General features: G+C 41.6%; 5 protein-coding genes and 1 pseudogene across 13 annotated transcripts; 4 read left to right on the top strand and 2 right to left on the bottom strand.

The window, feature by feature from the left end:
• The first annotated feature begins 8,596 nt into the window (after positions 1-8,596).
• LOC132900393 (putative short-chain dehydrogenase/reductase family 42E member 2) lies at positions 8,597-130,661 on the top strand. 7 transcript variants are annotated; one of them, XM_060942462.1, is made up of 34 exons: positions 8,597-8,677; positions 14,050-14,079; positions 14,253-14,331; positions 14,449-14,579; positions 16,402-16,482; positions 16,754-16,808; positions 16,899-17,000; positions 17,093-17,199; positions 17,354-17,479; positions 19,433-19,541; positions 22,366-22,428; positions 22,520-22,654; positions 22,829-22,949; positions 23,156-23,259; positions 25,355-25,435; positions 25,547-25,644; positions 26,029-26,148; positions 26,323-26,397; positions 26,488-26,629; positions 30,038-30,221; positions 34,332-34,402; positions 37,431-37,592; positions 37,821-37,887; positions 42,001-42,108; positions 42,755-42,849; positions 43,661-43,813; positions 44,116-44,224; positions 48,104-48,248; positions 48,865-49,009; positions 53,466-53,617; positions 54,026-54,146; positions 55,721-55,818; positions 58,058-58,778; positions 63,286-63,407. In XM_060942462.1, exons 2-33 carry the CDS (start codon positions 14,054-14,056, stop codon positions 58,101-58,103), a joined length of 3,411 nt encoding a protein of 1,136 aa, XP_060798445.1. In that variant the 5' UTR covers positions 8,597-8,677; positions 14,050-14,053; the 3' UTR covers positions 58,104-58,778; positions 63,286-63,407. The 7 variants fall into 7 exon arrangements, with proteins under 7 accessions (XP_060798445.1, XP_060798447.1, XP_060798446.1 ...); XM_060942464.1 differs by having other exon boundaries at positions 16,775-16,808; XM_060942463.1 differs by lacking the exon at positions 8,597-8,677 and adding an exon at positions 11,994-12,008.
• Positions 130,662-131,392: 731 nt separating this feature from the next.
• On the bottom strand, positions 131,393-147,264 carry cdr2a (cerebellar degeneration-related protein 2a). The gene is made up of 5 exons (XM_060942469.1): positions 147,067-147,264; positions 143,764-143,876; positions 142,129-142,277; positions 139,516-139,683; positions 131,393-136,762 (listed from the first exon to the last, which is right to left on the bottom strand). The coding sequence occupies exons 1-5, from the start codon at positions 147,143-147,145 to the stop codon at positions 136,030-136,032; spliced, it is 1,242 nt and encodes a 413-aa protein (XP_060798452.1). The 5' UTR covers positions 147,146-147,264; the 3' UTR covers positions 131,393-136,029.
• Positions 147,265-147,603: 339 nt separating this feature from the next.
• On the top strand, positions 147,604-181,376 carry LOC132900396 (transmembrane protein 180-like). The gene is made up of 6 exons (XM_060942470.1): positions 147,604-147,927; positions 159,644-160,363; positions 164,130-164,284; positions 165,828-165,911; positions 180,046-180,207; positions 181,220-181,376. The coding sequence occupies exons 1-6, from the start codon at positions 147,772-147,774 to the stop codon at positions 181,359-181,361; spliced, it is 1,419 nt and encodes a 472-aa protein (XP_060798453.1). The 5' UTR covers positions 147,604-147,771; the 3' UTR covers positions 181,362-181,376.
• An 11,983-nt stretch (positions 181,377-193,359) lies between these two features.
• LOC132900397 (transmembrane protein 180-like) lies at positions 193,360-221,040 on the top strand. Of its 2 annotated transcripts, XM_060942472.1 has the most exons (7): positions 193,360-193,729; positions 200,067-200,786; positions 201,619-201,773; positions 205,658-205,741; positions 217,022-217,162; positions 219,542-219,667; positions 220,852-221,040. In XM_060942472.1, the coding sequence occupies exons 1-7, from the start codon at positions 193,574-193,576 to the stop codon at positions 220,862-220,864; spliced, it is 1,395 nt and encodes a 464-aa protein (XP_060798455.1). In that variant the 5' UTR covers positions 193,360-193,573; the 3' UTR covers positions 220,865-221,040. The 2 variants fall into 2 exon arrangements, with proteins under 2 accessions (XP_060798455.1, XP_060798454.1); XM_060942471.1 differs by having other exon boundaries at positions 219,542-221,040.
• Positions 221,041-228,459: 7,419 nt separating this feature from the next.
• si:ch211-165g14.1 (transcription factor 20) lies at positions 228,460-234,105 on the top strand. Of its 2 annotated transcripts, none has more exons than XM_060941975.1 (5): positions 228,460-228,546; positions 229,401-230,698; positions 232,329-232,422; positions 233,714-233,763; positions 233,852-234,105. In XM_060941975.1, the coding sequence occupies exons 2-5, from the start codon at positions 229,403-229,405 to the stop codon at positions 233,894-233,896; spliced, it is 1,485 nt and encodes a 494-aa protein (XP_060797958.1). In that variant the 5' UTR covers positions 228,460-228,546; positions 229,401-229,402; the 3' UTR covers positions 233,897-234,105. The 2 variants fall into 2 exon arrangements, with proteins under 2 accessions (XP_060797958.1, XP_060797957.1); XM_060941974.1 differs by lacking the exon at positions 228,460-228,546 and adding an exon at positions 228,813-228,902.
• Positions 234,106-243,397: 9,292 nt separating this feature from the next.
• On the bottom strand, positions 243,398-247,927 carry LOC132901037 (piggyBac transposable element-derived protein 4-like; annotated as a pseudogene).
• Between the last annotated feature and the right edge of the window lie 40,431 nt (positions 247,928-288,358).

The raw sequence follows: 288,358 nt of genomic DNA on the forward strand, positions 1-288,358 counted from the left end.
AAAGAGATGACCACTAGGAGAAAGAGTAGGAAAGACTACATGTGTACAAGAATCCTGCACTCAGCAAAGATGAATTGTTCAGTGTTGAGAACAATTTGATTTTTTTTTTAATTAAAGATGGCATATGACACAGGAGACGGGGCTATATGGTATAAGAGAATCCTGAAAAGTCAACAAAGATTGTTGTCATGTTAACGTTCTATATGTGGACTGAAACAAAGTTTGTAAATTCATTCAGTGTTAAGAACAGTTTGATGGTGTTTTCTTATTTTAATTGTAGACATTAAACAGAGGACAGGGATGATCAGATCAGACAGGAGAATAGAAAAATGATATAAAAAATGTTATAAAAGGAAAAAGCAAAGGTCACTGATTAAAGAGATGGCCACTAAAAGAAGAGACAAATAACACAGTGAAGAGAATCCTGAAAAGTCAGTAGACTGGTTTAAGTTAGATTTTAAGTTAGACTTGTGTCAATAAATTCATTGAGTGCTATTAAGAACAGACTGATTTTTTTCTTTTTTTATAATTAAACGAAGCAGTGACACTTAAAGAATAGTGCATGAAGATGAGGAAGAAGCAGCTGTGCAAAGCAACACTACGGAGGTTGTAAAATTAGCTTAACTAAAAGGCACACAACCTTCCAAACTCTTCCTCGAGCCTTACTCGCACTGCTAGAAAAAGGCTATTGGTGTTTGATGGCATAATACAGTCAGTCAGCAATGCCATGCTGTAAAGATCTCTTTCATTTTGTGGTGGTTTTCTACCCTCCACCCGAAACTGAACAGTCCATATCTTAGACGGCTGGTGGGAATAATACTTGCATTTATCCACCCGGCCTTTGTCTGACAATGCTATCCAAATTTGGAGATATCAAAATGAAAAGTCTACTAAAAAGGATCCCTCAAATGGTGACAAAAGGTTCCATACTGTAGAGATCTTCAATCTGAGTAGTGGCAGAAGGTAAGACCTAAGCTATTTAAGCCCGCAAGTAGCGTTCCCCACAAACTGTGTAAATCCCCCCCATTTGAATCACTGAGGGGGGGAATTCCCCCCATTCTGAAAAATGAAATTCAGGCCCTGTATCATCATAATGGAGGAAGCTTTCCTACATGCAAACAGTAAAAACTTAAATAAATAGCAAGAAAGATATTTCAGCGCTAACCACTACACAGTGGTGTAGTGGTTAGCGCTGTCGCCTCACAGCAAGAAGGTCCGGGTTCAAGCCCCGTGGCCGGCGAGGGCCTTTCTGTGTGGAGTTTGCATGTTGTCCGCGTGGGTTTCCTCCGGGTGCTCCGGTTTCCCCCACAGTCCAAAGACATGCAGGTTAGGTTAATTGGTGACACTAAATTGAGCGTAGGTGTGAATGTGAGTGTGAATGGTTGTCTGTGTCTATGTGTCAGCCCTGTGATGACCTGGCGACTTGTCCAGGGTGTACCCCGCCTTTCGCCCGTAGTCGGCTGGGATAGGCTCCAGCTTGCCTGCGACCCTGTTGAACAGGATAAAGCGGCTTGAGATAAAGAAACTTTTTTTTTCGCTAGCTGCGAAAAATGGTCTGCCACAGTTGGGGGGGGGGTCCATGAGAAATTGGCAGAACATAACTTCTGTAGCCATCACAGAAGTCTGGGCAGTCTGAGCCGATGGACTTAAATGACAGAGAAAACTATGCGCAAACCACATAAATTGAAAATAGTTCTGTTTCATTGGGCATGCGTGTTTGAAAAAATAAATGGTGGATGCTAAGAAAATTTTCTCGGAACAAATCTCTGATACAAAACGTAATTTTCCCGCATGAAAATCAGTGTACACCGTATTAGCCAAAAAATCGCATTTTCCCGTACATAATACAAGGAAACCGTATAATTTGACATGTATGGTATTTGTACTAAATTTACTTATTACATAACAGGTGCCAATAGTTATGGAGTTGACGTTACACATGTGAGAGAAGTAATGCAATATATCACTCTTTACTCTGCACAGTTAACACTTGAGTTTGTCCACAAATGAGCCACCAGTGTCTACTTTGGATCGAAGAGTCATTTGATTTTTTTTTTTTAAGATTTTTTGGGGGGCTTTTTTCACCTTTATTGGATAGGACAGTGTAGAGACAGGAAATGAGCGGGAGAGAGGGACGGGGAGGGATCGGGAAATGACCTCGGGTCAAGGCTGTCTTTGAGTAGGAACCTGCTGCTGTTTTAAATTTAATGGCCATTTTGTTATTTACAGTTTCTCAGTTGCTAAGACATTTCTTGAAAGCTGCTCTCCTCTTCTCTAAACTGTGAACACAAAACCCAATTTTCAAGCTACATTCACAAAACCTCAGACTCTTCTTGCAAAACCAAACTTTCACCTCAAAACAGTTCAATCTGGGCTCAAAACTGAACTATGTTGTCAAATCGTGCCCCGAGTCAATCAAAATTAAAAACACTACTGAGCAGTCACTAGTGTTGCCACCTGTCCCGGTTTTTCCTGATTGTCCCGGATTTTCATGGTCTGTCCCGGAAAAAAAAAAAAAAAAATCCGGGACACTGAATGTCCCGGTTTTTTGTACATAATGGGCAAAATGTGTATTTCAACTTGCGAGCCAGCTGGGAACCAGTTTGCTTTTCCGAGCTCGCCGTGCTAAGCGGAGCCACGTCATTACGTCGCTGTATGCGTCAGTTACGGCGCTACGTTTGCATAAACCTTGGCGCAAATATCAAAGCAAAAACACGGAAGAAGCAGCAGCAGCAGCAACAACAACAACAATAATGATGATGATGGCTGACTTCGCGTTTGTACAGCTGCTGCTTCTCGTCGCTTAAAAATGGCGATCTTTCGCGGTCGGTCTTGTAATTGTTGTTGGTCTTAACAACTCCGCCCCCCCTGCTGACGTAAGCGGTTCTTTCCTCTGGCCCAGCAGAGAGTTGGTGCTAGCCTGGAACCGGTTTTTCTGGCCCCAGAGCCAGTTCTTTGTCAGTGGAAACAGAAAACCCGGTTCCAAACTAAGCACTGGCCCCGAACCAGCCCTGGAACTGCTTTGGTGGAAAAGGGGCAATGGAGGATGCTTGGACTGATAAAAGAAACAGACTCTCTGTTGCGGGCGGCACGGTGGTGTAGTGGTTAGCGCTGTCGCCTCACAGCAAGAAGGTCCTGGGTTCGAGCCCAGTGGCCGGCGAGGGCCTTTCTGTGTGGAGTTTGCATGTTCTCCCCGTGTCCGCGTGGGTTTCCTCCGGGTGCTCCGGTTTCCCCCACAGTCCAAAGACATGCAGGTTAGGTTAACTGGTGACTCTAAATTGAGCGTAGGTGTGAATGTGAGTGTGAATGGTTGTCTGTGTCTATGTGTCAGCCCTGTGATGACCTGGCGACTTGTCCAGGGTATACCCTGCTTTTCGCCCATAGTCAGCTGGGATAGGCTCCAGCTTGCCTGCGACCCTGTAGAAGGATAAAGCGGCTAGAGATAATGAGATGAGATGAGACTCTCTGTTGCAATGGTGAAGGCTGAGCTTCAAGTCAGGCTAAACTTTCAGTTGTCCTGTACTGAGTTCAAGACATTCATTGAAAATCAGCCAGGACTCATAGCAGCAGCAAAGAAAAACACCAAATATAAATGGAAGATTAGGTAAGGTTTTGGTGAATTAAATGAAATCCAAATAGTCTTATCTGCCTACTCCTGTATGTACTGTATGTGCCCAGTTATATGTCCTCCTAAGTATTTGTTTAGCCAAGAGCAGCAGAGGCACAGGCAAGCACAAGCAAAGCACACACCACACTCTAAGCAATCAGGTAAGCTGTTTGACACTACACCTTACATTCAGGTATTCTCAGATACAATAAAAAATTAGATTATTTATTTTTATTCCACATAAGCAAACAAACAGAACTTAATTATGTATTCCCCTTTTACCTGTGCCCACTACTGCCCCCAGGTGTCCACAACCAAAAACTGTTGGAAATAAACCAAAATAATGAAGACCTGCTATATTATGTAAAGCAATTAACTAAAGAAATAACTAGCAAAAGTGTCATTTTTACTAATTAGAGCAATACAATTTCAGCGTAGAAGGGCAATTTTTGTCTTGATTTAGATGTGTGAAGGGCGCCGTTGCTTACAAGCAAAAAGGTCGATTGGATGGTCGAAATGTCCAGGATTTTTGTCAGACACAGGTGGCAACCCTAGCAGTCACTAAACACTACATAGAAAACACAATGCTCAGGACATGAAGCTGGTGAAATAAATGTTTATTGGTCACTGTAGGCTAAATGCATGTTGCAAAACAAAACAAGTGCATTTAGCACTTGTACAAAAAGACAAAAAACAGAAATCTTGTTTTTACAAGTGCTACATGTAAATGCACAAGCAGAAATCTTGTGCATTTGCCACTTGTGTACAGTAAGCCCATGTAAAACTAAAGTACAAAAATATACAAATAAGTGCATTACTCAGCCACAGCGTCATGTCTCCGTACTGGATCAGGCCACATTTTGTCTGGCTAGGCAACAGGGGGAAAAAACGCTGGCATGCCGTATCCAGGCTTGGCATGCCTCCACACCTATGTCACCATAGGCAAGTTCCATGGCTTGCAGGAGATTTACCCTGGTGTAAGGTTGGCATTCATATACCTTCCACCACCATGAGGAGAAGAATTCCTCAATGGGGTTTAGGAAAGGGGAGTATGGTGGAAGGCAAAGACTGATAAAACCTTGGTTCATATTGAACCATTCTCCAACCTGGAGGGCTCTGTGAAAACTCACATTGCCCCAAACAACATAGATGGGATGCTCATCCTGCTGCCCTAACAGAGCATCTCACATGTGATTGAGGAAAATGAGGAGCTGGTGAGTGTTGTAGGGCCCCAGGTTGGCATGATGGTGGACAACCCCATGATTGCTGATGGCAGCACATAATGTAACATTGCCACCACGCTGCCCAGGGACACCAACAATGGCCCGATGGCCAATCACATTACGGCCTCTCCTTCTCCTTTTGGTGAGATTAAACCCAGCTTCATCCATGTAGATGTATTCATGGGGTCTTTCCATTGCATCCAGTTGAAAAACCCTCTGTAGAAATAGATATAGTTGTGTAAGTGATACAGAAAAAGTGATTTAGGCCACTACAATAAATCACTACTTAGAGTAATCAACGTTGAATGTGTCTGGATATATACCAGCCTGTACATACTGGAATCTTTGTTCTTTGACTCTGTCTGAGTTGCGATCAAAGGGCACTCTGTACAGCTGTTTCATGCACAGTCTGTTGCGCTTGAGGACACGATCAACATTAGAGAGGCTGACACTGCTGATACCCTCAAAATTTACATGGTCCTCAATGATCTTCTGCTCAATTTCACTCAGTTTAACAGCGTTGTTCTTACGGACCATATCAACAATTAGGGTCTCTTGGCGTGGGGAGAACATACCTGTCCTCCCACCCCCATGTGGCAGTCTTTCAATTCTACAAAAAGAGAACATGCAGTTACAAAAAATATACATGGAATACTAGGTCTACAGTGGTGCTTGAAAGTTTGTGAACCCTTTAGAATTTTCTATATTTCTGTATAAATATGACCTAAAACATCATCAGATTTTCACACAAGTCCTAAAAGTAGATAAAGAGAACCCAGTTAAACAAATGAGACAAAAATATTATACTTGGTCATTTATTGATTGAGGAAAATGATTCAATATTACATATCTGTGAGTGGCAAAAGTATGTGAACCTCTAGGATTAGCAGTTAATTTGAAGGTGAAATTAGAGTCAGGTGTTTTCAATCAATGGGATGACAATCAGGTGCGAGTGGGCACCCTGTTTTATTTAAAGAACAGGGATCTATCAAAGTCTGATCTTCACAGCACATGTTTGTGGAAGTGTATCATGGCACGAACAAAGGAGATTTCTGAGGACCTCAGAAAAAGCATTGTTGATGCTCATCCAACTGGAAAAGGTAACAAAACCATCTCTAAAGAGTTTGGACTCCACCAGTCCATAGTCAGGCAGATTGCATACACATGGAGGAAATTCAAGACCATTGTTACCCTCCCCAGGAGTGGTCGACCAACAAAGATCACTCCAAGAGCAAGGCGTGTAATAGTCGGCGAGGTCAGAAAGGACCCCAGGGCAACTTCTAAGCAACTGAAGGCCTCTTTCACATTGGCTAATGTTAATGTTCATGAGTCCACCATCAGGACAACACTGAACAACAATGGTGTGCACTGTTGCAAGGAGAAAGCCACTGCTCTCCAAAAAGAACATTGCTGTTCATCTGCAGTTTGCTAAAGATCACGTGGACAAGCCAGAAGGCTATTGGAAAATGTTTTGTGGACGGATGAGACCAAAATAGAACTTTTTGGTTTAAATGAGAAGCGTTATGTTTGGAGAAAGGAAAACACTGCATTCCAGCACAAGAACCTTATCCCATCTGTGAAACATGGTGGTGGTAGTATCATGGTTTGGGCCTGTTTTGCTGCATCTGGGCCAGGACGGCTTGCCATCATTGATGGAACAATGAATTCTGAATTATACCAGCGAATTCTAAAGGAAAATGTCAGGACATCTGTCCATGAACTGAATCTCAAGAGAAGGTGGGTCATGCAGCAAGACAACGACCCTAAGCACACAAGTCGTTCTACCAAAGAATGGTTAAAGAAGAATAAAGTTAATGTTTTGGAATGGCCAAGTCAAAGTCCTGACCTTAATCCAATGGAAATGTTGTGGAAGGACCTGAAGCGAACAGTTCATGTGAGGAAACGCACCAACATCCCAGAGTTGAAGCTGTTCTGTATGGAGGAACGGGCTAAAATTCCTCCAAGCCAGTGTGCAGGACTGATCAACAGTTAGTGGAAACATTTAGTTGCAGTTATTGCTGCACAAGGGGGTCACACCAGATACTGAAATAAAAGGTTCACATACTTTTGCCACTCACAGGTATGTAATACTGGATCATTTTCCTCAATAAATAATTGACCAAGTATAATATTTTTGTTTCATTTGTTTAACTGGGTTTTCTTTATGTACTTTTAGGACTTGTGTGAAAATCTGATGATGTTTTAGGTCATATTTAGCAGAAATATAGAAACTTCTAAAGGGTTCACAAACTTTCAAGCACCACTGTACAAACAGTTAGACCAACCCTCCATTACAATACTACAGTCCATTGGTACAGTGATGCACTGAAACATATATTTACTTAAAGTATACTGTGGTACAGTATATAGTGTCATACAGTAATTGCTGTCAACATTTACATACTGTACTATAATGTCAAAAAAGGTTCTCTTCTCTAAACCTTTGGATTATGGTGGACACAGTGAATCTACTGATGTTTGGTTGTACCCTTCCTCCAGCCTCCCTCATGCTCATACCATGGACAAAAACATGGTCAATCACAGTAGCTCTGATTTCATCAGATATTACTGTTCTTTGTCTTCGCTGACCACCTCAACTTCCTCTCGCACAAACTCTTCCTCTCAGATTTCTATCCATTGTAGGGCCTCACAAACCAGTGCTCTCTGAACTGGCTTATATGTTCCCTCATATCATTAGCCAAATGTGTGATCAATTTTGAGTTGTTGTGTTCAAGTGGTGACACCTGTGCTTTAATTGTGTTTGACTTTTGTCACCTGTGCTCACCATTATGCAGCACGGGTGCATCACAATGAAAATGTGTTGGCAAGTTGTGTCTAGGGGCGGCACGGTGATGTAGTGGTTAGCGCTGTCGCCTCACAGCAAGAAGGTCCGGGTTCGAGCCCCGTGGCCGGCGAGGGCCTTTCTGTGCGGAGTTTGCATGTTCTCCCCGTGTCCGCGTGGGTTTCCTCCGGGTGCTCCGGTTTCCCCCACAGTCCAAAGACATGCAGGTTAGGTTAACTGGTGACTCTAAATTGAGCGTAGGTGTGAATGTGAGTGTGAATGGTTGTCTGTGTCTATGTGTCAGCCCTGTGATGACCTGGCGACTTGTCCAGGGTGTACCCCGCCTTTCGCCCGTAGTCAGCTGGGATAGGCTCCAGCTTGCCTGCGACCCTGTAGAACAGGATAAAGCGGCTACAGATAATGAGATGAGATGTGAAGTTGTGTCTAAACAGGTGAAAAGTGCTTATGGTTTTGCCAAAAGAGTGATTGATTCAATCAGTGGGTTCAGGCAACTGAGCATTTGGTTGGGTTTAGTGTTTTAGCAATTGAGAAAAACTGTAACTCTCACAGTCAGAGTAGAGTTTAAATTTGTTCCTTTGACAATAAAGAAGTGAGGAAAGTCGAAAAAAAAATCAAATTTGAGAAACGGAAAGGACGCACTTAAGTCTCTTTAACAGTTAATTTTTCTAAAATGGCCGCCGAGCTGTAGCAGCAGCGCCATCTACCGGCCACCTCCATTAATTATACAGTGAAGTTTCCATCTCTGAGCAACTTTACAACATTCCATCATTTATTTAGGGTCATTAACATAATCATTCGCTTCTTTATTAGTTTAATAATAATTATTATTTTAACGTATTAACCCTTATTTATATTCTTGCTTGGCTGTGTAACTCAGTCACTGTCTCGCGTGCTCCCTGGACGCGGTTTCCATAGAGACAGCGCGCGCGCCTACAGCTTAGATTACTTCCGGGTTGTTGTTTTTTTCGTCTCAAACTTATTTATTACAGTATTAAATTATTACACGACGAAAAGGAGACACTTTTCATACATTTCTTCAGTAAGGTAAGTCAGAAGTAAAGTCTTTTCCTTTTGAAATGGGACTAAATTATATCTAATGCATAATAGTCAACCAACAGTAAACATGGTAACGCATGTTTTTTTTTTTTAAACATTTCTTTAATATGTCACACAAAACACAGTTTGAAACACTTTTATCCACTTTAAAGCCTTATTTTCTATAACAGCATGACATACAGTGTTTTATTCTTCACTAAACAGCCAACACCACACCTGTTTATTATATAAAGGGTGCCAATAATTATAGATTTGACACTACTTATGTGAGAGAAGTGTAAAAAAGATACCTAGATTGTTCTTTTACTCCTTTATGTCCAGTTATTACAGCATTACAGCTGGGATTCTCCTGAAATGCTTTTATAGTCATCCATGTTTATTTATTATATTTATTCATCCATATTTATATCCTCGCTCAGAAATAAAGGTAACAATCAGAATTTTTCTTGTCATTGGTTTATCTGTGATGTTTAATACATATCCTTTATCTTTGATGGTGCATTTAGGGTTACAATGATTGGGTTATAGTTAGGGTTACACTGATTGGGTTATAGTTAGGGTTACACTGATTGGGTTATAGTTAGGGTTACACTGATTGGGTTATAGTTAGGGTTACACTGATTGGGTTGTAGTTAGGGTTACACTGATTGGGTTGTAGTTAGGGTTACACTGATTGGGTTATAGTTAGGGTTACACTGATTGGGTTATATTTAGGCCCAATCCCAATTCTAATTTCTACCCCTACCCCTCCGCCTTCCCCTCCGCCTTCCCCTTGGCCCTTCCCCTTGAAACTGAGCTACAAGGGATAGGGCTTGAAATTCAACCCTTACGTATTGGGATAGCCCTTCAACGATCGCATACGTCATCGCGTACCTCCGTCAGCGTTTACGTTAGCAAAACGCGACCAAATGCGTCATTGGCTGCGACCAGCCGCTACAGTCAGAGCCAGAACAGAAATCTCTGCTGGCAGGGTGTGATTTGTTAACTAACACCACTGAATGGGATATCTTTGGCGCTTCGTGCACCACATCCGACAGAATGAGGTGTCAGAACACTCATGTAAACAATAAAAGCGAGAATAACAGAACAAAACGTACGCAGTAAGCAACCGAAAACAATACTCACTCCCAAAGCTTTTTAGCAGCAGCTTGGATTTCAGAAATCGCTGCTCATTCTCAGCTCGAAAGCGAATCAAGCGGCGTGTTTCCTCTGGATAACAACTTAAAACACGTAAATAATGGAGAAAATAAATTTATGACAATCTTTCGCCGCGGGAACCACCATCTTTCTGAAATCCGCATGAAATCTCGCTGAAATCCGCATGGCATTGTGGGAAATCACTCAAACCCCTTCGTTCGGAGTCAGCTCCAGGAAAATCTCCGTTTGGAGGGGTACAGAAGCCCTCCCCCTTCCCCTACCCCTCCGCGTTAACTGGGATTGGGATACCCCTACCCCTTCACGTGAACGCGCAAAATGGAGGGGAAGGGCTAAGGGGTTGGTCCAAGGGGTGAAATGGGATTCGGCCTTAGGGTTACACTGATTGGGTTGCGGCGGCACGGTGGTGTAGTGGTTAGCGCTGTCGCCTCACAGCAAGAAGGTCCTGGGTTCAAGCCCCGGGGCTGGCGTGGGCCTTTCTGTGTGGAGTTTGCATGTTCTCCCCGTGTCCGCGTGGGTTTCCTCCGGGTGCTCCGGTTTCCCCCGCAGTCCAAAGACATGCAGGTTAGGTTAACTGGTGACTCTAAATTGAGCGTAGGTGTGAATGTGAGTGTGAATGGTTGTCTGTGTCTATGTGTCAGCCCTGTGATGACCTGGCGACTTGTCCAGGGTGTACCCCGCCTTTCACCTGTAGTCAGCTGGGATAGGCTCCAGCTTGCCTGCGACCCTGTAGAACAGGATAAAGCGGCTAGAGATAATGAGATGAGATGACTGGGTTATAGTTAGGGTTACACTGATTAGGTTATAGTTAGGGTTACACTGATTAGGTTATAGTTAGGGTTACAGTGATTGGGTTATAGTTAGGGTTACACTGATTGGGTTATAGTTAGGGTTACACTGATTGGGTTATAGTTAGGGTTACACTGATTGGGTTATATTTAGGGTTACAGTGATTGGGTTATATTTAGGGTTACAGTGATTGGGTTATATTTAGGGTCACACTGATTGGGTTATAGTTAGGGTTGCAGTGATTGGGTTATATTTAGGGTCACACTGATTGGGTTATATTTAGGGTTACACTGATTGGGTTATAGTTAGGGTTACACTGATTGGGTTATAGTTAGGGTTACACTGATTGGGTTATAGTTAGAGTTACACTGATTGGGTTATAGTTAGGGTTACACTGATTGGGTTATAGTTAGGGTTACACTGATTGGGTTATAGTTAGGGTTACACTGATTGGGTTATAGTTAGGGTTACAGTGATTGGGTTATAGTTAGGGTTACACTGATTGGGTTATAGTTAGGGTTACACTGATTGGGTTATAGTTAGGGTTACACTGATTGGGTTGTATTTAGGGTTACACTGATTGGGTTGTATTTAGGGTTACAGTGATTGGGTTATAGTTAGGGTTACAGTGATTGGGTTATAGTTAGGGTTACAGTGATTGGGTTATAGTTAGGGTTACACTGATTGGGTTATAGTTAGGGTTACACTGATTGGGTTATAGTTAGGGTTACACTGATTGGGTTATAGTTAGGGTTACACTGATTGGGTTGTAGTTAGGGTTACACTGATTGGGTTGTAGTTAGGGTTACACTGATTGGGTTGTAGTTAGGGTTACACTGATTGGGTTATAGCTAGGGTTACACTGATTGGGTTATAGTTAGGGTTACACTGATTGGGTTATAGTTAGGGTTACACTGATTGGGTTATAGCTAGGGTTACACTGATTGGGTTATAGTTAGGGTTACACTGATTGGGTTGTAGTTAGGGTTACACTGATTGGGTTGTAGTTAGGGTTACACTGATTGGGTTGTAGTTAGGGTTACACTGATTGGGTTATAGTTAGGGTTACACTGATTGGGTTATAGCTAGGGTTACACTGATTGGGTTATAGTTAGGGTTACACTGATTGGGTTATAGTTAGGGTTACACTGATTGGGTTATAGCTAGGGTTACACTGATTGGGTTATAGTTAGGGTTATAGCTAGGGTTACACTGATTGGGTTATAGTTAGGGTTACACTGATTGGGTTATAGTTAGGGTTACACTGATTGATTTTTCCCCTCTGAAATTTTTTGTACCTCAAGACTGCTGCTTTATTTTGTTCAAACCTGATATTTTATAACCAACAACAATATTCATACATTTCTTCAGTAAGGTAAGTCAGAAGTAAAGTCTTTTCCTTTTGAAATGGGATAACATTATAATGCAAAATAGTCAACCAACAGTAACTATGGTAACGCATGTTTACCAATGCAGATAATTGTTTGAGTATAAATCCACAGGTGATTAGTTAAATTGTAAAAATCGTATTAAAATAAAAATAATTTATTTCAAACTTCAAAATTTTCATGTAAATGTAATAACAGCGTGGCGCAGACTTGTCACTTATCTACACCGACTCACATAAAATACTTTGATTTATTTTATAGATTTCACAACACAATCCTACCTTACCTTTGAATAGTTTTAGACAAAACTTCGTAACATCTTTAGTGCTTTTAAGAACACCATTTGTAATTCATGCTTTCATCATTTGTAATTCTTCCTCACTTACAGTGACGAAGCGATTGGCCGCCATTTTGCTGAGTCGCTCGAGGTGATTATTGATAAATAGTCTGAATCTCTCGAGCAATCAGCATGATTTTATAATCACCTGCGTATTTACAACAAAACATATTTTCGACCTGAATGTGAGCATTGTTTTGTTTATAAATATGCCGGAACACTTTTTTTTTTTTCACTCATGGTCAGTCCATTTATTTTCTAATATAACTGATATTTAGAAAAAATTAAATATTATTTTAAAGGTGCAATGTTAATATTTTTTACTTCTTACTAATAGAAATAATGCAGAAAATTATGTCGAATGGATTTTAAAAAATCAGAACAGTTGTTTTTCGTAGCTGAAAAGAAAAAGTTTGGAAACCTGCCATCTGGTCCGGTATGTACGTACGGTATGTGTTTGGATTTGGCCTCATGTCAGTCATTTTACAGACACGCCCCTAACACCCATTCATAAATCATGATGAGAAGTTGTGTGTTTATCGAGTATAGAGTGTGTAACTGTGCTTTCAAGCAGTTGGATATCTGAGTTCACATGGTAGTGATGTCATGACACTTTAGTAATGGTAACGGTAATGCTCGTTACGTTAAATCTAATTGAAGCACTAAGTTTGGGGGCGGACCTTTGTATGCATGGTTGGGAATGAGGGCGGGGACAATGAGTAAAAAAAAAAAAACTCAGATTTTATTCCACTCACTCATTTCACCAAATCTAATCTAATGCAATTTTCTCATCTCATCTCATTATCTGTAGCCGCTTTATCCTGTTCTACAGGGTCACAGGCAAGCTGGAGCCTATCCCAGCTGACTACGGGCGAAAGGCGGGGTTCACCCTGGACAAGTTGCCAGGTCATCACAGGGCTGACACATAGACACAGACAACCATTCACACTCACATTCACACCTACGCTCAATTTAGAGTCACCAGTTAACCTAACCTGCATGTCTTTGGACTGTGGGGGAAACCGGAGCACCCGGAGGAAACCCACGCAGACACGGGGAGAACATGCAAACTCTGCACAGAAAGGCCCTCGCCGGCCACGGGGCTCGAACCCGGACCTTCTTGCTGTGAGGCGACAGCACTAACCACTACACCACCGTGCCGCCTAATGCAATTTTAAGTGAAATTTTTTTTGTCAATTATTTATGCATGAAAAAGGTTAATTATCTTTAAAAGTAAAGCCTTAAGGTCCAAATTATGTACCTTTTTTTTTGTTAAAATTGTTAAAAGGTGTAAAATATGCACTAAAGCTACAAAACATGTCCTCTTGGTGGTACCACCATAGCGACAAGGAAAAAAAGTACTTTTGGTACCTTTAATTTTGAAAGTGAAGATTGATGAACCCTTTATTAGAAACTTTTTCTTTCCTCATTCTCTCTCTCGTTCTGATTTTTTTTTTGTAACATGCAGTCTGTGAAACTTCAACACATTATGCACACATGATGATACTCATGAACAAAGTGTTTTGTGTTTTATCTCTTCAAATGATGAATATTAAAAGGTACAGACTGTTGTGGATGGTACTTTGGGGTACAGTACCATGTAGTAACATTGTACAACAATGGAAATTGAATCACATTTCCTTACTTTTTGTCATTTATTCTTCAATTCTTGCATTGTCTCACTTCTACAGTCCCATGGAGGAGAACGATGAGCTTTTCAGGTAGCTGGAATTGCTGTATAATGATAAACTGGTAGCTATACACTTCCATTACTTGTTAGCAACATATAGCTGGAGCAAACATCAGACGCTAAGTGTGACGTAACTGGTCATTTCATACGACAGTTTGTTGGCTGTTATTGGATAGCAGCAGATCAATTAGATTCTGTGTGCAGGTCCTCCAAAAATACCCCTAATGCCTCACAGAATGAAGGACTCTCACCCAGCAAATCCACTCAAACCTGGACCTTCAAGGTGATGTTTGCAAGACTTTATTTGTTTTCATTATTTAGATTAGTTGCATCTTTCACATCCGTCCTTGGAATTCTGTGACCATTTTCCTTGTCTGATAATCTGGATTTTCCTGCACAGGCGTTACTGCAGGAGCAGAGAGACGATGGAGATGAGCAGGAAACCTCAGAAGTGTGGCTGGAGTGGAGGAACTTGGAGAGTTGTGGCCTCACTCTCTCCCACCTCCTCTCTCACTGCTCCACTGCTGCTGTGTGAGTCTCTTTACAAGCACTAATGTTAGCTAGATAGAAAACATTAACTACAAAGCTAACTTAGCTGTTAGTAGTTAGCTGAAGATCATGTAAATAATGATTCAGTTGTAGCAGAACCTTGCTAAATGAGACAAATTAGCCTGGGGCTTCTTCTCTTTATGCTGAAGCTTTACCTACCCTGGGGCTTCTTTTAACCTACCTGTCACTATTCCTGCCCAGTCTAGAGTGTCTTCTGTCTAATCTTGTTTTTTTCCACACCCCTGTAGCTTCTTCTGCCCAAGAATAGGCTTTACGCAGCCTGGGCTACTTTTTCTGTCCAATCTGAGGTGTCTTGTGCCCAGCCTGGGGCTTCTGTTGAATCTGGAGGTTCTTGTGCCTATAGGTGAAGAATTTCCTCAAACTGGGGCATTTTCTGCCTAACCTGGAGCTTCTCCTGCCTGTGTGAGGGCTTTGTCCAGCCGGGGGCTGATTCTGCTAGAGCCGAGGAGGGTTTTTTTTCCCCTTCCACACCACCACTCACTTTTTTTCTACCCAACCTGTTTGTTCCACCCAATCTGGTCACCTTCTGTGCAAGCTTGGTATTCTTTTGCCCACCCTAGTGCTTCCTTTGCCCATAGTTCTCATCTTCTGCCCAAACATAGGGGTTTTCTGCCCAAACTATGGCTTTATTTACCCAGCATAGGTATTCTTATGCCCATAGGTTTTGTACACCCTGGAGCTTTTTTTGCCCACCTAGGGTTTCTCCCATCCTGGGGGACTTTATCTTGTATTCTACCTAGACGTTATACTGTTCAAACTGGTTCTTCTGTCCATTCTGAGACTTGTTTTGCCCCACCTGCACCTTTTTCTTGTCACACCAAGGCTTCCTCTATCCATCCTTGGGCTTCTTCTGTCTAACTTGGAGATTCTTCTACCAAGACCGGGCCTTTGTTTGCCCAGGCAGAAACTTTGCCCAGTCTACACCATATTTTGCCCAGGCTGAGGCTTCTTCTGTCTAATTTAGAGCTTCTTCTTCCCAACCTGGGGCTTTCCTGCCAATTTGCTCAGCCTAGTGCCTCTGCTACTCAAACTGGAATTTCTTCTGGCAAGACTATTGCTTCTCCTTTTGCCCAGCCTGATATGTATTTTGCTAAACCTGAAGTATCTTTTGACCAACCTGGACTTTTTCTGTCCAAACTAATGCTTTCTTTGCCCAATTTAAAGCTTCTTGTACCCAAGCAGAGGCTTTGCCCATCCTGTGGTTTCTTCTTTGCTCATCCGAAGGATTCTTATTCCCCAGGCTAGAGTTTATTCTGCCCAGTCTGGGGCTTTATCTTGTACCCCACCTAGGCCATCTTCTACCCACTCTGATGCTTCTCTAGCCCGGACTGGGACTTTATATTTTAACCCACCTACTGTAGGTCTTCTTCTGCCCGCTCTGGTGCTTCTCCATCCCAGACTGGGGCTTTATCTTGTACCCCACCTAGGCTTTCTTCTGTCCAAGCTGGTGGCGGTTCTGCTCAGTCTGGGACTTTTCCTTCACTACTTGGGTCTTCTTGTTAAACTTAAGGCTTCCTCTGTCAATCCTTGGGCTTTTTCTTCCCTGCATGGGGAATCTTTTGACCAGTCTGAGGATTCTTCTGTATGACCTGGAAACCTCCTCTTTCTAACCTGGGGCTTTCTCCTCAATCTATACAACCTAAGGCTTCCTCTGTCCAAGCTGGTGAATCTTCTGCCCAGTCTGGGGCATTATCTTTATAAGCAACTCTTTGCCAAGACTAGGGTTCAGTCTGTTTTGGTCTAACGTGCCACTTGAGTTGTAACAAGTTTGTGTTAATTACAGATCTCACAGAGTGGATTTGTTGGATGCACAGCTAGAGATAGACTCCGAGTCCCTCGCTGAATTTGAGATGCAGCTTTACCAGTGAGTTGCTGACTGTATCGTCTTACACACACCTATGTGCCGTGTTGCTTGTGGTTCTGTGTGTATTTCTTATATTACTTTATATGTGTAATGGAGATAATTGGCGTCTCATTCAGGATGTATTCTTGCCTTATACCCCAGGAATAAACTGGAATAAACTCCTCATCCACCACACGCTCACTGACAAGGAATGAATGAATGATCCTAATGTTAATGTTTATCATAATAATGTTTAAAAAGGTATAAATTACACAATTTAGTGTTTGTGCAGAGTGATTGAGATGTATCACAGCAGAGTACAGTGGCTGACTCGAGGCAGCAGAAAGGTAAATAATTAAACCTTAGTTCCACAGACTGCAGGCTGAATTTTTTAATTGATTTCTCAGCGTCATGCTGTTGTGTTTCTGCATTTTTAGATCTTTGGGATGGTGACAGGATCCAGACTTGGAGTTCTCATTGACTCTTCTGACATGAGCTGCTCTGAAGAGAGGCTCTCAAATCTCCAGCGCCACCTCCTGGTGAGCTTCTGTAATATTCTTTCAGAATAAAAAAGAAGCATTTTTATTTTCTCGTATCTGAATTTGTGGACGTATTATGATTTCATTCTAAGCTTCTTGTAGAAGAGCAGTTATGCCTGAAGAAGCAGCTACACTTCCTGTCCATCGGCACAGAAGTTAGCAGTCTGTGGGAGAGGCCAAGAGACGTGAACCCAAAAAGGTGTGTGTATGTGTGTGTTTTCACGAAAACACTAGTTATTGTGTCCGGAGCCTTGGTGTTGCTGTGCTCTATACTGATGGGACGAGAATGAAAAGTGAGGGTGTCGCAGGGTTTCATGGTTCTGTATATCCTGATGGATTTCTCACCCATCCAGGCTGCAGGAGGTTCAGGAGTGGATCCTACGCTTGAGGCCGAGCGGAGAGTGCAACCTGCTGCAGGCTTTAGAGGTAATCCGGAGCCACGCCCATCTTGACAGCCTGCTCATCATCCTGAGCTCCTAGTGAGAGCACACACACACACACACACACTACAATACACTACAGGTAAAAATAACGATTTGGGAAACCATCACTTGTTTTTTTCAAAATGTCTCCTCATGCACTATGTAACATAAACTCAACAGAAATCTATTTATTTCACCATATTGTGATCAGAAAGTTAGCAATGTTAATTAAGATGTTCTTATATTTCCCACAAAAGCATGTTCCCTGATATAGATGCCAGTTGGTCGTACAGTGTACATACAGTACTGTGCAAAAGTCTTAGCCCCCCTATTTTTTTTTTCATACAAACTTTGTTATAGATTTCTATTTTATGACTTCTATATTAGGGGCGGCACGGTGGTGTAGTGGTTAGCACTGTCACCTCACAGCAAGAAGGTTTGGGTTCGAGCCCCGTGGCCGGCGAGGGCCTTTCTGTGCGGAGTTTGCATGTTGTCCGCGTGGGTTTCCTCCGGGTGCTCCGGTTTCCCCCACAGTCCAAAGACATGCAGGTTAGGTTAACTGGTGACTCTAAATTGACCGTAGGTGTGAATGTGAGTGTGAATGGTTGTCTGTGTCTATGTGTCAGACCCTATGCAGGATAAGCGGCTACAGATAATGGATGGATGGACTTCTACATTATCAAGTCAAAATATTACAAAAATATTTTAGAGTTCCAAATGTTCTTTTTTTTTTCAGCACAAAATTAAATGTTACAGAAGAAAAATTTTGTATCTGAGCAGCGTATTCCATAAGAGAGCACTTCTCCGATTTAAAAAACAACAACAATGAAGGCTGCTGGGTTTTGGTGTAAAATGAAGAAGTGAGTGTGACAGTCAAAGTGTCCAGAAGAACTGTGGCTGGTTCTGTAAGATGCTCAGTAAAACCTACAGCTCATTTCCGCATAAAACTGCACTCGCTGGACCTGAGACTACTATTTTGTTTTGTTTTTAAAGCAAAGGGTCGTCTCTCAACAAATATTGACTTTGTTTCATTTATTCATTTATTATGGCTTATTGATTACTGTTTATCGTATTGTTTTTAATGCTGAAACATTTCATTTCATTATTTGAAAGCCATTTTTGGTCGACAGCATTTCTTTCCATGTGCCTAAGACTTTTGCACAGCACTGTATGTCCATTTCCTTTATAAACTTTATTAACCTACTGTTGCGAGAGTAAGATGAGGAATTTCTCAAAATCTTCGATTTACGTTGGATTTTATAATGAAAAATAACACGGTGCGTTTTTTATTAAAAAACTCCCAGCATGTTCTTGATCAAACAATGGGAATTATATATATATATATATATATATATAAAATATACACACACACACAAAAGTGTTTCTCTAAAGGGGTGTGTTCACCTTTTAGTGAAGTAAATTAAAATATTTGATTAACAAATATTTTAATAAAATATAATATGTTATAATAAAATATAATGTTATAATATATGTTTAGTCCAACATCAACCAAATATCAGATTTTTTTAATGTATGCACATTATGCATGATTTAAAGTGACAGCCTTTTTTTTTTTTTTTGCATCATCTGTGGTCTTTATAGTTTAGAAAATTACTTTAACGTCATGTCTTAAGAAAAACAAAAATTCAGTTTATCGTAAATAAGCCCTTGGCTTCTTTTTTTTTCCTCCATAGTTTTGACATGTCACTGCATATCTTCTCCAATTAATAACACACAATTCCCTTAACACTCATTATGTTAATTGATTTTTTTTTAATGACTACCATGTGATTTTATCTCTGTTCAGACTCTCATCCATGTGTTATGTCATTAACTGTAATATAAACACACTGTAGACTGTGTAGCTTACTGAAGAGTGATTTAATATCATTTGAGGAAGGTATTTTAGTTTTGAATTGATTTGCTGGTGTGGTAACAGACTCGGACTCTGTGTCCTGTGTGTGTGTGTGTGTGTGTGTGTGTGTGTGTGTGTGTGTGTTGGTTTTCCAGCCCTGATCAGGATGTGGATATTTTACTCTCCTCTGTGTCTGAGGTGGTCCAGGAGATGTCGCTTTCTGTTCACGTGGTGTCCTTCGACTCCTGCAGTCCAGAAGCCGTTGTGAGTATAAAAGTGTTTACAGATCAGAGGACTGATTTATATCACTGTTACTACTTTTAATTAAATGGCTTGCAACTCTTTAAAAAAAAATTCCAACAATTGTTAGAAAGCTCGAACTCTGACTTGGATTAGATTGATCCAGACATCATTTATGTCATCTTTTGGACCATCAGTAACCCTTTAGGTGTTTCACGATCATTCAAACACTGATCACTTTATGGTATTAATATTTCTTTTCTAATTTACACACTTTCTTGTAAGCTGTGATCGTTTGGCTTCTGTGCTGCATCTTGCGTTTGAAAATTCAGTGTTAAATGGTTGGTGAATGTTAGAAATGTTTTGGTTGGTTTTTTTGCAACAATTTGATCTACATTCTTTCTTATGCTGATTGGTCACATTTATGTTTTATATTTAATCCTCGTGCTGTCCAAGTCTCCTCTCATGCACTTAATTTTAAATAAATAGCCCCAATGAGGCTGGAGCTCATACTGGCCAAGGCACCCATAAAATCATAAATATGACTGGTAGCACCATCATCTTGACAACTTTTATGCACGCCCACCTGGTGAACACTGTATGTGAGTTTGATTGAAATGAAATCAATCCTGTAGGAGGAGTGATTTTTGTAAATTGTGGACAGATGGACGATGAGCAGGTGACACGTGATCGCATAAGCTCATCCGGCCTGGCCTACAGCTGGATCTCATCTCATCTCATTATCTGTAGCCGCTTTATCCTGTTCTACAGGGTCGCAGGCGAGCTGGAGCCTATCCCAGCTGAGTACGGGCGAAAGGCGGGGTACACCCTGGACAAGTCGCCAGGTCATCACAGGGCTGACACATAGACACAGACAACCATTCACACTCACATTCACACCTACGCTCAATTTAGAGTCACCAGTTAACCTAACCTGCATGTCTTTGGACTGTGGGGGAAACCGGAGCACCCGGAGGAAACCCACGCGGACATGGCGAGAACATGCAAACTCCACACAGAAAGGCCCTCGCCGGCCACGGGGCTCAAACCCGGACCTTCTTGCTGTGAGGTGACAGCGCTAACCACTACACCACCGTGCCGCCCCTACAGCTGGATGTGCTAAAAAAAAAAAAAAAAAAACCGCTATAAAGTGGGCAGACGGTGGGGGAGGGGCTGAGTGAGGTTGGGGGAGTCAACAACCAGGCTGCCTTTAAATTTTGACTTAATTGAAACTCATATCATAATTTAACACGATGAGGCAATCAATTTAACTTACTATATGGATTTCAGTGGACTCAAAATTGTAACGCAGCCCGTTTTTTTAAAACAACAGTTAATTTTTTTACAGTGTGGTTTCGAAGACTCACGCTCAAGGGTGGGGCCTGGAGAAGGTGGACCACCCATTTCTGATTAGAGGGTGTTAATATTCTTTTTGTTTTAATATAAATTTCATGACGGATGTAAGTCATGTGGTGATTTTATATCCTGAATATAACCACACACACATGCCTTGATGTCATCATATAAGCATTAATTTGGTTTATGATGATTGTATTTTGATTCAAACCCGATCATGTTGAGTTAATGAAGTTGATATTACAAATAGATTGGTCAAAGCTTTATACTGTTAATGGAACCCTGAAGCATGTGTTGAACCAGAAGCCTTATTTGGATGTATATGATTGGAATGACCTTAAAAGCCTTGTTTGGATACATATTTGTCACTTAGCACAGGTGGTCTGTTTTAAGAACAATCAGGGAGGTCTGTCCTTGAATTAAGAACAGTGCAGTCCACTTCGGAAATATCGGGAGAGCGAGGCGAAAATGTATCCTTATATAGTGGAAGTCTGGCATTAGTGGAACACTATAAAAATGGATGATTTGAGATTTGGAACCAGTTCACTCTGCAGACTGACTCGGCTTTTATTAATTGATTTAATGAAGGTCTAAACTTTTCTGCAACCTCTTTGACTTTGAATCATTTTTGCTTGAGAGAGTTTCCACGACAGTCACAAACAGTTGACTCTACATCAGCATCGGCCTTGCAAGGTTCAGGATGATTTTAACCACTTGATGGCGTTTCGAGCTATTTTAACCCATCACGTGCCAATTTTGATAAAAATGGTAATTTTGTTAATATTAACATCAGCATTGATGTGTTTCATCACAGTTTAAAGCTAAAAAAAACACATTTAAGTGTGCAGTACCTTTTAAAGAGTCATGTTATAATCCGAGAATGAGCTGTTAGTCGTTATTTTTTCCCTTTTTAATCGTTCTTCTGTATCATTTTGTTTGGTCTGAGATTACACAGAAATAAAACTTAACACACTTCAGATTTTTAAAAACTCACACATCTAATATTGGTAGTATAATAATAATAATAATAATAATAATAATAATAATAATAAAGGCGGCACGGTGGTGTAGTGGTTAGCGCTGTTGCCTCACAGCAAGAAGGTCCGGGTTCGAGCCCCGTGGCCGGCGAGGGCCTTTCTGTGCGGAGTTTGCATGTTCTCCCCGTGTCCGCGTGGGTTTCCTCCGGGTGCTCCGGTTTCCCCCACAGTCCAAAGACATGCAGGTTAGGTTAACTGGTGACTCTAAATTGAGCGTAGGTGTGAATGTGAGTGTGAATGGTTGTCTGTGTCTATGTGTCAGCCCTGTGATGACCTGGCGACTTGTCCAGGGTGTACCCCGCCTTTCGCCCGTAGTCAGCTGGGATAGGCTCCAGCTTGCCTGCGACCTTGTAGAACAGGATAAAGCGGCTAGAGATAATGAGATGAGATGAATAATAATAAAGTAACCCTTTATTAACCATGATAAAATTTTGTGCTACTTTGCTTTTTCACAGGCAGCTGTAAAGAACATCAGTAAAGTCACAGGAGGGAGATTTCACCTGTTCTCTGCTGCACTGGTAACAAGAATTAAATAATCACCAACTAAAGAGGTTCTGCTCATTTTTATGGTGGATATTGATGCGTGTGTGTGTAACTATGTGTGTGTAGGGTGTAGTCGACAGCAGTAGTGACTTGGAGCCTCTGTGGGCTGAAATTAAGGCCGCACGAGCTGTCCTTCACCACGCTCAGGACGTGCGGCGGTGTGGACGCCTTAACGACACGGCAGTGTCTCTGGTTTCAGAGGTGATGCAGAAATGACAACAGTGTGGAATTTTTTTTTAAGTTTTCTGCACTCATCACATGACACAAAGGAACGTAACAGCAACTAAACAAAATGCTAAAATGTACACAGCTCGGCTCGACTCATTCCTCCAGCCACTCAGACGTATCTCTAAACTCACATCGTTTCTGTTCCAGATCTCGACAGATTTGGACTTGCTGTCTCTGTCTGATCTGAACTCTGGCGCTCTGTGTGTCCAGCCTGCAGATTCTCTCCCGTCCACCTCTGCTGAGTGGCTGAAAACACACGGCCTGAAAGGTGTTACAGTAACAGAGACATGATTAATTGTATTTGGTTCCCTAAATTCAGATTTCTGTTAATTTGTGCACAGATTACCTGAAACGGACATAAAGACCATCAAACCTGGTTATAAATTAGATCTTGAGCTTTAATGGAACTGGCTGTTAGCTGCAGCTGTAAACCTGAACCATCCCACTCGTGTTTTTATATTTTCACGTTTGTAGCCAAGAAACTGAACCTGTACCATGTGCTGGCACCTAACGTCTACTCTCCCCTGGAAGGCTTCGTCCCCATACTGGGGAAGAACGTCCAGTCAAGAGTGCACAAGGTCCGTACACCCAACAGCACTCTCTCACTACACTGTCAATGCACTGGAGGAGGAGTTTATGGGTCTCAGGATGCAGGAGGGAGGAGTTTAAGGGCCTCAGGATGCAGGAGGAGGAGTTTATGGGCCTCAGGATGCAGAAGGAGGAGTTTATGGGTCTCAGGATGTATGAGGAGGAGTTTACGGGTCTCAGGATGCAGGAGGAGGAGTTTATGGGCCTCAGGATGGAGGAGGAGGAGTTTATGGGTCTCAGGATGCAGGAGGAGGAGTTTATGGGTCTCAGGATGCAGGAGGAGGAGTTTATGGGTCTCAGGATGCAGGAGGAGGAGTTTACGGGTCTCAGGATGCAGGAGGAGGAGTTTACGGGCCTCAGGATGGAGGAGGTGGAGTTTTTGGGTCTCAGGATGCAGGAGGAGGAGTTTATGGGTCTCAGGATGCAGGAGGAGGAGTTTATGGGTCTCAGGATGCAGGAGGAGGAGTTTATGGGTCTCAGGATGCAGGAGGAGGAGTTTATGGGTCTCAGGATGCAGGCGGAGGAGTTTAAGGGTCTCAGGATGCAGGAGGTGGAGTTTATGGATCTCAGGATGCAGGAGGTGGAGTTTATGGTTCTCAGGATGCAGGAGGAGGAGTTTATGGGTCTCAGCATGCAGGAGGAGGAGTTTATGGGTCTCAGGATGCAGGAGGAGGAGTTTATGGGTCTCAGGATGCAGGAGGAGGAGTTTATGGGTCTCAGGATGCAGGAGGAGGAGTTTATGGGTCTCAGGATGCAGGAGGAGGAGTTTATGGGTCTCAGGATGCAGGAGGAGGAGTTTAAGGGTCTCAGGATGCAGGAGATAGAGTTTATGGGTCTCAGGATGCAGGAGGAGGAGTTTATGGGTCTCAGCATGCAGGAGGAGGAGTTTATGGGTCTCAGGATGCAGGAGGAGGAGTTTATGGGTCTCAGGATGCAGGAGGTGGAGTTTTTGGGTCTCAGGATGCAGGAGGAGGAGTTTATGGGTCTCAGGATGCAGGAGGTGGAGTTTTTGGGTCTCAGGATGCAGGAGGAGGAGTTTATGGGTCTCAGGATGCAGGAGGTGGAGTTTATGGGTCTCAGGATGCAGGAGGAGGAGTTTATGGGTCTCAGGATGCAGGAGTAGGAGTTTATGGGTCTCAGGATGCAGGAGGAGGAGTTTATGGGTCTCAGGATGCAGGAGGAGGAGTTTATGGGTCTCAGGTTGCAGGAGGTGGAGTTTATGGGTCTCAGGATGCAGGAGGAGGAGTTTATGGGTCTCAGGATGCAGGAGGAGGAGTTTATGGGTCTCAGGATGCAGGAGGAGGAGTTTATGGGTCTCAGGATGCAGGAGGAGGAGTTTATGGGTCTCAGGATGCAGGAGGAGGAGTTTATGGGTCTCAGGATGCAGGAGGAGGAGTTTATGGGTCTCAGGATGCAGGAGGAGGAGTTTATGGGTCTCAGGATGCAGGAGGAGGAGTTTATGGGTCTCAGGATGCAGGCGGAGGAGTTTAAGGGTCTCAGGATGCAGGAGGTGGAGTTTATGGATCTCAGGATGCAGGAGGTGGAGTTTATGGTTCTCAGGATGCAGGAGGAGGAGTTTATGGGTCTCAGCATGCAGGAGGAGGAGTTTATGGGTCTCAGGATGCAGGAGGAGGAGTTTATGGGTCTCAGGATGCAGGAGGAGGAGTTTATGGGTCTCAGGATGCAGGAGGAGGAGTTTAAGGGTCTCAGGATGCAGGAGATAGAGTTTATGGTTCTCAGGATGCAGGAGGAGGAGTTTATGGGTCTCAGGATGCAGGAGGAGGAGTTTATGGGTCTCAGGATGCAGGAGGAGGAGTTTATGGGTCTCAGCATGCAGGAGAAAGGAGTTTATGGGTCTCAGGATGCAGGAGGAGGAGTTTATGAGTCTCAGCATGCAGGAGGAGGAGCTTGTTGGTCTTTGGGTAGCAAGAGGAGGAGCTTGTTGGTCTTTGGATGGCAGGAGGTGGAGGTTATGGGTCTCCGGATGTCTCTAAAATGTATGCTTTGTGATTTGTTTATAAACTGAAAAGGTTTTTGAATTTGTTTTACTGATAAATGTAGTTTGCTGTGTTCTTGTTTTTTCAGAAAGCAGTGGTGCAGTTCGAGTGGCACGATGGCACGTTGAAGAACTTGCATGTGGATCTGCCCCTGCTGCAGAATTATCAGGTGAAAATAACAGACTCCTCAGTTCTCTGTTGTTTCATCACCTTCTTTCTTTCACTTTCTTGCCTTCTCTCTCTCTCTCTCTCTCTCTCTCTCTCTCTCTCTCTCTCTCAGAGGTGGCTCCTGGAGGCTGAGGGTGTGTTGGAGGACAGGGTCATGTGGTTAAATGATAGCAGCAGCAGGCAGATCTGGGGAACAGTGTGTGAACAGAGGCGAGACACATCTCTAATTCTTAAGTCTAATTTGCACCACAGCACTGTGCTGATCGGTCAGAAGGAGTTGATTAACGTTCTATAACTGCAGCTCTGATAGTAGTGCAGCTGCAAATCACAGGTTTTTGTCCTTGTCCTAATACGTTATCTTTTCTGTCGTAATAGCTCACTCTCAGGCCCTGGTATGGCAGACATGCCACATAAACAGATTTTTTTAAAATGTGTGTAATCGTTGTTATTGTAAAGGACATATGTGTTTAACATTTCTGGAAGGAGTCTCCAGTGTCAGCACTTTGTAACAGTCAGAGGTAAAGCTGCAGCTTTAAGTTTCTGACATCTTCAGGACGGAGGGGTTTACAGCGGTCTGTGCTTTCTCCTGTATAGCGTGCACGTTCTGCTGGACATGTCCGACATGAGTGCTCACCACCAGCTGCACATCCAGCATGCCATCCGAGTCCTGCTGCAGGAGCAACTGCCCAATACGCACCGCTTCAACATCGTAGCGTGAATATGATCTTTCTCGTATTCTGTAACCGACACTGATGCATTCAGTCGGGTTGTTTAGACAATTAAAGGTTCTGGAAGCTTCCCTGAAAGATTACGTAGAGCCCGTATGGCTTGTTAGCAAGTGCTTCATTGTTAATTTAGTGCTTGGGAAAAAATAATTTGTGTTTGCAGGTTTGGGTCAGGTGTGAAAGTGTGGAGAGAGCAAACGGTTTCATCTAACCACCAAAACCTTCAGGATGCCTGGCAGTAAGTGCTGGTGGTGATGATGTGCTGCCTCATGCAGTATGACATCATTTGTTACACCTCAAGCACTAATTACAGTCTGGATGTGTGTAGGTGGGTTCAGGAACTGGAGTGTGCAGGGCATCGTAACACACTGACTGCTCTCAGACACGTTGTGGAGACAGAACCACACCCCGACTCCTCTCTCACTCACGGAGTGTATCTGCTCACCACCGGCGCTCCGGATCAGGACAGCGTAAGAGCACTTACAGACACTGACTCTGTATAAAGATCCCAAAAATGGAGACTAATTAATTTACATGTGTAATTGGATAAATAATTATATTATATTGGGGCAGCACGGTGGTGCAATGGTGAGCACTGTCGCTTCACAGCAAGAAGGTTCTGGGTTTGAATCCCAGTCTTTCTGTGAGAAGTTTGCATGTTCTCCCCATGTCTGCATGGGTTTCCTCCGGGTGCTCCGGTTTCCCCCTCGGTTCAAAGACATGCAGATTAGGTAAAAATGCCCAGCCACTGGGTTTTTACAATTCAGTGCATACTTAGTGCCAGTCCCAAGCCTGGAAAGATTGGGGAGGGTTGCATCAGGAAGAGCATCTGCTGTAAAAATCCATACCCAAGGGGTTGAAAATCAATTGGGGCTTTGCTCTGTATTCTTCCTCTGTCACTATTTGATCTACAGTGGGGCAAAAAAGTATTTAGTCAGTCACCAATTGTGCAAGTTCTCCCACTTAAAAAGATGAGCGAGGCCTGTAATTTTCATCATAGGTACACTTCAACTATGAGAGACAGAATGAGAAAAAAAATCCAGAAAATCACATTGTCTGATTTTTAAAGAATTTATTTGTAAATTATGGTGGAAAATAAGTATTTGGTCAATAACAAAAGTTCATCTCAATACTTTGTTATATACCCTTTGTTGGCAATGACAGAGGTCAAACGTTTTCTGTAAGTCTTCACAAGGTTTTCACACACTGTTGCTGGTATTTTGGCCCATTCCTCCATGCAGATCTCCTCTAGAGCAGTGATGTTTTGGGGCTGTCGCTGGGCAACACGGACTTTCAACTCCCTCCAAAGATTTTCTATGGGGTTGAGATCTGGAGACTGGCTAGGCCACTCCAGGACCTTGAAATGCTTCTTACGAAGCCACTCCTTCGTTGCCCGGGCGGTGTGTTTGGGATCATTGTCATGCTGAAAGACCCAGCCACGTTTCATCTTCAATGCCCTTGCTGATGGAAGGAGGTTTTCACTCAAAATCTCACGATACATGGCCCCATTCATTCTTTCCTTTACACGGATCAGTCGTCCTGGTCCCTTTGCAGAAAAACAGCCCCAAAGCATGATGTTTCCACCCCCATGCTTCACAGTAGGTATGGTGTTCTTTGGATGCAACTCAGCATTCTTTCTCCTCCAAACACGGCAAGTTGAGTTTTTACCAAAAAGTTCTATTTTGGTTTCATCTGACCATATGACATTCTCCCAGTCCTCTTCTGGATCATCCAAATGCTCTCTAGCAAACTTCAGACGGGCCTGGACACGTCTGGCACTGCAGGATTTGAGTCCCTGGCGGCGTAGTGTGTTACTGATGGTAGCCTTTGTTACTTTGGTCCCAGCTCTCTGCAGGTCATTCACTAGGTCCCCCCATGTGGTTCTGGAATTTTTGCTCACCGTTTTTGTGATCATTTTGACCCCACGGGGTGAGATCTTGCGTGGAGCCCCAGATCGAGGGAGATTATCAGTGGTCTTGTATGTCTTCCATTTTCTAATAATTGCTCCCACAGTTGATTTCTTCACACCAAGCTGCTTACCTATTGCAGATTCAGTCTTCCCAGCCTGGTGCAGGTCTACAATTTTGTTCCTGGTGTCCTTTGACAGCTCTTTGGTCTTGGCCATAGTGGAGTTTGGAGTGTGACTGTTTGAGGTTGTGGACAGGTGTCTTTTATACTGATAAGTTCAAACAGGTGCCATTAATACAGGTAACGAGTGGAGGACAGAGGAGCCTCTTAAAGAAGAAGTTACAGGTCTGTGAGAGCCAGAAATCTTGCTTGTTTGTAGGTGACCAAATACTTATTTTACCGAGGAATTTACCAATTAATTCATTAAAAATCCTACAATGTGATTTCCTGGATTCTTTCCCCCCATTCTGTCTCTCATAGTTGAAGTGTACCTATGATGAAAATTACAGGCCTCTCTCATCTTTTTAAGTGGGAGAACTTGCACAATTGGTGGCTGACTAAATACTTTTTTGCTCCACTGTACGTGACAAATTATATAAATGAAATTAAATTAAAAATTAAATTCATTTATAATAATTGTATAATTTTGTTTTCAAAAGGCAGAAATAAGATTCTTCAAATTTAGTCCCTGCCCTTCGGGTGTATTAACGTGCGCTGATCTCTGTTGATGACTTTGGAGTAAACCTCACCAGGAGTATTTGATTAATCTGTTTGCTTTGACTCTGCCCTCGATGACACAGTTTCAATAGAAACACCCCAAATTGCATATTCATTAAGGCAAATGTGCAAAAAAAAAAGGTGTTATTTTGCTCATGTGATGACAGTCCATTGTAGATCCTGTTACGAAAACACATCTTGTATTTTCATAATAGCGGTTAGCTTTGATAAATTCTCAGGTGATGCGTACCTGAATAATAAACGAGTAGCAGGACGTTAGATGAAGATAAAATGGATAAAGTGCTTGCTGTTTTTCTTTTACTTTGAGCCCCCTGTTGGTCACATTGTTCACCTACACTGCAAATCGAACATTCAAAATAGTCAAGTTTATTTTTATGGCGCTTTTAACAATAGACATTGACACAAAGCAGCTTTCCAGAAAATTAAAGACTTTAAACATGAGCTAATTTTATCCCTAATTTATCCCTAATGATCAAGCCTGAGGCGACAGTGGCGAGGAAAAACTCCCTCAGATGACACGAGGAAGAAACCTTCAGAGGAACCAGACTCAAAAGGGAACCCATCCTCATCTGGGTGATAACAGATAGCGTGATTATAAATAACTCACTTCTGTAACTGTCTCCTATATACAGTAGTCACAAAGTATAACTGTGTAACCAGGAAATTCATTATAGTTTTAACATGAAGTCTGTTTTGTTGAAGTTATAAACTGTTCATTGATGGAAACTTGAGTGTAAAACTGTTCATGATGACTGCAGTCTTAAAGTTAGCAAGTCAGCTGTAGTCCTCAGCCATAAATGTCTTACTGTAAGTGTCCAGAGCGTCTTCCAAGTGCGACTTTCGACTGTCCGTATGGGGGCCGTCCTCCACAGGAGCAAAGTGATGAGACTCCAGCCATAAATACTCCAGAAATAATTATGAATATTGCCGTCCTCTGGTGCAAAAGTAGTTTGTATTCAATGCTGCTGTCAATACTAATGAATGAAAGAAAATCCTGCGCAGCTCCCCTGAGCTAATATGCTCAATGCTAACTAGCTACCATTTAGCGGTAACCCATCATTAGCGCTCTGTTTACAGGCATTGTGTTTGTTGTCAAGCTCAGCTCACTATTATGCAGCCTAGATTTATTCCATCAGACAGCAGAGGTCACTTTGATGCCATCAAGTTGCTTCACTAAACACTTATTTGTTGACGTTGTGTGTGTGTGTGTGTTCTCTGGTGTGTGTCCCCAGTCATCTATCTCTTCATACGTGTCAGAGTTCTGTGCTGCTCTGCGGATTCACGTGTGCCTGTTCACCAGAGAGGACGCGCCGCTCCGATGTTCGTCCTGCTACATATCCCGTGCCGAAGTCGCTCTGTTTCTGCGCAACCTAGCACACAACGCTAACGGGCGCTTCCACTGGATCACAGACACAGGTAGAGGGTCAAGCAGCATGGTACTGTAACAGTGCTGGTGTTTCTTACAACCTTCTTCTTTTTACTCTACAGGTGAAAAATGTTAGCGATAACACAAAATAGCTAATGTTTCATTTTGGAAGAATAAACTTCGCGGGTGGGTGTCGGCTGGAATAGTAGTGTTTTCATGAAGAGCACCTAAACTGAGACCAAGTCGTGACCAAGACCAAGACTTTGAGGGGTTGAGATCAAGTCAAGACCAAGACAAGGCAGGGCGAGACTGAGTCAAGACCAGCACCAGACCAGTGTGTGTGAAGAGGGGGTGGGGGAGGGGCGACAGCCGTTAACAGGGAAAAAAAAATCTCAAATTAGCAACGAGCCACATTATTGGTCGCATTTGAAGCAGGAAGTTTTACAACCCCGATTCCAAAAAAGTTGGGACAAAGTACAAATTGTAAATAAAAACGGAATGCAATGATATGGAAGTTTCAAAATTCCGTATTTTATTCAGAATAGAACATAGATGACATATCAAATGTTTAAACTGATGTTTAAAATGTTTAAAATGTATCATTTAAAGAGAAAAATTAGGTGATTTTAAATTTCATGACAACACCACATCTCAAAAAAGTTGGGACAAGGCCATGTTTCCCACTGTGAGACATCCCCTTTTCTCTTTACAACAGTCTGTAAACGTCTGGGGACTGAGGAGACAAGTTGCTCAAGTTTAGGGATAGGAATGTTAACCCATTCTTGTCTAATGTAGGATTCTAGTTGCTCAACTCTCTTTGGTCTTTTTTGTCATATCTTCCGTTTTATGATACGCCAAATGTTTTCTATGGGTGAAAGATCTGGACTGCAGGCTGGCCAGTTCAGTACCCGGACCCTTCTTCTACGCAGCCATGATGCTGTAATTAATGCAGTATATGGTTTGGCATTGTCATGTTGGAAAATGCAAGGTCTTCCCTGAAAGAGACGTCGTCTGGATGGGAGCATATGTTGCTCTAGAACCTGGATATACCTCTCAGCATTGATGGTGTCTTTCCAGATGTGTAAGCTGCCCATACCACACGCACTAATGCAACCCCATACCATCAGAGATGCAGGCTTCTGAACTGAGCGCTGATAACAACTTGGGTCGTCCTTCTCCTCTTTAGTCCGAATGACACGGCGTCCCTGATTTCCATAAAGAACTTCAAATTTTGATTCGTCTGACCACAGAACAGTTTTCCACTTTGCCACAGTCCATTTTAAATGAGCCTTGGCCCAGAGAAGACGTCTGCGCTTCTGGATCATGTTTAGATACGGCTTTGTCTTTGAACTATAGAGTTTTAGCTGGCAACGGCGGACGGCACGGTGAATTGTGTTCACAGATAATGTTCTCTGGAAATATTCCTGAGCCCATTTTGTGATTTCCAATACAGAAGCATGCCTGTATGTGATGCAGTGCCGTCTAAGGGCCCGAAGATCACGGGCACCCAGTATGGTTTTCCGGCCTTGACCCTTACGCACAGAGATTCTTCCAGATTCTCTGAATCTTTTGATGATATTATGCACCGTAGATGATGATATGTTCAAACTCTTTGCAATTTTACACTGTCGAACTCCTTTCTGATATTGCTCCACTATTTGTCGGCGCAGAATTAGGGGGATTGGTGATCCTCTTCCCATCTTTACTTCTGAGAGCCGCTGCCACTCCAAGATGCTCTTTTTATACCCAGTCATGTTAATGACCTATTGCCAATTGACCTAATGAGTTGCAATTTGGTCCTCCAGCTGTTCCTTTTTTGTACCTTTAACTTTTCCAGCCTCTTATTGCCCCTGTCCCAACTTTTTTGAGATGTGTTGCTGTCATGAAATTTCAAATGAGCCAATATTTGGCATGAAATTTCAAAATGTCTCACTTTTGACATTTGATATGTTGTCTATGTTCTATTGTGAATACAATATCAGTTTTTGAGATTTGTAAATTATTGCAGTCCGTTTTTATTTACAATTTGTACTTCGTCACAACTTTTTTGGAATCGGGGTTGTACATTCAATCACAGTAACAATGTTCACAAATAAATCAGACAATGCACAGGCAATTTAGTGAAATCACAACAGTTGTGGTCTTGACTGGTTTTGAAATAAAATCCCGAGTGCTCTACATCTGAAACCGAGACAAAAATGTGGTTGATTCCGAGATGAGACTGAGACCTTCAAAAAGTGGCCTTGAGACAAGTCTTGAGTTCTATAACACAACGGAATAGTAGCCCCATCTCCATTATTTAAACTGAAGTTGGACGTCAGAACTTGGACTTACATCATTTTTGATCTCCATGTGTTCGAGTTCCAATGTGTGGGTGAGAAACATGAACCCCTCCTTTATTTGCTGATGATGATGCTGTGAGCAGCCATGTTGATACGATATCTTGTGCTCAACTCAGAGTTCCGAGCTGGGAATTCCAAGTTTGCAGGGTGTTTCCTTTGGTGGTCAGATAGCCGTCAGAGGTCGGAAATTCCGAGTTACGAGTTTTAGTTGAACGCAGTATTGTGTGTGCTGTGTGCTCTATGGAAGAGTTGTGTTTCAGGGAAAAGGGAAGAAACATTATTCCAGCTGGAGTCGGAGGGATGGAGCTAATTTCCGGGCCAGAAAAATGAAGCCTGGAATAAATAAATTAGCCAGATTGTAGTTTGTTGTAGTATTGCGCCTCTCAATTGTTTCTAATACTAATTGTTTAGAATTAAAAAAAAAAAGCCACCTTTCAGGCCTCAGTGGTTCAGTTTGTTTGGATTTGAACAAAGGCTGTGGTTAAAGGTGTTAAAGTGCATATTCTGGACCAATTTCAGGTTTTTTTATATGAAAGTATGTCCCTTTACACACTCATCCAGAAGGGTAATTTTGCACAAGGCCATCTGTCTACAGCAGAAAAAAATAAAATAACAAAACGCGTCTGGAAAAATCCCAAGGGAGTCTGTAGCCAGATTCGTGACGTCACGTGCGGAAGCGCCAGCAGGCTGCGCGAGCTTTGCACGGTTTCAGTGCACAGCCTGTGTAGACCAAGCGCTCCCATTTCTCTCTCATTGTCCGGTCTTTTGGAAAACGATGAGTAATAATCCCATCAAGATTGGTGTTGCGACACCCTCCTACGATACATCTGTTAACCATTTTAATAATTACGTGATAACGTTGAAGAAATTTGCAGAAAACCACCAGGTCGTTTTCTCATAAACAAACCAGTGCTGACGTAGGATTCAGAAGGAGGCGTCCCACACATGACGTCATGAAAATCAATGTTTGCCGGGAAATCCAAACACCAAGTTTTTTCAGAGGGAGACGCATTCGCCTCAAATGGCTTGATTTCAACTGAATTTTTCTGGTATTGCGCAAGGTAAAAAAATTGCACAAAATGCAAAATGTGACAGATATTTGACCAAAGTTCAATATAAAATAGGAGAATTACATTGATCTTGCTCCTGAATTTACCCGTGATATGCACGTTAAGGTTCAGATTGATATGGACACCAAAAAACAAATAAAAAACAGGAGGAAACAAAAATAAATCACTCGCTTCACGTCATTCCACTCAGGAACGTAAAACAATGCCAGACTGCAGATTGTAATAAGTTAAATGAAAGTTTTGCTTGCTTTGTTTTTAAGTATTGTAAGGCTTAATAATTAATAAAATACTGTATTAACAGTGTACTAAGTAAGAAAGAAAAACACTCAGTATCATGCTGTTACAGGAAAATAATCAACCACGTAGCAGTGTGATGAAGCAGAGTTAAAGCTGATAATCCTCCTCTTCAAGTACATCCTGAAGTTTTTTTATTTTTCTCAGAACACAGCAATGTGCAGGCTATAATTGTTTATTTATTAATGAATGAGAATTCATACTTTAAAAAAAATCTGTTTATGGTTACATTTGTTGTCGCAGAAACATATTATTATGATCATACAGTGATGAGACCAGCTGAGATGATTAAAAAGGACCAGATGTGACTGCAGCACTAAGTTCAGTCCAGTTGGATCGGAGAAAAAAAAAGAGCGATTATGCTGTTAGCAAAGCGTTTGAATCAGACACTCATTTAAAGCAATAAATAAACTGTGTGTGTGTTCTCACTCCTGGTCTCGGTCTCCACCGGCAGGTACAGTGGAGAGCGATGACCTCACTGCCCTAATCAGAGAAATGGAGAAGGCTGCTGATTACTGGCAGAAGGTGAGATGTGACCTAAATCATCTCTCTTTTACTGAATCGTCCTGAATAAGTAAGGAAGAAAAAAAACCCTCAGTGTTTGGGGGAAAATAATCAACAATGGCATGGTGTGATGAAGCTACACTTAAAGTTACCACCTGGAATTAGATTATTTTTCGATAATGGTACGTGTGACAAATGGAAAAATGAAAAATTAGCCAAAGACTGTGATTCTTTCTTACAGTTAATGTTTATGTGTAAGTCAGTTCTGCTCTCATTTCCATAAATGCCAAATAAACATCACCATATTAACAATTATACATGTGTATACAGTTAGGTCCATATATATTTGGACACTGACACAAATTTTTTTTTTTTTTTTTACCTGTTTACTGAAACATATTCAAGTTATAGTTATATAATGGACATGGACATAAAGTCCAGACTTTCAGCTTTCATTTGAGGGTATCCACATTAAAATTGGATGAAGGGTTTAGGAGTTTCAGCTCCTTAACATGTGCCACCCTGATTTTAAAGGGACCAAAAGTAATTGGACAGTTGACTCAAAGGCTATTTCATGGGCAGGTGTGGGCAATTCCTTCGTTATGTCATTCTCGATTAAGCAGATAAAAGGCCTGGAGTTGATTTGAGGTGTGGTGCTTGCATTTGGAAGATTTTGCTGTGAAGAAAACATGCGGTCAAAGGAGCTCTCCATGCAGGTGAAACAAGCCATCCTTAAGCTGCGAAAACAGAAAAAAAACATCCGAGAAATTGCTACAATATTAGGAGTGGCAAAATCTACAGTTTGGTACAGCCTGAGAAAGAAAGAAAGCACTGGTGAACTCATCAATGCAAAAAGACCTGGACACCAACAGAAGACAACAGTGGTGGATGATCGCAGAATAATTTCCATGGTGAAGAGAAACCCCTTCACAACAGCCAACCAAGTGAACAACACTCTCCAGGAGGTAGGCGTATCAATATCCAAATCTACCATAAAGAGAAGACTGCATGAAAGTAAATACAGAGGGTTCACTGCACGGTGCAAGCCACTCATAAGCCTCAAGAATAAAAAGGCTAGATTGGACTTTGCTAAAAAACATCTAAAAAAGCCAGCACAGTTCTGGAAGAACATTCTTTGGACAGATGAAACCAAGATCAACCTTGACCAGAAAAGATTGGAAAAGAGGAGTCATCATCAAACTCCCGAAGAAAGGAGATCTCACCATCTGTAGTAATAACCGCGGTATTACCCTTCTAAGCATAGCCGGGAAAGTACTCTGCATCTTGGTTCTCCTGCATACTAGAGATGCCGTGGATGAGCAACTCAGAGAAAACCAGGCTGGATTTAGAAAGGGGAGGTCATGCATCGATCAGTGCTTCGCCCTACGCCAACTAGTAGAAAAGTGCCTTGAATTTCAACTCTCGGCCAATATCAACTTCGTCGACTTTAAAGCTGCTTTCGACAGCGTAGACAGAGAATCCCTCTGGAAAATTCTTGAAGCATATGGGTTTCCCAAGAAGATAGTAAACATCATGAAGAACACCTATGACGGATCGGAATGCTGTGTCAAGGTCGACGGAGAAACAACTGAATGGTTCCCAGTATCGGCGGGCGTTAGACAAGGCTATGTATGGTCTCCAATGTTGTTTGCCATATTGATCGATTGGGTGCTGAAACAAGCCCTGGACAGGAATGACTGTGGAATTTTACTCGAACGACGAAGGAGCCCACGTTACCAGCAGCAAAGATTATCTGATCTTGACTTTGCAGACGACATCGCTCTTATTGATGAGTCGGAAGAAAGATTACAGTATGCAACCACTCAAGTGAAGGAGGGAGGGAGTAAAATAGGACTAACCATTAACTCCACGAAGACCAAAGTTATGGCTGTCTCAAAGGATAAATGCGACATTACAATCAGTCTAAACAACCAAAATGCGTTGGAGAAGGTGGAGGAGTTTGTTTATTTGGGAAGTACGATAACATCCGATGGTGACTTAACCCGAGAGATTAACAACCATATAGGGAAAGCAGCAAACGCCTTCAATAAACTTCTACCCATCGTGTGCCACAAGTCCATCCAGCTTCGCACAAAAATGGCAATCTATCAGGCCGTAGTAATTACCATCCTAATGTATGGAGCTGAAGCCTGGAACACAACAGTGCAGCAAGGGAAGCGACTATCGGCCTTCCATACTAGATGCCTTCGCAGAACTCTTGGTGTTTCCTGGAGAGAGCGTAAATCCAATGCGGAGATCTTCCAAAGAACTGGACAGGTTCCTCTAACGAACATCCTTCGACAAAGACGACTATCATGGTTTGGGCACGTTATGCGCATGCCTCCAACACGCCTGCCGCGCCGACTTCTTTATTGGGCACCTCAAGGATGCCGGCGCCCAGGCAGACAGCGTATGTGTTGGCGCGACGCGGTCACTAGAGACCTTCAACAATCCCTAACATATGAGGAGGCTATGGTGGCATCGCAGGACAGGAAAAGTTGGCGGTCGTTTGTGTTGGCGCTATGTGGGTCTACCCACGACAGCAGCAGTAAGTAAGTATTAGAAATGAACATTTTATTTACAATTATTTAATTTGTCCAATTACTTTTGAGCCCCTGAAATGAAGGGATTGTGTTTAAAAAAATGCTTTAGTTCCTCACATTTTTATGCAATCATTTTGTTCAACCCACTGAATTAAAGCTGAAAATCTGAACTTCAACTGCATCTGAATTGTTTTGTTCAAAATTCATTGTGGTAATGTACAGAACCAAAATTAGAAAAATGTTGTCTCTGTCCAAATATTTATGGACCTAACTGTATGTTTAATTTGTTTCTGACCATGAGCTGTTACTATAGAAACGATAAGCACGTTAATATAAACCTGTGATTCACAGCTGCACGACTGTCAGAGCTGCAGCTCGAGAGAATTAATCAACAGTTAGTTTTGAGACTTAAACAGCGCTGTGGTGGAGAACATGCTGGATGTAGTTTTAATCTCGTGCACTCGTGTGTGTGAAGTTGACCTGATGTTTGTGGTGTTACTGTGCAGTGCTGTGAGCTGGTGGACTCTCTGCTTCAGCGGAGCTCCAGCGCCGGTCCAGAGGAGGCTCATGATCAAGAGTGTCGTAGCCCAGCTCGATGCGCTAAGGCTTGGACGCAGAAACACACACTTCCTCCTCCCAGAGAGACCCGACTGAGCTCAGCCAGGCTGGTCAGTGCTTATACAACACTTACATGCAGTGTCCATCTGATATTTGTTTACTGGGAAGATTTCAGCAAAACAACATTGTTTGATCATCTGTTTCTTCCATACATCGCCAACTATTACGTGAGCTCGTCCTAGACAGTGCCCCTACTGGTGATGATTGATTTGGCGTAAACAGTGTACACTACAGAATGTTCTGTATTTAAAGAGCATTTTTTGTTTGTGTACACACAGAGGAGCCCGGAGGGGAAACGTTCACCAGCATGGAGGCCAAACAGTGCCAAAGCAGTCATTCCTCCTGGTGAGTAACACAATGAGCTGCTTCAAAGCACTACACTGGAGACTCCACTGAGCTTTATGAGTTTCCTAAAACAGAAAGTCCTAGAGTGTTTTATTCCTTATATAGCTATCTTTGTGTGGACATGAGTGTTTTACTGGGAAATACTCCACTCATATTTTTCATCCGAGCTCCATCCGGGACATGGAGAACCAAAACTGGGACATAAATCTCTATATGTCACTCACGAGGAAATCGATGAGTGAGTTGTTTTGATAAATTTTGGGACTTTTTTTGTGTGAATGTGTCGATATAATAAAAAGAAAATCACGCGTTGGCTTGAAGATATGAAGTTTATCTTCTCGTGTTGAAAAACTCACATTTTTCAGACAAAATCCATCGCGGATCTGAGTGACGTATTTAAATAATATTGGCTGGCGTTGAGTGGTCTATCAGATATATTCCATTCAGCTAGCATGATACTGAACGAGTTGAAGACAAGTAGCTGAATGGAATATATCTGATATACCATGAAAAAAAGCCAGCCAATGTTATTATTATTATTATTATTATTATTATTATTATTATTATACACACTCTCTTCATATCAGCATTCTTGAAGGCTAACGCTAGCTTACCCATGACTCAGTGCTGTTAGCACAGCAGTGCAGTTACCTTCCAGCTGGTGTAGTGTTAGCAAAGGCCAACGCTAGTGCAGTCAAGCCGAATATTATTATTATTTTCCCTGTGTAATTTACTTTTGCCTTGGTCATAACCGGCCGTACGTGCTCCTACGGCCGGTCTACGTGGAAAAAACGCAAGAAACGCACGGACGGCGCGCGTGTGACGTGCTGATTTTCGAGCCGTAGACTGGCCGCAGACCGGCCGCAGAGGTTCTTTGTCATGTCAGACAAACTCTACGGGCACTTATGTTTTTTTCAGATTTCAAGACAAACTTACGGCCAACGTGCGGCTTTCTCCACGAACAAAAAACAAACGCAGCGATTTGGGAAACGCCAAAAAATCGTACGTCCAGTTGTGACCTAGGCTTTAGTTACTTTTAAAATTAACATCAACAGCTACGGGCGGCACGGTGGTGTAGCGGTTAGCGCTGTCGCCTCACAGCAAGAAGGTCCGGGTTCGAGCCCCGTGGCCGACGAGGGTCTTTCTGTGCGGAGTTTGCATGTTCTCCCCGTGTCCGCGTGGGTTTCCTCCGGGTGCTCCGGTTTCCCCCACAGTCCAAAGACATGCAGGTTAGGTTAACTGGTGACTCTAAATTGAGCGTAGGTGTGAATGTGAATGTGAATGGTTGTCTGTGTCTATGTGTCAGCTCTGTGATGACCTGGCGACTCATCCAGGGTGTACCCCGCCTTTCGCCCGTAGTCAGCTGAGATGGGCTCCAGCTTGCCTGCGACCCTGTCGAACAGGATAAAGCGGCTACAGATAATGAGATGAGATGAGAGCAACAGCTACACACAACGGAGCGACCTGACAGCTAAAATTCTCTCTAAATCTAACCCTTTTATGGAAGCAAACCTGGCGGCCATGTTTGTTCACAAATTGTCACAGTCACTCGGTAGCGCTGAAGTTTTACGTTTCTCTGTCTCTTTTCCAGTTTTTCAAAGTCCGTTGATATGTTTTTTTCTTGTAAATATGCATGAAGAATATATAATGAAGTTTTAGTAGCCTTTCAGGTGTTCAGCGCATCTTTGGTTTCAGTTTATTTATTTATTGCTTAAACCTAGCACTGGATTAGCCTCATCTTCTTTCTTTCCCAGCCGACAAAGAAATGACTCTGCGCATGGGCAGCAGAAAAGTTTTGTCATTGGATCTTCGCATGAGCTCTGATGTGTGACGTTGTGTTGTCTTGACAGCATGCAATATTATAACCATATTGCATGCTCATTCTCCATTGGGGAGAGTGGCATAATACATGGAGGATAAGCGATATGCTAACAATACTGCATGCCATCAGTAAACCCACTGGAAGGGAATAGAACACGTTTTTATTCCGTGGAAAAAGTGGCCCATATGTATAATAATTCCTGATATTTCACCCCGATGACATCACTCCCAGTGTTTTCCTGCTGACTAGACGCGTGTTGTCAAAATGGTGAACTGGTTCAAAATTCCAATCCTTTTGATTAACTTGTGTTTTTGTGTGTGTGTGTGTGTGTGTGTGTGTGTGTGTGTGTGGTTGTGTCCATATAATATAAAGAACATTACATGGTGGTGTGAAGATATGAAGTTTATCTTTTCATGTTGAAAATATTTTCACTCATTCACTTTGCTCACTTGTGATTATATACATTCACCACTCGAAGATAAATTTCATATCTTCACACAACTGTGTCTTCTTCTTCTTTTGGCTGCTCCTGATTAGGGGTCGCCACAGCGGATCTTTCATCTCCATTGCTCCTTGTCTTCTGCATCCTTCTCTTCCACACCTGCCACTTTCATGTCCTCTCTCACCACATCCATGTATCGCCTCTTTGGCCTTTCTCATTTTCGTGTGCCTGACAGCTCCATCCTCAACATTCTCCTTCCCACATGCTCTGCATCTCTTCTCAGGATGTGCCCATACCATCTCAGTCTCATCTCTCTTAGCTTCATTCCCAAGCTCTCCACATGTGCTGTCCCTCTGATGTGCTCATTCCTTATCCTGTCCAACCTCGTCAATCCCATCACAAACCTTAACGTCCTCAACTCCGCCACCTCCAACTTTGCCTCCTGTCTCTTCGTTAAGGGTACGGTCTCCAATCCATACATCACAGCTGGTCTCACTACTGTCTTATACATCTTAGCTTTCACTTTTGCTGGGACTTTCCTATCACAAATGACTCCCGAAATCCTTCTCCAACTGCTCCACCCTGCCTGCGCTCTCTTTCTCACCTCACTATCGCAGCCCCCATTTTCCTGCACAGTTGACCCCAGATACTTGAATTCACCAACTTTCTTTACGTCTACTCCTTGCATCTTCACTACACTCTCATCCCCATTCTCATTGATGCACATATATTCTGTTTTGTTACAGCTCACCTTCATTCCTCTTTGTTCCAATGCATCCCTCCATCTCTCCAAACCCAACTCAACCTCCTTTCTACTTTCACCACATATCACAATATCATCCGCAAACATCATGTTCCATGGTGACTCTTGCCTCACTTCGTCTGTCAAGCTATCCATCACTATGGCAAACAAGAAAGGATTCAAAGCAGATCCTTGATGGAGTCCCACCTTCACCTTGAACCATTCAGTCATTCCAACTGCACACCTCACTGCTGTTTCACTGTTCTCATACATGTCTTGCACCACTCTAATATACTTCTCATTCACTCCACACTTTCTCATACAATACCATAACTCCTCTCTCGGCACTCTATCGTATGCCTTCTCCAGGTCTACAAACACACAATGTAGCTTTCTCTGGCCTTCCCTGTACTTCTCCATTAACATTCTTAAAGCAAAAATTGCATCCGACGTGCTCTTCCTTGGCATAAACCCGTACTGCTGTTCACAGATTGCTACCTCTCTTCTCAATCTCGCCTCCAATACCCTTTCCCATAACTTCATGGTGTGGCTCATCAATTTTATTCTTCTGTAATTACTGCAGCTCTGTACATCTCCCTTATTCTTGTATATTGGGACCAGCACACACTTTCTCCATTCATTTGGCATTTTCTCATTCTCTAGGATCTTATTAAACAATCTTGTTAGGAACTCCACAGCCGTCTCACCCAAACATCTCCAAACCTCAATCGGGATACCGTCTGGTCTGACTGCTTTCCCAATCTTCATTCTTTTCATGGCTGCCCTCATCTCATCCTTACTAACCAACTCTGCTTCCTGATTTGCTGTCTCCAACGAATCTGACCTTTTCTCTCTTGGATTCTCCTCATTTAATAAATCCTCAAAGTTTTAACATTTCAAGTTTCAACATTTATTTATTTCAGTATCATTTATAATGATACTGAAATAAATAAATTATCTTCACACAACTGTGTAATATCATTTATTTATGTATTTATTTATTTCAGTATCATTATTAGTTTCCAAAAAGAAAAAGTGGACTCTAAGAGAAACAGTGCTAAAATTATTGTTTTTAAATTTATTTTTAATTAATTAATTTATTTTTAGCACGTCCATTAGATGGTTGGGAACTGGTCCGGCTTGCAAACTCTGCTAAAGTGAAGAAGAAGCAAAGAATCCCGCGCTCTGCTCTCGACTCGGAGGAAGACAGCCCAGGTGCGTGTCACAGCCCTGGTGAAAGATCTCGGAGCTGAAATGGATAGTAGATCTCTTCATGTTGAAACTGTGGATTTACCATCTTTACCTGCTGGAAAATGTAGTTAATGGAGTATTTTACACACTAATCCCAAGATCCATCCAATGTGATGTCTGATCTACTCTTCGTAAAAAGATTTCCCACCTGTAACCTTGTTTCAGAACTCACCCAGTGTTAGTGTGGTGTAAAAACTGCCACCTTGGCAACCCCCAGTCACCAAGGACTTAAAATATTACTTGCTTGCATTTGAGAAATGTTTTAAAAAGCATTTTATTAATAAATTGATAAATGTTGGGATATTTATACCAACATGCTCAAATCTAAGTAATGATAGTATCAATTAAATACATCTAGGAGCACTTTTATTTCGATAAAGCAGCTGAAGTAAGTGTAAACACTGCTGTGTGTTAGCCCATAACTGCTTGTGCTACAGTTCTGCAACAAATATTCAGATACACACACTGGAAAAGGGATTGAACAGACAGATTTAACCCACAAACTTAAACACAACCAGAGTGCAGAGGGGAAAAACTTTTTTTTTCTTCATAATCTCTGAATGGTTTCGTTTCCTGCAGGTCCATATTTAAGAGTGTTTTTGTGTTTCAGTAACTGTAGGTTCAGCTTTAAAACATCTGAAAGCCAACAGTGTTCAGAAGTGGATTAAAATCCCAAAATATGAGGAAATCTCCTCTTCCAAACAGGTACAGTGTCCTCTCTCATAATATAATATAATATAATATAATATAATATAATATAATATAATATAATATAATATAATATAGGGCGGCACGGTGGTGTAGTGGTTAGCGCTGTCGCCTCACAGCAAGAAGGTCCGGGTTCGAGCCCCGTGGCCGGCGAGGGCCTTTCTGTGCGGAGTTTGCATGTTCTCCCCGTGTCCGCGTGGGTTTCCTCCGGGTGCTCCGGTTTCCCCCACAGTCCAAAGACATGCAGGTTAGGTTAACTGGTGACTCTAAATTGAGCGTAGGTGTGAATGTGAGTGTGAATGGTTGTCAGTGTCTATGTGTCAGCCCTGTGATGACCTGGTGACTTGTCCAGGGTGTACCCCGCCTTTCGCCCGTAGTCAGCTGGGATAGGCTCCAGCTCGCCTGCGACCCTGTAGAACAGGATAAAGCGGCTACAGATAACGAGATGAGATGAGACACTGTCAAATGTACATTTTTAGGAAACAAAATTATTTATTAATACATTTGTTCACATGTTTCCAACATACTCATATTTTATTTAATTTTATTTTTAATTATTGTTTTGCTTTAAATTGCATTTTCCTTATATTTTAAAGATAAAATTTTAGCATATTTTATTTACATTTTCAGTAGATTTTATTTACATTTTCTGTATATTTTAAATATATTTCAGTATATTTTAATTACATTTAAGCACACATTTTTGTGACTGTAAAGCAGTTTTAGATTAATTTAAAAGATGATTTTTAGCTCAATTATTTTTTTCAGGTGTTATTAATATTTGTATTATCTTTGCTCATTCTTGAAGTGGCTGAAACGGTTTGGTGTCAGGACCCTGAAACTGGACCTCCACAAGCTGCTGTCGGTTCCTGCCTGCACCCACCGTAAGAAACTCGTCCCATCCGTTAGCAGGAGTGTGTCTGCAAAATACTGCGCCATCTTTCCCAGCGTGCACCTAAACGTAAGCCCAGAACCTCACAAACCCACAAGGGAACCATTTAAAGCAGTGCCATGGAGACGTAATCAGTAGTCATGAGCATCAGATTCCACTGTGTAGCATTTTTCCATGTTCTAACACACCCGGCTGAGGGCATCACACCCAGCTACTTCTGGTCATTAGATGATTGAGCCCTCAGGACTCCAGGTTATCACCACCCCTGGACCTGATGATGTCATTTTGTGATGTCACATGATGCCACAGCTCGCACCGTGGTGTGTAACTCAATGCCATGTTCACGGATCATGTGCTTTCTTGTCATAAAGGGACGAGTGCGGCATCTGTTCCTGAGTTCGGGCGAGTTGAAGCAGTACCTGATCCAGACTGAAAGGGTTCTGCAGCGTTACGCTCAGAGGATGCAGTGGTTACTCTCAGGTGAACACCATCACACTGAGCTACAACACGAGATCATATACAGTGCACTGTGTAAGGATTTACTCCCCCCCCCCCCCCCCAGTCCCCTTTGAATTTTTCCATACTTTGTACTGTTACAACCTGGAGCTGAAATGGCCGAGATTGGAATAAAGGTTGGACAATGTGACAAAAATATCATATCATGATCCTGGAAGGCATTTCTATGATATGAGATACGTATCATGATATATCAGTTTGCTCTCAAACTGCCAGCAGTATTGTGTTAAAAAAACTCTTATTATTCATAATAATAAATGTGTTTTATTAAAAATTGTTTGCAAACTTATACATCATGATACGCAACATTAATGTCTTTGAGAACTGTTGTATGATATTTCTGTCAGTCGTAAAAGTTCAAAGGGGGTGAATACTTATGCACTGTAAACTTCCACATATTCAGCATGTAATAAAGAATCATACTGTACAATATACATTATGATGCTGTGCACCTAGGGCTGTGCTATTAATCATTAATTATTCATCACTGAGTGTGACTATAGTTGCATTTTATTAATTCAGGATTTAATTAAAGATAAGTGAGTAGGGGGCGTTGTGGCTCAGGTGGATAAGGCGCCATACCATAAATCCGGGGACCCGGGTTTGATTCCGACCCGAGGTCATTTCCCGATCCCTCCCCATCTCTCTCTCCCGCTCATTTCCTGTCTCTACACTGTCTTATCCAATAAAGGTGAAAAAAGCCCAAAAAAATATTTAAAAAAAAAAAGATAAGTGAGTAAGATATTAATTTAAAAAAATAATATTGAGACAGGAAATAGAAATGATCCTCAAAAGCATGATATTCCTGGAAATCCTGACATATCAACTAACAGGCGGAGCTGCCGTGGTGGGATTGGTGAGATTTATCAGACATATCATACATGAGCACAGACACGCCCTTCACTATCTCGCCTGAAAACAGTAGAGTCAGAGACACGCCCTTCACCATCTCGCCTGAAAACAGTAGAGTCAGAGACACGCCCTTCACCATCTCGCCTGCAAACAGTAGAGTCAGAGACACGCCCTTCACCATCTCGCCTGCAAACAGTAGAGTCAGAGACGCGCCCTTCACCATCTCGCCTGCAAACAGTAGAGTCAGAGACGCGCCCTTCACCATCTCGCCTGCAAACAGTAGAGTCAGAGACGCGCCCTTCACCATCTCGCCTGCAAACAGTAGAGTCAGAGACGCGCCCTTCACCATCTCGCCTGCAAACAGTAGAGTCAGAGACGCGCCCTTCACCATCTCGCCTGCAAACAGTAGTCAGAGACGCGCCCTTCACCATCTCGCCTGCAAACAGTAGAGTCAGAGACGCGCCCTTCACCATCTCGCCTGCAAACAGTAGAGTCAGAGACGCGCCCTTCACCATCTCGCCTGCAAACAGTAGAGTCAGAGACGCGCCCTTCACCATCTCGCCTGCAAACAGTAGAGTCAGAGACGCGCCCTTCACCATCTCGCCTGCAAACAGTAGAGTCAGAGACGCGCCCTTCACCATCTCGCCTGCAAACAGTAGTCAGAGACGCGCCCTTCACCATCTCGCCTGCAAACAGTAGAGTCAGAGACGTGCCCTTCACCATCTCGCCTGCAAACAGTAGAGTCAGAGACGCGCCCTTCACCATCTCGCCTGCAAACAGTAGAGTCAGAGACGCGCCCTTCACCATCTCGCCTGCAAACAGTAGAGTCAGAGACGCGCCCTTCACCGTCTCGCCTGCAAACAGTAGAGTCAGAGACGCGCCCTTCACCGTCTCGCCTGCAAACAGTAGAGTCAGAGATGCGCCCTTCACCATCTCGCCTGCAAACAGTAGAGTCAGAGACAAGCCCTTCACCATCTCGCCTGCAAACAGTAGAGTCAGAGACGCCCTTCACCATCTCGCCTGCAAACAGTAGAGTCCAGTGGCGGCTGGTAGTCTTTCAAACAGTGGAGGCTGGTCGGTTACGATATTTCCAGATTTTAAAAGAAAAAAGAAAAAACACATCAATTTTGCCCATACTCTTGCCTCTGATCTGGCTGATTGTTGGCAGCGTCACAAACTGTGAAATAACAGGTTCTTTTGGCCCATTAGCCTACTGTCCAATATACATGATGGTGGTGTTGGGGGGGAGGGGTATATTTTAACATTTTATATTTTAAAATTGTGGCATGTTGTTTAAAAATTGATCATTATTGAAAGCAGCTCTTTGTCAGGAACCTCAGCAGTAACAGCAGAGTGTTCTGGAATAGGCACAAGCACTGACCTTGGGGAGCCAAACATAGAGCTGCGTGCCACACATTTCATTCAATGACACGTTCCCTATGTTTTACTTATTTTGACTGAGAAATGTTTTATTGACAATTTTGATAACCCTTCACTTTTAATCCAGGTCTGTAGTGTGAAATGTTCTCGGCTGTGTTTTTGTTTAAAAATGTTTTCCAAATTGTAGCTGTGTTTAATTCATATCCAGAGAAATATATATTCCAATATAATATACTCAGCATAAACATTTTAAATAGATTCTATATTTTTGGTCCATCCATGACATATTACTAAAGTAGCCTATTTACTGTTGTTGATGTGGGTCACTTGCTGTTAGCCAATTCACTTTCTCATACCAGGAGAGCTGAAAGGAACGAGTGTTATTCCCTACCTTTTTCACCAAGTCAATTTGAGGCGTTGGTCTACCCTGCTCTTTAATTTTAATTTTTTCCTCGAAAGGAAGACTGGCAAATGGCTTCGCCAAAATTAAATCAGCAATGCTTGGCATCCGTGCGCAGCTTTCTTGCTAGCTGACTAGCCCCCTCAAGTTCAAGTTCAGTCACTCAAACGAAATTTCTGGAACTAAGATAGCAAACTTGACAACACTATATTTACACTTTATTTACAATGAAAATATATACAAACTAAAAAAGCTGGTAGAAACCGTATGTAATGAATGAAATCGAAATGTAAGCTGATCTCTTACAATACACCACAGCACTTGTGAATCCGCATGGGACTGAACTGAAATTCACCGCTGCCTGTCTATATTTGAAACGAGCTGTCAATCAAAGAAAATATCCGGCCGCTTTCACCAATCAGCAGTCTCCTCGCGGAAAGCTTTGCCATGTCCCTCCCACTGTGAGGCTCGGAGACCGTGGCCGGGCGTTTTCGCAGTATTTGTCCAATAATCATCTTGCATTTTGAGATTGAAAAGTGCATAGCTCCCAAATGCCGTTGAAGTGCACTGAGGCTGGGCTGCATCGCGCTGTCACGAGGGGGAAAAACTCACGCGCACATTAGGTGAACTGGGGAAAGTTATAACGGAATGATTTTGCACTGTAGTTGGGTTGAGCACATATATTTCTATGATTCTGGATCTGAAATAGCAATGTTATAAGGTTGGCTATAACATAAGCCTAGCGCAATTCATCCTACACGATGTTCGTCATTTTTAGAGGAGGCTGAGCCTCCCTCGTTGTCTTAGAGCAATCGCCCATGGTAGAGTCAGAGATGCGCCCTTCGCCATCTCGCCTGCAAACAGTCGAGTCAGAGATGCGCCCTTCGCCATCTCGCCTGCAAACAGTCGAGCCAGAGACGCGCCCTTCGCCATCTCGCCTGCAAACAGTCGAGCCAGAGACGCGCCCTTCGCCATCTCGCCTGCAAACAGTCGAGCCAGAGACGCGCCCTTCGCCATCTCGCCTGCAAACAGTCGAGCCAGAGACGCGCCCTTCGCCATCTCGCCTGCAAACAGTCGAGCCAGAGACGCGCCCTTCGCCATCTCGCCTGCAAACAGTCGAGCCAGAGACGCGCCCTCACTTTGGCCTGCTTGTATATTGATCACATTAATGACTGTGAGCTCTGAAAGTGGAAGCTGTGTTGTTCCTGTAGGCAGCAGACGTGTGTTTGGCTGCGTGTTGGAGAAGGATGTGTGTGTCATCCAGGATGTGTCGGGCTCCATGTCGCCCTGCCACGCCCAGCTGCAGAGAGAGCTGACCTCACTGATCTGGGATCAGCTGCACACCAACAGAGTGAGGTAATAAACACTGCCTATGTGGATCAAGTCTCTCTCTCTCTCCATCTCTATTTGTCTGACTGTCTGTCTGTCTGTCTGTCTCTACCTCTCTCTCTACCTCGCACTCTCTCACATGCTCTCTCTCTCTACCTCTATCTCTGTCTCTCCCTCTGTATCTCTCTCTCTCTCTCTCTCTCTCTCTCTCTCCACTCTTTCTCCTCTTTCCATCTGTCTTGTGTTTTTCTTTCTTTCTCTCCTTCTTGCTCTCTGTCTGTCTCTCCTTTCTCTCTCTCTCTCCTTTCTGTCTGTCTCCCTCTCCTTCTTTCTCTCTATCTGTCTCTCTCTTTCTGTCACCTTTCTCCTCCTTCTGTCTGTCTCATGTTCTCATCACTCTCTCTTTAAGAACAGTAATTTAGACTGTAAAATGACATTTAATTCCATCATACATGGTTTTGTGTGTGTGGTATAGAGTATTAATGTGCATTACTAATTTTACCATGTAAATAATTGTGTAAAATGTCTGTAGCTCTAAGTGGGCGGAGCTAACCAGAGAATGCTAGCACAGACATTATGGCATGACGCTGTCGTAAAGCGCCATCTCATCAGTCCTTAAATATGACTGCTGTGTGTGTGTCAGATTTAGCATGGTGGCGTTCTCTGAGGAGGTGCGGGTGTGGCAGGAGGAGCTGGTGGAGGCCTCAGAGGAAAGGTGCAGGGACGCAGTAACCTGGCTGGGTCAGCTTAACACACACGGAGGAACCTCCATTCTCCATGCATTGCAGGTACACGCACACACACACACACACACACACACACACACACACACACACACACACACACCACAGCCTATAAATATCAAACAGTGTACTGCAGAACTAAAGGTCCTCTGAGGAGAGACGTGTAGAAAACACTGCGTACCTGTAGTGTCCTGCAGAAAGCTGATAAGTAACACTTTACTCAGAGGTCAGGGATTTCTTTTTCATCTGTCTACAACTCCAAATCAGAAAAAGTTGGGATGGTTTGTTGAAATTAAAACTGAAAACAATAATTTGTAAATAATCTTTGAGCTGCATTACACTCAGCACAATACAGCAGCACGTTATTTGGTTTTCTCATGAATTTTATTGTTTTTTTTCAAAACAAGCACATTTCAATTTTGATTCTTGCAACACATTTAAAAAAAAGTTGAGACAATAAAGCATCTCATCTCATTATCTGTAGCCGCTTTATCCTGTTCTACAGGGTCACAGGCGAGCTGGATCCTATCCCAGCTGACTACGGGTGAAAGGCGGGGTACACCCTGGACAAGTCGCCAGGTCATCACAGGGCTGACACATAGACACAGACAACCATTCACACTCACATTCACACCTACGGTCAATTTAGAGTCACCAGTTAACCTAACCTGCATGTCTTTGGACTGTGGGGGAAACCGGAGCACCCGGAGGAAACCCACGCGGACACGGGGAGAACATGCAAACTCCACACAGAAAGGCCCTCGCCGGCCACGGGGCTCGAACCCGGACCTTCTTGCTGTGAGGCGACAGCGCTAACCACTACACCACCGTGCCGCCCACAATAAAGCATTTCCTACGTTATAACATTTCCATTCCTTCTCCCAAAACTTAAAAGATGTTTAGGGACTGAAGACGCCAAGTGATGAAGTGTTTCAGGTGTTTTGTTCCATTCTTCCTATAAACAGGTCTTCAGGTGTGTAACAGTACGGGGTCGTCATTGTCAAATTTTTAATTTCTAAATTCTCCACACATTCTCTGTTGGGGACAGAGGGGACACGCCCTCTTCTTCCACAGCCACGCCTTTGTAATGTGTGCAGAATGTGGTTTTACATTGTCTAGTTGAAATCTCCGTGGAAAAGACGTCGTCTTGAAGGCAGCGTATGTTGCTCCAAAACCTCAGTGTACTTTTCTGCATTAATGCTCCATCACAGAAGTGTGAGTTACCTTTACCAAGGGCACTGACCCAACCCCATACCATGACACACCCTGACTTTTGGACTTGTTCCTGCTAACAGTCTGGATGGTCCTTTTCATCTTCAGAGCACACGGCGTCCATTTCTTCCAAAAACAACCTGGCATACTGATTCATCTAACCACAGTACACATTTCCACTGTGTGATGGTCTGACTTGTTCCTTAACTCAGTATCTAGTAATCAGAATAATCCTTTTAAATTCTGGAAAACTATAAAATCCCTCGCACACCCTCTTAGTGACACTACTACACCACAGCATATAGCTATAGATACTCAGGAAATTTCAAACAAACACACTATTGTTAATTTATTTAATAAGCATTTCATTAAAGCACGGTATTTATTTGAACAAACCCATCCTGATGATGTTTTCTTATCCTCAGACTACCTCTCTAAATCACCCGCCTCTATTATATGGGACAGGTTTGACTTTGAAGTCATTCCCCATCTCCGTGGTGCTTAAAGCTCTGAAAGAAATTGATCCCAAGAAATCTCATGGCTCTGATGGCCTAGATCCTGCCTTATTAAAACTGGCAGCTAACATCATAGCAGAGCCTCTGGCTCACATATTTAACTTGTCTCTCTCGCCCAATGTCATTCCTGACGTCTGGAAATCTGCTTATGTGTTGCCCCTCTTAAAAGGAGGGGATCCTTCCATTCTTGACAATTACCGCCCTATTTCAAAATTATCTGTGCTTGCTAAGATCTTAGACTCTTTAGTAAATTCTCAGCTTAAGGACTTTCTCCAGAGCCACAATATACTTAGCCCAACACAGTCAGGCTTTAGGGCCCAGTATAGTACCATTACTGCAGCCACTCTGGTACTCAATGACATCATCAATACTCTTGATAAGAAGATGAGCTGTGCTGCCCTATTCATTGACTTGTCTAAGGCCTTTGACACTGTTGACCACTGTATTTTACTGAAACGACTACAGGACATTAGCTTGGGTGAAAAGGCTGTCAGTTGGTTTAATAACTATTTTACCCACAGATCTCAAATTGTCAAAGTTGATGGGTATAGTTCTAACTCCCTGAGAATTAAAAGAGGTGTCCCACAAGGGTCCATTCTAGGCCCGATCCTCTTTACTATTTATATAAACACCATTTCCTCTGCAGTAGAAAATGGCAAAATTCACCTGTATGCAGATGATGCAGTTTTATATTGCATGGCACCGACTTTAGTTCAAGCTTGCAAATCTCTTCAGCAGTGTTTCAATACATTGCAAGCCTCTTTTTCCAGTCTGAGATTAGTCTTAAATGCTAACAAAACTAAGGTTATGCATTTTACAAAATCTTGCTTTCTTCCCACCCCCACTTTACTAAACATCTCCACTCTGGAAGGGAAGTGTATTGAGAAAGTCTTTGCCTATAAATATCTAGGTATTTGGTTTGATGAGAAGCTTTTAAAGTCCACATTGAGAATCTGGTGCGGAAACTGAGAGTAAAACTTGGATTTTATTTTAGAAACAGGTCTTGCTTTACTCTTCAAGCTAGGAAGAAACTGGTCAATGCTGCCTTCCTCCCAGTACTGGATTATGGGGATGTCATATATATGCACACTGCCTCATCCACATTAAAAACACTTGACACAGTGTACCATGGTGCACTGCATTTCATTTTAAATGCCAAATCACGTATACATCACTGCCGGCTTTATGAGATGGCTGGTTTTAGCTCTCTGGCTCTGCGCAGATGGATTCACTGGCAATTATTGGCAAATTGCCCAGTTACAGTACCTTATTAATCTTCTGACCTGGAAAAATAGCACATACAGTCTGCGTTCAAATGACACTCTGCTGTTCACAGTTCCACGCTCAGATACTGAGCTTGGTAAAATGGCTTTCAATTATTCTGCTCCTTCATATTGGAACCTTCTCCAAAAAGACATACAGCTTAGAAGAAGAAAAGAAGAAAACCTAGAAAACTAGAGAAGAAAACCTTTATTCGTCACATGCACACTTCAAGCACAGTGAAATTCATCCTCTGCATTTAACCCATCTGAAGCAGTGAACACACGTACACACACTCAGAGCAGTGGGCAGCCACACCAGAGCACCCGGGGAGCAGTCAGGGGTTCGGTACCTCGCTCAAGGGCACCTCAGCCCAAGGCCGCCCCACGTCAACCTAACTGCATGTCTTTGGATTGTGGGGAAAACTGGAGCACCCAGAGGAAACCCACGCGGACACGGGGAGAACATGCAAACTCCACACAGAAAGGCCCTCGCCAGCCGCTGGGTTCGAACCCGGAACCTTCTTGCTGTGAGGCGACCGTGCTAACCACTACATTTTTACCTATGTCCCCTCTCCCCATTAGATTTCTAATCAAGTCAATGTGTTTTACTTTTTCAGTTTGTTTTGTTTCTTGTTTGCACTGTTTACTATTTGTATCTCCTTTTACTTCTTCTGTTTATTTTGATGTTATTCTGTATTGTATACTTTTTTTTAAACAGTATGTGTTTATATTGTCTATACGTACTCCCAGGGCTCCCTTGCAAAAGAGATTTAATATCTCAATGGGATATCACCTGGTAAAATAAAGGACAAATAAAAAATAAAAAACTCCCAGACGCCTCCAAGCCCAGAGAAGTCGATGGCATTTCTGGACACAGTTAACATAAGGCTTCCTTTTTGCACAGTAAAATTTTAAACTGGTGTTTGTGGATGTAACTCCGTATTGTAGCTTGATAAAGGTTTGCTAAAGTAATCCCGAGCCCATGTGGTTCTATCAGCTGTAGATGAATGACGGTTCTTGATGCAGTGATTGGATCGGATATCACAGGTGGTCAGATTAGGCTTGGGCGCTTCGCCCTTTACACACTGAAATTCCTCCAGATTCCTTGAATCGTTTAATGATATTATGCACCGTAGAGGGTGAAATATCCAAATCCCTTCCTATCTTTCTTTGAGGAACATTGTTTTTAAACATTTCAATGACTTTCACATGCATTTGTTGACAAACTGGCGATCCTCAGCCCATCTTTAACCTTCCTGGATACTGATTTTTTTTCCCCCAAATCATGATTACAGTCACCTGCTGACATCACCTGTTTCAAATCACATTATTTAATTGTTTTACTTCATTACTGGACCTACATTTCCCCTGTCACAACTTTTTGTGCGCACGAATCCCCCTGATTAACTCTAACTGGTGGTGCGTTTCTTAGCTTTTATTAACCAGACCTTGAATTTACAGATAAAGCACTGGATGTTTTATCTTTTTTAATATAAAACTACCCCCCTTCAGGCAGCGTGTGTGTTTGGCGACTCAGTTGGTGTGTATGTGATCAGCGATGGTCGGTGGGACTGTAGCTGCAGTCTGGTGCTGAAGGAGACTGAGAGACTGACGTCAGGAAAACACATCACCATCCACACGGTCACGCTGAGCAGCCCGGACAGGTGCTGCACCACCATGCGTTTATTCACATGATCACAGCACTCATTTACTCATTTACTCAGGCTCAACTGCTCATGTCATAGCATTTAGATACAATATACGAATGATTACTTTTTTTATTTATCCAAGAAATATGCATCATACTTTTTATCCATGGAACAAGTTAGTTCTTGTTAAATAAACTTTTTTTTAAATCTGTTTATTAGTCTTAGATCATGTGGTTCACCTGCCATAGAAGACCCTGTGAAAGAGCTGTTACTATAGAAACGATAACATATTAGAACATATAGAAAACCTTCCTTTGCTGCATCGGTATTAAGACGTCTGCGAAAATAAATTAGCCAGAAGCAAGCTTGTCCTGCACTTGATCTGGATGCCTTTATGATGTCTGTTGCTTGTTTCTCTTGCAGCACAGCTGTGGTTCTGAAGAGCCTGGCCCATAAAACTGGAGGCCGGTTCCACCAGGTACCTACAGCTGCAGATATGGCTGCGGCTCGCGGGATCCTGAGCAGCGGGTTCGGTGCTGGAGCGGTGAGCGCAAAGAAGCTGCCTCTGGTTTTTTTCAAGTCAAAGTTTATTAATGATGATTTTCATTTAAGCAAAAACATGTGACTCACAGTGTCATGTGATGACCATTATTACGAGATCATTGATGAAAAACTGACATACAGATTCGGACATCAGTGCAGCACTCAGAACATCAGATTGATCAGACTTTGGGTTTCTGAGAACCAGCTGTTTTAATATAAACTCCACCCCTTTTTTCATGACCATGCCCCATACTTTGCAGATCTCCTCAGAACTTCGTACTGAAAATGCCTTTCTGGTTTCATTCAGATCCATGAAACCAGTTCTGAGTTACAGACATTGGAACAATCTGTCTGTCTGTCTGTCTGCCTACCTATCTCTTTATCCAGCCATCTGTCCATGCATAGCTTCCATGTTCCTTCTTGGTTCTTTGAACAGTTAAAGCTTCTGACTGCAAAGTTGAATTCTGGGTAAAATGTTCTATTTCTGTTGCTGTTGGAGTTTCGAGATGTTTCGTTGCTGCACACACACACCATGTATCCTGTGTGTAAATGTTTTGCCGAGATAAAAAGCGTCCCACGTTTTACAATTCCGGAGATTGCCGAAGCAAGCAAGCAACAATATCACATGACCACCGTGGAGCACGTTTGACCTACTTTTAACCAAAACAAGTCGGTGTGGGCAAACATGGCGGACTCGGCTCTCCTGCCAGCTAAAAGCCAGCGGAAAAGAAAAAGAAAGCCTGCCTAGTGAGTGCAACTGCAAGATAGAGCAAGGTTAGAGAGATGACGTGTCATTTTTCTGGACAGATAACTAAATCATTCTAGCTAGCGCTTAGCTATCTTAGCCTTAGAATGCATGGGCTCGACTCCACGGTAGCAAGTATGGAGTTACACACCTAATGTTTTGATCTTACAGAGAAAGAAACGAGAACACAAAAGCAGGAACAGAGAAAAGATCTGTTCATCTTTTGTTTCACAGATCTATTCGCAAATGTCAACCACAAATTACATCCCTGCGACTCAGAACTCTCCAAAGTCGATGCAGAGTCACAATGTTTAAAGCACGTCGCCATCTTGGTGTGACGCAGTTCCACAGTTATGCTAACTAGTTAAAGCCCCTCATGTTCGGCTGTTTCCTGTTTCCATAGGGCTGTACTGTTTACCTCAAGAGGGAAGAAAATAGTCCCAAAACGGAGAAAAGTGACCCTCAGGACATCAAAATGATCACATCTCATCCACATGATATTGTTCTTGCGAGACAGAGGAAAATGCCATGCACAATTCAAAATTTTTTTTTGAAAATTTCAGATGACTTTGGAGTCAGCATCTTTAAGGGTTCTTAGGTTCATGAAGTGGTTCTAATTTTCAGAAAATGGAACCCTGGAGGAACAAATAAGATTCAAATTTCATAAGGTTGTATGATTTGTAGGAAAACAACCCAAAATACAAGAAAGTTCATTAAAAATTCTAAAGAGATGGGCATAAACACGGAAGCAGTTCACTAAAAGCTGAAGAGAATCATCTTTCATGCATGCAGAGAAAACAGTACGAATGCAGTTCATTTCCCCACCACAGGACTCGGTTCTCCCAGAGTTTTATGGCGATGATCTGAAGAGGCTGAGGAACGAGATAGAACAGCTGAGAATGTTCCAGAAACAAGCCAAAGATTTCAGGTTTGTCTGTCCATATGAGCAGTGAATATAAAGTTGGAAGACAATATTTTTATTCTTTAGTGAACAACAAATATGCTTGATATTGAGATTGAATCCCCCCCCCCAAAAAAACCCCATTAGAAAAAAGTGACAGAATCGTCTACATGTGTAGACGGATTAAGAAATCCAGATTATATAAATATGCAAATTAGGGACTTGACAAGGCCCACCCATTTACCCTCTGCATTTGCATACTGGAATACGATAGGCTCTTATATTTTGTAATGCAATAAATACTAAACCACTGTGTGTTTTTGTACCCAAATTTTCCAGTCAAGTTTTGGCACCCCTCCTCCTTCTTTTGATTAATTTCATCAATAATGTGTTTTTTGTTAATATGTTATTATTGTTGTATTTATTTATTTACAACCCCGATTCCAAAAAAGTTGGGACAAAGTATAAACTGTAAATAAAAACGGAATGCAATGATGTGGAAGTTTCAAAATTCCATATTTTATTCAGAATAGAACATAGATGACATATCAAATGTTTAAACTGAGAAAATGTATCATTTAAAGAGAAAAATTAGGTGATTTTAAATTTCATGACAACAACACATCTCAAAAAAGTTGGGACAAGGCCATGTTTCCCACTGTGAGACATCCCCTTTTCTCTTTACAACAGTCTGTAAACGTCTGGGGACTGAGGAGACAAGTTGCTCAAGTTTAGGGATAGGAATGTTAACCCATTCTTGTCTAATGTAGGATTCTAGTTGCTCAACTGTCTTTGGTCTTTTTTGTCATATCTTCCATTTTATGATGCGCCAAATGTTTTCTGTGGGTGAAAGATCTGGACTGCAGGCTGGCCAGTTCAGTACCCGGACCCTTCTTCTACGCAGCCATGATGCTGTAATTGATGCAGTATGTGGTTTGGCATTGTCATGTTGGAAAATGCAAGGTCTTCCCTGAAAGAGACGTCGTCTGGATGGGAGCATATGTTGCTTTAGAACCTGGATAGACCTTTCAGCATTGATGGTGTCTTTCCAGATGTGTAAGCTGCCCATGCCACACGCACTAATGCAACCCCATACCATCAGAGATGCAGGCTTCTGAACTGAGCGCTGATAACAACTTGGGTCGTCCTTCTCCTCTTTAGTCCGAATGACACGGCGTCCCTGGTTTGCATAAAGAACTTCAAATTTTGATTCGTCTGACCACAGAACAGTTTTCCACTTTGCCACAGTCCATTTTAAATGAGTCTTGGCCCAGAGAAGACGTCTGCGCTTCTGGATCGTGTTTAGATACGGCTTCTTCTTTGATCTATAGAGTTTTAGCTGGCAACGGCGGATGGCACGGTGAATTGTGTTCACAGATAATGTTCTCTGGAAATATTCCTGAGCCCATTTTGTGATTTCCAATACAGAAGCATGCCTGTATGTGATGCAGTGCCGTCTAAGGGCCCGAAGATCACGGGCACCCAGTATGGTTTTCCGGCCTTGACCCTTACGCACAGAGATTCTTCCAGATTCTCTGAATCTTTTGATGATATTATGCACTGTAGATGATGATATGTTCAAACTCTTTGCAATTTTACACTGTCGAACTCCTTTCTGATATTGCTCCACTATTTGTCGGCGCAGAATTAGGGGGATTGGTGATCCTCTTCCCATCTTTACTTCTGAGAGCCGCTGCCACTCCAAGATGCTCTTTTTATACCCAGTCATGTTAATGACCTATTGCCAATTGACCTAATGAGTTGCAATTTGGTCCTCCAGCTGTTCCTTTTTTGTACCTTTAACTTTTCCAGCCTCTTATTGCCCGTCCCAACTTTTTTGAGATGTGTTGCTGTCATGAAATTTCAAATGAGCCAATATCTCATCTCTCACCTCATTATCTCTAGCCACTTTATCCTGTTCTACACGGTCGCAGGCAAGCTGGAGCCTATCCAAGCTGACTACGGGTGAAAGATGAGCCAATATTTGGCATGAAATTTCAAAATGTCTCACTTTCGACATTTGATATGTTGTCTATGTTCTATTGTGAATACAATATCAGTTTTTGAGATTTGTAAATTATTGCATTCCGTTTTTATTTACAATTTGTACTTTGTCCCAACTTTTTTGGAATCAGGGTTGTATTTATCCATCCATCCATCCATCCATCCATCCATCCATCCATCCATCCATCCAATGTTTGGGGTGACTTTAAAGCAATTTTATCTTTTAATCCCTCTGTGATTGACTTTTGTTTTGTTTCTGTAGGGAAATGTTACTGATGAAGAATCCAGAAAGCAGCAGCCTGAAGTAAACGAATCAAGATCCACTGAATCTTTTATTTTTTGAACTGATTTAAAATCATGATCCTCTGTTAATTAATAAAGCTGTCTGTTTCCCGGATACTTGTGTGTATTAAAAATAAAAATACAGTGAGTCTCCTCTGTTAGTCTATGATAGTAAAAATACACTTTCAGCTTTCAGCTATGTAGATGTCTGATATCTCCCCAGATAGCACACCTACAGTCGGCCCAACGTTGGCCCACCCTCGGCTGCACTGACGGGCTATCAGAGGTATGACCAGCGGGCCTTCGTCAGGCCGACATCGGCAAGCTGATAAAGGGGGAAAAAAACAAGATCTTGTTACTATCACATGTCCTGCCACCTGCAAGCTGCTGGTGGTCCGATAACGGACCACCAGATGTGTTTGCCGCTCACTGTCGCTATAGCTGGCCGCTGGATTCTGAAAATATTCTGCAGATTCTGAAAATAAAAAGTTACAATACTACCCTGCTGTTGTTATAATTTAATAATCTTTAAAATAAAAAATATGAGAACAGTTAAAGTGAATATCTGCATCCTTTTTTTTTTTGTCTTGCCGACATCGGCCTGACGAAGGCCTGCTGGTCGTACCTCTGATGGACCGTCGACGGTGGACCAACGTTGGTGTGCTATCTGGGTCTGTCCACATCAACATGGCAATGATCAGGTAAAGTCAGTCACGTTGTTCTGAGCACTTTATTTTATTCAAAATAACACACACTGTTTCTCCACTTCAAATTTATTTTTAGCTGAAAATGGCACATAAAAAGTTTACTACAGACTTATAGAGACCATTGAGATCTCAGTCACATACTTCACATGGATTATTTGTCATGAATATATCAATAAAGTCAAATGCAGTATTTTCAAGCCCAATACAGCTAAACCCAAACTAGGATGAGTTATTTTGGCCTGTTTTATCTGACCTTGCCCTTAGATATATCCCATAGATACACACACACACACACTGCCCGGCCAAAAAAAGTCACCATTTGGATTTAAATAAGCAAATACTTTTATTCATCACGTTTATCTATCAACAGTATTTAAACAGGCGGTCCAATTCAGCTGAGGCTGCTTTAAATGGAGGCCTGTAATATAACTAAATAACATACAAACACATGAAAAAAGGTATATAAATATGTGAATATATATGAACAAAACTATAGGGTATGAACATACACATATCCAAACTAACTACACAAATGAAGTCTGAGATTCTTCTTGAATTTAGGGAAAGATGCTTCCTTTCTCAAACTACTTGGAAGTGTGTTCTGCACTTTAGCCCCATTTAAGCAAAAAGAACTGTGATGCTTAACAGTTTTAGCAAGGGGCAAGCAGAGAAGATCTTTATTTTGAGTATTATATGTGTGGAAATCGCGCAAGTAGCGAAAGTCATGTAAAAGATAAGCAGGTACAAAATTTGTAGGCAAATTTGATATTTCCTGCGAGATTCTAATGATGTTCAACTAAGAATGTGACGGATTTCATGCTGTTGGATTTTGCGACCCTCAATATACTAATACTATGGAAGAGCAATAGGGCCAGGGTTTTATATTTTATTTGGAAACTTCTGAGAAAAAAACTCAGAATTTTTGAGATTAAAGTCAAAAGTTTCGAGAAAAAAAGTCGAAATTTTCGAGAAAAAAAGTCAAAATTACGGAAGTGACACTCACTTGCGGCCGGTAGACATGAATGGCTGAGACCAGAGCCATGGAATTCAGAGTTGTGACAACCGGGGTACAGGAAGTCGGTTGGTGATGTGATTCCCGTAGATTCAAATACTTCTAGGCAGCGGCTTTCAATTTGCTAGAGACTAACACAGAACCACTACATAACAAGCAAAACCCAATCCCGAAATAACACTTGATTAAGTTGTCCATTTCAGCAGCACTAAACACAGTAGTAGCAGACTGTGGCAGCGGGGGCGTGGTCAAGTGCCGGTCTGTGACAGGAGGGCGGAGTCAGGGAAGGTAAGTGGCAGAATCACTACACCTGATGTCAATTAATCTGTGTTTGTGTGTGTCTTCCCAGTGACCGCGCCCTACTTAAAGAGGGAGAGCAGAGGAGCTCATCCCCAAACCAGACGCCGGTTGTGTGTGTGTTAGTCACTGGATGTTTCACTGAAAAGTGTGTTACTGCAACAGTTCTAATGAAGGGTGGAGCACAGAGGATGGCAGGACAGAGATCAGGTTCGCAAACACGGCTTTTATTGCCACACTTTTCAGTGAAACATCCAGTGACTAACACAGACACACACACACAACCGGCGTCTGGTTCGGGGATGAGCTCCTCTGCTCTCTCTCTTTAAGTAGGGCGCGGTCACTGGGAAGACACACACAAACACAGGTTAATTGACATCAGGTGTAGTGATTCTGCCACTTGCCTTCCCTGACTCCGCCCTCCTGTCACAGACCGGCGCTTGACCACGCCCCCGCTGCCACACAGACTAAAAGTTTCCGTCAGCTCTGAATGACCTGGTACTTCCTGGTAGCCTAAATTTGTGACTTTTTTCTCGAAAATTTCAAGTTTATTTTCTCAAAACTTTTGACTTTTTTCTCGAAAATTTTGACTTTTTTCTCAATTTTTGACTTTTTTTCTCAATTTCTGACTTTAATCTTGAAAATTCTGAGTTTCTTTCTCAGAAATAAAAAAAAAAATTTATTTCTTAGTGGCATTATTGCTCTTCCGTATAATACTGAGTGCACATCTTTGAAGTTTTTCCAAATAGTTGCGATTAGTTTTTCCACAACCATCCCAGACAGCTGAACAGTAATCAAACAGGAGAAGTATCATGGTGTTATACAAAGTGATGCAAGCTTCACGAGGGATGATCTTATGGGCTTTCCATAACATGGTCAAATGAGATGAGATTTTGGTGGAAATGTGGTCAATGCGGTCACTGAGCTTTTGTTTGGATAATTACTACAGTGATTAATATATTTCATCTGCAACAATTCTGTTAACCCTAACTGATGCAGTGAGTAGCTTCTCATTTCTTAAACAACCATATCAGAGGGCATGGTCATGGAAAAGATGTTCATGTGTTTCAGAAGGTCAAATTATTGGCCTGGATCAAGCAAAAAATACAACTAAGGAGATTACTGAAATGACTGGAATTGGGTGAAGAACTGTCCAACACATTATTAAAACCTGGAAGGATTGTGATGAACTGAAAAAAAAATCTTGACTGACTATGATCAGAGATCACTAAAACACTTGGTGAAATCGAATCATAAACAATTGACAGTATAACTCACGACTATGCTTAATAGTGAAATTAAGAGCATTTCCACACTCACATTGTGACAAAAACTCAAAGGATTGGGACTAAACAGCTGTGTGTCCATAAGAAAATATCCTCAATGAGGCTGTAGCTGGGTGGCACGGTGGTGTAGTGGTTAGCGCTGTCGCCTCACAGCAAGAAGGTCCGGGTTCGAGCCCCGTGGCCGGCGAGGGCCTTTCTGTGCGGAGTTTGCATGTTCTCCCCGTGTCCGCGTGGGTTTCCTCCGGGTGCTCCGGTTTCCCCCACAGTCCAAAGACATGCAGGTTAGGTTAACTGGTGACTCTAAATTGAGCGTAGGTGTGAGTGTGAATGGTTGTCTGTGTCTATGTGTCAGCCCTGTGATGACCTGGCGACTTGTCCAGGGTGTAACCCGCCTTTCACCCGTAGTCAGCTGGGATAGGCTCCAGCTTGCCTGCGACCCTGTAGAACAGGATAAAGTGGCTACAGATGATGAGATGAGATGAGATGAGAATGAATGAGGCTGTAGCTCATACCGGTCACTGTTGTTGTGTGTGAGTTTGAAATCCAATCACTCCTGTAGGAGGAGTAGCGATTTTTGTGAAATTGCATATGACGCCTGTGTAGCCTCAGCCATGGCAGTTGGCGCCACTTGGTGAACAATTATTGTTGGAATATGACTTTAGAGTCTTCTGGGTGAGTTTCAGTGAAAACGTCCCAAGAGTTTACGAAGAGTAGCGTTTAATGTGACGAGTCACCCGAAACTTTTAGACGGCCATAAAATCATAAATGTGACAGGTGGCACTACCATCTTGACATCTTTTATGCACACCCACCTGAGGAACATTGTATGTGAGTTTGATCGAAATCTGATCAATCCTGTAGGAGGAGTAGCGATTTTTGTAAATTGTGGCTGGATGACAGATGGACGACGCGTGATCTCATAAGCTCATCTGACCTGGCCTATGGCTGGATGAGCCAAAAACCACTTGTTAGTGAAACTAATCACACAAAAAGGCTTCAATTTGCTAGGGAGCATAAAGATTGGACTCCGGAGCAATAAAATGAAGTCAGCTGATGACCTGAATGTACAGAATGACCAGGTTATCAAATCAATAGATTTTTTTTTCTTCTCTAATGGCACAGGGATAAAATTAAGGCTCAGATTGTGAAAGAATGGTTCAGGAAACATCTTCATACATGAATTAACCACCACAGAGTCCTCACCTTAACCCCACTGGGATGCTGGAGAAGATTTTACAGAGTGGTTCGACTCTCCTGTCATCCATGCAAGATCTCGGGGGGCATTAATGCAACTCTGGATGGAAATAAATGTGATGATGTATCAGGTTGTCAAAACATACCATGGTGAATGTATGACATAATAAAAGCTAAAGGTGGTCCAATGATATATTAGCGTGTGCGACTTTTTTTTTTTTAGACTGGGTAGTGTGTGTGTGAGAGAGAGAGAATATCTGGTGGTGGATAGGGGATGCATGCAAACTTTCACAAAACTCTAAGACTTGCCTTATTGATTATCTCATGACTTTTCAGCTGAAAGTGAATTGAATTTGGTGGCTCCCTCTCTCCAAAACTGAGGCTAGTCTCAGGAGAAATGCTAGGTGTTTGCTCTCCTGCTCTTGGAGCTTTATGGTAACAGTATGATGTGAAATCAGAGGTGACTTGTCCTCATGTTCATGCAGGATTATTACAATAGTTTCAGGTGAAATTATAAACGATTTTGGTGTCCACCTTCTCTCCTGGGTTTACAGTTTCTGTCTGGGATAAAGCTGCAGGTCAGCTCGTTTAGTCCTGAGGTTTACTGTAGGAGTATCAGGTGAAATTACAGGTGCTTTGGTCTCCTATTTTCTGAGCTTTATGGTAACACTGTAAAGCTGCTGGTTGAGTCGGTGTGCTCGTGCTCTCACAGGTTTACGGTTGCAGTCTCAGGTGAGGCGGCAGGTGATTGACAGGTGAGGATGTGAACCTGAGCCCGTGCACTGAGGCATGATGCAGCTGATGGAGAAACGGTGGTGTGCAGGACAAGGGACATGAAGGTACTGTTTATAACTCTCCTTAAGTCCAACAAACATCTGCACTCATCACTCTACATGCTCAGATCTAGTTCTAGTTTTGTTCGTATTTTATTAATTGGTTATATGATCTGAGATGCAGCTCAGGCGCATTTGGTTTCAGTGTTTATTTTGAGTGCGCGCTCAATTACAATCTAAAATAACAATCAATCATACACAGTATTTACTTTTTAAAATACTTGAAATGCAGCATTATTGGAATAGTAAAGAGGTGTGTGCTGGTGCATTAATTAAAAATACAGAACTAATTAACACTAATTAATCAGAAGTTTTAAAACTTGATAAAGTCAGAAATCTAAATTTAGCTAATTATTTGTTTTTAATGTAATGATTTGTGCATTGGCCTTTTTGAGCAGAATTATGATATTAATAAACCTCTCATCAGGGCATATGTTAGGTTATGAAACTGTAAAATATAAACGAGGCTAAGGCTTTATTTAAAAAAAAAATAGCATATGATACACTGAAGTCTACCAGACAGTACAGCAGATTATAGTCTTCTATATTTTACAGTTGTTTCTCTCTCTCTCTCTCTCTCTCTCTCTCTCTCTCTCTCTCTCTTTTTGCATATGAGCATAGACATTTTCTTATATAATATTTCAATCATAATTTCCTCTATGAGGCAAAGTAACTTGATAGGAAATGTAATTTTGCGGTAGTTTTAAGGCACAGGAGATAAACATAACCTGAAATTTTATGATCATGTAACATATTTCCTTTTCTCGTGTCCAGTTTCAGGATTTTGTTCACCATCTGTGAGTGAAGCCCATGAAAATTTAAACTAGCTTCTAGGACTGGGTCATAATGACTATATTTGTTGATATTGTGATATTGATTTTATGGTACATCATTGGTGCTTTTAAGTAAGTAAGTAAGTAAGTAAGTAAAGTTAGGAGATAGGGGAATGCCATGGTCTAATGGTTAGAGAAGCAGCTTTGGGACCAAAAGGTCGCTGGTTTGATTCCCTGGACCAGCAGGAATGGCTGAAGTGCCCTTGAGCAAGGCACCGAACCCTCAACTGCTCCCCAGGCTGCTCTGGGCATGTTGTACATCACTCTGGATAAGGGCGTCTGCTAAATGCCTGTAATGTAATGTAATGTATATTGCTTTTCACAGACAAGCGTCACAAAGTACTGTACAGGGATTAAATAAGAGGAAACGTAGAATACGAGTCACAATATACAAGAGACAAGAAAACAAATACAAAATTAGATCGAGACTGTGACTAAAGTCACAGTAATTTGCACTAGCTCTTACAAACCAGGTCACCATACCCTATAGATCTGGTCACCATACCCTATAGATCCGGAATGGTAAGAAATAGAGAATGAAGCTTAGTGAGGAAAAGTTGTGGCTTGCCACCCTTAACAAAATTTTAAAAAATGATTTAAAAAAAAAAATCATGAAAATTGACAGTTATAAGTGATTGAAAAAAGCCCGTTTTTCATGGATTATTCCGGTTCGGTGATCCAGATCAGCACCAAAACTCATCTCATCTCATTATCTCTAGCCGCTTTATCCTTCTACAGGGCCGCAGGCAAGCTGGAGCCTATCCCAGCTGACTATGGGCGAAAGGCGGGGTACACCCTGGACAAGTCGCCAGGTCATCACAGGGCTGACACATAGACACAGACAACCATTCACACTCACATTCACACCTACGGTCAATTTAGAGTCACCAGTTAACCTAACCTGCATGTCTTTGGACTGTGGGGGAAACCGGAGCACCCGGAGGAAACCCACGCGGACACGGGGAGAACATGCAAACTCCACACAGAAAGGCCCTCGCCGGCCCCGGGGCTCGAACCCAGGACCTTCTTGCTGTGAGGCGACAGTGCTAACCACTACACCACCGTGCCGCCCACCAAAACTCATAGCAAATTAATTCAGCCCAGAGGTATTCTTCAGGTGAAATTGGGTGATGATTGGTTGAAAACTGAGGGAGGAATAGTGTCCTAAAAATGTTAGGATAATAATAATAATAATAATAATAATAATAATGAAGAAGAAGAGTAAAGTAGAAAGATCCTGAGTGAGAGTAACAATCTGTGCTAGCACAAATTAAAAACAGTAGATACAGATATAATATATAGAATCCACAAAGCACAATACACAGAAATACAACAATAAATAAAAGACAAAAATTTTACAGTTACCTAAATGAACAAATGTGGTTTCAGTAGTTTCTTAAAAGAGTCAATGGTTTTGGCAAACCTGATGGATAGATGTAAAGAATTCCACTACCTCAGAGCAACAGACTCGAATGCCCAATCACCATGGTTTTTCGACAGGTACTCAGGACAAGATGTAGGTTTAAGTTCTTTGACCTTGGATGGAGGACATCGGTCAGATCAGCAGGGGCCTGATTATGGAGTGCTCTGTATGTGAGAGTGAGAATTTTAAACTGGATCCTGAAAGTAACTGGGACTCCCTGAAGAGATATGAGTAGAGGGGTGATGTGGGCTGTCAGTTTGACTCGGTGAGCAGTATTGCAGCAGCATTTTGATTAGCCTGTAGATGATCTACAGCAGACTTATTCAGTGATGAAAACAGTGAATTACAGTAGTCTATGCATGAGGAGATAAAAGCATGTATGAGCATCTCAAGCTCAGTACATGAAACTACTGCTCTCAATTTACTGGTGTTCCTTAGACGGAAAATGCATGACCTAGTCAGCTGCTTTACATGGCTATCAAATGATAATGACTGGTTGAATATAACCCCTAGGTTTCGCAGGCTTGGGTGGGCAGCAGAAGAAAGAAATCCAATTTTTTTGACAGATAGTGGGGAGATGACTTTCAGGAGCTACAATCAGAACCTCCGTCTTATCCTTTAGCTGTAAAAAGTTTCCTGCTGCTCCATCCCTGATGGCATTAAGAGAATCAAGAAGTATAGATAATTTATCAGCCTCACAGGGCTTAAATGTAAAGTGGAGTTGGAGGTCATTGGCAAATAAATGACATGAAATGTTGAAGTTGTTAATAATCCGTCCCAGTGGCAGCATGTAAATCAGAAAAAATAAGGGTCCCAGGATTGAACCCTGGGACACACCACAAAATAGTGGGGAGGATTCAGACACAAAATCACCAATGGAGACAGTGAAACTTCGACAAGTGATGTAAGGTAAGATGTAATCCAGTCTAAAGTTGCGTCTGATATGCCCACCCAGTCATGTAGTCTCTTTATCAGGATATAATCATCTACTGTGTCAAATGTAGAACTGAGGTCGAGTAGTACCAGCACAGAGCAGTCACCCGAATCAGGGGACATTAGAATGTCATTTGACTCCCTCAGAAGAGCCGTTTCAGGAGAGTGTTGTTTCCAAAACCTGGACTGCAATGGATCATCGATACTGTACCTCTTAAGAACTGCAGTGAGTTGATTGGGCACAGCCTTCTCTTTAGACTTTAGAGAGAAAAGGTAGCTTAGAAATAGGCCTATAATTCTTTTAACAAGTCAAGAGCTGAATGAAATTCTCTCATTACTGAAAGATGGTGAAATTCAGAGGAAAACACAAACACCAGGAGTATATACTGAATAATATCCTGTGAAATTCAGAACAGTTAAAGAATGTGCAAAAAACAAACAGTGGAAAATATCAAATGGTAACCTGTTGTATTGCAGCTCCAGGATTTTCTGGCACTGGTACATGGATAAAGAACGTGCTGCAAACAACAAAATTACTACAGTGTAAATATATATTATATAGTGCTCATTTCTGTTTATGGAGCCATCTTCGACCATGGCTCTTATAACTCCATTATTATTCACTATAGTGAACTGGAAAAATTGAAAACATATCATAGCAGATTCAGTGGTATTATCAAATATCGAAATCATATCATAGCAGATTCAATGGTATCATCAAATATCGAAATCATATCGTAGCAGATTCAGTGGTATCGTCAAATATCGAAATCATAACATGTCATAGCAGATTCAGAAGTATTGTCAAATATCGAAATCGTATCGTAGCAGATTCAATGGTATCGACAAATATCAAAATCATAACATATCGTAGCAGATTCAGTGGTACTGTCAAATATTGAAATTGTAGCAGATTCAGTGGTATCATCAAATATCAAAATGTCGTTTTCAAGATGGCGGCTTGAGAGAAGGTCACGTTCGGGAGAGCTGGTGTGCTAATTCGCTAATTTTTTCATTTAACCCTGCAAAATAGCACTGCTTTTACCTTTTAATGGTTTATCAGCCTAACATGAACATTGACAGTTATTTTCTGAGACAGTCTGACGGCATGCCACGTAAGAAAAAACAAGCTCTCGGTGATGTTGAGCCTAGCCAGGAGGCAGATAGTGCTCATGCAGGAGCTAGCACCATGGCCGACACTGGAGCAGACGCTAGCGTACTGGCAATCCGTGAAGCAGTGGGTGAAATTACAGCCAATATTTCCAAAATTATAGACAAAAAGTTAGGCCCACTGTCAGAGCTCTTAAAAACACACCGAGAGGAGCTCGACAGCCACGAAGAGCGCATAACCGAGGCCGAACAGAGGATCTCAGCGCTGGAGGATACCAGAGACCCGGTCGAGGGAAAAATTAAAATGCTAGAGAGGATGGTATGTGAGCTGAGTGAGCAGGCTGACGACCTGGAGAACAGAGGACGACGTAAAAATATCCGTGTCATCGGACTTCCTGAGGAGGCTGAAGGAGAAGACCCGACTCAGTTCTTTGAGACCTGGCTCCCTAAAATTCTTCATATTAAAACGAAGTCAGGCCGAGTGACGTTGGAAAGAGCACACCACTTACTGGCCCCAAAGCCTCCCTCCACCCAGAGACCACGACCGGTGATGGTTAGGTTCCATAACTATTGAGATAAACAGCGTGTAATGAATGCCGCGTGGGAGATGGGACGGAAAAATCAAGCACTGAAATACAAAGATGTGACGGTGATGATATTTCAGGACTTTTCTGCATCTGTTCTCCGTAGAAGAAAGGGATACGATGGGGTGAAGAAACCGCTGAGAGCACTCGGTACTGAATACAGGCAAATCTACCCCGCGTCTCTGAAAGTCACCAGTCACGGATCGACCAAAATGTTCCACGACCCAGCTGCAGTGGAGAAATACATCGAATCACTGAAGGATACTCCCCGTGACAATGTATGAGCATTAATCTGTTTTGCTTTTCATTCTGAACAGTGGATTTGTCGGACTTGTATCATGCTTTACAGTGCATGGACGTGCATTACACTTGACCTGGAGCACTGCGACTGCCAGCTTTGTAGGCTCACTATAAGCTATGCCTCCCGACCTCCCAGATAAATATCTTTTTTCTGTTGCTAGAGAACCCTTCCACTCGAGCTCCTCCAAGTCTAGGAGAAGGACAGTGTCTACGAACGTTTTTGGTTTAATGCCAAATGTTAGGCAAAGGGTGCCTTAGATGCACTATTTTTTGTTATAACTGTTACAGTATTATGTTCTTGTTCTATTTGGCTCACTCTGTTACAGATTACTTGGCGGGCGATATGTGTTCAGGTATTATTTTATTTCATAGTCCATAATCACGTTGGCTTTGAAGCTATGCACTTGGAACGTAAACGGTGTTCATACACCTGTTAAACGGAAAAAGATCCTTACTTATCTTAAAAGGGAATGTGTTGATATAGTGTTGTTGCAAGAGACACACTTAAATGATAGTGAACATTTAAAATTACAACAAGGGGGCTTTGGACAGGTTTATTTTTCATCTTTCACTTCAAGGAGTAGAGGTATGGCCATCCTAATCCAGAGAAATGTACCATTCAAACTTATAGATTGTATAAAAGACACAACAGGTTGCTATGTGATTGTGAGAGGTATGCTTTATGGGGAAGAAATTGCTATAATGAGTATCTATAGTCCACCTGGATACCCCAGTGATCTCCTGACCACTTCCTTCTCTAAAGTGATAGATTTTAATATTAAAAACACGTTTATTGGAGGAGATTTTAATTGTCATTTGAATCCCATTATGGATAAATCCCCACCCGGGAAATTATCACTTTCTCCTCAAGCCAAAACGATCTCAGCACTTTGTGAGGCCCTAGATTATATAGCTGTGTAGAGAGCCCAACATATAGCAGAGAAAGAATATACTTTTTTCTCCAATGTCTACAAAACCTATACAAGGATTGATTATTTCTTTCTCCCAAGGAGCTTGTTGCAGACAACTGTCTCCAGCTCTATAGGAAATATAGCTATTTCTGATCATGCTGCTGTGTTCATACAATATAATTTAAGAAACCCAGTCAATCAAACTAGACACTGGAGGTTCAACCCTTCTATCCTAACAGACCACAAATTCTTATCTTACTTTAGAGAAGAATTTCAGTCGTTTCTGTCTGTTAATTCAGCTTCTACCAATGATCCCTCGTTGCTGTGGGAAATATCTAAAGCCTTTTCTAGAGGTCTTATTATATCTTATATCTCCACCAAGAGGCGAAGGCAGGCTGAAGAAAGAAAAATCTTAGAGTCTAAACTGAAACTGGGGTTACAATCTGGTAAAGTTCCAGGTCCTGATGCATTCAGTAGTGAATTCTACAAAGAATTTCACGACTTATTGACTGATCCTCTTCTAAATATGTTTAATGACTCTTTTAAGAAAGGCATTTTACCGCAGTCTTTGAGAGAAGCACACGTTTCTCTAATTTTAAAAAAGGGCAAAATCCCCGAGGACTGTGCATCATACAGGTCCATCTCCCTGTTGAATGCTGATTTGAAACTCCTCTCCAAAATATTAGCAACAAGACTAGAAGGCTTACTCCCTATTCTTATAAATGATGACCAAACTGGATTTATTAAAGGTCGTAATTCATACAATAATATGTGCAGACTATTAAATACAATCCAAGTTTTTCAACAGCGGTCTTTAAATGGTCTGGTGCTTTCTCTGGACGCAGAGAAGGCGTTTGACCACGTTGAAATGCCATACTTGTTCTATACATTACACAAATTTGGTCTGGGTGAAAAGTTTATTAATTGGATAAAGTTACTTTATACTAATCCCCTCTCAGCAGTGCTAACAAATGGGCTGCGTTCTTCTAATTTCCAAATTTTAAGAGGTACAAGGCAAGGGTGTCCTCTATCGCCCTTGCTCTTTGCCTTGGTAATTGAGCCACTTGCTGAGGCAATCAGGGCGAATGAAAAGATACGTGGCCTCACTACTGATACTAGACAACATAAGATTACTCTTTATGCTGATGATGTCTTGATTGTTTTGACTGAACCTGAGGTATCTACCCCAGCCCTTATTGAGACCATCAATACATTTAGTACTTTTTCTGGCTACAGAATAAATTTCAGTAAATCAGAAGTAATGCCATTAGGTAGCCTGACACAAATACCCCAAGCTCCATCTCCCTTTCCTTTTCAATGGTCACTAGAAGGCTTTGTCTATTTCGGAATATGTATAACACTCTCCTTGGATAAATTGTATAAGGCAAATTTCCCACCCATATTTGAGCGTATAAGGCTGGACCTAGAGAGATGGAACACCCTTCCAATTTCCTGGTTAGGCCGTGTCGCGCTCTTAAAAATGAACATTCTCCCCAGGTTACTTTACCCAATGCAAATGATCCCAGTTATGTTCCTCCATAAGACCATCAAACAGCTAAATAGCTGGTTTAGTTCCTTTGTATGGTCTAAGAAGAAACCACGCCTCAAAATAGCTACATTGTGTCTTTCCTCTACAGAAGGAGGTGTTGATCTCCCAGATATTAGAAAGTTCCAGCTTAGTGTTCACTTGCGTACTATAGCTGACTGGATGAGTAGTAAGTCTACATCTCTTTGGTTGGATATAGAAAGTTCAATGTCCAGGTACCCTTTGAGTAATCTTTTGTTTATTAGAAAAAGTGCATCCTTGAAGTCTGCTTGTACTAACCCAATTACAGTTTCCACAGTTAAGGCATGGCGTGCCATTAGAAAATTGGAGGGTAGATTTCAATTTACCTCTGTCTTCACTCCAATATGTAATAATCCTGATTTCCCTCCTGGAGTGACGGACAATAATTTCTGTGTTTGGGTGGATAAGGGAATATCTGCTTTACACAAACTACTGGAAGGTTCTACCATGATGTCTTTTAGTCAGCTGAAAGAGAAATATGGCATTCAACAACAGGATTTCTTTCTATATTTGCAAGTAAGGAACTTTATCATAAGGGATACCACAATCCTTAAGTACCAAAATATTTCACACTTGGAGAGACAACTTTTTTTGCAGAAATCTGGCAAGTCTATTAGTTTATTCTATAATTGGGGGTGGGGGGGTGGGGGGGGGTGTTAGACCAAAAAATTTTTTCTACCCCCTCCAAAATATGGAGATGATCTATCTAAGTATGGAAATAGCAATATTTGGCCAACTGAAAAATGCTAACCCCCCCTATACATACCCTCTGAAGTTAATAACCTCTCCGAATAGTCAAAGACTGCCTTTTTCACTAATATAAGCATTCCTTAACGGAAATAACTCTTAAATATCTCATCATCTGTAGCCGCTTTATCCTGTTCTACAGGGTCGCAGGCAAGCTGGAGCCTATCCCAGCTGACTACGGGTGAAAGGCGGGGTACACCCTGGACAAGTCGCCAGGTCATCACAGGGCTGACACATAGACACAGACAACCATTCACACTCACATTCACACCTACGGTCAATTTAGAGTCACCAGTTAACCTAACCTGCATGTCTTTGGACTGTGGGGGAAACCGGAGCACCCGGAGGAAACCCACGCGGACACGGGGAGAACATGCAAACTCCGCACAGAAAGGCCCTCGCCGGCCACGGGGCTCGAACCCGGACCTTCTTGCTGTGAGGTGACAGCGCTAACCACTACGCCACCGTGCCGCTCACTCTTAAATATAACATCAAAAATCACAGTAATAACATTTATTTCTCACAAAAAGAGTTGTTAGAAACCCTCATTTTGTCTCTGTTTACAGGTTTGAATCATCTCATCTCATTATCTCTAGCCGCTTTATCCTTCTACAGGGTCGCAGGCAAGCTGGAGCCTATCCCAGCTGACTACGGGCGAAAGGCGGGGTACACCCTGGACAAGTCGCCAGGTCATCACAGGGCTGACACATAGACACAGACAACCATTCACACTCACACCTACGGTCAATTTAGAGTCACCAGTTAACCTAACCTGCATGTCTTTGGACTGTGGGGGAAACCGGAGCACCCGGAGGAAACCCACGCGGACACGGGGAGAACATGCAAACTCCACACAGAAAGGCCCTCGCCGGCCCCGGGGCTCGAACCCAGGACCTTCTTGCTGTGAGGCGACAGCGCTAACCACTACACCACCGTGCCGCCCCAGGTTTGAATCAGAGTAACAAATTCTCCATAAAGTTTCAAGATATGCTTCTTTATATGTCTGGCATGGATGGTGTATAAGTTACAAAATAGCCAGTGCTCTTGAACAAGTTCTGCCAGCAACTGAGCAGCAGCATCCCTGGATCTCCGTGCTTGACCGGCACGCTTCGGCCGCAGCAGATAGAGCATATTCTGAATGATGTCCTTCCCTGTTGGAAGCATCCCAGAAGGGAACTCAGCCTGCTCTATGTACTCTACTACACCTAGTATCTTCTTAGCTTTTGACCGTGTTGCAACAGAAGCCATTATTTACCTGCAAGAATACAAATAATGACTATTTAATACATTGGGAGATATAATTCAGATATGAATCATTTGTGCATACTGGTTCTTAAAACTAAATTAGTAACCTTAAGTAATGATCCTCTGTGCTTAAAAATAGTTCATATTTGAGGTATTACTGAAGAGTGTGACATTCATCAATAACTTTAAAACTTGCTGAAAAAGAGCAGAATTACCATATGTTTAATTTACTTGAATGTGAGGTTACTTACCACTAAGCTTATTACCTTAAAATAATGATCATCTGCACTGAAAATGTTGTAGTCGTACCTAATGGCATACCTGAAGAGGTTCGCATTCATCGATAACTTTAAAACACATTAAAAAAAGCAGCATTCTAATATCAAACAGCACTGTAATGTATTTTGTCATATTGTAAAAATGGAAACTTTCAGAGGGTATGTACAGGGGGGTTAGCAAGGTTCAATTTAATAAAATTTGACATTTTCCCACATAGATGGACCATCTCCATATTTCTAGGGGGGTAAAACATGGAAAAGTCAAAATTCTTAAAATAACAACCCCCCCTACTATAATATCCTTAAGGGGTACAACACCACAAATATCTATCCTCTGAAAGGCCTTTGCGAGAGAGAACTTGATGTTGAGATATCAGACGAAGGATGGGATGATGCGTGGAAGAATGCAAAAACGTTGAGTGTGTGTAATCGAGTGAGAGCTATGCAACTTAAGCTCCTGCACAGGGCCCACATATCTCCCTCTCAACGTCATAAATTCTACCCTCATACATCCCCACTGTGCCCCAAGTGCAAAATTGAAACTGGTAGTCTTACACATTGTTTGTAGCAATGTAGGAAAGTACAGCAGTTCTGGCAGGTCATAGGGCAGGAAATTAACAAGATTCTGTCGACTAATAGAAACAACAACCCCCTATATTTACTACTTGGCATATCTGATCTGTCCATCTCTGACAAATTTAAAAGAAAACTTCACCAAATACCTGCTTTCTGTGCGAGAAGGTGTATTCTTCTGAATTGGATAACGGATAAAGTTCCATCCAAGGCTCAATGGCAAAGAGTGACACTTGAATACATTGCATTGGACTATTTAACTTGTAAACTAAATAGCAAAGATGATGTTTTCCGTAAAATATGGGAACCCTTCCTCTCTTATATTGGTTTGAATGTGTCTACCATTCTGGCAAGAGGGTTGGTTGTATAGCTCCAAGCACTCGATCTCATAAATGACACTTGGCCACTTGGTTGATGTATTTTGTTTCTACGTACCTCTCTCTGATTATGTGGGTGTATCATGCATGGGCGTGTGCTTTCAATTTATTTTACTTCCTGTGTGTGTGTTATGTGCAGGCACGCATATCATGTGCATGTTCCTGTGTGTGTTTATATACACATAATACATGTTACCTGCTTACTTATTTGTTTGTATTTGTTGTGAGAACTGACTCCTGAACCTTTTTTTTCGCCTATATATAAATTCAAATTTTAGTGTGTATGTGAGCCAAATGTATGTTTGTTTTATCATATATGTTTTTGTTTTACTTGTTGAAAATTTAATAAACATATATTTTTTAAAAAATATGTCAAAATGTCAGAGTGCAGGCACTTAAGGATGTATGTGCAGACTGTAGATGAAGCCAAGATGAGAGACAGGAGGCGAGGTCAGGAAACTAGCGAGGGTCAGGCAATTGACAATGTAGTAGAGGCGAAACAAAGAGTGTAAACGAAATAGGGCAAGCAAAGGTCAGAAACTCGAGCGGCAAATAGAAAATACAAGGCTCGGTATGAACTGGATGAAACAGAACAATACTTCACACTGGAGTTGCGTGAGAGAGTGGCTTAAGTAGGGAAAGAGATAATTAGGGAGATGAGTGGCAGCTGTAATCAATAGTCTGGTGACAGAGGGCATTGTGGTTCTTGGGGATTGTAGTTCAGAGTGTCCATGTTTGTAGTTTGGATGTTCTCAGCAGGTTTACTGACACAAAATAATATCGTCTCATCGCAGATTCAATGGCATCATCAAATATCGAAATCATATCATAGCAGATTCAGTGGTATCGTCATATATCGAAATCATAACGTATTAAAACAGATTCGGTGGTATTGTCAAATATTGAAATCGTTTCATAGCAGATTCAGTAGTATCAAAAATATTGAAATTGTAACGTATCATAGCAGATTCAGTGATACCGTCAAATATTGAAATTGTAGCAGATCCAGTGGTATCGTCAAATAGCAAAATTGTATCGTATTGTAGCAGATTCCGTGGTATTGACAAATATCGAAATCGTATCGTAGCAGATTCAGTGGTATCATCAAATATCAAATCTTTGCCTTGAGAATCAAAATACTAGGCTATAATATCATTTGGAAGCCTTAGGTTTACACCCCTAGTAACAAATAATTCTTTCAGGTTTTTTATGCCGTTTTTTAAGTCATCCTTTTTCTTGTTAAATGCATTTTTTGGTAATATTGAATTAAATATAGGGTTATTGTTGTTGTTGTTTTTTTTGCCATAATATGGCTCTGCTGTTTTGTTGGTGTATTATCAGGAAAACCTCACCAAAATGTCTTCAGGGGAAAAGAACGTTAAATCTAGCACCGTAAAGAGATCTTCATCCATTTGTCTGCTTTTGGAAACCTTTAAAAGTAGATAGCTTAATTTAAAACAAATATGTCTGTGTATATGCAGATTCAATTCCTGACACATTTATTATAGAGGCAGGTGATGGCACTGGTTTCATCTGGTTGACCAGTGTGTAAGGAATGTCCAGCTTCACCTGTGCCACTCGGTGGAGTGAATTATGCATTCATTGACTCCCTCTAAAGCAGATCTGTTTCACACACACTCTCCTTTTTCCTTGCCCTGGGCTCCTGGGTCTCCCTCTAGGCTGGCTGTACAGAGGAGGCATCTGAACCTGGCGGTGCATTATGAAGGAGAACGGGTCCTTGTGTCAAGTGGAGCAGCTGCCCCGTGGGTGCCTACTAGAGCCGGGCCTTAACGGGGGCCACTCTCAGAGCTACAAGCTCAGCGGCCGGATGTCCGGCAGTACAGGAGTCCGAAACAGAGCCAACGGTGCTGTTACAGTTCTGTGCAGTAGCCCAGACTGCAGCACCTCTGTCAGGCTGGAGAGCACGGAGCAGATCCGGAGGGGTGGAGGAGGCGAGAAGGTGCTGGTGACTGGCGGTGCTGGTTTCTTTGGCTTCAGGCTTGGCAAGGCTCTTGCCAGGCAGGGGAACAGTGTAATCCTGCTGGATTTGCACCAGCCACGATGGGAGCTTCCTGATGGAGCAGTGTTCCTGCAGGTAAGCCTTACAAGCATTTAATTATATATCTAAAACGCACCTCTTTTATACAGTGGTGCTTGAAAGTTTGTGAACCCTTTAGAATTTTCTATATTTCTGCATAAATATGACCTAAAACATCATCAGATTTTCACACAAGTCCTAAAAGTAGATAAAGAGAACCCAGTTAAACAAATGAGACAAAAATATTATACTTGGTCATTTATTAATTGAGGAAAATGATCCAATATTACATATCTGTGAGTGGCAAAAGTATGTGAACCTCTAGGATTAGCAGTTAATTTGAAGGTGAAATTAGAGTCAGGTGTTTTCAATCAATGGGATGACAATCAGGTGTGAGTGGGCACCCTGTTTTATTTAAAGAACAGGGCTCTATCAAAGTCTGATCTTCACAACACATGTTTGTGGAAGTGTATCATGGCACGAACAAAGGAGATTTCTGAGGACCTCAGAAAAAGCGTTGTTGATGCTCATCAGGCTGGAAAAGGTTACAAAACCATCTCTAAAGAGTTTGGACTCCACCAATTCACAGTCAGACAGATTGTGTACAAATGGAGGAAATTTAAGACCATTGTTACCCTCCCCAGGAGTGGTCGACCAACAAAGATCACTCCAAAAGCAAGGCGTGTAATGGTCGGCGAGGTCACAAAGGACCCCAAGGTAACTTCTAAGCAACTGAAGGCCCCTCTCACATTGGCTAATGTTAATGTTCATAAGTCCACCATCAGGAGAACACTGAACAACAATGGTGTGCATGGCAGGGTTGCAAGGAGAAAGCCACTGCTCTCCAAAAAGAACATTGCTGCTCGTCTGCAGTTTGCTAAAGATCACGTGGACAAGCCAGAAGGCTATTGGAAAAATGTTTTGTGCACGGATGAGACCAAAATAGAACTTTTTGGTTTAAATGAGAAGTGTTATGTTTGGAGAAAGGAAATTAACCTTATCCTATCTATGAAACATGGTGGTGGTAGTATCATGGTTTGGGCCTGTTTTGCTGCATCTAGGCCAGGACGGCTTGCCATCATTGATGGAACAATGAATTCTGAATTATACCAGCGAATTCTAAAGGAAAATGTCAGGACATCTGTCCATGAACTGAATCTCAAGAGAAGGTGGGTCATGCAGCAAGACAACGACCCTAAGCACACAAGTCGTTCTACCAAAGAATGGTTAAAGAAGAATAAAGTGAATGTTTTGGAATGGCCAAGTCAAAGTCCTGACCTCAATCCAATGGAAATGTTGTGGAAGGACCTGAAGCGAGCAGTTCATGTGAGAAAACCCACTAACATCCCAGAGTTGAAGCTGTTCTGTACGGAGGAACGGGCTAAAATTCCTCCAAGCCGGTGTGCAGGACTGATCAACAGTTACCAGAAACGTTTAGTTGCAGTTATTGCTGCACAAGGGGGTCACACCAGATACTGAAAGCAAAGGTTCACATACTTTTGCCACTCACAGATATGTAATATTGGATCATTTTCCTCAATAAATAAATGACCAAGTATAATATTTTTGTCTCATTTGTTTAACTGGGTTCTCTTTATCTACTTTTAGGACTTGTGTGAAAATCTGATGATGTTTTAGGTCATATTTATGCAGAAATATAGAAAATTCTAAAGGGTTCACAAACTTTCAAGCACCACTGTATATGATTTTGGAGGATTGTTTTCCTGCAGTACAGAATGATTACCAAGCATGACCTACTGCTAGCATCAACGTGTGGTTATGTTTCTGTTTCGAAATGCTGGAATTCAGCCACACCATGATATGTCAATAGACAGGCTTGAAAACATGTTTGGTTTAAACAGACATGCTTTAATCTGGCTTAGATCATATTTGAAAAACTGGTACCAAAACAGAGTTTGTTAGGATTAACAGAGATTCTGCAGAGACTAAAAATTGTAAACCTGGTGTCCCACAGGGTTTGGTTTTAGAGCCACCATTATTCTCAGGTTTATATACAGTACCTTGGATGTGCAATTATAAAACATATTACTGCCTTTCATTTTGTATACTGATGACACACATCTCATCATCATTGTCACTGCCGAACCCATTCCGGGCTTGAGGTGAACCATGTTTGGTTGACTTGGCCAGAATTGCAGCAGTAGGTTGGCCGGTTTAGAGTAGACAGTTAACCTAACTGCGTGTCTTTGTACTGTGGGGGAAACCGGAGCACCCAGAGAAAACCCATGCAGACATGGGGAGAACATGCAAACTCCACACAGAAAGGTCCCCGTCAGCCACTGGGTTCAAACCCAGAACCTTCTTGCTGTGAGGCAACAGTACTAACCACTGCATCACTGTGCCGCCCTGACACACACCCAGGAAAGTGGAAAGACTGTGTCAAAGTCATAAAAGCTTCTGTAACTAGATAGATCTTTCTCATAAATCCTGAGAAAAACAGAAATACTGATGTGAGGTAGTAAGTCTGCCCTCAGTAAGGTTGCAGATTTCACTTTGGTGCCAAAAAAAAAGAAAAGCTACAGATAAGGACCTTGGTGTAACCCTAGATGCTGGTTGACGATTGGGTTCCTGTGTGTAATTAACATCTATAAAACTGTTTATAATCATGTGAGAAACAAAGCCAGAAGAGGAAATATGCTGACCTTACATGTAGCTGAGAAATTAATGCATGCTTTTAGTGTGGAGAGGACAATTGTAACGCGTTAACTAATTCACAATGCAGCAGGAAAAGAAAGCCAGAGCTCATTGGCCCAGTCTTATTCCAGTTACAATGGCTGCCTATTAAGTTCCACATCGATTACGAAAGTCCTGTTCGTGACATTTAAAGCTCTGAATGGTTTTCGCTTCAGCTTATCTTGCTGATCTCATGAAGCGGTATAACCCATTCTGATTACTTACAAGGCAAACCTCCTGTTCATTCTGAGGACCAGAACGATTCTGCAGTAGTGTTCCAGATAACATTAGGAACGCTCTATAGGTGTTATTAATGAAAATGCTCATGATTTTGTATACTAAACTACTTTTTAATGATTTGGCATCATTTATAGCTAAATATCATATCATAAATACTTTACTGTGACCTTCTGGGAAGTTCTATAGAACTAAATAAATAACCAAATCTTGATTATGAATTGTTGTCTTCAAACTTGGCCCTGATACGATGGAGTGCAAAGTGGAGTTGCATGTCTTGAAGACATAATGAAGACTAAAACACATATTTATATGTAATTTTAATGAGAAATGGGTTAGTGTGTTATTTTTCACAGATGCTATTTCAATATTATATGGAACAAAATTGCACACAATTAAACGGTCTATGTTAAGGCCATGGGGAGCTGGTTCGATTCCCTGAACCAGCAGGAATGGTTGAAGTGCTTGAGCAAGACCTCTAACCCCCAACTGCTCCGGGTGTGCTGTACGTCACTCTGGATAAAAGCGTCTGCTAAATGCCTGTAATGTAATGTTAAGATATTAATAATGTAACTTGTTCCTGCCAATTCGGCCAGATATCACACTGTTCTTCAAATCAGCTCTGGGCAAAACTTAGAAATGTATAATGCTAAGTTGTCTTGATGCAGAATGCACCTATGTTTAATTTCTAATAGCCTGACAGAAAATGCTGCCACTGGAGGAAGTGACAATACTTTAAAGCATGTATGCTAAATACTATCCTGTTTTTCCAGTGATCAGTGCTGACGACAGGTCAATGAGCGTCGGTTTTCGGCTCGTGTTAGCGTTGCCCCAGAGAGGTGCAGGGGGGATATGAACGGTGCAGGGCAGCTGGGTGAAACAGAAGCAGCACAGTGCCAGGTGCGGAGCGCGGCAAAACCATGGCCTCGAGTTTCAGGACCGCGGTTTAATGACCCCGTCCTGCCAATGCACTCAGGTGTCACAAGGGAAAGAGTTAACACACAAAACTGACTCAAAATGGTTCTCTTTAAAGGCGTGGTGTTTAAAATAAGTGCTTTTAACAGTAGACATTTTCACAAAGCACAAAACAGCGTTACAGAAATCTGGATGTAGATTTACTGAGTAGATCCCTAACAAAGAGGTCAGAGGCAACACCAGGAAGGAACCTTGAGACTCGAAATGGAACCTGTCTTGTTCTAGGTAACTCTGGATAGCCGGATTATAAATCGTTATAGTGTATAGGTGTAAAATAGTAAAGACAAACATTATTGAGTGTGTTCAGGGATGTTCAGTGTCAGTCCTGGGATGTGCAACAAGACAGTCTTTATGATAACAGAAACAGCTCTTAGGTACAAATCTCTTAGTACACTCTCCAGCTGTGATTAAACACTAAAGCAAGCATGAGATTATTTGCATAGTGCAAACTTAAAGTGCACCTGAGAGCAAAATTATGTTCTAAAACAGGTTTCTGTAATAAAACTACAAACACCACTGATCACTTTCATGATAGAACTAACCACCAACAGAACGAAACTCTTTGTGCGCAGCTGCATCAATCTGGCCAAAGCACCAAGCCGCTGTCAGTGGCCGCCATATTTGCCGTGACGTCACATGCAGAACGACCGCTCGGCCTTCAAGGCAGCTATGGACGACGAAACAGAGCGATTTTCTGACCAGTCTTCAGAAACTGAGGCCCTTTTTGAGGTTGACACTGGACATGTCGGATTACATGAAGACGAGGCAGTGGGTGGCATTTTGCCTTATCGTTTTGAGCCATATCTGGACGATTTGCCTGCAGAAGGCGAGATTTCTGACTCGGACACAGAATACATGTCAATAATACCTCAGACTTCATTCAATCTGTAATTTGTGACAATATAACAGGATTACTACATATAATAAATATTTTGGAGTATCTTTCATTATATTTTCGTGACCAAAGGCTCTGTATACAGTTCAGTAAAGTTGGAAAGATATTGGCAGATTCGAACTTCCGGGATCAATAACTCTTAAGTGAAATGTTGTTAAAACACAAAACACGCATATTTTCAACTGTAGTAAGATAGACAACAAGCTACAACCTAACTTTTATCAAAACGAGCCATCCTCGGAGCCACACCAACAACATTAGTGTTTACGTGCAGCTGGCTGTGAGAGCAGCGCGTCTACAAAGTGCAACACCGAAAAGAGACATTACAAAAAATATTCAGTAACTTCACTATGATACAGTGTAGTGTCACCAAACTCACTACACACTTCATTGGTCTCCTACAGATTACACTACAACACTTGGTTTGAAAGAAAGGCATTTTTCATAATTTCTGGGAATTTTTAATAGGAATATTAATCAATAACTTCACTATGATACAAGTGTTGTAGTGTAATCTGTAGGGGACCAATGAAGTGTGTAGTGAGTTTGGTGACACTACACTGTATCATCTCATCTCATCTCATTATCTCTAGCCACTTTATCCTTCTACAGGGTCGCAGGCAAGCTGGAGCCTATCCCAGCTGACTACGGGCGAAAGGCGGGGTACACCCTGGACAAGTCGCCAGGTCATCACAGGGCTGACACATAGACACAGACAACCATTCACACTCACATTCACACCTACGCTCAATTTAGAGTCACCAGTTAACCTAACCTGCATGTCTTTGGACTGTGGGGGAAACCGGAGCACCCGGAGGAAACCCACGCGGACACGGGGAGAACATGCAAACTCCACACAGAAAGGCCCTCGCCGGCCACGGGGCTCGAACCCGGACCTTCTTGCCGTGAGGCGACAGCGCTAACCACTACACCACCGTGCTGCCTACACTGTATCATAGTGAAGTGATTGAATATTTTTTGTAATGTCTCTTTTCGGTGTTGCACTTTGTAGACGCACTGCTCTCACGGCTGGCTGCACGTAAACACTAATGTTGTTGGTGTGGCTCCAAGGATGGCTCGTTTTGATAAAAGTTAGGTTGTAGCTCGTTGTCTATCTTACTACGGTTGAAAATATGAGTGTTTTGTGTTTTAACAACATTTCACTTAAGAGTTATTGATCCTGGAAGTTCGAATCTGCCAATATCTTTCCAACTTTACTGAACTCTGTATATTATAATATTATGTACATGTGAATAAAACGGCGGCACGGTGGTGTAGTGGTTAGCGCTGTCGCCTCACAGCAAGAAGGTCCGGGTTCGAGCCCCGTGGCCGGTGAGGGCCTTTCTGTGCGGAGTTTGCATGTTCTCCCCGTGTCCACGTGGGTTTCCTCTGGGTGCTCCGGTTTCCCCCACAGTCCAAAGACATACAGGTTAGGTTAACTGGTGACTCTAAATTGAGCGTAGGTGTGAATGTGAGTGTGAATGGTTGTCTGTGTCTATGTGTCAGCCCTGTGATGACCTGGCGACTTGTCCAGGGTGTACCCCGCCTTTTGCCCGTAGTCAGCTAGGATAGGCTCCAGCTTGCCTGCGACCCTGTAGAACAGGATAAAGCGGCTAGAGATAATGAGATGAGATGAGATGTGAATAAAACCTCAGACTTCAGCCAATCTGTAATTTGTGATTATATAACAGGATTACTGCATATAATAATTTGGGAGTATCTTTCATTATATTTTCTTGACCAAAGGCTCTGTATACTGCATGTAAATAAACCTCATACTTCATTCAATCTGGTCATGTTCATGAAATTCCTACTTTACGCTAATATCGTCGGTGATTGGAAATTTTAGATGATAGACTGATTTTATACACAAAGCTATCCTGACATAATTTCCTCCCAAGATACGGTCTGTTTTCAAATTAAACTATCATTTTGTTGTTATAAATAACAGTTCCCGTGTCTGGCGCACTTGTTTTGTCCACTCTTCGCGTCTGATGGGATCCTTGGGAAAGGTATACAGACTATACCCGGCTTCCCTGGGGTTGGAGCAAAATCCAGCCACACAACGAGCAGGCATATTCACCAAAATAAATGACTCAGACGCAAAAATATTCACTTGCAAAGCACTGGTGAACAACGAGAAGTTGAGAAAATGTCTGTCAGCAGTTCTGCATGTGACGTCATATCCGCCTTCTTCCTCAGCCATGGGTTGGCTCACCGTGATATCAATTTATCTGCGTGGCGGGCCATTCAAAACGAGGTTTCTTACTATTCTGTCACGTGATGTGTGAAGTAAATCTGTCATTTTATTCAACTCAATATGGTGGAAATTAACATGTTTTTTGGTGTCAGGTGCACTTTAAAGGTACTGACCGCAAAGTCATCTGAAATTTTCAAATTTTTTTTATTGTGCATGGCATTTTCCTACGTTCCGCAAGAACAATATCACGCTGACGAGATGTGATCATTTTGATGTCTTGACGGTCGCTTTTCTCCGTTTTGGGACCCACCTCTTGAGGTAAACAATATTAGCCTGGGCCCGCCCATCCTAAGCGTGACGCAACACGAGGGCCTGCTGCGAGCTTAGTCTGGCCAGGCAAGCTATCTACAGCTCTTCCAAGCTCCCGAAAAATCGGGAGCCAATCAACTTTGAGCATCTCCAACAGCCCTGGGTAGAGGCGTGTTCAAGGCAGTGACGTAGTAGAACTGCGACCGGAAGCCATAGATTGTTTACAGAATCTATGCCGGAAGCGCTTCATTCACTAGAAACATTACAAACATGGAGCAAGTTCTCATTGAAAACGGAGCAAAGAGCAGCCCTGGAGGTATTTATTGAAAGGAAGGACGTTTTCGCCTTGCTCCTGACCGGCTTCGGTAAGAGTTTAATCTACCAGTTAGCCCCGTCGCGTCACATACATCAGAGGAAAGACTGATGTGATTGGTTTAAGCTTCGTCACAGCCTTTTCTGGCTTCGACCAGTAGCAAACTGAGGCATTTCAGGGAGGCGGGTCAACCACGCACTTTGGGAAACGGTTGGGCTTAATATCTTTGCCAGACCAAATGCTCGCAGAGCTTTGAAGTCGCGTTAGCCAGACTAAAACAGTATGGCACTACGGAAACAGCCAAACGCGAGGAGCTTTAACTAATTAGCATAACTATGGAACTCTGTCACACCAAGATGGCAACGTGACCAAGCAAACATTGTGACTCTGCATCGACCTCGGAGAGTTCTGAGTTGCAGGGATGTAATTTGTGGTTGGCATTCGTGAATAGATCTTTTCTCTGTTCCTGCTTTTGTGTTCTCGTTTCTTTCTCTGCAAGATCAAAACATTAGGTGTGTAACTCCATACTCGCTACCGTGGAGTCGAGCCCATGCACTCTAAGGCTAAGATAGCTAAGCGCTAGCTAGAATGATTTAGTTATCTGTCCAGAAAAATGACACGTCATCTCTCTAACCTTGCTCTATCTTGCAGTTGCACTCACTAGGCAGGCTTTCCTTTTCTTTTCCGCTGGCTTTTAGCTGGCAGGAGAGCCGAGTCCGCCATGTTTGCCCACGCCGATTTGTTTTGGTTAAAAGTAGGTCAAACACACCCCTCGGTGGTCACGTGATATCGTTGCTCACTTGCTTCGCCGATCTCTGGAATTGTAAAATATGGGACGCTTTTTATCTCAGCAAAACATTTCCACACACGATACATGGCGTGTGTGTGTGTGTGCAGCAGCGAAACATCTCGAAACTCCAACAGCAATAGAAATAGAACATTTTTACCCATAATTCAACTTTGCATTCAGAACCTTTAACATGTTAACCAATAGTATGTATCCTGTGTGTTGTGTGTGCAGGGTGATGTGCGTGACTACGACACCCTGTATAAGGTGTGTGCTGGAGTGGACTGTATATTTCACACTGCGTCCTACGGCATGTCAGGACCAGAACAGGTTAGTGTTCAACATCACACACTCTCATCAAATATGTCGTTACTTCCTTTGTAGGTGTACAGCTACTCACTGTAGTCCATCCATTCTGCTGCATAAAGTATTAGCCCCCCTCTACCCCCATCCATCAACGAAAAGGGACCACCATAGTAGCAGTACTGAACTGATATGATCTGACAGGCTTGTAGTACTCGAGTCTAGGACTCAGACTTGAGTCCGACTCATGCCATAATTTTAATGACTCATGACTTGACTTGGACTTGAACACTGATGACTCAGACTTGGAGTTGGACTCGTGTATTAACTGCATTCGGACTCATAAATTGGAGACGAGGACTCTGATTTTTTCTTTATTTTTTCTAACATGTCATAATAATAATTTGACATAAGATATTTATATCTATATTAATTTTTGTACTAATTTCGTCCAAGAGTGTCACACCTGCGTGCCTTGGCACGTGCATCAGATAGACTTTTCGGCGCACTCCGGACAGCGCGAGCGCTAAACGGACTCTCGCACACGCGCTGTAAACGACTTGTACCTGCACAGGCTTAAGGTGCGATCAGTGCACCTATATAAAAGCTGTGAAAACACACTTACTTTGCAAAGTATTGAGTTGCATTGCTGACACATTACCGAGCCTTATTTCCTTGTTTGGTTTCCTGATTTCCTGTTTCTCGTTTTTGATTCTGCCGAGTCTATGATAGCCTGTTTGTGTCTCACTCGACCTATCGCCTGTTTCACCATTTTACGATTTTTGCCTGCCATTCTGGATTGTTTACCGTCTTCACTTGTATTAATAAACACACCTTCTGCACTTGCATCCATCTCCCAACCATCTCTGACAGAATACTTCACACTCCCTGACAAAGAGAAGCACATTCACCTGTTCATACGCCATGTTCAGGAACAAACTAATGTTAATGGCGCTAAAACAGCCGCCGTCACATGGTGGGATGGAGTGTTGAACTCAACTCGGCTCGATAGTGGACTCGACTCAGACTTGATTCAAATTTTTCTTTAATGACTTTGACTTGAACACTGGGGACTCGAGACTGGACTCGGACTCAAGGTTTAGTGACTCGACTACAACACTGTGATCTGAGTGGTAGTTTATTTTTAGATCAGCAATGAAAATGACGAGCAAATCGGATGCAGCAGGGCTGTTGATGGGGATTTAAATTCCTTGGTGTTGCTGCTGTTTGTAAGCCAAAATTAAAAAAAATCACCACATAACTGGCCACAATGAAGGGTGGCACACAACTGATACACAAAGTAAGGTTCAGTCTCTAAATTAGCACCTAGAAGGTGAGCCATGACATTGGAGCATGTAATAAAGTCGCCAAAAGTTTGTGGACACCTGACCATCACACCTTATGTCCTTGTTGAACATCTCATTCCAGATTTAGTCCCCTTTCTTGTTATAATAACATCCTTCACTCTTCTGGGAGGCTTTCCACTAGATTTTGGGGCGTGGCTGTAAGGATTTCTGATCATTCAGTTCAGCTACAAGAGCGTTAGTGAGATCAGGCGCTGATGTTGGGATGTTGAGGTTGAGGAGGCTCCAGTTTCAGTTCATCCCAAAGGTGTTCAGTGGAGTTGAGTTGAGTTTGATCAGAGTTTTGTGCAGGACACTTGAGTTCTTCCACTCCAACCTGAACATGCCATGTCTTCATGGAGTTCATTTTGTGCACAGGAGCATTGCCATGCTGGAACAGGAACAGGTTTGGACCTGTTAGTTCCACTGAAGGGAAATTGTTATATTCTGCTACAGTGTACAGAGACATTCGATACAATTGTATGCTTCCAACTTTCTTGCAAAACCTGGGGAAGAAACATATATGATATGGTGTCCACATACCTTTGGTCATACAGTGTAGGACCTGATCATCAACACAAGGAGATTTACACTGTGGTAAAAAAAAAAAAAAATTACTTGGACCAGGAGAATCTGCATCTTCATATTATTAGATACTTGGAGAAATTAACGTCACGTCCTGATATGAGTTTATGAACATTACTGAGAAGTCTGAGGAGTAACATCATTTTTTTTGTCCTCCGTGCTCTCACGGAAGGCGGTCGCATTTCTCTGCTCTCCTCTCCTCTCCTTTTTTTCCTGCTTGTGCTCTTTGTTTTGTCTCATCTGCCTATACTTTTTTTTCTTAGAGACTCTCTCCGCATTGAATTTCTAAACTAAAAAAGCATGGATTTGATAAACTGGTCACCTAATGAAATTGACACAGTTTCTGGGTTCAGGGGAACCCACCTGTCCTGCCGGAATGTCTGTGGAGGACATTGAAGATATCTACCTATTCGGAACCATGATTACCAGACTTTTGCTGATTGGATTAGGCATTGCCCTGGTATATCGAGGAAATCAGACAATGGTGACAGCTGTTCAAAGCCCCACAAAGCTGCCCAATATGATTGAAGCAGTGGGCAAAGCTGTCGGCACTCAGACTGTGGCAGAACTTGAACCACAACATGGTTGTCATCTTGGAGATGCTTTCGGCTTTGCAAGGAATAAGTATTTCAGAGACCAAATGGAATTGAATTGAACAGAATGGACGAAATGGACAGATATGGACGAGTGGTGTGGACGTGTAAAGACTGCGTCTGTTCGAAAGACCAAACAATCTCTATCTTATCAACATTCAGCTCCCTGAACAGCACCGGCCTCGATCAAGGCCGTTGCTGGGAAAACATTTCCCCCAGAAGGTCACTGCTGGGAGACACTCTCGCATTCTTCGCATTCCTTCCCCAATTTTCCGCGGTCGCTGTTTTTCACCCCCAGTGTGACAAGCGGGTGCGTGACCAGCGCCGCTTGCATGGCTGCAGGAGCGGACGGCTGCTTGCTTGCGCTGGGTTACCTCTACCTCCTCCCCTCCCCTCCTACCCTCTTACCCCTTCTCCCCCACCCCTGATTGCCCCCTCCTTCCCCCCTTCCCCCCCTCAAGTCCCATGTTTTAAAGTGTACTTGTGTTATTGTGTGCTTGTGCGGAGGTTTTTAAATGCTCCCACACTGTACTCCTGATAGGAGCTTAGTGTGTGTGTGTGGGGGGGGGGGGTGGGTCTTTTTTTCCTCATCTTTCCTCATGTTACTACTGTGTTTCTTTTTCTTTTATCCCTGTCTTCCTGTCCTGTTCCCCCTCTGTAAGGACAGGTTGATGGTCAATTTCACTGGTAACAGTGATAATAAAGGGTTCATTCATTCATTCCTTCATTCATTCATTCATTCATTCATTCAGGAGTAACATAATTTCATTTTCAATCCTATAACTAAGCAAAGCTTATAACTTTGGTGAACATAACCCCAACACCACACACCCTGCTTTATTTTTCTTCATAACACTGACTAGTACACTACCACAGTGTGATTAGCAGCTAATGACTAAGTGGTGGATAAAACCATGGTTATAAACGGGAGAGAGTTAACCACTGGTGAGTGACTCACTGTGGTGGAGGAAACTTCGTCCATCCTAAGAGGTGTTTAATTAGGTAGCTAGCTGCATAGCTACCAAAAAAAAACAAAAACCCAGCTTTATCAAGGTCCATTTATTGCTTTGATCAAACAGAAATTGTTATTTTCTCTTTCTCGTCTCTTTAGCTAAGGAAAGAGCAGGTGGAGTCTGTCAACGTTGGTGGCACCAACAACATCATAAACGGTGAGCTAGTCCATGAGTTGAGTTATTCAATTCATCTATGTAATATATTATAAGAAGTTTGATATAGATTGCAAGCTCCTAGGGCTGCATTTAACTCTTAAAAGGATTATTGATTTAATTTCTTATGCGATTAGCTGAAGTAGTCGATCAGTGAGACTACTACATGTTTGGAGGGGAAAAAAAGGCAATGTCCCACTAATTAATTTAATTGTGAGATAACTGCTGTTATGAGACTCATGTTGTTTAAGGCTAATGACACAGAAATCTATGATTTGTTTTCTATTAGAGCTGTAAGGCTAATTTTGCTAACAAGTAGGCTTTTGGAAGTGTATGCTGAAATGTGTGTCAACAAAGTACAACGTTATTTTAAAAGAAAAAACTCTTGAGTACTTTCTACTCACTACATTTCCCCACAATCACATATTTCTAAAATCACAAGGAAACATTTCAGCATTAGACATTAGCGTCAAGTTCTAAATTCCTAACAAATCTAAACAGCGTATTCTTTGTACCTGTATTTAGCACAGCAGTTTGTATCGACAGCTAACGACTAGCATTCAGCTAATTTGTATGGCCAGAGTTATCATCATGCTGGGTAACAAAGAACAAATCTTAAATCATCGGTTAGCTTTAGCTCATGTTTTCCTACGTTTCTTGGCTCATTGGTGAAAGAGACACTTTTATCATCAGGAACTACAATAAGTGTGTGATTTTTTTTAAGTTACCTGTTAGCAACATTAGCCTTGTACCTAATGACAAACATTTCCAGAAACAATCAAGCACTTATTTGAAACATCTACTCACTCCAATCAGTATGAGCTATTGTGGCAAAGTTAAGATCTCCTCACGTTGGAGTGTGTGAGGAGAGCATGTGGAGCTCAGTGTGTGTGTGTGTGTGTGTGTGTGTTTGTTGCAGTGTGCTGTGAGCATGGCATCTCCAGACTGGTGTACACTAGCACGGTGAATGTGGTTTTTGCTGGGAAGCCTATTGAGGACGGGGACGAGGACTCTGTACCCTGCGTGCCTCTGGATAAGGTAAGAGAGAGTGATTTATATGTAGAGAAGGTTAACAAGGTGAACTGGGCGAACCTGACACCTGTGGCGTGTGTGTGCTACACAAGCCGCTCCCGTCTTCTCAACCGACACGTAAATGAGCAAGTAATGAACCCCAGATCAGTCACGCTAACTGCTTTTCTTTACTGTGTGTCATCATCTGTCATAATCGTACTGTGTGTCGTATCAACTCTCGCTACATGACTTTCACCTGAGCGTGAATGTCAGAGGGTCAGATCTCTTTACTTTCAAGCTTCTCAAAGATCTCGATTGCTGATCGTGGATCTGGTTCGAGATCCTAAAGCAGGGGTATTCAACTAAAACTTGTAAAGGTCCTGCTCTAGCAGTGGTTCATTTTACGTTACATTACATTAATGACATTTTTACCAGATGCTCTTATCCAGAGTGATGTAAAACATAACCAGAGCAGCCTGGATGTTACTCAAGGGCACTTTAGCCATTTCTGCTGGTTCAGGGAATTGAACCAGCAACTTTTAGTTCTAAAGCTGCTTCTTTAACCATTAGGCCATGGCTTCCCTATAGGTTCTGGTCATGAGCCTGAAACAAAATGAAGCAGAGAAGCTTTAATGCTTGATGGATCCAACAGACTACGATCAAGTGAAATTTTCACCTAACATGATTTGCGAGGTTTGAGACATAACTTCGTTCAACTGTACCATACAGCAGGTGTGTTTGAAATCACAGTATGCAAGCTGTGGGTGGTAGAAGAGAGCAACTGGACTTGTTTGAAGATTCTTGAAAACGTTTCACCTCTCATCCGAAAGGCTTCCTCAGTTCTGTCTGACTAATAGGGAGTATCAGGTATTTATCCTCTCATGGATCATCATAGAATCAGAATTCTGATGGCTGCATAGTAGGTGGCTGATAAATGATGTCTTAGACCCCCACCTCTTTTCAGTGATGGCCATTCCAGGTTGACAAAAAAGAACGATCCTCTCTGGCCAAAATGTCCGCCAGTTCTCCGGAAGTCCTCTCATACTCCCGCACCAGTCGAAGGGATCTCATCCCAAAGTGTGTAGAAACATATCTGTGAAGATTCTCAGTCATTCAGTTCATAGTAAACTGTGCGTGGTAGAAGAGAGCAACTGGACTTGTTTGAAGATTCTTGAAAACATTTCACCTCTCATCCGAAAGGCTTCCTCAGAAAGCTTGCTAATATCTCCAACCATAGTTGCTCAGTTTCAGCGAGATTTCATTCCATTTCACAAACTAAACAAACTACCTGAAAGTAGAACAAAATGTTCTTTTTCACAGCCTTTGCTTGGGGAAACATGTTCGCTGTGATGCGCACGCATTTCTGCTTTGCTGTATCTCTAACACTTGATTTATGTCTATAAGGGCCTGGTCCCACAACACTGATAACTAACTATACCTATAACTCCAACTCTGACGATCCCTCTGCCTGAATTTAGTTCCAGTCTGGAGCAGAAACACCACAACTACAGTATAATCCCCACTATAATATCGCTTGGTCCTGACACTCAGGGAAATAAATGCACACAACTTAGGAATAGTCATGGAAGTTTTTTCCAAGTAGTAGCACATTATTCCGGGTCATACTGTACAGCTTGGACTCCAAAACAACCCATGCACACACTCCGGTGGTTGATATAATATGGGTTGGTCACGGATTACAGAAATATAATAAAAAAAAGGATACAAAATACGGAGTGGTTATGGATTTTAATACGGATGCATCATGGATGCTAATAATTTACAGATTGGTCACGGACGTTAAAGTATATTACAGATTGGTTACCGATTTCATACAGATGATGCATCACGGATAAAAAATTAAGAAGTCTAAAACAATTAAACATTTGGACTGCCGAAGTTCATAATTAAAATATCTTACCTGCATTTATATGTTTATTATTAATTTATTATTGATATTTCACCGAAAATAATCACACATCCGTGAATAAAAGATCTGTTTTGTATTTTTTTTTTCCGTGAATCTGTATTCCGTGATTTCATGATGCAACAAGGATGTACTAAAATGCCAGAGAAAAATAGAACGTGGTCAGACGAACGTCACATGTAAACAATGGCTTGATTGGTCAGATGTTTTATCGGATCAGGTCCAGTTCTGGAAAAATCACTCCAGAAGCAATCTCACTGGTACGGATAAACCCAGGCCTGGACTATAGGGACCATTATCAGTCTGGTGTGAGCACTGACCACATAAACAGCAGGAGACTGATTTTTTTGTTTTACAACTTTATTCATCATACACTTGTGAAATTTCCTCTCTGCATTTAACCCATCTGAAGCAGTGAACACACACATGCACACACACACGTGACGTGAGCAATGAGCACACACACATACCCAGAGCAGTGGGCAGCCATGCTAACAGTGCCCGGGGAGCAGTTGGGAGTTAGGTGCCTCGCTCAAGGGCACCTCAGTCCGAGGCCGTCCCATATTAATCTAACTGCATGTCTTTGGGGGAAACCGGAGCACCCGGAGGAAACCCATGCAGACACGGGGAGAACATGCAAACTCCACACAGAAAGGCCCTCGCCAACCGCTGGGTTTGAACCCGGAGCCTTCTTGCTGTGAGGCAACCGTGCTAACCACTACACCACTGTGCCGCCCATTTATTTATAGTTATCATTATAGTTACAGTTATTGGTATTGTGGGCCAGGCCTTAAATAAAACAATTCAAAGTGGTTCTGTAGCATCACAGATCCTGAACAGATAAGATTGAACTTGTTGCAGAGAAAGTAAACATGTTCCCTCTCTTGGGTTTAAAAAAAAAAAACTCAGCCAAGAGAGTGTAAATAAAATGAAAATTCAATGAAAGTCTGCAAAACCCCTTCTTCTTTCTGAGCAAATGTTTTTAACCCTGTAGCAAGTCTCTGCTCCGATGAGCTGCCTTCAGTTAAATAATTTACATGAATGCATGTGACTGGATAAACTGCTACAGAAGCTAGAGTCAAGGAATTCTCATCTCATCTCATCTCATTATCTGTAGCTGCTTTATCCTTCTACAGGGTCGCAGGCAAGCTGGAGCCTATCCCAGCTGACTACGGGCGAAAGGCGGGGTACACCCTGGACAAGTCGCCAGGTCATCACAGGGCTGACACATAGACACAGACAACCATTCACACTCACATTCACACCTACGGTCAATTTAGAGTCACCAGTTAACCTAACCTGCATGTCTTTGGACTGTGGGGGAAACCGGAGCACCCGGAGGAAACCCACGCGGACACGGGGAGAACATGCAAGCTCCGCACAGAAAGGCCCTCGCCGGCCACGGGGCTCGAACCCAGGACCTTCTTGCTGTGAGGCTACAGCGCTAACCACTACACCACCGTGGCGCCGAGTCAAAGAATTATGGAAAGTTATTTATGTTTTACTCATTGGCTCTGTTTCATTGGCTCAGCTGGGTTTGTTTTTTTAAAACAAAATGTTGTGGTTTCAATCACAACCCACGTTATCAAAGGTATTATATTTAGGGGTCCAAGCACCAAAGTAAACTCAAGACCTAATGTGTCTAATTGGTGGAAAGTTCAGGAATACTTAAATGTCCGGAATGTAAATAATGTGAATGAAACAGATCCATCCTGAGGGAGTCTGTGGGATTCAGTGTGCAGTTAAACAGGTACAAAACAAAGCTACAAAAATTTTGAGAATCACCAGGCAATGACGAATAGATGAGTTTCTGAGAGCTGATTCTGGAGCAGTGCTTTCATTATGAGACATGGACACGTGAAAACCTTCTTCTTCTTCAAGCAGAATTGAAGATTGTTTTTTGTTGTTGTTACTGAGAAAGTGTAAACTCCTCTGCGCCGGAAAACTGAGTTACAGCTTTACCTCTGACACTGGAGACTCCTTCCAAAAGCCTTAAATAAACGTCTCCTTACAGAAAACTTCACCATATCATCGATTACATACATTTTTTATTCAGTTTATGTGGCGCTTTTTGTATGATAACGTAATGTCAGAGTTAGATGAAATGAATCACCATCTCCTGATCAATCACAGTCCAGAACTCCACATCACTGCAATGTAAAGAGGTTTATATCGAACTTTATTTCGATGTGAGATCAAGGTGTGAACAGAAAACTGATTTTTTTTTACAGAGGTATATTATGATTTGTGTGTTTTGTGGTTCTCAGCACATAGATCACTACTCCAGAACCAAAGCCATCGCCGAGCGCATGATCCTCTCTGCTAACAGAAGACCATTAAAAGGTACAGATCCTGCTCTCTGACACTGACCTCATCTCTTTTTCCCTGAGCACATTGTGCGTGTGTGTGTGTGTGTGTGTGTGTGCGGTGATGAGGTGCAGCTATGCTAATATACTGTGTGCAACTGACACCTGTTTAAATTTAGAGCTTTACAATAAGACCAGGCGGAGACTCCTGAACCTGACACTGCTGTGTCTTTAACTTTCCCATACACTCAGACCTGTGTGTGTGTGTGCGTGCGTGTGTGTGTATGTGTGTTGCAAAGGCGGTGGCCTGCTGCAGACGTGTGTGCTCCGACCCTCAGGTATCTACGGTCCAGAGGAGAGGAGACACTTACACCGTGTGATGGTATCTCTGTCTGTCTCTCTCTCTCTCTCTCTCTGTCTCTCTCTCTCTCTCTCTGTCTGTCTTTCTCTCTGTCTCTCTGTGTCTCTCTCTCCCTCTCACCTTTTCTCTTTCTTTCCGTCTGTCTGTCTCTTTCTTTCTTTCTTTCTTTCTTTCTTTCTTTCTTTCTTTCTTTCTTTCTTTCTTTCTTTCTTTCTCTCTCTCTGTCTCTCTTTTACCTTCTCTCTTTCTTACCTTGTCTGTCTGTCTGTCTGTCTGTCTCTGTCTCGCATTCTCTCTTTCCTTCTCTCTCTGTCTCTCTTTCACCTTGTCTCTTTCTTTCCTTCTTCTCTCTCTCTCTCTTTCACCTTCTCTCTTTCTTTCCTTCTCTGTCTGTCTGTCTATCTGTGTCCCTCTCTCTGTATCTCTCTCTGTCTGTCTGTTTCTGTGTCTCTCTCTCTCTCTCTCTCTCTGTGTCTCTCTCTCTTTCACCTTCTCTCTTTCTTTCCTTCTCTGTCTGTCTGTCTCTCTCTCCCTCTGTCTGTCTGTCTGTCTGTCTGTCTCTTTTTCTTTCCTTCTCTCTTTCACCTTCTCTTTCTCTCTCTCTGTCTCTTTTTCTTTCCTTCTCTCTTTCACCTTCTCTTTCTCTCTCTCTGTCTCTCTTTCACCTTCTCTCTTTCTGTCTGTCTGTCTGTCTGTCTGTCTGTCTGTCTGTCTCTCTCTCTGTGTGTGTCTGTGTTTTCAGTTCTCGCTCTGATGTGCCCAAACCTGTACAATATTAATGGACTGTGAGAAGCTCTAGTTACAGTCCTGTTTCCTCACACACACACACACACACACACACACACACACACACACACACACACACACACACACACACACACCTTACTCTTGCTACATGTCACAGTGCATCATTTTAAAAACAATACTGAAACCTGGACGTGTGTAATGTGTGGTGTTTCCCTTTAATGTTGTAATTATCGATGAATAATTCTCTCCTGTAGGTGAATGTGGAGCGCAGGCTGTTCAGTTTCACTTTCGGTGACCCCAAGGCCAGGATGAACTGGGTGCACGTGGATAATCTGGTCATGGCTCACGTCCTGGCAGCTGAAGGCCTCACGCCTGAGAGAGGCTGCATCGCAGTAAGCCCAGTTCTCTTAACATCATCACAAACCCTCATTCAGCGTTTCACACTCTCACTACGCACATCGCAATGAAGTACAGAATTCCTTCTCAAAGCACAGACTCCTGGGAGGACATTATTTTAAAGAAACTCTGATTTATCCATGATGTTAGGGCAGGCAGTAACTAAAACACTGCATGTTATTCTGTTATAGAAAAGTAATCAGTGACAGAGTGGTGTGATGAAACCACAGCAACGAGCCAACGATTGCATTAATTTTTCTTTATTAAAGAACGATAAATACTTTTTTATTCATCTATATTTAATTTTTGTGAAATGTCTCTCTCTTGAACTTAATAAGACAAAAAACAAAACAAAACAGCACTGGTTTGTCCTGTTAAAGAGAAAAGTGTCACCTCTTCTGTCCTGGAGATTTTCCTGTAGACTTCGAACTCTTTCAATTTGTAGATATTTAAGATATACAGTATTAAGAGGAGCTAAGAGAGATGTTATTGACAAAGCAGTAAATATAACAATGAATTAATAAATCAACAAATTATATACAGTACTGCACGAAAGTCTTCAGCACATGTAAAGAAATGCTGTCGACCAAAAATGGCTTAAAAAATAATGAAATGAAATGTTTCAACATTAAAAAATACTATAAATAGTAATAAAGCCATAATAAATTAAATAAAATCAGTATTTGGTGTGAAACGACTCTTTGCCTTAAAAAAAAAAAATCCGTCTCAGGTCCAGTGAGTGCAGTTTTATGTGGAAATGAGCTGTAGGTTTTACTGAGCATCTCACAGAACCAGCCACAGTTCTTCTGGACACTTTGACTGTCTCACTCACTTCTTGATTTTGCACCAAAACCCAGCAGCCTTCATTATGTTTTCTTTTTTAATTGGAAAAGTGCTCTCTTGTGGAATATGCTGCTCAGATACAAACATTTTTTTTTCTGTAACATTTAATTTTGTGCTGGAACGCGAACGTTTGGACTCTAAAATGTTTTTGTAATGTTTTGACTCAATAATGTTGAAGTCCTAAAATAGAAATCTATAACAAAGTTTGTATAAAAAAAAAGGGGGCCAAAGACTTTTGCATAGTACTGTGTGTATATATCAAAGAGATAGAGACAGAGAGAGAGAGAGAGACTGATGATGATGATAAAATGAAAATAGAAATATTCTATTCAAACTGTGCTAAAATATAGCAAATTAAAGGTGTGAGTAAGGTAAAATCAGTCTTCTTCTTCTTCTTTGCCAACACCTTATTATTCCCCTGATTGGGGGTCGGTGGCCATGAGCCCCCTCCTACATTTCTGCCTGTCCTCGGCGTCCTGTTTGTTCAACCATAGTTATTCCAGTCTCTCACTCAGTCCATCTTTCCATCTCTTCATCTGGCGCCCTCTGCTCCTCTTTCCCCTCACTGGCTCTTCCCATGCCTGTTTCACCATCTCCTCCTTCTTTTTCCTTAAAATATGACCGTACCAGCGGAGTTTATTTTGTTCTATTACCGTTACTACACTTGCTATCACTATTGTTCTTCTTCTCACTTCCTCGTTTCTTATCCTGTCACGCAGTGCCACTCCCAGCATCTTTCGGAGCATGCTCATCTCTGTTAGTGGTTTTCTTTGATCTTTCTTCTTTAAGCCCCAGCATTCTGACCCATAAGTCAACACTGGCCTGACTACAGCTGTATAGACCTTTGCTTTCAGTCTCATTGGCATCCTTTTGTCAGTTATAACTGGCTTAACCTCCTTCCATTTCATCCAGCTGGCACTCACCCTTGCTTGTACCTCCTTTTCACACCCTCCTCTATCAGCGACTAGCGATCCCAGGTATTTGAAACAATTTACCTGCTTCAATTCCTCTCTGTCTGTCTCTGATGGTAACATTCTCATCTCCTTTCTTACTGCACACTAACACCTCCGTCTTTTTAGCATTCACCTTCAACCCGTATCTTTCCAGACTCTCCTGCCATCTCACAAGCCTGTCCTGCAGTTGACTGTCTGCCATAATCGCCAGATCGTCTGCAAAAAGTAGCTCCCGCAGATTTTCAGCTCTTAGATGCTCTGACAGTACATCAATGACGATCGCGAACAAAAGGGGACTTGATGCTGAGCCTTGGTGTAGTCCTACCCTGATCACGAACTCTCTTGACATCCCCTCTGCTGTTCTCACCACTGTCTTTGACTCCTTATATGTTTCCATGACCAGTCTGACCAGTTTCTCTGGTATTCCTTTTCTTCGCAAGCACCAGTACAATACTTCCCTAGGAACACGGTCGTATGCCTTCTCAAAGTCCACAAAACCACAGAATACTGACAGGTTACCTTCAATTCTTTTCTCTACTAGTTGTCTGACAATAAAGATTGCATCTATTGTACTCTTTCCTGGCATGAAGCCAAACTGCTTACGGTCAATTTCTACCACTGCACGGATTCGCTTGTCTAATATTTTCTCCAATAGTTTCAGTCCATGTTCCAATAACTTAATTCCATGATAATTACCACATTCCAGAATGTCACCCTTCTTCTTGAGAGTGGGCACTATCAAACTCTTCCTCCAATCCTCCGGGATGTTCTCTTCCATCCATACCGCTCCCAGTATGTCGGTCAACCATATCAGGCATTGTTCACCTCCTGCTTTCAACATGTCAGCATTCACTTCGCTGTTTCCTGGTGCTTTGTTGTTCTTCATTTCTTTTAATGCCTCTCTCACCTCTTCCACCTCTATCCCTTTTACTGGTCCTTCCACTTTGAGCAATTCTCCTATCTCTTTACAGCTATATACTGCTTTTTAAGGTAAAAGCAGTATATAGCTGTAAAAAATGTTTAAATTTTTTACAGCTATATATACTTTACATTTTTTGATGAGACGGCAATGAAAGTTCCCAGGATCGTAATCTCTACCTTTTCAGTCTAAATGGAAAGAAAGAAATCAATGAATCAATCAATGAATGTAGTTTAAAGCTGAACAAAACCTCAAAAATAAACTCCGTTTGTCGATCACAGCAAGTGCCCTGATGTGGCCCCACACACATTTTAATTAAAAATAAAACTTTATAACAACAATTTATCAATTTTAAAAGTTGTGATATTGCTAAAAATAGGCTTCCTTGTACGCTGCAATTTGCACTGAAATCGGATATCCGCTAGTGACATAGCTTTCACACGAGTACACTGTTTCCCTTAGTAACACAGAGCCATCAAATAAAGGCTTCTAATTCTAAAAATCTAATCAGAAATTTTCTGTAACCATGCGATTTTTACTGCCAACAAAATCCTCAAATCAACAGACTTTACTTTTATGAAGTTTAAATCTCACTTGACTTGATAACACATACGTAGTACTGACACAGATACTATTAAACAATGTTTGTTGTCATAGCACAAATACAATTTTGCTGTCTAAAAAGATCACTTTTCTCACTGAATAAAGCCAAAAATACAACCCCGATTCCAAAAAAGTTGGGACAAAGTACAAATTGTAAATAAAAACGGAATGCAATGATGTGGAAGTTTCAAAATTCCATATTTTATTCAGAACAGAACATAGATGACATATCAAATGTTTAAACTGAGAAAATGTATCATTTAAAGAGAAAAATTAGGTGATTTTAAATTTCATGACAACACCACATCTCAAAAAAGTTGGGACAAGGCCATGTTTCCCACTGTGAGACATCCCCTTTTCTCTTTACAACAGTCTGTAAACGTCTGGGGACTGAGGAGACAAGTTGCTCAAGTTTAGGGATAGGAATGTTAACCCATTCTTGTCTAATGTAGGATTCTAGTTGCTCAACTGTCTTAGGTCTTTTTTGTCGCATCTTCCGTTTTATGATGCGCCAAATGTTTTCTATGGGTGAAAGATCTGGACTGCAGGCTGGCCAGTTCAGTACCCGGACCCTTCTTCTACGCAGCCATGATGCTGTAATTGATGAAGTATGTGGTTTGGCATTGACATGTTGGAAAATGCAAGGTCTTCCCTGAAAGAGACGTCGTCTGGATGGGAGCATATGTTGCTCTAGAACCTGGATATACCTTTCAGCATTGATGGTGTCTTTCCAGATGTGTAAGCTGCCCATGCCACACGCACTAATGCAACCCCATACCATCAGAGATGCAGGCTTCTGAACTGAGCGCTGATAACAACTCGGGTCGTCCTTCTCCTCTTTAGTCCGAATGACACGGCGTCCCTGATTTCCATAAAGAACTTCAAATTTTGATTCGTCTGACCACAGAACAGTTTTCCACTTTGCCACAGTCCATTTTAAATGAGCCTTGGCCCAGAGAAGACGTCTGCGCTTCTAGATCATGTTTAGATACGGCTTCTTCTTTGAACTATAGAGTTTTAGCTGGCAATGGTGGATGGCACGGTGAATTGTGTTCACAGATAATGTTCTCTGGAAATATTCCTGAGCCCATTTTGTGATTTCCAATACAGAAGCATGCCTGTATGTGATGCAGTGCCGTCTAAGGGCCCGAAGATCACGGGCACCCAGTATGGTTTTCCGGCCTTGACCCTTACGCACAGAGATTCTTCCAGATTCTCTGAATCTTTTGATGATATTATGCACTGTAGATGATGATATGTTCAAACTCTTTGCAATTTTACACTGTCGAACTCCTTTCTGATATTGCTCCACTATTTGTCGGCGCAGAATTAGGGGGATTGGTGATCCTCTTCCCATCTTTACTTCTGAGAGCCGCTGCCACTCCAAGATGCTCTTTTTATCCCCAGTCATGTTAATGACCTATTGCCAATTGACCTAGTGAGTTGCAATTTGGTCCTCCAGCTGTTCCTTTTTTGTACCTTTAACTTTTCCAGCCTCTTATTGCCCCTGTCCCAACTTTTTTGAGATGCGTTGCTGTCATGAAATTTCAAATGAGCCAATATTTGGCATGAAATTTCAAAATGTCTCACTTTCGACATTTGATATGTTGTCTATGTTCTATTGTGAATACAATATCAGTTTTTGAGATTTGTAAATTATTGCATTCCGTTTTTATTTACAATTTGTACTTTGTCCCAACTTTTTTGGAATCGGGGTTGTAAGTCACATAAAAATATAAGGAAAAATTACTTTTTTTTTTTTAAATCACTGTGAGGAGGCGATGATGGAGCATTTCTTCTTCTTCTTTTTCTTCCGGCTGTTCCCGTTAGGGGTCGCCACAGTGGATGATGTCCCTCCATCTCCTGTCCTCTGTATCTTCCTCTGTCCCACCAACCGTTCTCATGTCCTCCTTCACCACATCCATAAATCTCATCTCTGCTCTTCCTCTTTTCCTTCTACCTGGCAACTCCATCTCTAGCATTCTTTTCCCAGTATACCCTGGATCTCTCCTCTGTAAATGTCCAAACCATTTCAATCTCAATCTCGTCTCTCTCACTTTGTCTCCAAGTCGTCCTACATGTCCTATCCCCCTAATATACTCATTTCTAATTCTGTCCAACTTTGTCACTCACAATGAGAATCTCAACATCTTCAGCTCCGCTCTCTCCAGTTCAGTTCAGCCTCCTGTCTTTTTGTCTCCAAACTGTACAACATCGCTGCTCTGACTACTGTCTTGTCCACTTTCACTTTCACTCTTGCTGGTGTCCTTCTGTCACAAATCACTCCTGACATCCTCCTCTCCTCCATCTATTCTAACCTGCTCACATTCTCTTCTTCACTTCTCTTCCGCACTCAACATTACTTTGTACAGTTGACCCCAGATATTTAAACTCAGCATTTATAGGCGGCAAACCCTATGGCTGCCAGCAGTCACTGACAGGGCTGCTATGTCTGGGATTTAGATATCTAATGTCCTGGGATTTAGATATCTAATGTATGGATGTTATCTAAAACTTGCCATCTGCCTTTCTTTTCTTCCTGCTTCTGTAATCTTTTCCCATGTGAAGCATTCCGCTGTGAAGTGGTCCTCATAAACCACCTTGTGCCTGCCGAAATGAACTTTATCCACAGTGTGACCAGTGATGATGAAATGCAGCCATTTCGCTGCTTGCTCCTTCAGTCCTTCAATCTGTAGGATCAGGGATGACAAAAAAACATCTCCCTTTGCAACGTTCAGGCTTATTTTTACACCCAAACACTCGACACTTGGGTATCATCAGGGTTGTTTACAACAATTTAGAAGTGCTGTAGAAGCGACGTATCCACTAGATCTCAGCCTCGGTAAGTCATGTGGCGTGTAAGTGACATCACAATCTCAGATTCTCTCATGTACTTTACACTCAGAGCGTGATATTTGAACCTCAGCGAGAGTAAGATGTCAGTGCCCGGGAAGTTTTATTTTAAAAGAAAAACAAACAGTCTGTACACAGTATACAGGTAGAAATATGAAGAAATGAATAATCGAACTTATTCTATCCACATTCAGTGGATATGAGCAATCACATGCTCTGATTGGCTACTCTACTACGAGGATATCAGCTCATATACCATGAGTAGAGAAACTCTACTTGAAAACAAAACCCCAAAAAAAGCAACAAAATATTGGAATGAAAGTATTTGATGGTAAGAAGGTATCTTTTTTATTTTTCAAGAATTATTATTATTGCATTTTTCACAAGTTGCTCCTGTCATTTCACTGATTTGTTTACATTCTAATCGGAACTGATTTTGTCAGATGTTTTGTATAAAGTTTTTATTTATTGAATTTGCAAAAAATAAAAATGCTCTGTTTCTCAAAATCCAGTGAATGTGGATAGAATAAAACAGTTATTCCACTCAATCTCGTCATACATGGATTATAGACAACTCGGTGCTACGCGACTCGTCGGCTATCAGCTCATGTACGACTCGATTTCGTGGAATAACTATTAAATATCTTGTATGGATGTTATCTATCAGGGTAAAGGAGTTTATTTTTTTGGATTTTGTTTGGCTTTAACTCCAGGTGGTTCCTGACTTTTCAGACACCCTGTATATAATCCTGTTAAAGCGAGACGGCCTTTCGATTTCATAAAATCGAAAGAACAGCTGTTTATGATGTGCTGATTATATGCAAATTATGAAAAACATACCTGTGCATCATTAATACAGTAGATCAGACACTAAATAGTCCACACCTACCAGCACTGTGAATCATGAAACTATCTGTGATTTGTGATTTAAATCATAAATAAGATTGAATGAAATGCTTCATCTCAGAGTTACTGCAGTAACGGGGTCGTGTCTTGGTTTCAGAACGGACAGGCCTACTTCATCAATGATGGAGAATCTGTTAATGTGTTCGACTGGATGACGCCACTGGTGAGTCATAGTGCTGTTCATAGGCAGTATTTACGTGATAGGAGCTATCACACGAGTGCATGTGCTATTACACTGAATATTCACCACAGCAGCATGACCGTGAGTGTCATATTGCTTCTATACAGCAGATCTGTAAAAAAAATACAGACACAATATGGCCAGATGTTCTGCTTATGTTTTTGCTCCGTCAATGAAAATCATTTTCTAAGAATCCATAGATGGACAGTGTTGCATGTTGTCATGGTAACACACAGGATCATCTCATCTCATTATCTGTAGCCGCTTTATCCTGTTCTACAGGGTCGCAGGCGAGCTGGAGCCCATCCCAGCTGACTACGGGCGAAAGGCGGGGTACACCTTGGACAAGTCGCCAGGTCATCACAGGGCTGACACATAGACACAGACAACCATTCGCACTCACATTCACACCTACGGTCAATTTAGAGTCACCAGTTAACCTAACCTGCATGTCTTTGGACTGTGGGGGAAACCGGAGCACCCGGAGGAAACCCACGCGGACACGGGGAGAACATGCAAACTCCACACAGAAAGGCCCTCGCCGGCCACGGGGCTCGAACCCGGACCTTCTTGCTGTGAGGCGGCAGCGCTAACCACTACACCACCGTGCCACTCCATTGCTGGAATTATGTGTCATTTATAGTAGTCGTGCACACAAACAAGCGGAGTGTGATATCAGCACTCTGAGACTGGAATTGTTTTATGATTAACGAATAAAACACACCATCTCCTGCTGTTAAAGGAAACTAATCAACGAAGGGGTGATTTGATGACATCACTGAGGATTGAGTCATCCTAAAGTTAATTATTTTCCTATAACAGCAGGTCCTGGAGAGTTTTATTCCACTTACATGACACCAATTTGCTAATGACGACAGGGATTTTAATTTTTTTAAAGTATGACATTGGTTTTTTTTTATCCATTTACAATTACATTTTACAACCTCAAATCAGAAAAAAGTTGGGACGGTATGGAAAATGCAACTAAAAAAAAGCGCAGTGATTTCTAAATTGACTCTGACTTGTATTTCACTGCAGATAGAATGTGTGTAACACATTCCAAAAAAGTTGGGACAGGGAAACTTGGCGCTAGTCATGAGGTAAAACAATTAAATAATGATGTGATTTGAAACAGGTGATGTCAGCAGGTGACTGTAATCATGATTTGGTACAAAATCAGTGTTCAGGTTGGGGGAGCGCTCCCTTCCTCTGCTCTCCCTCTCCTCTTTATAGGGTGCGGTCACTGGGGAAGACACACAAACACAGGTTAATTCCCATCAGGTGCAGTGATTCCACCACTTACCTTCCCTGACTCCACCCTCTATTCACAGACTGACGCTTGGCCACGCCCACGCTGCCACATACCTCCATCGCCTGACTCAGGCCTGTAGCCGTCCGGCCTGTAGCCGACTTCTCCCCCCCTTGACGGGAGAGGAAATCCGCCACGACCATCTGTGCCCCCGGCCTGTGGACCACCTCGAACTTAAACGGCTGGAGTGCCAGATACCAACGGGTGATCTGCGCGTTGGCATCCTTCATGCAGTGGAGCCACTGCAGGGGTGCGTGGTCCGAACAGATGGTGAAAGGGCGCCCCAGCAGGTAGTAGCGGAGGGCAAGAACCACCCACGTGATGGCAAGGCATTCCTTTTCGATTGTGCTGTACCTGCCCTCACGCACTGACAGCTTCCGGCTGATGTACAGCACTGGATATTCCTCCACCTCCTGGGACAGAACAGACCCCAGCCCTCTGTCTGACGCGTCCATCTGCAAAATAAAGGGGAGAGAAAAGTCAGGGGAGTGTAACAGTGGCCCCCACACACAGTGCAGCCTTTACCTCCGAGAAAGCCCACTGGCATTGCTCTGTCCACTGGACCAGATCTGGTGCTCCCTTTTTAGTGACATCAGTCAGCGGGCTAGTGACGTCCGAATAATTAGGTATAAACCTACTATAGTAGCCAGCCAGCCCCAGGAACTGTCTCACCCCCTTTTTGGTCTTGGGCCTAAGTGACCTAAGGACGGCCCTTAGGTGTTCTAAGTGCCGCGGCCAGTCATTCCCAAAAGGAAATGTGACAAACTGGTGTAAGCCAAACAGTGTGGAAAAAGCTGTTTTCTCTCTGGATAGTGGAGTCAAGGGGATCTGCCAATATCCTTTTGTCAAATCCAGTGTCGAATAAAAATGAGCTGTGCCTAGTTGATTGAGCAACTTGTCAATACGAGGCATTGGGTACGCGTCAAATTTAGACACCGCGTTGACTTTTCTATAGTCCGCACAGAACCGGACCGACCTGAGTGTGGGACTCCTTGACGATGCCCATTTCGAGCATGACCTTGAGTTCTTCCCAAACCACTTTTTTTTGTGTTTGGGCAGTCTGTAAGGGTGGCTGCGCACTACTACCCCCGGGGGCATTTCAATGTGGTGTTCTTTGAGGTGGGTGTGGCCAGGCAGGGGCGAGAACATGTCAGAAAATTCTTTCTGCAACTGGGCGACCTCCGTGAGCTGGGTTAGGGAGAGGTGGTCTCCACAGGGGACTGGAGCAGTGGGCGATGCCAATTTTCCTTTTTGAACCTCCGGCCCCAGCTCCGCCTTCTCCGGAACCACCGACACCAATGCCACGGGGACCTCCTCGTTCCAAAGTTTTAGTAGATTGAGGTGGAAAATCTGTAACGCCCCACCCCTGTCCGTTCGCCTCACCTCATAGTCGACGTCCCCAACTCGCCGCGTGACCTCAAAGGGTCCTTGCCACCTGGCGATCAATTTGGAGCTTGACATGGGCAACAACACGAGTACTTTATCTCCCGGTGTGAATTCCCTAAGGTGCGTGCCCCTGTCGTACAGACGGACTTGACGTTCTTGGGCCTGCCGCAAATTCTCCTGGGTTAGGTGCATGAGTGTGTGGAGTTTGGCGCGCAGGTTGATAACGTGTTGAATTTCGTTTTTACTGGTTGAAGGTCCCTCCTCCCAATTTTCCCATAGCACATCCAGAATGCCACGCGGCTTATGCCCGTATAATAATTAGAACGGGGAGAACCCTGTGGAGCCTTGCGGGACCTCTCACACTGCGAATAACAGGGGCTCGAGCCATTTATCCCAGTTGCATGCATCGTCGCTTAGAAATTTTCTAATTATGTTTTTGAGGGTGCGGTTAAACTGTTCGACTAAGTCATCTGTTTGTGGGTGATAAACGCTGGTGCAGATAGGCTTAATTCCCAATAACCCATACAGTTCGTGCAGTGTGCGTGACATAAACGTAGTGCTTTGATCAGTCAGAATCTCTTTGGGGATTCCAACTTGGGAGATGACGCGGAAGAGTGCTTCTGCAATACTACGTGCTGAGATATTGTGAAGAGACACTGCTTCCGGATATTGCATTGCATACTCCACCAGAACTAAAATAAAGTGATATCCTTGTGTTGACCAATCTAATGGCTCGACAAGATCCATCCCAATTCTTTTGAACGGGGTCTCGATTAATGGCAGAGGGCGCAAAGGCGCTTTTGGAATGGCCACGGGATTTACTAACTGGCATTCACAGCACGCCGTACACCACCTACGGACATCGCCGTGAATCCCTGGCCAATAGAACCGGGCCATTATTCAGGCTAGTGTCTTATCCTGCCCCAAGTGTCCAGCCATGAGATTAAAGTGAGCCACCTGGAATATAAATTCCTGGCGGCTCTTTGGGATTAAAAGCTGTATTATTTGTTCCTTAGTCTGAGTGTCCTGCTTCACTCGGTATAACCTATCCTTAATAATGGAAAAATAGGGGAAGGATGGGGTGGCATTTGGCTGGAGAGTTTGACCATCGATTACGCTCACTTGGTCAAACGCATACCGCAGAGTCTCGTCTCGCAACTGCTCTAACGGGAAATCTGCGAGGGAATCCCCAAGAGAGGGAGGAGGAGCATGCTGCTCCTCACTCTGATGCGGTGATGACATAGACAGCTCTGTGACAGCTGCTACCGCCAATGCCACTCCGGGACCTCCCTCCGCTGAACTATGGCAGGCCCCACTCTTCACTAAATGCGTCATTAATTCCCGAAATCCCGGCCAATCAGTCCCCAGAATTATCGAGTGGGTAAGGCGAGGATTAACCGCCGCCTTTACTCTAAATTTTTCCCCTCGAAATAGAATGTGGACCGACACTAAAGAGTAGTTGTGAACATCCCCATGCACACACAACACCATCAATTGTGCTCTTCCCAATGCCTCGTCTTGCACCAGGCTTTGGTGGATTGAGGTCTGATTACAGCCGGAGTCCACCAAAGCCTGATACGTATCCCCTTGGATACTCACTGGTATGCGATACGCTCCAGCCCAATCGAGGGCGGTCCCTGGCGCGTCGGGGATCCAGACCACCGCACCCACCTCCATTGCCAAGCACTGATGCTGGAGGTGCCCCGGTTCCCTGCAGCGCCAGCATACTGGCTCAGGCTCTCTCCCTGCACCGGTGTTCTGGAGATCACTCACCTGAGGGGGGGAAGACACAGACAAGGAAGTAGGAAACGGTAGGGCACCGCGGGTGCGGCGGACTAGCTGGGGTGGAGCCGGCCCCCGCCTCCGTGGTGGGGGAATTGGGCAAGGACAAGGAACAGAGGGAGAGGGAGAGAGAGAAGAGAGGGGAGAAGGGGAGACACGCTCTCCTGCTGTCGGAACGGCCGCCATATGGTCCTCCGCCAGCTCGATGGCCTGATCCAGCGACGCCGGGCGATGGGACTGGACTCACTCCGCTGTTTCTTCCGGAAGTCGGGCGACAAATTGTTCCACCGCCACCACATCGATGATTCCCTCGGCGTCGCGGTTGTCGGCCCTCAGCCACCGCTGGCAGGCGTCCTGGAGTTGCTGGCCAAACGCGAATGGCCGGCCGACCTCCTCCAGGCGCAGCACGCGGAAGCGCTGCCGTTGCTGTTCCGGGATGCAACCCACGTGTTGGAAGACAGCCCTGCGGAGGTCCGCTTAGACCAGCCAGCTGTTGGCAGGGAGCTGTAGCGCAGCCAGCTGCGCCTCGCCTGTGCGCTGTTCCACCGGCCAACCCCACGTCTCTGCTTCCTGCTCAAAAAGAGTGAGGAAGGCTTCGGAGTCATCATGCGGACCCGTCTTCATTAGGGTGAGGTGGGGAGGGTCCGCGGTGGTGGTGATCGTGGACCCCACCGACGCGAGCAGGTGCCGGAACGCCTGGCAATCTTCCTGTTGCGCCAGCACCAGGGCTTCGAACCGCTGTTCCTGCTCCTTCTGGAGGGCGGTCAGCACCTGGTGCTGGTTCTGTTGGGCCGTGGCGAGGGCATGGACCAGGTCCTTGAAGGGGGAGGACTCCATGTGGCTGTTCCCTTCTGCATTCTTTTTTTTTTTTTTTAATTTTTTTTTTTTAGATATTTTTTTGGGCTTTTTGCACCTTTTATTGGATAGGACAGTGTAGAGACAGGAAATGAGCGGGAGGGAGAGACGGGGAGGGATCGGGAAATGACCTCGGGCTGGAATCGAACCCGGGTCCCCGGATTTATGGTATGGCGCCTTATCCACCTGAGCCACGACGCCCCCTCCCTTCTGCATTCTGTCCCGGGTTTCGGCATCACTATTGTATCTGACCAGGTGGGTGGAGCACAGAAGCACGGCAGGCCAGAACGGAGTTCTCAAAAACTCTTTTATTTTCAGCTTTACACATTCGCTCACAGGTGGCACGGTGGTGTAGTGGTTAGCGCTGTCGCCTCACAGCAAGAAGGTCCGGGTTCGAGCCCCATGGCCGGCGAGGGCCTTTCTGTGTGGAGTTTGCATGTTCTCCCCGTGTCCGTGTGGGTTTCCTCCGGGTGCTCCGGTTTCCCTCACAGTCCAAAGACATGCAGGTTAGGTTAACTGGTGACTCTAAATTGAGCGTAGGTGTGAATGTGAGTGTGAATGGTTGTCTGTGTCTATGTGTCAGCCCTGCGATGACCTGGCGACTTGTCCAGGGTGTACCCCGCCTTTCGCCCGTAGTCAGCTGGGATAGGCTCCAGCTTGCCTGCGACCCTGTAGAACAGGATAAAGCGGCTAGAGATAATGAGATGAGATGAGACATTCACTCACACACACACACACACACACCCAAGTGTTCAAGTTGGGGGAGAGCTCCCTTCCTCTGCTCTCCCTCTCCTTTTTATAGGACACGGTCACTGGGGAAGACACACAAACACAGGTTAATTCCCATCAGGTGCGGTGGTTCCACCACTTACCTTCCCTGACACCGCCCTCCATTCACAGACCAACGCTTGGCCACGCCCCCGCTGCCACAGTCAACAAATGCATGAGAAAGTTATTGTAATGTTTAAAAACAATGTTCCTCAAAGAAAGATAGGAAGGGATTTGGATATTTCACCCTCTATGGTGCATAATATCATTAAACGATTCAAGAAATCTGGAGGAATTTCGGTGTGTAAAGGGCAAAGAGCTCAAGCCTAATCTGAACACCTGTGATCTCTGATCCCTCCACTGCATCAAGAACTGTCATTCATCTTTAGCTGATAGAACTACATGGGCTCAGGTTTACTTTGGCAAACCTTTGTCAAGCTACAATATGGAGTTACATCCCCAAATACCATTTAAGACTTTATTGTGCAAAAAGGAAGCCTTATGTTACCTGTGTCCAGAAATGCCATCGACTTCTCTGGGCTCGGAGGTGTCTGGGATGGACCATCACACAGTGGAAACAATTATTGTGGTCAGATGAATCAGTATCCCAGGTCTCTCTTTTTTGGAAGAAATGGACGCCGTGTGCTCTGAAGATGAAAAGGACCATCCAGACTGTTAGCAGGAACAAGTCCAAAAGCCAGGATGTGTCATGGTATGGGGTTGGGTCAGTGCCCTTGGTAAAGGTAACTCACACTTCTGTGATGGAGCATTAATGCAGAAAAGTACACTGAGGTTTTGGAGTAACACCTGCTGCCTTCAAGACGACATCTTTTCCAGGGAGATTTCAGCAAGACAATGCAAAACCACATTCTGCTCACATTACAAAGGCGTGGCTGTGGAAGAAGAGGGCGTGTCCCCTCTGTCCCCAATAGAGAATGTGTGGTGAATGGTGAAACAAAAAAACATACCAGTGGTGACCCTGTACGCTTGCACACCTTAAGACAATTTTGCAGGAAGAATGGAACAAAATAACACCTGAAACACTTCATCACTTGGCATCTTCAGTCTCTAAACATCTTTTGAGTGTTGAGAGAAGGAATGGAAACATTATAAAGCAGCAAATACTTTACCGTCTTGTTTTGAAATGTGTTTATTTTGAAAAAAAAATCATGAGGTAAAATAAAAAAATGTGCTGTTGTATTGTTTTGAGTGCAATACAATTTTGGATTTGAGCGTTCTACATTTGTTTGCATTGTTTTCTTATTCTAAGCAGCTAAACAGTTCCTCATCAGCATCTCGTTTTTCTGTCTTGAAGTTATAAAAAAAAGCTTGTTTACAAAGTTACTGAGAAACCGTAAAGAAGTGTAAACCCCTCCATCCTAAAGATGTCAGAAACGTTAAAGTTCCAGCTTCACCTGTGACAATTACAAAGCGCTGACACTGGAGACTCCTTCCATGAGTGTTAAATAAAGAAAACCTCCTCATATCATGATTACACACACACATTTAAAAAAAAAATCTTGTGAATGAGCTGTTACTATAGAAACAATAACAGTGGTGTATTTGAACAAGCAGATTAATTAAATCATAATACTGTGATTTGATTTGCATCTGCACTACAGTCAGAGCTACTGTTCGAGAGAATTAAGCAACAGTTTTAATCCTGATATGTGTGTACATCTCTTTTTTTTTGAGCAGTTTGAGAGACTGGGCTACACTCGTCCGCTGATCCGTCTCCCAGTTTCACTCGTGTACTCAGCAGGTAGGATGTGGACTCTGACTGACACATTTCATTTTATCACCATCATCATGCAGAGGAATATTTAGAGTCGATTTAACGTGACATCGTGGTGTGACTCTGATGTGCAGCGTTTCTGATGGAGCAGTTACACGTAGCTCTGAGGCCTGTGTTAGAGATTCCTCTACTCCTGACCAGAAATGAGGTAAAAACACTGCTTTATTTCTCTGCTCTCTTATTTTTTTCACTTTGTTCATCTTCTTTTCTCTGTTCATTATAGTAAAGCTTGCCAAAGTACATCATAGCAGATAATTATTGAGTTTGAGTAAATATATATCATTAAACTGTTATATTTAACAGTTATTCCATGAAATCAAGTCGTACATGAGCTGATAGCTGACGAAGCATGTAGTACCGAGTTATCTATAAGCCATGTACAACAAGATTGAGTGGAATAACTGTTTTATTCTATCCACATTCACTGGATTTTGAGAAACAGAGCATTTTTATTTTTTGCAAATTCGATAAATAAAAACTTTATACAAAACGTCTGACAAAATAATTTCTGCTTAGGCGGACTTCTTAAAAACCTATCGATGGCGCCACGAATTGACTTTAGTGTTGTTTTTTTGTAGAAAGTGCTGTCTTGCTGTCATGCCGAGGTATAGAATAATTTTAGACATTTATTTAATTCTTCCATGGACATTTCAGTTCTGTAATTTTCAAACATCTTTGAATTTTTGAACCAGTCTAAAAAAATTCAACAAATTTTAATGCTTAAAGGAGATACGCAGAACCATGGCCTCACTTTTCGTTTATAAATGCCTTGAGACTTCAAGAATGGCATAGGAATAGTTTTAAGCGTTAACAATAAATCTAATGTAGTAATTTTTACGATTAAAATGATTCATATAGGTAGCGGTCTGAGTGAATGACCTCGACATCTGTGACTTCACAGCGGGAAGGCTATCGCTCTCATCGCCATTTCCACTATACTAAAACACAGAGCTGACTGCAACTCCGATCCTCCATTTTGAGCTAATTTATCACCATGCCATGTAGATGTGTTGGTGGCGGGTGCAGCAACACAACAGAAGGTGGATTTATGTTGCATTCATGGCCCAAGAATGTTCAAACTGCAAAGATTTGGAGGCGTTTTGCGAGAAATTCACAGATTGGGCGCCTACAAAGTGGTCTCTCCTCTGCTCTGCTCATTTTACTGATGACTCGTACTAAACCTCTGATCTGTTGAGGAACATTTGGCTATAAGCCCGTATTGAAAGAGGGTGCAGTACCAACAATTAAAGGAAAAGAAAACTACAAGAAAAGGAAAGTAAGTTCAGTTGCACCAGTTCTCCCGGAGCGTGAGCCGAGCAGTAATGGCAGAGTACTCAGTATGGAGAAAATGAAGAATGAGCAGAGCAGCCATCTGATTTCTCTGCTGGATATGCTGGCCTCAGCAGCAAAATCTTACCCTTACGTGGAAGAAGCGAATGAATGGAGAACTGAACGAACAACTGAAAGTCAGATTGTTTCAAAACAATAGGCCACAAAGTCGGCCTTCAAGTAGCGAGAACACAGACGGGTAAGCTCCGACTCTCATTTGGATACAAAACAACAACAACAACACTCGTTGTTTACCTGCATTTAGATTAATACATGTAACTTGTATTGTGTGTTTAAGTTACCGGTATAAGATTATTTAATTTGCTTCAGAATGTGATTGTCTCAGTTCATCTGATTATTTAATGAGCCTTTTACGTTTTATCAGTGAAAATGCATGCATGTACATGTATGTTGCATAAGTTATAACACCTATCTTGTTTTACTGAGCGTCACATGAGACTGTCACTTCAGTTCCATCCAATTCTCTAGACGGCTTTGTTCTCTGGCTTTATTTCATAAGGTGGGGGCCTCCATGGCCAACGTGTTACTATCAGATTCACTTTCCAATGGTCCGAACTGATATAGTTCTACGTGTATAGCAGTAGCATTTACACACACTCCAATTTCAGGACTATCACCGTCAGATGTATTACTATCTGCATGGATTAAAGTTTTCCGTCGCTACGACGGATTTCCGTCAACTGGGAGCGCTAAAGGTCAATAATGAGAGTGATGCAGATCCGAGGGAAAAAAAAGGGGGGTAGGCCCATAGGTCTGACACTGATGTGATTTAGAACTTCACCAAGCTGCTGTGATTGCCTGTTGTTGAACCCTTTCTTGTGCTATGTTTGAGTATATGTAAAAGAATAAGTTGTTGCGCTAGATAGGCATAAATAAATAAATAAATAAATAAATAAATACAGCCTCCGCTACTGTCTAGTCCCGGGGAGGCTCGGCGTAGGCCACTGATGAAACTATTTGGCTGTTCTACTACTAGGCAACTGGGTTACTTGTCTACTACTAATACTAGGCCTTTTGTAGTAGTAGTAATAATGATATTTGCCTATTGAAAGGTGATCAGGTGAAAAAGTTGAAGCCGCAGAAGGCCTTTGCTATTAAGCCTTTTGTAGGCTTCGGCAGACAATGTTCTGGAAAGGCTGTGTTTTTCTTTGGTTTGATTAGGCTACGATTTAATCTTTAAACATTATGGTTTCAGCAGTTCGCTTAAACATTGGAGTCTGCAGAGTCGGGCTGCAAGATTTCCCGACACTTGTTTAAGATGCCAAACTTCACAGTAAGGAGAAAATAATTCCACAGTATTTAGTGCCTCGTCAGTCTCAAAAATTAATAGTGAAGAGCAACGCGAATTAAGTCCCAAAAAAACATCTCATAGGCCTATATTTTACAATTTCAAAAAAGTCCAGAATTGGAAGTCAGTCAGTGGAGTGTAATGAAGTGTCTCATTCACTAAGCACAAAAGGTCAGAAAACAGTGGAGAAAACAGCGATTGCTTAAATAGGCTACTAATGGTTTACATTAGTAATTTAATGTATGTGACAAATAAATTCATTGATTAAATAGATAAAGAAGCCAATACTCCGAAGCTCAAAATTCAGGAAAGTGGCTCCGGTGTCGCAAGTGCACAAGAACAGTTATTTGAAAGTTAACCTAATGAATTTGTGCGTGCGCGTGTGATTATATGAAGAACCGGGACAATTGGCATTCGGTGAAAGATTCACACCTATGACTCATTATATTCGCGCGCGCCCTCTCACCCACTGTTGCTTCGTTTTCCCGATTTACACGCATGTCTGAAGATGGAGTTTTCAGAAATCTCCACTCTGCCCCGAGTTTCCAAAAGTAGCTGTTTTCAGTGACTGAAACCTCCGTATAGGTGTGAATGAGAGCTGCAACCGAATAAATAAATATGCGTCTTTTTTATCCGGCTACATGTAGGCTATCATTGCGCAAAGCCTCTAATGTTGAAATGGTAGTAATATTTGTTAAAATAGGGTGGCACGGTGGTGTAGTGGTTAGCGCTGTCGCCTCACAGCAAGAAGGTCCTGGGTTCGAGCCCCGGGGCCGGCGAGGGCCTTTCTGTGTGGAGTTTGCATGTTGTCCGCGTGGGTTTCCTCCGGGTGCTCCGGTTTCCCCCACAGTCCAAAGACATGCAGGTTAGGTTAACTGGTGACTCTAAATTGAGCGTAGGTGTGAATGTGAGTGTGAATGGTTGTCTGTGTCTATGTGTCAGCCCTGTGATGACCTGGCGACTTGTCCAGGGTGTACCCCGCCTTTCGCCCGTAGTCAGCTGGGATAGGCTCCAGCTTGCCTGCGACCCTGTAGAACAGGATAAAGCGGCTAGAGATAATGAGATTTGTTAAAATAATAGTAGGCTAATTTCCACATTAATCGGTAAAATGGCCCAAGGGATGTGATGGGAGGATGGCCGTTTTATAAGGGGAATGATTTGAGATTTTTATTTCAGAAGGGGGAAGCCTCCCCCTACATCCCACCCCCCCAACTCGAGTACTGCGTATAAGGCCATATTTCACCGGACATAGGCCCTTCGATTTCCATCACTAGAGCGCGTCAAATTGCTTTCGGTTTTGCCAGCATGGACGCGCTTCTTTTAAATGAAGGCACAGATGTGTCAGACATCGACAAAACGGTAAAGAATAAGTGGAGATGGGCTTGGCGAAATGAAATGGGCGATAATGGCAAGCCATTTAGTTCATGGTGCAAAAAGATGAAAATGGCAGGTGTGCGCTTTTGTGTAGTTTGCCATAAAAAAAGTCTATGGAAGCAATGGCAAAAAACTAGATGCCTTTGGCTTCACTGCGAAGAAGCAGAAAAAGTGAACTTTCACTTTACTTTTCTTGCAAGTTCTTTCTGTTCCCCTCTTTTGAAAGCATGGTTCAAGTTCAACTGCACTTGCACTTTTTGAAATTGTTGAAATAAATTTGCACTTTGCGCTGAAAACTTGATGTTTCATCATTTATAGCCAGTAATGACAATGGTCAAGTCTTGCCTTAGCTTTAGTCATTGTTAAAATTATGTAAATGTACTATAAGTAGGGGCCGAGGGGATAATGGACAACACGGTGTTTAAAATTTGACGCATCGCTGATGTGGTAGGGGCCAACGACATGGAGCTTTTTTTTTCAGTCAGATGATTTTTTTGCTTTAATCCATGTATCTGAGGAATCCGAAGAATCTCCAATAAATCCGAACGAAGAGGCCACTGCAACCACTCTCGCCTGCCGAGTCTGGCTTTGGTCTATAGCACCAGTTCCTGTTGTGACATCATACACTCAGGGCTGGCTGGCTCAGCGGGGCAGCTCGAATGCCAACTTTGCAGTCGATTTAACTCTCAAAAATATATATATTTTTATTCCCAATTATACAGCATATAAGAGTCAAGGATGAAGATACTATCCATTCAGAAATGTATTTTAAAATAAAGGTTCTGCGTATCTCCTTTAAAGATGAAGAATGTAAACAAACTGGTGAAATGACAGGAGCAATTTGTGAAAAATGCTATAATAATAATTCTTGAAAAATAAAAAAAGATATGTTCTTACCATTCCATATTTTTTTTCGAGTAGGGTTTTTATTTTGTCCTTGGTTGGTTCGGAAAGACGCTCTGCCATTTTGTTTTTCTCTACTCACCGTATATGAGCTGATATCCTAGTAGTAGAGTAGCCAGTCAGAGCGTGTGATTGCTCATATCCACTGAATGTGGATAGAATAAAACCTAATATCATTTTTCTGAAGCTGCTTGATGTTGTTAAATGCACTGCACAAAAAAAAGTCAGATGAATGAAGTAAAAGGCACAGACATTTATGCATATTTATGGTGTCACAGTGAGTGAAATGTAAACATGAATTATTACTTATTATATTTTTATTATATTTCATTGTGATTGTGTGCAGCTCAACTCCTTAAACTCCTTCAGAGCTTATTATTCAATAATTACGACAAATTATTCCTCTTCCTCACTCCACCTCCTTCCTTTTCTCCCTCACCCTCTGTTCTTTCTCTGTTGTTTTGAATCAAACTGGTAAAACATCGTCAGGTGCACTGATTGTTAATTTGAGATCATTAAACGGTTGTAAAGAGTTAATTAACCAGCTGTGAGAGATAAAACGGAGACGCAGCAACTGAAATGGCAGCATGGAGCCTTGTTTACAGGGTGTTTACAGGGTGTTTACTGCTGCTTAATTCAGTAAGTCACTGGGAATTAGGATGAATTATTCAGTAACTAAGTGTGAATGTACCGTAAGTCTGGACATTGTACCAGCTCCTGGGAGAAAACAATGTTTGAAAATGTAAAGTGTTAATAAATATCAAGAAATGTACATAGTCTAAATTCTACATTCTCAGAAAATAAGAGGGGTACGATGGGTTGAAGTACCCTGTACGGTACTTATTTGTACCCTTTATATACTGCTTGGGAACATATATGTACCTTTTTGGACATAAGAAGGTACTCATAGTTACCTTGAGGTCCAGTAATGAGCCCTAGGGGGTACAATAGTGTAAATTATTATACATACAGGACACTTTTTCGATGGAATAAAAACGTGTTCTATTACCTTCTAGTGGGTTTCGTTCATTTGGTTTGATAGCGTGCAATATTGTTAGCGTATCGCTTATCCTACGTGTATTATGTCACTCTACCCAATGGAGAATGAGTGTTGAATATGGTTTACGATATTGCATGGTTGTCAAGACAACATGACATCACATGTTAGAGACATAAAACTTCAGGGCTAACGAGTGACTGTGACAATTTGTAAACAAACATGGCCGCCAGGTTTGCTTCGTTAAATCCGGAAGATTTTGAGAGAATTTTGAAAGAGAAAGATGCATTGAACACCTGAAAGGAATATGTATGTATACTACTACTACTACTACTACTACTACTACTACTACTAATAATAATAATATTGTCTGGCTTTTTTTCATGGTCTATCAGATATAGTCCATTCAGCTACTCGTCTTCGACTCATCAGTATCATGCTAGTTGAATGGAATATATCTGATAGACCATGAAAAAAAGCCAGACAATATTATTTAATTGTACCTTGGAGGACATAAATGGACTCCTACTGTACCCCTATTTCTGACAGTGTAGGACATGAATTTTCCTAACTTGGTTGTGTCTATAACATAAGATGTTTTTAAAAAATATATGAAAAGCAAATGCACTTGCTAGTTAAGATGTTTGGATACCAATAAATTTTCACTCTGTGCTTAAAGCTTGGTTTTTTTATTATTATTATTTGTATTTGTATTATTAGCTCATCCGGCTGACAGGTGATGAGTTTATGCCGTCATGTGTTGTCCAGTGTCTGTCCGGCGCCGTCCACATTTCACGAAAATTGCTTCTTCTCTCTCAATTCTTCACCGATTTTTATTCTTTTTGGCAGGAAGGTAGGTCTGTCTGAGGTGCATATGAATAGCTTCTACCCAAATTTGCATAATTGCAATTAATAATGAAGATATGGAGTAATTAATCAATCGCTAACGAGCAGTTTCCACACAAATCGCTTCTTCTCCATCAATTCTTCACCGTTTTTGATTCTCTCTGGCATGAAGGTAGGGGTACCTAGGGTGCATAGAACTTCTATCCAGATTTGATTTCTCATGGGGCCGGAGTGAGCTATGCTGTCACTGATGGTCTCGTTTTTTAATTATTAGTGTGAATAAAAATGCTGTAGTACTGTAAAAAAAAAAATCCATATTTTTAAAAATATTTGTTAAAATCTCTGCTGGAGCCTAAATATGCTTTTGAATTAAATTTAAAATGACGTAAAAAAGTAACTTTTAAAACAATGCAAAAAAAAAAAAAATTTTACTCCGCTGTTCTTTTTTTTTTTTTTAAAGATATTTTTTTGGGCTTTTTGCACCTTTATTGGATAGGACAGTGTAGAGACAGGAAATGAGCGGGAGAGAGAGACGGGAAGGGATCGGGAAATGACCTCGGGCCGGAATCGAACCCGGGTCGCCCGCATTCATGGTATGGCGCCTTAACCACCTGAGCCACGACGCCCCCACTCCGCTGTTCTTATTGTTCTGTTTGTGTTATGTCAGGAATAAAACACACCACCTTGTGCTGTTACAGGAAAATAATCCACAGTGGAGCAGTGTAATTAAGTGGAATTACAGTTACAGTTATTTTCCAATGACAGCACGTCCTGAAGTGTTTTATTCCCTTTATACTGCAGCAGTTTCCCTTTCAGAGTACGATTATTTATTTAAGAGCAACACATGATACTTTTTTATCCATTTAATGTTGCAGGACATCTCCCTGAAACAAGTTAGTTCCTGTTCTGATTTACATTACAGCAGCTATAAACTTTCATTCCCTCAGCTGAATCTCTCAAAGTTAATAAGACAAAAAAAAAAAATTATAGTAATTAAAATTGATCATCTTTAAAAAATAAAAAAATTAAAATCATTGTCAGAATAAAACATTTGGAACATGCTGTTACAGGAAAATAATAAACACCAGTATAGTAAGAGTAACTCTGCTTCATTGCACCACCATGTGGTTGATTAATTCCCTAAAACAGCACAACGCTGAGTGTTTTAATCTTGATGTGGATGGTTTAGCAGTGTGAGAGCTGATCTGGGCACTCCAATACTATTTTCTAATGACGTTAGTTGGTTTATTTCCTTAAAATTATGATTGAATAAATAATTTAAACCAGGAATGAGTAAAGCCCAGACATGGGTCAGAGTGCTCGCTCACTCGGGCTCCTCGCAGCCTGAAATGTGATACGGTGGTGCCGAAACTCGGAGTGGTGATTCTGCTCAGCTGTGTGAATTAATCATGAGCTCGGGCTCCTTGGCGGCTCGCTGGGTTTCATCAGCAATTTCCTGTAGATCCCGAATCAGAAGTCAGAAATTTCTTCATTACTGTAAGGAAAAGTCCACGTGCATATCAGCTATTTATAATTAGCATGCCATTATCAACTGCAAAATATTTATCTTTTTATCATTTGAAATTTCTTTCATGGTGTTTTCACTGTGGTTTCCTACATTACCCATAACGCCATTTGACTATTAGTAGTGCTAGTGGGATTTAGCCCTTGCTTTATCTCTGCTGAAGAAGAGTGATGCAGCGGCACTTTAATTCAGCTCTCTCTCTCCTCCTTTATCTGTGCACTCAGCTCAAATCAGCCTCCAAAACTTCTACAGTGAATCTTGCTGATTTCAAGCATTTATTCCTAGAAAAGAAAAGCTAAATCGTGTGAATGTAACAGAAGTGAATGTACAGTGGTGCTTGAAAGTTTGTGAACCCTTTAGAATTTTCTATATTTCTGCATAAATATGACCTAAAACATCATCAGATTTTCACACAAGTCCTAAAAGTTGATAAAGAGAACCCAGTTAAACAAATGAGACAAAAATATTATACTTGGTCATTTATTTATTGGGGCGGCTCGGTGGTGTAGTGGTTAGCACTGTCGCCTCACAGCAAGAAGGTCCGGGTTCGAGCCCCGTGGCCGGCGAGGGCCTTTCTGTGCGGAGTTTGCATGTTCTCCCCGTGTCCGCGTGGGTTTCCTCCGGGTGCTCCGGTTTCCCCCACAGTCCAAAGACATGCAGGTTAGGTTAACTGGTGACTCTAAATTGACCGTAGGTGTGAATGGTTGTCTGTGTCTATGTGTCAGCCCTGTGATGACCTGGCGACTTGTCCAGGGTGTACCCCGCCTTTCGCCCGTAGTCAGCTGGGATAGGCTCCAGCTTGCCTGCGACCCTGTAGAACAGGATAAAGCGGCTAGAGATAATGAGATGAGATGAGATTTATTTATTGAGGAAAATGATCCAATATTACAGATCTGTGAGTGGCAAAAGTATGTGAACCTTTGCTTTCAGTATCTGGTGTGACCCCCTTGTGCAGCAATAACTGCAACTAAACGTTTGCGGTAACTGTTGATCAGTCCTGCACACCGGCTTGGAGGAATTTTAGCCCATTCCTCCGTACAGAACAGCTTCAACTCTGGGATGTTGGTGGGTTTCCTCACATGAACTGCTCACTTCAGGTCCTTCCGCAACATTTCCATTGGATTAAGGTCAGGACTTTGACTTGGCCATTCCAAAACATTAACTTTATCCCTCTAGCCATTCTTTGGTAGAACGACTTGTGTGCTTAGGGTTGCTGTCTTGCTGCATGACCCACCTTCTCTTGAGATTCAGTTCATGGACAGATGTCATGACATTTTCCTTTAGAATTCGCTGGTATAATTCAGAATTCATTGTTCCATCAATGATGGCAAGCTGTCCTGGCCCAGATGCAGTAAAACAGGCCCAAACCATGATACTGCCACCACCGATGGGATATCACAGATGGGATAAGGTTCTGATGCTGGAATGCAGTGCTTTCCTTTCTCCAAACATAACACTTCTCATTTAAACCAAAAAGTTCTATTTTGGTCTCATCCGTCCACAAAACATTTTTCCAATAACCTTCTGGCTTGTCCACGTGATCTTTTGCAAACTGCAGACAAGCAGCAATGTTCTTTTTGGAGAGCAGTGGCTTTCCCCTTGCAACCCTGCCATGCACACCATTGTTGTTCAGTGTTCTCCTGATGGTGGACTCATGAACCTTAACATTAGCCAATGTGAGAGAGGCCTTCAGTTGCTTAGAAGTTACCCTGGGGTCTTTTGTGACCTCGATGACTATTACACACCTTGCTCTTGGAGTGATCTTTGTTGGTCGACCACTCCTGGGGAGGGTAACAATGGTCTTGTATTTCCTCCATTTGTACACAATCTGTGTGACTGTGGATTGGTGGAGTCCAAACTCTTTAGAGATGGTTCTGTAACCTTTTCCAGCCTGATGTGCATCAACAACGCTTTTTCTGAGGTCTTCAGAAATCTCCTTTGTTCGTGCCATGATACACTTCCACAAACATGTGTTGTGAAGATCAGACTTTGATAGATCCCTGTTCTTTAAATAAAACAGGGTGCCCACTCACACCTGATTATCATCCCATTGATTGAAAACACCTGACTCTAATTTCACCTTTAAATTTACTGCTAATCCTAGAGGTTCACATACTTTTACCACTCACAGATATGTAATATTGGATCATTTTCCTCAATTAATAAATGACCAAGTATAATATTTTTGTCTCATTTGTTTAACTGGGTTCTCTTTATCTACTTTTAGGACTTGTGTGAAAATCTGATGATGTTTTAGGTCATATTTATGCAGAAATATAGAAAATTCTAAAGGGTTCACAAACTTTCAAGCACCACTGTATTGAAAGTTTGAAGGCAATTTTTTAAATGCATTTTGAAAAACACTTGGTTAGAGCTGGCAATGATCTGATACTCAGAGACACCTGAAAGAAATGGTGTATAACTGAATAAACAAAACTGCAGATTTGTGTAAGTCATGTTTTTAGCCATGTATGTTATTCTGTATTTTGTAAGATTAATTTTTTAAAGTAAGGTATTGATATCAGCAGATATCAGTATCAGAAAGGAAACGGTGGTATTGAACCAGCTCTACACTTGGTCTAGTTAATGTTTCGGCTTTTACGTAATTTCCGTCAGAAATGTTCGCATAAGTTTATGCAAATCAGATTTTGTTCATTGGTGCAGAAAATGTAGTGCATGTGGGATTTCAATACTATTTTGTTCTCCATATAATCTGAAAGTCTGAGTTCACTACTAGTCAACTCGTGAAATATAACTTGACTAATCAGTGAAATATAAAAGGACTCAGGACTTGTGGACCATGCTGTATGCAGGTTTGGGGTTTTCAGACTGGCACCGGACCCCATCGATGGTGAGTTTCCGAACAGATATCCAATCCCCCGCAGTAAGAGGAGAGAGGCGCAGGGGGCGTTGTTCTGTGGCAAGCAAGAACATGGCCACTTTATGGAAAAGTAATGCCACCACGTAAAAAGAGTTCGGCTGAACTGTTAATGAATGCCACGTGTGTAGAATCCGATCTGGACTCAGACAGATCCATGTCCAGCTCTCAACACCTAGTGCAGCCGGGACATGACCTGATCGAGACCTCAGAGATCTCACATTGAACAGAAAAAAAGACCTTCATGCACCAAACGACACACGGAGACTTAAGTCCGAAAGTTTTTTATGTATCACATTATATAGACCTGAGTGTTTTACTGGGAAATACTCCACTCGTATTTTTCATCCGAGCTCCATCCGGGACATGGAGAACCAAAACCATGTCATAAACCTCTATCTATCACTCGTGAGGGAATCGATGAGTGAATTGTTTTGATAAATGTGGGGACTTTTGTGAACGTGCCGATATAATAAAAAGAAAATCACATGTTGGCTTGAAGATATGAAGTTTATCTTCTCGTGTTGAAAAACTTGCATTTTTCATACGAAATCCATCGCGGATTTGAGTGACATATTTAAATAATATTGGCTGGCGTTGAGTGGTCTATCAGATATATTCCATTCAGCTAGCATGATACTGAACGAGTCAGAGACGAGTAGCTGAATGGAATATATCTGATATACCACGAAAAAAAGCCAGCCAATAATATTATTATTAGTATTATTATACATACACACTCTCTTCATATCAGCATTCTCAAAGGCCAACACTCTTCCCTGCGACTCGGTGCTGTTAGCGTGGCAGTCCCGTTACCTTCCAGCTGGTGTAGCATTAGTGAAGGCCAACACTAGCACAGTCAAGCCAAATATTATTATTATTCATCTCATCTCATTATCTCTAGCCGCTTTATCCTGTTCTACAGGGTCGCAGGCAAGCTGGAGCCTATCCCAGCTGACTACGGGCGAAAGGCGGGGTACACCCTGGACAAGTCGCCAGGTCATCACAGGGCTGACACATAGACACAGACAACCATTCACACTCACATTCACACCTATGGTCAATTTAGAGTCACCAGTTAACCTAACCTGCATGTCTTTGGACTGTGGGGGAAACCGGAGCACCCGGAGGAAACCCACGCGGACACGGGGAGAACATGCAAACTCCACACAGAAAGGCCCTCGCCGGCCACGAGGCTCGAACCCGGACCTTCTTGCTGTGAGGCGACAGCGCTAACCACTACACCACCATGCCACCCTATTATTATTATTATTTTCCCTGTGTAATTTACTTAGTTACTTTTAAAATTAACATCGACAGCTACACAGAACAGAACGATCTGGCAGCCAAAATTCTCTCAAAATCTTCCATATTTAACGACGCAAACCTGGCGGCCATGTTTGTTTCCAAATTCTCACAGTCACTCGCTAGGGCAGAAGTTTTATGTCTCTGATGTGTGACGTCATGTTGTCTTGACAACCATGCAATATCGTAAACCATATTCAACACTCATTCTCCATTGGGTAGAGTGACGCAATACACGTAGGATAAGCGATATGCTAACAATATTGCATGCTATCAAACCAAATGAATGAAACCTGCTAGAAGGGAATAGAATGTTTTTACTCCTTTGAAAAAGAGTCCTGTATGTATAGTAATTCCTGATATTTCGCTCTGATGACGTCACTCCCAGTGTTTTCCTGCTGACTATACGCGTTGTCAAAATGGTGAACTGGTTCAAAATTTAAATTCTTTTGATTAACTTGTGTATTTTTGTGGATGTGTTCATATAATATACAGAACATTACATGGTGGTGTGAAGATATGAAGTTTATCTTCTTGTGTTGAAAATATTTTCACTCGTTCACTTTGCTCACTCATGATATATGCATTCACCACTTGAAGATAAACTTCATTTCTTCATGCCACCGTGTAATACCTTCTTTTTATATATACTAGTGCAGGGCTTTTCAAAGTGTGGGGCGCCCCCCCCCCCCCCCCCCCCCCCCGGGGGGCGCCAGAGTTCTTCAGGGGGGGCGCAACGTGAGAGACAAAATGGATCGGTTTTTAGTACCTAAAGTTACAGTGAGTGAGGAGACTTGGCCAAGCAAAAAAACAGAGCCTCCAGGATGTTGCGATTTGCAACTTCAGCGCAAATTCAACCAATCCCCGCGAATTCAGGGCGGTGTTGCAATTATATCCAATCACCGCAACTTTCCCGCAAATTTGACCAATCGTTGGCGTCGTCTTGAGGTGACGTCGACAAACTACCTTCCGCCTTAGGCTACGTTTACACTAGACCGTATCTGTCTCGTTTTCTTCGCGGATGCACTGTCCGTTTACATTAACCCCCCTGAAAAAGCGGGGAAACGGGAATCCGCCAGCGTCCACGTATTCAATCTAGATCGTGTCAGCTCCGGTGCTGTGTAAACATTGAGAATACGCGAATACGCTGTGCTGAGCTCTAGCTGGCGTCTCATTGGACAACGTCACTGTGACATCCACCTTCCTGATTCGCTGGCGTTGGTCATGTGACGCGACTGCTGAAAAACGGCGCAGACTTCCGCCTTGTATCACCTTTCATTAAAGAGTATAAAAGTATGAAAATACTGCAAATACTGATGCAAATACTGCCCATTGTGTAGTTATGATTGTCTTTAGGCTTGCCATCCTTCCACTTGCAAGTAATAAGTGATATGCGCTGGGATCTCACACACAGCGGCTCAGTCCCGAATCGTGGCTTGTTCACTTCACTCGCGCGCTCTGTGAGCTGCGCAGGGCCGGAGTGCGCACCCTCCAGAGGGCACTCGCTGTTCAGGGCGGAGTGATTTGGAGCGCAGGATGCCTGCGGAGCCGAGCGTATCCGCGTATTGGTGTTGCTGTGTGCACGGCTAACGGTTTTAGTGTAAACGCGAATCATTTTAAGAACATTAATCTGATGATCCGCTGATTCGACGTAATGTAAACGTAGCCTTACTTCTGTGTGAACACAAGAGAAGCAGCATGCGCGTCGTGTTGCCAGATTGGACGATTTCAAGTGCATTTTGGCGGGTTTTGAACATATTTTGGACTGGAAAACGTCAGCAGTATCTGGCAACACTGAAAGTGTGTTATGTTTACAGTGAAGGACTGTGTGCACTTTATTTTTTTTTACTTAATACAAGAAGTTAATGGATGCCAACATTTTTGCCAAAATGGTATTTTATTTTCCATTGTTTAGGCAGCTTCAGCATCATACTGTGAGATTCTGTTCAAATTGTTTTTTTCTTCTATGAAGCCTGAGCCATTTATTTTATTAGTTTATAATTATTGTTTAATTTAGTCTTCAGGAGAGACTGCCTGCACACAGCTGAGCATTTATATTCTATTTTAAGGTAACTTCATGTTGTGCTGTGAGGTTCTATGCACTTTAACTTTTGAACCAACAGGTGCATTTGGATAAGTAAAGCCTATTTTCTGCATTTTTGTAGTCCTGGTAATCTTTTATATTGGTAAAGTTGTTTATAGGACCATTTCTCTTTGTTTTTTTAATCAATAGTTTTTCAGTAATAACTTAATATTTAACATATCATTCAATTTTAATCACAAAAAGAGAAAATCGCAACAATTTCTCGCAACTTTCACTTCCTCCCGCAATGTAATCGCAACAAAAACCTAAAACCTACAGCTTTCATCGCAATTTTTTTGGAAACCCCCCCCCCCCCCCCCCCCCCCCCCCGCAACATCAGACATTTTAGCCCGCAACAATCACAAAAAAGGCCTGCGGAATCCTGGGGGACTGAAAAAGAAGGAAGTATGACCACGATTATTTAAAGTTTGGATTTTCATGGACTGGATCTGAAGATGCTCCACTGCCACAGTGTGTTGTCTGCCAAGAGATGCTAGCTAACGATGCTATGAGATGTTTAAAGTGTGTAAAACAAGATGTTTTAAAAAGCACAGATGTTTAAAATGTGAAAAAGAAAAAATAATGTGTACAACAACCATTTTTTTAAAAATACGAATGGAACATTAAGTATAGCAACAACAAAAATTGTAAGGGGGGGGGGCGCTGTTGTTTATTTGCTCTCCGAGGGTGGGGGGGGGGGGGGGGGGGGGGCTGACTCTCCCACACTTTGAAAACCCCTGTACTAGTGCATCTCAAAAAATTAGAATATTGTGAAAAAGTTCAATATTTTCCATCAGTTATTTAAGAAAGTGAAAATGTTATATATTATAGACTCATTACACATAAACTAAAATGTTTCAAGCATTTTTCTATTTTAATTTTAATCAGTATGGCATACAGTACAAAAACATTAAAAAAATCTCAAAATATTAGAATATTTCATTTCGAGTTTGAGTAAAACAGTATGAACACAGTGTATCTCTCGGTCTAGTTCAGTACACACAACCACAATCATGGGGAAGACTGCTGACTTGACTGTTGTCCAGAAGATGATCACTGATGCCCTCCACAAGGAGGGTAAGCCACAAAAGGTCATTGCTGAAAAGGGTGGCTGGAAAAGGTGCACAAGCAACAGGGATGGCCGCAGTCTTGAGAGGATTGTCAAGAAAAGTTGATTCAAGAACTTGGGAGAGCTTCACAAGGAGTGGACTGAGGCTGGTGTCAGTGTATCAAGACCCATCACGAACAGACATCTTCAAGAAAGGGGATACAACTTTTGCATTCCTAATATCAAGCTACTCCTGAGCCAGAGACAATGTCAGAAGTGTCTTATCTGGGCTAAGGAGAGAAAGAAATGGACTGTTGCTCAGTGGTCCAAAGTCCTCTTTTCAGATGAAAGTACATTTTGCATTTAATTTGGAAATCACGGTTCTAGAGTCTGGAGGAAGAGTGGAGAGGCACAGAATCCAAGGTGTTTGAAGCCCAGTGTGAAGTTTCCACAGTCTGTGATGATTTGGGGTGCCATGTCATCTGCTGGTGTTGGTCCACTGTATTTTATCAAGTCCAAAGTCAACACGGCCATCTACCAGGAGATTTTAGAGCACTTCATGCTTCCGTCTGCTGACGAGCTTTTTGGAGATGCTGATTTCCTTTTCCAGCAGGACTTGGCACCTACCCACAGTGCCAAAACTACTACCAAATGGTTTGCTGACCATGATATTACTGTGTTTGATTGGCCAGCCAACTTGCCTGACCTGAACCCCATAGAGAATCTATGGGTATTGTCAAGAGGAAGATGAGAAACACCCGACCCAAAAATACAGATATGCTGAAGGCCACTATCAAAGCAACCTGGGCTTCAATAACACCTCAGCAGTGCCACAGACTGATCACCTCCATGCCACACCGCATTGATACAGTAATTCATGGTAAAGGAGCCCCAACCAAGTATTGAGTGTATAAATGAATATACTTTTCAGAAGTTGGACATTTCTGTATTGTAAATCCTTTTTTTGATTGATCTTAGGGAATATTCTAATAATTTGAGATACTGGATTTCTGATTTTCATGAGCTATAAGCCATAATCATCAAAATTAAAACAAAAAAGGCTTTAAACATTTCACTTTACATGTAATGAATATAGAATATATGAAAGTTTACCTTTTTGAATTAAATTATGGAAAAAAAGGAACTTTTTCATGGTATTCTAATTTTTTTGAGATGCACTAGTATATATACACACAAACCTTTTGTGAGATGGAGTTTTTCAATAGCGTTTAAACCACCACCTTTAAACACAAGCACTTCCAGGAAAAAAAAAGGAATAGAAAATGCAGCCCAAAGAAGGATTTTTAAAAAAAAATTAATGTATATATGATGAGGGTGGCACGGTGGTGTAGTGGTTAGCACTGTTCCCTCACAGCAAGAAGGTCCGGGTTCGAGCCCAGCGGCTGGCGAGGGCCTTTCTGTGTGGAGTTTGCATGTTCTCCCCGTGTCCGCGTGGGTTTCCTCCGGGTGCTCCGGTTTCCCCCACAGTCCAAAGACATGCAGGTTAGGTTAACTGGTGACTCTAAATTGACCGTAGGTGTGAATGTGAGTGTGAATGGTTATTTGTCTCCATGTGTCAGCCCTGTGATGACCTGGAGACTTGTCCAGGGTGAACCCCGCCTCTCACCCATAGCTGGGAATAGGATCCAGCTTACCCGCAGCCCTGCACAGGATAAGCGGCTAGAGATAATGGATGGAGATAAGATGTCAAGCACTGAAATAACTCTAGCAGGAGTCTAAAATATTGCTGTATGAATAGTCCTAGTTGTAATTATAACATTAATCACTGGTTTTATTTCACAAAATGATTTCCACACTCATTATTCCCCAACGCAAAGAATAGCACTTGATCCAGCACATTGTATAATTTTGTTTTCAAAAACTTCATATGCTCCTTGATCAAGCCAATATTCCCCAAGGACAAAAAGTGCTGGTCAGAAACGTAACTGAGACACAGACTCAAACTCCACCTCGTGTGCGTAATCTCATGTAACATCTAAAGAACGCTTCAGTCCATAGTTACAAAACCGATGTGACCACAGCATTGAGTGTGCGTACAGGAAATGTAATTTTGTAGAACTTTGATAAATACTTCAGTCCAAGAGCTGTGTGACATTTGTGAAACTTGAACTCCGTCTCCATTCGTCCTTTTCTGAGACTTTTCAGTAACATATTTTTCCGGATCTGATGGTGTATGCATACTACAAAACTTTCACAAAAGTGTAACCTACCAGAACTACTTTTTAGCACAATGCTACAGTGTTATAAATGTGGACAAAACTCCTCCATAATTAAGACAGACAAACTGTGGTAAGACTTTTGCCCCCCTCGTCATCCAGGTGAGAAACATCGCTGTGAGCCACACCTTCAGGATCGAGAAGGCGCGTCAGCAGCTGGGCTTCTCCCCAAAGAAGTACACCCTCGCCGACTCGGTGGACCAGTACCTCCAGAGCCGACCCGTCCCGTCCACTTCCTCCCTCCAGGATTCACGGTCCTTCCTCTTCGTCCTGATGATGATGACGACCATGGTGCTGGTGGGACTGGTGGTCCTGGTGCTCTGCCCATGCTGGCATCAGCATCAGCATTAACATGTAGCTTGGCAAAGCTCCTCCCTGATTCCTCCCTTAAACCCTGCATTCTGATTAGTCCAGATCAGCTGCAGGGCAGCAGGAACACCCTAACTGTAAATATATTCGTCATGTGTGGTTTTGTGGTTTAATAAGTTAATTTTGAGTTATTTATTTACCGGTAAGTGCTGTGTCTGTCCAAACATCTGAGTGAGAGATTACTGATCCTGGACCTGTGTTCTTCATGCTCTAATTTCTAGTTTATGAATATCAGCCAATCACATGCTTTTATATAGAAAAATAATCAATGAATGATCAGATGATGTGATGAAACAACACATTTGTTACCATCAAAAAGTTGATTAGTTTCTTATCACAGCATGTCCTGCAGTGTTTTATCCCTCTTATCCCACAGCGACGAATATTATTTTTAATTTATTCAAGAATGACATGTCAGACTTTTTATTGACCTTTTTTTTTGTGTTAACATGAACCTTTTTTTTATTCATACCAACAACAACAAAAACAAGTCATCAGGAGATGATGTATCCCCCCCGGCCCCCACATGAAACCCCACTCCAAATTTTCCTAAATTGAATTGGTTTCCATGGAAATATGGAAAAAATAAAAATCACAGAAATCCCAAAATGTCAAAAGGCACAACTCCTCCAGTCACTTAACATAACACTCAGGTTTCGTGAAAAAAAATTCCTAATAGTTTTTGAGTTATGCTCCGGAAACTAAAATGTTTACAGATGGACAGACAGACAGAGTGATAGCTATATCCCCTGCATTATATGCCAGGGGAATAAAAATGCAGCTAGCGTGAACACAGCCTGATCCTGTCTACGCAGTTATAGACTTACACTCACTATTATGTTGTTGTTTACGCCGACTGAAGTGTTTTTTTTTTTTTAGGAATGTCATCACTGCTGTCCATCTTGCACTTTATAAATAATCTTAACCGGTCCTGAGTACTGAACTGGTTTGAAATAACTAGCTGTGGAGATTTAAACTTGAGAGGACAGACTATAAAACACACCACACTTTTACCTCAGCCATTTTTTTCAAATTTGGACATTTTGGTGTAGAGAACCAACACACACCGTGACTGAGGCACTCACTCCTGGGCTACACAATATATTTAGACTGAAATATAATGACAGGACGGAAGTGTGATATGGATTTTCTCTCTGTTATCGTTCGCCACAGGATCAGAATTTCCAGTAAATCCATCAAATGCTTCGAACCCGTTGGTCCTCCATGAGTTTTTGTTCCTGTAATTGCTGTGTTTAAATGTTTTGCTGTGCTTTAGACACATAATTTAACTGATGTAAATGAGGATATTAAAATATGTAATATTATGTAATTATTTTCCTTTTCAGACTTTCAAGTCGAAAAAGTGAGAACCCTTGTATTGTTCCCCCTAACACAAGCATTATTCCATTTGAAAAAGAAAACCCAAACAAACTTTTTTTTCTTATCCTTTGTGCTTTAGTATTTCACACCTTTGCCATGTTTTGATTATAAGCATGTCTTTTCAAAGCTAGCTCTAAAATCTGAAAATGAAAATCCAAAATCTTTGGGTTATCATGTCAGTTTGGGAAAACATGCCTCTTCATTTCCAAGATGGTGGAAATTTTTGCAAAACTGTTCACTTTTTTTTTCATCTCCTTCTTCTCCACACCTCATACAACAGCCAGAAGTGTGTGAAGGTAAAGGCTAACAGGTGCTACCTCAGAGCTATATCTCACAGGGCAGAGTAACACACTCGGAGAAAAGCGCTATCTACCCTCTTCCGCATACCTGAGCTCACAGATGTCCACAGTTTGCTGTATCGGGTATTTTAAGTTCAAGTTTGACTGCTTTGTACAGGATATAAGTGATGTTGTGGTGAGCAAAAATGTTAATGTTTCCAAAATAAAAAAAAAAAAAATTAAAAATTATGTAACAGTCAGGGGTCAGATAGACTTATCATTTTCACATTTCATTATGAATGGAGAAAGTTTTCAGAAAATGCCCATGTGAGCAAAATATATCGAGTGTGGACAAACCCTACATTCATGTGAGTCAGCGACGGCATGATGCGCAACATTTGAATTGAAATTTTCTTAAATTATATTAGGTATGATGCTGTAAAATGAAACAGACCCAAACAACTGTTGAACGACTCCTCAGACCCATCCTATGGTGCGTGTGGTGTGACGTTTACTCGGTTACTTTAGTTCTTGTTTCCTAAAATAGTCGATTTACCTTTTCCTAGTGACGTCTGTTAATGCCTCCTGTTCCAGAAAGACACATTGCAGGACATACAAACTTCTACCTGCTACTATTAACTTGTGTAAGTACTTTTTTTCCTCTTTTTGCTTGCTGCATGCCAGTGTCGAACTGTCTCCCACCTGACATTGTCAATGCTAGAACATTAACTTTAAGGGGCTAGTACAGAATGCCAACAGACTTCCTGCCAAAGTTTAAACCAACCATCCATTGTCATGATTAATATGACCAAGGGGTCGGACGCAACTCGTTCATGTTCTCCATCGCTGCAGTTCATCTTAACTTCAACACTTACATTTCTCTCCATCAAATAAACATAGCAGACTTGTTAAATTGCAAATCTCTCTTTAATCGGCATCTTAAGCCGCTGTTCATGCCATTGTTACAATTCCCAGCATGCCCGAACTCTTTAAAAAAAAAAAAAAGGCATTTCTATGGCATTTGGCTACAAAGTCTACAAAGTTCAGCACCATTTTACAGGTTATGCATATTAGATTTTAGAAGCATTTTATCAACGATGGTAATAAAATGTCAATCATTTTAAGTACAATATGGACAGGATTGAGTAAGAAAATAAAAACAGGATGGAAATAATCAGGGCTTTTAGAAATGTGCGCTTGTTTACATTCAAGTGAAAATGTTTTGTATTGAAGCTTTTTTACCCCCTTAAAGCACAATGCTACCTTTTCCCCTAAAAGCATCAACATATATTTTATATATATATATATATATATATATATATAAAAACCCTCACCATTTTAAGCTCATAGCACCTTTAAACTGGACCAACTGGCATGAAGACTCTAATCCCCACACGTGCATTATTGCAGGAATAATATTCATCAATCAATATTACATATAATATGAATATGCAAATGAACCATGTGACCAATCAGGACATTACTGCGGCAGGATTAATTTGCACTAAAATCACACAACCTAACTAATCAATCTCTAAATACTAAAAGGCTGACCTTTTCCTTGTCTACGATTTATTTAAACGGATTTAACCTTATTATGAAATTATGCACATTTATCACATTAAACAAAATTAATGCTATACTTGTGTCCTAAGGAAGCACTTATTTTAACATACTCAATTTTCCTGCCTTTTTAAACAATGTTTTCTGAGATGACAAAATGATTCTCAAAAGGAATTAATTCATTAATTTTATCCAACAAATATAAAATGCTTTCCTGAGAAAACGTATTACACGTGCAGAGGCCTGTTACGGCTTACTGGTACAACAAATTTAACAAAACGTGCATCTGGATCAAGTCAGAGGTGCCACAATTTATGGTTTAGGCATAGAATTTAAATTTTTTTCAGCCAAATTAGCAGGTGGAAAGGTCACATGACATTAAAGACGCATTTAATTGTGGTAGCGTTAACCTTCCTGTTAGCTATGTGACCTTTGACTTGTGAATTCATGAACCTCAGCCAACAGAAAGCAAGGTGGTGGGGCTGGGGGGGGGGACGACACACCAACATAAAAATGGAAATATCGATATCATCCTCAGATATATGCTCAACTATGAGGTAAACCCCTCCCCTCCCCACAACTTTTCCATTAACAATAAGTGGCACCGCTGATAAAACATAAGAACTTCCATGACTTGCTGATTAAACTGACGTGTTTAACCTTTGTCCTTTTTATCCCTGGAAAAAAAAATCCTGTCATCTCGTAAACATTCAAACAACCAAAGTTTCAAGAAACCAAATAAACACGTCCTTGTTATTATTATCTTGATATGTAGTAAATACCCAGACACGATATTTTACAAGGTTTTACAGAACAAAAAAGGTGGTGGTGATGATTTACATCGAACACTGCTGCAGATTTTCCTTCTGTCTTCCTTCATAACCATGTCCCTCACCCTCTGTCCTTCTCAACTCCACATGATCCTTTTCACCTGCTACAAACATCCGCCATCATATCACCACTCCGTAACTACGTTTAAACATTTCTCCAGTTTCCTTTTACACCCAAACTGCATGTTGAGCCGTCTCATCATTAATAACTAAACCACAGATCCTCCTTTTCACACCGTCTCTTGTTCACCTACTACGGTGTGAGAACGTTTGGATATGAAAATGATTAGGAAAGCTCAGATTAAAAGAAGAGTTTTGCGCAAAAAAACAAAAAAAGTGCCCAATTTTTAGGTTTTTTTTTTAAAAGTAGGTAATAAAATGCAAGTTTTATGCCAAGTTCTTGGTCTGATGTTTGCTTCTGTATTGTGTTTTTTTTTTTCCACACACTGGAGTGACAAGTCTAACATTGCTCATGAAATTTGATGTCACCAAAACATCTTCACTTTTTTTTTTTAAAGATTTTTTTTGGTCTTTTTTCACCTTTATTGGATAGGACAGTGTAGAGACAGGAAATGAGCAGGAGAGAGAGAGACAGGGAGGGATCAGGAAATGACCTCAGGTCAGAATCGAACCCGGGTCCCTGGATTTATGGTATGGCGCCTTATCCACCATGCCCCCAAAACAGCTTTACTTTTAACCCATAGCCAGCTTTCTGGAAATGTTGAAGATGAAGCAGTGGGACCTCACCGAGATGCTGGAACATCATGGAATCACTTTGGTCTCGTTCCTGAAAGTTTGAAAGTCAGGAAGCAGAAAGTGATACAGAGGATAACGAAGTTTCTCTTTGCAGGCCTTTATAATTAATCTGATCATTGAAGGTGTCCAAGAATTATTTTGCTTTGGTCCATTTTCGCTTTGGTTTCCTTCAGTACACACAGTGCCACTCTACTACCTGCTGAGAACGGTGCACTGGACACAGCGATGCAGCAGAGCTTTAGTGTTTTGGTGTTAAGCTCTCTCACCTCATCTTCTGCTCAAATAAATCAGTTTTTAAAACCCCAACTTTTGTGCTCGTACCTCCAGCAGAACCATCTTCTAGTTGCTCATCATCTTGTAGGTTGCCGACTAAACGAATCATAAATCCAGTCCAACATTTGCTACAACTTCTCCACCATGTTCCTCTTTTACAGCTTCTCATTAATAAAACATGGCTGGAAAAAGGCGAGTAAGGGAAAACCTAAGCCAAGAGCAAAATCTGAGCTTTATTCCTCATGTCTGAGATGTTTTTTATTTTTACTAAAAGCTATTGTTACTCCGCTAGCAATAATGTCTCCCTTTGACATCAGTGCAGGGCACATTTGCTCACGAAAAAAAAAAAGACCCCAACCAACCAATTAGCAACAGACTCGCTAAATATATCACAAATATTTCAATATTAAAAAAACATATTTGCCATGTTTCAGTATGGATGTTTGGTGAAGGTCTGAGCATGTTTTTAACTCATTAGCTTTATTAAATCATCTTCACAGCTCCAGTGCAGAAGCAAGCAAACTTCAGACTAGAACATCTTGACTAAATTTGGAGCAAAAAATTTTTTTTTAAAAGGACGAGTTTCTTCACCTGACTCTTGCTTTGTTCCTGTTCCTGGTGTTCAGCACCAAGTAGTAAAAGCAGTATAAATATTTCATTAGGCTTAATGACATTCATATAAACCTGCGAAGAAAACGTCCACTCACTCAGTGTTCACAAACGAAGGGAAAAAAAAAAAAAATCCCACATCATAAATACACAGTGACTGAACAAAAATTAGGAAAATAAATAAAAAATAAAGCTCTTATATCTACATCCAGTTATGGGAACAAAAACAATAAATACAATTTAAAAAAAACAAAACAAACAAAAGCAAACCCTGAACTGAAATGCATAAAATAGAATAAAGTGCAGAGTGTCACAAACATCACACGCGTGTTTGCTTCACTATGAGAAACTCTTTCACTCAAAACACGTTAATACAGAGTTAGTTTGTTAGTACGGAGAACTCATGAGGTAAGCTTCGAGTCGCTCAAAAAAAAACCCAAACAAACAAACAAAAAAAAAACCAACAAACGCAATTTACATGCAACTGAACTGAACATGAAGTTCCTCTGTTATTCCTCACGTGTTCATGAATCATCTCTTCATCTAACGTTCATTCTACAGTATTAATTTATAAAGCTAGTGCTAATTCATTATTAATAACAGCACGACATGATGTGACACAGAAATGGCAAAGGTTATATTTTGCAAAAAAGCCAGAGCAGCAAAGTTTTTGGATCAAACCAAACGACTCAAACTGACATGCGTGTGTGGTGCTCGGGTTTAATCCTGGACAGTGAGTGTGAGAGTGTGTGCGCGCGCTGATGGCTGTACTCACAGCACCACAAACACCACATCCAAAACACAACTCACATCTGAGTCCCGACCGATACATCAGAGAGCAGATTTTAAAAAAACAAACAAACAAACAAACAAACAAAAACCTTGCCCAGTAAATTGTGGTTTTCTGAAAGTATCATTATTAACAAACTGTGCTGATAAAGCAGATCTTGCATGTTTCATGTTTACTTGTAAATAAGTAAAGTGTTACGCTCAGTTTTCAGACAGAACAAACATGCTGCGGTGCCACTAGGAGGCGGCGTACACAAGTCATGTGATCACGTGGATGGGAAAAAAAACTTGAAGATACATTTCATCTTATTTGCGCACATGAATTCAAATCAAAACGCATGACATTTAGGAAATAATACTTTTTTCCAGACAAGCATCATTTCTTCATATTATGATTACTTAAAACGAATTGAACGGCAAACGCTGCTTTAACGTTCATTAAACGTTGCTGTATCGGTCGGGCCACAGTCACGATCATGGCTGTACATCTGAAACCACAGTGCGTTTATGACAGAGTGCATTGCTTAGGGAATCGTTTCTAAAAGTGTAACGTGGTGTACGACACGCTCCTGATATCCCACGATGCACTAAACACTCTGAACGACGCATCCTGTGCTGCCCATTTTACACAAATGAAAAAGTGCAAAGAAATATTTTTAAATGCACAGAGGTTGATGAGAAATACTGCTATTCAACTCAAAACAAATGCCCAGAACCCAGAGTCACTGTTTGTGCCTGGGCGTGGCCCTGTTCTCACTCAGGTCCTCTTTGGTCTTCTGGATACATGTGAAGATCTCCTTGAAGAGTGCCCTGTACTCAGGCTGGTACGCATCATCAGTGAGGGAGGCTGATGGAGTTTTGAGGGCAGCGGCGGGCGTCTGGACGGCTTTGTGCCTCAGGGCGTCGTCCCCACGTTGGCAGCGCAGCAGCAGCTCCTCATATTTGGTCTTCAGCACGCTGTACTGCGCGTCCACCTCGTTCAGCAGAGAGATCCCACGCTGCCGGACTGCCTCTGATCGCCGTATACACGTCAGCTCATGCCCGCGTCTCTGTTCCTGTTCTGACCCTTCCTCTTCCTCTACCACCTCCACCCCTGACCCCGCCCCCTTCTCGACAGCGAGGAAGAGCACAGCTTCGGCTACGAGCGAGTCTGTAGGTCTAACACTCGATGATTCAGAGCGCCACAGCTGCCGCAGCTCCTCCACCTCGGCCTCCAGTTCGGCTTGGTGCCGTCGCCTGCCCTCCAGCTGTGCCAGCTGTTCCTCCAGTGCCCGGTTCTCTCGCTCGGTTAACTCCATGACCTTCTCTGCTGCTTCCCGACGCTCACGCTCACTGCCCAGCTGGGCATGCAGGTTACGCAATGCACTCTGCAGGGTGGATTTCTCCTCTTCCACCAGGCCAGGATCCAGAGTCCACCACGAGCGATCGTCACCGTGGCTCTGTGAGCTCAGACGCCTGTGCACGCACACACACACCTCTGAGTTTTAAAATCATAGATTACTTTCAGTTTCCAAGTCAATTTTTATTTTATTGTCTGTAATACATCATTATTATTTAGAAGGATAGACAGACAGACAGGAAGAGAGAAGGGAGGGGGAGAGAGAGAGAGAGAGAGAGAGAGAGAGAGAGTGCATGAGAGACAGGGAGAGGAGAGTGCACATTGTGTAACCACTACATTTAAAAAAAAAAAAAAATTTAAATTGTTAATTAAAAAAAAAAAATCTCTCAGTTCTTATTTTATTCAGATGTTCAGTTCCTTGTTGGTAGAAAAAGTACCTACTTTTAAGCAGGAACTAAAATGGTTCCTGGAACAAGCTTCATTTAATCCTAACATCCTAAAATATCCCTGAAGCTTAAACAAAAACAAACAAACAAAAAACCCACAGACACTGGGTGGAACAGGACAATTAAAAATAAATCTAATCCAGATGGACATGTTTTTGTTTTTCTTTGCCTTCTATTAAAATTACTACCTTACCTGCTTTTAGACCAGCATTTAATTCCTTTCTCTGTTTACTTTATTCATCTTTCTTTACTTGCAAATACATTTTAACATCCTGCGTGCTTTTATCCATTTTTGGTTGCTCAGTCAGTTCAGTTCCTCATTTCCAGAAAAGTAGCTTCTCTGATGCAAGGAATCAGGAGGTGAAACTCCACCCTGGTCCTTTTAATAGAAACACGCCTTCTATCCTGAAATATTCCTGCGGTTATAAAAAGTGACCGGGTGGAACATACGAGTAAGAAAACCAAACAAACATTCACATACAGTAAAAACCATGGATGCAAACGGCGCGCCTTTTGGCAGATGCCGCCTTTTTCCACAGCTGTCTCGGGGACTTGTGTGAATTGTGCAGATCCAATGAGTTTTGTTTTTTTTTTGGGGGGGGGGGGGGGGGGGGGGGAACGTTGGAGTGTCTGATTATAATTTCATCAAAGTAAATTCTGTATTAAAATTACTAAATAAGCAAATGCCGTTACAGTCCATGAAACATAGGAAGTATGAGAAGAAAACAGTAAATCAGAAAGCTGCGCACGTAAAGCCAGTTGGCTGCGCGCCATTATCTGCTGCTGGCTGCACTTCACTGCACGCGCAAGGATTTCCATCAGTCCAACGCAAGTTACGTAATTGGCTTTACGTGCGCAGCTTTCTGATTTACTGTTTTCTTCTCATACTTATACTTCCTATGTTTCAAGGACTGTAACGGCATTTGCTTATTTAGTAATTTTAATACAGAATTTACTTTGATGAAATTATGATCAGACACTCCAACGCCCCCCCCCCCCCCCCCCCCCCAAAAAAAAAAACAACTCATCGGATCTACACGATTCACACAAGTCCCCCAGACAGTCATGAAAAAGGCGGCATCCGCCAAAAGGCGCGCCGTTTGCATCCATGAAAAACTTACTCAGGACTCTGGTGGATGTTCATGCGCAATCAAATAAACCTGCCTCGTCTTATCTAAGGTCTAAATTCCTCTGAAGGAGACACCTTCAGGCTTACACCAGGCTCCTTGTCAGAAATACAGAACATATTAGAACCAGCTGCGAAGGACAATAAAAAGTCTGGCGTGTCCCTTTGAGATAGTTTATGGTACAGATCAGTAGATACTCCGGGGACGTCAGGGCAGATTACGGTTTTCTGTCACTACAGCGAGCAGCCTGGAGGGTCGTGTCTCCTCACCACATTTCTGTCTGAAACCTCAGGAGCTTAGGACTCGAAGTGCATGTGCACTGTAATAACCAGGGCCAAGTTATAGATTCGGGAAACGTTTTAGTTTCTGCTTCAGAGGCTGCAAACGAGGAACTGAACTTCACCGACTGGTCGACGTATGAAAAACAACCACAATCACACCGCTCTCGCCTCCACTTCTCAAAGCAGGGGACCGTTTTTCTAAAACTGTGCTTCAGACCAAAATTCGCTCTGGCTGCAAAGTTGACGGATGCGCAGAGACGTAGATGCTGGTTTGTTCGGAATGATTCGTCTTGCAAACTTTATTTAAAGAAGCCACGTCAACCGGTATCTCTGCACCACCTGATCACATGTAGATTAAAATTAACATCATGAAATCTTTTAAATGTGAAGGAAAATAAATAAACATGATAACATGTTGAGTAAGAAAATAGAATAACGCTATAAGCTAATTAAAAGCCGTGTGTGCTGATGCGAAGTGCTGAGACAAATTTCAACATACGGTTTATGGGACATGTTTATTAGCTTTGGTCTCTAACATTAACGTTCCTTTGTGTGCAGAACGCCTCAAACACCTACAATTTCAGACACCTTGGTGCATACTTTTTTCCCCCTTTTATTATTATTATTATTGTCCCTGTAAGCAAACAGGGACACATTATAAATATTAACCCACCGCTGTGATTATTCATTTCTCCTCCATTATTGTACTTCGTTATGGTTTGAATGAAACCAAAATTTACTGCAAGTCTGGATCATTAAACTAAAAAGGTATCGTCCATAATAAAGGGATAAAAACCTTAAGTGTGGAACATTTTGTGCCTTGATGCAGAATGTGTAAAGACAGAATCTCTGTATAAGATAAGGTTGCTCTCCCATCACTAGAGCTTTCTCTGTTCAGAGGAACGCGAGAACTGGGTGAGACGAGGAGTGAGCGGAGACTGGGTAACGTTTCCTCTCATGTCCTACAGACGTGAACATGACGGTTTGGTGAATATAAACGCGTGTGCATACTCACATGTCCCGGTGCAGGTCATAGAGGCAGGAGACGCTCTGAGCTGCCAGACCTCGACGAGCTTCAGCACGTTCTCTCCTTGAGCGCTCTGACTGCGACGCCTTCAGCTCCTCCACCTGCTTCTGCAGATTCTCCATGTGGGACTGCAGGCTGTCGATGGTATCAGTCAGGCTGAGAGAGAGAACAGATGAGAGAACGCCGAGACGCAATGCTAATATAGCCAACAAGTAACAGACACATATAGTGACCACTTTAGCAACAAAATTAAAGATGTACCTGAAACACTTCTTACAGACAATCTTCTGCATTAAACTTTAGGCCACACCCCCTTCCGGAGATTTTATTTTATATGTGTCAGAAGCAGAACTCAGCTCAAGCCTGCATTAGTATAGGTAATCGTATGGGGCCGAGTAAAATTAAGGATTAATTTCACGAGTGATTTCAAAGTTCGCGACTTGGACAATTTCAAAACTTTGAAATCACGAGTGAAATTGATCCTTAATTTTACGAGGAATCATACGATTACTTGTTTATAATATATAGGGCCAAATTCATACTTCGGAAGCCATTCAAGTTCACAACATTTGTCATTCACGTTTTCTGAACCAATCGGGCGCAAGACTACCTTGCATGTTTGAATCAGTTTCTAAAGCGTCTTTCATCATGACACGGCGACACGACACGAGGATTTTGAAAGTGGTTTACAAAATTTTATTGGAACTTCTTTACAAAAGCCATTTTGTTGACAAAATTTGCTAATTTTTGTAACCGTAGCCAAGCAACGAACTAGCCAATAGCATTTCAGAAATACGGCCCCGTGTTAAGGAAAAAAGCCCTCCTTGATTGACCAATCAGAATTGAGTAATTTGGCCCTATGTATTATAAAAGCAGATATGCAGAACCTTTATTTTTAAATAAATTTCTGAGTGGATAGTATCTCCATCCTTGACTCTTGTATGCTGCATGAATGGGAATAAAAATATATATTTTTGAGAGTTAAAATCAACCGCAAAGTTGGCATTCGAGCTGCCAGCCCGGAGTGCGTGACGTCACAGCGGGAACCGGTTTTAAGGCCGAGGCCTTTGACAGCTATAGACCAAAGTCATATAAATAAAAATTTATGGTGAAAGTAAGAAATACCGTTACCCACTTGCTCAACTAAGACTGATTTGACTTCACTGATTGTGGGTTGACTCTCATTAAAACAGGATGGGTGCTATAACTTATGCAACATACATGCACGCATTTTCACTGATAAAACGTAAAAGGCTCATTAAATAATCAGATGAACTGAGACAATCACATTCTGAAGCAAATTAAATAATCTTATACCGCTAACTTAAACACACAATACAAGTTACATGTATTAATCTAAATGCAGGTAAACAACAAGTGGTGTTGTTTTGTATCCAAATGAGAGTCGCATCTTACCCGTCTGTGTTCTCGCTTCTTGAAGGCCGACCTTGTGGCCGATTGTTTTGAAACAATCTGACTTTCAGTTATTCGTTCAGTTCTCCGTTCATTCGCTTCTTCCATGTAAGGGCGAGATATTGCTGCTGAGGAAAGCATATCCAGCGGAGAAATCAGACGGCTGCTCCACTCATTCTCCATTTTCTCCATACTGAATACTCCGCCATTACTGATTGGCTCAGGCAATTACTAAAACCCAGGACAGGACGGAACATCACCGGTTTTTAGCAACAACCGCGAGGTGGTCACTGCCTGAGCGATATGTCACGTCCCATTCCATCCTGGGTTTTAGCAACAACCCTCGGCTCACACTCTGGGAGAACTGGTGCAACTGAACTTACTTTCCTTTTCTTGTAGTTTTATTTAATCGTTGCTACTGCACCCTCTTTCAATCCGGGCTTATAGCCAACGCTCCTGAAACAGATCAGAGGTCTCGTACAAGTCTTCAGTAAAATGTGCAGAGCAGAGGAGAAACCACTTCGTAGGCGCCCAATGTGCCCGTGAACTTCTCGCAAAACGTTTCCAAATCTTTGCAGTTTGAACATTCTTGGGCCATGAATACAACATAAATCCACCTTCTGTCGTGTTGCTGCACCCGCCAGCAACACATCTACGTGGCATGGCGATAAATTAGCTCAAAATGGAGGATCGGAGTTGCAGTCAGCATTGTGTTTTAGTATAGCAGAAATGGCGATGAGAATGATAGCCTTCCTGCGGTGACGTCACAGATGTCGAGGTCATTCACGCAGACCACTACCTATATGAATCACTTTAATCGTAAAAATTACTATATTAGATTTATTGTTAACGCTTAAAACTATTCCTGTGCCATTCTTGAAGTCTCAAGGCATTTATAAACAAAAAAAGTGAGGCCATGGTTCTGCGTATCTCCTTTAAACTCAACATATCTAATAAATGAGCTTCACTGTGCACCCTTATCTAATAATAATAATAATAATAATAATCCAGATGAGACCTTTAGCATTTCTCCTGACTCAACTTGTAATGTACTTGACACTTATAGCTCACCAGACATGTGAACATTGTTAACAAGTCATTTTGATAGAAATTATTCTGTCTGATTCGTCCAGCTCAAACCAGTTACAATGCAACTCTCCCACTCGTTCCCGTCCCACAATCCCTCACCTCTGGATCTTTCCCTGGGCTGTGCGGTTGTCCAGCACCAGCCTGTGGTTCGTCACCTCTAGGTCTCGCGCTGCCACGTCTAACTGCTCGTACATTTTAGTGTGCTGATCATTCATCTGCCTCAGCAGCTCCACCTGCTTGTTCAGGTACTGAGGCAGAAAAACAAAACACACACACACACACACACACACACACACACACACACACAGGAAGTTCATGATATTATAAACCTCAATTCTACATCAGATTTGTTAACACGAAGCTAAACCCCATCACTTTCCCTGTACTACTCCCGATTCCAGCGGTTTTCGTGATGTCACTATATAAGCTTGACTGCTTTGGACCAATCATATTAAATATGCAAATTATTAGAGGATGGCAGGTGTTTGTGTGAACCTTAAAACAACAGTCACTACAAGCCCACTGATTTACTTACCTAGATATACCTTTGGTAAGATCAGCGGGGGGGGGGGGGGGGGGGGGGGGAACAATCATGGCTGTATTTTTGGCAGCTGTTCGATAAATTAGTGACATACTCAAGACTCGTACTCAAGTCCACACCTTGGGGTGTGTAGAATGTGCATATGCATGAATATTCATAATTCCTGGAATTTGTAATGAGGAGGAGTAAAGATGTGGAGAAATCATTGGCCATTTTAAGTATGTTAAAAACTACTATTACTATTTTTAAAACTCCATTTATAAGTTTATCATCATTAATCTAAAGTACTTTAAGTAGAAAAATCACATATGACAGTTTTTAAGACTGTAAATAAGTAATTCAATGCTTTCCACCTCCATGTGAAAGACTCTGTCCTGTTTGTGAAATCAGCGACGCGTAACCCAAATGACATTAGTGAAATATTCCACAACTGAAACATTAGAATTAAAAGATTGTGGCAGGACAAAAAATAAATAAATAAATAAAATAAATAAAACCACCCCACACAACATCAAATTGTGCCAACTACTGGGTTAGAATTCACAGGAAAACTGGACAGAAGACATTCCTCTGGCCATTTTCCTCTGCCCTCTCTTAACAAGACGTTTGTTTTTTCCCCACCCACAGAACTGTCACTCGCTCACTCGATGAATTTTGTTTTTTGCACCATTCTGTATAAACTCTAGAGACTGTTGTGTGTGAAAACCCCAGGAGATCAGCAGTTTCTGAAATACTCAAACCAGTCCATCTGGCTCAAACCAACACCCACAGTGCCACAGTGAAAGTCACACTTTGAGATCACAATTTTTCCCATTCTGATTTTTGAACATTGTGAACATTAACTGAAGCTCTTGATTTCTATCTGCGTGATTATACACATCGTGCTGCTGTCAAGGGATCGGCTGATTAGAGAACTGCATCAAACAGCAGGTGGATGGATGGATGTTCCTAATAAAGTGGTCAGTGAGCGTGGATGTGAAAACGACACCTGAAGGTAATTAAAGTGAACGGATCGAAATGCTTTCTTACTCCCCGTACAGATGCTACAGGACGTGTAACCCTCGCTCTCAGATGCTTTCCGAATCGCAGGGTGTTGATTGGGAAACAGGACGTAAGCTCTGCATTGTGGAACTTCCTGTTTCTAAATAAACATTGCATAAATTGATAAAGAGCAGGAAGGAAATAAGCATCACCTCGATCTCCTGAAGCTGCTCCTGATTGGTGGAGTACATCTGCTGAAGGCCCTGCTCCAGCTCATGGTTCCTCTCCAGCAAAGTCTTTCCCAACTCTGCAGCCAAGTGTAGATCTGTTCTCACACACACACACACACACACACACACACACACACACACACACACACACACACACACACACACACACACACACACCAGTAATTCACCGAGCCACATGGTGGACATCATCAGCGTGTGAGTCACAGAGCAACACAGAGCGTCTCACACGCCTGTAAATCACACACTCGGACAAACATGACACTTATGATTCACACGCGCGCGCACACTCAGATGGACATGATTTTGAAATCACAATAACTTCATTTATGATTACCTGATTATAACAAGATCTTTAAACATAAACCCAGAGCAACCATTTTTATTATATTTACAGTGTACAGGGGGCTGAATACTAATGCACACCACAATTTTCAGATTTTTATTTGTTTAAAATTTTGAAGACCATTTATCATTTTCGTTTCACTTCACAATTATGTGCTACTCTGTGTTGGTCTATCACATAAAATCTCAATAACAAACTTCTAAGTTCGTGGTTGTAAGGTGGAAAAACGTGAAAAAGTTCAAGGGGTATGAATACTTTTTCAAGGCACTGTACTTATACAATATTAACATTTATATCGATAACACCACCACGCTGGCCACTGATCGAGAACTTAAAAACGCTCACCGCCATCATTTTAATCACAATAGTGTCCTAAACCACAGATTTACACAATTCTCCTCAACACTCAGGCTTTGTTTGGAGCGGCAGCAGAACATTCCTGTAATCTAAGCAGACAGATAAATAGAAAAAAAACAGGTCTATGATTTCATTTTTAAAAATTCTGATTCATACTCGTACTATCTGACTTTCTGTGTTGAGGAATATAATTTCTAGAAATTTATTTAATAACTAACATCTGGGGAGAAGTGTACCAGAACCTGGAACAACAAAGTGGTGGCTTGTTTGACTTTTTTCCTTTTTGTGCACAAGCAAAATAAAGTATGTTCAACACCACGACCAAGTGCGGTGTAAACACAGACATACACACCCCAGTGTGGAAATGCGAGTGTAAACAAACAAATCCGATTCAATCACATGCTAATTAGGTACTTAGTCAATTAATTAATACATAAATGAATGAATAAATAAAGTTCTTGACTTTAGGTTACGGGGCTTGAGACCAGACATCACAAACAATTAACACACTACATCACGCAACGTGTTATAAAAAATATCTATATTCCATTTAATACTATAAATGTACAAAACACTACGATAAGACAAGATGAAACTTTATTGATCCCGCGAAGGGAAATTCTGATGCCAATTACATATTTAATGTACCTGTTAAAAACATGAATCAACAATTTAAGACAACCAGAAATTAGAAATAATATTATTAATAATAACATTATTAGTGATACCTTTTATCAGTAACAAATACAAGAGTATATTGTCATGACAACCATAAAGTAAAGCTCTAAAGTCTGCTGTAAGAATTATAACGAGTACGGAATTAAAGAGACGGGCTTGGTCGCAGTAATCCGACACTATTTTGCTCTGCGTTTCATTCCTCTTACACCACAGCAGTTTGACAACCATTACAAATTTTAAATTGATTAACAAACAAAACATTTCTTGTTTTTACACATCATTATATTTATCTAATTAAGTTATGGACGGTCCACGAGACTAGTTAGTTCCTGTTCTCGATGCTTTTTTCCCCCCACAAAAGTGTAAAACTCCTGTCCTTTACCGTTCCAAAGTACTGACACTGGAGACTCCTTCCATTATAAAAATTAAATAAAAGCCTCCTGACAGAAAACATCATATCAACGATTACACTTGTTTTCTTTGTTTAAAAGACCAAACGTTTTTTGGTGTTTATTTTTAAAGTCTGTTTATTAAGGATTGATGACACGCCCACCATTCAAGTCCAAGTGAATGAGCCGTTGCTATAGAAACGATAACGTATTACAAGTGTATTTATTCACACTAACGTGATATAAATTTTACTTAAAAATTAACAAAACGCCTTCTGAATCAATCAAAACCCAAAAATTCAACAGCGCTTGCGGTGTCACAGTATTATTAATAATAATTATCATTCAAATTATTTTTACGCCGTTTTGATTGGCTGAGCAAACTGCAAATAACGGTCTACGCATGCGCATTACGGCGGAAAGCCATCTTGCTATAAATAATGGATAACGCATGCCCATTACTTAGCACTTTTGTTAACATGGCAAGCTTCAATTAATTACTTGGCGTCTTTAATTGAAAGTAAAAATAGTGAAAACACTAAAAAAAACCTCATCGCGCGAACTTTATAATCAGTATTTTACAAATTTGAATGATAAAAAAAAAAGTTATTAAACTCGGTTTTCACAAAATATCGTGATTTGTTCAACCTCGTCCAATAGCTGCTTAATATTATTGTTAAAAAAAACCCGGAAGTTACGTGCGTTTATAAACGGTTACTCAGAGTGTGACCTTCCCATGACGCCGTTGCTTAGGAACCAACATGGCTGCTTGCCAAACCGCATACTACCGCACTAACGAGTCCATGAGAATAAACACCCTGCAGTGGCGTTCTGCTCTCACACACTGTTTAGTGCGGAAGTATGCGGTTTGTTAAGACGCCCGTTAACAGCAAGGGTGGGTTTAAGGGATTGCAGTAAAACTTTTGATGAGAAAAAAAACAAACCGTATTAGGATACAATTTTATCCAGATTAAGGATATTCTAGGATACTTGGAAGAGAGAAATATTGTTCTCTGCAGTGAGAATGCGTGCTAGTGTTTATAAAGCCGCATAATGTGATCTATTTAAACCTATATAACGTGTATTATGAGGTACCTAAATCGGAAATAGCCTCACCACATACACTTTTTTATATATAAATGTGTGTGTAAATAAAATTTTTACTGTGTAAGATATGTTAACCTGTCTCAAATACAAGAATATAAAACACAACCTGGTTTAGTAGTGTCTGTTATAAATATCATATAACTCAAATATAAAAAGATGTATAAATAGGATATAAAAGGCTTAAAATAATGAATGAGTGATCAATATATGTAAGAGTGAAGATTTTAGATTAATTATATCGTAATATTTGACATAATGGTGCACTAACGGTGTCAAAATGATATCTAAAGAATATGACGATCTTCATGATTAAGAAACGGTATTATTCAGTGATAGATGTAGGTGTGTATTAAAATGCAGACGTGTAAATTACACTTTAAAGCATCTCACCGTGTTCAAGCTCCTTCTTGCTGTACCACAGCTCCTGCTCTTTATCAAAATCCTCCTCCACTATCACATCCGCAAGCATTTTATCACCGTTTAAAGACTATAAAAGCTTCCTGAAATCTTTCTTTACGCGGATAACACCTACATCAGGTCATTCAGGTTTGGAGGCTGGTGTAAGGAAGCAAACAATTTTTCTAACACACCCGGTGGCGTTGTTCTGCATCTGCAGCAACGTGGCAAACTCCACAGCAGGACGAAAATACGCGTCGAATCCCAAAACACATCCTCAACCACTAAGTAGTGCACTCGAAACGAGGTATACTGTACATTAGAGAGTGCGTTCAAGTAGGGAAATTACCGCGGTTTGAAATTCAGCCAGTAGGAGCTCGAGAGAGGAGGGACTATGTGTGAATTGACGTCGCGCTGGCCAATAATCACGAAAGGAGGAGCAGTGACCAATCAGAATACGCATTTACAGTCACGTGACTCGTAAATGGCCCAAAGCCTACTTTCATATACAATGAGAGAGGAGGATTTTTGATCTCACTCTTTCTTTATTTAAAAAAGTAGGAGTTATTCATCATGTGTAGATAGGAGTAATTCAGCATTTTCCTTATTAAAAGAAAGTGTACTGGAATTTTCCGCCTTGCTTTATTTTAATACGTTTGCTTTTAAATAATTAAATATTAAAATTAAAAATAAATCATAATGAAAGTGTTGAGATTGTCCACACATCCAGCCTCTGTGGCTTACTCCATGACTACACTCGGAGCCAGCATGATGAACAGGATTTTTGGTTTTTATTATGTGAAACTGTTCCTGAACAAGTACAAAATATCAGAAGGAGCTTTCCACAGGTCCCAGGTGAGTAAACCTGCTTTTACCTGTTTGCTCATTTACACTAATAATAATAATAATAATAATAATAAATTGTTATTATAATAGGGGGCGTTGTGGCTAAGGCGCCATACCATAAATCCGGGGACCCGGGTTCGATTCCGACCCGAGGTCATTTCCCGATCCCTCCCCGTCTCTCTCTCCCGCTCATTTCCTGTCCTGTCTCTACACTGTCCTATCCAATAAAAGGTGAAAAAAAGCCCCCAAAAAATCTTTTAAAAAATATAATAATAAATTATCATAATAATTAAAACATATGATTTATTTACAGTACTATGCAAAAATCTTAGGCACATGTAAAGAAATGCTGTAGACCATCCATCAATCATCTGTAGCTGCTTATCCTGTTCTACAGGGTTGCAGGCAAGCTGGAGCCTATCCCAGCTGACTATGGGTGAGAGGCGGGGTACACCCTGGATAAGTTGCCAGGTCATCACAGGGCTGACACATAGAGACAAACAACCATTCACACTCACATTCACACCTACGCTCAATTTAGAGTCACCAGTTAACCTAACCTGCATGTCTTTGGACTGTGGGGGAAACCGGAGCACCCGGAGGAAACCCACGCGGACACGGGGAGAACATGCAAACTCCGCACAGAAAGGCCCTCGTCGGCCACTGGGCTCGAACCCAGGATCTTCTTGTGAGGTGACAGCGCTAACCACTACACCACCGTGCCACCTGCTGTAGACTAAAAATGGCTTAAAATATAATGAAATTAAATGTTTCAACATAAAAAAATACCTTGAACGGCAGTAAATAAGTGCGGCACGGTGGTGTAGTGGTTAGCGCTGTCGCCTCACAGCAAGAAGGTCCGGGTTCGAGCCCCGTGGCCGGTGAAGGCCTTTCTGTGCGGAGTTTGCATGTTCTCCCCGTGTCCGCATGGGTTTCCTCCGGGTGCTCCGGTTTCCCCCACAGTCCAAAGACATGCAGGTTAGGTTAACTGGTGACTCTAAATTGACCGTAGGTGTGAGTGTGAATGGTTGTCTGTGTCTATGTGTCGGCCCTGTGATGACCTGGCGACTTGTCCAGGGTGTACCCCGCCTTTCGCCCATAGTCAGCTGGGATAGGCTCCAGCTTGCCTGCGACCCTGTAGAAGGATAAAGCGGCTAGAGATAATGAGATGAGATGAGATGTTTCAACATAAAAAAAATACCTTGAACGGCAGTAAATAAGTGCGGCACGGTGGTGTAGTGGTTAGCGCTGTCGCCTCACAGCAAGAAGGTCCGGGTTCGAGCCCCGTGGCCGGTGAGGGCCTTTCTGTGCGGAGTTTGCATGTTCTCCCCGTGTCCGCATGGGTTTCCTCCGGGTGCTCCGTTTTCCCCCACAGTCCAAAGACATGCAGGTTAGGTTAACTGGTGACTCTAAATTGAGCGTAGGTGTGAATGTGAGTTTGAATGGTTGTCTGTGTCAGCCCTGTGATGACCTGGCGACTTGTCCAGGGTGTACCCCGCCTTTCGCCCGTAGTCAGCTGGGATAGGCTCCAGCTTGCCTGCGACCCTGTAGAAGGATAAAGCGGCTACAGATAATGAGATGAGATAATGGCAGTAAATAATAATAAATGAAACAAAGTCAATATTTGGTGTGAGACGACCCTTTGCTTTAAAAAAAAAAAAACATAGTAGTCTCGGGTCCAGTGAGTGCAGTTTTATGTGGAAATGAGCTGTAGGTTTTACTGAGCATCTTACAGAACCAGCCACAGTTCTTCTGGACACTTTAACTATCACACTCACTTCTTCATTTTGCACCAAAACCCAGCAGCCTTCATTATGTTTTATTTTTTAATCTGAAAAGTGCTCTCTTATGTACAGTAATATGCTTTACCGAGATACAAACATTTTTCTGTAACATTTAATTTTGTGCTGGAAAACTAATGTTTGGAACTCTAAAATGTTTTTGTTCTGACTCAACAATGTAGAAGTCATAAAATAGAAATCTATAACAAAGTTTATCCAAAAAAAACATCGGGTGCCTAAGACTTTTGCACAGTGTTAATACTCCATCACTGCCTGCAATTAATAAAAACATGACACATACTTATAAAACCATGAATACATTTGGAAGACTGACAGGTACTGGGGCACTGATCCCACTTTTTTTTTTTTGTATGATGCTGATATCAAAACTCAGAAAAAAACCCTGACTGTCCTCCAATTATGGGAATGATATCCCCAGTGGCTCTCTGTAAACATCTGTAACCAAGTTATAAATTTGAGGATATTATATGGCTGTGTGAAGATATGAAGTTTATCTTTGAGTGGTGAACATATTTCATGAGTGACCGAAGTGAACGAATGAAAATATTTTCAACACGAGAAGATAAACTTCATATCTTCACACCACCGTGTAATGTTCATTATATTATATGGACACATCCACAAAAAAACAAAAAAACAAACAAAAAAATGCGAGTTAATCAAAATAATTTTAATTTTGAACCAGTTCACCATTTTGACAACGCATGTCTAGTCAGCGGGAAAACACTGAGAATGACATAATTGGAGTGAAATATCGGGAAATATGTCACTCACATCCGCGATGAATTTTGTATGAAAAATGCAAGTTTTTCAACATGAGAAGATAAACTTCACATCTTCAAGCCAACGTGTGATTTTCTTTTTATTATATAGACACATTCACAAACACAAAGTACCCAAATTTATCAAAACAATTTATTGATTTCTTCATGAATCATATATATATGTGTGTGTGCGTGTGTGTGCGTGTGTGTGCGTGTGTGTGTTATTTACCAGCTGGGAGGTCCGTATGGTGAAATACCGTGACCGAGGTCTTGAAAGTACTGAGCGAGGCCTCTGGGCCGAGGTCAGTATTCAAGGCCGAGGTGACGGTATTTCACCATACGGACCGACCTTAAGCTGGTAAATAATATATTTACTTTTTTCTTTACCAAATTCTAACAGAAAACGAGAGCGCTCGAAAGGGAAAACCGAGCCGAGCTGCCATTTTGAATCCTCATTCACAGCTGTAATGCAAATGGCTTCCTCCTCGGTATACAAGTGCACTTCCATACATGTCAACCTATACGGAATGTCCGTATTTTATACGGATTTGATTCAATAAACGTAGTATACGGGCGTACAAATAAAGTTATACGGATTCTTTAAAAGAACTTCAATATTTATTTAGAGCTATAATCAGTTCTCACAATGATAAAAGAGCGCATAACATTTACAAACGTACTGTACACCACAGAAAGCACAAACAGCCAGTAAAGAGTCTTATGAAATCACGCGTTATCTTGTGGTAGCGAGACTTAGTTCCACTTCTGATCATGCGCACACCGCATTGCGAGAATCCCGCCAACCGGGAAGTAACATTTTGTTTGAAAAGCGTATTTCCACCTGAGCGACTTTCACTAGCGACTGAAAAGATTCTGAATGGGCACTCCGGCAAGATCAACACAGACACTTGCTGTGACATGCAGCCTCGTGAGGTATTGGTGCAGACTGCTAAAAAAGCTGTCATGGAGTACAAATCACAATTCAGAGTGACACTTTGTGTTTTTGTCAAACATTGGAGCTTTGTATTCATTCTGAAGGTTTATTGTTATTAATATTGAATAAAAAGTAACTGGGATATATCATTGTTAATTATCATTCAAATTTTAGGTAAATTTGCGTCTTATACGGATTTTATAAGGGAAATACGGATTTTGGAGGTTGGTTATACAGGTTTGACTGACCAAAGGTTGACATGTATGCACTTCCATGGCAGGAAAAAACTACATTTTGCCGCCTATGTAGTCCCCTATTTATACAAATAGGAGTCATTCAGGATTCAGCCATGTTTTTGCTCGATGTTTTTACTCAACCAAAGTTATACAGTATTATGACCTTTATATTGCATAAATAAAGCCATTTGGTGAAACTTTGAAGAAGAGATTGTACTAGTTTAAAGTTTTTACCTCACGTAATATGTATGAGGATAACATGGTCCAAAATGGGCCTCATTAACTAATGAGATCAAACTGTGAGCAAGTTAGAGGTTTATAGCTTTCTCCTGAAATGTTTTCTTTTATTTCTTCTTCCTCAGGGTAGTAAAACTCGCTTTCGCTGTGAACACTGTCGTTATTGCTATCCATGCTGTAAAATTAATGCTATTTTGAATCCTCATTCACGGCTGTAATGCAAATGGCTTCCTCCTCGGTATACAAGTGCACTTCCATGGCAGGAAAAAAACTACATTTTGCCACCTATGTAGTCCCCTATTTATACAAATAGGAGTCATTCAGGATTCAGCCATGTTTTTACTTGGTGTTAGCAAATTACAGGTTTTAGCTTTCTCCTGAAATGTTTTCTTTTATTTCTTCTTCCTCAGGGTAGTAAAACTCGCTTTCGCTGTGAACACTGTCGTTATCGCTATCCATGCTGTAAAATTAATGCTATTCTCCTGAGAAATGCTGGCAAAAATTTATAAGATTTTTGATAATCTTATAAATAAATCTTATAAAAAAAGATAAATGTTGACAAAAAATTCTACTATGTTTGTTGTTATTGTGAACGAGCAAATTGCCGTAACTGGGGTCCGTAACTGGGGTCCGTACCATAGGATACGGACCCGCTCGCCAGCCAATCAGAGCGCAGGATTTGGACCGCGAAAAAAATAAAGAGATTTATGTCACGGTTTTGGTTCTCCATGTCCTGGATGGAGCTCGTATGAAAAATATGAGTGACATATTTCCCAGAAAAACACTCTTGTCTATATTATATAAAGTATTACAGGCATAACATAGTTTGAGGCAAGACCCGTCATGTAAGCCACCGAAAAATATCAGTGAATTGGACTGGAAAATAGGTCAGGTCAAATCATATCTGATACAGATCCAGTGTTTCAGAGCTGGCATCAACTCACATACTCTTATACTCAATGTCATCCTGACAGGTTCTTCAGGGGTTCTTTGGATAGTGAAGGATTCTCAGTTTCCTAAACAGATTTAACTTGGCGCTCTAAAAGTTTCCCAAGAGAATGCTCAGTTACTGTAGATATAAGCTTTTTTCTGATCTTCTACATTGATTCATTGTGTCAGAGAGCAGTTTGAGAGGGTGACAGAAAGCAGGTTCTGGGTTTGGCAGATTGCACACATTCCTATGAACCCAGCTGACATATCCAGTTTTTAATATAGCCTGATATGAACCCTCACTGAATTTTTGTACATGTCTGGGAAAAGATGTAAATTGAGAATTCTACATGTTTCCAGACCTCCTAGACCTTCTCAGGAAGGTCTTCATTTGAAACCAGACTTTCAAACACAAAACTCTGGTTTCCAAATGGTTCACTTTTAATTGCCATGCTTTAGACATTACCAGACTTCGTAAGTAGTAAGTTAGACATTTCCAAAATATGGAAAATGGGAATTCTAGACTTTTCCTGACTTCCTAAACTTGCACAGGAACCCTATGATATCACATGAAGTTTACATTTGAAATCAGAGTTACAGACATAAAACTCTGGTTTCCTAATATGTTTTCTTAATTTCCATACTTTGGAAATTTCTCAACTTAATAAGTAAAAAATTTCCAAAGAATGGAAAACAATGCATTTCTCCAGACTTCTTAGATGTGTGCAAGAACTTTGTTTTGAAAGGTTTAAATGTAAAATATTTTCTAAATTCAATTCAATTCAGTTTTGTATGTATAGTGCTTTTAACAATGGACATTGTCACAAAGCAACTTTAACCATCTTCAGGGTTTCTAAGTGGACCTTTGGGCTGTCCATGTGGGGCCATCCTCATTAGCAGCAAATGGTTTCCAAGCGATGGAAACTCCAGCAAGAAGTAGGATATCAGGATGGATCGGGCAGGTCCAGAGAGTAGAAGGGGTCAGGATCACTGGTATCTCAGGAATAGCATGTATAGCATGAAAGAGAGGGAGAAGAAACCCCCCCACAGATTATTATGTATGCTTATTGTCAAGTAATGATTAAGGACAATGTACATTGTGTACAGAGTGTAAGCAGGGACTCTGGCAAGACTAGTTATGACCACATAACTAAAAGGGAGCACTGCAAAACATGATATTAGCAAGTGAAAATATCTTCAAAATAGTTGAAACGATCTAGCATTTCCTATTACAAGAATACAAGACGCCAATTCTGAGATTATTAAACCTAGTTCTAGATTGCAACCAACTTATTCTAAGATGTCTTATCAAGTAAAAATATCTGTCTATGCAGCAAGATAATTTCACTAGAATTAAGTAATTTTCTTTTCAAATTCAGTTTTTTGCAGTGAGAGCCAAGAGGTAACACAGACACGAACGTGCCCTTGGATATAAAGCAGCAACCACTCCACCATCATCAAACCTGAGTGAATGTGTGAGAGTGGGGGGGCAACAGCGTCCATACATCCCAGTATACCAAAACTTTCTATTCCCAAGGACCCTCCAGATCTACTCCTTTACCTCATAAAAAGCTATTAACAAAATGCTTGACTAAACAGATATGTTTTCAGCTGAGACTTAAACACCGAGACTGTGTCTGAGTCCCAAACACTATTTGGAAGGCTGTTCCATAACTGTGGGGCTTTGTAAGAAAAGGCTCTGCCCCCTGATGTAGCCATCACTATTCAAGGTACCAGCAAATACCCTGCACATTTTGATTCATGTAGGCATGGTAAATCATAAGGTACTTTGGTGCAAGACCATTCAGAACTTCATAGGTGAATAGTAGTATATTATAATCAGTGTGAAACTGGATTGGGAGCCAGTGCATTGTGGATAAGACAGGGGTTATGTGGTCATATCTTCTACTTCTAGTAAGGACTCTTGCTGTTGCATTCTGCACTAACTGGAGCTTGTTTATGCACTGTGGCAGTTCGGAGCAGGTGGGTGGAGTACAGAGGACGGCAGGACAGAGATCAAGTTCCAATTTAGTATTTATTATCACACTTTTCAGCATAACATTCACTCAGACAGACACACACACACGACGGGTGTCTGTTCAGGGAAGAGTTCTCTGCTCTCTGCTCTCCCTCCCTATATAGGGTGCGGTCACTGGGAAGACACACAAACACAGGTTAATTGCTCTCAGGTGTAGTGATTCTGCCACTCACCTTCCCTGACTCCGCCCTCCTGTCACAGACCGGCGCTTGACCATGCCCCCGCTGCCACATGCACTTATTGGAACATCCAGACAGTAAGGCATTACAGTAATACAACCTGGAGGTAACAAAGGCACAAACTATTTTTTCTGCATTGTGTAATGGCATATTTCTTATCTTAGCAATATTTCTGAGATGAAAGAAAGCTATCCTTGTAATGTTATCGATATGAGTTTCAAATGAAAGAGTGGAATCAGTGATCACCCCGAGGTCTTTTACTGCTGCACGTGAAGAAACGGAAAGGCCATCCAGAGTTACTGTGTAATCAGAAAACCTACTTCTAGCTGCATGTGGTCCGAGTACAAGTACTTCAGTCTTGTCAGAGTTAAGCAGAAGGAAGTTAATAAACATCCAGTGTCCAATGTCCTTTACACATTCCTCAATTCTATTAAGCTGGTGTCTCTCATGTGGCTTCGCAGTGTCATCAGCATAAACAGTGGAAGCTAATACCATGCTTACAAATAATATCACCCAGAAGTAGCGTGTATATTTCTGTGGTGGCCTTATTCCAAGTTAATTTTGCTACAGTATTAAATAAGAATCTCAGATTATTTTTGTCCTCTATTAGGGTGGAGAGATACATTGATCTAGCAGCACTAAGAGCTTTTCTATGCTTCAAGAGGCTCTCCTTCTATGCTGATTGGAATGCTAACAATTTTATTTGACACCACCTACTTTCTAACTTTCGAGTGGTCTGTTTTATAATCATTATACCAGGGTTCTAGTTTTTTCTCTCCAATTAAATTTCTTTTAAGTGGAGCTACATTGTCTAAATTATAGCGGAATGTTGACTCTAAGCATTCAGTTGTCTGATCAAGTTCCGTGGGGTCTGACGGTGATCCAGTCAAAGTTGATAACTCTGGGAGACTATTGATAAAACTTTGTGTAGTAGTTGATGTGAATGCATGTTTGATAAGATAGTATGGCAAGGTGCATATATTATGACTAAGATGCATTTCAAATGAGATGAAATAATGATCTGAGGTAGCTTCAGACTGTGGAAGGATGACTATATTTTCTGTATTTAAATCGAATGTTAGTATTAGATCAAGAGTGTGACCACCATTATTAGTACGTCCTATGATGTTCTGATTAACCCCTACTGAATCTAGAATGGACACGAATGCTGTTCTCGGAGGATCTTCTCCGCTCCTGCCTAGCCTGCTCAAGACTACTGTCTGTCCTAACTCCCTAGGTGGCATGACCTTCCCATTGAAGTCAGAACTGCTGACTCCCTGACCACCTTCAAGCACAGACTGAAGACTCACCTCTTCAGGCTGCATCTTTCCCCTGCTTCCCTGCCCACTGTGTAACTGCGTATCGGTCTAGACCAGGGGTGCCCACAATATTTTGATTCGCAAGCTACTTTTAAAATGACCATGTTAATATGATCTACTCGGATTAGGTTGTTACCACTACTAGGCCTACTATGACTACTAGTACTGCTACTACTACTACTAGGCCTACTACTACTAGTACTACTACTAATAATAATAATAATAACAATAATGACACTTGTTTTGATTTATAAACATTCATATGCAATTTGTTTAATAATATGCAAACATGCATACAAAAAGGTGACTGAAATCTCACTCACTCACTCACTCACTCACTCACTCACTCACTCACTCACTCACTCACTCACTCACTCACTCACTCACTCACTCACTATCTCTAGCCGCTTTATCCTGTTCTACAGGGTCGCAGGCAAGCTGGAGCCTATCCCAGCTGACTACGGGCGAAAGGCGGGGTACATCCTGGACAAGTCGCCAGGTCATCACAGGGCTGACACATAGACACAGACAACCATTCACACTTACATTCACACCTACGGTCAATTTAGAGTCACCCGGTAACCTAACCTGCATGTCTTTGGACTGTGGGGGAAACCGGAGCACCCGGAGGAAACCCACGCGGACACGGGGAGGTGACTGAAATTTACATTCAAATTATGTTAAATGCATAAGCTTTGTACTCCTAAACGTATTTTTGTTCAAATCACTGTTAACTTTTATAAACCGCAAACTACTAATATGTAAACATGAAACAAGCCCACTGTAAAAAAAAAAAAAAAAGGGCTATGTTTAGAAAAAAAAGTTAAATGCATCCAGACAGGCATTGTAAACCCCAAAACATTTTTGTTCACATCAATTGACTTTTGTATAGCCTGCTAGACAGAGATTTGACATTTACAACAATTTTATATAAGAACATTTTTCCTTCTTTTATATTTTTTTCCTTCTTTTCTTTTTTTTTTTTTACCGTGGAACTTAGCAACAGCACAACTTTAATACATAGCATACTGATGTAGGCCCTAAATCAGATCTTAATCCGATGATGATCGGCACTGGAGGGAGTCAGAGAGGGCTGCATAGTCCGGACAGTAGCTGCTGGTAGCGAGCCTCAAGCAGGCCTCGAGATGATCGTCGGACATACTGGAGCGGTATTTGGACTTAATGATCTTCATATGCGAAAAGGCCGACTCGCACAAATAAGTGGAGCCGAACAATGCGGTTAAGGAGGTGGCACATTGCCGCATGTTCGGGTACTTCGCCTCCGTGAGTAAATTCCAAAACGGCCCATGCGCCCTGGACTTCAACTCGATGTCAGACTGCAGCATCAGCATCTCGTCTTCCACAGCAGACGTGTTCAGCTGAAACAGTGCCGCAACTTTTGAGGCGAGGGAATCCACCTCAGTATCTTCCCCGAATGGGTGGCACATGAATGTAGCTGGTGGCTCGAGCAAAGCAAAGTCTTGAAATCGCTTCTCAAACTCTGACTGGAGAATTTCAATCTGCTCAGTGTAGCGCGCACTGTTAAGTTGTGCAAACGCCCTCCCTTGCATCTCCAGCTCCGAGGCGAGGTTTCGGAAGTTTCCTAAATCACGGCGCTGCATCTTTGAAACCAGCAGTTTCATTTTGCTGGTTGTCATGGTAACCTAATGTAACAATTTTTTTGATGCAGCGCTTGGCTGACATTTCGCTTCAGGGAAAAAGCGAATTTGTTTACATGTAAAAATGACCATAACGTTTTGGTTTTTTTAATTTCATAACAAATATATTAATATTTACATATCAATCATGAGATCTACCATCCCTGCCTTCGAGATCGACCGGTCGATCGCGATCGACGTAGTGGGCACCCAGGGTCTAGACCAACCCAGGCTGTGTACTGTCTAGTCTGGGGTTAGCCGTTTGAGTTCTCTATTGAGTTGTACTTTATATGGTTGGTTTGTTTCCTTGACTGTTTGAGTATTGGTACTTCAACAGAATATTACACTAGGTATTGTTGTCACTTGTTCAGTTGGCACTAGAACTTTCTTGTCTAGAAGTTCAGCACTTTGTGTACCTGACTTTTGCACTCACTGTACATCACTCTGAATAAGAGCATCTGCTAAATGCCATGTAATGTAATGTAATGAATATTAAAGTCTCCAACAATTAATGCTTGTCTAAAGAACAAACAGGTTTGAGATGAAATTGGCAAATTCAGAAAGAAATTTAGAATATGGCCCCGAGGGCCTGTAAATAATAATTAGTGGAATTGACTGGGTAGACTTATTTTTTGTGGTTACATATGTGATGTTAGTGTAAAGAACTTCAAACACACTGAATTTATGTCCAGATGTGACATCTAGATTATCATTATAAATAACTGCGACGCCTCCTCTTCCGCCAGTTCAACGAGGCTGGTGTATATAATTGTATCTATGAGGACTAACTTCATTTAATGATGCATACTCATTTGGTTTAATTCATATTTCTGTTAAACACAGTACATTAAACTCCTGATCAGTAATAGCTGAATTAACAATAAATGCTTTAGATGAAAGAGATCTAATATTTAACAGTCCTAAAGGACCCAAAGGTGCTGGCTGTACATTCAATATGATCTAATTTAAAGTTAACTCAGTTAAACAAAACCCCCCCAAAAAAACGTATTTCTGTATAATGTCTATAGCTCAGGGAACAGACACAATCTGAATACAGTTGAACCGGAGTGGCGACTCGGTGCAGCAAGCAGACAGTCAGTTTAGCCTGTTTGTCTGTTCTCTTGCCTTGGCTCTGGATTGTCACAGATTAACGAGGCCTGTTCTGAGACTATGAGCTCTGCTACAAAAAATGAGAGCAGCACCTTCTCCACCCTAACAGGCCAGCTTTGCCCTCAAAACTAATCCAATTATCTATAAAGCCTACATTGTTCTTGGAGCACCAAATGGACATCCAGCAGTTCAGCAACCATTACCTGCTGTAAGGTGCATCGCTACACCACCTTGCAATGAGGCCAGAGCATACTACTACATTCTACATCGCTGTTCCATTAGTAACCTTGGACTGATGAAGGCATATATCATTAACTTCTACATCAATAACTACCTTTGAAAACCTACGATTAAGATGGAAATGTCCAAAGTATGGATAATTAGAAATAATCTGTTGTCTAAGTAACATTGACTGAAGTCTTGAAAATGTTGAAAATAAAAAGACCCAGAATCCTGTTGATTTATTCCCAGTATTTCTTCCTGGATTGTGGTTCTAATCCACTTTTTGTCTTGCTCAGGTGGTGTATATGATCTGGAATGCAGTGAATGACCCGCTCTTTGGCTACCTGCAGGACAACTGCCGCATTCCCTGCTGCTCTCAGCGAAGGCTCTCCATCCTGTATGGCGCTCCGTTCTACAGCCTGGCCTTCCTGCTTGCCTGGTTCCCCTGGCGGTCATATGAGGCGGGGGACTGGCTGAGCGGTGTGCACCTGGTCATCACGCTGTGCGCCTTTGACAGCATGCTGACCTTCGTGCTCCTGGCCCAGTGCGCCCTCTTTACAGAGATCTCAGAGAACCACCAGATCCGCCTGAGGCTTATCAAGTACAGCCAGGTGGCATCTCTCATCGGTTCCTCCAGTGTGCTCTTCTGCAGCCTCGTCTCCCACAACATGGACAACTTCTTTGCCTTCCAGGTGTTCTGCATGTTTGTGGCGGTGCTGGGATGCGCCTGCATGGTCTACACGGGCATCCACAGTGAGAGCCGCTTCGACGCGAAGGTCGCGGAGGCGAGCTTGCATCAGCCTCCTCTGTCGCTCTCCGCCGTGGTTACCATGACATGGCAGATCCTCACCAACCGCGACTTCCAGCTGTTTGTCGTCATGAACTTTTTCCAGGTCTTTCTCTTGGCCTTCTTTCACAACTTTGCCATGATCTTCTCCGAGCACCTCATCCCTGCGAACGCCCTGCCATCGCTGGCGAAGAGCTTCATGTACGGTGCTGGATTTATCTGTCCTCAGGTGCCGTCTTAAATGCAACTCTGTAATTCATTGTTAACATAACTAGCAGTACCTTCAAGTCTAATATGGAGTATTGAGGAGCAGTATGATTTGGTGCAAAAAATTTGCACCCCCGACGAGTTCACATATGGAGAAAATTAATGGAAGGAAATGGGGGAAGAAGAATAAGACAGATGGACACACAGACAGACTGGAAAAGAGAAGGAAAGAAAACAGAATGAATGAGAGAATGAATGAAAACAAAAGGGAAGGAAAGAAAGAATGCAAGAATAAAAGGAAAGAAAGGGAAGAAGAAAGAATGTATATGGTAGATAGATAGACAGACAGGATAAGAGAAATAATGAATGAATGAAAAATAGGGAAAAATGAAAATATATGATTTGCAGCTGTTCTACTATGAGAGTTGCTGTTATAGACAAATAATTAACACTTTTTGACCAATCACAATCCAGAATTCATCAGCAATGTAGTGTAAAGTTTACAACCCTAATTCCAAAAAAAAGTTGGGACCCTGTGTAAACTGTAAATAAAAATGGAATGTGATGATTTGCAAATCATGGAAGTCCTGTATTTCATTGAAAATACAGTGGTGCTTGAAAGTTTGTGAACCCTTTAGAATTTTCTATATTTCTGCATAAATATGACCTAAAACATCATCAGATTTTCACACAAGTCCTAAAAGTAGATAAAGAGAACCCAGTTAAACAAATGAGACAAAAACATTATACGCAGTCATTTATTTATTGAGGAAAATGATCCAATATTACATATCTATGAGTGGCAAAAGTATGTGAACCTCTAGGATTAGCAGTTAATTTGAAGGTGAAATTAGAGTCAGGTGTTTTCAATCAATGGGATGACAATCAGGTGTGAGTGGGCACCCTGTTTTATTTAAAGAACAGGGATCTATCAAAGTCTGATCTTCACAACACATGTTTGTGGAAGTGTATCATGGCACCAACAAAGGAGATTTCTGAGGAGCTCAGAAAAAGTGTTGTTGATGCTCATCAGGCTGCAAAAGGTTATAAAACCATCTCTAAAGAGTTTGGACTCCACCAATCCACAGTCAGACAGATTGTGTACAAATGGAGGAAATTCAAGACCATTGTTACCCTCCCCAGGAGTGGTCGACCAACAAAGATCTCTCCAAGAGCAAGGTGTGGAATAGTCGGCAAGGTCACAAAGGACCCCAGGGTAACTTCTAAGCAACTGAAGGCCCCTTTCACATTGGCTAATGTTAATGTTCATGAGTCCACCATCAGGAGAACACTGAACAACAATGGTGTGCATGGCAGGGTTGCAAGGAGGAAGCCACTGCTCTCCAAAAAGAACATTGCTGCTCATCTGCAGTTTGCTAAAGATCACGTGGACAAGCCAGAAGGCTATTAGAAAAATGTTTTGTGGACGAATGAGACCAAAATAGAACTTTTTGGTTTAAATGAGAAGCGTTATGTTTGGAGAAAGGAAAACACTGCATTCCAGCATAAGAACCTTATCCCATCTGTGAAACATGGTGGTGGTAGTATCATGGTTTGGGCCTGTTTTGCTGCATCTGGGCCAGGACGGCTTGCCATCATTGATGGAACAATGAATTCTGAATTATGCCAGTGAATTCTAAAGGAAAATGTCATGACATCTGTCCATGAACTGAATCTCAAGAGAAGGTGGGTCATGCAGCAAGACAACGACCCTAAGCACACAAGTCGTTCTACCAAAGAATGGTTAAAGAAGAATAAAGTTAATGTTTTGGAATGGCCAAGTCAAAGTCCTGGCCTTAATCCAATGGAAATGTTGTGGAAGGACCTGAAGCAAGCAGTTCATGTGAGGAAACCCACCAACATCCCAGAGTTGAAGCTGTTCTGTACGGAGGAATGGGCTAAAATTCCTCCAAGCCGGTGTGCAGGACTGATCATCAGTTACCGCAAACGTTAAGTTGCAGTTATTGCTGCACAAGGGGGTCACACCAGATACTGACAGCAAAGGTTCACATACTTTTGCCACTCACAGATATGTAATATTGGATCATTTTCCTCAATAAATAAATGACCAAGTATAATATTTTTGCCTCATTTGTTTAACTGGGTTCTCTTTATCTACTTTTAGGACTTGTGTGAAAATCTGATGTTTTAGGTCATATTTATGCAGAAATATAGAAAATTCTAAAGGGTTCATAAACTTTCAAGCAACACTGTATTTTCAATGAAATATAGGGTTTCCATGATTTGCAAATCTTGGAACTTTCAATTTTTTACAAACTTTCAAGCACCACTGTAGTACAAAGACAACATATCAAATGTTGAAACTGAGAAATTTCATTGTTTTTTGAAAAATATATGCTCATTTTGAATTTGATGTCAGCAACATGTTTCAGAAAAGTTGGGACAGGGCAACAAAAGACTGAAAACATTGTGTAATGCTAAAAAAACTAATTGGCAACAGGTCAGTAAGATGATTGGGTATAAAAAGAGGATCCCAGAAAGGCGGAGTCTCTCAGAATTAACGATGGGGAGGGGTTCACCTATTAAACAGTGCAACAGTTTAATAATAACATTCCTCAATATAAAACTGCAAAGAATTTTGGGATCACATTATCTATGGTCCATAATATCATTAAAAGGCTCAGAGAATCTAGAGAAATCTCTGTAAGCAAGAGACAAGCCTGAAAACTGACATTGGATGCCTGTGATCTTCAGGCCCTCAGGAGACACTGCATTAAAAGCAGACACGTGTCTGTAGTGGAAATCACTGTATGGGCTCAGGAACACTTCAGAAAACCATCGTCTGTGAAAACACTTCATTACTGCATCCACAAATGCAAGTTAAAACCAGATATAAACAATATCCAGAAACACCACCACCTTCTCTGGGCCCGAGCTCTTTTACGATGGACTGAGGCGAAGTGGAAAACTGTCCTGAGGTCTGACGAATCAAAAGTAGAAATTCTTTTCAGAAATCATGGACACCACGTCCTCCAGGCTAAAGAGGAGAGGGACCATCCGGCTTGTTATCAGTGCACAGTTCAAAAGCCAGCATCTGTGATGGTATGAGGGGGCATTAGTGCACATGACATGGCTTGTACGTCTCGGAAGGCTTCATTAATGCTGAATGATATATACACGTTTCAGAGCAATATGCTGCCATCCAGATTAAATCTTTTTCAGGGAAGGCCTTCCTTCTTTCAGCAAGACAATGCCAAACCGCTTTCTGCACATATCAGAAGTGCATGGCTCCATAGTAAAAGAGTCGGGGTGCTAAACTGGCCTGCCTGCAGTCCAGACCTGTCACCCATTTAAAACATTTGGTGCATTATGATGCACAAAATATGACAAAGGAGACCCCGAACTGTTGAGCAACTGAAACTGTATATCAGGCAAGAATAGGGACAACATTTGTCTTTCAAAACTACAGCAATTGGTCTCTTCAGTTCCCAAACATTTACAGAGTGTTGTTAATAGTAGAGGTGATGCAACACAGTGGTAAACATGCCCCGTCCCAACTTTTTTGAAATGTGTTGCTGACATCAAATTCAAAATAAGCATATATTTTCCAAAAAACAATAACATTTTTCAGTTTCAACATTTGATATGTTGTCTTTGTACTATTTTCAACGAAATATAGGGTTTCCATGATTTGCAAATTATTGCATTCTGTTTCTATTTACAGTTTACACAGTGTCCCAAATTTTTGGAACTGGGGTTGTATTTTTAAAGTAAGTGTTACTCTCTCTCACTTTTTACTGTGTGTGTGTGTGTGTGTGTGTGTGTAGTTAGTGGTGTTCTGCAGTCAAAATCTGCACCGTGTGATGGGGTATTACCGCATCATCCTCACCACGTTTGTTTTGGAAGCTGGAGCTGCCTTGGTGATGCTGCTGCTCGGGCCGGGACACTACTACTGCCTCGCTGTGTTCATCACTGTTAACATGTAAATACAGACACTCTTCCTTCTCAGCACCTCCATCACTATCTCCCTACCTGCTGCCCTGTTACTCCTGCTTTGACCTTTCACCAACAATCACTCACCTGATCCTCTAGTCCATCAGGAATATCAGTAATACATAATTGTTACACACAGTCGTCTGTAAACTCAGCAGGATAGAAGGTTTGCAGGAACAGGACTAGGCACTGATGATGAAAGAGAGACAGAGACACAGAGAGTGCGAGACACAGAGAGTGAGAGAGAGACAGAGCAGGAGAGACAGAGCGAGAGAAGAAAAACTTAAAAAACCAAACAAACCCCAAACACTTCCTGCTCCCTGAGCTGTTTCAAAGGACAAGGATTTACACTTTTTGTCATGAAACATAATATTTTGGTGCAAAAAAAACCAAATTAATATAAATTAAATATGTTATTAAATGGGTGTGGCAAGGTGGTGTAGTGGTTAGCACTGTCACCTCACAGCAAGAAGGTCCTGGGTTCGAGCCCCGTGGCCGGCGAGGGCCTTTCTGTGCAGAGTTTGCATGTTCTCCCCGTGTCCGCGTGGGTTTCCTCCGGGTGCTCCGGTTTCCCCCACAGTCCAAAGACATGCAGGTTAGGTTAACTGGTGACTCTAAATTGACCGTAGGTGTGAATGTGAGTGTGAATGGTTGTCTGTGTCTATGTGTCAGCCCTGTGATGACCTGGCGACTTGTCCAGGGTGTACCCCGCCTTTCGCCCGTAGTCAGCTGGGATAGGCTCCAGCTCACCTGCGACCCTGTAGAACAGGATAAAGCGGCTACAGATAATGAGATGAGATGGATGGATGTTATTAAATGAAATTTGTTTTTTTTATTTTGACATTTTTTTTAACAATACACTGGTTTGCTAGTGGAGTGACTCTTTTTAATACATTTCTTTGTTTATTAAACGTTTACAAAAAAAATAGTTGAAGAAACTAAAACAAAACAAAAATGTCCAAAAACTAAAATGAGCCAAAGTGAAGTCAGTTAACGTTGTTACAGTACCGACATCATTCATAACACATTAGGAAAGCTTATTGTAAATCATTGTAATTTATCATAAGTAAGTAAGATAGATAATACTGTATGAGGCTAGTGATTAATTTAAATCAGTAACCAAACTCACTAGTATGATAGCTAATCTCAGGCTAACTATTAAAATCAATATCCAAATTAACTAATGAGATTACTAGCATTTGGCTAACTATTTGTTACAAGCTGTACTCAACTTAACTAGGTATCTAGCATGACATGAAGCAGATTATTGTTTTTGTATGACTGAGGTAAGACTATTAACCATGTTTGCTAGCATACACTAACAATCTGATACCCTGTTGGAGAAGGAGGGAGAGAGCGAGGAAGTGGGTGAAAAGCAAAAACATCACACTACTGTCCCAGCAAACCGAAATAAACCTGCTGTGAAAATATCTTCAGACAAAACTTGATTTTTCAGCTATTGTGTACACTTTTCTATCCAGCATGTTTTTTTTTAATTTCTCTTGTCTGTGCTCTCTCTGAATGTGTTTTAGGATTTTGCTCCAGTCGGCTGTCAGCCTCTTTAACCTGCCGCTGGCTGATATCATCGACTTGGACCTGCAGAAATACAAGCGCAGGTAACACAGTGTTCAGTTCTGGGTTGTGATCAGTCAGAAGGTGTTGATTAATTTTCTATAACAGCAGCTCTGACAGTAGTGCAGCTGCAAATCACTGGTTTAGGTTAATGCGCTTTTCTAATACGTTATTGCTTCTATAGTAACATATGACTTGTACAGTGGATGCTCCGCATAAACATAAAAAATGGGTGTAATCATTGATATGGTGACATTTCCTGTAAGGAGACATTTATTCAACATTTATGGAAGGAGTCTCCAGTGTCAGCGCTTTGTAACAGTTTTCTGACATCTTCAGGACAGATGAGTTTACTCTTTGCGGGTTCTCATTAACACAACAAGCTTATAAACTTCAAGAAAGAGAAAAAAAAGAGAGTTTGGTGAGGGAACGACTGTTTATAGCTGCTATAATGTAAGTAAGAACTTGTTTTATGGACATTAAATAGTAACTATAAACAGGTACAATTTAAAATTGTAAAATAAAACAATTTGGGACATGCTGTTATAGGAAAACAATCAACTTCATGTTAGTAACAGTAACCTGGCTGTATTCACACCACCCTGTTGTTTACAGTGGGGCAAAAAAGTATTTAGTCAGCCACCAATTGTGCAAGTTCTCCCACTTAAAAAGATGAGAGAGGCCTGTAATTTTCATCATAGGTACACTTCAACTATGAGAGACAGAATGGGGGGAAAGAATCCAGGAAATCACATTGTAGGATTTTTAATGAATTAATTGGTAAATTCCTCGGTAAAATAAGTATTTGGTCACCTACAAACAAGCAAGATTTCTGGCTCTCACAAACCTGTAACAACTTCTTTAAGAGGCTCCTCTGTCCTCCACTCGTTACCTGTATTAATGACACCTGTTTGAACTCGTTATCAGTATAGAGGGCTACTGCGTGACGTCACCGTACCGCGAGATTTTGTTAGGGCGCCATATTGGAAGACCAAGTACATACATACATACATACTCACAATATAAAACAAACTATGAGCGAGAGTGAAGTGACACGATGGCTGATAATTCTGGTTATGTGAGTACATTACCAGCTGCAGAAAGGGCACGATATGTGGAGAAACTGGCTGTGATTGATGGGTTTGACCCATATGATAAGACTCGGGGCAAGGGAGAATGGAAACATGTTAACAGTGTTTTCTTTACTACATTAACAGTTGTTCCATTCTTCAAATAAAGTCTGTTAATTATATGGACTTTTAATTCTGTTTCAAACAATGATTATGAAAGACCTGTTCAGAATTTGTTCATTTATATTTCATATAATAATCAGTGCAGATTAAATGAAATTCTCCACTATCATGTTAAAAAAATTATAGCACTTGACCACTATTGCAATCTGTATTCATGCTGTTATGGATTTTTTTATTTCATAATTTATTTTTAATTTACTACTTATCTGTTTTTATTTATATATCTTTGAATTATTTGGACATGGGGGAAAAACTATATTTAAAATCCAAAGAGGGATGGAGGGAGGAAAATTAAAACAAAAGAAAGAAATGAAATATATAACAAATGTGATAAAATTAAGGATGTTTTTATTCAGTAAACATTTTAAAAAATGTTCTACAACACTCTAGCCTAGTGACTTACCAGTAACAAAATGGTCTGAACATATTCTGTACTGTTGTAGACTTGAAGTATTCAGATCCACTCTGCATAAAGCAGCTAAATACTCTCTCTGTCTCCTGGCAGAAAGCTCCTTGGTTTGCTCCCCTTGTGTCTCAATCACAGCTGGTATTCTGAAGAAAGACTTCTTTTCACCTTTCCCATCAGCTTTGTTAGAACACCCTAACACAGCACAAAAGTTTACCATTGTAGGTTTTTGATGAACCAAGTGCCTCATGGGTTCACATACCGCGCGCTGCCGTTATTTCCCCCTAATCACGAGTTTGTTGGTTTTCCAATATGGCGCAGGGTTTGTTTACTTCCGGTTTCGGGTGACGTCAGTGCAAGGGGTCTATAAAAGACACCTGTCCACAACCTCAAACAGTCACACTCCAAACTCCACTATGGCCAAGACCAAAGAGCTGTCAAAGGACACCAGAAACAAAATTGTAGACCTGCACCAGGCTGGGAAGACTGAATCTGCAATAGGTAAGCAGCTTGGTGTGAAGAAATCAACTGTGGGAGCAATTATTAGAAAATGGAAGACATACAAGACCACTGATAATCTCCCTCGATCTGGGGCTCCATGCAAGATCTCACCCCGCGGGGTCAAAATGATCACAAGAATGGTGAGCAAAAATCCCAGAACCACACGGGGGGACCTAGTGAATGACCTACAGAGAGCTGGGACCAAAGTAACAAAGGCTGCCATCAGTAACACACTACGCCGCCAGGGACTCAAATCCTGCAGTGCCAGACGTGTCCCCCTGCTTAAGCCAGTACATGTCCAGGCCCATCTGAAGTTTGCTAGAGAGCATTTAGATGATCCAGAAGAAGATAGGGAGAATGTCGTATGGTCAGATGAAACCAAAATAGAACTTTTTGGTAAAAACTCAACTTGTCGTGTTTGGAGGAGAAAGAATGCTGAGTTGCATCCAAAGAACACCATACCTACTGTGAAGCATGGGGATGGAAACATCATGCTTTGGGGCTGTTTTTCTGCAAAGGGACCAGGACGACTGATCCGTGTAAAGGAAAGAATGAATGGGGCCATGTATCGTGAGATTTTGAGTGAAAACCTCCTTCCATCAGCAAGGGCATTGAAGATGAAACGTGGCTGGGTCTTTCAGCATGACAGTGATCCCAAACACACTGCCCGGGCAACGAAGGAGTGGCTTCGAAAGAAGCATTTCAAGGTCCTGGAGTGGCCTAGCCAGTCTCCAGATCTCAACCCCATAGAAAATCTTTGGAGGGAATTGAAAGTCTGTGTTGCCCAGCGACAGCCCAAAAACATCACTGCTGTAGAGGAGATCTGCATGGAGGAATGGGCCAAAATACCAGCAACAGTGTGTGAAAACCTTGTGAAGACTTACAGAAAACGTTTGACCTCTGTCATTGCCAACAAAGGGTATATAACAAAGTATTGAGATGAACGTTTGTTATTGACCAAATACTTATTTTCCACCATAATTTGCAAATAAATTCTTTAAAAATCAGACAATGTGATTTTCTGGATTTTTTTTTTCTCATTTTGTCTCTCATAGTTGAAGTGTACCTATGATGAAAATTACAGGCCTCTCTCATCTTTTTAAGTGGGAGAACTTGCACAATTGGTGACTGACTAAATACTTTTTTGCCCCACTCTATTTGACTATAACAGAACGACAAGGCGTCTTTATTTGTTACTTGATTGACCTAAAAATGCATTAAACAAATTGGATGTTTTAATAATTCCCCATTAAAGGAAACATGTGATAATATAAACCAATAGGAAGCATTTTCTTTTCTAAAATGACCATTTTGATGGTTCTAGATGGTTTCCACATTATTCTTTGAGACATGTAATCCTATTAGCCACACAGGGACACAACAAGATAGCGAAAATTTCAGTCCAACCAAAAGGATTAGATGTTTAAACACAAAAACATTCTTTTTTTTTTTTTTTTTAACCCAGCCCACCTTTGGAGGTCTGACATCTATAGAAGATGTAGACATTTTGTCCCCATGTGGAATATAATATAAACACACATTTCCTTAAGAGTGTCATTTTAAAAAGCTCTTATATTTGGTATATCATTGCTACAAATTACACATGACCTTAAAATTTGTGGTGTGGATCTTGCCTTTGGATGAGTGGTTGACTACTTCTTATGCACTTAGTTTTTGAAGTAAAAACTACTTCCTACTAGTTTTTGGTGTCTGATTTGAGGCATGTGGATGATCCTGCAATTGTTGCACTTCCATTGGTTCTGTTGGTTATTGGCGTGTGTGAGATTCTTTCGGTGCCATCATTTGTCCTTCTTCATTACAGGCATTTAGCAGATGCTCTTGTCCATCTGCGAGCGACGTACAACATACCCAGAGCAACTTGGGGAGCAGTTGGGGGTTAGGTACCTTGCTCAAGGGCACTTCAGCCATTCTTGCTGATTCCACAGTCATTGCACTGCCATTGATGACCTGCCAGTTGGGCATGTGTGAGATTTGTTTCGGTGCCATTGTTTGTCCTTTTTCATTACATTCCAGGCATTACATTACAAGAGCAGATGCTCTTGTCCATCTGCAAGCAATGTACAACATACCCAGTGGGGGGGTTAGGTGCCTTGCTCAAGGGCACTTCAGCTATTCCTGCTGGTCCAGGGGATCAACCCAGTGACCTTTTGGTCCCAAAGCTGCTTCTCTAACCTTTAGGCCATGGCTTCCCCAAGGCTTCTTCAAGAAAGTCAGGCTCCAAGAACAGAGACCACACCAGGCAGTTTTATCACCAGCTGTGGGCTCCCATGTGTCAGGGTTTATGCTGCAGGATATTATATTAAGATTTACTTTTAATATATCTTTGGATCCTTGCCTCTATTTCTGTGGCCTTCCTTCAGTTCACCATAAAGAAGGAGCTTTGGATTTCTCATGTCCTTCATATGGACTGTATGTCCTGCTCACCTGACTGGAAACTGGATAATAATGTATCGTATCCCCTGAACTTTACAGTACTCAAGCAATTCTTTGTCAAGCACTTTGTTTGTCCAGTCCATCTCCACTATCTTCCTGAGGCATGTAAGGTGAAAGTGGTTGGGTTTCTTGATGTGGCATCTGTAGGAGCCACTGAGCATCGTGGTAAGCACAGCAGCACGATAAACATGGATCTTACGCTAGTTTCTGATGGGGCTGTGGAGCGAACAGACCAGACACTGCACCGTGCAGACCGAACAAAGGATTCTGGTAAGAGTAGGGATATCTATATCAGTGATGAGGACGTTATCCATATGGTCTGCTAGGGCTATTTGCGTAGCAAGGTTTTTCAGCTTGTAAACATCCAACTTCTTTTGAGTGGCTGCATATACCATGTGCATGCAATTCTTCAGCTAAAGTTTTCATCTCACTTCTGACCATGTTGTGATCTGACCACTGGATAGAACTCCTGATGGCCTTGGTGTGGAGCATATCAAGCTGGTCACACTGCTGTGTGATAACGTAATCCAACAGATGTCAGTGCTTTGATCTTGGGTGCATCCACACGGGCTTATTTGTTGACCTGCTGTAAGATGATATTCATAATCCCAAATTTGTTTGTGGAGCACATACACTGTGATGACCAATCACCTTGGGTTGGGCATGATCACGTCCAACTTGTGCATTGAAGCAACAGAGGAGGAGAAGCTTATCCTTCCTTGGTGTTGGCTGAATAACTTTTACTTGGTCTTCATAGGGGCGGCATGGTGGTGTAGTGGTTAGCGCTGTTGCCTCACAGCAAGAGGGTTCTGGGTTCGAGCCCAGTGGGTGACGGGGGCCTTTCTGTTGCCCCTTTTCCACCTAAGCAGTTCCAGGGCTGGTTCGGGGCCAGTGCTTAGTTTGAAACCAGGTTTTCTGTTTTCACTGACAAAGAACTGGCTCTGGGGCCAGAAAAACCGGTTCCAGGCTAGCACCAACTCTTTGCTGAGCCAGAGGAAAGAACCGCTTACGTCAGCTGGGGGGGGTGGAGTTGTTAAGACTGACAACGATAGCAAGATCGTGAAAGGTCGCCATTTTTAAGCGACGAGAAGCAGCAGCTATACAAACGCGAAGTCATCCATTATTGTTGTTGTTGCTGTTTCTTCTCCGTGTTGTTGTTGCTTCGATGTTCGCACCAAGGTTTATGCAAACGCAGCAATGTAACTGATGTATACAGCGACGTAACTGACGTATACAGCGACGTAATGATGTGGCTCCCCTTAGCACCCTGAGCTATGGAAAAGCAAACTGGTTCTCAGCTGGCTTGCAGCAGTGTTTCCCCTAGAAAATGTTTGAAGGTGCGGTGGCAAGACCTGCGCTCAGATGTCCCACCCCAGTATGAGGATACGGGAGCATTCTGAGAAATTTTTTGACAAAACACACTCTAAAATGGTGACCCTTTGTAAGGGAATAAATGAATAAACCTAGTCTTGAAAGAACAAGCATAACCTGCAGAGCAAGGCAGTTTAGAAAACAGTCAGGGAGACTAAATTCCCCCCACACCTAACCCCAGAGCGACCCCTTACCCCCACCCCCTGAACATAAATCTCACAACACATGATTACTACAAGTACACATTTATTGGAAATCACACATAAACATGTCAGTGGCAAAGTTTGCAGGCTGTCTCAGAGCACTTAATTTTCCTGTTTTTTAAAAAAAATAGCTCTAAGGCTTGCTCATAGGGGAACTCGCTGACTGGAGGTCCACTGATGCTGAGGCGCATGCATGCAGCCAGATGGTCCCCCTGCAGTCTGTTTCTGATGTCTGTTTTCACCTGTTAGGCATCAAACAGAACAGACTATATGAGCGAAATGAGGAATATTTATTGTGTGCCCATATTGTTTTTATATAGCAAAGTGTTGTACTTACCCTGTTCATTGTGGAGAAATCTCTCTCACAATTCACGCTTGACACTGGCACGGTCAGGGCTATTGCTGCCAGCTTGCTTAAGGATGGGTACAGTTGGCACCACTCGTCATGCTGACATGCCAGTGTTTTCAAAATGTTAAGCTGATCCATGTTCTGAATTAGATCCACAAAGAGACAGACGGATGCAGAGTGAGAGAGTGAGTCATTACTCAATCCTTAAATTGTAAGAAGAATTTTGTCAAGTAGGGCAATTTGACATCTTTCTTCTCCTCAACCTACCTTAATAATAAATAATTGATACCCTAATACCTTAATAATAAATAATTGATTACAAAGACGTGTTTTTATTATGAAAATAAATCGAAGAGGGTCTGAAATATTGATCTTAAGAGTATTTAGGCTTATCTGTAAACGGGATGATGGCGTCGTCCGTTCACCTATATAGCCTATTAAAACACCGACGCCGGCCGCTATGGGATACAATACGGCCGACGCCGGCCGCCATGGAATCTAATGGGATAAATTATAGCAATAATTATGATTACTTTAATATAAAGATGTTAATTATTATTCGATTATTCATCGTTAATTCTCCCGACAATCGGCGAAGAAAACGTAATCGAATGCCCATCCCTAGCTCGAATGACTTTTATTTTGCACAAATGAATCTTACCTGCCCAGTTTCTTCATCTGTCGCCTTTCTTTTTTTGGCGAAATACTTCAACAAGCTCATCTGCAATTGAAAGATATCACGTTGACGTTATCAGTCGACTTAATTAAGCTCAAATAAAAACTAGCGCTCTGGCGATAGGCTGTAATGAAATCGAAAAAACTGCCCTTACATTTCTCACGAACTATATCTGGAAAATGCCAAACGATAATCTATCTAGAAGATATATGTAGTTGTTTACATGTGGATATTCATCCCCTCAGTTTGTGAACGGACTAATCTACCATAGAAGACCGGGAGGCCAAACGAGACATCTCAGCAGTAGTCAGTACTCAGTATGTAACATAACGTGACCTAACATAGTTTTACATAACGTAATTATGTGACATAACGAAACAATTTCAAGTAACACTGGAAATATAAGGTAACATAACATCTGCTGTCTACTTTTCAAGAATTGTTGCCAACACTTACCTTTCCCAATTTGACAGCTGAAGTGACAGCCGCGTAGCAGTTAGTTTACCTCAGGTTGGCTTGGCTACGCTGCTCCAGGCGGAACGTTGTCCAATCAGAGCCCACGGCGACCCGTGGAAACCAATCAAGTAACTGCTAGCTCAGCCAGTGGAACTGCGCTTCGCCCCAAACGCAAAGACTGGGCAAGCAACAGATAATGTAGTCGAGTACATATAGCTCCTAGGGGTATTCCTGAAGGTGCGGCGGCAAAAATCAAGGTGCGGCGGCCCGCCGCAGCCAATTGTACATAGCGGAAACACAGCTTGCAAGTTGAATGAGTTGTGAACCAGCACCAGCACTGGCCCCGAACCAGCCCTGGAACTTATTTGGTGGAAAAGGGGAGTTTGTGTGGGTTTCCTCCGGGTGCTCCGCTTTCCCCCACAGTTCAAAGACATGTTAATTGGTGGGTCTAAATTGACCATAGGTGTGAATGTGAGTGTGAATTGTTGTTTGTCTCTATGTGTCAACCCTGTGATGATCTGGCAACTTGTCCAAGGTGTACCCCGGCTCTCACCCATAGTCAGCTGGGATAGATGCTTGCCCGCGACCCTGCACAGGATGGATGGTCTTCATAGAACTTCTCCTTAGCCTCATCAGAGTTGGTCAGAGTTGGGGCATTAGCATTGATGGCAGTGGTAGCACACTGGCTGTTGGATAACTGCAGGCAGAGCTTAATCAATCTGTCATCCAACCCAATGGGTAGTTTCTTCAGGTAGTCTTTGAGAGGCTCTTGACTGAGACTCTGTCTCCAGCCTCGTGTTTCTCTAATACATTGTGTAGCTGGAACTGGCCTCAATCAGGTGGAATTCTCCAGTAAAACAAGTTTTGCGGGGCGGCACGGTGGTGTAGTGGTTAGCGCTGTCGCCTCACAGCAAGAAGGTCCGGGTTCAAGCCCCGTGGCCAGCGAGGGCCTTTCTGTGCGGAGTTTGCATGTTCTCCCCGTGTCCGTGTGGGTTTCCTCCGGGTGCTCCAGTTTCCCCCACAGTCCAAAGACATGCAGGTTAGGTTAACTGGTGACTCTAAATTGACCGTAGTGTGAATGGTTGTCTGTGTCTATGTGTCAGCCCTGTGATGACCTGGCGACTTGTCCAGGGTGTACCCCGCCTTTAGCCCGTAGTCAGCTGGGATAGGCTCCAGCTTGCCTGCGACTCTGTAGAACAGGATAAAGCGGCTAGAGATAATGAAAATGAGGGGGGATGAGAACAAGTTTTGCTTAGGGCAGTAATATTAATTTTATTTTTGCTTAATTCCTATCTGGCGTTCCAGGCACCAACCGTCATCTTGCAGTGTCCTAACATTCCAGATATCCAAAAACCAGATTTCTCTATCTTGAATTAATTTTTGTGTTTCTACCATGGAATAGATGACCATCCTGCCAAGCAGGTAGGTCATGGTGGACACGCTTTGAGCTTTCTTGAGAGAACCTTTTTTTTGTCTCCTCTTCCAATTAATTGGAAAGAGCAGTGCTGTTCCTCCAACAGGGCTCTTCTGACATCTGAGCAGAATACAAACTCTGCTGTTGCCCATTCAGTGAAGAAAGACCATCACACTTGGATTGCCATGTGTGGATTTGAAACTGAGGGCTACCAGTGTGCCCACCTGCCCCTGCCTGCTTCCACCACCTCTCCTCCATTGCCACAGACCTTGTATTGTACCAGTAGTCAGTTTTTGTCCAAGTAGCAGCACAGAAAGGGATGGATTAATGTAAGGCAGGCTTGTGTTTGTCCTGACCCCCACTCTCATGAATCAGACTCGCACCATGCTCTCCCTGTCGCAGCAAACCCCTACTTTATCCTATTTCCATCTCCCCCAACATGAACAAGGGGGGTTGGATATATGGGAGAAAAATCAGAGTCAGGGTACACACTCTGATTTTTAACACCATCTGACATTTAATTGTGTGTGTGTGTGTGTGTGTGTGTGTGTGTGTGTGTGTGTGTGTGTGTGTGTGTGTGTTTGCTCACTGTTTGGACTCTGTATTTGATTCAGGTTTAGTATTTACATATTAATTAATTTCACTTAATTCTCAGCTAGCTTGAGAGCATTAAAAGGAGCCCTGGGTGTTTACGACACTGTTATTAAAGACTCGAAATATAGGACATCATGTACATCTTTTTTTTTTTAAATGACTATTTTGATGGTTTTAGGTTTTATGTATGATTTTTAGATGCGCGTTGCACTAATCCTAATGATGGCTACACACAGGGACACAACAATATTGGAAAATTGTCAGTTCAAGGCTCCCAGTTGATACAGCAGAAAAGCATTCACCCTGTTACCTGGGGATCACGAGTTCGAATCCTGATGATGCTACAGCCATCCATGGGCATGAGCTCAAGAGAGCAAAAATTGGCCGTACTCTCAGGGAGGAGTGGCATTTTCTCTCTCTCTCTCTCTCTCTCTCTCCAATCACAGAGGCCCTAGCCAAACATGGGCGTCTGTGAGCTCATGCCTGTGGAGGTGGGTGAATAGCGGTTTCCTCCAAGTGTGTTATGCCGCCCCTGATACTGCATGAGCAAGCATTAGATTATGGACAAAACTGGGGGAAAATAAATAAAAAAAAGAACAGTCAGTTACCCAAAAGGCTCTTGAGAGTAAAATGTTAAAACTACAAAATTTTCTTCTTTTTGAATCCAGCCCAACCCTACTTTGGAGGTCTAATCTAATAGAAGACATAGAATTTTTTTTTCCCTGTGGTTCATATGCCAAATATAAGAGCCCTTTAAAATGACTGACGCTGTCAGTCAAGGAAATGTGTGTTTATATCATTACCACAAATTAGACATGATTTGAAGTTAATTTATTGTTAATAATTATTAGTATTATCATGACATACCTGGTACACACTGTGATTTTTAACATGTCTGACATTTAACTGCGTGTGTGTGTGTGTGTGTGTGTGTGTGTGTGTGTGTGTGTGTGTGTGTTTGCTCGCTGCTTGGACTCTGTGTTGAATTCAGGTTTATTTATTTACATGTTTATTATTTCAGTTAATACTCAGCTGACTTTAGAGCATTAAAAAAAGCCCTAGGAGTTTACGACACTCTGGAAATATAGGACATTGTATGTCAATGTTTGTACAAGCAAATTACACCTGAGGATTATTTAGAAGGGCGTGAACAGGGTGTGGCTTTCTTTAGATGTTTTATTAATTCAGGTTCTAAACCAGAATGGCCATTTGAAGTTAAAAACAGTGTCATCAAGATTCATTTACATAATCACACGATGTCACGCTTAGTAATAACCGTGTCACGTCACGGTTATTTATAATGATTATCTCGGTGTAACACAAAAACCTGGTTATAAATTTAATACATTTGAAGTTCTTCATACTAATATAATGTATGTAGCCTCGAAAAATAGGTCTACCCAGTTAATTCCGAGTTTCTTTCTGAATTTGCAGATTTTATCTCAGATCTGGTTATTTCCTTAGACAAAGTTTTAGTTGTCGGAGATTTTAATATTCACTTTGATAACCCAGAAGACCCTTTGAAAACAGCGTTTGTGTCCATTTTAGATTCAGTAGGGATTAATCAGAATGTCATAGGATCGACCCATAATTGTGGTCACACCCTCGATCTAATACTAACATTTGGGTTAAACGTAGAAAATATAGTCACACTTCCACAGTCTGAAGTTCTCAGATCATTATCTCATCTCATTCAAAATATGTCTGAGTAATAATATATGCACCTCACCATGCTACTGTATTAAACGTACATTCACGTCAACTACTGCACTGAGCTTTATAAATGATCTCCCAGAGTTATCAACTTTGATTGGGTCACTGTCAGCCCCTGCAGAACTTGATCAGGCAACTGAATGCTTAGAGTCAATGTTCCGCCATACTTTGGATAATGTAGCTCCTCTTAAAAGGAAAATGGTCAGAGACAAAAAATTAGCACCCTGGTATAACGATGACACTCGCACTTTAAAACAGACCACTCGAAAGTTGGAACGTAAATGGCATCAAACAAAATTGGTAGTGTTCAAATTAGCGTGGAAGGAGAGCTTCCTGAAGTATAGAAAAGCTCTTAGTGCTGCGAGATCAACATATCTCTCCTCCCTAATAGAAGATAACAAAAATAATCCTAGATTCCTATTTAATACTGTAGCAAAATTAACCAGGAATAAGTCCACTATAGATACATGCACACCTGTAGTATGTAGTAGCAACGACTTCATGAATTTTTTTTTTAATGACAAAATTGAGAATATCCGACAAAAAATTCAAACTACTAATTTAAGGTCAGACAATGTAAGTGACCCTGTAGTTAACAATATAACTGTATCAGATCAGCAATTAGAATGTTTTACTCCCCTTAGAGAAACTGAATTACTTTCATTGATCTCTGCATCAAAAGCCTCAACTTGCGTACTAGATCCCTTACCTACACGTCTATTCAAACAGATAATACCTGAAGTAATTGAACCGCTTCTAAAAAATAATAAATTCTTCTCTTATGATTGGCTATGTACCCAAATCCTTTAAACTAGCAGTTATCAAACTCCTGATTAAAAAAACCTGACCTTGATCCCTGTCAGCTGTCCAGTTATCGGCCAATATCAAACCTCCCCTTTATCTCCAAGATCCTTGAAAAAGCTGTGGCACAGCAGTTATGCTCATATTTACATAGGAATAACATCCATGAAATGTATCAGTCAGGATTTAGACCTCATCATAGCACAGAAACAGCTTTGGTTAAAGTAGTAAACGACCTACTGTTGGTGTCTGATCGGGGCTGTGTCTCGCTACTTGTGTTGCTTGACCTTAGAGCAGCATTTGATACCATTGATCATTCCATTCTTCTGGATAGACTAGAAAATGTTGTGGGAGTTAAGGGAACGGCCCTCTCCTGGCTCAGGTCTTATTTAACTGATGGCTATCAGTATGTTGATGTAAGTGGTGATTTTTCTAGACATATTGAGGTAAAGTTTGGTGTTCCACAAGGTTCTGTCTTGGGTCCACTGCTTTTTTCTTTATATATGTTACCTCTGGGTGATATTATTTGTAAACATTGTATTAGTTTCCACTGTTATGCTGATGACACACAGTTGTATGTTTCTGCAAAACCTGATTAGAGACACCAGCTTAATAGAATTGAGGAATGTGTGAAGGACATTAGACACTGGATGCTTATTAACCGGTCAAACGGTCATCAGTTCACATCCCTAGGTCTCGCACCATAGTAACTGAGTGAACTTCTGCTCCTCTATGACCCGCCACACCTACTTAGATCAAAAGGTGCAGGCTATCTGCTGGTACCTCGTATAGTGAAGGCTACATCAGGGGGCGGAGCCTTTTCTTACAAAGCCCCACAGTTATGGAACAGCCTTCCAAGTAATGTTCGGGAATCAGACACAGTCTCAGTGTTTAAGTCTCGGCTGAAAACATATCTGTTTAGTCAAGCCTTGTGTTAATGGTGTTTATGAGGTAAAGGTGTAGATCTGGAGGGTCCTCAGACATAGTGTTTTGGTAAACTGTGATGTATGGATGCTGTCAGTCCCCCACTCGCTTGCTCACTCGAGTTTGTTGACGGTGTAGTGGCTGGCTGCTTTATGTCCCGGGGCTCCCTCATGCCTGTGTTACCTTCTGGCTCTCCCCTTTTAGTTATGCTGTCATAGTTAGTTTTGCCAGAGTCCCTGCTTGTACTCAGCGCAATATGTATACTGTTCCTACTTATTCAGGTGACATGGGGCATACCTAACAACCTGTGTTTTCTCTCTCTTTCTCTCCCCCCCCCCCCCCCCAAATCTGTCCCTCTGAGTTACATGTCGATCCTGAGATCGAGATGCTAACCTCATCTGCTCCTTAGACCTGCCTGATCCATCCTGGTGCCCTGTGTCTGGTTGGAGTCTCATTGTATCACTCCTGTGGAGGAGGACGGCCCCATGTGGACAGTTGAAAGTCACACTTTGAGGACGCTCTAGACACTTACAGTAATGCTTTTATGGCTGAGGACTACAGTTGACTTGCTAACTTTAGGACTGCAGTTGTCATGAACAGTTTTGCACTCAAGTTTCCATCAATGAAGAGTTTATAACATCAACGAAACTGACTTCATGTTAAAACTGCTAATGTTATAGTCATGCTGTCTGTTGTTGCCCAAAAGAGGATGGGTTCCCTTTTGAGTCTGGTTCCTCTCGAGGTTTCTTCCTCATGTCGTCTGAGGGAGTTTTTCCTTGCCACCATCGCCACAGGCTTGCTCATTGGGGATAGATTAGGGATAAAATTAGCTCATATTTTAAGTCGTTCAAATTCTGTAAAGCTGCTTTGCGACAATGTTTATTGTTAAAAGTGCTATACAAATAAACTTGACTTGACTTAATTGTTCCTCACATGGATCCGCAGCTAAAACTCACAGAAGGACGGCATATTAAAAAGCCATTTTATTTCACTTTAAACTCAGTGTGTGTATTTACCAAGAGTTGATTTTTACGCCTGTTGTATTTTCTGTCTTCTCCACCAGCTCCCCGCTTTCATCAATGGTTTTCGGGACCAACGCTCTCTTCACCAAACCTGCCCAGTCTTTAGCGCCCATGTTGGTGGTCTTCATTTTAAACCAGTACGGCTATGAGGAAATGAAGAATGCCTATGAGGAAATGAAGGACAGCTACGTTATAGATCAGAGGTAAACATCATAATAATATTGCGTTAAAGCGAATGAACTGAAATGAGAATGAAGCTGAAGTGTGGTGGGTTTCAAACCTCATTCCTTCTAGATATAAATATAAAAATGATACTAAAGCAAAGCTCAAGAGCTAGTCTTCCTCCGGGACAGAAATATGCACAACCACAAGGAAAAATTAGCCACTGAGAATAAATAAGACAGGAAACGAGTGTGTTCTTTTCTTTAATCGAGCGTGAGTGTTCACTTACAGCAGGACCAGGTTAGATGTACAACTATGGAACAAATTAAGAGACCATTTTTAATGGTGATCATCATTGCTCACATTCCTTTCAGGGGCAGGACAGGGGTGCATCTCAACACATGATGAGTGATCTGATGCTTTAGTTTACAAGATCGTTTTAAAGCAGCCTGTGATTCATAATGATACGATGTAGAGCTGTTTCAATATGATTCACTGTTATGTAAACAGTTTATTTTAATTAGAGGGAAAAAAAGTTATATCTGAGGAGTAGGATGCCACGCCTACTTCAAAAGCACTTACTGAAGATGAATGAATGTGGTTTCTCCAAACTGGGCAGGTTAAAATCCTGAAAAAGATTGAGTCTCAATGGCTTCATGTGGTCTGAAATGTAAACGTAAACTGACACAGTGATGTCCAGCACCCTCTAGTTCAGGGGTGTCAAACCTGATCCATAAAGGGCCGTGTGGCTGCAGGTTTTCATTCCAGCCATGCAGCAGCACCCTGATTTGGCTTATTCAATCAACTGACACACCCACCCTTTAATCAAGGGTGGGTGTGGCTGCAAGTATTTGACTGTGTGAAGACAGTTCAGTTGATTGAATGAGCCAAGTCAGGTGTGCTGCTGCATGGCTGGAATGAAAACCTGCAGCCACAAGGCCCTTTATGGATCAGGTTTGACACCCCTGCTCTAGTTATTTACAACATCATTATACAATTACGTAAACAACTATACTCCTATATTCAAATAATCTCTCTTTCTCTCTGTCTCAGTGTACTGGAAACGCTCCACAGCACCATGTTCTACCTGGTCTGCTTGGTGCCGTTGTGCATCGCCACTCTGCAGTTTGTCTTCTGGAAGCCGTTCTCAATCAGAGACAGTCACACAACTGACTCAAAGTACGTAGAGGGATGATTTCATGGAGACTAGGGTTGGGCGGTATCCAAATTTTGATACCTTTAAACTGTCTCTGTGTTTTCCCGGGGTATATGGTATTACAGAGAAAAAAATAATATTTTGTTTCGGCCTACTGTGTAACGTGCGCCTATGCCTCAAATGTACTATTTAAAAGCAGCATAGTGAATTGTGTGCATTGTGGTATGGATTAAGCAGCAAAGGGAATTTTGTGCATTGATGAATGGATTAAGAGATATTTCAAAGCATCACGCAACTCTTCCTTCATCTTGAAAATAGCATTCAACTGTCGTTTACACATGTCTGCGTTGAAACGCATTTGCAGCACTATTTCACCTACTCCATCAAAAAAAAGTACACGATGAGCAGGATCATACCCTTTCAAGCATGGGAAATAAAAAAAAGAAAAAGAATCAACCAACACCCAAGTCCGTTTAGACTGCGCGATAAACCATATTCTTCAGCGCAAATGAGGCGAACCTAATTCAAATGCGTGATAGCTGCACAAGGCAAAATCATATGGGCCCACGTCATGCCATGGCGGGGAAATTAATAATCAAATGGCCTTACCTTGCTTAAAACGTTGTCTTGATCACATAACTCCTTACAATTATTCCACTTAAATCCATACGGTTTAACACACCCAACAAAGATAGCAAGCGCATTGCTAATTCCCACCAGAAACCTAACAGTTCACGCTACGATGTTTTCTTCCGTTTCTTCAGTAGATGACATTTCAAACGTTTATTACCCACATCCCAAATGTCATACGTTATATTATTTTACCTTGTTGTTACTCATGTAACCTACTCAAAACACAACTCATTGGAGAGATCTCGTGGAAGTGGAGTACCCCAGGCTATGGTGTGCCTTAGGGGACATATTAGATTTTTCGTTTGGTTTGAAACCAAAATACTGCCACACTGCCCATGTTGTATTTTTTTTTTGCCACTAACTCGTTATCTTGACTTGCCATCTTTCAAGCGCGGTCTCAGTCTCTTTTTTTTTTTTTAGATAGGACAGTATAGAGAGACAGGAAATGAGCGGGGGAGAGAGAGACGGGATCGGGAAATAACCTCGGGTCGGAATCGAACCCGGGTCCCCGGATTTATGGTACGGTGCCTTAGCCATCTGAGCCATGACACCCCCGGTCTCAGTCGCTTGCGAAGCTTTCTGTCAGACTCCAAATGTCACGCAGGGTTGCCATGGTAACGACATAAACAACCCTGCACGCGATGAGAACTTCTTTAGGAAATTGATAGAATTAGTGAAAATACGATCACACAGTTATTCGGGATGATCTTCAATTTATTATTTTATATTATGACCTCATGTACTCCATATTTATTTAGATATTATATTTTTTTTTAAAATGACGGTAATGAGACCGATACCGTTGGTACTTTTGGATACCTCGGGATACCTTCTTACCGTAATACCGCCCAACCCTAATGGAGACCCTCCGCTGTTTCAGACAATACAGGGAGTGCAGAATTATTAGGCAAATGAGTATGTTGACCACATTACCCTCTCTATGCATGTTGGCCTACTCCAAGCTGCATAGGCTTGAAAGCCTCCTACCAATTAAGCATACCAGGTGATGTGCATCTCTGTAATGAAAAGGGGTGTGGTCTAATGACATCAACACCCTATATCAGGTGTGCAAAATTATTAGGCAACTTCCTTTCCTTTGGCAAAATGGGTCAGAAGAGGGATTTGACGGACTCAGAAAAGTCAAAAATAGTGACATATATTGCAAAGGGATGGAGCACTCTTAAAATTGCCCAGCTTTTGAAGCGTGACCATCAAACAATCAAGCGCTTCATTCAAAATAGTCAACAGGGTCGCAAGAAGCGCGTTGAAAAAAAAAGGCGCAAACTAACTGCCCGTGAACTGAGGAAAGTCAAGCGTGAAGCTGCCAAGATGCCACTCGCCACCAGTTTTGCCATATTTCAAAGCTGCAACATCACTGGAGTGTCAAAAAGCACAAGGTGTGCAATACTCAGGGACACGGCCAAGGTAACAAAGGCTGAAAAACGACCACCACTGAACAAGACACACAAGATGAAATGTCAAGACTGGGCCAAGAAGTATCACAAGACTGATTTTTCTAAGGTCTTATGGACAGATGAAATGAGAGTGAGTCTTGATGGGCCAGATGGATGGGCTCGTGGCTGGATCAGCAAAAGGCAGAGAGCTCCAGTCCGACTCAGACGCCAGCAAGGTGGAGGTGGGGTACTGGTATGGGCTGGTATCATCAAAGATGAGCTTGTGGGACCTTTTCGGGTTGAGGATGGCGTCAAGCTCAACTCCCAGTCCTATTGTCAGTTTTTGGAAGACACCTTCTTCAAGCAGTGGTACAGGAAGAAGTCAGCATCCTTCAAGAAAAACATGATTTTCATGCAGGACAATGCTCCATCACACGCATCCAAGTACTCCACAGCATGGCTGGCCAGAAAGGGTCTAAAGGAAGAAAGATTAATGACGTGGCCTCCTTGTTCACCTGATCTGAACCACATAGAAAACCTGTGGTCCCTCATCAAATGTGAGATCTACAAGGAGGGGAAACAGTACACATCTCTGAACAGTGTCTGGGAGGCTGTGGTTGCTGCTGCACGCAATGTTGATCGCAAACAGATCAAAACACTGACCGAATCCATGGATGGCAGGCTTTTGAGTGTCCTTGTAAAGAAAGGTGGCTATATTAGTCACTGATTTGTTTTTTTTTTGTTTTTGAATGCCAGCAATGTATATTAGTGAATGTTGAGTTGTTATATTGGTTTCCCTGGTGAAAATAAATGAGTGAAATGGGTATATGTTTGTTTTTTGTTAAGTTGCCTAATAATTATGCACAGTTATAGTCACCTGCACACACAGATATCCTCCTAAGATAGCTAAAACTAAGAAAGCCCTACTCCAACTTCCAAAAATACTCAGCTTTGATATTTATGAGTCTTTTGGGTTCATCAAGAACATAGTTGTTTTTCAATAATAAAACTAATCCTCAAAAATACAACTTGCCTAATAATTCTGCACTCCCTGTATTATTACAATCAATATATTTTATTTTGAGATTTAAAGAATGTAAAGGTTTTGGGAGAGTATGGTGTTTTTTAAATTCTTATTAGTGGGGTATTGAAATACTAGAACTACTGACACAATAATACTAATACATTTGAAAATGGCAATTTTTCCCATCCATGTTGTGACTTTTACAACAAAAAAGCAATAAAAGAAATTTGTATGCTGCTGGTGGTGGTGGTGGTGGTACAGGAGCTCATAAAGGAGGTGGTGCCAGTAATTTTGAAACCTGTCTTTTGGAGAGGGAAAAAAACAATGCCAAAAACATGTGCTAGGAACTAAAAAAAACAAAACAAAACAAAAAAACACAGTTGTGCTGGAAATTTTGTGAATGCTCTTTATTTCCGCATAAATATGACCTAAACATCATTAGATTTTAAAATTTAAATAAAAACAGAATGCAATTATTTTCCAATCCTACATTTTGACCTACATTCAACTGAATACAATACAAAAACAAGTTGTTTAATGTTCAAACTGATAAACTTGTTTTTTGTAAACACATACTCATTCTGTGTTAAATAAACTTATTTTAACAACACTCAGTAAGCATTGGGGAACTGAGGACACAAATAGCTGAAGTTTTGAATGTGAAATTCTTTCCCATTCTTGCTTGATGTGTGTGATTTCAGTTGCACAACATTCCGGGGTCTTCATTGTCATATTTTGTGCTTCATAATGCACCACACATTTTCAGTGGAAAGCAGGCAGTCAGGCCAGTTTAGCACCTGCACTCTTTTACTATGAAACCACTCAGAAGTGCTTATACATTCATTTATGTATAATAAATGATTGATAATCAGGTGTGAGTGGGGGCCCGGTTTTATTTAAAAAACATGGATCTATCAAAGTCTGATCTTCACAACACATAAAAAAAATCAGTTTGCTCTTTTTACGCACCAATGAGTAACCTTACTGCAGATGAAAACTGTTTTGTCATGTAGGATTATTATTTTTTTAAACAAATCTTAACATTGATGTATGATCTCCAGTTTCTACTGTGCAGTGTAAGATTGTTTGTTTACAAAAGAATGAATGTTTTTGAATATTTTTTCTACACACAATGGGCCTCATTTATCAAGTTGAATATTATGTAAATATATTTGTAGCCAAGCAAATGAAAAATTCCTGGACTCACTTGTGGGTGTGACAAAGACTAGTGGCTACTGTGTATATAACGCTAACAAGTTAAACACTGAAAATGTGCTGCTTGATTTACTTTATACTAGCTTCGGTCTCAGATTTGATTAGATTAGCGAAGAGAGCTAACTGTACTAGCTGCGTACACACACCAAAGCTAGTAAAGATCTCCATTACTTCCTTCCTAGCTCTCCATAATTTCTGTATATACATTTAACAAAAAGATGAAGATGAAACTACAGTTATATCTAAGTTGTGAGTGAGGAACTGAAGAAACCTCCAGACCACACACCATTTGACACTCAGTTCAAATGTCACCTGCTTTATGTAGCACACATTTATACTGTACATGTACAGTATTTACTAGGCCGAGCTTAGCAAGCGTTAGTGTTTGTGTGTAGCTGATTCTCTACAGTGGCTGAGCTGCGTTACTGGCAAATTTAGCACTTAAAGTGCATATCACGGGTAAATTCAGGAGCAAGATCAATGTAATTCTCCTATTTTATATTAAATTTTGGTCAAATATCTGTCACATTTTTGCATTTTGTGCAATTTTGTTACCTTGCGCAATACCAGAAAAATTCAGTTGAAATCAAGCCATTTGAGGCGAATGCATCTCCCTCTGAAAAAACTTGCCATTTGGATTTCCCGGCAAACATTGATTTTCGTGATGTCACGTGCGGGACGCCTCCCTCTGAATCCCATGTCAGCGCTGGTTTGTTTATGAGAAAACGACCTGATGGTTTTCTGCAAATTTCTTCAGCGTTATCACATAATTATTAAAATGGTTAACAGATGTATCGTAGGAGGGTGTAGCAACACCAATCCTGATGGGATTAGTACTCATTGTTTTCCAAAAGACCAGACTCAATGAGAGAGAAATGGGAGCGCTTCGTGCGAGGCACCCGGAAGCCAAGGACCAAAGCAGAGCTGAGAAAAAGACCAAGAAAATCGGCGATTCACAAGTTGACTGTTGCCAGGGTAAGAAATAAGAGAGACTATACTCTAAATTAGGTGTTCCTGTGTTTGTGTGGTACACGGATAATGTTATTTATTGACACACACAAAAGTAAACAACACGAAAGCGCTGGGCGATAATACACTTACTTCACATGTGTCAGGGCTTGAGATCTTGGGACCTGTCAAACACGTTAAATGTATATACAACCCTGCTTAGCCGATTCCATGTGTGTAGCTTATGAAATCTTTCTCCTACAGTAGCCAGTACTCTTTTAAATGCAGAAATATATAAATACATAATAGTAATTAGAAAAAATATGATTTATATAACAATAGATAGATGAGCATTGGTACATGAATCCATGGGTTTAGAAGCTCAGGCGACAATTCCATATTTCAATGCAAAATCGCTAGATTGTGCACTGAACCCATGCAGGGTCTCACAGCCTGCTGCCGGATCCACACGTGATGTCACGAATCTGGCTCCAGACTCCCTGGGGATTTTTCCAGATGCATTTTATTTTATTTTTTTCTGCTGTAGACAGATGGCCTTGTACAAAATTACCCTTCTGGATGAGTGTGTAAAAGGACATACTTTCATATAAAAAAAAAAACCCACGAAATTCGTCCAGGATATGCCCTTTAACACTTTCTCCTTTTATAGAGTGCCATTACTTTTGTTCTGCCTGAACGGCTAGTCTTTCTTATTCGTCTTAATTTACAGATTTACAAGCAAATTCATTCATATCCAATTTGATAAACGAGGCCCAACACATTTTCTATACATGTTACTTTCTGAAATGTGACTTTTGTTGCAAGATTTATATCTGAATATTTAATATATTTGTTTAAATTAAAAAAATCAAAAATAAAAGATGGATTTTGTTCATTTCACCTCTTCATTTTTTTTGTTCATTTTTTATGAAGTGTAACTATAATTCCTAGTAGTAAACAGATTATGTAACTTGGGGGCGTGCTGTTATAAGAAAATAATCAATTATTGCTGTGAACTTCGACATTCCTGACAAACTACATTATAAATATAATAATATTATATGGACATGAGTGTTTTACTGGGAAATACTCCACTGGTATTTTTCATCCGAGCTCCATCCGGGACATGGAGAACCAAAACCGGGACATAAATCTCTATCTGTCACTCGTGAGGAAATCGATGAGCGAGTTGTTTTGATAAATTTGGAGACTTTTTGTTTGTGAATGTGTCAGTATAATAAAAAGAAAATCACATGTTGGCTTGAAGATATGAAGTTTATCTTCTCGTGTTGAAAAACTTGCATTTTTCATACGAAATCCATCGCAGATCTGAGTGACATATTTAAATAATATTGTCTGGCTTTTTTTCATGGTATATCAGATATAATCCATTCAGCTAGCATGATTCTGAGTGAGTCGAAGATGAGTAGCTGAATGGAATATATCTGATAGACCATGGAAAAAAGCCAGCCAATATTATTATTATTATACATACATATTCCTTTCAGGTGTTCAACACATCTTTTTCAAAATTCTCTCAAAATCTTCTGTATTTAATGAAGCAAACCTGGCGACCATGTTTGTTTACAAATTGTCACAGTTGCTCACTCGCTAGCGCGGAAGTTTTACGTCGCCAATGTGTGACGTCATGATGTCTTGACAACCATGCAATATCGTAAACCATATTCAATGCTCATTCTCCACTGGGTAGAGTGACACAATACATGTAGGATAAGTGATATGCTAACAATATTGCATGCTATCGAGCCAAATAAATGAAACTTGCTAGAAGGGAATAGAACACGTGTTTTTATTCCATCGAAAAAGTGTCCTGTATGCATAATAATTCCTGATACCTCACTCCAATGACATCACTCCCAGTGTTTTCCTGCTGACTAGACACGCCTTATCAAAATGGTAAACCAGTTCAAAATTACAATTCTTTTGATTAACTTGTGTATTGTTTTTGTGGTTGTGTCCCAATAATATAAAGAATGTTACACGGTCGTGTGAAGATATGAAGTTCATCTTCTCGTGTTGAAAATATTTTCACTTGTTCACTTCATTCACTTGTGATATATACGTTCACCACTCAAAGATAAACTTCATATCTTCATGCCACCGTGTAATATCCTCTAGTTACCTGTTGACTGCTCCAACTGACACACCGTCTCCATGCACTTTGACCGATCTGGAGAAATCCAAGGCAACTCCTTTGGAAGTCTAAGGCTATGTTCAGACCTTTGATTCAAACGCGATGTTAAATACAGTCCTGTGCAAAAGTCTTAGCCCACCTATTTTTTTTTTTTACATAAACTTTGTTATAGATTACAAAACCACATTACAAAACATTACAAAAACATTTTAGAGTTTCAAACTTTTTTGTTTTCCAGCACAGAATTAAATGTTACAGAAAAAAAAAGTGTGTATCTGAGCAGTATGTTCCATAAGAGCAGATTTTTCAGATTAAAAAAGAAAACATAATGAAGGCTACTGGGTTTTGGTGCAAAATGAAGCGAGTGTGACAGTCAAAGTTCAAGTTCAAAGTGTTTATTGTCATATGCACAGTAAGGGCATGTCCTCTTGCACAATGAAATTATTAGTTTGCTGTCCACCATGAATGCCAATTACAAATAAATAAATGGAAGAAATAATACAAAAGTAAAGGCAATGTAGTGCAAAATAAAAGCCAAAAAAACAAAACCCAGTATAGTACAAAATAAAGGTAAATGTAGTGCAAAATAGGCAGTATAATACAAAAAGTGTCCAGAAGAACTGTGGCTGGTTCTGCAAGATGCTCAATAAAACCTACAGCTCATTTCCTTATAAAACTGCACTCGCTGGACCTCAGACTATGATTTTTTTTTTTTAAAGCAAAGGGTCGTCTCACACCAAATATTGACTTTGTTTCATTTATTATGGCTTACTGATTATTGTTTCTAGTATTTTTTTTAATGTTTAAACATTTCATTATTTTTAAGCTGTTTTTGGTTGACAGTATTTCTTTACATGCGGCTAAGACTTCTGTCCAGTACTGTATGTCCGAACCGAATTCAATCTTCCTGATTGAAAATGAGGATTGCCACACAGATACTCAGATCAGATCTGATCACTTGCAATATATAAAGTGGAAAGTCAGTCTTATTCATATTGGTTGCTATGGTAATGACATTGCGCTTGAAAGTAGATGTAGTTGAAGTAAACAACCAAAACTGGAGGGTAATGAAAGGTTCTTGCTGATCTACCACATAGTTATTCCAGCCATGTCACAGGTTTTATAAAAATAATGAGACAGAGGCATTTTCCTGCATTGTTTTATTTCTCGCACCACCAAACTAATGTTTCCTGTATGTGTGAAGTGAAGGTGAACTTGACGTGGCATCAAAATGGTGTCAAAGTGATCTCTAAGGAATATTAGAGTCTTAAAAATGTCTGATTATATAAATATACTTCAATGATAGATGTAGGTGTGTGTCTGTCAAAATGCAGACATATTGCACCTCTGTGTGCTCAAGCTCATTCCTGCTGTACCACATCTCCTGTTCATGGATCATATTCATTTCCAGAGAAAAACTCATATCAAATCCTTATCCTGAGTGAGGGGCGTGTCAGGGTAAGAAGGGAAGCACATGAAGTGATGCATAGTGTCCACTGTACAAACCTCTGGAGAAAGTGTTATGATCTGGGGTTGCTTCAGACGGTCAGGTTGAGACTCACAAACGTTATGGGACAATAAAATGAAGTCAACTGACAACCTGAATGTATTGAATGACCAGGTTATCATCACATCAATGATTTTTTTTCTTCTCTGAGGGCACAGGGATAAAATTAAGGCTCATATACTGAAAGAGTGGTTCAGGGAGCATGAGGAATCATTTCCACCCAGAAGACTTTACAGAGTGGTTCGACTCTCCTGTAGTCAAGACAAGATCTCAAGGGAAAAATGAATATAACTCTGGATGGAAATAAATGTCATGATGTTGGAGAAGGTTGTTGAAGCAATGCCACAACAAATACACAACATAATCAAAGCTAAAGGCGGTCCAATGAAATATCAGTGTGTGAGAATTTAGAGGCAACAATCACCTGCTGACTGGCTGCAGTGCATTCTGTGAAATGTAGTTGAAAATCTCTTGGCGGTTTATTCTTTTATATTGCATGAACAAGGAGGAACGTTTGCGTTTTCTATAATTCTCGGCTCAGCCTAGTGTGATGACATTGATCCAAAGTGAAACGATCTGGTTCCTTGACAAAAACCACACTGTTTTTCCAAGATTTTTCTTGTAGATTTATGATTTTAATCTCAGAAAATTTGAAGGTTTTTTTCTCAGAATATTACCCCCTCCTTCAGCTCTGTATTTTCTTTTAAAAATGTTTTTACCTACAGTGACCCTAATACTTAATCGTACTTAACACTGAAACATAAAAAAAAAAATCTAAAGGTATCATGAATTATTACTTTTGTTTCATTTATAAAAAGCAACACCCATAACCCCACCCCAACACTAATTAACATTAATAATTCACAACTTTTCATACAAGCTGTTAATTATGAATTTCCCCTATAATTATATTTATAGCAAAATTCTCCAAAACGTCCAATACTTTGTGTTTTTATTGGGCTTATGTTATTTTCATCTTTTGTCTGCAAATTTTCCTTCAGGCAGATTTTTCTGCTCTCCAGGCCACCATTTTGAATAAAAAAGGTTCTGTGTAAATTTTAAGGTTAATAAAATAAAAAAAAAGTGCTTTATTAAATTTTATTTAACCTTAAAATAAAATTTAATAAAGCACTTTAGCTGTCCTTGAACAGACTAATACAGATAAACATGCAGGATTAGATCAGATTGAGTAATTTAGATTTAAATTCCATAGCTGTAGTACACCGCGTGTCCACTAGAGGGAGACTACATAATTTAAAGTTAAATCTTACAGCTGTAGTACACAGCGTGTCCACTAGAGGGAGACTACATCAATTATTTAGACTTAAATCCTACAGCTGTAGTACACCGCGTGTCACCGCCAGGTCATCACAGGGCTGACACACAGACAACCATTCACATTCACACCGACGGTCAATTTAGAGTCACCAGTTAACCTAACCTGCATGTCTTTGGACTGTGGAGGAAACCCATGCGGACACGGGGAGAACATGCAAGCTCCACACGCCCTCGCCAGCCACGGGGCTCAAACCCGGACCTTCTTGCTGTGAGGCGACAGCGCTAACCACTACACCACCGTGCCGCCTAGCGGGAGCGTACATAATTTATTTAGACTTAAATCCTACAGCTGTAGTACACCGCGTGTCCACTAGAGGGAGACTGCATTATTTAGACTTAAATCCTACAGCTGTAGTACACCGCGTGTCCACTAGAGGGAGACTGCATTATTTAGACTTAAATCCTACAGTTGTAGTACACCCCGTGTCCACTAGAGGGAGAGTACATAATTTATTTAGACTTAAATCCTACAGCTGTAGTACACCCCGTGTCCACTAGAGGGAGACTACATAATTTAGAGTTAAATCCTACAGCTGTAGTACACCCCGTGTCCACTAGAGGGAGACTACATAATTTAGAGTTAAATCCTACAGCTGTAGTACACCACGTGTCCACTAGAGGGAGACTACATTATTTAGACTTAAATCCTACAGCTGTAGTACACCCCGTGTCCACTAGAGGGAGACTACATAATTTAGAGTTAAATCCTACAGTTGTAGTACACCCCGTGTCCACTAGAGGGAGAGTACATAATTTATTTAGACTTAAATCCTACAGCTGTAGTACACCCCGTGTCCACTAGAGGGAGACTACATAATTTAGAGTTAAATCCTACAGCTGTAGTACACCACGTGTCCACTAGAGGAAGACTACATAATTTAGACTTAAATCCTACAGCTGTACTAGTACACCGCGTGTCCACTAGAGGGAGACTACATAATTTATTTCGACTTAAATCCTACAGCTGTACTAGTACACCGCGTGTCCACTAGAGGGAGACTACATAATTTATTTCGACTTAAATCCTACAGCTGTACTAGTACACCGCGTGTCCACTAGAGGGAGACTACATAATTTATTTCGACTTAAATCCTACAGCTGTAGTACACCGCGTGTCCACTAGAGGGAGACTACATAATTTAAAGTCAAATCCGACAGTTGTAGTACACCCCGTATCCACTAGAGGGAGAGTACATAATTTAAAGTTAAATCCGACAGTTGTAGTTAAACCTTTCCAATGACTTGAAATGCCTGTTCGGTGTTGACAGACTGCACTAATATTTACTCCATCCACATAAAATCGCATTAATATTTCCCAGTGTCTCAAACCAAGAAGAAAATAAAAGCAGATTAAATGTGAAATAGCGGCATCATTACACACTGTGTTATTCTGTTACCTAGGTTAGCGATGATTAATAACTAAGCTATCTTAACTTTTCACATAATTGTCTATTTTCCTTTTTGTGAACGCAGTGTGCTTCTGCAGTAAGTAAGCGTAAAAAGCAAAAAAAAAAAATTCCAACGCCTAATGGCGTCATTAACAAACTCCGTTGTAAGACGAAAACACGTCCTCAATCACTAAGTAGTACACTCGAAATGATTGAGTTTGCACACTACAGAGTGCGTTCTAGTAGGAAAATTACCGCGGTTTGAAGTTCAGCCAGTAGGAGCGCGAGAGAGGCGGGACTATCTGTGGATTGACATTGTTCTGGTCAATGAACACAAAAGAGGGAGGATCAGTGTCCAATCAGAGCGCGCGGTTTCCGTTACGTCACTCCTGAACACTGCAACGCCTACTTCCGTATACAAATAAAGAGGAGCTTTACCCATTTTACCCCGTCCCACTTTCAGCGATAGTTTACCAAAAGTTACTAATAACGTAAAAATTAACAATGTATAACTAGAAGTCATTTATAATTTCAGCATTATTTATTTATTTTTTTAAAAAAAAGTTTTGTTTTTTAGTGTCTTCCGCCTTACTTTAGTGATTTTTGAAATATATATAAAATTCTTAAACATACAAATAAATAAATCATAATGAAAGTGTTGAGATTGTCCACACATCCAGCCTCTGTGGCTTACTCCATGACTACACTCGGAGCCAGCATGATGAACAGCATTTTTAGTTTTTATTATGTGAAACTGTTCCTGAACAAGTACAATATATCAGAAGGAGCTTTCCACAGGTCCCAGGTGAGTAAACCTGCTTTTACCTGTTTGCTCATTTACAACAAGAACATAATAATAATAATAATAATAATAATGAGACATACCGGCGGCACGGTGGTGTAGTGGTTAGCGCTGTTGCCTCACAGCAAGAAGGTCCGGGTTCGAGCCCCGGGGCCGGCGAGGGCCTTTCTGTGCGGAGTTTGCATGTTCTCCGCGTGGGTTTCCTCCGGGTGCTCCGGTTTCCCCCACAGTCCAAAGACATGCAGGTTAGGTTAACTGGTGACTCTAAATTGAGCGTAGGTGTGAATGTGAGTGTGAATGGTTGTCTGTGTCTATGTGTCAGCCCTGTGATGACCTGGCGACTTGTCCAGGGTGTACCCCGCCTTTCGCCCGTAGTCAGCTGGGATAGGATCCAGCTTGCCTGCGACCCTGTAGAAGGATAAAGCGGCTAGAGATAATGAATGAATGAGACATACCTGTATTATCATGAATAAGTGTGGAAAGCTGACAGCTAATCTTAGCGGATTTTGGTAATCGGATTGGATCAAATCTTGAAAATGGGTTGTTCAAAAGAGAAAGTAGGATTCTGAAATCTGATCAGATCATGTAATCCAATTCTAGTTTCAATCTGGATCAAACCATCAGTTTGTGTTGTTCAAAACTTTTCAGAAGGATCTGATAACTTTAATCCAAAAAAAAACAAGATTATCCTGATCCCAACAGGGGGTAGGATTTCAAGGTGGATATCAGGTAGAAAATGTAGTAAAACTTCAAAAATTGGTCCAATAATACAACTGCATTATTTAGTGATACTTTTATTTATGTTTTTGCACTTGACTTGTTTAACCAATACAGTGATAAAGTAGAAGTAGACATAGGCTACCAATTAAGCCTTTCAGTATTGCATATTATATATATATATATATATATATATATATATATATATATATATATATATATATATATTCCCAAACAGAATTCATTAAACTAAAATACATTATATTTTTCTGTCATTGACCATTGTAGCCTATATTAATTTCAAAGAAACAATCAGAGATGACAGATGCCATCAAAAATAATTTCTAACAATTGCATCCCTTACTACACATCCAGTCTGTCCCACATTCTGACAAAACGCCAGAGGTTGGTCTGGTTCTTCAACAGGCTCAGGTGCATCATAAACGTTGTCACAGAGAGGCACATTGCGTCTGGTAGCGATGTTGTGTAGGACAATACATGCAAGTATTATATTACATTGCTACCTGTGGTTTCACTCGTAAGTAGTTAAGGCATGCAAAGCATCTCTTTAGAACTCCATTTAAATGCTCAATTGAGCATCTTGTTTTGCAATGAGCAGTGTTGAAGCGTGCCTGAGCAGGTGTGGCTGCTGCAAGAAAAGGAGTCATTAGCCATGGTAGGAGTGGATAGGCATTGTCTCCTAATATTATGCCATCCGGTCGGTTAGTTTGGAGCTCTCTGTCTAAAGCACTCTCCCTCAGGATACGTGCATCATGAACAGACCCAGGCCACTTCACAACACAGTTTGTGATGATTAGGTCAGCGTCGCCCACAAGTTGAATGTTGATACTACGCCTCCCCTTTCGGTTGATGTACTCCCAATCCCTTTCATGAGGTGCTTGGATATGCACATGAGTGCAGTCAATAACCCCAATAGTATTGGGCATGTTCCCCAAAAGAAAAAACTTGTGCTTGGTCTGTGCAATCTGGTCATCCTTTGGAAATGAAACAAACTGATTGACCAGGCTGGCCAATGCAATTGACACAGCTTTCACTACATCACTCACAGTTGACTTGTCTACTCCTATATTGTCACCAACAACTTGGTAGAAAGTCCCAGATGCATAGAAGTGCAGAGCAATGAGGACCTGTTCTTCCACAGACAGACTGTGACTCCTTCGGGTTGTCCGTTGAAGTTTTGGCCTGACGAGGTCTGCAATGTACATAATATCCGCATTCCCAAAGCGAAAGTGAGCATACATTTCTTCAGTGGTGTATTGCTCGAGTAGTTTTGCACGCTCAACATACACCCTTTGATGGTATCCTCTTCCTCCAACATGGTGGTAGTGATGGACAATACCTGCCATTTCAGTGTCTCTCTGTAAGTCCTCTGAGAGAGGCTGAATATAAGATGGTTGTCAAATACCCACCCACTCATTAGTTGATGTCCTTCAGCTTGTGTTCAATTACATCAATCATGTCCAAAGCCTATGAATACTCTGTTCACTGCAACAGATGAGGTGGAACCATGTACTCAAAAGGACCTAATTTCACTGTTGCAGAAACCCATTGTAGCAGTTCAGTATTGGTGGGTGGAGCACAGAGGACGGCAGGACAGAGATCAGGTTCACAATAGCGTTTATTGCTAGACTTTTCAGTTTAACAACTTCCCACACACAACTGGCGTCTTGTTCAGGGCTGAGCTCCTTCCGCTCTTGCTCTCCCTCCTGATATAGGGCGCGGTCACTGGGAAGACACACAAACACAGGTTAATTGCTCTCAGGTGTAGTGATTCTGCCACTTACCTTCCCTGACTCCGCCCTCCTGTCACAGACCGGCGCTTGACCACGCCCCTGCTGCCACAACCATGCACTGCTGGAGGGTGTTAAGCACCATTATGCCTCAATAATAGGAAGTTCTAGTTCAGGTGCAATAGTAACTAACAAAAAGAAGAAAGACATTTGTATTGAAATCACCCAGAATGTGAATGCAATGGGCTCTGGCCAGAAGAGGACCTTGGATCAAGTGAAATTTAGATGGAAGAATCTGAGGGCCAGAGCAACAAAGGACCTCGCTGAAGTAAAAAACACCCAAACGGGCAACAAACCCTTTAAGAAAGGTGAATGCACAGATGTGGTTCTGGACATTATTGGAGGTGAGAACTCTAATGCTCTGCATGGGATTCAAGGTGTTGTAGGGGATGGTGAGCCAACTGTAGAGGAAAGTGAGCCAGTTCCCCTTAATGAGGAGGAAACAGTTATTCTAGATCTCAGCCCTGTTACGGAAGAACAACCTGTATCCTCACAGTTAGAGCCAGCAGTCACAGGAGCTCAGAAAATATCCTTGAAGCCTCCTTTGCCAAATAAGAATGATGATGCCTATCAATTACTACTTAAAAGAGAAACTGAAAGGGCAGAAACACAGATACTCCTGGCAGAGGAACAAATCAAACTGACCAAACTGCAGCAAACCAAAGCAAAACTTCAGATCCTCATCCTGAAAGCGGGCCTTGAAAATGCTGGTCTTCCCTCCTCATCTGAAGAAGAACCCTGTGAATAGGACATTTTTTTTTTTTTTAAATTTAAGATATTTTCAAAATAGTCACAATGTATTTGTTAATGTATTTTTTATTTGTTGTTGCTCAGAGGTGGTTGTAAAAACAATTATGAACAAAAGTGGGTCTTTTTGTGGGTTATTTTTGTGTTGTCTCAAAATAAAATACATTTAAGTGACCCCATATTGGCTCTTCCACCTGTTCTTTACATACCTGGTAGCCCACATTGTGATATGCTGTCCCATTTAGAGCATTGGTTATCTGGATTAGGTAATCTTGAAAACGGTGTATCTGAATTAGCGTGATCCAATCCAATGTTGCTTTGAAAAACCGGCATAAAAGTAAGAAGGATTACCTGATCCTGGATAGCAAAAAATGTGATTTGGAAATACGGATCATTTTGATCCAGATTAAATTTTTTGAACAACTGGCCCCAAGTTCTCACTGACTCTAAAACAGGGTTTCTGCAGTTAGTTTTTTTCCAAGGGCCAAATTATGTCCAGTGTGCCAAGTCAAGGACCAAAATGCCCAGGGTTAAACACACACACACCCATCAACACTGAAAAATAAACAGCCTGGCATGCATACACCTTTTATAGCTGACTCAAACTAAAATCATTTTTATTTACTGTACCTCTAAGAGCAAAAAGCAATGACTAACGACCACACTAGAGCGAGTGGTACACGGCGAGAAAGGACAGAGTATCCTGAGGCAAGGATATCTGTCAACTACAAAGCTCTAACATTTGCATACCAACAGTTGCATTAATCCTGATTGTTAGAGTGTAAACAGGCAGCACAGTGGTGTAGTGGTTATCACTGTCGCCTCACAGCAAGAAGGTTCTGGGTTTGAACCTCACGGCCGATGGGGGGGCCTTTCTGTGTGGAATTCGCATGTTCTCTGGTTTCCTCTACAGTCCAAAGACATGCGGCTTAGGTAAAATACCCAGCCAGTGCATGCTTAGTGCTGATCCCAAGCCTGGATAGATTGGGGAGGGTTGCATCAGGAAGAGCATTTGGTGCCAAATCAGATGTGCGGATCAGGATCTGCTGTGGCGACCCCATCATAACGGGTGATGAGGTTGTTAGATCATGTAAACATTTGCCAAATGTTCAAACAGCTTTCTACGTAAACAGCTTTCAGCAGCAGCTGTACAAACACATTCTCCTCAAGAAGAGCCAAGTGGACTGTGAGCAAATATGAAGGAGAGATTTTCAGTTTGTTACTTTTTAAAATACAAGGTACAATACCACACTGATTCATTGTTAGTTTGACACCTTTAAAAATTGTGCTTACCAAATAATATCAGGCTGTAATACCAAATTAGGTACAGTAGCATCGATTACTGTAGAGTGCACACATCTTCTGACATCTACACACATTTTACAGCATAGGTCAGAGGTCAAGTGTATGGTGTGAGATGAGATCAAAGTAAAGTAGAGCAGCGCACACTTTTACATTACATTACTTTGCAGGCATTTAGCAGATGCTCTTATCCAGAGCAATGGACAACATACCCAGAGCAGCCTGGGGAGCAGTTGGGGGTTAGGTGCCTTGCTCAAGGGCACTTCAGCCATTCCTGCTGGTCCAGGGAATCAAACTGGTGACCTTTTGGTCCCAAAGCTGCTTCTCTAACCATTAGGCCATGGCTTTAAAGTGTTATGACAGGTGCGTGAGTGCCAATGGGTCAGCATGGGCTGGAACCATTTGGGGTTCGGGGTTCTAAAGGTTTCCCAAGAAGGACAAACAAAGAACGTTCAGTTATTGCAGACTTTTAAGCTATTTTCTCTGATTGTCTCATTGGATTGATTGTGTCTGAGAGCAGTTTGGGAGGGTGACAGAAAACAGGTTCTGGGTTTTGGTAGATTGCACACATTCTTGTGAACTCAGGTGACAACTCCAGTTTTACATGCAAGCCTGATACGAACCCTCACTGAGTTCTTATACAAGTCCAGGAAAAGATGTAAATTGAGAATTCTATGCTCCTTCAGTCTTCATTGACCTCCTCAGGAATATTTTTGTTTCAGGAATTGTTTTGTTCAGATTTTTCAAGTGTAGGTCATAATTTTCCCTGATGCCCAGTTATTTTTGTTAAGTGGGCCAAAAGCTATGGAATTCGAATCACAGACTTCCAATTTTATTAGGTTTTTTAAAATAAAACAATTAATGAATTTAGGGCCACATAGCCCTAAATTTGCTGCTATTTTTTCCTGCTTCACTATGACCCAATTCAAGATACTACATCATGCATCACATGGTGGGCTTTCCCTGTTCGCGCAAGGCATTGTAGTATACGAATTTGAAACAGGAGAGAAAAATGGAGGATGTGAGTGTGCGAATGAAACGTGAAAGGCCAACTACAGTAACGGAAAGCGAGAAGAAAAGACATTATGTTGTGAAGGAAAGGAAATATAGGACCAAACTAATAAATATCGGTGGTCAGCGAGCACCTCGGTGTGATCAGCTGTTCGTTTAGCGACAGAATGATGGAAGTCAGTGCATGCTCAAAGGTAAACCTGTAGATGGCAGTAATGTAACATTGTGGATGCCAGCTGACGAAAAATCAAAAGAAGAAAGTAAATCTGCGCACATGGACTTCCTCTCTCTGCTTGACTGAGCGAAGCAAGCGATTTCATGCACGTTATTTGCTCGGGAATCCCCTCAAATTAAATAACTTCCCAGCCACAGAATGGCCTGATATTTTGTGAGATATTACAGAGATAAGCATGTATCACGATGACCACATTTCAAAGGGAACAAAACTTCACCGATTTTATGAAATCAAAAGGCCGTCTAACTTTAATATTATAATAAGTGAGAAATTTTCAAAGAATGGAAATAGAGAAATCTAGACTTTGTAGACCCATGCAAGAATTCTGTTTACAAAAGTAAAATATTTTCCAAATTGAGACTTAAAGTATGGAAAATTAGGAATGATTTTTGTCTAAATAATATAGACTTGTGAAAATGTTTTAGATTTTTTACTCCGGAAGACCCAGAATCCTGTTGATTTATTCCCAGTATTTTTTCCTGGATTGTGGTTCTAATCTACTTTTTATCTTGCTCAGGTGGTGTATATGATCTGGAACGCGCTGAATGACCCGCTCTTTGGCTACCTGCAGGACAACTCTCGCATTCCCTGCTGCTCTCAGCGAAGGCTCTCCATCCTGTATGGTGCTCCGTTCTACAGCCTGGCCTTCCTGCTTGCCTGGTTCCCCTGGCGGTCGTACGAGGCGGGGGACTGGCTGAGTGGCGTACACCTGGTCATCACATTGTGCGCCTTCGACGGCATGCTGACCTTCGTGCTCCTGGCCCAGTGTGCCCTCTTTGCAGAGATCTCCGAGAACCACCAGATCCGCCTGAGGCTCATCAAGTACAGCCAGGTGGCATCTCTCATCGGTTCCTCCAGTGTGCTCTTCTGCGGCCTCGTCTCCCACAACATGGACAACTTCTTTGCCTTCCAGGTGTTCTGCATGTTTGTGGCGGTGCTGGGATGCGCCTGCATGGTCTATACAGGCATCCACAGCGAGAGCCGCTTTGACACGAAGGTCACAGAGGCGAGCTCGCATCAGCCTCCTCTGTCGCTCTCCGCTGTGGTTAGCATGACGTGGCAGATCCTCACCAACCGTGACTTCCAGCTGTTTGTGGTCATGAACTTTTTCCAGGTCTTTCTCTTGGCCTTCTTTAACAACTTTGCCATGATCTTCTCCGAGCACCTCATCCCTGCGAACGCCCTGCCGTCGCTGGCAAAGAGCTTCATGTACGGCGCTGGATTTATCTGTCCTCAGGTGCCGTCCTAAATACAACTCAGCGTTTATTTAAGTTACACCTTGAATGCTTGCCTTTATCAGCGTGTATTATGTAGAGGAACGACATGAAACATTTCCAGTCATCCAAAAAATTACAACTGAAATAATTGCGCTTAGATAATTATGGCATGACTTACAGCAGAGCAAGTGAACAAGTAGAGTAAGGCTTAAAGTAGACTTCTTAACAGGATTGCTTCAGGAGTTCATCAGGAAAGAAGTTTAATAGTTTATCAGAATGATCCTCTTCAGATTTTCACCGTGTACATATTTAAAAATTTCACAATCCTCTGAAGAAATGTAGTGCACCTCAAGGGAAACTCATTTTTTAATTTACTTTCTTTATTTCAGATTTTCCTTTTGCAGCAATATAACTAGCGGCACCTTAAAATATAGTAGTAAGTACTGATGAGCGGTACAGTTGAGTACAAAAGTTTGCACCCCCAAAGATCTTACAGGTGGAAAAAGAATAAATCAGATGGACACAGACAGACTGGGAAAGAGAAAGCGAGAAAGAAAACATAATGCAATAAGTGAAAGAATGAAAGAACAAAACATGAAAAGGAAAGAAGAAAGGAGGACAGACAAGAAAAGAGAGAAAAATACAATGAACAAAAGAATGAACATACAAATGAAAGTAAAGAATGGAGGAAAGAAAGAAAGATGAATAAAATCTATGATTTGTAGCTGCAATACTCTGAAATTAATCAACACCTTTTGACCAATCACAGTCCAGAATTCAGCAGCTCTGTGGTGTAAAGATTATTTTTAAATTGGGTATTAATCTCTGTGTGTGTGTGTGTGTGTTGTGTAGTTACTGGTGTTGTGCAGTCAGAATCTGCTGTGTGTGATGGGGTATTACCGCATCATCCTCCTCACATTCGCTGTGGAAGCAGGAGGTGCCTTGGTGATGCTGCTGCTGGGGTCGGGACACTACTACTGCCTCGCTGTGTTCATCACTGTCAACATGTAAAAACACACATACACACACTCCAACACATCCCTACTCACACCCTCTCCTTAGCACCTCCACACACTCGCACATCCTCTCCCCAACACCTCCCGACCTGCTACCCTGACACTCCTGCTTTGACCTTTCACCTACAATCTCTCACCTGATGCTCCAGTCCATCAGGAATATCAGTAACATGTTGTACATAGGTGTGTTGTCCATAATCTCAGCAGAGTAGAAGGTTTGCTGTTGAGCTCATAAGACACGTTGTTGTAACTATTCCTTACAATAATGAGTACACCCTTGTTTCCTTGAGTGGTGGGAGGGGGTAATCAATTCATTGGGGTCATCATTCATGTGATCATCCTTCTTTGGTGTTTCGCTGATAAGCCCATGACGCCTCCAGAAGACTCAGTGGTAACGTCTAGTGTCCCAGATGCTCCACCTTCTGGTTTTACTCATTTCTAAAGGTTGATGGTACCGCGAGCTGGCTTGGTGGTTAGTGTGTCCGCCTCTTGATTGGGAGATCGGGAGTTCTACTTGTGGTCAGATCATACCAAAGACCTTTGTAAAAATGGTACCTACTGCCGTCTGGCAAGGCACGCTGCAATACAGATGCGAGTGGGGAGTCAAACTCTCGCACTCACCAAAGGATCAGCCCTCCATTGTAACCCTAGCTGTATCGTCGAGAGGCCAAGGGCTACGAAAACGGAGATTGATGCCGCCCAATGCGCCTTCATGGCCCAGTTAATACTGGGATGGGAGACTGCCTGGGAAGACCACGTGCTGTGTGGGAAGGACTTATGACCTTAAAGGTTGATGGTAACCTTATAGACCAGATTTGGTCCTTTTTTCTTCAGCCGAAGTCAGTTGTTGCGACACTGCAGGTTCTGACAATGACCTGATGGCTTGTCGTAGGACCCACCCTTGAACTCCTATCTCTTTCAGAAACCTGGTGATTGATTTGGCCATAACCTTTGCAACCCACCTCCACTGGGAGCACTCATGGTTTCCACCTCCTTTGCACTGCTTCAGCTGCTGTGTGTGTGTGTGTGTGTGTGTGTGTGTGTGTGTGTGTGTGTGTGTGTGTGTGTGTGAGATTTCAACCTTTTTCCTTTCATATGCTTCACCCACTGCAGCCTCCCAAGGCACAGTTCATTCCACAGTGCATAGGGACCTCTGTGAGATAGACCACAACAGCAGGTCTGGTCTGAGATTTGTTATGATCTCAGCTGGAAAGTTGAACTTCTGGTCCAGATCCATCTGCACTTTCAGTCTCAGGCTGTGTCCAACAGACTTGATTCCCTCCTTGTAGTTGGAAGCTTTGGGAGTTGTCCTACTGGTATGAAGGTGGTGATGTTAGAGAAGCCAGTTGTTTGGGGGAAAATGGGGCATTAGCAACAGTTCTCCTTTGCTCCAGGATACTTTCCAGTTGCTGGAGAACCTGTTTGTGTCTCCAGGTGTAGTGGCTTTGGACTGAAAGACTGGTTTTGCAGATGGTAAGGATGTGCCCTAGAGTTGCCAGTGTTTTGTAGAGTGGACATGATGGATCTTCTCCACAGCCTCAAGTTCTTGGGAGTGGGAAGTGCGTTGTAGGTGGCTCAGGTTATGAAACTAATTCTGCCTCCTTCCATCTCCCACAGATCCTTTCAGGGGAGTTTCTGGTGCTTCTGGTATTCTCATGTTTTCCATTGGCTGTATTTGGCCTGCAAGTCTGCCCTTGTACATTGCATTGCCTCCACTTACTTGCGAACTTCAGGAACTACCCATTTTCACAGCTGGGTTGCTGTTGCTTTTTGCCAAATGGGATGACGTGTCACAAGACCAAAACCACCTCTTCACTGCTGCACCTGACCTACAATGTCTCCAAACCTGAAAGTAGATTTTGCTTCCTCTGCAGCCTCAGATGAGGACCACTTTCTCCCAGTTGACAGCCTGGGAGTAGTCGCTCATTTCACAAAGTCTTGTGACTCAGCCAGGGTCATGTCCAGCCTCACCTTGGTGCACTTGTAGTGAGGCTAGTGACAGGCAGTTCAAGTGCATCATTCACATACAAGCTGATCCTGCTGAGGCAATGTGGAAGTCCAAGACATTTCTTTATGTATAGGAGCTGGTTGTTCTCGCCAATCTCGTAGACTGTCAGAGGCCATATCAAATGTAGAAGCAGTCCAGACTGCATGCTCTACAGTTTGTTTGCCAGCAATAAGGCCTTGTGCTGACCAGACCTTTTGATGGTTTATTCCCTAATTTGGATGCTCTGGTCTGTTTCCTTGAGGCTTGCATTGTACCACTGCCTCAAGCTCTTGATGGGCAATTCTGTGGGTTGGAATGGGTGTGTCATCTATTATGTGGAATCTCTGGTCAGTAAGGTTCCCATTAACAATGGGATATGCTCCCATTGGATATGATCCTATTGGACTGGATTTTCTGGGATTAAACCTCATTATTGCCCATTTTATATTTGACTGAAGCTTTTCCAGCAGTTGCTTTGTGCATGCGACAGTTGAGGTCATGGTGGTCTTGTCCATGTAAGCACTAATGGAAGGTAGTTGCTCTCCAGAGACAGAACTTCAAATCCTTGAAGTAGTTTCTGACCACGTTTGTCAAGATCATTAGCAAACAGAAGAAAGCAAAGGCTAACCAGAGGAGGGAGTGTGGGATGGATCCAAAAGCACTGACTAGGTTGAGGAATACAACATGGAGGTCTCTTCCTTCCTTTTTGTGGCTTGAATCTGATGTCATATCATGCTTGTGTGTTCTAAGCATCCTGGGGAGCCTGGTATCTCGGTTTTCTGCACTGACATGCCTATCAGGTTGTTCTGTTTCAATTAAGTTATCCTTTGGGCAATGATGGTAAAGAAGCTCTTTCATTTAACATGCAAGAGATTGTCCAGAATTGGTCAATATTTAAGACCTCCTTTTTCATAGGGATTAATACCCCAGCCCTTCACCACACTATTGGGATAATTTGTTTCTTCCATTCCACCTTCATTCATTTCCTGAGGAATCTCAGGATGTGTGGCATATTTTTATACAGCCTGTATGGAACTCTGTTTGTTTGGTCCTGGAGCTGAAACTGCCCTTGCCGTCCTCACAGCTTTCTCAACCTTGCTCCATCTTGGAGTGCTGGCTGATGTTCTGGTTGAGGGATGGTTGGCGTATCTAGAGGTATGACTGTCTGATCTTGTCTCTGCTCATTGGTGTGTGTGCGGTTTTCAGGTGGTCTTCAGAATCCCTCTTTGACACTTTAATTAATTCAGGTTTTTCTTTTGTGAATAGTCCTTTCACAAATCTAAAAGGATCCTGATAGAAAGATGTTTCATGCCTTCTCCGTCTTCTTGCATTGAGTTTGGAGCTTTTCTGTCCTCAGTGTTGTTAAGTGATCTTTTATGCTTTTTGTAAGAGGTTGATACCCACTGTCCTCCAGTGATTCCTTCCTCTACTGTTTCTTCAGTCCCTTTGCCCAAGGTGCTTGATTTCATGTTGCTCAGCACACTTTGGGTTGTGTCCTACCCACATGCTTCAGTCAACTGACTTGAGCTTTCTCTCAAGATATAACGGTCAATGTGAGGTCCTGGCCTCACTTCCTTCAAGAACTGCATTCGGGCTACGCACGACCTCTCCCCAACTCCTCCCTATGCACGACCTCTACCTACACAGAAGGTTTTCAGGAGGGAGAGATCGAGGGAGTGGGTAAAAAGCAAACACTGACATTTTTAGCTGACTGTAAATATCCCATGCTTTTCTTTTTAAAACATTACACTACTGTCTGAGCAAACGGAAATAAATCTGCTGTGAAAATATCTTCAGGCAAAGCTTGATTTTTCAGCTATTGTGAACACTTTTTTTTTTTTTTTTTTTTTTTTAAATTTCTCTTGTTTCTCTCTGAATGTGTTTTTAGGATTTTGGTCCAGGCTTCTTTCAGCCTCTTTAACCTGCCGCTGGCTGATATCATCGATTCAGACCTGCAGAAATACAAGCGCAGGTAACGTACTGTTCAGTTCTGGATTGTGATCAGTCAGAAGGTGTTGATTTAATTTTCTATAACAGCAACTCTGACAGTAGTGCAGCTGCAAATCACCAGTTTAGGTTATTGCGTTTTTCTAATGCTATCGTTGATACAGTGAAGTTTCCTGTAAGGAGACGTTTATTTAACACTTATGGGAGGAGTCTCCAGTGTCAGCACTTTTGTAGTTTTCTGACATCTTCAGGACAGACGAGTTTACTCTTTGCGGGTTCTCGTTAACATAAGCTTATAAACTTCAAGAAAGAGGAAAAAAAGAGAGGTGAGTGAACGACTATTTATAGCTGCTATAATGTAAGTAAGAACTTGTTTCATGGACATTAAATAGTAATTATAAGCAGGTACAATTTAAAATCGTAAAATAAAACAATTTGGGACATGCTGTTTATAGGAAAACAATCAACTTCATGGTGGTAACAGTCACCCGACTTTATTCACACCACCCCGTTGTTGATTATTTTACTATAACTGAACAACACTGCATGTTTATTTGTTGCTTCATTTACCTAAAAATGCATTATATGAATTAGACACTTTTTAATAATCCCCCTTTGAAAGAAAAGTGCTATAATGGAAAGCATTAGGAAGGTTTTTTTTTTTTAAATGACCATTTTGATAGTTTTGGGTTGTACGCATGATTTTTAGATGTCTTACACTAATCCTAATGATCGCTACACACAGAGACACAACAATATAGGAAAAAAAGTGAGTTCACGGTTCCCAATTGGTGCAACAGAAATGCGTTCGCCCTATCACCTGGAGATCACAAGTTCGAATCCCGATGATGTTACAGCCATCCATGACCGGGGGCTCAAGAGAGCAAAAATTGGCCGTACTCTCAGGGAGGAGTGGCATTCTCTCTCCCTTCAATCACAGAGGGCCTAGCCAAACATGGGTGTCTGTGAGCTTGTGGAGGTGGGTGGATAGCGCTTTCCTCTAAGTGCATTACACCGCCCCGATGCTGCATGAGCAAACATTGGATCAGGGATAAAACTGGAGGGAAACAAATGGGTAAATAAATAAGTCAATTCAACCAAAAGGAGCTTGAGAGTGAAATGGTAAAACTAATAAAATATTCTTTTTTTTTTTTTTAAATCCAGACCAACCCTACTTTGGTGGTCTAAGAATTAGAATTATTTTTTCCTGTTGTCCATATACCAAATATAAGAGCCCTTTAAAATGACTAACGCTGTCAGTCAAGGAAATGTGTGCGTTTATATCATTGCTACAAATTAGACATGATTTGAAGTTAGTTCATTATTAAGAATTATTAATATCACTACATACCTGGTACACACTGTGATTTTTAACATATCAGATGTTTAACTGTGTGCATGTGCTTGTTTGCTCGCTTCTTGGACTGTGTATTTGATTCAGGTAATATTTACATATTAATTAATTCAGCTGGCTTAAGAGCATTAAAAAGAGCCCTGGGTGTTTACGACACTATGGAAATATAGGACATTGTACGTCAACGTTTATGCAAGTAAATTACACCTGAAGATTATCTAGAAGGGAGTGAACAGGGTGTGGCTTTCTTTTGATGTCTTATTAATTCAGGTTCTAAACCTGAATGGCCATTTGAAGTGAAAAACAGTCATCAGAAATAATTTAGATAATGACACGATGTCACGCCCAGTAATTGTTCCTCACATAGATCCGCAGCTAACAGTCACAGAAGGACAGCTTATTAAAAAGGTATTTTATGTCACTTTAAAGGAACAGAAAATGTAAAGTAAACACATGCATGGGTTGGTAGCTTGTAATATTGAAAGCCTGTAAGAATAGTTTCAGGTATGTTTGACCATTTTATAAGAGTTGCGAGCGTTTTTGTATCGCTACTCTAATGCCACCAGTAGGTTGCCATGTTGCCTGTTGGAAGGGCGATGCGTGACGACATTTGGGTGCAAGGCTGAGTGTATACTTCAGTACTGAAGGGGCAACGCAAAAGGTCTACTAAGGTGACAATGTCAATTTTTATTTTTAAAATTTTTTTTTTACTATACATCTGAAATAGCATATTAATAAGCTGTAACCCTGACTTATGGATAAACTTGAACTCTTTACCTGTAAAACGAGGCTGAAACTGTGTGTTATACTACTTGTTAGCTCATTTAGCATGCTCTCGACTCATTCATGAAAAACTTCAAGACGTCACCAGGCGAGCCTACTGTAATTATCGTGGTAGACAGTTCAACCCCCGTGGCAACGCAGAAAGAGGGTAAACTAACACTGAGTGCGTTTACATGCACATCCAAATCGAGCTACTGTCAGTAATCGAGCTAAGGGTCCCAGCAGGGGTGCCAGAGAAATCCAATCCTACATGCACACAAGGAAATCGAGCTATTGTGTGAGGTACATTGTGCACCCGAGCCACAGGTGGCGCTACACGCCCCATCGTGTTGGTACACTTCCGATTGTCATCATGTAGAAGAGCTATTCAAGAGTATAAACAAAGTTATCATTTCCGTGTTCACAAGAAGTGTTTGTATGTACAAACAGAAGTGTTCCTAATAAAATGGCCACTAAGTTGAAGTTGATCTGTAATGGTGAACATATTAACTGTTAGTCTGCTAACATGCTAATAACTTACCAACTAATTGGAAATGGGTGCGTACATGCCCAGACAAGTGTTCCTAATAAAGTGGCGGCTAAGGTGACGCGTCATGCCGACCGAGGCTGTCGTGTTTCCCGCTTGTGGTCTCGTCACTTCCGGAAGGGGCAGTGCTGAAGTAAGTAGCTCGACTACGTAGCTCGATAGGGTTTACCTGCACTAAGTAGCTCAGCTACAATCGCATAATCTAGGTCGTGTAGCTCGATTACGAGAAATCAAGTTCGGTTCAATTTCAGCCTAGCTAAGGTGTTTCCATGGCATTTAGAACTTCGATTTCAGTCGAGCAACGGCAGAAATTCAATTTTCTCTATGTGCATGTAAACGCACTGACTGTGTGACTATACAGGATTCATGTGAACATTACAGCAGGATGCACTTGTATAAAAAAAAAAAGGCGGAAATATTGCCAGAAACACCCGAGCTGCTGGTATGGTATGGATTTATTTTGTAAAATTCATGCATGTAAAAGATACAGTATAAATAGCACTGAGGACAACACAAAGTAGAAAATACACTTATTTCCAATGTCCTCTTGATGACAGCAGGAAACAATAAAATATAAGAGACAATAATAAATTGACAAAATTGTATAAACAATGATAAGTCATAAACAAAAATATATGCTAACTGTATGGTAATTATCACAGAGTACAACTAGATTACAGAAATGGCACTAAAATGATTTAAATATTAGTTATACACACACCATAAAACTGGGTTTGGAATTTACTCCATAAAAACTGTTTCACCTGTTTCTTAAAATTATCACGTTTGACTAGATTGCAGTGATCGAGGTCGGCTATTCCACAGACAAATTCCTGTATGCCTAAAAGAACTCCGAATGGTTTCCGTAAAGTGTGACGTCACTTACAATACACGGCCACGTTCGACAAAATGGACCATAGCACCAGTGACATTTCTTCACTGATTTCCTCAAGTATTTCGGACAATGACACGAATAACAATGATTATAATAAACAAGCATTACCAGATCAACTGGTTACACACAAGTGAACAATATTTATAGAGTTGTTTTAGTTAGTCATTACCGAGGCGCTTTTGACAACACTAAATCAAAGAAAGACACCCAACGAACATCAAGCCGCTTGGCTGCATCAGCAATTATGTTCATGCCCAAAGGAACTCAAAATAGCATCACGCTTAATAAAAAGTTAGGGAAGCCATAAAAAGTGTTTTCTTACCCTCTGAATTTCTCTTTTGCGGACTGCTGATAGTGTTGTCTCGTTTGTCTTGTCCGCTTTTTGGCTGAAGATTGTGGGAACCACATCTGGATTCAGCGCTGGCTTGTACGGTATTCCTAATGCCTGGTGCATCAGAGTTGTTTGAGTGAAACAATTTTCTTCAATATATTCCAAGCACACCAGCTGCAAATGCGCATGGATTAAAGTTTTCCGTCGCTACGAAGGATTTCCGTCAACTGGGAGCGCTAAAGGTCAATAATGAGAGTGATGCAGATCCGAGGAAAAAAAAGGGGGGGGTAGGCCCATAGGTCTGACACCGATGTGATTTAGAACTTCACCAAGCTGCTGTGATTGCCTGTTGTTGAACCCTTTCTTGTGCTATGTTTGAGTATATGTAAAGGAATAAGTTGTTGCACTAGATAGGCCTAAATAAATAAATAAATACAGCCTACGCTACTGTCTAGTCCTGGGGAGGCTGGGCGTAGGCAGTGAGCCGCGGTGCTCGGCTTGAGTTTCATTTCTGTCGGCGGCTCCAGCCCGACTTTGCATGCTCGTAACTCGGCCAAGGGAGGTCCCAGCCTCTCCAAACTTGGCAGCCAGCGACCTCTGCCCTCTCCCTAATGAACCAGCGCTGCCAGGGCGGGCCAGCCCCGCGCCTCGGGACGCAATTCACCCCGAGGTGAGCCGCGGCACTCCGCATCAGTTTCCTTTTTTTTTTTTCCCTTTTTTCCTCTTTTTATATATGATTTATTTATACAAGTTATACAAGACAATATGCACAACAGTCTTCACAAATAGTTACATAACTACAGAACGTATCAAACAACCAAACAGTGAAGACACACTATACAACAAACCCCCACCCCCACCCTTCCCAATCAAAAAAAAAATATATATATATATATACCAGCAAAGAACCTGTACCAATGGCAGTTGGGAGGTTAGAGTCTCATACTGTATTATAACCCATGTTCATTCATCATCAATCCAACCACTCACATTCACACCAATGTACACACACACACCACACACTCACTTCCACTCACATCCATAAGGATACACACACACACACACACACACACACACACACACACACACACACACACACACACACAGAGGCTCCTCCACTTGCATTAAGTGAATAGTTTATAGGAAGCATATGGAAAGAAAAAAAAAAAAAAAATTCTTGCATGCTGCTAAACTAACTTACTGTTATTATAGGCTGTCAAGGTACTGGGCTATGGTGCATTGGAGGAGGTTATTTAATCAAATGGTGGCGACATCTAATTAAAAGGAGTTGACATAATCTAAAACAGGTTCCCAGACCCTATAAAATTTGGGTGAGATACCACGCAAAGAATATTTGACTTTCTCCAAAGTCATGAAATGAACGACATCCCTAATCCATTGAGAAAGGGAGGGGGGGTGGGAATCTTTCCAGTGCAGCAATATGATACGTCTTGCTAAAAGTGATAGAAAGGCCACCAATTCACAAAAATAGGGTGGTAGTTTATTGCCAACAGGTAGGACACCAAACAATGCAGTTAATGGTGACGGACAGATGTTAGTGGATGTAATAGCAGACAGAGCATCAAACACACCCTGCCAAAAGTGCCCAAGAGCAGGACAAGCCCAGAACATATGGCCAAGAGTGGCTGGTCCTAAATGGCACCGATCACAGCTAGAGTCTACCCCTGGATATACACGGGCTAGTCTACTTTTGGACCAATGGACCCTATGCACTACTTTACATTGTAAGACTCCATGCCGGGCACAGACAGAGGATGAATGCACCCATTTCAAAGCATGATCCCACTCCACAGGGTCTATCTCTGTATTGAGATCAGTCGACCATGCAGTACGTAGTGCATTGGAGGCTGAGGAGTGGTGCGCAAGGAGAGTGCAGTAAATCCTTGAGATACTACCTTTCATGTAAGGGTTGATTTTGAGAATGATGTCTATGAGTGTGGGAGGGGGTTTAGTAGGAAATTCAGAAAAATGTTTCCGTACAAAATCTCTTATCTGCAAGTATCTGAAAAAATGAGTTGAAGGCAAGTCATAGGCCTGTGCTAACTGACCAAAAGAAGCAAATTTACCATCAATATAAAGATGGTTAAATGATATAATTCCCTTATCTCTCCAAATTAAGAAGGCGTTATCAATGCTAGATGGAGTGAACAGGGGATTAGGGTACACAGGAGCCAAAGCAGGCATAGATTGTAATGCAAAATGTTGCTTAAATTGTGTCCAGATTTTAAGACAATTTTTAACAACTACACTATCCGAATGCACAGACGGTGATGAAGTTGTGGGAAAGCACAGAAGGGAAAATAGAGATGATGGACCACATGAGGCCTCCTCAACTTGTAGCCAAGATGGAGGTTGGTCACTAGAATAATAGCAGTGTAACAAGGCTCTAATATTTGCTGCCCAATAATAAAGTAAGAAGCTGGGGAGGGCCAGACCACCCAGCTCTTTAGATTTTTGCAAGGTGTCTTTCTTAATTCTAGGGGCCTTATTATTCCATAAGAAGTGAGAGATGATTTGATCCAGTGAATGAAAAAAACGTTTACTAAGAAAGATAGGTATACATTGAAAAAGATATAATAATTTGGGGAGCACATTCATTTTAACACAGTTTATCCGTCCTGCAAGAGAGAGAGGCAAGAAAGACCATCGCTGAAAATCCAGAGACAGCCTAAACAGAAGTGGGGAAAAATTACACTTAAATAAATCCGAATAATTTTTGGTTATACAAACACCCAGGTACTTAAAACATTCTAAAGATGTTTTGAAAGGTAAGTCAGATAACGGATATGCCCTGGCCGCTGCATTAATTGGCATTACCTCACTTTTATGGAAATTTAGTTTGTAGCCTGAAATCTGACCAAATTTCTGCAGCACATTTAACACAAGAGGGACAGCCCTGTCCAAGTCTGACACAAAGAGAAGAAGGTCATCGGCATATAGGGAGACCTTATGTTCAACACCACCCCTTAAAATGCCAGGTATCTGGCTGGACCTAAGGGCCACTGCCAGTGGTTCAATGGCAATGGCAAATAATAATGGAGAGAGCGGGCAGCCCTGCCGAGTCCCACGCTTAAGGGAGAAGTAGTCAGAATAATCATTGTTTGTGCGAACACAAGCTTGGGGGGACATATAAAGAAGCCTAATCCATGATATAAAGGTATGACCAAAACCAAACCGTTTCAACACATAGAACAGATAAGGCCATTCGACACGATCAAATGCCTTTTCTGCATCCATGGAGACTACCACCTCAGGGGTGTCAGAGGAAGTTGGAGCATAAATGATATCAAATAAACGTCTAACATTATGAAAAGAATGTCTGTTTTTAACAAACCCTGTCTGGTCAGAAGCCACAATGGTTGGCAGAACCTTCTCCAGACGCCTAGCTAACATTTTGGCCAATAGCTTAACATCTGCACAGAGCAAAGATATAGGGCGGTAGTTACCACAAGAAAGTGGATCTTTATCCTTTTTTAAAAGGAGAGAAATGATGGCCTGTCTTAGGCCCTGTCCACCATCTAAACACTAAAATTGCCTTTTTACAAGAGACTCACCTTTTGCCTTTGGATCATCCTCGGCTTCGCAGGGGGTGGGTGGGTCAATTTTTTCATTCCTCCTTTTCAAGTAAGGCCCGGGGGGTAGCAATTCTTATTCATAAATCCGTACCATTCTCTGTGACTAAAGTGATGTCTGACACAAATGGGCGCTATGTTATTATCATAGGTAAAATGGGAAGTAATAACCTGATTCTAGCGAATGTATATGGCCCAAACTGGGATAATGATAATTTTTTCAAAAACCTTTTTTTCTCTCTTCCCAACTTGAACTCCCATCAACTTATTCTTGGCGGTGATTTCAATTGTTGTCTTGACCCTTCACTTGATCGTTCATCCAGTAAACCTTGTAGTTTATCTAAATCCTCAAAAGTAATTCAGATGTTTATGGAGCAGTATGCAGTTGTAGATGCCTGGCGCTTTCTCAACCCTAGTTCTAAACAGTTTTCTTTCTTTTCTCCTGTTCATGGTACATTCTCCCGCATTGATTATTTTCTCATTGACAGCAAAATTCTTCCATCTGTCAGTTCATGTTCCTACAATCCTATTGTGATATCAGACCATGCACCAGTGGTGTTGGACATTTTCCTTTCTGGTAGATCTATGACGCGTTCCCCCTGGCGCTTTAACTCTTTTTTGCTTTCTGACCCAAATTTTGTATCTACTATTAAGAACTCCATTGAGCTCTATATTTCTACTAATGCAAACACTGATACATCAGCAGCAGTCATTTGGGAGGCATGCAAAGCCTACTTAAGAGGAGAAATCATATCATACTCAGCTTATCAGAGAAAGGTCTCCTCAGAGGCAAGGGTTGGCCTTGCTAGAGACATATCAGAACTCCAATCTAAATGTGTGGGTTCGCCTAATGCAGATCTTTCAAAAGAATTGCTCATGAAAAAGGCTGAATTTGACCTTTTGGCTTCCAATGATGCTGCAAAGTCGTTGTTAAAATCACGTCATAAATATTATGAGTTTGGAGATAAGTCTAGTAAACTCCTTGCACATCAAATCCGGCAGGCATCTTCACTACAGCATATTACTCAGATTAGTACTACGAATGGGTCAATTATTGATCCACAGTTAATTAACAAACAGTTCAGAGACTTCTATGCTGAATTATACACCTCTGAATGCGTGGCTGATGAGAGGCAGTATGACAGTTTCTTTGATTCTTTGGATATTCCCTCTTTAGATAATGCAACATCATCTGGTTTAGATGAACCCTTTTCAGTAGATGAGCTCAGAAGTGCCTTAATGCTAATGCAGAATGGCAAATGCCCGGGCCCTGATGGGCTTCCTGCTGAATTTTATAAGTCATTCTCAGATCAGTTAGCTCCAATTTTACTTAACATGTTCAATGAATCTTTACAAAATGGTTGTCTCCCCCTCACATTAATTCCACAGTATTTAGTGCCTCGTCAGTCTCAAAAATGAATAGTGAAGGACCAACGCGAATTAAGTGCCAAAAAAAAACATCTTGTAGGCCTATATTTTACATTTTCAAAAAAGTCCGGAATTGGAAGTCGGTCAGTGGAGTGTAATGAAGTGTCTCATTCACTAAGCACAAAAGGTCGGAAAACAGTGGAGAAAACAGCAATTGCTTAAATAGGCTACTAATGTTTTACATTAGTAATTTAATGTATGTGACAAATTCATTGATTAAATAGATAAAGAAGCGAATACTCCAAAGCTCAAAATTCAGGAAAGTGGCTCCGGTGTCGCAAGTGCACAAGAACAGTTATTTGAAAGTTAACCTAATGAATTTGTGCGTGCGCGTGTGATTTCATGAAGAACCGGGACAATTGGCATTCGGTGAAAGATTCACACCTATGACTCCTTATATTCGCGCGCGCCCTCTCGTCCATTGTTGCTTCATTTTCCCGATTTACACGAGTGTCTGAAGATGGAGTTTTCAGAAATCTCCACTCTGCCCCGAGTTTCCAAAAGTAGCTGTTTTCAGTGACTGAAACCTCCGTATAGGTGTGAATGAGAGGTGCAACCGAATAAATAAATATGCGTCTTTTTTATCCGGCTACATGTAGGCTATCACTGCGCAAAGCCTCTAATGTTGAAATGGTAGTAATATTTGTTAAAATAATAGTAGGTTAATTTCCACATTAATTGGTAAAATGGCCCAAGGGATGTGATGGGGGGATGGCCGTTTTATAAGGGGGATGATTTGAGATTTTTATTTCAGAAGGGGGAAGCCTCCCCCCACATCCCCCCTCAACTCGAGTACTGCATATAAGGCCATATTTCACCGGACGCAGGCCCTTCGATTTCCATCACTAGAGCGCGTCAAATTACTTTCGGTTTTGCCAGCATGGACGCGCTTCTTTTAAACGAAGGCACAGATGTGTCAGACATCGACAAAACGGTAAAGAATAAGTGGAGATGGGCTTGGCTAAATGAAATGGGCGATAATGGCAAGCTCCTGCTGCTGTGCCAAGGAAAAAGAAACAAAAACAGGCATCTGGTGTTGCCAAACTAGATGCCTTTGGCTTCACTGCAAAGAAGCAGAAAAAGTGGACTTTCACTTTACTTTTCTTGTTTCCTGGCTTTATTTCAACAGATTTTCTTATTTTTCTTTCTGTTCCACCCTTTTGAAAGCATGGTTCAAGTTCGACTGCACTTGCACTTTTCTCTTAACCACTGCTGTGCATTACTAAAGTATTGTTGAAATAAATTTGCACTTTGTGCTGAAAACTTGATGTTTCATCATGAATAGCCAGTAATGACAATGGTCAAGTCTTGCCTTAGCTTTAGTCATTGTTAAAATTATGTAAATGTACTATAAGTAGGGGCCTAGGGGATAATGGACAACACAGCGTTTAAAATTTGACGCATCGCTGACGTGGTAGGGGCCAACGACATGGAGCTTTTTTTTTTTTTTTTTCAGTCAGATTTTTTTTTTTTTTGCTTTAATCCATGAATGCGCTGTTTTTGCACCCGAAGGACCATTCCAGTCAGCCCGTGAGAGGTCTGTCCCTGTGCGGCAAATGGCATTTATCCATTACCTTCTTACCTTTTTGTCCTTTGGGAATTGATGCAGGGGAATTTTTTCACTTGTGCCATTGTTGTCTCCAGTAATGTTCACATGAATCCTGTATAGTAAGGCAGAGTTTGTTTACCCTCTTTCTGCGTTGCCGCGGGGGTTGGACTGTTGACCACGGTAATTACGGTAGGTTAGCCTGGTGACGTCTTGATGAGGACGTTTTTCATGAATGAGTCGAGAGCATGTTAAGTGTGCTAATGGTCTAGCAAGGTTACAGTCCACAGAATGAGGCTGTCTTGACAGCACTACTTTTACCAGGGATATAAATATGAAAAGTTACCTCCCCCATTCAGTCACCTAGGAGTACATCAGCTGTTCACTCTACCCTCGCTGTTTATCAGTGACCTCAGTATTATCTTTCCCCCTCCACTTTTTTGTTAGAGAAATGGAATTTCAATTTTTTTCATATAAACTTTTAATGAAATCATCTCCAGCCAGCGGCAGCTTCAAGTCTTACCTGTTATGCGGAGCATCCGTGTTTTGCGCCCAAATGATCTCAGAGCATTGCTGGAAACGAATGGGGGGATTTTTCTGATTGGTTAAAATATTTTCAATGGCGGCATCCATGAAATCGTCTATTCTGCATAGAAACTGACTTTTGGAGATGGATATCTTAGTTGTGTGAGCTCCTTATTTTCAATTATTCACATGAATCGTTAGTTTATATCATCTATCTTCATAACCTGTATTTTAAAAATGGGTTTTCTTTTTGTTTAAACTCAGTGTGTGTATTTACCAAGAGTTGATTTCTACGCCTGTTGTATTTTCTGTCTTCTCCACCAGCTCCCCGCTTTCATCAATGGTTTTCGGGACCAACGCTCTCTTCACCAAACCTGCCCAGTCTTTAGCGCCCATGTTGGTGGTCTCCATTTTAAACCAGTATGGCTATGAGGAAGTGAAGAATGCCTATGCGATAGATCAGAGGTAAACATCAGAATAATATTGCCTCCTAATTATGAGGGGGGGAAAAATTAACAGAAATGAGAATGAAGCTGAACCTCATTCTTTCTAGATATAGATATAAAAATGATGCTAAAGCAAACCCCAAAAGTCAGTCTTCCTCCAGGGCAGAAATATGCACAACCACAAGGAAAAATTAGCCACTTAGAATACAACCCCGATTCCAAAAAAGTTGGGACAAAGTACAAATTGTAAATAAAAACGGAATGCAATAATTTACAAATCTCAAAAACTGATATTGTATTCACAATAGAACATAGACAACATATCAAATGTCGAAAGTGAGACATTTTGAAATTTCATGCCAAATATTGGCTCATTTGAAATTTCATGACAGCAACACATCTCAAAGTTGGGACAGGGGCAATAAGAGGCTGGAAAAGTTAAAGGTAGAAAAAAGGAACAGCTGGAGGACCAAATTGCAACTCATTAGGTCAATTGGCAATAGGTCATTAACATGACTGGGTATAAAAAGAGCATCTTGGAGTGGCAGCGGCTCTCAGAAGTAAAGATGGGAAGAGGATCACCAATCCCCCTAATTCTGCGCCGACAAATAGTGGCGCAATATCAGAAAGGAGTTCGACAGTGTAAAATTGCAAAGAGTTTGAACATATCATCATCTACAGTGCATAATATCTTCCAGATTCTCTGAATCTTTTGATGAATCTCTGTGCGTAAGGGTCAAGGCCGGAAAACCATACTGGGTGCCCGTGACCTTCGGGCCCTTAGACAGCACTGCATCACATACAGGCATGCTTCTGTATTGGAAATCACAAAATGGGCTCAGGAATATTTCCAGAGAACATTATCTGTGAACACAATTCACCGTGCCATCCGCCGTTGCCAGCTAAAACTCTATAGTTCAAAGAGAAGCCGTATCTAAACATGATCCAGAAGTACAGACGTCTTCTCTGGGCCAAGGCTCATTTAAAATGGACTGTGGCAAAGTGGAAAACTGTTCTGTGGTCAGACGAATCAAAATTTGAAGTTCTTTATGGAAATCAGGGACGCCGTGTCATTCGGACTAAAGAGGAGAAGGACGACCCGAGTTGTTATCAGCGCTCAGTTCAGAAGCCTGCATCTCTGATGGTATGGGGTTGCATTAGTGCGTGTGGCATGGGCAGCTTACACACCTGGAAAGACACCATCAATGCTGAAAGGTATATCCAGGTTCTAGAGCAACATATGCTCCCATCCAGACGATGTCTCTTTCAGGGAAGACCTTGCATTTTCCAACATGACATACTGCATCAATTACAGCATCATGGCTGCGTAGAAGGGTCCAGGTACTGAACTGGCCAGCCTGCAGTCCAGATCTTTCACCCATAGAAAACATTTGGCGCATCATAAAATGGAAGATGCGACAAAAAAGACCTAAGACAGTTGAGCAACTAGCATCCTACATTAGACAAGAATGGGTTAACATTCCTATCCCTAAACTTGAGCAACTTGTCTCCTCAGTCCCCAGACGTTTACAGACTGTTGTAAAGAGAAAAGGGGATGTCTCACAGTGGTAAACATTGTCCCAACTTTTTTGAGATGTGTTGTTGTCATGAAATTTAAAATCACCTAATTTTTCTCTTTAAATGATACATTTTCTCAGTTTAAACATTTGATATGTCATCTATGTTCTATTCTGAATAAAATATGGAATTTTGAAACTTCCACATCATTGCATTCCGTTTTTATTTACAATTTGTACTTTGTCCCAACTTTTTTGGAATCGGGGTTGTAAATAAGACGGGAAAGAAGTGTGTAATTCCAACACTGCCGCTTTTTTTTTTTCTTTTAAATCTCGGAAAACCACATCAAGCACGAGTGTTCACTTACAGCAGGACCAGGTATAAATCTGAAACTGATTAAACAGCTATTACCAAATTAGACTAATAGGGGTGTGTCTGCTGTGTGATATTTTAAAGCAGCCCGTGATTTATAATGATCTGATGTAGAGCTGTTTTAATGTGATTCATTGTTGTGTAAACAGTTTAATTTAATTAAAGAAAAAAACTGTTAAGAGTAGGAGGCCAGGCTACTTTTATTAGAACTGACAGACTGCTTCAGTGGAACTGATTCACAGGGGCCATGCCTTCCTCACTTGATTTGAATCACGGAAGCACTCTTTCAAAAGCGTTTACTGAAGATGAACGAATGAATGATTGTGCTTTCTCCAAACTGGGCAGGTTAAAATCCTGAAAAAGATTGAGCCTCAATGGCTCCACGTGGCCTGAAATGAAAAAGTAATCTGATAGTGACGTCTGACGCCCTCTAGTGATGTAACTGTATAGCACTATCGTACATAAACGACTAATATGTTCAATTAATTTCTTTGTCTTTCTGTCTCAGTGTACTGGAAACGCTCCACAGCACCATGTTCTACCTGGTCTGCTTGGTGCCGTTGTGCATCACCACTCTGCAGTTTATCTTCTGGAAGCCGTTCTCAATCAGAGACAGTCACACAACTGACTCAAAGTACGTAGAGGGATGATTTCATGGAGACCCTCTGCTGTTTCAGACAATATTATTACAATCAATATATTTTATTTTAAGATTTAAAGAATGTAAAGGTTTGGGGAGAGGTGTTTTTTTTTAAGTTTATTAGTGGGGCATTGAAATGCTATAACTACTGACACAATAATACTAATACATTTGCAAATGGCAAATTTTCGCATCCATCTTGTGATTTTTGCAACAAGAGAGCTGCTGTGATGGTACAGGAGCTCTTAAAAACATTAACATCACAATTAGTGAGATTATACATTATTACATTAAACTGATATATAGAGAAAAAGCAAAAAGTACAAAGACTTATGAAAGAGCCAAAGCAGACATGCAATGAGGGATGTCTGTTGTTCATTCTAGGGGCACCAATAAATTTAAAACCAGTGGGTTTTTTTGTTTTTGTTTTTTTATTTATTTATTTTGCGTGCCCATCACATGTACAAGGACCTCAGTAAGCTAAAGTACAAAAACTCCAGACAAAATTTTACTTTTGTGAGAAGACATTTAAAATATCTATTTTTTGTTTTGAAATAGTTTGAAATGTAAGACAATTTAAAAAAAATCACTTCATAATGTTTCTCTACACTAAAGAAGAGGCACAAAACCACTTTTATACTCACAGGGTATAACAATCTTTACCAATATGTACATTTTCGGTTGGGATTATAATAACCTGGGGTTCTCTCTCTCTCAACATATCTTTTTAGTAGTAGGTAAACTGTGGTGGGATGTTTCTACACACATGAACAGATCAACATTCTGTAAAATCAGGACTGTCCTAAAGATATGGCAATAAGCATTACATCACACAACAAAAAACTTATCCAGTCCAAATAGAGCTAATAATGTCCGTTTGGCCTGAGTTACATGAAGGGTGCCAATAATTTTGGAGTCAGTTGTAAAAGAATAACCAAAACTGATTGGAGCGAGGATCATATAACGGCACTATACTTGAATTTCAGCTAACCCTGCAGTTTTACAACCTGATAAATTTTCTTTGGTGGACAGAAAAATGAAATGGAGGAAGGAAGGAATAAACGTACACCTTTTCAGATGTGTACACGTTAGTGTGATTGAGGCATTACAGTGGGAATGTTGTTGTGAAAGCTGTGTGCAGTTATAACTTTCTATTTTTCACTCCTTGCTGATGGCAGTAAACGGCACTAGGTGGTACTAAAGGTACGCTGCGCTGTGGACCAGAAGGGTGCAAGTTTAAATCCCAGCACTGGCAGTAAACCAGTCCTCGAGGAAAAGTGTGAACACTGAGCTGCTCCGCTTTGTGCTTGGACTGGATCGTAACTTGAATTTTTTCTTAATCGGAAAAGTAGTTTGCTGTTTTTAAGCACCAGTGAGTAACCTTACTGCACTTTATTGTTTGTGATGTAGGGATTTAAAAAAAAAAATCTTAATATTGACATTGTATGATTTCCAGTTTTTACTGTGCAATTTTACAAAAGAATAAATGTTTTCTAATATTTTTTCTACACCCAATAGGCCTCATTTATCAAGTTGAATATTATGTAAATATTTTCGTAGCCTTGCAAATGGAAAAATTCCCCGCCATGTTTCTTCATACTTGTGTGCGCATGTTGATCAGAGGCAGTCACCTGTAAAATTACCAGCTGATTGACAGTTAGTCACGCCCACAAAACTCCACTTCATTACTGGCTTTGTTGTCAGATTAGATTAGCAAAGGGAGCCAACTGTACTAGCTACATACACTCACTGGAGTGTCGTATAATTGTTTGAATTTAACGTTTTACCATTTTGTACTGAAATCTAATAGAATTTGAGAAAATATTGATTGATTGAAATGTCATGGATGCTGAAAAAGGCTAGTACAGGTCAATAACTTTTAGTTTAATTTGTCACATAGATCATAGGGGAAGTATACAGAGCAAAGCCCCAACTGACTTTCAACCCCTTTGACATGGACTTTTACACCAGATGCCCTTCCTGAAGCAACCCTCCCCAATCTTGGGACTGACGCGAAGTATGGGGTTGTGCATTTTTACCTAATCTGCATGTCTTTGAACTGTTGGGGAAACCCATGCAGACACAAGGAGAACATGCAAACTCCACACAGAAAGTCCCCCATCAGCCATGGTGTTCTAACCCAGAACCTTCTTGCTGTGAGGCGACAGTGCTAACCACTAACACCACCATGCCACTTCAAAAACGTTAGCGCTGTGAAATACATATGATGTGATTGTTAAATGGTACCGTATCACGTTATCTGTTATCACCCAAATGAGGATGGGTTCCCTTTTGAGCCTGGTTCCTCTCAAGGTTTCTTCCTCAAGTCATCTGAGGAAGTTTTTTTTCTTGCTACCATCACCACAGGCTTGCTCATTGGGGATAGACTAGGGATAAAATTAGCTCATGTTTAAAGTCACTAAAATTCTGTAAAGCTGCTTTGCGGCGATGTTTATTGTTAAAAACACTAAAAATAAACTTGACTTGATGTGATTGCGCCTTCTATTCCATCAGGAATTACAAGGCCATTTATATGTCTCCAATCCTGTCTGAAACTCTAACCTTTACCTTCCTCCTGTGAGGGTGGGTGTGTGTGTCAATGTGCATGTGACCCTGCTCAAAAAACATGGAGAGGCCTAAGTTGAACATCAGATTTCTACTCAGCAGATTAAACAGAGAGGATGGAATTGCAACAAAACAGTGTCAGAAAAATAGTAGGATTTTTTTTGTGATCTTGCACATAACAGACAGGTTTTAGGACGTTGAACAGAAACCCCATCAATTCCCACAGAGAATATGGTCGCAGCTGAAACTGGACCAGAATAAATCTCAACACTGTGTGATGAACATGTAGCTCATGTGTCAACGAGAGAGGAATATGGCTAGTTATTGAAAATGTTTTACAACAGGAAATTGAAACGGTACTAATTAGAAGGGCACTCTGTAGAGCAGTACCTTCTCAAATGATTAGAGAAGCAGTTTTGAGATCAAAAGGTTGCTGGTTTGAGTCCCTGTTGTCGTCATCAGACACCAGTTAGGCATTGCTGCCTGTCTGCCAGAAAGTTCTCCATTCATCCCGGTTGGTGTATAGGGCAGCCCTCTTGACATCCTCCAATGTCGACCCTCTTGCATTTATAGCATCCTTGATGATGTCCATCCACCTCTTTCTAGGTCTCCCTCTAGGGCTGTTTGTCTTCGGGTGCCACTCAAGCCACCTTGCTGGGGTCTTGGTAGTATCCATTCTCTTGATATGGCCATACCAATGTACTGTAGCTGGCTCTACTCAATGATCTTCAACACACTCTGGACCCCAAGCTGCTCCCTGATGTAATCATTTCTCAGCCGATCGTGCTTGGTCACTCTTCTAATGAGTCTCAGCGTTCTCATCTCTGCAGCCTGAACGGAATTCTTAGTCCTTGTGGTCAGCGACCATGCCTCACAGCCATAGAGCAGAATGGGACACAAGATTCCCTGTAGCAGCAGGAATGGCTGAAGTGCTCTTGAGCAAGGCATCTGACCCCCAACTGCTCTCCAGGCTGCTCTGGTTATGTTGTACATCACTCTGGATAAGAGTGTCTGCTAAATGCCATCAAATCACTTGAACCTATGATCGTACTTAAGCTGTCCACCAAATTTCATCCAAATCTTTTCACTACTTTTTGAGTTACATTGAGAACAGACAAAAAAAAAATCCTCGATCTGCATAAATATCCGAATTTGCATCAAAATCTAATCAATTGTTCCTTGGCCCATGGCTCACCTTTCCTCCAAATTCATCCACTAATTTTTGAGTCAAGTTGGGAACAGACGAAAAAAAAAAATCCTGGATCCACATACATATCTGGATTTACATCAAAATCTGATCAATTGTTCCTTGACCCATGGCTCACCTTTCCTCCAAATTTCATCCAGGTTAGTTCACTACTTTGAGTTACATTGGGAACAGACAAACAAACAAACAAATGGAAGCAAAAACATAACCTCTTCCAACACAGTTGGCGGAGGTAAAAAGCGAGTTTTGCGATGGCCACTTGATTGCCACTGTTGACACAGACATAGGAGCTGAAGCATTAGCAGGCGGAGCAGGAAGTTGGCCAGATCTCTCTTCTAAATGTAGGCTTTCTGTCTGCATTCCCCAGCCCAATACCCAGGCTCACGACAATAACGACACTCTCCAGATTTCCTATCTGTTCTCTTTTCTGACTTTTGTTGACATGTAGCAAAAGCATGAACCCGTTTTGGGTGTGCATCAGAAGATTTAATCATCAGCAAACCAGCAGATTCCATTTCATGCACTCTAGTAGCGAATGCTTGGGGAGTCGTCTGTATTATATTAGGAGTGGTAGTCTGAAGGCCTGTGCATGTTCAGAGGTCATGGTAGTCAGGCAGGTGGATGTATAAACTTCCAGCATCACCATCATGTTCAGTCCACGCTGTGTGAAAACGTTTAACATAGACAAGCAAGTTTAAGTTTTCTAAAGTTTAATAATCATTCAGAAAAGGGCACAGATAAAGGTTGATGAGACCAAAACATCTTGCTCCTTCTTATTTGGCGCAAGAAGAAACAAAGAAATCTCTGTGTACAGTGATTGAGTTGTTCATGTGAACCTTAAAAAGAGAGGGGCGGATTATGCAAAGAGAACAGATGTCTCTTGCACAATGTACCGCACATATACACACGTATTTGCTAGTGTGAGTTGAGTAAGTGGTAGTGTGCCTGTTATAGCTGATGCTCTGCAGTGGCTGAGCTGCGTTACTGGAAAATTGAGCACTTAACGATTTCTCTTTTTATAGGGTGCTATTACTTTACTTTTGTTCTGCTTGAACGGCTAGTCTTATTTATCTTAAATTTATGGATTTCCAAGTAAATGAATTTGTATCCAGTTTGATAAATGAGGCCAGACACTTTAAAAAATGTATTACTTTTTATAATGTGATGTTTGATGCAAGATTGATGTCTGAAGTTTCATGAAAATGCAAATTTGTTTTCTTTGGCAAAAACGTGAGTTCAGTGTGGGAAAATATATCATTATATTGTGTAAGAAGTGCAAGTAAAGTTCACTCCAGATTTGCTGTAAACTCATTGTGATTATAGATGATGTGAAGTTGTGATTTTTAAAGAATTTGAATAAAAAAGACAATTTTGTTCATTTCATGTTTTCATTTTTGCTCATTTTTATGAAGTGTGATGAGAATTCCTCAGTAGCTGATAGATTATGTAAGGAATGAAACACTTGGAGACGTCCTGTTATTAAAAAATAATCAGTGGTGAAGCAAAGTTCAATTTCACAGGTCTCAGTGTATAAAATATGATGGTCTCTGTTCTGAGACTGTAACTATCTACAAGGGTGTACCACAGGGTTCTGTATTAGGCCCACTCTTATTTACAATTTTTAGAAATAATCTAGGTCAAAATGTGTCTGATGCTAATTTCCATTTTTATGCTGAGGACACTGTTGTATACTGCTGTGAGGCAACTCTTGTATGGGCCATTGAATATTTGCAAAAGGCTTTTAGTCTTATCCAAAATACCCTGCTTCAGCTGAAACTGGTTCTTAATGCAGGTAAGACCAAACTTCTGCTGTTCACTAGTTCAAGGGATAGACTACAAACTATCCCCTTGGTGGTTAAAATAGAGGTGGTTAATTATTATAAATATCTGGGTAGTTTGATGACTCACTTTTAAGCCACATGTGCAGCACCTGGTAAAAAGGCTAGGGCTAAAATTGGGATTTTATTTCTGAAATGAGTTGTGCTTTTCTTTTAATGTGTAAAAAAAAAAAAAAGTGTCTTGTCCCCCCCCCCCCTTTTTTTTTAAATCTGTATTTGGATTATGGTGATATTTTAGGTATGCATACCTCTGCTCAGTATCTTCAAATGCTTGACACAGCTTATCATGCTTCCCTGAAGTTTATTACAAATTGTAAAGCTCTGCCTTATCACTGTGATTTGTACTCTCGGGTAGGATGGCCTGCTCTGGCTACCTGTTGACTCTGTCACCGGTACCTTTTTATACAACCCCAATTCCAAAAAAGTTGGAACGATGTGTAAAACAAAAACAATGTGAAAATTTGCAAACCATGGAAACCCTATAGTTCGTGTAAAATAATACAAAGACATCAAGTGTTGAACAATTGTTCATCAAGTGTTGAAACAGAAACTTTATTGTTTTTTGAAAAATATTTGCTCATTTTGAATTTGATGTCAACATGTTTCAGAAAAGTTGGGATGGGGCAACATTCTTCTTCTTTCGATTAGTGGCGTTTCACAATATTTAATTGTATATCACCACCTACTGTACAGGAGTGTGTGAGTTGGTCAGGTCAAGTCATCGGCATGGGGGGGAAAGGGGAATAGGAAAGTATACAAACTAAATTCTTCCCATTAGTCCAGTGTCTGTTAGATACATCATGAGGGCTTTAATCCTCTTTCCCTGCATTCCCTCCTCCTTCAGAATGTTATGAATGTCTCCTTGTTCTAACCATTTTTACCTATGATCGTTTCTTACAGCTGAAGAGAATGTGTTCTACGTCTTCCTTGACCTGACATTCAGCACAAAGCCCATCAGTTTTCCCAAGTATTTGAAGTGTGGCGTTGAGACCAGTGTCCCCTAACCTTAACTTTGTGTAGGTCACTTCCTCTTTTCTGCTAAGTCCCATGGATGTTATTCTCCTCCCCCCAACTTGCTGTTGTATATTAAAGTACTGTCTACCCTTAGTGTCAGCCTCCCATTCATCTTGCCATCTAGTTATAATCTCCGACTTAATGATAGACTTAACTTCACTTTTCCCAAGTGGAACATGAATTTCAACATTGTCATGGTCTAATGCTTCCTTGGCAGTTTTGTCTGCTATTTCATTGCCTTTGAGTCCTATATGAGCTGGAACCCAACAAAATTGGACAGCAAGTCCTAGACTTCTAAGTTGAGCTAACAAATGTTTCGATTCAAGAAGCAAGTCATCCCTTGCTGTTTTACCTGATGAGAAGCTTTGTAGAACTGACAGTGAGTCTGTACATATAATTGATTTTAAGGGTTTGATTTCCTCAAGGCAATGTAAAGCAGTGATTATTCCAGTAAGTTCTATTGAGTAAATTGATAGGGGGCAACAAAAGTTGGGTAATGCTTTAAAAAAAACCCCAAAACTAATTTGGTTAATTGGCAACAGGTTAGTAAGATGATTGGGTATAAAAAGAGCATCCCAGAGGGGCGGAGTCTCTCGGAAGTAAAGATGGGGAGGGGTTCCCTGTTCTGTGAAAGACTGCATGGGCAAACAGTACAACAATTTAACATTCCTCAATGTAAAACTACAAAGAATTTGGGGATCACATGATCTATGGTACATAATATCATAAGGGCGACACGGTGGCATAGTGGTTAGCACTGACGCTTCACAGCAAGAAGATTCTGGGTTCGAGCCCAGTGGTCGATGGGGGCCTTTCCGTGTGGTGTTTGCATGTTCTCCCCATGTCTGTGTGGGTTTCCTCCGGGTGCTCTGGTTTCCCCCACAGCTCAAAGACATGCAGTTAGGTTAACATGGAGTGGTCTTGGGCTGAAGTGCCCTTGAGCAAGGTACCTAACCCCTAATTGCTCCCCGGGCACTGTAGTATGGCTGCCCACTGCTCTGGGTGTATGTGTGTGCGTGTGTTCATTGCTTTAGATGGGTTAAATGCAGAGGATGAATTTCACTGTGCTTGAGTGTGCATGTGACAAAGGCTGCTTCTTTTTCTGAAAGATCAGAGAATCTGTAGAAATCTCTGTACGTGAGAGACAAGGCTGAAAACTGAGATTGGATGCCTGTGATCTTCAGGCCCTCAGGAGACACTGCATTAAAAGCAGACACGTGTCTGTAGTGGAAATCACTGTATGGGCTCAGGAACACTTCAGAAAACCATTGTCTGTGAAAACAGTTCATTACGTTTCAGAGCAATATGCTGCCATCCAGACAAAATCTTTTTCAGGGAAGGCCTTCCTTCTTTCAGCAAGACAATGCCAAACCGCTTTCTGGACATATTAAAACTCCATGGGTCCGTAGTAAGTCTAGGTGCTAAACTGGCCTGCCTGCAGCCTGGACCTGTCTCCCATTTGGTGCATTATGAAGTGCAAAATACGACAATAGAGACCCCAAACTGTTGAGCAACTGAAATTGCATATTGGGCAAGAATGGGACAACATTTCTCTTTCAAAACTACAGCAACTGGTCTCCTCAGTTCCCAAACGTTTACAAAGTGTTGTTAAAAGTAGAGGTGATGCAACAAAGTGATAAACATGTCCCTGTTCTAACTTTTTTTGAAACGTGTGGCTGACATCAAATTCAAAATGAGCATTTTTTTTCTTCCAAAAAAACAATAAAATTTCTCAGTTTCAACATTTGGTATGCTATCTTTGTACTATTTTTAATGAAGTATAGGGTTTCCATGATTGATTTGCAAATCATCGCATTCTGTTTCTATTTACAGTTTACACAGCGTCCCAACTTTTTTGGAATTGGGGTTGTACATTCTTCTTATATTGCATATACATACATATACTCTGTCTCCCCCCTCCCTTTATTTTTTCTGTATCGCGAAAGAGACACCAACTGCTGGATCTTGGCCAATAAACATGATTCTGATTCTGATGCCTGCAGCGACGTAGTGACTTTTATTTTGAAATTCAAGATGTTAAGACATTCCTGGCGGCCATCTTAAAATGGTTAGCGCTGTGATTCAGTGTTTAGCTAATTTGTTTAAATAATGTAAAAACATATATAAATATATCTATTATTTATATTTATTTATATAATTCGGTTTTATTGTGTGAATTTACACATTTTTTATTCAATAATTTGTGCCTTTAGTGGTCTTGAACTCGGTGAACTAAAGATATTTCTCCGGTAAGTCCTGCTAGCTAACAGCTAAGCTAAGCTAATTCTTCGTTGATTATAATGAGCGTTAGCCTTTAAAAAAAAACTCACTTGGCTACTTTATTTTACCGGTTCCGGTGAGCAGAACAGCTCCCAAACCTGTCTTAATAAATTTACATTTTTCTGTTTATTTGTTTAAAGTTGTAAAAATGTTATTTATATAAACTATCACGAAATTTACAGAGTTGAAATATATATTTAAATATATATTATGCCCGAGCTCTTCCTGAGCTAAACCGGAAGTACAGCTGGTGACTGACGAGCAGTTCAGCTCTTTAGCAGAGAAAATATTTTTGTTTAAACATAAATTCGATTTAAAAAAAAAGGTGTGTATGTATACTTTTACATTAAGAGTTTATAAGTGAGGCCGTGTTAAGAAAATATTTATGACTTTATAAACTTTTTTCCGAAGCTTTTACATTTTCAAAAGGCACCAAAACAGGCGTTTGTTTATCTGTCTGTCTGTCTGTATGTCTTATTTTTTTTAAAATAAATACTGATATAAATATTGCTTTGTTGTAGGACATTTATGAAAAGCCTTTGTTAAGCAGATTAGAATCTGTATGAAGAAAAAAATATATATATTTTATAGTAACATTTTAATGACTAAATTAGTTTGCATTTCTTTGTTAATAAATTTCAATAATGTTTAATCATTTGAATATATGTATATTTAATTGTTATTACAAGATTACTGACATATGAATCTGAAACATCAGGGTGAAAAAAAACCCCCAAAACATTAATGTATCTATGCATTACAGTGGAGATGTGTGTGTGTGTGTGTGGTGGTGATTGTTTTCTTTTCCTGTGTTTGTCTCTAGTTATGGATCCTCTGAGCCATCTGAACGTCATGCACCTTCAGGATCCATTTCCCAAGCCTCTGGATCTCACCAAAGCTCTGGATGTGGTGAAGAAGCTGAGCCAGAGTGACCACTCCTCAGGGGCCGACGATATCTGTTCTCATCGCTCAGAGTTCGGTTACAAGTCTGTGTGTGTGCCTTTAAACACCTTACTGCCAAATGGAATCACCAACAGACCTGTGAAGACGCTAATAACCACTACAGGGAACAGCCAGACTGACAACACAGGAGAGGAAAGGAACAGCGCAGGACTTCAGGATGCTCCTTTGTCACGATCACATTCCCGGTTCCTGTTACCTGTTGTCGAAACCTTGTCGTCGGAATATTCTGGATCTGGACACAAGGAGTGCTTTTCCTGTGACGACAGCAGTGCGATCAAGGTGTCTCCAAGTGTTCCGACTGACAATGGTGCCTTTCTGACATGGAGAGTTACAGAAAATGAAAGGAGGAAAGATGTTTCTCCGATCCTGATGGAATCTGATGTGCTCCAAGATAGCGACTCGTTGGAATCCAGAAATGTACTGTCTACCTCAGAAGCAGAAAATGCAGACTACTTTAAACTCACACAGAACGGCTCTGAATCATCATTACCATCACCATCATCATCATCATCATCGAGCCAGAAGAGGGCGCCATCGACCAAGAAAAACAGAAACCAACAGTGCAGGAGGTCTTCAGCAGGCAAGAAAGCAACAGCGAGCACGGCGAAGAGGAGGAGGAAGAAGTGCTCTGGTTTATCCTCAATGTCACCTGCATTTCCTTCCTATGGATCCAAGATCAAGCTGAAGTATGCAAACCGCAAGGAGGAGAAGCGAGAAGGCAAAGGGAACACCTTCACACCATATATCCGTATGGATTTTACTACCTGCACCGTCATCAACTTCGAGGAAGACAGTGATGTCCAGGCGAGGAGAAAGCCCACGGCGTCCCTTGGGATCGTTCCCACCACATCCTGTTTACAGCTGGGACGCCTCAGGTCAGAGGTCAGGCATCAGACCTGTGAGCTGTGCTGCCTGTGCGGTCAGACGGCCAACACCGCAGGTTTGGGGGACCTGCATGGACCGTACCGTCCCTGTGGACCTGATAGGATGACATCCACAGATGTCCTGATAAACGGCGGTACGAAGAGGAAACTGACGTCAGATGAGGTCAGAGAATGCTGGGTCCATGAGGACTGCAGTATCTGGTCAGCGGGCGTTTTCCTCATTAAAGGAAGGCTGTATGGTCTGGACGAGGTGGTCAGACTCGCACAAAAAGCTGTGAGTTTGTGCAGCATAGCTGTGTTTATTATTTAAACAAGGAAAGTTTATTTGGAGGTGTTCCATCAGGTAAACAAATCAAACCCCTGATTAGTCTATGCCCACTTTTTAAGATGACATTATTAAAAAAAAAAAAACTAGCTCAATAAAAATACAAAATCCCGCTCTTTATCGTAAAACAAAGTCAAATAGCAAATAAACTACAAAATCTCCCCAGAGTGTTTACAATGCAGACAAATTAACAAAAAAAGGAAAAAAATAATTATAATTATTTATTGTTTGCTTGTTTTTCCCCCCCCTCTAAACAGCAAATTTGTATTCGGCTGTCAGGAACATGGCACAGTTTAAAGTCTTCAAGTTTTAACCCAAGCAATTTATCAGCAATAAAAACAGAAACCAGTAAATCAGAATTATTGTGATATTTCTTGTTGCCGTTTTCTTATTTATTAACGTTTCTGGAATAATTCTATTTAAACATTTTGAAAATATAACCCACTGAGATCTATGAGGTCACTCAGTGTTATTTATTTAGCAATATGGAAATTATTTGCACTTATTCAGCAGTTTGTAAGATTTTTCGTGTCATGGGTGACATCGCAGACCTGACTGAGGATTTTTCCCTCCAATATTCCCCACTAATATTCTTCCAGTGTTTTTAGATAAGATATTCCTTTATTGATGCCCATGAAGAGAAATGCAGGTGTGACAGCAGCTCAAGTACAGAGTAAAATATAAATAAAAGTAGACTAAGTTAAAAAGAAATCACTAATATTTCTCCAATATTTCACTAATATTCTTCCAGTATTCCTCCAATATTCCGCTGATATTCCAGTAATATTCCACCAATATTCCTTTATATATTTGTGGAAATTAAAATTGTTTATTAAGAGTTAACAGGATGTGTATGTGACTGTTTTGCTGAGTTCTGATATTTTTAAGAAGCACAAAACATGTTGGGCTTTCTGTCACGTGTGTTTTTAAAGGTGCTCATTTAATTATTTATTTATGTAATTTTATTTGTTGTAATTATTTATTCATAAAGTAACTATAAAACATTTTTAGAAATGCTCTTGTCATGATATAGCCTCAGGTGCTGACATGGCATTTAAAAAAAAATTCCCTCACTTTTTCTGAGCTGTAATAAATAAGTTGTAGCTCATACCAGACGTTCAACAGCTCCTTTAGTTTATATAAAGATCAACACCGATGAAATGTAACATGACCTGGGACAGTGAGTAAAGGACAAATGGGCCTGTTAAACCATCTTAAATAAATTTAGTCCATTCTGTATTTGACTGTCAGTGGAACAAAACAAATCCTCAATTATTTTAGGACAATTTTCCAAAAAATAAACGTTACAGAACCAAAAGAATACATTTTGCCCTGATTTTGATTGGCCAAACGGTGTGAAACAGCTGTTGAAGGCTCAGCAACCTTACAGTAAGTATTAATCTGCTCATTATGATACTGTTTTATATTCCGGTTCTTCGTGTTGGTGTGATGATCCGTATTTACTGTATAAACACTCAACTGTGCAGCTACAGCTCATGTATTCAGAACCTGGTGTATCTTGAAGTGCCTGAATTTGGACTGAAGTGAACATGAAGTGTTGTCTTGGTGAATGTTTCAGGTGTGTTCGTGTTGTCTCAGATGTGGTGCCACGCTGGGATGCTTCTTCAAAGGCTGCCCAAATAAATACCACTTCCCCTGCGCTCTCCAGTCTGGTAAGCTTCTGTGTGCCACAAGCAGATGTTTTTAAATGGTGAAAATATCTCCTCCTTTCTCCTTAAGAATCAAATTTGTATCATATCTGATTCAGTGATATTATCAAATATTGAATCTTTACATTAAGAATCGAATCGTAGCAGATTCAGTGGTATCACCAAATATTGAATCTTTACCTTAAGAATCAAAGTCATATCTTTTGTATCAAATTCAGTGGTACCAAATATTGAATTGTTACTTTAAGAATCAAAATTGAATCGTGTCAGATTCAGTGGTATCATTCACATTTGAATCTTTACCTTCAGAATCAAAATCGAATTGTATCAGATTCAGCGGTATCATCAAATATTGAATCATTACCTTAAGAATCAAAACTGAATTGTATCTGATTCAGCATTATCGTTAAATATCAAACCTTTATCTTAAGAATCAAAATCGAATTGCATCTGATTCATTTATTTCATGAAGAATCGTTACCTTAAGAATTGAAACCAAATCATATCAGATTCAGTGGTATCATCAAGTATCGAATCTTTACCTTCGGAATCAAAATTGAATCATATCAGATTCAGTGGTATCACCAAATATTGAATCTTTGCCTAAATAATTGAATCGTATCAGATTCAGTGTTATCACAGAATATTGAGTCTTTGCCTAAAGAATTGAATCGTATCAGATTCAGTGTTATCACAGAATATTGAATCTTTGCCTAAAGAATTGAATCGTATCAGATTCAGTGTTATCACAGAATATTGACTCTTTACCTTAGGAATCAAAATCGAATCATATAAGATTCAGTGATGTATCGTTTCATTATCAAAAATTGTAACGTAGCAGATCACATCAGAACGTTCTATCATTTGCGTTACGTTGCAGTTTTGTCACTTCCGATATTATATTCGCTTTACGTCATCTTTTTGGATCTTGTCATGTCCTCATTTAGTGGAAACAAACTCATTCTCCTTTTCATCTGGAAATTTCCAGAAAGCTGCTCTCTCAAGTGAGTTTCACGGTAACAGGTTATCTGTCTGCAGTAATCTCACGTACGCTGTACAGGCTGTAGACAGAGATTAAATTTTAAAACAAAATATAATCCTCGGAGAGAAGCTGGAGCAGCGTGTCGGTACTTGCAGATGTCAGTGGTGCTTGTCTTATTCATGTGTATTTGTGAGAAGCATGTAAACTCCATGTCACACGGCTTGCTCATCTTGTTTGAGCGCTTTTTTTTTTTTTTTAATTTATGGTTGTCTTCAAATGAGTGCCTTTATTTATGTATTTACTTATTTACAGAATGTGTGTTTAATGAGGAAAACTTTACTCTCAGATGTCCAAAGCACAAGGTATTGTGTTTTAACAACATTTTAGTCATGAATCACTTTTTTTTTTTTGTGTTCCTCTAAATATTCTTGTTGGTTCTTTATTCCTCAGAATAAATCAGGACTCGGAGCGAGCAGACTGCAGAAGAACAGGTGACGATGTGAAGGCAGCAGACGACTATCACGGGAATTTAGAATTAGACTTTTTATTCCTTTTTTTTAGCTTCAACAGATTTTTTTTTCTTTCAAATTAAAATTGATTTAAAACATGACATTTTATAGATGCTTTGGGCAGTAAAGCTGTTTTTATTTTACTTTGTCATAAAAATCCTCAATTTTTGTAACATTTAAATCAAATTTACAGAAATTAGCAACATTTTACAAAATCTTTCTTTCTTTCTTTCTTTCTTTCTTTCTTTCTTTCTTTCTTTCATTCATTTTTTTATTTATTTATTTATTTGATTGATTGCTGGTTTTCTTTTTTCCTTTTTATTCCTGTCCATCCAAATTGATTGATTCTTTCTTTCTTTCTTTTTATTTCCTTCCTTCTCTTTCTCTCCACAACCCGTTTTTTCTCACTTTTTTTATTATTGTAGTTTTTTGTTGTTTTCTTCTTTTTTCAGTTTTTCTTATTCTTATTTATTTTTACCTTTTAAAAAAAATTTTCATTTTTTCATTTTGTGTTTGCTTGTTTGCTGGTTTTCTTTTCTTCTTTCTCCCTCCCTCCCTCATGAACCTTTTCTTTCTTTCTTTCTTTCTTTCTTTCTTTCTTTCTTTCTTTCTTTCTTTCTTTCTTTCTTTCTTTCTTAAAATTAAACGTGCATCTTTTTTCCATCCTTCCTCATCATTGAAAAGGGAAATAATGTAAAATATTAGCAGTGAGAAGAAGAAAGAAAAAATAAAATCTATTCAAATAACAATAAAAAACTATACAAATAAAACCAAAGTATCATAATTAAAATAATATAAAGTTAGTTCCAAGCTAAAGGGAATTAAAATGTTTTAAGCTTTTTCATTTTTTTCCCCTTTTAAATCATAAATCGATGGAGCTTGATAAATATTTCATGATACTGTGATATCATGAGAAGTGTGATATTTAGTACTGAGTAAAATAATAATAATAATGACGATGATGATTATGCTCTTTGTGTCCCTCTGACAGTTGAACCCTGGTGTGAGTTTCGTGATTCGGAGTGAGAGTTTATATCAGGGTTATTTTCTTTTTCCCCTCTCTGTAAAATGTTGAGCTGTTTACATTTTCCTCACATGCAGAGGAACGTCTCTGAAACTGAACTGCCTTCACCTTCACTGTTGCTGCCTTTTTAAAGAAAATAAATAACCAGTTGTTTTTAGAGCACTGGAGGGTCATCTCACCGTTCCACCGACAGGATTTTATTCAGCCACACCTCATTCCTTTACCATATCTCATGTGCACTTGTATAATGTTTGTTTGTTGTTATTGTTTGCAGCTTTTCCACTGAAAGGATGTTCACTTTTTTTTGCAAAAAAAAAAAAAGCCCCTGACAAAAACAGATGCTGGATTTCTTTGTAAAATGTGATAGTTTCATGGTTTAAATATAAATGCTAGTGGTAATTATTATTTGGACAGTTATTTATCCAACTGTTAAGATTTTCACTGTGGAGATTTTCTGGTCCTTGTTTAAGTGCTCTCTATTTAACACCAGTCTGTGATGCTGGACATGTCGGGTTTCTCCGACGGTACCATATGCACTATATATATATTGAACATATTTTTATTTATTACTGATGAATGAGTGTGTATTTATTGACAGATGAACAACCTCAGCTGAAAAGACTACACACTTTTTGGCACTTTAGAAATGCAGGGAATTATTATTATTATTATTATGATAGGACATGATGGCTGTTGCACTTTTTGTCCGGGAGACAAACTTTATGGCCTGAGATTTGGAGAAAGTATGTGTAGGATTTTACCCTATGCCTTTTTTTTAAATGTATTTTTAATTTATTTTTAATTTTTTTAATTTATGTATTATTATTTTTTGTTTAAATGTTTGTAGGTTCTAATAAATGCTTTTGCACTGTTTGGCTGTGTGTGTTTGGAGGAAGGGGCTGATGGTGGCACTAGAGTTGCTCTCTGAGACTGAAATGGTGTCTCAGTTCAGGACCTGAATAACATCCATCCATTGATCCGTTATCTGTAGCCGCTTATCCTGTTCTACAGGGTCGCAGGCAAGCTGGATCCTATCCCAGCTGACTACGGGCGAAAGGCGGGGTACACCCTGGACAAGTCGCCAGGTCATCACAGGGCTGACACATAGACACAGACAACCATTCACATTCACACCTACGGTCAATTTAGAGTCACCAGTTAACCCTGCATGTCTTTGGACTGTGGGGAGAAACCCACACAGACATGGGGAGAGTATGCAAACTCCACACTGAAAGTCCCTCGTCGGCTGCTGGGCTCGAACCCAGAACCTTCTTGCTGTGAGGCAACAGTGTTAACCACTACACCACCATGCCTGCTCTGACCTGAATAACACTCATTCATATATTCATATTCTCGCTCTCTCTCATATATATATATATATATATACACACACACACACAGAGTAGTGGTCAGTAGTTTACATACAGTGACATGAATGACATCTTGGATATGAATGTCATGGCAATATTTGGGCTTTCAGTAATTTCTTTGAACTGTTCTTTTTCTGTGGCAGAATGTACAGCATACATCTTTTAAAAAACACTAGAATTTGTTGCACAAGTTTTAATTTTCTTTGGGTTTTCTGAAATCAACACAGGGTCAAAATTATACATACAGAGTCAAAAATATACAGTGCCTTGCAAAAGTATTCATACCCCTTGAACTTTTTCACATTTTTCCACCTTACAACCACGAACTTGAAAGTTTTTTTATTGAGATTTTACGTGATAGACCAACACAGAGTAGCACATAATTGTGAAGTGAAACGAAAATGATAAATGGTCTTCAAAATTTGAACCAAATAAAAATCTGAAAAATGTGGTGTGCATTAGTATTCAGCCCCCTGTACTCTGCTACCTCTAAATACAATCCAGTGCAATCAATTGCCTTTAGAAGTCATCTAATTAGTTAATAGAGTCCTACTGTGTGTAATTTACTCTCAGCATAAATACACTTGTTCTGTGAAGGCCTCAGTGGTTTGTTAGAGAACATTGAAGAACAAACAGCATCATGAAGACCAAAGAACTCACCATACAGGTCAGGGATAAAGTTCTGGAGAAGTTTAAAGCAGGGTTAGGTTATAAAAAAAAAAAAAAAACAAGCTCTGAACATCTCAAGAAGCACTGTTCAATCCATCATTCAAAAATGGAAAAAGTATGGCACAACTGCAAACCTACCAAGACATGGCCGTCCACCTAAACTGACAGAACGAGCAAGGAGAGCACTGGTCAGAGAAGCAGCCAAGAGGCCCATGATCACTCTGGAGGAGCTGCAGAAATCCACAGCTCAGGTGGGAGAATCTGTGCACAGGACAACTATAAGTCGTACACTCCACAAATCTGGTCTTTTTGGAAGAGTGGCAAGAAGAAAGCCATTGTTGAAAGACAGGCATAAGAAGCCATGTAGGGGACACAGCAAACATGTGGAAGAAGGTGCTTTGGTCAGATGAGACCAAAGTTGAACTTTTTGGCCTAAATGCAAAGGGCTATGCGTGGCAGAAAACTAACACTGCTCATCACCCTGCACACACCATCCCCACTGTGAAACATGGTGGTGGCAGCATCATGCTATGGGGATGCTTTTCTTCAGCAGGGACAGAGAAGCTGGTAAGAGTTGATGGGAAGATGGATGGAGCTAAATACAGGGCAATTCTGGAAGAAAACCTGTTGGAGGCTGCAAAAGACTTGAGATTGGGAAGGAGATTCACCATCCAGCAAGACAATGACCCTAAACATACAGCCAGAGCTACAATGGAATGGTTTAGATCAAAGAATATTCATGTGTTAGAATAGCCCAGTCAAAGTCCAGACCTAAATCCCATTGAGTGTCTGTGGCAAGACTTGAAAATTGCTGTTCACAGACGCTCTCCGGGTGGCACGGTGGTGTAGTGGTTAGCGCTGTCGCCTCACAGCAAGAAGGTCCTGGGTTCGAGCCCCGGGGCCGGCGAGGGCCTTTCTGTGTGGAGTTTGCATGTTCTCCCCGTGTCCGCGTGGGTTTCCTCCGGGTGCTCCGGTTTCCCCCACAGTCCAAAGACATGCAGGTTAGGTTAACTGGTGACTAAATTGACCGTGAGTGTGAATGGTTGTCTGTGTCTATGTGTCAGCCCTGTGATGACCTGGCGACTTGTCCAGGGTGTACCCCACCTTTCGCCCGTAGTCAGCTGGGATAGGCTCCAGCTTGCCTGCGACCCTGTAGAAGGATAAAGCGGCTAGAGATAATGAGATGAGATGAGACGCTCTCCATCCAATCTGGCTGAGCTTGAGCTATTTTGCAAAGAAGAATGGGCAAAAATTTCAGTGTCTAGATGTGCAAAGCTGTATGTATGTAAACTACTGACCACTACTCTGTGTGTATATATATATATATATATATATATATATATATATATATATATTACTTACTTTTTCTTTCTCTTTTGTGTTTCTTGTTTTTCTTTGTTGCTTTCTTTCTACTGTTGCTCTTTGCATAACGTTTGCACAAGTTTGCTTTGCATGATTGCACTTGGATATTTTATTCATGCAGCCATTCAGGTGACTTATCTCCAAAGCCTGCTTGTGGAAAGTGTGTTAATGGCACATTTCCACGGCTGCTGTGTTCATGGGCAAAGTTGCCATCTTGGAGGCCTTGTCGCTAAACCTTTAGTGACTGAGCAGACACTAGTGACATTCCTGCTCTCGATATGGCTCTCCAGCTCACCTCAAAAAGTATGTAAAGCCACCAATTATTGATTAACAATCACTGATCAACACTGTTCCCATTGATTGGCCAGTAACTAATCACCACGGTTCCCACTGATCAACAATTAATCACCACCTTTCCCATCGACCAATCACTGACCAAAAGATGTTCACATCAACTGATCAACAACTAATCACCATTGTTCCCAATGACCAATCATCAATCAACACTGTTCCAATTGACTGGCCAACAACTAATCACCATTGTTCCCAATGATCAAGCATTGATCAACACTGTTCCCATTGACTGACCAATAACTAATCACAACTGTTCCCATTGACCAATCACTGATCAATGCTGTTCCCATCAACAGACCAATAACTAATCATCACTGTTCCTAACAACCAATCATTGATAAATGCTGCCCACATTGACTGACCAATAACTAATCACCACTGTTCCCATTGACCAATCACTGATCGTTACTGTTCCTGTCGGCCAATCACTGATCAACACTGTTCCCATTGACCAATCACTGACCAACACTGTTCCCATTGACCAATCACTGACCAATGCTGTTCCCATCAACCAACCAATAACTAATCAACAATGTTCCCATCAACTAATCACTGATCATCACTGTTCCCATTGGCCAATAACTAATCACCATTGTTCTCATCAACAAATCACTGATCATCACTGTTCCCATCGACCAATCACTGATTAACACTGTTCCTGTCACCCAGTCACTGACCAACACTGTTCCCATTGCTTGACCAATCACTGATCAACACTGTTCCTGTTGACCAATCACTGATCCTCACAGTTCCCATCAACCAATCAATGATAAATACTGTTCCCATCAGTCAATCACTGATCACTACAATTCCCATTGATTGACAAATAACTAATCACCAATATTCCCATCGACAAATCACTGATCACCGTTGTTCTCATTGACCAATCACTGATCAATACTGTTCCCATGGGCCAATAACTAATCACTACTGTTCCCATCAACCAATCACTAATCAACACTGTTCCCATGTACCAATAACTAATTACAAATGTTGCCATGAACCAGTCATTGATCAACACTGTTCCCATGGACCATTAACTAATCACCACAGTTCATGTTGGTCATTCACCACTGTTCCCATTGATCAATCACTGATCAATGCTGTTTCCATCAACCAATAACTAATCACAACTGTTCCCATCAATCGATAACTAATCACCACTGGAGTGCTCTAAATGCCTTCAAAAGTATCTTCTTCATATACCTTAATTAGGAATTTGCAAATTATTCTGATGAATATGTAAATTAGTCTGTGACCTCACTTGGCAACTTCTAGGAACTTCTTGAGCATGTTTTAACTACTTTCCTCTGAAGAGACTTGGCAACCCTGTGCATGGGTGTGGTTTTTATGGCTTTTATGGTTTTTATGGTATGATGAAGAGGCAAAAGAATTCCTCCACAGCCCACATGTCCATGTATAAGCCACATATCTGCTGGCGCTCCTCGTCACACTCCACACGGCTGTGCAGCACCTGTGTGTGTTTCCCTGCTCCAGCTCTCCATGATTTATTACATATAAGGTCAGAATGCAGTTACGGTTAACACGTGTGGTGATAACACAGTGGGTGTGATCGATGAGGAGATCAGTGAAGAGCCTGAACTACGTGGCCTTCCAGAGTAACTGTGATGGATTTACACGCTGCAGCTTAACACTAATCCGGTGTGAGACTGCAGTCAGGCGCGATCCTCAGTGAGAAATCCCTTTTTAAATCTCCTCTGACGCTTACAGCAATATTCTTCTTTTCTTAGACCCAAGAGAAACAAACGATGGGTGTTTCGTGGAATGAAAAACAAATGTGGAAACATATAAATAATCTTTTATTTCCTTTTTGGGACCCTTTTCACTTCCTTTCTTTCTTTTACATTATTTCTTTCACATATCCTGTTTTTTCCCCCCAACCATCCAATCAGGTCACAAGCTGGGAATCGATGTTTCGTATAACAGCACATCCTGGCACATTTTATTCCTTTTACACCACAGCAGTTTTCCAAAGATTACAACTTATTGTTGATTAAAGAAAATCACGTCACATGTTTTATCTAGTTAGAGTTACATTTAACATTGAGGAAAGTCCATGAAAAAAATTAGTTCTTGTTCTCACATACGTTATAGCAATTATAAATAGTCTTTCTCTCACCAGCCTCTCTTTTTTCTGTCTCTTGAAGTTAGATAGATAGACAGATGAAGAAATAAGCTTCTTAAAATACTGACATTGGAGACTCCTTCCACAGTAAACATCCAGAATAAAACATATCAATGATGAGACACGATTTTTAACGTTTGTGGCACATCCATCATACAAGTCCCTGTGAACAAGCTGTTGCTATAGCAACGATAAGATATTAGACCAAGAGCATTAATGGAAACCTGTGATTTGTAGCTGCACTACTGTCCAAACTGCTGTTATAGGAAAATAATCAATACTTTCTGAACAATCAGAATTCAACAGCGCTGTGAAGCTGAATTATAAATGCATGACAGGTGCTTGCATAAATATATCTGTTCGTTGTGTATTATGGATGCAGCCATGGCCTGAAAGTTAGAGAAGCAGCCTTGAGCCCAAAGGGTCATCAGTTCAATTCCCCTCCCTCTGTATCATGGCTGAAGTGCCCTTGAGCAAGGCACCAAACCCCCAACTGCTCCCCGGGTGCTGTAGCATAGCTGCTCACTGCTCTGGGTGTGTGTGTGTATGTGTGTGTGTGCTCGTTGCTCACTTGTGTGTGTTCACTGCTTCAGGTGGGTTAAGTGCAGAGGAGAAATGTGACAGAAAAAAAACGAAAAAGGCTTCTTCTTCTTATCTCGAGCTAACATGACAAGGGCGAGTTTTCCTCCCTCACGCTCCACTTGTTTATTCATGGTGCATCTGATAAAAACCCATGTGCCATTGTGTTTCCCTGCAGGCCTGAGGAGACTGCTATCATCATGCACCTGTGCCTTATTGTGTTTGTTCAGCCTGATAGTATCACACAGCTCCTGACTTCTCAGGGGTCAGAGGTCACCACCCTGGGGTCAATCCTGAGTGTTTTCTTGAAAATGCTGAAAGTTGCTTTGTGTGTCCGTGTGCATGTGCCAGACCTTACAGTGAGATAGTGTGTTGTGTGTGTGTGTGTGTGTGTGTGTGTGTGTGTGTGTGTTTTCTCTGCTTCTCTGCACTTTCCCTGAGCTCAGCTATTCTTTATACAGCTGACGACTCAGCTGTTGCTCACACTTGTTCCCCTCAGCAGGCTCGCTCTGGCGCTCAGTGCCTGATTTAGCTCCTGTAATGTTAATGATTTGCTGATGCATGCAGCTGAAGGTGCACAACTTTGCATTAAGTGTTTTATTTATGAACATGAAACCTTACGCTGCTGCTTTAAATTCAGGAACCACTTATATTGCTCATATACTGTGCAAAAGTCTTGGTACCTCCTTTTTTTTGGTAAGTACAAACTTTGTAATAGATTTTTATTTCAGAATGTTGACATTATCAAGGTTTGTACAAAAACATTTTAGATTTCCAATCATTAGTTTTCCAGCACAAAATTAAAATGTTACAGAAAGATGTCAGTAAAGAAAGCAGCATATTGGGTAAGAGACACTTTTCAGACATAATAATAATAATAATAATAATAATAATAATAATAATAATAATAATGAAGGCTGCTGGGTTTTGTGCAAGTGTTAGGCACATGTAAAGACATGCTATACGCCAAAATCGTCGTCTTCTTCACCTGTCCAGTGTGTTCTGGGTTGGGTCCCTTGGCTACATAAGTACAGCCAGCTAGCCACTCCTTGCTTTTGGTCAAGTAGCCTAACTGCATGTCTTTGGACTGTGGAGGAAACCCACACAGACAGAACATACAAACTCTACACAGAAAGGCCCTCGTCGGCCATGAGGCTCGAACCCAGAACCTTCTTGCTATGAGGCAACAGTGATAACCACTACACCACTGTGCCACCTGTACAGATGGCTTAAAAACAGTGAAATTAAATGTTTCAACATTAAAAAAAATTACTATAAGCAGCAAGCCATAATAAATGAAACAAAGTCAATATTTGGTGTGAGACGACCCTTTGCTTTTAAAAAAAAATAGTAGTCTCAGGTCCAGTGAGTGCAATTTTATGCGGAAATGAGCTGTAGGTTTTACTGAGCATCTTACAGAACCAGCCCCAGTTCTTCTGGACACTTTGACTATCACACTCACTTCTTCATTTTGCACCAAAACCCAGTAGCCTTCATTATGTTTTCTTTTTTAATCGGAAAAGTGCTCTTTTATCTAATATGCTGCTCAGATACACACTTTTTGTTTTTCTGTAACACTTAATTTTGCGCTGGAAAACAAACATTTGGAACTCTAAAATGTTTTTGTAATGTTTTGACTCAATAATGTAGAAGTCATAAAATAGAAATCTATAACAAAGTTTGTATGAAATAAAGGGTGCCTAATACTTTTGCACAATATTGTATATAATAGTAATGTTTGTTGTTTTATAGTCTGGAAGTTGTTTTGTGTCTTAAACTAACACAAAAACCATTAGTCACCACCAAAGTTTTATTTAACACTCTTTAGCTGCGAACAATGCCTCAGAGTAGTGGTTAACATGAATAACTACATTCAAAATACAAAAAGGCACTGAAAATTTATAACAAAATGAATGTTATGTAAAAAAGAAAGGGAAAACTAGAGACCAAACTCCTCAACATGGTATGTGTGTGTGTGTGAATTCATGGACATGAGTGGCATTTGACACTCAGGTCAGAGTGGGCCTTGCAAACGTAGCAATCACATTTGCAGCATCTCAGGCTTGTTTTATTGTCTCTAGGGGCACAGAGCTCACAGCGCTTCCTTTTCTGCCCCTGTTCTTTTTGGGGGAGAGCGGCCAGGGCAGCGGCTGGGGCTTGCACACTCCTAACCAGGCTGGCAAAGGCTGGTGTGCGGGGAATGTGCTGGTGCCATTGAATAAGAGGAGTCACCAAAGCTTTCCCCAGCTCTGCTAGGAAGAATCTCCTCTTGAAACACTTACCCCGATTCCAGGTTGGGTCAATCGCTGTCCACACCACATATGCGTTGCATGCAGACACATCAAGGATGTTGTGGAACACTGCCACAGGCCAGCAGGCTGTCATTCGCTTGCAGGTGTATGTACCAGTAAGCTGCAATGAAAGGAACAACAAATAAGATAATGGAAACAATATTGTATCTGTCTTACACAAAATCCTAAAATATATATTTAGGCACTGCCTAAAAGTGGAGCTCCCATCTGTTTCTGGGTTGTAGAATTTTCTTATATCATAGCCACTCTCTTTTGTTTTATTTCTTTACTGGCTATCACTGGCCACGAGGCGGTGTGTATGACTGGTAATTACTAACACTGACCACTAGGCGGTGTGTATGACTGGTACTGTGGGTGGTAAAAAAGAGCAACTGGACTTGCTTGAAGATTCTTGAAGACGTTTCACCTCTCATCCAAAAGGCTTCTTCAGTTCTGTCTGACTAGTAGGGAGTATCTGGTATTTATCCTCTCATGGATGAAAAGCTCATCTAAGGTGTCGTTGAGTCATGCTGTTGGTGTGGGTCACTGGGGGCTGGATGTGAACGGCCTCGAGAGTCGTTAGGGTGATCAATGGATTGCCCGTTAAGGTGATCAATGGAATGCTGATTCTCTCTGTCCTCTTGTGAGTCACTGAAAACAGCTGGGTTTTGGTGTGCATTCAGTTGTCTGGGAAGTGTGCCAAGGACTGCATTGTAGGTGGCTGATAAATGATGTCTTAGACCCCCACCTCTGTTCAGTGATGGCCGTTCCAGGTTGACAAAAATGGCTTCTTTAACTCCTCTCTCATACCAACGATCCTCTCTGGCTAAAATGCGTACGTTGCAATCCTGAAATGAGTGTCCTTTGTTGTTAAGATGAAGGTAGACAGCAGAGTCCTGGCCTGAGGAACTGGCTCTCCTGTGTTGAGCCATACGCCTGTGAAGCAGTTGTTTTGTTTCCCCAATATACGTGTCCGTGCATTCTTCACTGCACTGAATTGCATACACTACGTTGTCCTGTTTGTGCCTGTCTATTCTGTCCTTAGGGTGGACCAGTTTCTGCTTCAGGGTGTTACTGGGTCTGAAATGTACTGGAATGTTGTGTTTGTAGAAGATCCTCCTGAGTTTCTCAGATAGACCAGAAATGTAGGGAATGACAATGTTCTTGTGTTTGTTCCTGTTATCCTCCTTGTCCGTTATGTTCCTTTTTCTGCTCTTGAAGAAAGACCAGTTGGGATACCCACAGTTCGGAAGTGCTTTCTTGATGTGATTCTGCTCCTTCTCTTTTCCCTCTACTGTTGTAGGGATGTTCTGAGCCCTGTGTTGCAAGGTCCTAATGACCCCCAATTTGTGTTCCAGTGGGTGGTGAGAGTTGAAGAGTAGGTACTGGTCTGTGTGTATGGGTTTCCGGTAGACCTCGATGCTAAGGCTTCTGTCTTGTCTAATGTGTACATCACAATCCAAGAAGGCTAGATTATTCCCACTGACGTCCTCCTGAGTGAAATTGATGTTGATATCCACTGCATTGATGTGCTTAGAGAAGGCTTCCACTTCATGGGTTTTGATTTTAACCCAGGTGTCATCCACATATCTGAACCAGTGGCTGGGAGCAACTCCTGAAAAAGTGGTCAAAGCTTTATGTTCCATTTTCTCCATGTAAAGATTGGCCACAATAGGGGACACTGGTGAGCCCATGGCACATCCATGCTTCTGTCTGTAGAAACTTTCATTAAACTGGAAATAAGTGGTAGTCAGGCAGAGGTCAAGCAGGGTGCAAATCTGGTCCGTGGTGAGGTTTGTTCTATCCAGTAAGGTGTTGTCTTGAAGGAGTCGTTTTCTAACAGATTCGACTGCTTCTGTGGTGGGAATGCAGGTGAAAAGAGAAGTGACATCGTAAGAAACCATGGTTTCATCTAAGTCTAGTTTGAGGTCTGCAACGTTAGTAGTAAAATCTTGGGAGTTTTTGATGTGATGTAGCGTATTCCCAACAAGAACATTGTCATTCCCTACATTTCCGGGCTATCTGAGAAACTCAGGAGGATCTTCTACAAACACAACATTCCGGTACATTTCAGACCCAGTAACACCCTGAAGCAGAAACTGGTCCACCCTAAGGACAGAATAACCAGACACAAACAGGACAATGTAGTGTATGCAATTCAGTGCAGTGAGGAATGCACGGAATCGTATATTGGGAAAACAAAACAACCGCTTCACAGGCGTATGGCTCAACACAGGAGAGCCAGTTCCTCAGGCCAGGACTCTGCTGTCTACCTTCATCTTAACAACAAAGGACACTCATTTCAGGATTGCAACGTACGCATTTTAGCCAGAGAGGATCGTTGGTATGAGCGAGGAGTTAAAGAAGCCATTTTTGTCAACCTGGAACGGCCATCACTGAACAGAGGTGGGGGTCTAAGACATCATTTATCAGCCACCTACAATGCAGTCCTTGGCACACTTCCCAGACAACTGAATGCACACCAAAACCCAGCTGTTTTCAGTGACTCACAAGAGGACAGAGAGAATCAGCATTCCATTGATCACCTTAACGGGCAATCCATTGATCACCCTAACGACTCTCGAGGCCGTTCACATCCAGCCCCCAGTGACCCACACCAACAGCATGACTCAACGACACCTTAGATGAGCTTTTCATCCATGAGAGGATAAATACCTGATACTCCCTACTAGTCAGACAGAACTGAAGAAGCCTTTTGGATGAGAGGTGAAACGTCTTCAAGAATCTTCAAGCAAGTCCAGTTGCTCTCTTTTACCACCCACAGTTACTATGACCTGGATGACTGAGAATCTTCACAGACATGTATGACTGGTAATTACTAACACTGACCACTAGGCGGTGTGTATGACTGGTAATTACTAACACTGACCACTAGGCGGTGTGTATGACTGGTGGTACATGTACACGGACAAACCACAAAAAATCGACTCGATGGGTTTACCATTTTTTCTTAGGTATGGTGCTCCGCTGGAGCTCCGCTATGATTCGCATATATAAAAATAAAATAAAACGCATGATGGATGAAACTACACATTACCTTAATCAAGGCAGTCAATGCCTCCTTTGTTCCTGTTGTAGTCCTGGATCATTAGGGGCTTCCTGTCCTCTGTGATGCTGACAGTGGTGTCTTCGTGTAGCGTGCTCATCAGGATGACATTTCTATTTTTCTTGGGCACATATGACACAAGAGTGTGTGTGTCAGTGAAAGCAAATTTTGATGACAGTGCTTCTCTTCCTCTGGTCGATACCAGTGCAGGGGGAAGTTCAGGCTTGTTCTTCCTCACTGTCCCTACCATGGTGAGCTTTCTTTTCATTAGCTCCTGACCAAGACCATATGATGTGAAGAAGTTGTCACATGTGATATTATGCCCTTGGAGACCAGTTGTCATGTCCAGCACAACACTCATGCCCTGGTTTTTTCGGCCCTTCCAGTACTGGGTTTCCCCATGTATACCTGCATATTCCAGGCATAGCTGCTCCTGGAGTCACATGCTGCCCAGATCTTTATTCCATACTTCCCTGGTTTGCTTGGAATGTACACCTTGAAGGAACAGCGACCTCTGAAAGGAACCAGGCGCTCATCAACTATCACCTCAGGGCCTGGATTGTACATCAGTGGTAGGCGCTCCACCCACCTGTCCCAAACATTCCTGATGGCGGCCAGTTTGTCATTTCACCAGCGAATGCGTTGTGTATCTCTGTTATCAAATCGAATAATTCTTGAGAGGAGATGAAACTGTTGTAAGGACATAGTTGCCCGGAATATAGGCCTGCCAGACTTTGCATCCCATAGACTTTTTGTAGCCTCATTGTTTGAGCGATATACTCTTGCTAGAATCAACAGACCTATGTAGGCTTGGAGGTCTACCAGGTCTAATTCTCTTCAGGTGTCCCCAAACACACGCTTCCCCTCCAGGTTTGTCATCTCCAGTATAATTCCCTCAATGGACTCTGGTAAAAAGAGTTGGAAGCTGGACTTGATGTCATCCACACGAGATGGCCCTGGCGTCATCTTTATGATGTTTTCCACTCTCGCTCTACTTCCTCTGTCCTGGAGGGATGAAGACCAGAGCAAGTCTCCACTCTTGGACTGGAATGTCTCCTCAGGTGCCTGTTCTTCAGGTGCCTCTCCCGTCTGTTGACTGGTCAGTCTCCTCAAAGTCTGGATCAAAATCAGTGTTGTCTTCCACTTCTGAGACATCCTCCTCTATCTCTGGTTCAACTTCATTGCCCTCTTCATCTTCTTCTAAAATCAGGTCCAGAGCCTCTCTGACAGATAACCACGTGGCCAGTCGCCTACTCATTGTGTTCAGAGTAAAAGGAGTGCAAGGCAAATATCAAGCTATATTTTGGGGGTCTGTGTGAAGATTTGAGACATTGTTTAGTCTGGAAGGTGTAGTTCACATGGGGTGGGGGGTAGGCACAAAAGCACGGGAAAGAGTTGGGTTCACATAACAGACACCTGTCCAGTCTGTGTGTAGATATGGTATATTGTTTCATCAGGAAGTTGGTTCACGTGGGAGGATTGGCATATAAGCGCGGGAAAAAAGAGATGTGTACCCACAAAAGACATTGTTCAGTCTGAAATGTGTGGGGTGTGTGTGTGTGTGTGTGTGTGTGTGTCTGTGTTGGGGTGGTGTGCATGGAGATGTTTTCTCATCTGATAGATGAATATAATCTGGATACCCATTCATTTCCTATGGTGGTCACTTTTGACCGGGAACACCACAGGTGTAACAAGGTTGACTAAAACACTGAAAATTCAATGTAAGTGGTGATCATCACTTTTATATGTTCAAGTACACAGTGTGGAGGATATCATAAGGTCTTGAGGCAATCAGATGTAAAAAACAATATTTGTGAGTGTTTTAAGTTGTAAATCAGTCACATTTGACCCGAACATGACAGGACAGTCACACTGTGCTGAACTCGTGCTCTCAGGACACAGAAGTTGGACGTCTCTCATGTAAAAGGTTTCAAAATAATAATAGTAGTAATAATAATAAAAGCTGGAGTGCACTGAGAACATTGACTTAATGATATAAGGATGTCTTTAAACATCTTTTATCCTTAATGACGAGTAAATTGTTCTGTCTGATAACAGCACCGGATTAAACACTAAAGGAAAACCCTCCCACTGGCGAGATCCTGATGCACACACCTTGTCTAGAGCTTTCTGGACAGCATCCTGATTTAAAAATAAAACCCCAACCCTGCCTGCTTTCATCCCGTGTCTGTATTTATATTCGTTTATCCCTTACAAAAAAAAAAAAATTATTCAAGTGTGCTTCTATTACACTTCTTTTAAACTAAAAACAAGAGAGTATGCTTTCAGTTTACTTTTTAATTACTTATCAGAGATATACTTAATAAAGTTATACGTAGGTATACTTGGCTTAGACTGAAAAGTACAGTCGTGCTTGAAAGTTTGTGAACCCTTTATAATTTTCTATATTTCTGCATAAATATGACCTAAAACATCATCAGATTTTCACACAAGTCCTAAAAGTAGATAAAGAGAACCCAGTTAAACAAATGAGACAAAAATATTATACTTGGTCATTTATTTATTGAGGAAAATGATCCAATATTACATATCTGTGAGTGGCAAAAGTATGTGAACCTCTAGGATTAGCAGTTAATTTGAAGGTGAAATTAGAGTCAGGTGTTTTCAATCAATGGGATGACAATCAGGTGTGAGTGGGCACCCTGTTTTATTTAAAGAACAGGGATCTATCAAAGTCTGATCTTCACAACACATGTTTGTGGAAGTGTATCATGGTATGAACAAAGGAGATTTCTGAGGACCTCAGAAAAAGCGTTGTTGATGCTCATCAGGCTGGAAAAGGTTACAAAACCATCTCTAAAGAGTTTGGCTCCACCAATCCACAGTCAGACAGATTGTGTACAAATGGAGGAAATTCAAGACCATTGTTACCCTCCCCAGGAGTGGTCGACCAACAAAGATCACTCCAAGAGCAAGGCGTGGAATAATTGGCGAGGTCACAAAGGACCCCAGGGTAACTTCTAAGCAACTGAAGGCCTCTCTCACATTGGTTAATGTTAATGTTCATGAGTCCACCATCAGGAGAACACTGAACAACAATGGTGTGCATGGCAGAGTTGCAAGGAGAAAGCCACTGCTCTCCAAAAAGAACATTGCTGCTTGTCTGCAGTTTGCTATAGATCATGTGGACAAGCCAGAAGGCTATTGGAAAAATGTTTTGTGGATGGATGAGACCAAAATAGAACTTTTTGGTTTCAATGAGAAGCGTTATGTTTGGAGAAAGGAAAACACTGCATTCCAGCATAAGAACCTTATCCCATCTGTGAAACATGATGGTGGTAGTATCATGGTTTGGGCCTGTTTTGCTGCATCTGGGCCAGGATGGCTTGCCATCGTTGATGGAACAATGAATTCTGAATCATGCCAGCAAATTCTAAAGGAAAATGTCAGGACATCTGTCCATGAACTGAATCTCAAGAGAAGGTGGGTCATGCAGCAAGACAACAACCCTAAGCACACAAGTCATTCTACCAAAGAATGGTTAAAGAAAAATAAAGTTAATGTTTTGGAATGACCAAGTCAAAGTCCTGACCTTAATCCAATCAAAATGTTGTGGAAGGACCTGAAGTGAGCAGTTCATGTGAGGAAACCACCAACATCCCAGAGTTGAAGCTGTTCTGTACGAAGGAACGGGCTAAAATTCCTCCAAGCCGGTGTGCAGGACTGATCAACAGTTACCGGAAACATTTAGTTGCAGTTATTGCTGCACAATGGGGTCACACCAGATACTGAAAGCAAAGGTTCACATACTTTTGCCACTCACAATTATGTAATATTGGATCATTTTCCTCAATAAACAAATGATCAGGTATAATATTTTTGTCTCATTTGTTTAACTGGGTTCTCTTTATCTACTTTTAGGACTTGTGTGAAAATCTGATGATGTTTTAGGTCATATTTATGCAGAAATATAGAACATTCTAAAGGATTCACAAACTTTCAAGCACCACTGTATATAGAAAAGTCGACGTATATTAAGCTTATACTAAAACTTTTGATCAAGATATACTTAACAAAAGTGTAATAAAGTATTAAAATATTTGTGCCTGATGCTTAAGTGTACTTGCCCTCTAGTTGTGCTTATCCTTTTGATCGTAGCCTATAAAATACTTCTTTTTCGCACATATTGGCTTCTTTGTGATAAACAGCAGCATGTTTTAAATCCCATCTTTTAAACCAACATGTACAATGGCAAAGAACTTGTAGTTCACACATTTCATAGTTCAGACATTTGCAATATTTCTTCCGCCTTTGCACTAGTTCTGTCACTGCTCTTTGCTGGGTTAGACAGCATTGCTGACTCTTAGGTATGTATGTGGTATCATATAAGGTTTTTTTTTTCCTCCTGAGCAGGCTAATTATTTTATTTATTTATTTATTTATTTATTTATTTTTCTTTAGTGCTTGGATGCCAATTTCAGTTGTCATTGCCATGTTTTTATACTTTGGCATGTAATACAATGTTACTTTAAATTTTGATTTTTAAAGAAAATGAATATGTTCTTAATCCTGAGTATCTGTTGTTATTTTGTGAATTCTTACCTTTATAACTTCATTGTAACTTCAGGTAAAAAACACTTAAGTTGTCTACCGGTAGTGTGCATGTGGTAAGGGTTAGGGCTAGAAAACTAATAGTATACCTAGAAGGGTAGTTACAGTAAACTTCAAAACTAAAACATGGACTAGATGTATATAACTAGTAACTAATAGTATATTTCCAGTATGCTAGAAAGTATACTTTAGTAAACTAAAAAGTGGACTAGAAGTATAAAACAAGTAAACTCATAGTATATTTCCCGTACACTATGAAGTATGCTTTTGTAAACTAAAGAGTGGACTACAAGTATAGAACTAGTAAACTATTAGTATATAAGTTTATTTGTGGTATACTTGCAGTACAAAATAAAAAATACTAGTTGTATACTCAGTTTACTTCTCTTAGACTTAAAGTATACTTTTTATAAACTAAAAGTGGGCCAATTTAGTCCCAAGAAGTATTAGATTAGTTTACCTACAAGTATACTGTAAGTACATTGATATCACTTGGTACACAAAAGTATACTTAAGGAAATATACTGTAACTTTACTTAAATATACTTAATAAAATGAACTTGAAGTATACTTCTTTTTGATAAGGGTATGACGGATTATCTGCTCGACCTGGAGAATGTGTTGGTATTCGGTTACACCCATACACCACCAGTTTTGGTTAAACTTCATTGATGGTTTTCATATGAAGGAAGAGAAATATAAAAATGGTTTAAAATTATCAGCTTCATATACAAAAGAGCAGAAAATCTAATGCCCAACTGACCCATGATGTAACTCACATTTGCCTGGTGATTATAGTTTAAAAAAATGTGAATAAATGCAAAAATTCAAACCTACACTGAACAATAAAGGTGTGGGGATGAGATATCACAGCAGTTCTTATAGAAGCTTTATCCAACTTTCCAGTGCTGGTGCTTTGTTACTTTACACTTTTCTAAAGGTTTTGTGGGATCCATATGTATGGAAGCCCATTTTCCTCTATGTACTAAAGAAAAAAAAACCAACACAGATACAAAGGCAAAATGATGAAAAAAAATTACGTTTATAGATACTATCTCAAAGTTTTGAGATACTAACTCATCATTTCAAGATACATAATTAAAACAAGGGGTGGCACGGTGGTGTAGTGGTTAGCACTGTTGCCTCACAGCAAGAAGGTGCTGGGTTTGAGCCCAGTGGCTGATGGGGGCCTTTCTGTGTGGAGTTTGTATGTTCTCCCTGTGTCTGTGTGGGTTTCCTCCGGGTGCTCCGGTTTTCCCCACAGTCCAAATACATGCAGGTTAGGCTAATTGGTGGCTCTAAATTGACTGTAGGTGTGAATGGTTGTTTGTCTCTATGTATCAGCCCTGCAATGACCTGGCAACTTGTCCAAGGTATACCCCACCTCTCACCCATAGTCAGCTGGGATGGGATCCAGCTTGCCCGTGACCCTGCACAGGATAAGCAGTTACAGATAATGGATGGATAATTAAAACAAGTCATAATTCTGTGAGACTATAAATCATAATTATGAGAAATAATTCACCATTTCAAGATGTCATAATTCTGAGATAAGTTAACATTTTGAGATAGTAAGTCTTAATTAAAACAAGTCATAATTTCAAGATAATATTAATCAATGAGATAATAAGTCACCTTTTCGAGATACTAAGTCATAACGATGAGAACATTTCATAATTTTGAGATACTAAGTCATAATTATGTCATAATTGAGATACTATAAATCATTATTATGAGATAACAAGCCACCATTTCGAGATACCAAGTCATAATGATGAAATAACTTGTTTATTTTTCTTGAAATATGAAGTCATAATTTTATGATACTGTAAGACAATGATGAGATAAGTCACCTTTTTGAGATAGTAAATCATAACGATGAGAACAATTCATCATTTCAAGATACTAAGTCATAATTATGAGACACAAAGTCTCAATATCATGTGTGTAAAAGCTGTAATCCTGAACTCTGGTTGCCCAACATTGATCCCTGAGGTTCCCCTTAATTTTTTTGTCATTTCTGTTTTCAGTTGAGAGTATGCTGTGCGCGTTTCAGCTTCCGCTTCTCTCACCAAGCTTTTTTTCCCTTTCTTTTTTCTTTTTTTGTTTGTTTTTGTATGGTTTGATGTTTGTTCTTTGTTTGAATGTTTTGTCCGCTGGTTGTGGCGGAGCTCCAGACACAGTTTTGGGTGTCGGTTTCCTTCAGGCCTTGGTCCACCAAGGGTGATGTGTGTTCTGCTCACGATGGACTGCAGTGAGTTCATTGTTCTCTCTAACATCAGAGTTGCCCAGCACTCTGTGTGGCAGTGCATCTGTGCTAGCTTTGTGAATCCATGGTACAGTGTTCCAGGCAATGTTGCCCAGTGATGTCGTGGTGGCTGTGCAGGTGGTGTGGGACATACCCTTGTGTGCTTTTTGGTGGGATTGTGGGCAGCTATACCACTGAAATTACATCCTGATCCTCTTTTGGTGGACTTTTTTTTTGGTAAAATAAATAAATTAATATCCATCCATCCATCCATCCATCCATCCATCCATCCATCCATCCATCCATCCATCCATCCATCCATCTTCTACCGCTTATCCAGATCTGGGTCATAGGGGTAGCAGCCTAAGCAGAGCAGCCCAGAATTCCTTCTGCCTGGCCACCTCCACCAGCTCTTCCGGGGGAATATCGAGGTGTTCCCAGGCCAGCCGAGAGATGTAATCTCTCTAGCATGTCCTGGGTCTGCCCTGGGGTCTCCTCCCGGTGGGGCATGCCCAGAAAACCTCCCTTGGGAGGCATCCAGGGGGCATCCTAACAAGGTGCCCAAACTACCTCAACTGACCCAGAAAACCTCCCTTGGGAGGCATCCAGGGGGCATCCTAACAAGGTGCCCAAACTACCTCAACTGACTCCTTTAGATGTGGAGGAGCAGCGGTTCTACTCCGAGTCTCTCCCAAATGACCAAGGTTCTCACCCTGTCTCTAAGGGAGAGCCCAGCCACCCTGCAGAGAAAACTCATTTCTACCACTTGTATCCGCGATCTCATTCTTTCGGTCACTACCCATAGCTCGTGACCATAGGTGAGAGTGGGAACATAGATGGACCAGTAAATTGAGAGCTTTGCCTTTTGGCTCAGCTCTCGCTTTACCACAACAGACCGGTTTAGCATCTGCATCACTGCTGACGCTGCCCCAAGCCTTCTGTCCAACTCCTGCTCCCCCTTACCCTCACTTGTGAACAAAACCCTGAGATATTTAAACTCCTCCAATTTAGGTAGCAAATCCCCCCTGACCTGGAGTAGGCACTCCACCTGTTTCTGGCTGAACGTCATGGCCACGGACTTGGAGGTGCTGATCCTCATCCCAGCTGCTTCGCACTCGGCTGCAAACCATCCTAGCGCATGCTGTAAGTCACAGATTGATGAAGCCAACAGGACCACATCATCCGCAAAAAGCAGAGACATGATCCTGATGTGGGGCGGCATGGTGGTGTAGTGGTTAGAGCTGTTGCCTCACAGCAAGAAGGTCCAGGTTTGAGCCCCGTGGCCGGCGAGGGCCTTTCTGTGTGGAGTTTGTATGTTCTCCCCGTGTCCGCGTGGGTTTCCTCCGGGTGCTCCGGTTTCCCCCACAGCCCAAAGACATGCAGGTTAGGTTAACTGGTGACTCTAAATTGACCGTAGGTGTGAATGTGAGTGTAAATGGCTGTCTGTGTCTATGTGTCAGCCCTGCGATGAGCTGGTGACTTGTCCAGGGTCAGCTGGGATAGGCTCCAGCTTGCCTGCGACCCTGTAGAACAGGATAAAGTGGCTACAGTTAATGAGATGAGAGATGAGGTGATCCTGATGCCACTAAACCAGACACCCTCAGCCCCTTGGCTGCGCCTAGAAATTCTGTCCATAAAAGTTATGAACAGAACCGGTGACAAAGGACAGCCCTGGCGGAGTCCAACATGGAATGGGAACAAGTCCGACTTTCTGCCGGTAATGTGAATCAAACTCCTGCTCATACAAGGACCGAATGGCCTGCAGTAGTGGGCCCTGAACCCCATACTCCTGAACCACCCCCCACAGGGCACCATGAGGGACATGGCCATAAGCCTTCTCCAGGTCCACAAAACATATGTAGACCGATTGGGCAAACTCCCATGCACCCTCCAGTACCCTTGCAAGAGTAAAGAGCTGGTCCAGTGTTCCATAACCAGGATGAAAACCGCATTTTTCCTCCTGAGTCCAAGGTTCGACTATTGACCGGACTCTCCTCTCCAGCACTCCAGCATAGGCTTTCCCAGGGAGGCTGAGAAGTGTGATCCCCCTATAGTTGGAACACACTCTCTGGTCCCCCTTTTTAAAAAGGGGGACCACCACTCCAGTCTGCCAATCCAGAGGCACTGTCCCCGTCCTCCACACAATGTTGAAGAGGCGTGTCAGCCAAGACAGCCCAACAACATCCAGTGCCTTCAGGAACTCAGGATGAATCTCATCCACTCCTGGAGCCCGGCCACCAAGGAGCTTTTTAACCACCTCGGCAACCTCAGCCCCTGTGATAGGCGAGTCCTCCCAAGCACCCTCAGACTCTGCATCCTCCTCAGACAACATGAAGGTGGGATTGAGGAGATCCTCAAAATATTCCTTTTACCGTTGGATGATGTCCCCAGTTGAGGTCAACAGCACTCCATCCTCACTGTAAACAGTAGGGACAGAGCACTGTTTTCCTTTCCTGAGCCACCAGAATCTCTTCGAGGCCGAGCAAAAGTCACTTTCCATGGCCTCTCTGAACTCCTCCCACACCTGAGTTTTTGCTTTAGTGACTGCCAGAGCCGCATTCCGCTTGGCCCATCGGTATCTGTCAGCTGCCTCTGGAGACCCACAGGCTAACCAAGCCTGATAGGACTCCTTCTTCAGCTTGACGGCTCCCCTCACCACAGGTGTCCACCAGCGGGTTTGGGGATTACCATCATGACAGGCACCAACAACCTTGCAGCCACAACTCTGCATGGCCGCCTCAGCAATGGAGGTGCGGAACATGGTCCACTCGGACTCAACGTCCCCATCCTCTCCCAGTATGCAGTTGAAGCTCTGCCGGATGTGACAGTTGAATATCCAATGGACGGGAGCCTCTGCCAGATGTTCCCAGCATACCCTCACTACTTGTTTGGGCCTGCCTGGTCTGTCCGGCCTCCTCCCTTGCCATCTGATCCAGCTCGCCACCAGGTAGTGATCAGTTGACAGCTCTGCTCCTCTCTTCACCCGAGTGTCCAAGACATACAGCCGTAGATCAGATGAAATGACTACAAAGTCAATCATCAATCTGCGGCCTAGGGTGTCCTCATGCCACGTGCACTTATGGACACCCTTATGCTCGAACATGGTGTTTGTTATGGCCAAATCGTGCATGGCACAAAGTCCAACAACTGAACACCACTCAGATTCAGATCAAGCAGGCCGTTCCTCCCAATCACACCCCTCCAGGTCTCACTGTCATTGCCCACGTGAGCATTGAAGTCCCCCAGTAAAACAATGGAGTCCCCTCGTGGTGCACTGTCTAGCACCCCACTCAAGGACTCCAAGAAGGCCAGGTACTCTGAACTACCATTTGGCGCATAAGCGCAAATGATAGTCAGCGACCGTTCCCCGACCCGAAGGCGCATGGAAATGACCCTCTCATTCACTGGGGAGAACTCTGATGTTAGCGTGCCAAACTGGGGGGCTACCAATAGCCCCACCCCTGCCCGGTGCCGCTCACCCTTGGCAACTCCAGCATAGAAGAGAGTCCAACCCCTCTCCAGGAAATTGGTTCCAGAGCCCAAGCTATGCATTGAGGTGAGCCCAACTATATCTAGTCAGTACCGCTCAACCTCACACACAAGCTCAGGCTCCTTCCCCACCAGAGAGGTGACATTCCATGTCCCAAAAGCCAGTTTTGTCAGCCGGGGATCAGTACGCCAGGCCTCCACCTTTGGCTGCCACCCAAGCCACAGTGCACCGGACCCTTACGGCACCTCCTGCGGGTGGTGGGTCCATAGGAGAGTGGTTCCATGTTGCTCATTCGGGCTGGGCCCGGCCGGGCCCCACAGATATAGGCCCGACCACCAGGTGTTCCCCCAGGCCTGGGTCCAGGGTGGGGCCCCGGTATCCCTGGTCTGTGCGAGGATACTCGGATACCTGTTTTTTCTTTCATAAGGGTCGTTTTGAACCACTCTTCATCTGACCTCTCATCTAGGACCTATTTGCCTTGGGAGACCCTACAGGGGCAATTGCCCCGACAACATAGCTCCTAGAATCCCTGAGGCACTCAAACCCCTCCACCATGTTAAAGTGGCGATTCAAGGAGGGGTAAATAAATAAATAAATAAAAATATTTATATTATTATATTATTATAATCATAACAACGTGTGTAAAAGTTTATATAATAATAATAATAATAATAATAATAATAATAATAATAAATTAATTTTGAGATTCAAGTCAATTATGTTCTCAAAACATGGACTTACTATCTAATAATTCTAACTTAGCATATCAAAATTATGAATTGTTATCTCAAAAGTATGGCTTATTGTATTGTCCCATAATTAGGAGATAGTATCTTGGAATTATCACTTGCTATCTAATAATGAACATCATTAATTATTCTCTGTGATAAATAACAGTCCTAAAAGCAGATTAATTTACAAAAAAAAAGCTAAAGAATTCATGACAGTGTACAAAATTTTTTTGAAGAAAAAAAAACATTTAAACAGCTGAATTTAGACTTCCATTTGAGGTGAGCTGGATGTAAACAGTTTTGTTTTTTTCTCAGTTCAGGGAAACACGTTGAAATTTTTGTCAAACACACACACACACACACACACACACACACACACACACACTGGATAGAGAATGGGATGAAAAAGCTGGCGTATTCCTTTAACGTTGCTCTTATTAGCACTCAAACAAAGCCCACGCTTCAGAAGCTTGCTCTAATGGCTCGTCCACTGCTCTGTCTTTGTCCTCAGCCGTATTACAGCCTGTCTGGACCCAGAAGTCTTTTTGTTGGCTCACTGTGTGTGTGTAATAAACAGCACATTGATCAGGTGATTACACGCTGAAGGCCAAACGACTCTGTTTCTGAGTGACTCACAGCACTCCATCCTCACAGTGCTGATCTGTGCTCCTGTTTGGCAAAGACATGAGTCAGCGAAAGACCGGCTTCCTGTATGAGACAACAACGTTATTGTGAGGTTTAACGGCTCGGGAGTAGGACGAGGACGCTGAACGACAAGGCGCTCAAAGTCTCTGAAACATTAGAAAATGTCACTCATAATTTAATTCAACTGCAAATCATGTTTATAAGTTTATACTGTATGAATCCTCTCACTCCAATACGTTAGAATATTGTAACAGTTTACAAGGTGACAATTTCCATAAGGTGATGTTTGTTTATCATTCATCATGGAAGGAGTCTCCAGTGTCAGTGCTCAGAGGTAAAGCTGCAACTTTACGTTTTCAGGACAGAGGAGTTCACAATTTGCGGTTTCTCAGTAAAATGATGATTTTTATTTTATTTTAATAACTTCTAAAGAATATAAAGAGAATAAAATGAGTGGTGAGGGAACGACTGTGTTTATAGCTGCCATAATGCAAACAAGAACAAGAACGAACTTGTTTTGTAAACATTCCACAAAATTAAATGTAACTATAAAGAGATAAAAAGTCATTTTTAAGTAAAAAAAAAAGAAAGAATGAATGAAACTATGGGCAAATTGCTGTGATAAGGGGAATAAAACATATACTGTTATGGGAAAATAATCAAAACTCCAGAGTTATAACAGTAACCCTGCTTCATCACACCACTCCTTTGTTGATTATTTTTCCCATAACTACATAACAGTGTTTTAATCCTTTCTTACAGTAATAAAGTTTTTTTTTATCATGTTGTAATTTAGCAGTGTCTGTGGATTAAACTATACAGATACAATATCGGAGTTTACAGGTAAATGGAGGGGTTATTTTGTTTGTTCGTGTGTTGGAGAAGTGTTTAGCTGTGGGAAAAAAACGTTATTTTAATGGCCAGTGTGTGGACTCTGTGTCCAAGCACTTATAAGTCGACAAATCTAACATTTAAAACATCACATCTTTAAGTTCAGAGCAACTTTATAGGTTCTGATTGCAAAGTTGAATTCTGGGCAAAATAATGTGTAGTGGGCAGCATGGTGGTGTAGTGGTTAGTGCTGTCACCTCACAGCAAGAAGGTCCAGGTTCGAGCCCCGTGGCCGGCGAGGGCCTTTCTGTGCGGAGTTTGCATGTTCTCCCCGTGTCTGCGTGGGTTTCCTCCGGGTGCTCCGGTTTCCCCCACAGTCCAAAGACATGCAGGTTAGGTTAACTGGTGACTCTGAATTGACCGTAGGTGTGAATGTGAGTGTGAATGGTTGTCTGTGTCTATGTGTCAGCCCTGTGATGACCTGGCGACTTGTCCAGGGTGTACCCCGCCTTTCACCTGTAGTCAGCTGGGATAGGCTCCAGCTTGCCTGCGACCCTGTAGAACAGGATAAAGCAGCTAGACATTTTTTCCCTGATGTGCTGTAAAGTTTGTGTTAGTAGCGAATTCTCTTTGCAACTGCTGCGCTGCTGCAAAGAGAATTCGCTACTAACACAAACTTTACAGCACATCAGGGAAAAAAGGACAAAAAAGGCTACCGGTAAACCCACTGAACTTTTTTATATGCAAACGCTGCGCTCGCAGTAATCCATGGGCATGAGAAATGTTGCGGCGACCTGCCACAAGGAGTGCCTGAACGCAGGCTCACATGATTGACAGCTGCCTCCGCCACTTCCTGCTACGCTGAATCGCTGCGCTACCAGCGCACGCACGCTGCGCTGAACAGGCAGCCAATCACAACGCTAGTTAGCAGGGCAGCCAATCACAACGCTAGTTAGCAGGGCAGCGGTCGTTCTAGAACGATAGGCAGAATTGACATTCAGTTTGTAATGAAGCAGCAGCGCAGCAGTTGCAAAGAGAATTCGCTACTAACACAAACTTTACAGCACATCAGGGAAAAAAGGACAAAAAAGGCTACCGGTAAACCCACTGAACTTTTTTATATGCAAACGCTGCGCTCGCAGTAATCCGTGGGCATGAGAAATGTTTGTTCCTTACCTGTGATTGGTTTAATGGTTTAAACTTTCTTTCTCAGTGGCGTGTAGTAAAATATCTTCAGTTAAAGTGAACAAACTGCCTGTGAAAGGGCTAATGGTTAAAATGGTTCTTAGTTTAAAACTGGTTTTCTGTTCATTTATATTTGTTCAGCAACATATTACCTGAATGATTAAAAATGGTTAAAATATACTTAATTTACCTTATACATAAATATTTATATATTGTTGCCTAATTAACTCGGCTTTGTTATAGAAAAACAAGCATTTATTCATACATGCTTTGTTGTAGAAAAACAGGCATTTATTCATACATTTATTTTATGTTTGTATGTTTAAAGGTTTTTCACCTTCTAGCTTTGGCTTCAAGCTCCAAGCTTCTAGCTTCTACTTCTGATTCTACTTCTGATTCTACTTCTGATTCTAACGTCAGTTCCACTGAAAACCAATAAAATACAAGACGAGTGGAATCCTGTGTCCGAGTCCTTCCCTTTCAAATGTGGGAAACCCTGATGCTCACATACACTTGACAGTAAAAAACCGATGCACCAGTGGAAACTGACGACTGCCAGACGACTGCCAGTGAATCACCGCTGCACCAGTGCATCAAACCGAAACCAGTGACCAAGAAGCAAGACTCCACTCGTGCCACAACCCAACAGAGAGGGAAGACACTTCACCTGGGGGCCTGGAGGATAAAGCTTGAAGTCATCTGGAAAAAAGAAACAAAATGGCGAAGTCATTAGAAGAACTGAAAACAGAGCGAACCACAGCCAAAAGACTTTTCTCCCGTCTTGCTAACTGCATTGCAAGAACACACTCAGAGATGACTGTGGAAGAGCTAAAGCAAAACTTCAACAAGCTTACAGCAGAAAGCTCGAGACTCATGGAGGCGAACGAAGAGATTGAGGCCGCCTACATGGCAGAAGCAGCCGCAGCCGCTGTAGAGGACCTGGGAACCGAGAAGAAAGCCGACCTGGAGAAGATAGAGGCATACTGTAAGCAGAGGACTAAAGAAGCAAAGCTCCTAATTCAACAAACACTCTGGGAATCGTATGGGGAGAAAGAGCTGCCCCTTGCTCTATACATCGCTGAAGCTGACTGCAAGAGCGTCTCCTCTGCCCAGCTCGACATGACTCTGGAGGCATATGAGTTCATGCTGAAGCACTTTGAGACGTTGGTGCTGAAGGCAAAAGAAGCGCACCGTGACTGGAACCGCTGGGCTCCTGCTGCAGAGCAAAGAGACTTTGATCACCGCATGACAGAGCTTGAAGTGCAACTTCCCCAGCTGGTGTCGCGCAAGGCCGCCTTCATCAAAGCTGCAAAGATCAAGACAGAATCTGAAGAGCCCACTGTCCACCGTACAGCTCCAGTGCCAGCAATAAAGCTGAAAGCCACAGCCCTTCCAAAGTTTGCTGGCAACCAGCGAAGTTACTACAGGTGGAAGAAGGAGTGGGAAGCTCTACAGAAGCAGGGTGAACCAACAGGGTCTAGAGAGGTCAAGAAATTCCAGCTGCTTGAAAGCATCGATGAAAAGGTGGCCGGAAACCTACACCTGTCGACCTACAGCTCCTCAAACGAAATCTTCAGAGTCCTGGATAACCGGTTTGGGAACCAAGCCAAAATTGCTCTCGAGATCATTGAAGATCTACAAGCAACTCCTGCAGTCAAAGCCGGCCAGCCAAGAAGAGTCATCGAGCTCATCCAAACAGTGGAAAAAGCTCTCTACGACTTAAATGAACTGGACAATGCCGAGGCCATAAAGAACCCCATTGTGACCAAATCCATTGAGGGCAAGCTTCCAGAAACTTTAAAGAAAGACTGGCTCACCTATGCTGCTGACGTGAGTAATGCTGTGGACTGTCACAACCGCTTTGACAAGCTGCTGGCTTACCTAAAATCACAGGAAGCCATATATGAGCAACTTGACCAAATGAAAGATGGCGTTGAACCTGCCAAGGACAAGACCAAGTTCCTGAAGCAAGCCAGAACAAAAGCAACCAACAGTCCAGCAGTGTCATCCAACGGTGATGCTGCAGGCTGCATCGTCTGTGGTGACCCAAAGCACAGAAGAAAACTGTACTTCTGCAGAAAGTTTAGAACCGACCTAAAGCCATCAGAGAAGAGGGATGCAGCACAACAACTTGGTGCCTGCAAAAGATGCCTCGAAGTCCACACTGGTGAAAGCTGCAAGAAAACCACTTACCTGTGTGGGAATCCAGAATGCAAAGATCAACACCACTTCCTCCTCTGTCCAGTTACCAGACCCCAGTCCCAAAGAACACCCAAGTTCAGTCCAGTGAGGGCTGAGGGCAGAAGACTCACTGAAACCCAGGAGCAGTTCCTCTCCAAACTCACACCAGAGCTGGCACAACAGTGTCGAGATGCCTTCTGCAACATAGCGTCCAGGGCATTCAACTCCAATGCTGCTGAAAGAGGTCTTCTAGATGAACACTGCCTGAAGTGGTGGAAATGGGAAAGCATTGGAGCAGCTTGCAAACCGAGATGTGGAGGATGTCGCTGCGGGAACTGTCAGCCTGGTGGGAAAGAAATGACACTGGCCGAAGAAAGGGAGATGGAGATGGTGAGGGACGGCTTGACTTATGTGGCCGGAGACCACCACAGCCCTGAACCACACTGGCATGCCAAGTACCCATGGAAAGAAGACCCAGCATCTCTTCCCAACAACAAGAAAGCAGTTGAAGCCACGTTCCGCAGAACTGAGAGGCAGCTGGCGAAGGAACTGGAGTGGAAAGTGGCCTACGCCTCACAAGTCCATGAAATGGTGAGCCGCAGAGCTGCAGTGAAGCTGTCCAAAGAGGTTCTGCAGAGCTGGACTGGGCCAGTGTGGTATATAAGTCACCTGATAGCCCCAAATCCACATTCAGTCTCCACCCCAGTGAGACTAGTATGGAACAGCAGCCAGAAGTACAGTGGCCTCAGCCTAAACGACATCCTGATCAAAGGCCCTGACGTCCTGAACCCGATCAGAGGTGTCCTGCTGAGGTTCCGTGCTGGTGTCTTCGCAGCTTTAGGGGACATCCGCAAAATGTACAACTCTGTCTGGCTTGAAGAAAGAGAAGTCCACCTGCACAGATTTCTGTGGCGTGACACAGAAGATGCAGAGATCGAAGAATTCGCCATAACAAGAGTCAACATTGGAGACAAACCTGCTGGTTGCATAGCCCAAGTTGCCATGCGAGAGACCGCCAGCCTGCCTTCATTCAACCACTTCAAAGAGGAGAGACGTGTCCTCAAAGAGGATGCCTATGTCGATGACATATTGACTTCCCACAACAACCTCGACCACCTGAAACGCCTTACATCCAACATTGAGCAGATCCTTCAAGCAGGAGGGTTCTTCATGAAGCCCTGGATCTACTCAGATCAAAGTGGGAGGAGCGAGTCGAGAGGTGAGAAGATCGAGTCAAACACCATGATCCTGCCAAACCAACTCACCGAAGAGGATAACAAAGCCCTGGGCCTCGGCTACACCATCGACGATGACAAGTTACATGTCATGGTTGCAGTGAACTTCTCCAAGAAGAGGAAGAAAATGCGCCTCGGCCAGGACTTGTTGAAAGAACAAGTGAGAGAACAAACCCCTGACCCACTAACCAGAAGAGAGCTGTTAAGCCAAGTCTCTGGTCTCTATGACCCTCTCGGCCTTGTGGCCCCAGCAAAACAGAAGGGAGCCATCCTGATCCGCAGGGCCTTCCAAGAGGCAAAAGTCATGTACTGTGTAGAAGACACCTGGGATGCTGCCTTGTCCAGAGAGCTCAGAGATGATGCCATAAAGCTCCTTGAAGAGTACACTGAGCTGAGCCAAGTTAGATTTCCCAGAGCTCTCACACCGCCAGATCCAGCTGAAAGACCATGTGCAATCACCTTCTCTGATGGCAGTGAGTGTGCATATGGTGCCGTGCTGTACCTGCGTTGGAGCTGCAGCCATGGTGTCATAGTAAGGCTAGTTGAGGCCAAGGCTAAGCTGACCCCCCTTGACCATAAAGGTGACCCTGTGAAAGCAGAAATGTGCGGAGCAGTCTTTGCAGCACGGCTGAAGAATTACTTCCAAAAGCACTGCCGAATCGAGGTCAAGAGGTGGTATCATCTAGTTGACAGCCAGACCATCTTGGGTGCCATACAGCGTGAAAGTTATGGATACCAAACCTTCTACGCAAACAGAGTTGGTGAGATCCAGAGCAGCACTGACATCCGAGATTGGTGGTGGATTCCAGGTGCCGAGAACATTGCAGATATTATCACTCGAGGGGCCAGTCCTGATGACCTAATCGAGAAATCCAAGTGGCAGTCAGGTCCGCAGTTCCTTCAGCTTCCTGAGAGTGAATGGCCAAAAAAGTCAGCGAAAGATGTTGCTGCACAGGCAAGAGACAACGTCACAAAAATGCAGAAGAAAACATTCACTGCTGTACTCACCCGAAGTCAGCTGAAGACACAAAGCCCAATTGCAGTCCAGGACGAAGCACAATCCAAGTCCAGAAACCCGCCACCAACAGTAGCAGCAGTCCAAAATCTATTGGACGAAAGGCGCTTCAGCAGTCTAAGACGGCTGGTCGGGACGGTTGCATGGATTTGGAGGGCGGCTAAGAAGCTTTTGCATGCCAAGAGGGGAGATGAAGCAAAGTGGGAGGCAATACCTTCATCTGGCGTCATCACTGTCAGCGAAAGGAAAAACGTGTTCCTGAAACTATGTCTGGCAGCGCAAGAAGGTGTGAACTTCCCAAATACAACTACTGACAGGCTTGTTGTATACAAAGACCAAGCAACTGGGATCCTGATGTGTGGAGGGCGGATACAGGCCTTCAAAGAGGACCATAATGCTGTTCCCCTGCTACCATACCAAGCCTGGGTCTCCACTCTCCTGGCCCATGAAGCACACAGTGAGGGACATGACGGAGTGGCAGGAACTCTGCTGCGGATGCGAAAGAGAGCCTGGGTGATCAGAGGAAGAATTCTGGCCCAAAAAGTTGTCAACAACTGCATCATCTGCAAGAAGGAAAGAGCAAGAACCTGTCAGCAAATCATGGGTGACTTACCTGAAGAGCATGTCAATCCAGCTGCGCCATTCCAGTTCACATCCGTCGACCTGTTCGGACCATATCAAGTGAAGGATGACGTCAGAAGGAGAGCAAGCATGAAAGTATGGGGCGTACTATTCTGCTGTATGTCAAGCCGAGCCATCCATGTCGAACTGGCAAACACTCTAACAACAGAGAGCTTCCTCCTTGCTTACCAGAGGTTCACTTCAATCCGTGGTCATCCGCAGAAGATCTGGTCCGATCCTGGAACAAACTTCATTGGAGCGAAACCTGTCCTGGAAGAAATGTATACTTACTTGAGACAACTGAACAAAGAATCACTTGAAGAGTATGCTGCCAAAAACGGTACCTGCTGGACATGGAAAATCCTTCCAGCTGACTCACCCCACCGGAATGGTGCTGCCGAAGCTGCTGTCAAGGTCACCAAAAGAGCTCTGCAAAGCCTCAGTGGCGGAGGAGGCCTTACCTTCAGTGAGTTCCTGACAGTGCTTAAGCTAGCTGCTAACCTTGCCAACGAAAGGCCAATCGATGCCAAAGTTCAGAGCCGTGAGGACCGCATCAACTACGTAACCCCAAACACACTGTTGCTTGGCCGAGCCACACAAACTGGAGACTTCAAAACAGTAGACTACACCACCTACCCCTTCAAGAGACTGCAAGAAATGCAAACACAAGTTAGCCACTTCTGGAGGTCCTGGAGCCAACTTGCAGGTCCGAACCTGTTCATCCGCAGCAAGTGGCACACTGCAAAAAGGAATGTTGCCGTCGGAGACATAGTGTGGATCTGCGACCAAAACGCACTGAGGGGGCAATTCAAGCTTGCAAGAGTGGTCAGCGTGAATGCAGACTCCAAAGGCATTGTCCGGGATGTCCATGTGAAAGTCCCCCTAGGTGGACGTGCTCAGGTGAAGACTCTAAAGCCAACCGAAAAGTCCTGGGACCCACAGGGTACCACACTGCATCAGGATGTGCGACGCCTCATTGTCCTCCTCCCAGTTGAGGAACAAGTCAGCAGAGACCAGCTCGCCTGATGGGTGTGATCTTCCCGTGTCGCGCCACACCAAGATCGAGTGGGAGGTGTTGCGGCGACCTGCCACAAGGAGTGCCTGAATGCAGGCTCACATGATTGACAGCTGCCTCCACCACTTCCTGCTACGCTGAATCGCTGCGCTACCAGCGCACGCACGCTGCGCTACCAGCGCACGCACGCTGCGCTGAACAGGCAGCCAATCACAACGCTAGTTAGCAGGGCAGCCAATCACAACGCTAGTTAGCAGGGCAGCGGTCGTTCTAGAACGATAGGCAGAACTGACATTCAGTTTGTAACGAAGCAGCAGCGCAGCAGTTGCAAAGAGAATTCGCTACTAACACAAACTTTACAGCACATCAGGGAAAAAAGGACAAAAAAAGGCTACCGGTAAACCCACTGAACTTTTTTATATGCAAACGCTGCGCTCGCAGTAATCCGTGGGCATGAGAAATGTTTGTTCCTTACCTGTGATTGGTTTAATGGTTTAAACTTTCTTTCTCAGTGGCGTGTAGTAAAATATCTTCAGTTAAAGTGAACAAACTGCCTGTGAAAGGGCTAATGGTTAAAATGGTTCTTAGTTTAAAACTGGTTTTCTGTTCATTTATATTTGTTCAGCAACATATTACCTGAATGATTAAAAATGGTTAAAATATACTTAATTTACCTTATACATAAATATTTATATATTGTTGCCTAATTAACTTGGGCTTTGTTATAGAAAAACAAGCATTTATTCATACATGCTTTGTTGTAGAAAAACAGGCATTTATTCATACATTTATTTTATGTTTGTATGTTTAAAGGTTTTTCACCTTCTAGCTTCGGCTTCAAGCTCCAAGCTTCTAGCTTCTACTTCTGATTCTACTTCTGATTCTACTTCTGATTCTAACGTCAGTTCCACTGAAAACCAATAAAATACAAGACGAGTGGAATCCTGTGTCCGAGTCCTTCCCTTTCAAGTGTGGGAAACCCTGATGCTCACATACACTTGACAGTGTCTATGTGTCAGCCCTGTGATGACCTGGCGACTTGTCCAGGGTGTACCCCGCCTTTCACCCGTAGTCAGCTGGGATAGGCTCCAGCTTGCCTGCGACCCTGTAGAACAGGATAAAGCGGCTAGAGATAATGAGATGAGATGAGATGAGATAGTGTGTAGTATTTCTATTGCTATTGGAGTTTCAAGATGTTGCGCTGCACACACACACACATACACCATATATCCTGTGTGTAAATGTTTTGCTGAGATAAAAAGTGTCCTGCATTTATGATTCTGGAGATCGCTGAAGCAAGTGAGCAACAATATCAGGTGACCACCATGGGGTGTGTCTGACCTACTTTTAACCAAAACAAGTCAGCATGGGCAAACATGGCGGACTCGGCTCTCTCAGAAGAAAAGGAAAGCCTGCCTAGTGAGTGCAACTGCAAGATAGAGTAAGGTTAAACAATGTGTCATTTTTCTGGACAGACAATTAAATCATTCTAGCTAGCGCTTAGCTATCTTAGCCTTGGAATGCATGGGCTCGACTCCATGGTAGCGAGTATGGAGTTACACACCTAATGTTTTGATTTTATAGAGAAAGAAATGAGAACACAAAAGCAGTAACAGAGAAAAGATATATTCCTCTATTGTTTCACGAATCTATTCGCGAATGTCAACCACAAATTACATCCCTGCAACTCAAAACTCTCTGAGGTTGATGCAGAGTCACAATGTTTTCTTGGTGACATCGCCATCTTGGTGTGATGCAGTTCCATAGTTATGCTAATTAATTAAAGCTCCTCCCTTGCATTCAGTCGTTTCCTGTTTCTGTAAGGCCGTACTGTTTACCTCAAGAAGGTCCCAAAACGGAGAAAAGTGACCCTCAGGACATCAAAATGATCACATCTTGTCTGCATGATATTGTTCTTGTGAGACAGAGGAAAATACCATGCACAATAAAAAAAAAAAGTAAAAATTCACGACTTTGCAGTCAGCACTTTAAACATATTCGTGTTAAGAACCTACTTAAGATTTGATGAGTTGACTCACAATTTGATTCATTTGTTCACATGTTTAAACCATCTTTAATTCCACCTCCATCCATCCATCCATCCATCCATCCATCCATCACTCTCACTCTGTCTCAGGACAAACATCCTTTTATAAGACAAGGGCAAAGTGTTTGTGTTCACCCTGTTTCCTACCTGTCAGTCTCCTCGTCCATTGTGCTGCACAGAAACCCATTTATCATCAAGACAATTTGTGTGTGTGTGTGTGTGTGTGTGTGTGGTTTCCTGCTGAGCTCAATGATCATTGTTGCCTTCACAATGGTCTTCATTTGTGTGCACCATGACATGACCTCGTCTGACCCGGACTCATTCACATCTTCTTCGTTCAATTATGCACCATGAAGGTGCAAAGTTCAGGGGTCGAAGGAGGGATATGGTCGTCACGGAGACAGCATTGAAGTCAGAGGTGCTTTAAGAGTGAGAAAGGCCAAGGAGCTGTCTGAATGTGAATTAATTGTAGATTTGTCCCTGAATGCATGTCCATTCCGCACACTGCAGCGTCAATACCAGCTCTGCGTCGACCAATCCAGGAAAAATCATAACACAAGAAAGAAGACTTTACATCAAAGTTCTCTAGAACGAAGAAAAAAAAAGACAAACATCTGAATGTGGAGCTCTTTCATGGATCAGAGACTTTTCAGGATACAAAAGAAAGAAGCTGGTCCTTTTTTGTGATCCATAATCTCATCTCATTCATTATCTCTAGCCACTTTATCCTGTTCTACAGGGTCGCAGGCAAGCTGGAGCCTATCCCAGCTGACTACGGGCGAAAGGCGGGGTACACCCTGGACAAGTCGCCAGGTCATCACAGGGCTGACACATAGACACAGACAACCATTCACACTCACATTCACACCTACGGTCAATTTAGAGTCACCAGTTAACCTAACCTGCATGTCTTTGGACTGTGGGGGAAACCGGAGCACCCGGAGGAAACCCACGCGGACACGGGGAGAACATGCAAACTCTGCACAGAAAGGCCCTCGCCGGCCACGGGGCTCGAATCCGGACCTTCTTGCTGTGAGGCGACAGCGCTAACCACTACACCACCGTGCTGCCCGTGATCCATAATCGTCAGTGAAATAATTGTGATATTATTTTTGATATTTACACAGAATAGTGCGAAAAACAAAAAACATAGAGTGAGTGAATGACAGTTCTCGTCTCATCTCATTATCTCTAACCACTTTATCCTGTTCTACAGGGTCGCAGGCAAGCTGGAGCCTATCCCAGCTGACTACGGGTGAAAGGCGGGGTACACCCTGGACAAGTCGCCAGGTCATCACAGGGCTGACACATAGACACAGACAACCATTCACACTCACACTCACACCTACGCTCAATTTAGAGTCACCAGTTAACCTAACCTGCATGTCTTTGGACTGTGGGGGAAACCGGAGCACCTGGAGGAAACCCACGCGGACACGGGGAGAACATGCAAACTCCACACAGAAAGGCCCTCGCCGGCCACAGGGCTCGAACCCGGACCTTCTTGCTGTGAGGCGACAGCGCTAACCACTACACCACCGTGCCGCCCCAGTGACAGTTCTGTGGGTGGAAAAAACAAACGCCTTGTTGATAAGAAAGGTCAGAGGAAAATGGCCAGATTGGTTCGAGCTTTTTTTTTGCCAGGAAGGATATAGTAACTCATATAATCACTCTTTACAACCGTGGTGAGCAGAAAAGCATCTCAGCATGCAACAGCAGAAGAACACATTGGGTTCCACTCCTGCAGCCAAGAACAGGAATCTTAGAATCAACAGCAAGTTCCTATTAAAGTGGCCAGTGAGTGTACATATACACAATTATGCACTGGTTGCAAAGCTATTGATTAAACTGAGTTGTACTTTGTCAAGAATGAATAAAAATACAAATTAAAAGAATAACAATACAATTACGAAAGTGTTTATTTGAAAAAAAAATTGCTGATTTGGACGATGTTTGTTTGGCTTAAATTCTTTTCAGTTTCAATGCAGAGGGAATCATGGAAGTGACTATCACAGAGTTCCTGAAAAACCCTGGGCTGAAAAAGCAGGGCCCCTTTCCTGTCCCTTGTCCCCAGTGGCACTGCATTCTCACAGGACCACACAGCTTCAGTTATGCTAATGCTGCATTCATGTCATATGGAAATAATCACAATTCCCACCTTCTGATTGAGAAAAAAAACAACAAAATGTCCATGTTGACCTCAGACTGTGAATTCCAAGTCAGATTTATTTTTTTGGTTCTGATAGCCACTGAATGCAGACATGAGACAACCAACAACCTAAACATTACATTATTTAGTTAATAAATTGCACCACATGCTTCAGTTTTATTACCAATCAGGAAGATATTGTGCTAAGGAATAAAACATGATGGTGTCATGCAGATTTGGAAAATAATTGAAAATTTTGGGGTTGATCCGATAACAGCATGTCCTGAAGTGTTTTATTCCTTTTACACCACTGCAGTCTATTAAAAAACATCTCCTAATTTTTATCCATCCATCCATTATCTGTAGTCACTTATCCTGTGCAGGGTCACAGTCAAGCTGGAGCCTATCCCAGCTGACTATGGGCGTGAGGCAGGGTACACCCTGGACAAGTCGCCAGGTCATTGCAGGACTGATATAGAGACAAACAACCATTCACACTCACAGTCAATTTAGAGCCACCAATTAACCTAACCTGCATGCCTTTGGACTGTGGGGGAAACTGGAGCACCCAGTTTCTGCTGGGCTCGAACCCAGAACCTTCTTGCTGTGAGGCAGCAGTGCTAGCCATTACACCACCCTGCCACCCCTAATTTTTTAACCATTTATTGTTAACTTTAATGTTGTGAAATGTCCAGTCAGGAAACAAGTCAGTTCCTGTTCGAATGTATGTTATAGCAAATGTAAACAGTTCTTAAAATTAATTAAAAAAAACACAAACAAAACAAAACATGCAGCTTGATATTACAGACAAGACCACAAATTGCTGACACTGGACACTCCTTCTATAAATGTTAAATAAATATCTCATTTAAAATCTATGTATTTATGTATAGCCTTAGATTCTGTGGAGAGTCTGATGTTCAAGTCCCTGTGAATGAGCTGCTGTGACAGAAATGATTACAATTAGCTCATCATTATTATTGTAAACCTGCCATTTGCAGCTGTGTTACTATCAGAGCAGGCGGCACGGTGGTGTAGTGGTTAGCACTGTTGCCTCACAGCAAGAAGGTTCTGGGTTCAAGCCCAGCGGCCGACAGGGGCCTTTCTGTGTGGAGTTTGCATGTTCTCCCCTTGTCCGCGTGGGTTTCCTCCAGGTGCTCCGGTTTCCCCCACAGTCCAAAGACATGCAGGTTAGGTTAACTGGTGACTCTAAATTGAATGTGAATGGCTATTTGTCTCTGTGTATCAGCCCTGCGATGACCTGGCAACTCGTCCAGGGTGTACCCTGCCTCTCACCCATCGTCAGCTGGGATAGGCTCCAGCTTGCCTGCGACCCTGTACAGGATAAGCAGTAATGGATAATGGATGGATGGTTACTGTCAGAGCTGCTGAACCACAAAACAGCTATATGATAGCATACAGTAAAAACTACAACTGGCATTTTCATCGAGGAAACAAAATGGCAATGTGTGAAAGCTTTTGAGTCAAAATAAAGGAATGTGTTCTGAGGCTGTGTTCTGAGGCTGATGTCATCCTCTGTGCCCAGTATCAAACAAAATCCAAAAAGAGTTTCCTTCCTCTGAATTTATCACTGTTCCCTCAAAGCTCGATAGAGACGTCATAGTGATGAATAGAAACCTGTAGACAGGCTACAAGATATTTGTGAATGAAATATCTTAAATTTAGACTTGTTACTCCATAAGACCTTAATAAGATCTCAATAAGACCTCAAGAAGAGGTCCATGAGACCACCATAAGATCTCCATGAGACCTTCCATGAGACCTCAAGAAGACCTTCCATGAGACTCTCCATGAGACTTCAATAAGGTCTTAAGAAGATCTCCATGAGACCTCAACAACAACAACAATAATAATAATAATAATAATAATAATTTAGCTGGCCTGTCTCTCGGCTGGCCTGGGAACGCCTTGGTGTTCTTCCCGAGGAGCTGGCTGAGGTGTCTGGGGAAAAGGAAGTTTGGGCTTCCATGCTCAGACTGCTGCCTCCGTGACCCGGCCCCGGATAAGCAGAAGAAGACGAGACGAGACGAGATAATAATTTAAGGGCGGCATGGTGGTGTAGTGGTTAGCGCTGTTGCCTCACGGCAAGAAGGTCTGGGTTCGAGCCCCATGGCCGGCAAGGGCCTTTCTGTGTGGAGTTTGCATGTTCTCCCCGTGTCCGTGTGGGTTTCCTCCAGGTGCTCCGGTTTCCCCCACAGTCCAAAGACATGCAGGGTAGGTTAACTGGTGACTCTAAATCGACCGTAGGTGTGAATGTGAGTGTGAATGGTTGTCTGTGTCTATGTGTCTGCCCTGTGATGACCTGGCGACTTGTCCAGGGTGTACCCCGCCTTTCGCCCATAGTCAGCTGGGATAGGCTCTAGCTTGCCTGCGACCCTGTAGAAGGATAAAGCGGCTAGAGATAATGAGATGAGATGAGCTTACACAATCCCAAAGTCGCTTTACAGAAGTGATGGGGGGGGGCTAAGCAGGAAGAGATTAAGTCTTAAGGAAGACAGAAGTCTTCAATTGAAATTTGAAAGTACAGAAAGAAGAGCAGTCATGGAGAGATTGAAGAAGCGAATCCCAGAGTTTGGGGGCAATGGCACTGAAGGACCTGCTCCCCCCATGGTAGAAAGTCTGATGCAAGAGACAGCAAGTAAATTGTTCTCCATGAGACCTCCATTAGACCTTCCATAAGAGCTCAAGAAGACCTCCAAGAGACCTCAATACTACTACTACTACTATTAATAATAATAATAATAATAATAATAATAATAATAATAATAATGTTCAATTTCTAAAATGATTCTTTCACAATCCCAAAGTCACTTTACAGAAGTGATGGGGGACAAAAAGACTAAGCAGTAAGAGAGGAAGAGAAATGATCATGGAAGAGAGAAGTCTTCAATTTACTTCAAATTCTAGTGTTTGGGGGCAATGACATTGAAGGACCTGCTCCCCAAGGTGAAAAGTCTGATGCGTGGGACAACAAGTAAATTTTTCTCCATAAAAACTCCAAAAGACTTCAATAAGATCTCCATGAGCTGGTCTTTATGGGATTACAGTCTTCTCTGTTTTGTGTGAAATTACTTCTACATACACTCCGAACCCATTTGCTATCAGTCTTTGGCTTACAAATGGTTAAATCTGATACTGAACATCTGTCTGGATTTCAGACCTCTGTTATATCTTTACTTCTTCCATTTTTCTATTTTGTCCAAGTTTCTCCAAATCTTTTTCCTACTTTGGGTGGGCTATTTCTCGCCAACTTTTCCTTCAGTTGATACAAAACTACACTAACAGGTCTGTCAATGTGTCACTGTGCTAGTTAAGCCATTTATTATCCTCTCCTTGAGACGCTCAATTAAACACACAAATTTGCTGAAATTACACCATAAGCACAGACAAGCTGGCCAATCAGTGTCAGACCTGATGTGTGAAAACAAACCTGGGTGGACAGTTCAAGGTGAGACGTGCAGATCCATTTCACCTTGTGTATAATTTTCAGAAGCATAAAGAACAATTTTAAGACTCGTTACACCTTTTTCCCACCACGGTTAGAGTCGAGTGTGTCTCCAGTTAGCAGGACTGAAATCTGACTGAAGTGTCAGAAGCAAAATGCAAATTAAATCATAGCATTTAACAATCAACATTGCGTCTTTTTTTTTTGTGTTGTTGTTGTCACAATTTCCTGTACATGTGACATTTTTAATCAAATTAAAAGCTTGAGAGAATCCTGAAATCCCAGACACATGGATATGTTCATTAGGTAAGGAATAAAACACACCATGTCATGCTGTAATTGTAAAATAATCAGTGACAAGTTTGCTGGAATTAATTATTTTCCGATAACAACACATCCTGAAGTTTCATAACTCTTAAATAACAACATTGAATCTATGAACAATTACAAATATTATTGATTAAACAACAGCGACATACTTTGTTTAAAATCCATTTTCAGTTCCGTTTAATGTTGTAGAACATCCAAGAAGAAAAAAAAAATCACTTTGCTCCTGTTCTCAGTCATGTCATAGGATCTATAAACACTTTACTGTCCACTGGTCACACCCCTGTGTTCAACTGTGTTTCTATAGAAACAATAACATATTAAAACTTTTGAATTCTGGATTCTGATTGGTCAGAAGAATTCGATCTGAAAATTAGCATTTCTATAGCAACAGCTCATTCATTGGACTTGTATGATGGACTGCCACATTACAAAATTGAAAAAAAAAGTTGAATACGGTGAACTTTCCTTGAAGTAAGAAGAAGCTGTAACTTCAGGACAGATTGCGTGATAGATTTTATTTTTATCGGTAATACGACAAGCTGCATTTTTTATATTTCATTAACTTCAAGTGAGAGGAAAAAAGAGAGGCTGTTTGAATGACCGTTTACAGCAAAATTTTACTTTTTTTTCATGGAATGTAATAAATACCCAGTTTGCCTAAAAACGTGTGGTATGCGTGAAGTCTAGCGTCGTGTTGTGAATAGCCATGTCGATCATTTATTATTTTGCGGCAACAATAGTGCACTGGAGCGAAGCGACTGTAATGAATTCATGACATCATGAGAAAATAGTCGCCTCAGTGACATAGCGGCTGTTGCCATGGAGCTGTTGGTAAAATGGCATTGCCACTCTGTGTGTGTGTGTGTGTGTGTGTGTGTGTGTGTGTGTGTGTGTGTGTGTGTGTGTCGCCAAGGATGGGTTAAGGGGTGTCTAAACTATTGGCAGCATGTTTGCTCAGCATGCTTCCAGGGTATTTCTGGGGCAATGAGAAGGTCATTGCTTGGTCACATGACCACGCTACACTCTTCATGGATGCTTTTCCTCTATCTGTTTGTGTGTGTTTGTGTCTGTTGAGCTCTTACACCTTTCTCATGTCACTGAAAGTGATCTGACAATCTTTTCTCTCTCTCTCTCACACACACACACACACACACACACACACACACACACACACACACACACACACACAGGAGTGCAAACAAGGCCTCTGTGGAATTTTTCCCTGTAAAGATGGACGGTCAGATAGAGCAGACTCCGCCTGGCACCACTTCCTCCTATTGATGTCAGTCGTTTAATTTATAATCCAGAGCCTTCAGTTCGGTATTTATTGACGCATGTGTGACAAATCGCTGGAAAATAAATCTACGGCCCAGATGCGAAGAATCCTGACACATAGAGGAACCAGGGAAGTGGACTGGGGCGAGGTTTTTTTTCGGTGATTTACAGACACCATCCATTTGCGGGATCTTTGTAAGAATTATGGCGCCATGGTTTTATGACGTCTTCTGGACAGAGCCATTTATTCACTCACTCTGTCTTGGGACAGAACATAAATAAATTAAATCAAATGCCAGTTTAGCTGGAAAAATGTCATTTGCTCTTACAGCATGGCTTTCTGTTTGAAGTCGTTACCATATGTCGCCAGAGGAGTAACGACATAATCACTGGCCACACAGCAGAACGACTGCTGAGGAATTTGGCTCTGTCCTAATAAAGATGATTCAAGATCTGGATCCAGATCCAGAATTTACATCCATACCTGGAAAAGGCATTATGCATCACCCTACTGCTCAAATCTTCTGCTGCACAAAAGCACCATTGAGTCCTTCAAGCTCTGAGAATGTGAGATGATTAGGACTGAGGACAAACTCAAGTTAGACATTCTCTGAAAGTATCACTGGAGCGATGAGCGCTGCTCTTCCAAAAGATATTCCTTTACATAGAGAGCACGTCATATCAGTGAGACTGTAACTGGCATGGAAAAAGAATAGGCAATGTCCACCTGAATGATTGTCATTACTTGTTCAGTAACATCAGCACTGGAGTCCCTCAGGGTTGCGTCCTCAGCCGCCTGCTGTACTCAGCCACTGTGTGGACACCAGCAGCTCCAACAGGTTGCTAAAGTTTGCTGATGACATGGTGGTGGTGATGAACCTAATCAGCAACTACACTGAGAGACCTGACCTGCATAAGGTGGACAACCTGGCCTCATGGTGTCAGGACAACAAGTTCTCCCTGAATCTTGAAAAGACAAAGGAGCTGGTTATGGACTTTGTGGACAGCAGGAAACATTTCACTGTCATTGTCTTGAGTTTGTGTACACGATGAATAAAACATGAACTTGAAAATTAGTCTCATAACTCGTATACTCATTTTCAACCAACAGGAAACGGGGGTTCCTCCATTCTGGTTTGTGGACCAAATTGTGACCCATTCAGAACATTTTGATCAAAATTAACTGGTTCGTAACCTGAAAAATCGTTTTTCAGCTGGAACCAAAAGATTGCTGGTTTATAAAGCACGAACTGTGATGACATCAGTGGGTGTGCCATTAGTTTGGAGAGGAAGCACAGCACAGTGATGGAGAATGCAATAGAAAAGGAAACATCTTCAGAAAAAAAAATAGACTGAAAACAAATATCTGCAACAACAGAACAAAAGCTTGGAGGTAATTACTGTTTACTCCCGTTGTGACTCGTGCCACACCCTCTGTCCTTGATGACAACGGTTGTGACCAAAACTGGTGAAAATGTGGGCTGGTTTGCTAGCTGACAGCAAGGTTCAAAGAATCCTGAACGGAACCGGTTCAAGAACGTGTTATGCTGTCCATTTTTTTCCACTTTTACTATTCTGTGTAAATTTTTTTGTATATCTGACCTTTTAACATTAGTTCATGGACAACCGATGTAAAATAGCCATTTTGGTTAATTCTGGTAAATTTATATTTCATGTTTATGAATGTGCACTGTCCATGTCAAATAAATCTTAAATAAATAAAAATAAACGAATAAAAAAAACTAGATAGAGATTGTGACTAAAGTCACAGTAATTTGCGCTAGCTGTTACAAACCGGGATGTCTGGTCACAGTACTCTGTAAATCCAGAATGGTAAGACATGGAGAATGGCACTTTGTGAGGAAAAGTTGCGCCCTGCCACCCTGAAAAAAAATTTTTTAAAAATCATGAAAATTAACAGAGTTATAAGTGATTGAAAAAAGCCCGTTTTTCATGGATCATTCCGGATCAGTGATCCAGATCAGCACCAAAAGTCATAGCAATGTAATTCAGCCCAGAGGTATTCTTCATGTGAAATTCGGTGATGATTGGTTGAAAACTGAGGGAGAAATAGCGTCCTAAAAATATTAGGATAATAATAATAATAATAATAATAATAATAATAAAAGTAGAAAGAGCCTGAGTGAGAGTAACAATTTGCACCAGCACTGCTAGCACAAATTAATAAATCCATTCCCTGTTGATTGAAAAGGGGGAACAGAAACAAACTTCTAATACCAAACATCTCTGGGCTGATTATAGATTTGTGGAAAGTATAAAATTTTGTGAATTCGCTTCCAGAAATGTCATAACATTTAAGAAATGTCATGCCTGTAAAAACAGCATGAGGGGACAATGACGAGGTGATTTAATGTGCCATGACCTTCTCAGATCACACTAAGCTCATAGACATTTGTGCTTCTGGTCCCCCCCCCCCCCCCCCAATGCATTTAGAAAGGATTTCTCTCCATCATTTTCATGAATACATCCTTCTTCAGGAAGAGCTGTATCCTGGTCAGGGTGGTGGCGGATCCGGGTGCGAAGCCAGACATGCCCACCGTGCTGCCCATTTTAGAATTTGAGATCCTTTGGTTCATGCTGGGGCGGCACGGTGGTGTAGTGGTTAGCGCTGTTGCCTCACAGCAAGAAGGTCCGGGTTCAAGCCCCGTGGCCAGCGAGGGCCTTTCTGTGCGGAGTTTGCATGTTCTCCCCATGTCCGCATGGGTTTCCTCCGGGTGCTCCGGTTTCCCCCACAGTTCAAAGACATGCAGGTTAGGTTAACTGGTGACTCTAAATTGACTGTAGGTGTGAATGTGAGTGTGAATGGTTGTCTGTGTCTATGTGTCAGCCCTGTGATGACCTGGCGACTTGTCCAGGGTGTACCCCGCCTTTCGCCCGTAGTCAGCTGGGATAGGCTCCAGCTTGCCTGCGACCCTGTAGAACAGGATAAAGTGGCTAGAGGAGATGAGATGAGATGGTTCATGCTGGATGCTGCATGTTGGGATCCAGCTTGGAATCATTAATGGTCATGGTAATCTCATGGCTCATTGTGTTTCCTACCAATATATATAGCTTATGAAAAGGAAAACGGCAGAGGATCATTTGCAATTTTTACCTCATAAAGTTGTGGTCGTTGTTTAAAAATAAATAAATAAAACAACCAAAAACAACTTTTTCAGGCTTTATAACTGTAAAGCTCTCTCGAATTTCTCCACCCTGGTCATTACAGGACGTTCCATCACCCAGTTCTGACGGTTTAATCCATGCTCTCGGTTTCTAAGCCTTATTTTTATTTTACCACATTGTCACGTGTAGTAGGTAGAAATAACGTGCTATGCAGAGAGCCACTTTAAACGCTTTATTCTTTCGCTCTGTATCGGTGGGATTGATACGGAGAGTTCCATCTTTTTATTTTATTTTTAAAATTTTTTATCTGCTTTTGTTCCCCCTGTCTGCTTTCCTCTTCAATCCTAAATCCAGAGGTGATTGTATAAAGTGTAACGTGGTGAAATGTGAGGCAAGGCGAGGCGAGGCCCAGCGAGGGCTGCTGTTGTTCTTCTCGAGGCGGGTGTGTGGCCGAGAGTCAGCGCCGGAGGCCGAGCCACGTGCACACGCCACAGAGGCCCTATTGATTCCCTCCAGCCGAGGCCAGGAGACTGTGGGGAGCTGTGTGTGTGTGTGTGTGTGAAGTCAACACATTCCATGAATTCCTGCACTTCCCGTGCTGGAGAGATGTCACAACTTTCCTGCTTTCTGGTGTTTATATTCTCTCTCTTTCTCCATCTCTGTTGTCATTCTTTCAATTCCATCATCCTCCATTCTCTTTCTCACCCCTCTCTCTCCTTCTCTCTCCTTCTTTTCATTCTTTTATGCCAACATCATCATCCCTCTCTAAGTCTCTTTCTCTTCATTCTTTCAATGCCATCCTCCACATTCTCTCTCTCTGTATCTCTCTCCCCACCTCTCCATTCTTTCATTGCTATCTTCCCTCCATTTTTTCTCTCCTCACTTCTCCCTTCCTTTCTGTCTCTTTCTACATCTCCCCTAACTCTGTCTTTCTCTTGATTCTTCTCGTGCCATCATCCCCTTTTCTCTGACTATCTCTTTCACTCTCCCTTTCTCTGTTGTCTTTCTTTCAGTTCCATCATCCTTCCATTCTCTTTCTCACCCCTCTTTCATTCTGTATCTCCTTTTTGCCATTCTTTTATGCCATCATCATAATCTCTCTCTCTCTCTCATATTACCATCTTCCCTCCATTTTTACTCTCCCCACTTCTTTCTTTCTCACTGTCTCATTCTCCATCTCTCTCTAATGCTGTTTTTCTCTCACTCCCTGTAACTCTCTTTCTTTCTCTTAATTCTTCTCATGCTGTCATCCCCTTTTCTCTGACTGTCTCTCTCTCTTTCTCTGTCTCTGTTGTCATTCTTTCAATTCCATCATCCCTCCGTTCTCTTTCTCTCTCCCTCATTCTGCCCTGGTGAAAAATAAATGTACTTTATTGTATTTAAAGTATATTCATATTTTCAATAGTATATTGAATATGTACTTACACAAAAATTGTACTTTTTGTAAATATATAAAAAGTATACTAACATCACGCTTTCACGCTAACACTTTTAACACACTTTAAAATAATTATACTATATTACACTTTATAGAAATATATTATACTAAAATATACTTTAAGTGAAAGTTATGTGTAATTTAGCACATAAAAGTACACTAAATACACTTCAAGTTGCACTTTTCTACAATTTAATTACAATTAAAATATATTTAGTACAAAATTAGTTGTTCCAAAATAGCATGCCTCAAGTTAACTAATCATAAACACACTTGAAGTATATTGATGATTAGTGTGGCTTCAAGTACACAAAAGTATGCTAAATTTTAGTACACTTAGCACATTTATTTTTCACCAGGGTGTATCTGCTTCTTTTCATTCTTTAATGCCCTCATCTCTCTCTCTGATTGTCTCTTTCTCTGTCTCTCTCCAACTCTCTTTTTTCATTCTTTTAATGCCACCATCCCCATTCTCTCTCTCTTTCTCTCATTGCCAACTTCTCTTCATTTTTTCCTCTCCCCACTTCTCCCTTTCTCACTGTCTCTGTGTCTTTCTCTCATTCCCTGTAACTCTTTCTTTCTCTTAAATACTTCTAGCACCATCATCCCCTTTCTCTCTCTCTGTTAGTCTCTCTGCCTCTCTCTATTGCTTTTTCTCTTCATTCTTTCAACGCCACCATCCCCCATTCATCCTCTCTCTCCTCCTTCCTGCCAACTGACTTCTGCACCAATTTGCTGCTACTGCAAATATCCAGACCGCGGGTGTTTATCTGACCCAGCCTGAGGGCGCCCTTAGTGAATCATTTCCCGTACTTTCGGCTCGTCTTATCATAATTGGATGTGCACATGAGCTTTGTCTGAGCCAGATCGTGCTGTGATTATAGTTTCTGAGTCCAGGAAGTTTAGCACTGTATAAATGGACCTAACCATTGTTGAAGCTCTGGTCCTGGGTTTGAACTTGGACCTAGCCCCCGTGCCGTTTCCATAGAATTCAGACGAGAGGAGAAACAAAACTTTCAGCCTCAGAGTTTTGGAACCTTTTTCTTCTTATGGCTGCAGTCATTCATTCATTATTAATTTAGCCAGAGCTGTTGGGTAAAGTAGCCAGCATTTACCTTGATGACGCTTTGCACACTATTGGCATTATCTTAACCAGCTTCATGAGGTATTCACCTGGAATGCTTTTCAATTAACAGGTGTGCCTCGTCAGAAGTTAATTGTGCAATTTCTTGCCTCCTTAATGCATTTGAGATCAAACAGTAAATAGTAAATAATAAAAATACAGTAAATAGCCTTATTTCACAACTGTAGTAATCCATATTATGTCAAAAAACTCTCAACTAAGTAAAGAGAAACAACATCCATCATTACTTTAAAACACGAAGTGTCAATGAATAAAAATAAAGAAAAAACACTGAATTAGAGTGTGTCTAAACTTTTGACTGGTACTGTAGTGCCGTACTGTCAAAGCAAACTGAGGAGGAGTCCCATTTTGCTGAATGAATGTTTATTGACTTTGCCAAACCAAACAGAAAAATAAATACTGTATACCTACTTTTGGCCCACCCTGTATATTAGAATATTAGCATGAAAACCATTGTTGCACACACACACACACACACACACACACACACACACACACACACACACACACACAGACACAGATTAGCGTTGGTCAAGCCAAATCAAGTCAAGTTTATTTGTATAGCGCTTTTAACAATAAACATTGTCGCAAAGCAGCTTTACAAAATTTGAATAACTTTAAACAAGAGCTACAGTGGTGTTTGAAAGTTTGTGAACCCTTTAGAATTTTCTATATTTCTGCATAAATATGACCTAAAACAACATCAGATTTTCACACAAGTCCTAAAAGTAGATAAAAAGAACCCAGTTAAACAAATGAGACAAAAATATTATACCTGGTCATTTATTTATTGAATGAAAATGATCCAATATTACATATCTGTGAGTGGCAAAAGTATGTGACCCTTTGCTTTCAGTATCTGGTGTGACCCCCTTGTGCAGCAATAACTGCAACTAAATGTTTCCGGTAACTGTTGATCAGTCCTGCACACCGGCTTGGAGGAATTTTAGCCCATTCCTCCGTACAGAACAGTTTCAACTCTGGGATGTTGGTGGATTTCCTCACATGAACTGCTCGCTTCAGGTCCTTCCACAACATTTCGATTGGATTAAGGTCAGGACTTTGACTTGGCCATTCCAAAACATTAACTTTATTCTTCTTTAACTATTCTTTGGTAGAACGACTTGTGTGCTTAGGGTCGTTGTCTTGCTGCATGACCCACCTTCTCTTGAGAGTTGGTTCCTGGACAGATGTCCTGACATTTTCCTTTAGAATTCGCTGGTATAATTCAGAATTCATTGTTCCATCAATGATGGCAAGCCGTCCTGGCCCAGATGCAGCAAAACAGGCCCAAACCATGATACTACCACCACCATGTTTCACAGATGGGATAAGGTTCTGATTTTGGAATGCAGTGTTTTCCTTTCTCCAAACATAACGCTTCTCATTTAAACCAAAAAGTTCTATTTTGGTTTCATCCGTCCACAAAATATTTTTCCAATAGCCTTCTGGCTTGTCCACATGATCTCCTAGCAAACTGCAGACAAGCAGCAATGTTCTTTTTGGAGAGCAGTGGCTTTCTCCTTGCAACCCTGCCATGCACACCATTGTTGTTCAGTGTTCTCCTGATGGTAGACTCATGAACATTAACATTAGCCAATGTGAGAGAGGCATTCAGTTGCTTAGAAGTTACCCTGGGGTCCTTTGTGACCTTGCCGACTATTACACGCCTTGCTCTTGGAGTGATCTTTGTTGGTCGACCACTCCTGGGGAGGGTAACAATGGTCTTGAATTTCCTCCATTTGTACACAATCTGTCTGACTGTGGATTGGTGGAGTCCAAACTCTTTAGAGATGGTTTTGTAATCTTTTCCAGCCTGATGAGCATCAACAACGTTCTTTCTGAGGTCCTCAGAAATCTCCTTTGTTCGTGCCATGATACACTTCCACAAACATGTGTTGTGAAGATCAGACTTTGATAGATCCCTGTTCTTTAAATAAAACAGGGTGCCCACTCACACCTGATTGCCATCCCACTGATAGAGTCAGGTGTTTTCAAATTTCACCTTCAAATTAACTGCTAAACCTAGAGGTTCACATACTTTTGCCACTCACAGATATGTAATATTGGATCATTTTCCTCAATAAATAAATGACCAAGTATAATATTTTTGTCTCATTTGTTTAACTGCGTTCTCTTTATCTACTTTTAGGACTTGTGTGAAAATCCGATGATGTTTTAGGTCATATTTATGCAGAAATATAGAAAATTCTAAAGGGTTCACAAACTTTCAAGCACCACTGTAATTTTATCCCTAATCTATCCACAATGAGCAAGCCTGTGGTGATGGTGGCAAGGAAAAACTCCCTCAGACGACATGAGGAAGAAACCTCGAGAGGAACCAGACTCAAAAGGGAACCCATCCTCATTTGGGCAACAACAGACAACATGACTATAACATTAGCAGTTTTAACATGAAGTCAGTTTCATTGATGTTATAACTCTTCATTGATGGAAACTTGAGTGCAAAACTGTTCATGACAACTGCAGTCCTAAAGTTAGCAAGTCAACTGTAGTCCTCAGCCATAAAAGCATTACTGTAAGTGTCCAGAGCGTCCTCCAGGTGTGACTTTCAACTGTCCACATGGGGCCGTCCTCCTCCACAGGAGCGATGCGATGAGACTCCAACCAGACACAGGGCACCAGGATGGATCAGGCAGGTCCGAGGAGCAGAAGAGGTCAGCATCTCGATCTCAGGACCGACATGTAACTCAGACGGACAGATTTGGGGGGGAAGAGAGAGAGAGAAAGAAAACACAGGTTGTTATGTATGCCTCATGTCACCTGAACAAGTAGGAGCAGTATACATATTGCACTGAGTACAAGCAGGGACTCTGGCAAAACTATGACAGCATAACTAAAAGGGGAGAGCCAGAAGGTAACACAGGCATGAGGGAGCCCCGGGACATAAAGCAGCAGCCACTACACCATCAACAAACTCGAGTGAGCAAACAAGTGGGGGACTGACAGCATCCATACATCCCAGTTTACCAAAACACTCTATGCCTGAGGACCCTCCAGATCTACACCTTTACCTCATAAACACCATTAACACAAGGCTTGACTAAACAGATATGTTTTCAGCCGAGACTTAAATGCTGAGACTGTGTCTGATTCCTGAACACTACTTGGAAGGCTGCAAAGGTTGGTACTTTTTCATATTTTCTCATAGAAACAGGCTGGTGATGGAGCTAGCCAGCTAGAATAACACTGCTTTACATTAGCTAATGCAAACTATGTTGTTTCTTTTCAAGTCAATACGTAACATTAATCTCAGATATTAAATGGGTAAAAACTGATTTATACAAAGTTTAAGGAAGAAAGCCAGGCTAAAATGGAAGCTACATTTACAGTGGTGCTTGAAAGTTTGTGAACCCTTTAGAATTTTCTATATTTCTGCATAAATATGACCTAAAACATGATCAGATTTTCGCACAAGTCCTAAAAGTAGATAAAGAGAACCCAGTTAAACAAATGAGATAAAAATATTATACTTGGTCATTTATTTATTGAGGAAAATGATCCAATATTACATATCTGTGAGTGGCAAAAGTATGTGAACCTCTAAGATTAGCAGTTAATTTGAAGGTGAAATTAGAGTCAGGTGTTTTCAATCAGTGGGATGACAATCAGGTGTGAGTGGGCACCCTGTTTTATTTAAAGAACAGGGATCTATCAAAGTCTGATCTTCACAACACATGTTTGTGGAAGTGTATCATGGTATGAACAAAGGAGATTTCTGAGGACCTCAGAAAAAGCGTTGTTGATGCTCATCAGGCTGGAAAAGGTTACAAAACCATCTCTAAAGAGTTTGGACACCTAACAACCCTAAGCACACAAGTCGTTCAAAGAATGGTTAAAGAAGAATAAAGTTAATGTTTTGGAATGGCCAAGTCAAAGTCCTGACCTTAATCTAATGGAAATGTTGTGGAAGGACCTGAAGCGAGCAGTTCATGTGAGGAAACCCACCAACATCCCAGAGTTGAAGCTGTTCTGTACGGAGGAACGGGCTAAAATTCCTCCAAGCCGGTGTGCAGGACTGATCAACAGTTACCAGAAATGTTTAGTTGCAGTTATTGCTGCACAAGGGGGTCACACCAGATACTGAAAGCAGAGGTTCACATACTTTTGCCACTCACAGATATGCAATATTGGATCATTTTCCTCAATAAACAAACAACCAATTATAATATTTTTGTCTCATTTGTATAACTGGGTTCTCTTTATCTACTTTTAGGACTTGTGTGAAAATCTGATGTTTTAGGTCATATTTATGCAGAAATATAGAAAATTCTAAAGGGTTCACAAACTTTCAAGCACCACTGTAGTAAGAAAGCTCATATGGCAGGAAGGTGCAAGCTAATATTACAGCTAGCTTGAAAACATGTCCATGAAACAGGTCCACAATGCTAATAGCGAGACATCATTCTTTCAAATAGCATTTTAAGAGCTAATATAGCTGCTATTCGATGAAAGAATGTAATAAATGTTTAAATATTCAGCATAAATAAATGTTAAATGTTTCCTTTTCATCCTTTGAAAAGTCTAAAACAGAAATGAAGAATTTCTGAGTTGATTTCTAACCAACTTGTGGAGCTACATTTCACAGACTGAGTAAACACACACCGCAAACCTCTGGGAACAAAGCGCTTACAGAATTAAAACAAAACAAAAAACAGGACCATTTCTCCTCATCTCTAGTTGATTCGCTAATGCTATTCAGCTACAGTAGCTGGTGAGTTCAATTCAATTAAATTTTATTTGTATCGAGCTTTGAACAATGGACATTGTCATAAAGCAGCTTTATAGAAATATATATAAACGCCAGATATAAATTTAACATATATTAATTTATAAAGTTATCCCTAATGAGCAAGCCTGTGGCAAAGGTAGTGAGGAAAAACTCCCTTAGATGACATAACCCTCATCAAAAAGTATACTTCAAGTTCATTTTATTAAGTATATTTAAGTTACAGTATATTTCCTTAAGTATACTTTTGTGTACCAAGTATACTGATATCAATGTACTTACAATATACTTGTAGGTAAACTAATCTAATCTAATACTTCTTGGGACTAAATTGGCCCACTTTTAGTTTATAAAAAGTATACTTTAAGTCTAAGAGAAGTAAACTGAGTATACAACTAGTATTTTTTATTTTGTACTGCAAGTATACCACAAGTAAACTTATATACCCATATGAAAAGGATATAGTAAAATCCTAAACAACTTTTACATGTTTTACATGGACAGAACGTATATGAATTTACCACTGTCTTAAAAGAAAATCCTTGTATGCCATGTATGATTTACTCCTGAAAGTGGCCCCTTTTGGTGTTTCCTCATACATAGTTATTTGCTGAAACGAGTGTAAATTAAGTAAAAATTTTGTATTGCATTAACAGATAACATGTATGGCAAATTACTTTCTTTTCATATAATGTTTATAGGTCTTTTAGTGTCAAATGTATGTCTTTTATATTAGAAGTCATAGAAATATACAGGTTGTTGTCTGAATTGTGAATGCATCATAAAGGTATAATATGTTGGCTTTCTATGTTTTTTATATGTTAACCTACTATTATGAGGTAAAACTAGTATAATTAAAGCACAAATTGTGCATGGCATTAACAGAAAATGTGTATGACAAAATATTTTCTTTGTATGCTTCATATAATGTTTATAGTTCTTAATTCTATTTTTTAGATTCAAATATATATGTCTTTTATATTAAAATTAATACAAATAAATATGTTTTGGTTTGAATTGTAGATGTATCATAAAGGTGTTATATATTGGCTTTCTAACTTTTTTATATGTCAACTTTCTATTAATATAAAAAAAACCCTGATTATTTATAAAACTTTTATACGGTAGGTTAGTCTAGGTTTTTTATATGAAAATCAATTTCCCTCAATGTAAGTAAAACACACTTTTTTGCAATGAATTGTTGAAGGTTTATCTATGTTTTTTATATTTCAACCAAATATTGTTAATGTAAGAAAAACACAGAATTTTTCCATGAAATAACCAGTTTATTCAACAGAACAATATATAAAAAAGAAAAGGAGCAGACTTGGGGTGGATTACGGTAATAATGAACAAAATAAAAAATAAATGCTTAGAAAAACCCTTTAAACATAAAAAACATACATAAACAAAAAATATCCAAAATTCTGCCATACTAAGTAACATAAACCATGCCCTTCCTCCACATTTAAAGTGTAAGTTCACTATTTTTTACATAAAGCCCTGTTTTTAGGTAGTCTGGGATGAAATAAGGTGGTTCTGAACAAAATTTGAACATTTGCTGCTGAGCCGAGCCCTTACATCGATTCCAGTGGGCACTCGAACAATCACTCCTACAGGGATGTGATTTGGGGCTGGTGAAATTATCTGAAAATTTTAGCCGGGGGTCTGGGGGCCGCAGGCCCCCAGCTGGTCCAGGGCAGCGGCCTGGTGGGGGGACAAGGGGGGGAAGCCCCCCGAAGCTCCTGGGTTCTGGGGTTTTCTGACTTAAAATTTGTACTAAAATGGCAAGCAAACACACAAGAAAAAACTTGTCATGATTAACAAATTCAAGCCAATTTAATGGTCAACATGCAACTCTGATACACACACACTCTCGCTCGCTCGCTCACACACACACACACTCTCGCTCACACACACTCTCGCTCACACACACCCACCCACCCCAAAGAACCAGCGCGAGCAGGGCCCGCTATCCCCGCGCCTTGTGACGTAATTCGCCCCGAGGCGAGCCGCGGTTTTTCTCCAACCATTCCCAGCGGAACTTTTTTTTCATTATTCTGTCGATTTCTTTAACTCCATTTGCATCTTT

This window comes from Neoarius graeffei, chromosome 16 (assembly GCF_027579695.1).
Source record: "Neoarius graeffei isolate fNeoGra1 chromosome 16, fNeoGra1.pri, whole genome shotgun sequence".
Lineage (NCBI taxonomy): Eukaryota > Metazoa > Chordata > Actinopteri > Siluriformes > Ariidae > Neoarius > Neoarius graeffei.

What these genes read in the sequence shown, in the direction of transcription:
- LOC132900393 (XM_060942462.1), top strand. Translation starts at nt 14,054, where the DNA reads ATGGAGGAGAACGATGAGCTTTTCAG. An exon ending in CTGCTGATTACTGGCAGAAG is followed by an intron (nt 34,403 to 37,430) that starts GTGAGATGTGAC and finishes GTTACTGTGCAG; the next exon opens with TGCTGTGAGCTGGTGGACTC. An exon ending in TTCCCAGCGTGCACCTAAAC is followed by an intron (nt 43,814 to 44,115) that starts GTAAGCCCAGAA and finishes CTTGTCATAAAG; the next exon opens with GGACGAGTGCGGCATCTGTT.
- cdr2a (XM_060942469.1), bottom strand. Translation starts at nt 147,145, where the DNA reads ATGCTTGCGGATGTGATAGTGGAGGAGGATTTTGATAAAGAGCAGGAG. An exon ending in CAAGAAGGAGCTTGAACACG is followed by an intron (nt 143,877 to 147,066) that starts GTGAGATGCTTT and finishes GTGTGAGAACAG; the next exon opens with ATCTACACTTGGCTGCAGAG. An exon ending in GCCCAGGGAAAGATCCAGAG is followed by an intron (nt 139,684 to 142,128) that starts GTGAGGGATTGT and finishes TCTCTCTCTCAG; the next exon opens with CCTGACTGATACCATCGACA.
- LOC132900396 (XM_060942470.1), top strand. Translation starts at nt 147,772, where the DNA reads ATGAAAGTGTTGAGATTGTCCACACATCCAGCCTCTGTGGCTTACTCC. An exon ending in GTGTTCATCACTGTTAACAT is followed by an intron (nt 164,285 to 165,827) that starts GTAAATACAGAC and finishes AATGTGTTTTAG; the next exon opens with GATTTTGCTCCAGTCGGCTG. An exon ending in AGCTACGTTATAGATCAGAG is followed by an intron (nt 180,208 to 181,219) that starts GTAAACATCATA and finishes TCTCTGTCTCAG; the next exon opens with TGTACTGGAAACGCTCCACA.
- LOC132900397 (XM_060942471.1), top strand. Translation starts at nt 193,574, where the DNA reads ATGAAAGTGTTGAGATTGTCCACACATCCAGCCTCTGTGGCTTACTCC. An exon ending in CTGGATTTATCTGTCCTCAG is followed by an intron (nt 200,787 to 201,618) that starts GTGCCGTCCTAA and finishes TGTGTTGTGTAG; the next exon opens with TTACTGGTGTTGTGCAGTCA. An exon ending in GTGTTCATCACTGTCAACAT is followed by an intron (nt 201,774 to 205,657) that starts GTAAAAACACAC and finishes ATGTGTTTTTAG; the next exon opens with GATTTTGGTCCAGGCTTCTT.
- si:ch211-165g14.1 (XM_060941975.1), top strand. Translation starts at nt 229,403, where the DNA reads ATGGATCCTCTGAGCCATCTGAACGTCATGCACCTTCAGGATCCATTT. An exon ending in TCAGACTCGCACAAAAAGCT is followed by an intron (nt 230,699 to 232,328) that starts GTGAGTTTGTGC and finishes TGAATGTTTCAG; the next exon opens with GTGTGTTCGTGTTGTCTCAG. An exon ending in CCCCTGCGCTCTCCAGTCTG is followed by an intron (nt 232,423 to 233,713) that starts GTAAGCTTCTGT and finishes ACTTATTTACAG; the next exon opens with AATGTGTGTTTAATGAGGAA.